General features: G+C 43.4%; 18 protein-coding genes and 1 long non-coding RNA gene across 52 annotated transcripts in view; 8 read left to right on the top strand and 11 right to left on the bottom strand.

Moving 5' to 3' along the window:
* Positions 1-2,603: 2,603 nt before the first annotated feature.
* LOC139615021 (glutamate receptor ionotropic, NMDA 3B-like) lies at positions 2,604-27,308 on the bottom strand. Of its 2 annotated transcripts, XR_011687201.1 has the most exons (9): positions 19,739-27,308; positions 12,638-13,730; positions 9,322-9,467; positions 8,412-8,527; positions 6,392-6,543; positions 5,172-5,336; positions 4,711-4,778; positions 3,158-4,410; positions 2,604-3,120 (listed from the first exon to the last, which is right to left on the bottom strand). XR_011687201.1 is itself a non-coding variant. In XM_071472787.1 (8 exons), the coding sequence occupies exons 1-8, from the start codon at positions 20,350-20,352 to the stop codon at positions 3,633-3,635; spliced, it is 3,132 nt and encodes a 1,043-aa protein (XP_071328888.1). In that variant the 5' UTR covers positions 20,353-27,308; the 3' UTR covers positions 2,604-3,632. The 2 variants fall into 2 exon arrangements, 1 of the variants encoding a protein (XP_071328888.1); XM_071472787.1 differs by having other exon boundaries at positions 2,604-4,410.
* A 25,834-nt stretch (positions 27,309-53,142) lies between these two features.
* On the bottom strand, positions 53,143-65,057 carry LOC139615030 (glutamate receptor ionotropic, NMDA 3B-like). 3 transcript variants are annotated; one of them, XM_071472811.1, is made up of 4 exons: positions 59,907-60,273; positions 57,890-59,176; positions 54,411-54,516; positions 53,143-54,313 (listed from the first exon to the last, which is right to left on the bottom strand). In XM_071472811.1, exons 2-4 carry the CDS (start codon positions 58,370-58,372, stop codon positions 54,306-54,308), a joined length of 597 nt encoding a protein of 198 aa, XP_071328912.1. In that variant the 5' UTR covers positions 58,373-59,176; positions 59,907-60,273; the 3' UTR covers positions 53,143-54,305. The 3 variants fall into 3 exon arrangements, with proteins under 3 accessions (XP_071328912.1, XP_071328911.1, XP_071328910.1); XM_071472810.1 differs by lacking the exon at positions 59,907-60,273 and adding an exon at positions 63,561-65,057 and having other exon boundaries at positions 53,143-54,516; XM_071472809.1 differs by having other exon boundaries at positions 53,143-54,516.
* A 3,632-nt stretch (positions 65,058-68,689) lies between these two features.
* Positions 68,690-89,981, bottom strand: wdr18 (WD repeat domain 18). Its single transcript, XM_071472803.1, has 10 exons — positions 89,712-89,981; positions 88,861-88,971; positions 88,490-88,623; positions 86,848-86,989; positions 83,151-83,294; positions 80,436-80,500; positions 79,256-79,380; positions 70,667-70,830; positions 69,869-69,937; positions 68,690-68,930 (listed from the first exon to the last, which is right to left on the bottom strand). The coding sequence occupies exons 1-10, from the start codon at positions 89,919-89,921 to the stop codon at positions 68,802-68,804; spliced, it is 1,293 nt and encodes a 430-aa protein (XP_071328904.1). The 5' UTR covers positions 89,922-89,981; the 3' UTR covers positions 68,690-68,801.
* A 633-nt stretch (positions 89,982-90,614) lies between these two features.
* Positions 90,615-101,365, top strand: kiaa1614 (KIAA1614 ortholog). Of its 6 annotated transcripts, none has more exons than XM_071472798.1 (9): positions 90,615-90,975; positions 91,092-91,246; positions 95,047-95,166; positions 95,837-96,747; positions 96,874-96,964; positions 97,662-97,842; positions 97,935-98,041; positions 98,456-98,628; positions 100,598-101,365. In XM_071472798.1, the coding sequence occupies exons 2-9, from the start codon at positions 91,203-91,205 to the stop codon at positions 100,792-100,794; spliced, it is 1,824 nt and encodes a 607-aa protein (XP_071328899.1). In that variant the 5' UTR covers positions 90,615-90,975; positions 91,092-91,202; the 3' UTR covers positions 100,795-101,365. The 6 variants fall into 6 exon arrangements, with proteins under 6 accessions (XP_071328899.1, XP_071328902.1, XP_071328897.1 ...); XM_071472801.1 differs by lacking the exon at positions 90,615-90,975 and adding an exon at positions 94,033-94,541 and having other exon boundaries at positions 91,093-91,246; XM_071472796.1 differs by lacking the exon at positions 90,615-90,975 and adding an exon at positions 94,033-94,658 and having other exon boundaries at positions 91,093-91,246; positions 94,695-95,166.
* A 138-nt stretch (positions 101,366-101,503) lies between these two features.
* Positions 101,504-111,126, bottom strand: stx6 (syntaxin 6). 3 transcript variants are annotated; one of them, XM_071472806.1, is made up of 8 exons: positions 110,993-111,126; positions 107,755-107,924; positions 107,526-107,620; positions 107,358-107,417; positions 106,309-106,437; positions 106,037-106,143; positions 105,737-105,831; positions 101,504-103,217 (listed from the first exon to the last, which is right to left on the bottom strand). In XM_071472806.1, exons 1-8 carry the CDS (start codon positions 111,061-111,063, stop codon positions 103,141-103,143), a joined length of 804 nt encoding a protein of 267 aa, XP_071328907.1. In that variant the 5' UTR covers positions 111,064-111,126; the 3' UTR covers positions 101,504-103,140. The 3 variants fall into 3 exon arrangements, with proteins under 3 accessions (XP_071328907.1, XP_071328909.1, XP_071328908.1); XM_071472808.1 differs by lacking the exon at positions 110,993-111,126 and adding an exon at positions 110,435-110,572; XM_071472807.1 differs by lacking the exon at positions 110,993-111,126 and adding an exon at positions 109,162-109,371.
* Positions 110,091-117,032, top strand: LOC139615028 (ELAV-like protein 1). 2 transcript variants are annotated; one of them, XM_071472804.1, is made up of 8 exons: positions 110,091-110,290; positions 111,825-111,887; positions 112,124-112,186; positions 112,319-112,487; positions 114,255-114,358; positions 114,869-115,022; positions 115,111-115,336; positions 115,925-117,032. In XM_071472804.1, exons 2-8 carry the CDS (start codon positions 111,852-111,854, stop codon positions 116,241-116,243), a joined length of 1,071 nt encoding a protein of 356 aa, XP_071328905.1. In that variant the 5' UTR covers positions 110,091-110,290; positions 111,825-111,851; the 3' UTR covers positions 116,244-117,032. The 2 variants fall into 2 exon arrangements, with proteins under 2 accessions (XP_071328905.1, XP_071328906.1); XM_071472805.1 differs by lacking the exons at positions 110,091-110,290; positions 111,825-111,887; positions 112,124-112,186; positions 114,255-114,358 and having other exon boundaries at positions 112,348-112,487.
* A 2,006-nt stretch (positions 117,033-119,038) lies between these two features.
* Positions 119,039-131,780, bottom strand: tmem259 (transmembrane protein 259). 4 transcript variants are annotated; one of them, XM_071472793.1, is made up of 12 exons: positions 131,642-131,780; positions 128,141-128,559; positions 126,258-126,566; positions 125,665-125,839; positions 125,399-125,509; positions 125,189-125,311; positions 124,814-124,914; positions 124,531-124,588; positions 124,046-124,129; positions 123,380-123,512; positions 123,019-123,118; positions 119,039-122,597 (listed from the first exon to the last, which is right to left on the bottom strand). In XM_071472793.1, the coding sequence occupies exons 2-12, from the start codon at positions 128,363-128,365 to the stop codon at positions 121,869-121,871; spliced, it is 2,148 nt and encodes a 715-aa protein (XP_071328894.1). In that variant the 5' UTR covers positions 128,366-128,559; positions 131,642-131,780; the 3' UTR covers positions 119,039-121,868. The 4 variants fall into 4 exon arrangements, with proteins under 4 accessions (XP_071328894.1, XP_071328893.1, XP_071328896.1 ...); XM_071472792.1 differs by lacking the exon at positions 131,642-131,780 and adding an exon at positions 129,884-130,183; XM_071472795.1 differs by lacking the exon at positions 131,642-131,780 and adding an exon at positions 129,884-130,181 and having other exon boundaries at positions 125,719-125,839.
* Positions 131,704-144,455, top strand: med16 (mediator complex subunit 16). The gene is made up of 15 exons (XM_071472790.1): positions 131,704-131,842; positions 132,054-132,161; positions 132,263-132,432; positions 132,660-132,941; positions 133,064-133,213; positions 133,348-133,453; positions 133,533-133,688; positions 136,790-137,010; positions 137,196-137,402; positions 140,321-140,531; positions 140,635-140,768; positions 140,990-141,182; positions 141,423-141,639; positions 141,907-141,990; positions 144,192-144,455. The coding sequence occupies exons 1-15, from the start codon at positions 131,704-131,706 to the stop codon at positions 144,319-144,321; spliced, it is 2,508 nt and encodes an 835-aa protein (XP_071328891.1). The 3' UTR covers positions 144,322-144,455.
* Positions 144,456-144,605: 150 nt separating this feature from the next.
* Positions 144,606-158,826, top strand: plppr3b (phospholipid phosphatase related 3b). Its single transcript, XM_071472791.1, has 8 exons — positions 144,606-145,210; positions 146,107-146,200; positions 146,380-146,565; positions 146,680-146,806; positions 146,927-147,122; positions 147,383-147,440; positions 152,879-153,052; positions 154,493-158,826. Exons 2-8 carry the CDS (start codon positions 146,117-146,119, stop codon positions 155,897-155,899), a joined length of 2,232 nt encoding a protein of 743 aa, XP_071328892.1. The 5' UTR covers positions 144,606-145,210; positions 146,107-146,116; the 3' UTR covers positions 155,900-158,826.
* Positions 158,827-164,527: 5,701 nt separating this feature from the next.
* Positions 164,528-174,003, bottom strand: misp (mitotic spindle positioning). 3 transcript variants are annotated; one of them, XM_071472862.1, is made up of 5 exons: positions 173,844-174,003; positions 168,367-170,512; positions 165,601-165,830; positions 165,244-165,282; positions 164,528-164,823 (listed from the first exon to the last, which is right to left on the bottom strand). In XM_071472862.1, the coding sequence occupies exons 1-5, from the start codon at positions 173,901-173,903 to the stop codon at positions 164,719-164,721; spliced, it is 2,580 nt and encodes an 859-aa protein (XP_071328963.1). In that variant the 5' UTR covers positions 173,904-174,003; the 3' UTR covers positions 164,528-164,718. The 3 variants fall into 3 exon arrangements, with proteins under 3 accessions (XP_071328963.1, XP_071328965.1, XP_071328964.1); XM_071472864.1 differs by lacking the exon at positions 173,844-174,003 and adding an exon at positions 173,104-173,179; XM_071472863.1 differs by lacking the exon at positions 173,844-174,003 and adding an exon at positions 173,077-173,101.
* A 3,340-nt stretch (positions 174,004-177,343) lies between these two features.
* Positions 177,344-192,721, bottom strand: palm1a (paralemmin 1a). 10 transcript variants are annotated; one of them, XM_071472819.1, is made up of 12 exons: positions 191,988-192,045; positions 190,546-190,647; positions 186,700-186,745; positions 185,403-185,483; positions 184,091-184,218; positions 183,842-183,905; positions 183,458-183,479; positions 183,314-183,376; positions 182,701-182,775; positions 181,718-181,849; positions 179,433-180,014; positions 177,344-178,236 (listed from the first exon to the last, which is right to left on the bottom strand). In XM_071472819.1, the coding sequence occupies exons 2-12, from the start codon at positions 190,551-190,553 to the stop codon at positions 178,226-178,228; spliced, it is 1,212 nt and encodes a 403-aa protein (XP_071328920.1). In that variant the 5' UTR covers positions 190,554-190,647; positions 191,988-192,045; the 3' UTR covers positions 177,344-178,225. The 10 variants fall into 10 exon arrangements, with proteins under 10 accessions (XP_071328920.1, XP_071328918.1, XP_071328915.1 ...); XM_071472817.1 differs by lacking the exons at positions 177,344-178,236; positions 190,546-190,647 and adding an exon at positions 192,442-192,721 and having other exon boundaries at positions 179,038-180,014; positions 191,988-192,074; XM_071472814.1 differs by lacking the exon at positions 177,344-178,236 and having other exon boundaries at positions 179,038-180,014; positions 190,546-190,640; positions 191,984-192,060.
* Positions 192,722-192,869: 148 nt separating this feature from the next.
* map1sa (microtubule-associated protein 1Sa) lies at positions 192,870-207,327 on the bottom strand. Of its 2 annotated transcripts, XR_011687202.1 has the most exons (8): positions 207,134-207,327; positions 203,296-203,397; positions 201,142-201,224; positions 200,346-200,486; positions 196,972-200,212; positions 195,859-196,082; positions 194,790-195,772; positions 192,870-194,581 (listed from the first exon to the last, which is right to left on the bottom strand). XR_011687202.1 is itself a non-coding variant. In XM_071472812.1 (7 exons), the coding sequence occupies exons 1-7, from the start codon at positions 207,288-207,290 to the stop codon at positions 195,617-195,619; spliced, it is 4,104 nt and encodes a 1,367-aa protein (XP_071328913.1). In that variant the 5' UTR covers positions 207,291-207,327; the 3' UTR covers positions 192,870-195,616. The 2 variants fall into 2 exon arrangements, 1 of the variants encoding a protein (XP_071328913.1); XM_071472812.1 differs by having other exon boundaries at positions 192,870-195,772.
* Positions 207,328-208,417: 1,090 nt separating this feature from the next.
* trmt13 (tRNA methyltransferase 13 homolog) lies at positions 208,418-217,948 on the top strand. 2 transcript variants are annotated; one of them, XM_071472851.1, is made up of 11 exons: positions 208,425-208,582; positions 210,398-210,450; positions 210,543-210,609; positions 210,709-210,768; positions 210,840-210,909; positions 211,006-211,109; positions 215,217-215,402; positions 215,514-215,586; positions 215,672-215,746; positions 216,307-216,730; positions 217,496-217,948. In XM_071472851.1, the coding sequence occupies exons 1-11, from the start codon at positions 208,433-208,435 to the stop codon at positions 217,764-217,766; spliced, it is 1,533 nt and encodes a 510-aa protein (XP_071328952.1). In that variant the 5' UTR covers positions 208,425-208,432; the 3' UTR covers positions 217,767-217,948. The 2 variants fall into 2 exon arrangements, with proteins under 2 accessions (XP_071328953.1, XP_071328952.1); XM_071472852.1 differs by lacking the exon at positions 210,543-210,609 and having other exon boundaries at positions 208,418-208,582; positions 210,398-210,454.
* Positions 217,834-229,056, bottom strand: lrrc39 (leucine rich repeat containing 39). 3 transcript variants are annotated; one of them, XR_011687207.1, is made up of 11 exons: positions 228,990-229,056; positions 228,293-228,506; positions 227,506-227,614; positions 227,237-227,393; positions 226,976-227,112; positions 226,632-226,777; positions 226,395-226,547; positions 225,095-225,279; positions 224,803-224,923; positions 219,831-219,914; positions 217,834-218,105 (listed from the first exon to the last, which is right to left on the bottom strand). XR_011687207.1 is itself a non-coding variant. In XM_071472854.1 (9 exons), exons 2-9 carry the CDS (start codon positions 228,427-228,429, stop codon positions 218,093-218,095), a joined length of 1,005 nt encoding a protein of 334 aa, XP_071328955.1. In that variant the 5' UTR covers positions 228,430-228,506; positions 228,990-229,055; the 3' UTR covers positions 217,834-218,092. The 3 variants fall into 3 exon arrangements, 2 of the variants coding, with proteins under 2 accessions (XP_071328955.1, XP_071328954.1); XM_071472854.1 differs by lacking the exons at positions 219,831-219,914; positions 224,803-224,923 and having other exon boundaries at positions 225,127-225,279; positions 228,990-229,055; XM_071472853.1 differs by lacking the exons at positions 219,831-219,914; positions 224,803-224,923 and having other exon boundaries at positions 228,990-229,054.
* Positions 229,057-230,795: 1,739 nt separating this feature from the next.
* ptbp1b (polypyrimidine tract binding protein 1b) lies at positions 230,796-252,343 on the bottom strand. 4 transcript variants are annotated; one of them, XM_071472831.1, is made up of 15 exons: positions 252,247-252,339; positions 247,867-247,900; positions 242,326-242,386; positions 241,500-241,672; positions 241,277-241,423; positions 241,064-241,192; positions 240,574-240,684; positions 240,265-240,442; positions 239,595-239,672; positions 239,014-239,156; positions 237,356-237,389; positions 235,939-236,031; positions 234,904-235,120; positions 234,677-234,754; positions 230,796-233,295 (listed from the first exon to the last, which is right to left on the bottom strand). In XM_071472831.1, the coding sequence occupies exons 1-15, from the start codon at positions 252,252-252,254 to the stop codon at positions 233,163-233,165; spliced, it is 1,617 nt and encodes a 538-aa protein (XP_071328932.1). In that variant the 5' UTR covers positions 252,255-252,339; the 3' UTR covers positions 230,796-233,162. The 4 variants fall into 4 exon arrangements, with proteins under 4 accessions (XP_071328932.1, XP_071328933.1, XP_071328935.1 ...); XM_071472832.1 differs by having other exon boundaries at positions 239,014-239,138; XM_071472834.1 differs by lacking the exon at positions 247,867-247,900 and having other exon boundaries at positions 252,247-252,343.
* A 135-nt stretch (positions 252,344-252,478) lies between these two features.
* On the top strand, positions 252,479-254,508 carry LOC139615045 (uncharacterized). Its single transcript, XR_011687205.1, has 3 exons — positions 252,479-252,615; positions 252,769-253,008; positions 253,766-254,508. It is a non-coding gene; the product is annotated as an uncharacterized lncRNA (long non-coding RNA).
* A 188-nt stretch (positions 254,509-254,696) lies between these two features.
* stil (STIL centriolar assembly protein) lies at positions 254,697-265,129 on the top strand. Of its 2 annotated transcripts, none has more exons than XM_071472829.1 (16): positions 254,697-255,097; positions 255,550-255,657; positions 255,832-255,947; positions 256,095-256,282; positions 257,624-257,871; positions 257,959-258,042; positions 258,920-259,006; positions 259,081-259,228; positions 259,340-259,440; positions 259,628-259,736; positions 260,605-261,387; positions 261,864-261,963; positions 262,107-262,350; positions 262,501-262,588; positions 262,675-262,949; positions 263,746-265,129. In XM_071472829.1, exons 1-16 carry the CDS (start codon positions 255,018-255,020, stop codon positions 264,317-264,319), a joined length of 3,333 nt encoding a protein of 1,110 aa, XP_071328930.1. In that variant the 5' UTR covers positions 254,697-255,017; the 3' UTR covers positions 264,320-265,129. The 2 variants fall into 2 exon arrangements, with proteins under 2 accessions (XP_071328930.1, XP_071328931.1); XM_071472830.1 differs by having other exon boundaries at positions 263,826-264,102.
* An 859-nt stretch (positions 265,130-265,988) lies between these two features.
* On the top strand, positions 265,989-272,374 carry serpinc1 (serpin peptidase inhibitor, clade C (antithrombin), member 1). Its single transcript, XM_071472837.1, has 8 exons — positions 265,989-266,137; positions 269,002-269,359; positions 269,795-270,010; positions 270,088-270,225; positions 270,681-270,899; positions 271,422-271,596; positions 271,871-271,935; positions 272,028-272,374. Exons 2-8 carry the CDS (start codon positions 269,003-269,005, stop codon positions 272,202-272,204), a joined length of 1,347 nt encoding a protein of 448 aa, XP_071328938.1. The 5' UTR covers positions 265,989-266,137; position 269,002; the 3' UTR covers positions 272,205-272,374.
* A 330-nt stretch (positions 272,375-272,704) lies between these two features.
* The window catches only part of zbtb37 (zinc finger and BTB domain containing 37), an 11,221-nt gene continuing 1,517 nt past the window's right edge, over positions 272,705-282,408 (bottom strand). Inside the window, exons 2-4 of the mRNA XM_071472836.1 lie at positions 281,336-282,280; positions 281,165-281,264; positions 272,705-279,677 (exon numbers count right to left, since the gene is read on the bottom strand). Coding sequence (XP_071328937.1) covers positions 279,144-279,677; positions 281,165-281,264; positions 281,336-282,261 — 1,560 coding nt within the window. The 5' untranslated portion in view covers positions 282,262-282,280 and the 3' untranslated portion in view covers positions 272,705-279,143. The remainder of the gene's footprint in view (positions 279,678-281,164; positions 281,265-281,335; positions 282,281-282,408) is intronic.

Genomic DNA, 282,408 nt, shown 5'->3' with positions numbered 1-282,408 from the left:
GTCACTCCAACATTAGACTGGTTAGAGTCAAATGTCTTTCTGAAGTTAATACTGACATCCGGTGCCAAGATGGAAGTACAGTGCACTTAAAAAAATACTTTTAAATTTGATTCATTTTAAATTTGTGTTTTAAAACAAAAATGACCTCTGTGTTTCAATGACCATCCTTTTACCTAGTTATCAAAAGTAATCTTCATCCATACTAACAGCAGCTTATACATGATGTTCATCATCTTGTAATTTGTGCTGGATCCACAACATTTTCAACATTTTCTTTTTTCGCTCAGAGTTGGCTTCAAAGTCACCAAACTATTTGTTGATTATCCTGAAATCTGCAAAATGATGTGATATTTTGCTCAGGACTTTCACACCAACATTCTGATAGTTTTAAGTGTTTTAAAATATACCAGTTTTGCATATGGGATGTCATTGCCTCAATATGTGAGAAGGTGCGTGCAGCTGATGTGTTAGCAACATCAGTAAGTCACTTTCTTTGGGGATACAAAGATGTTCAGAGTTCAATTAGCAACTGTGCAAGCTGCTTGGACTGTGCTGAAACCTGCTTGCAGGTCTAGTTTGTTTTTATATTTACTCAAACTACTATTCTTCTTGGATAACCAGTTCATGTATTCAAAAAAACATGTAGCCTTATTTTTAGTATGTGACATAATTATGTGATTGAAAGTGTTGGAAATGTTAAATTTAAAGTGTTTTTTTAAATGAAGAGATAAAAAAGAAAAAATATTCTTAATTTAGTAATACGTTCATTTCCTTTTTAATTTTTCCAAAAAAATTGTGAACATTAACATCAGGCCTTGTTCACACAAACACAGGTCAGTGAACACCTCATCAGTACAGACAGGTTAATGAGTCTCACAGTAGAGGTCTTTATCCGAAATGGACCCACAGAAAACATCCCGAACCCGATATGTATGAAATAATTTTCAAAAAACACAGACCTTATCTGAACAGAGCCGAGGATAATTGTACCCAATCCAAGATGTGGTTGACCCAAACAGAGAGAAAAACCAACACCAGCAGCAATATGATAATAATGTAATGCTTCAAAGACAAATTTCTATAAATAATATAAAGTTCTGTTTCCACCTACTGCACAAACAATAAAACGTTCTGCAGCCAACTGAAGAATAATTAAATCATATTCTGTTAAATAAGTAAAATAAAGGAAAAATCAAAATATATGCAATGAGAGCTGATACTCTCAGTTCCATTCAGATCCACTCAGGTACTGCACATAGTGCCACACAAAGCCAAGAGCTGCCTCAGTAAAATCTGACCTGACCTGACCTGGTTACTGTGAGAAAAATTTGGATACAGTCTGTATTGGGTCCTGGGTCTGGTGTATTCCCTATGAAGACATCTACCTCCCAGCTCATCAGTGCAGACAGGACTATGAATGCCTCACAGAAACACAGAATAAGAGGAAGGTGTGGATTAAACCTTTGGAAACACCTGGTCTCTAACTTGTTTATCAGACCTGCAGGAGACCTTGAAGGAGCCATTCATCATTTTCATTAATCAGTAAATGGAAACCAAATCCCTTTCTTTTTTTTAAATTATAAAGCCAATAATTTACCCAATATTAGCAACATAATCAAGATATTTTAATGGGATAATTAATGTATTCAAAAATAGCAAGATAATTTTTTTAAATGATATTTTTGGGGTATTTTGCCTTTATTGGATAGGATAGTAAAGAGTGAGAGGAAAGGGGCAGAGAGAGGGGGAAATGACATGCAGGAAAGAGTCAGGCCGGTCAGGAATCGACTGGCGACTCGCCTGCTAAGAGCATCTGCACTCATATGGTAATGCACCCTAACCACTCAGCTATGGGGTCACCAATAGCAAGATAATTTAATAGATTTTCATAGAGCAAAAACCTCAAAGTAAAGTAAGGAGTTTACTGCATCAGTTCAGTGCATTAATTAATAGACTGAGAGGGACAACTTTGCCCTTAAAAACCCTTAAACTCTGCAGATAATTCATCACAAATATAATACAGTATAATCCGTTAATTAACCCCAAACTTGGTGGAAATGAATCTTCTTTTTCAATGGTTTTATCCACTAAAATCCCTTAAACTATTGATAATTCCTTAATTTACCTTAAAACATTACAACTTTTAAGATATTTTACAATTAGCAAAATATTTGAGAAAGAAAACGGTTTTGTAATTAATTATTAGTTTGTAGAACTATAACCCTGCAGATAATCTATTAAAATCCAATTAAACTAGCTTAATTATTAAAGAGTAAATTAACTGAATTTTAAGGTAGAAAGTTTCCTAGTGATTAAAGATGTAGACCTTAAAGGGGCCTTTAAATTCTAATCAAAATGAAAATGGAATTCATGCTCTTTTGTAGTTTTTATTTTTAAGCCTTACAGTGCTTAAACTAAGAATATAATTCATTTAAAAAACAGGATTTGAGTTAACACTTGAAAGATCATCTTGAGGTACTTAAATCCTCCACGTTACTTTTCACATCTCTGCATAAAGAACACAGTACTTTATTGCTTTAACTCCAACATTTGTGTTTGATGTAACTCATGAACAAACCTGTTTCCTGTAGTTTTTTAATTGAAAAAAAAAAATCCTCCTGTTTGTCCTCTAATGTTTGATGCTGAGCAGAGTGACCATACCTTCAGCTTCACATATCCAGTTTCTTCACCACCAGTTCCAAAAAGATCTTGAATTAATGTCCACACTCTAGTCTCTGACAAAGAAACCATTTGAAACAGTGTGAGGAGCAAATGGTCGAAAAATCTCATTTTGTTCACATAAAAAAGTGAAAGGTCATTGAAGTAGCAGCAACAGGATCAACTACCTGCTTTAATTAACCACAAACGTAACTAAATTTTAATAATTACCAAATATATAAACATCTGAAAAAAATATATGCTAGAGAAGTCTTTGAGGGCATTTACATCTTAGTAGTAGTGAGTGTGACTCTGCTTAATTTTATATTGGACTCACTGTCAACAAATCCCATGAAAAGACCTAAACCACTAAATTACATCACATATTAATTCTGGTAAAGGAAAAAAAGATTTGGCCCACTTTGAGAGGTTTTTCAACAAATAAAAGCCCATTAAACCTTACTGATAAGCCAATAAAATTAAAATTTCCCCTGAAAACTAATTAATTACTTAAACACATCTTAAGTTACAAAGGAAATCATTTGGATTTTGAGGATTTCTTATTCAATATTCAAGAAATTGCTTCTATCTAGATTTTAATGGAGAGTAATTTATTATGGGTCTTTGAATTTAAGGGGTTAAAATGTTAATTAAATTAATTTATATCACCTCAATGTTCCAAATATGGTACAACTCAGTTTACCCCAGTTTATAATGGTTATAATAATGGCTGATAATTCTAATAATGATGATTATTATTAATATGTATTTGTAATAGGTTCAGAGGCTTTTGAGGAGTTAGGGTTGGTGTCTGTCACTGTCATCAGAACCTCATGAGGCTGATACTTTTCGTTTTCTGTCCATCCTGTTCTTTGTGGTTGACAATAGAATTTTAAAAAGTTTTAATTTGTTAAATCTCAGCTGATTAAAATGGCTGCTGTGTGCAGAGGGTCATTTGACCCATACAGAGAACATCACCTCCTCTGACTGTTCATTCTGCTGTGAAGAGGCCGGACTTTGGAAAGGACTTTGTGAGGCGGGTCCGTCATGGTCGTCACACACTTTGTGTTGGCTGGGAGGGGTTTTGCTGTGGCAACTGAGGGTAAGTGGGTGGGGAGGGCTCCTGTCATTGTTGTCATTGTTACTGTTGCCGTCGTGGTTACCGGGGTCAGGTTGTTTGGCATCGTGGCGATGGGCTTTGCCAGAGTGGTCTGGATCTCAGCCCTCCTGGCCAGAGCTGTCCTCAGCTTCTCCCTCATCTGTTCAATCTGGTCCTGCAGCTCCTGCAGCTCCCCGGACCGGGGCGGGGCCACTGCAACAGGGAACGGTATTGTAGCTTCAGAAGGAGGGGCTACAGTCACAGAAGGAGGAGGAGCAGAGGTATTGGGTTGAGCAGAAGAGGAGGAAGTGGTGGAGGAGGAAGAGGGGAGAGAGAGCACTAGGCTGGCGAACGAAGCCACTGGTCCTCCATTCTCACATAGTCTTGTGTTTGGCCCTGCCTTTGGCCAGGCTGGCCCCTCCCCCTTTTCTTTAGCCCCACCTCCCTTGGCATCAGAGGCAGCTATACGAGCCAGCAGACGGCGGGTGTTGAGGGTCTCCAGGTTGAAGTGAACTCTTTTGAAGTCCCGGGCATCCTTCGCAACAGCAGAAGTGGCGGCATCCTTACTGGTCTCGTTGTTCCACTTGGCTGAGACTCCAGGAGCCAGCGGGGCAGGGGGGCCATGAGAGGGCTGAGCCTTCTGCAGGTTACAGCTGAACCCAAACAGAGACACAAGAAGATCTGTCAACAGGTAATTCTTTACCTGAGATACATATATCCACGTACACATTCACATATAAGTACCACATGATCATTTAAAACACCTGAAAATGAAGTGGACACTGAGTTAAGACTTAGTGATGAAACTGAATGAGTTCTTCTCATACAGAAATAGTGATGAAACTGTCAGTCTTTTATCAGGAAATTACATCAACTTTGTCAAATTCATACTTTTATTAATTCTGAATTTTAATGTTAATAAGTGATTTGACAGAAACACAACATAGCAACACCTTTTCTCTTTCTCAGCTCGCTGCCTCTTCACGTCTTCATACGTCATGTTCAGAGCTCGATGGATTTTCTGTCAAACAAACAGCCAGTTTATTGGTACCAATGAAGAACCTCTTAAACATCTTTGATCAGCAACTCCACACTTCATTAGTGCCTTTGAACTCTCTGTGCAATTCCACTGTTTTTGGTTGTAAATGTGAATTTAAGTAATTTAAAAACAATTGTATTACTAGTGGAGTAGTGTCATATTTTCATCTGTTAATTGTGTAGCATACCATGCTATTGGTTATCATAGAGACTCTGTCAGCTAACATGGAGCATTTAGTGACTCACAATGGTGCTGAGAGAAACTCTGAATGTGTTGCTGTGATGGGCAATAAACTGTTCAAACTCATTCCTGGGGGAAGTGCGTCCCTCCATTCTACACTAAACAACACAGAACTGGATCCAGTCTGACACTCACCTGTGACGTGTGCAGCCAGTATTTGAGGTTCTGTCTGCGGCGGATGTGCGGCAGGATGAGGCGGTAGAAACCATGTTCACCTGCCAGGGTCAGCAAAGCCCCACCCACTCCAAAACACAACAACACAAAGAGTCCTGAGAAGTGACTGATCCCCATCTGAAGAGTCTGACAGAGACAGAAATATTTAGGGTCTAAAGTCATGTGATGTCTTTTTCAAACAGACTCCTCAGGCTGGAGTCAGAGACTCACAACATTGTTTGCGACATTGTAATGTTTTCAGTGAAGTTATTTTAGGTAAATGAAGATCATTGTATTATCATTGTGTTTTTCTCACAAATACCACTAGATACTACACCTGTCCCTCTGAAATATACAGCATGATCCTGTTTACTGGCAAATGTCAAAACACTGTAGAATTTAAGGCCTGATGTAAAAACTCCAGCCTTATGACCTTGGAGCCTCCAGGAACCGGATAGCATATCAGCAAACCATAAACAACAGCCACACTGTGAGTCTGGGAATGGGTTGTTTCAATAGTTAAAGAAGGAAGGAGAAGTACAAGGAGACGATATACAACTAAGGAACTCTAGTTAAGATGCTGTCCAAAATAGCAGGCTGACAGTATGTGTGTCCGGGATGTATTTTAAACAATGATTAAGTGATTGTGTAGACAACTTGTCAGAAGATTGTGTATCTGGTATTATCTGGTAGTATATAAGGGTCTTCTCTCCTGTGTTCGTCAGTCTTGTCCTGTGCAGAGACAAACTCAGGTCTTTTGTGTGAATAAAGGATCTTTAAATTTGGACCCTCTTCTCCAGGTGATTTTTTTTCCACCACAAGACAAAAGGTGGGTTTTTGTGGATTTTGTGAGGAAAAAGAAGGGTGTCCTGCCTCTCTGGACACAGTGAGTCTCTGGACCGGGTCAGGGTCAGTGACCTTCCCACCTTTTTTATAATACATAACCTCCTCAGATATCTATCTATCTATCTGTTCTGATGTTAGTACTCGCTCTTAGCAGCAGTTCATCAGTTTGGCCAATGACAGCTCAGGAAAAGTAAAAACAGCTGTATCTTTATTGTATTCTCAACATGTCTGGTCCATAAACTATAATCACAACAAGAAACATCAATATGTTGCCACACATATATAGTCATAGACAGACACATATGATTTTAGTTATTTATGAATGTTGTTTATATCATTATAGACTGTAGACTGACCTCAGTGACGGCGAACACTCTGTTCCCACAGGGAACCACTTTGTACCACTTGTCATGCAGCAGGTCCATGTATCCATCTGATTTATATCTGCTGATGAACTCAGAGAGGTTGGACGTCAGAGGAGAGTTTTGAGGCAGGCCAATACCATAACCTGGAGACAGTCATCAATAATTATTAAACAACAGGTCAATACCATAACCTGGAATTTACTTTCCATACATCTGCGTACAAAGCTGGAATGTCATGATATCTCAGTACGGTAGAAGTTGAATTACGGACAGTTTAACTACCTCACTTTAGCTGTAAGTAATCACCAGTCAAAAATCCTGGGCTATCCTCAGTGATCAAACCTCCACATTAAGCTGTTGTCCTCTCTGTTTGAAGCTCCAGTCTTTGTCAACAGGACACAGTGACACCCACAAAAATGACAGCAATGGTAGATACAACAACTGGAACTCAAAGTAGCATAAGAGACAATACCTTGCTGCCGCCCCCAGAGGGCAGTAAATTACATGATGAATGCAAACTGGCATCAGATCCTTTATGGGACAGAAAGCTGTTCTGAGATCAGATGTAAGGAGAGATATCACTTAATTTCAATATCATTCTTTGTCTATTTTTAGTTTTAACTGGTGAAATACTGCTCGCTCTGTTTGTCTTGACAGAATGCCACTGCTTAAGTAAAACATGAGTCTAGGGCATGAGTTAAGATTGTGAAGAATCTTCTACCATTATTATAGAGAGCACAACATTTCCATTGTATACCTTATATCACTGTATCTTCACCACTCAGGAGACACCCACAGAATGTTGTATTCCTAATTCATATTTCTATGCAGGTAATGTGATGCACCACTCTGTGCAGTTTTGCTATCTGTTTTCTATTTAAACCATGAGGAAATAAGATAGAAACTCACCTGATTGATATATATATACACTGTAAGACCCTCAGATTGACTGAGACACACAACATGACAGCTAAGACATACAAAACAACATGTGTAGTGCACAGTATGATTAAACACTGTTGATTATCAAGTGTTTTCTCAGCAGAATTTCTGAAGGAGGAAACAGTTTGGTGTGAATTTTTAAACTGTTTAACTGCAGGGGAGTCTGTTCCTCTGATCTGATTGGTTGAGATGTTGTTGATGATGAAACTTCATGAAACAAGTTTCTGTGAAAAAAACATCCAAAACTGAAAGAAAGTGAACTGAAGATAAACCCAGAAACACACACAAAGTCATGTTTGTACTACTACTTTGTACATCATGCATTCCTGAACCCTAACTCCACCAACATGAACCTACTGGACCTGAACCTGATACTGACCTGAGCCCTGAAACCAGGTCTGCATATCTAAACAAACATTTGAAGGTTTGATGCTGAAGAAGAAAATCTACATATGCAACATACATTTTCTTGGAAGGGACATTTGCCATTACACGTCTGGGGCAATCCCAACCAAATGTCGCTCCCTCCCATTTCCCCTCCCCTGCTGGTCAGAGTCTCCTGATCATACTCCTTTGTCTACCCTCCCCATCTCCGCTCCCCTGCTGACCAGAGCCTTGATCATACTACCTGAGTGTCAAGCCTTTGTCCTTTTGTTTCTTTGTCTCTGACCTTGTCTGGGAGCCATCCCTGCCCCCCTACTGAGTTCACCCTCCTGTAAGACAGTTACCTGTTGCTCATGACTAACCAATACACATCCACTATATGATCCATTCATGAACTGTCTGTGACCACACCTGGGGACAGTGTATATCTGTTCCCTGGCCCTGCATTCTAGAACAGTTCCTGATACCAGACCCACTCTGTGTTGGTAGGCTCACCATGACCTGGAACTCCAATAAACTTACACCACCACAGCAAACTTGGAACTAGACTCGGAGTTTTCTTTTCCTCAACATTGCACAATAATGGACTGTAAATGTCTTCACTGTCCAAAAATATCTCAACGTCTAAACCTCACCCTGGTCCTCACAAAGACAGAAGTACAGCAGTGTAAACACACTCTGTTACCTTCGATGGCAAATGGTTTCCCAACAGTTGCCAGTTTACAGTCGGCATCAATGGAAACTTCGTAGTCCAGCAGAGCTTTGTCCATGATGAAGGCATCGAGCTGAGGAGGATCTGTCCTTCAACACAGAAAGACAGTTACTACAGCGACTACAGCAACCAGCAACATATGGCAACTACTGACAGCAACAACAGACATGAAATGACTGACAGTTATCACTGGATTACTGTGACACTGAAAAAACAAGAAGTGGATTTCTGGAGCTTTATTCTGGAGGGACATCAGTGATAATGACATCCTTAGGAGGTGAAGTCAAATTGAAGCAGATAAAAATGTGGTTCATGTCTGTTCAGACCAGGACTCTGAGGAGGATGACGATTTCAGATCATAAATCAGGTGTCGCTGAAGAACAAATCTTAGATTAGGCCCAATGAGTCAATGATATTTGACTGAGTATAAACTTTGGACTAGACCATGTAGGGTGTGAACTGTGGGCTTAGGGCCATGACTCTTCTAGCAGTTGGGCAGTCTCCCAGTGCCTGGGGAGCTGCAGGGAAGCAGAGTTACAGTTCAAATTCACTGAGCCTCACCTCCATTACACTTGTAATGTACTTGTAATAAACTGCATTTATTACATGTGCCCTGATCACTGAAGGAGGCAGAGGAAAATCTAAACATAAGACAAACAGAGCAGAGAGAGAGAGAGAGAGAGAGAGGAGTCATCTGTAACTGCTAAGCTGAAGAATCACTCACTCAGTCACTGACTCACTGACTCATTCACTCACTCAGTGTCAGTCACTCACTCACTCACTCAGTCACTCAGTGATTCACTCATTCACTCACTCGCTCACTTGCTCACTCATTAAAACATTATCCAGCCAGATCTACTACCAGGTGGTGTTGTCCTCTTACTTGAGGGTGGCAACTCCTTCAGGTGTAGTTGGTTCATTGAAGCGTTTCATGTACTCGTGCATCTCTGGAAAACTCTTCTTCATGTAATCTTCAGCACTGCTTTCCCTCACTGTCCCAAAACGAAAACCCTGTGATGGGTGGTGCAGCTGACACACCACCAATGAAGAAGAAGGAGAGGAAGAAGAAGAAGAATGAAGGTCAGTATAATATTGTGCCTCCGATCTCAGGGTTAGGGTTAAGGTTAAATAATAACATGCACAGAAAAGTGAAATAATGAGAGAACAGATCACAGATCAGTGTAAATGATGCTGGGCTTGGTAACATGGTGTCTCTACATCTAATAAAGGTCTGAAAATATTTAGTACGTGTTTTGTTTTTTGTTGTGTTGGGATCTCAAGCCATGAGTTCTGAGGAGAACAATGGAGAGGCCTACATTTCCTCAAAAGCCTGAGTCTCAAGCCATGCATCCTGAAGGGAACAAAAGAGAGGCCTGCATGCCCTCCAAAGCCTGTGCCTCAAGCCATGCCTCGTGGGGAGAACAAAGGAGTGGACTACATTTCCCTCCAGGCTATGGAGCCAAAACCACCCCACAATTCACACCTATGTGTAAAATTGGAGTTTGAAAGAAAACTCCGCAACGGCATTGGCCGCGGCCAGGCATTCCCAGCAGGGATCCCCGGTGACGTCACTCAGGTGATAACCCTCCTCCTGCGCTTAATTCCCGTGCACCAGGTACAGTAGAGAGCTCCTCCAGCTCTCTCCTGCTGAAAGGGAGCAATCTGCAAACATCTGACCTTTTTCCAGAACTTCTTCAAGCCCAGGTCACAGTCTCCAACTCGCAGGCCGAGCGCACAGACTGCTGTGTCTCTTTTCTTTTTGGACCTGACGTGCAATCAGCTGATTTCACGTCCTGTGAGGACGAGCGCCGACTTTGTTAAAGACAAACAAAGTTCACCGTCCCTCATCTGTGATCTTCCCGCTGCCGCCGAGGAACTCATCACTGTCATCACCAGGAGAGCGAGACACAACCCGCCGAGCTCCCGGCCAAGGGCCGAGCTCCGGCCGAGGACCGAGCTATGGAGACCCAGAGACTTTCTGTTCTAACTCCGGAGGACCGGAGCCGCTCACAGTAAGAGGCTGATGACTGGGCAGAGACACAGTTAGTGTAGCGTGTTGTATTGTTGCTATCTGACTTATAAGTGCTGCAGATCCTGTTGTTTAGATCGTTCACTGTGATCAGCTTAATAAGCCAAATATCACTAGTTAAAGGACCAATATCCGACCAGACAAGCTCGGTTCTCTGGCTCCGTTATTGTGTAGTGATATTGTGGTGATTATTAACTGTGGTGACGATCTCTTGTGGACTCTTTCCTCTCTTCACCTCTATTCTCCCTCTTTCCTCCCAATCACGCACCTCATCTACACCTCTCTCACATTCAGGCCCTAGAGGGTGACCGCATCATACATGTAAGGCTCAAGGCCCCTCCCCTTGTTCTCGTGTTCACGCCATTCACGCTCTGCGGCCAGCCGCCATCTTGGCTCTAGTGAGTACCTCACTCTGCCACCATCTTGGTTCCTACTGACACGTCATTCACGTGACCTCGTCACATCCTCTCTCTCTCTCTCTCTCTCTCTCTCTCACACACACACACACACACACACACACACACGCACACACACACACGGTTGTACATATGTGTTTTGCCTGTAATCATCTAGTTAGTAACCAATGTTTGTTTTAGTTATAGTTGAATTATAATCGGTTTAATATTAAGTGATGCTATGTTGAATAATTATTACTCTTATTAATAAATCCCATTATAATTTAACTTGCCGTTGTCTGTGATTGTTGTGACTATATTTGTGATAACAGCTGGATTCACAACAGTCAGTGCTCGAATTTACCCTTCAACCAACCTTCTGAGACTGTATTTTGAGCCATCAATTTGGTCATTGGTCCCTGGTGACAGGGTGGTGCCCCGAGGTTACTACTTGTAGTAAACATTTATATATATATTGGTGATTATCACTGATAATCATTAATATGATAAGCCAATAACCAAATTGCTCCTACCTGTGCCCCAACAGTTGTCAGCTGATGTCCTTCCCAAATAGAAACATTTAGCAGCATTTAGCGGTGATGTGAGCTCAATAATTAATAAAACAAAAGTTTTATTAGTGAATTTCATGATTTCATTGAATTGCAGAGACTGTTATCAGTGTGTTTTTTATTTCAGACAAGATATTTATGAAGTGTTATGAAGTGTTAACCAAGAAGATGCTACACATCTACACTTCATGCTGATAAGGAGCAGTTAACTAAAGTAAATGTTTAATATGTAAATACCTGAGTCTGTGTGCATCATCAATTCTATCTCACTGAATTTTGACTGATATATTTATTGATTATCAGGATTATCTTGAAAATGACAAAATGTTTCACAGAGGTCCACGCGAGACCAGGATGTTGGTTGGACCAGATGAGAGCCCATATAGATATATAGCTTATGTAAACTTAAACCTAGACAGAAAGGCCTGCTGAACATTGAAACAACATATTTAACTATTTCACAGTCAACATTCTAACATCTCAGTGTTTGCTGAACACCTGCAGCAGATCAGAGCTGCACTCTGAGTCTGTGCACATTAAAAATAAAAATCTAATCACACACAGATGAACATCCAGTTAAACCCCTCCCCCAGCTCCCAGCACCCCCAACCGTATACACACTCTGAGAAGTCTTTCATACTTAAATCTGCTGCTAAAATTAAAAGTGTAATTAGGGGGAAGCAGGTGATCCACAGAACAAATTTAATCTACAGTTATTTCATGACAGAAGACAGTGAATGAATAATGAGTTTGCAGCTCTAACTCCATCTTGGTAGCCAAGAGGAACATCATCATCCATGTTTCTCTCTCTTCTTATTTACTGCCTCTTCTCCACTGTCGAAAGATGAACATTTTAAAAATGATGATCATTAACATCAGGCAGAAAACACAGGAACAGCTTTGACATTGACCTGGTTCCAGGGCTGTGAAACTCTTACCACCAGCTCCAACCATTATTGTGGTGGAAACACTGCAGACACATTTCTATCCAGCTCCATAAGACCTGCTTTTGGCTGCTGTTTGATGATGGTGACATCACCAGGTCCCAAAGACCAGCCAACAGCAGATGGACAGGTTTGCACCTGTGTTCACATGTAGATGTCAGGATTCACACAGGTTTGGTTTCTATGAAATATCAAACTTTTGTTCTGCTATGGAAAACAAAAAGATGAAATCTAAAGAATATCAAAAAATACTTAATCTTACCTTGGTGTCGTGGATCCCTGTGACCTCCTCAAAGGTCTTTTCTCCCACCATGACAGCAGCGAGGTTGGCGGTGTAGCTGGACAGCACCAGCAGGCAAAAGATGGCCCACAGGTTCATCAGGAACCGACCTGTCCAGCACTTTGGGGTCTTGGAAGAGACAGTTCGTCCGAACAAGATGGCATAGCACAGGTTCAGAGCTGACGAGTATGAGAACACTCTCATCCTGTTGCGTCCGTGAGGTGTCATGCCAAATGGACTCTTCCACTCATACAATGTGAGGAAGAGTGCCGTGATGTGCAGCGCGAGGAAGATGCCCACCCACATAGACCAATGCAGGGGCCACATGAAGGCTCCAATGGGAGCTGCCGTGTCCTTACTTCGCACCAGTATGCCCAGGCTAGTGGAGAAGAAGGGTGAAGTGAAGTCGATCACCTGACTCCGAGCTGAATTGATACTGAAGGAGGTAACAGCCATCTCTGCCAGTCCATTCAGAAGATCCCCCACCAGGCCGGTCCAGCGGCCCCCTTTCCATGCGCCATACTTTCCATCTCCAACAATGTAAAGGTCAAACTCAAAGCCCAGGTCCTCAGCCAGCTTCTCCAGTAGGTCAATGCAGTATCCATAGCAACACTTGCTGTATTGTGGAGGCAGGAAGCTGCCATTCCCAGCTGACACCTCCCTGAAGAACCTCTCCAGAGTCTCTGAGTTGTTGGTCCCAGCATCCAGGCAGAACTGACCGGCCGGGCAGCTTCCCTCATCATCTACATCCCGCGTGAACACAAATGGATGTTCCACCAGAGTTACCACCCGGACTCTACTCCCTGCCACCGGCATCCCCGCCCTCCAACGACCCCTGGTCCTCCCACCCATCCCTTCCGTCCTGTGCCGAAGTTTGGGTCCCTGCCAGATTCCCTGGTCTTCCACCTTCAGCTGGCTGCCCTCCCAGCTGCCCACTGTCACCCAGGTTGGTTGACCTAAAGCGTCCTGCCGCAGGCTCCAGATGTGAAACCTTTTCAAAGTGAGGACCTGAGACTGGTTCTGGTGGACTCGGACGGGACCCGTCAGACCAGAGAAAGATGTGTTGAACAGAAACCTTCAGGACAAAAAAAAATACATGTGTAATAAGGTACACACACAATAAGGACACATAGGCCTGCTGATAATGATGATGATAGTGGCAGCCTAAATAAATAATATCAAATCCTGTCACATTTTAAACAGATTTTCTAAATAGAAGGTTATCTATGTGACTCTATTAAAATTTGTCTCCAAAATAGTCAACATATCATATCGAGAGATCAGATCTGGCCCTTTAGTTTGAATTTTATACTCTGCCTCTCAGACGCATCAAACATAAACACAATGTTCATTATCTATATAATAAACAGCCAGATATTTCCCATGAATGACCTCAGCGTCACTAAATATAAACACCAGAGACTGGTTGTCAATTTTTACTTCTAATAAAAAGAAAAAGGAAGAAGATATAGATTTTGGTGCTAAGAGCAAAATGACAAGAAATTTGGATTAAAAAAAAATATTGCCTGTCAAAACCAGATCTGTCTTTCTCTCTGGTCTTCATTGCTTCTGGTGAAGAAGTCTTTAGTTATTATGCTCCTTAGGTTTCTGAGGACCTGAGAGCTGCTCAGTCTTTATTTCTTTTAAAGTTGTATTAAAACATGTCTTTTTACTGTCACCTTTCAATAACATGCAATGTTAACTTTATAAGTGAATCATTTATATGTGAGTCTTCCAGTACATTGGTGAAGTAGAGGCTGAAAGGGTTAACAGCTTTGAGATCCTCATGATGTCTCCTGATCACTGTACACAGACACCAAATTTCCTGAGGAGACTGAAGGAGTTTGGCAGCATCCTCAAAAAGCTTCTACAGGTGTACTGCTTCTTCTGGAAGTTCTCCATCTCTACACAGGATCTCTGGAGCTCTGCCAGAGTGTCAATGAGGTGCTTGATCTCTCTTACCAAGACCTTTCTCCCTGATTGTTTAGTTAGTTCTTTAAGAAGAGTCCTGTTTTTCCTAATGTCTTCCAGTTAAGAATGATGGAGGTCACTGTGCTCTTGGGAACCTTCAGTGCAACAGACATTTTTTTGAGCGTCAACACAATCCTTTCTCTGAGCTCTGCAGCAGCTTCTTCCTCATCATAGTTTCTGCTCTGGTCTGCATCATCAGCCATGAGAACTGATATAGACTGGTGTGTGTCCAATAACCTGATTTACCACAGGTGGACTCCAGTCCAGGTGTAGAAACATCTCAGAGATGCAGATCCAGAGAAATGGAGGAACTTGAGATAAACTTCAAGTATCATACTTATGTTGATATGGTATTTTAGTTTTTAATTTTTATTTCTAAAATTTCTAAAATAGTTTTTGCTTTACCATTATGTGGTACTGAGTGTAGACTGATGAGGGAAAATTATTTTTGATTGATGTTTGCATAAATTCCAACATAAAATGTGAAAACAGTAACAGGGTTTGAAGACTTTCTGAATGATCTGGATAGCAAGATGTGGTGGTTCACTGTATCAAAGGCTGCTGAGAGATCAAGATAAGAACTGAGGACTGACCTGCAGCCCTTAGGGCTTCTGTCATAGGCAACAAGGCCGTTTCAGTGGAATGGCCAATCCTAAAGCCAGACTGGTTTGGATCAAGATTGTTCCTTGACAAGAATTCAGAGACCTGCTTAAATACCACCCTTTCTATACACTTAGATAAGAATGGAAGTAGTGAGACAGGTCAATAGTTCTCCACATGAGCAGGGTCAAGTGAGGATTTTTTGAGCAGAGGAATTACCTGAGCTGGTTTGAAAGTGGTTGGGAATGTTTCTCTTTATGTTCTCTTTCTTTTGTTTTGTTTTTCTTTGCAGCAGATAACCTGTCCTCTGAGGTTTTTATCTCTCAGTCTGGTTTAATTTCATTTACTGTGAATGTGTTTAGGGTTAGGGATCTTTTTCTGTCAGGAAACAGTGCAGCAGTTAAACCTTTTTTTCCCCCTCAGAGTTTCAGCTCATTGTTTCAGCTCACAGTGTTTCAGCTCATTGTTTCAGCACGGTGTTTCAGCTCACAGTGTTTTAGATCATTGTTTCAGCTCAGTGTTTCAGCTCAGTGTTTTAGCTCAGTGTTTCAGCTCATTGTTTCAGTTTAGTGTTTCAGCTCAGTGTTTCAGCTTGCATTGTTTCCTGTAGCTCACCACTATCTGCCTAGGGAATTCACTGCAGTTGCTGTAGCAGTCTACCTGAGGGAGCTGTATAGCAGCTTCAGTTGTTTTGATTTAAAGACCTGCATGAAATTTTCCACAAGAAAAGTTTAGATCCAAGTTGTTGCTGCTTATGTCAGAACATGCATTCTTCAGACCAAGTGCTATTTGTATGTCTGATCTGTGTTGCACTGAGGTCCACAAGGAACAACATTTAATTTCACCGTCTCTCTCTCTCTCTCTCTCTCTCTTTATATATATATATATATATATATATATATATATATATATGACAATAAACCTGAATCTGAAAATGGTTATTCTAATAAGTGGTTTTACTAAATGTTATTATCTAAGCAGGATGTTTTTATTGTCTTATTATCATTCACTGTTTCTATTGTGACTCTAATGATGTGATGAAACAGCTGGAGGGAGATATGCACAGAGAGGGAGCTTTAGGCTCTAATAAATGTCTGCATGCATAAAATATTAAGCCTCCAACATGTTTATATTTACACACAGAAAAGACCAAAACACACATGGAGAGACTGTATTTATGAATATTCAGTAATATTAATACATGTGTTTGTGTGCTCTCTTCCTTCACTGCAGTCACCTCCAGTCTTAACTCCTCCTTGAGAAGTGAGAATGGAGGAGTCACCCAAATGGATTTTCTGTCAAAGTCTGCTCTTCAGTGCCCTTTAAAGTATTGCAAACGTGTATATATATATATATATATATATATAAAAGTCTGCACAGAACATCATACACCAACAGCTACCTGCACTAAACAACATCTTCACCTCCCGTTGCCTGCAGAAAACACACAACATACTAAAAGATTCATCCCCCCTGCCCATCACCTGTTTGAACTGCTGCCCTCCTGAAAATGCTACAGGTCCATTAAAACATGCATGACAAGACTTATGAACAGTTACTATCCAAAAGCCATCACCATAATGAACTCTGAACTGACAGTAAACCCTCAAACACATCACAATTTTAATGTTCAATATTCCATTATGGCACAAATTGAATGAGTGAAATTAAAACATTTACTTATACTTATTTATTTATGTTACTATCCATTTTTTTATATTTGAGTCCAGTGCTCAAGGTCACATGAATTTCATTGTATGTTTTTTTGTACAGTGACAAAGGATCTTATCTTGGCCCCCATCTCGTTCCCTTTCTCTGTATCCAGACACCTCTCACTTCATCCAGGCCATGTTCTTCCCTTCATCTCTTCAGACCTGACTCCTCTAGCTGTCCACCAGATGTCCTCAGGCTTCCTCTTTCACTTGGCTGCCCCATCAATCCACACAATTGTTCCCACCTCTCATCAGCCCTGTAGTTTCCCCATCTGCACCTCCCTATTCAGCCATTCTCCACTTATACCAGTGGACCTCCAGCATTCTTTACCAGAATGTTATGTTATGTTGTTGTATGTGTGATGTCTTGGTTCCTTGTTTCTTCCTGTTTTACCTGGTATTTCACCTTTTTGCTTGTTTATTGGACTTTGGATTCCTGTTTGTTGCTGACTGGATTTTGCCTTTTTGTACTTCATCACCATTCCATAAACCCATATCCCCAGTGTTGTTATTACTCTACTGTCAATTTCTGACAGTATATTCTGGTCAAAGATGGACCCAACAGACACTACTGGCAGATGAACTTTATGATTAAGCCTCCTGTGTATTTATAGTGATTGGAAAAGGGCCCCTAATAAGGAGTCTGCTCTGACTGTGGCACACAGGGAAGCGTCCTTTCAGCCTTGGCTGAGGAATTCTTTACCTAAATGAATTAAGGATGTCCTAAACACACATGATTCCCTGTCAATCTGTCTCTGAGTCAGCTAGCGACCAGCCTATTCCATATTCTGCTGACCAACTGTGTTACGGTTTTGAGTTGTATGTTTTGGTTGTTGCACTTTTTGTTCTTTCTGTTCCCCCTCCCTTTTGTTTTCCCTGCAGAGCTTGTGTGTGGCAGGGGCGTGGTGCAGCACTGGCAGCCTGACCCACCTGCAGCCCATCACTCATTAAGCCAGTTTAAAACCCCCGGTTCATCACTCACTCAGTGCCAGATTCTTCCATGCTCTCTCCCGGCATGCTGTTCCCTGGCTACCCAGTCTCCAGGTTCTCCATCGCTCTGTGTCTCTGCCATTCTCCTGCCAGCCAGCCTCCTGCTTCCTTTGCCTGCTTGCTGGACTGTTTTTGGCTAGTATTATTAAAGAAGTCTTCAGTTCCCACTCTCTTGTCTCTGTGCGTCTCTGCTCCGGGGTCCTAACCTTATAGGGAACCTAACAAACTGCTTGCTTCCCAGTTGGCTAATGGGTTGGCTGATGGTAAGGTTTGGGTCGGTTCAACTGTTCCTGAGTCAGCTGTCCAAGCCAGCATTCTGGCTTTCTCGCTTTACCTGCGCTTTGCCCTGTTTTTTGAACTTTGGATTCCTGCCTGCTCCTGACTGGCCTGAGCTTTTGTACCCCATGGTGTAAATAAAATCACTGAACTACTTGATCTTTGCCTCTGGTGTCTATATTTGGGTCCTATCCCCTGACTTCTTCTTGCGCTGCTCGCAGCAGTTGTGAAATTTTCCTCCATGTTTCTTCTAACACTCGGTTACAAGAAAATAATTAACATTAAATAGCCACTGGTTGGAAAAGTATTGAAACCCATTTGTACCAAAAAAAAAGAAAAAAATGTAAATATTTCACTGTCACTAAATGTGTTAATCTGTTATGAGCACATAACAGATAACAGCATAAATATAATATATAATGGACATCATAAATAAAAAGTGACAAAACATCAGTTCATGACAAAGAACAGAAGAGACCTGAGGCTTGAATTAAACTCATTATAACTGGTCTGAACTGGTTTGTAACTGGCTACAGGACAGAACAGACAGGAAAAATATTTAGACCTGAGACACTTGGAAAGAGAAATGACAGCTAATATTTATAAACACATGAAATGACATTTTAAACTTTCTCTTGAAGTTTTCCCTGAAAATAAGAAAGTAGTACAAGAGATCTGAGTAATTTGTTTTTGGATTGGTTATACCAAGAAAAAAGTGGTTCACTCACAGCTTCATGAGGATATCTTAGCACAAAGACTGGAAATGGGGGAAACAGTTAAATTAACTCAGCCTGCCTGACTCCAAATGTAACCAAATCTACCTACTAGCATCTCTAAGGTTTGCTGATTAACATTTTATATCACTTTTTTCACCTAAAGTGTACATATGATACATTTAAAGATGACCTCTTTAGTCTGGAACCTGCCATTAACCATAAAACAGTGTATATTCTTACTTGTTAAACTGTTCCTTTAAGAGCCTACATGAGGCGTTGAACGCACATGGGAAGTATGTGGAATAATATGAACTGGCCTTTAGATACTGTTTGAGACTGTGGATCACAGTCTGACAGGAAGCTGCCGGTAGTGACTCTGTGTGCATTAGCATTTTGTCTGTGAAATGAGGAGCTCCACAGGGCAATATCCTGGATCCTCTACTGTTTTTATTCCATGTGAATGATTTAAGACCTTTTTGTACTGAAAATTTATTTTCATATGCCGGTGACAGTTGTCTTTACAAAAGGATGAGAACTCAGCATACTCAATGAAGAAGACTCATAGACAGTAAGTACTTCATGGTGCTAAAACTTATATCTACTCACACCTGCATCTTTACCATACCTTTGTATGCATTTTGCCACCTAACACATCTTAAGGTTGTCATTCTTAAGGTCGACTAAGGTTTTAAGGTGCTGTTTTAGTCTACATTTGTTGCCCAACAGGAAGTTTCTGAGGAGTTAAGCCAGACCTGGTGCTAACTGAACCATGTCTGCTGTCTAATAAAAACATAAAATACTTAAACAAGGTGATTTACCTGGACAGGTACTGTCCTGATGACAGCACCTCGTGTTTGTCGTAGCAGTTCACCATGTTCTGAATCAGGGCCAGGTCCGGTCTCATCACAGTTGCTTCGGCAACGGCCCTGGTGACAAGCTGCAGAGCGTCACTGACATAAAAATCAAGCGGTTTCCTGTCCACCTGTCCATAGGCCAGCAGGCCAAGTGGCAGCCCAATGGCATGCAATGCGTCGGGGTTGAGCGGCTGACCCAGCACCCAGTGCACCATAGGTGAGGTGAGGCCCAGGTCCTGGGCGCTGCGCAGCACTGCTGCTGTACACTGCAGGTCAGTCCCAAACAGCAGCGCTGATGCTGGCGGGGGCTGGTTCCGTCTGAAGTGTTGGGAAAGGAAGTCGTGGATCTGTGTGTCATCGTGGGATGACCGTGTCAGGTTCAGAATGGCCCGCGGGTGCCAAGTGATTCCACTCCCACTGTCCCATGATGCACCGCTCTGACCCTCCAGGAGCTGCAAGAGACCTCGAGATTCCTCCCAGCCCTGACACAGAACTACAGTACCCTCCCTCCAACCGGACCGCTGCAGAACTGTCAGCAACAGATCAGAGAGACCAGACTCTGGAATCCCCGTCATCATCTGTAGGTGGAACCGGTTCTACATAGAAACAGGAATTAGAACCAGGACAACAAACCATGGGGAGAACCACCCAGGAGGAGAACCACCCAGGCGGAAAACCAGCAAGCAGGAGAACCAGCAGGAGAACCAGGGGGAGAACAAAGTTAGAACATGTCAGAGTGGATCCGAGGACAAACAAAACAGAATAAATGATCAATCAAAGACCAGATAATCAATAATGAATAATAGAGCCTTCCTGGTGTCTGGGGGTGTAATTTGTTTCTGGAGAGCAACATTTCACCAACCAACAGAGAACTTTTAGCCTATTTACCCAAACTTTTACGTGTTTGTTGGAGAACTGTGTTTTGTGTTGGCTCCCTTTCTGATTTGCTCCTGAAAATGTGTTGTTAGAATAAAATCAACTTTTCAGAACAATATACACCTTCAGTGTGACAATACCAAATTAAAACGCATCCCTTTAAATCCCTGAATAAACTGTAAGCCTGACAACAGACTCCAACAGCAACATCTATTTTCACTAATTAAAGACTGAGGCAGCTCCATCACATGGGTCATAAACACAGTGTTTTGTCCTGAGACTAAAACTGTGATGTTAATCATGATGACCTCTTTTGTTTCTGTGGATATTAAACTGAACGAAGCTTCAGGCTTAAAGTCATCATGCATTTTTATCATTAAAGAGACACAAAAAAAACTAAAACAGAAACATTTTATTCTTTCATCAATTTGACTGAAGACAAACAAAAATGATTTAAAGTGAAATTTTAGAAAATGAATACAAATTTCAGAGAAAACATTTCAGTCTGAATGAAAAATACGCTGAGCTTCATGTTTGGTCTTCTTCCAACTCTGATAATTTCACTGATCATTCAATCAATAAATATAAACATACTGTCAGGGTAGGCTTGGGTGATGAATTGATAGCGATATGTCCCAGCCATAGACACTTCATCAGTGGCTGAAAATTGTTCAATAGAAAGCTTGACAGTTGCCTGAAAAAAACTCAAGTTTGTACCCTCCCTGGCAACAAGTTATTGAGATAATAACTGATTAATGAGCTCTGCCCTGACCTTCAGAGAATATAGAGGTACTATACTAACTTGAAGTATCATAAGCAAATAAAGGACCATAGTTCTGAGATGTCTCATCTCTTAGACTGTGATTTAATTAATTACACAAAGACTTTAGGTTACTTAGATTACAGTTAAAACCTCAACTTTCAATCTCTCTCAGTGCTTCAGAAGATGCACTAATGAAACTGAGTGTATTAGTGAGTGCCAGGGATAAGATATATAAATGAGTACATCATCTACATAGAAACAAACACTGTGTAATTTCAGGTTATTTCATTACTGACTTCCTTCTATAGTATTCTTCACTTTGGTTCCATGGAGATAAGGATCTGTAAAAAAAAAAAAAAACCACTGATGTTATATATTTAAATCAGTTAACTTTAAAGTGGTGTTGCCAGTAAAAGTTATTTTACAAGGGGCCTGTAGAAATTTGTTTACAGTTAAAAATGTCTATCTTTTGCTCTGATTGTATCAAGGTTTGTACATTTTAAGGTATCTTTTTCTTTCTCTGTTTGGTATAATATTTGTTCACTGTACAACTAAACCATGTATGTTAGTGATTATTTAAATCTTGTAAATAAACCAAAGGAGTTCCTTCATTCACTGATCATTTTAAAAGGCACTGGATTATCTGAAAACTGCGTTGTCACAAATCTAAAACCAGGACATTTGGAGATATGTGGTTCACAGAGGCCAATGACAATTTATTGTTCTGTGAGTGGGACAACAGTGCACATCTCTTCAAGCAGCCTGAACACATTTAGATTTGATCTGAGTGTTTGAATTCAGTTTCATAACAGTTTCATCATCTCAGCTGTCAGTCATCTCTCTGTTTCCACTCCACCAACTTCCCCCTCTGTGACTGTTTCTAAAGTGGGGGGGGTTTCCACAGCTCTGCAGTCAGCATTAGTTGGATTTCTGAAGGTTACTCAGTGATTAAAGATCAGTGTGGTGTTTTCAGACAGCGAGAAACTGATGTCTGATGTGATGCTGTTGTTCTCTGGTGCTCAGTTTTTTGTTTTTTTTTTGTAGATTTGTTTTAATGTTATTTAGGGTATTTTTTTCTGTGTGTTTTAGGTTTCATTGTATCAAATGATACTTTTGGAGGGGAGTTATTTACATCCACTGACATGTCTATATGCTTTTTTTTCTTCCTATGATGATGATGATGATAATAATAATAATAATAATCATAATAATAATAATAATCATAATAATAGTGCTGTAGAAATAAAACAGACCTGTTTTTCTAATGTTCTGCATTATAATGTTGGAGTCTCTGAAGCTTCAAAGACACACTTTATTATGTCACTTTAAAGGTCCATGTCTTATCCTCTCCTGTGTTTTATCTGAAGTGTTGATCTCCATCAGAAGATATATTTGTGGTTTTAAGAACCAAAAACCATGTCAGTGAAGTTTTACATCTCCTCTCTCTTGCATCTCTCTGGAGCTCTAGTAACAACAGGTCAGTGAGCCAATCAGAAAAGAGGCTCTGATCCTCTCTTCTGATTGGTTGACTTTTTTCTGAGTGATCCAATAAAATATAGCAGATTTCAGGTAAGCACTCAGAGAAACCAAATCCTAAAAGGTTGCATGGTGGGTCCAGGTGGATGGGGCTTGGGGTGTGGCTGAGAGTGGTGACTGCTTTGTTGTGATATCACAAAGTTCCAGAAGTCCTGACAGCTAGTTTTAAGGCTCAGTTTCTGAATACAGGCTGTGTGCATTTCTCTGTGGACTGAGGCTTTGATACTTTCACAGTATTAATATAGAACCTGCTTTATAATCACAAACACATCTACCTTTAGACTGTATGGAGATTTAAGACTAAATTAGTTTTACTTTATGGTAAATGCATCTTAAAACAGTTGGCTACCAGGATGTTGGACTGTTTTATGAAATAAATGCTGTAGGTGCTGTCAGTCATCAGGATCAGTTCTGCCATGACCCTTGAGCCAAGCACCATCCTCAGAGCTGGAGATGATGCTGAGCTGTGGCTGCTCAGAGCACAGGAATATTGTCCAATCATTGAATAATGAAACTCTCCTTAAAATGATACAACTCATGGTGACTCTCTGTCCTCAGGTAAGTTCAGTTGAGTTCAGATGTCTTTGGGCACCTAGGGTCCTGGTTGTCTCTGTTAGCATGAGACTCCGACAGTTTAATGTTTGATCTGTGAGTTAATCTCAGGTTGTGTTTGTCAGCTGTCACAAATCTTAGTCCCTGCAGGTCAACATCCTGTCGATCCTGATCTGACCTCATCACTGGTAGTAGCTGACAATCAACAACAGAAGAAAAACCCATCAGTTAGGAGGACAGAGAGAGATTACAGATCAAAGAGATGGTATCTCTCTCTCTCTCTCTCTCTCTCTCTCTCTCTCTCTCTCTCTGTTATGGTGATGCGGTACACGTCCTCCATCACCGTGAAGATGCTCTGACAAGCGAATCTTTAAGGATTTAAAGTGTCAAACCTGTGAAAAGAGAAATGTGTGTTTGAGGATAAATGAGGAGAGAGAGGATGTCAGACTGAATCATGCCCCCTGATTGGACATCTCACTTTACTTCACTTGTTCACCTCAACTCACCTCACTTCAGACTGAGTCTGACTGTGCTTTTACTGTACCACTACTTTACTTCACTTACACTGTACACTGTGCATCAAAGTCTTAACGATCAGAGAGGAGGAGGAGGAGGAGGAAGACCCACAATGTCACCACTGCCACCTTGTATTTGATCCTTTTGTTGATGAGTGTGTTGGATCCTGTGTTGAACATTGTGTTACATGAAGTCCAGTTCACTCAGGAACAGTTTCTGTGTTTGTGTTGACTGAAGCAGAAAACGTTTCCTGGATAAAATCCAGCTGAATCCTCATTACTGAAGTCACTGTATAATCAAATGATTGATCAGGCCACACAAAATTATTATTTTGACAATTGCTTAATTAAAGTTAATCTTCTTTGTTTCCTTCTTTTTTCATTATAGTACATTGAATATCTTTGATTTTTGGCTGTTTTGGAGGGTGTGGGCCAGTATAGTGTGTTTTTTGTTTTTTGTTTTTTTTTTACAAGTCTGTAATATTTTCTAAACCAAATGTTAAAAATTGTTTGGGTAGACCAGTCTGTACCACTGTGCTGAGAATGTGAGCCTGAACCATCCCTTAGTGATGCTGCTATTGAGCTAGACTGCTGGGGGATTCCCATGATGCATTGAGCTCTCTCTCTCTGTCTCTCTCTCTCTCTCTCGCTCTCCCTGTCTAACCCTAACCCTTTGTCTCTGATGACAGTGATCTGTATCACACACAGAAATCAGTCAGTCAGGAAGAAAAATGTTAAAAACTTTTCTACAGGAAATCAAAAATATGAAAGGTGTGAATCATTATTTTCCTGATAAATACATGGTTTACACCACAGCCAGACGTCACGTCAGAAATAAAGTTGAATCTGATTTTACTGATCAAGACATGTTAAGACTAAAGAAACTGATTCTTAAAGTTAAAAAAAGAAATCTGTTAATGATGATGGGAATGGCACTGCTTTATATTTTATTTGGTTTATTAACTGTTTTTTATACTGTTTTAAATCTCTCACCTTTTATGGACACTTTTACAGTTGGGAGTTTAAATTTCAATGGGGCCAGAGAAATTTAAAAAAGGGCTGTTGTGTTTGAAGCAGTGAGACTCAAAAAGATAGACATTGTATTTTTACACAGTGACAGTACTAATAAAAGCACCTGGCACAGAGAATGGGAAGGGGAAGTGATTTTAAGCCATGGCACTGCAATCAGTGCAGGGGTGGGCATCCTGTTTTACTCCAACATTACTGAATGTGGAGCATGTCATTCAGGGGAGGTGTCAAAGCTGGCTTTGATCATTTTACTGTTGTTTTTATTAATTTATATGCTCCCAATGATGGTGCAGAGTGGAAACTCTTTTTTGAAAAAAATTATGACAAATTAAAAGATTGTGCGTCAACTGACTATTTGTTTTTAGGCAGGGATTTTAACTGTACTGAAAATGAGTTTTTAGATGGAAATCATGTAGAACCTCATCCAGCCTCTCAGTGGGCTCTGAAGCAGCTGGTCTCCTCCCATGGCCTGATGAACATGTGGAGAAAGTTGCACACAAGCTGCAGACAGTACACATGGTCCCACATTAGAGATGACAGGATATCTTTAGCTTGTCTTGACCATTTTTATTGTTTTAAACACCATCTTAGTGTTTTTAAAACATGTAAGATTTTGCCAGTGGGTTTTACAGATCATTCTTTGGTTTTATGCAGCGTTTTTATTATAAATATTTTACCTAAAAGCACCTACTGGCATTTTAATTCAGCTTTAGCTGTTGACCAAAGTTTTAGAGAAGCTCTTAGTTATTTATGGACTAGTTTTAGACAGAGGAAGAGTGAGTTTACCTGTCTAAGGCAGTGGGGGGACTATTGTAAAACTCAGATTAAACTGTTGTGTCAGCAGCACACACTCAGTGTCACTTGTCACATCACCAGATCTATCAGAGATCTGGAGACTGAGATTGTAGAACTGGAACATCTGAATGAGTCCACAGGAAATCAAGGATGTATTGAAATCCACAAAACTAAAAGGATGGCTTTAGCCGACCTGCTGAACACTAAAGTACAAGGTATACTGGTCTGGTCCCAAGTCCAAGACATCACTGAGGTGGATGCTCCCTCTGGAGAACTATTCAGACTTCTGTGTTGTACTGCCAAAGGTCTGGATGTATTAAACGAGAGCCCCACCACAGGTTCATTGCCTCTGTCCTGCTGGAGGGCCGTCATCACCCTCCTGCCAAAAAAAGGCAACCTGGTGCTGGACAGTGACATTGAGAGTGTGTTTGAGATTAATGGTAGCTTGTATGCTCCTTTTAGGGTGCATAGAGGTGTCTGACAAGTCTGCGCTCTGTCTCCCTGGAACCCTTCCTTCACAATATACGTTCAAGTGTTCAAGGTCTATTTTTACCTGGTTTTAATAGTAATGTGGTTTTATCTGCTTATGTTGATGATATCATTGTTTTTATAAAAGATCAGCATGATGTTGACACAGCAGCCAACATTCCTGATAGGTTTTCTGTTGTGTCGGCTACGAGAATTAACTGGGGAATGAGTGAGGCCCTTGCTGTTAGTGAGTGGCATGAAGGCCCCTCATTCTCCCTCAGAGCCTGACCTGGAAGAAAGACGGCCTCAAATACCTCAGCATCTATCTTGGAAATGAAAGTGTGGTGAAGAAAAATTGGGAAAATATTATTGAAAAAGTAGAAGGCAAACTAGCCCCCCCCCCCCCCCAAGATGTCTTACAGAGGAAGAGTGTTGGTTTTAAATAATCTTGTAGCTTCTCTGCTGTGGCACCAGCTGGCCTGTGCAGATCCACCATCAGGTCTGTTGGCTCAGATGCAAGCAAAAATGGTCAACTTTTTCTGGGGTCATTTCCATTGGGTGCCACAGTCAGGTCTGTTTTTATCCAGAGATGAGGGGGGGCAGGGCCTCGTCCACCTGGCTAGTACAACAGCTACTTTTAGGATACAGTTTGCTCAGAGGTATCTAACAGGGCCTTTAGATTGAGTGTGGAGGATTTTGTGGCCAATTTGTGTTTTTTTTTTTTTAACAATATTTTTTATTAAGTGCATATCAAACATTATGTCAAATGTACAAACATTTTCATTTATATCCCCTCGAACAGTCACTCATTCACACAGACAAAGAAAGGAAATGAATAAAATGGACAATGACAACAGACATCAAACAAATGTAAAATAAATACTAGAATAAATAATACTAAGATGGAGCAAAAAATAAATGAACAAATAAATAAAATTAAATAAGTAAAATAAATTAAAAATATAATAAAAGGCAGGATCATTTCATAACCTGTTGTTCAGTCAGTGTTATCTGTTTCCTTGGTCAAGAATGACATAAATGAGTCCCAAATCCAAGCAAACTCCTCCTGTTTACTTTTAACAATGTATGTCAGTCTCTCCAATCCAAGACAAGTCATCAACTCCTTCTTTCCATATTGCCATTGATGGTGGTTCTACATTTTTCCAATATAGTGCAATCACTCTCCTTGCATGGAGAAGTCCGAACTCGATCATTTTTGATTGCTTCTTTGTTCTGATGGAATCCTTCAGGTATATTCCAAGTATACAGACTGTTGATGTCAAAGGAATGTTACACTTAACCATCCATGATAAACATTTAACTACATTTTCCCAAAATACCAAAATCTTAGAGCATTCCCATAGCCAGTGAATCAGAGTTCCCTTTTCAGTCACACATTTAACACAAACATCAGGTATGTTTGGGGAGATATGGTGAAGTTTTGCAGGGGTTATATAAACTCTCATTAACCACTTATACTGAATCAATTTTAAGCTTGTGTTAATTGAATTATTTTGTGCTTTTAAACATGCTTTTCTCCAATCTTCTTCACTAATATCTTCTTGTGTGTCTGCTCTCCGAGCATTTAATTTATCTGATGCTGATTCTGTTGAGTACTCCGCTAAAAGGTTATAGAATCTAGATATGTGTTTTTTACCATTCAAATTATTAATCACTGTTTCCTCAATAATCGATAGCGGGGGTGTGGCCATGAATGTCTTATGTTTTGATGCTATTAAACTTTCTTTATTGCAAATATTTGAAAAAATGTTTTTGAGGAACTCTGTACTTATGACAAAGTTGATCAAACCTGAGAAGGGTACCTTCAAAATAAAGGTCCGAAACCGTCCCAATTCCTTTCTCTGCCCATAATTTGAATCCCCCATCCAATCTACCAGGTCTGAATAGTCTATTGCCCCAGATAGGAGTAAATCAATCACCATCGATCATAAGATTTTATTACAGAGACTAGAACATATGGTCGGCATCAAAGGAACCGCACTAAGCTGGTTTAAGTCATATCTGTCAGATAGACTCCAGTTTGTTCATGTTAATAATGACTCCTCTATCATCACAGAAGTTAGTCATGGAGTTCCACAAGGTTCTGTGCTAGGACCAATGCTCTTCAGTCTATATATGCTCCCTCTGGGAAACATTATTAGGAGGCACCAGATAAATTTCCATTGTTACGCAGATGACACCCAGCTGTACTTATCCATGAAGCCAGGTGAGACTAACCAGGTAGCCAAGCTTCAGGTCTGTCTTAAGGACATAAAAATCTGGATGACCAGTAATTTCTTACTCTTAAATTCAGACAAAACTGAAGTTATTGTAATTGGCCCAAAACACCTCAGAGATACACTATGGGATAATATACTGACTCTGGATGACATCACCTTGGCCTCCAGTGCTACAGTCAGAAACCTTGGTGTTATTTTTGACCAGGACCTGTCCTTTACTTCACATATAAAGCAAGTCTCTAGGACAGCCTTCTTCCACCTGCGCAATATTGCTAAAATCAGACCCATTCTGTGTCTAAAGGATGCTGAAAAACTAGTTCATGCAATTGTTACCTCAAGACTGGACTACTGTAACTCTTTATTGTCAGGATGTCCCAAAAATTCAGTAAAAAGCCTCCAATTGATCCAGAATGCGGCAGCACGAGTACTGACAGGAACTAGGAAACGGGATCACATCTCTCCTGTGTTAGCCTCTCTGCATTGGCTCCCTGTAAAATCCAGGATAGAATTTAAAATCCTCCTCCTCACCTACAAAGCCATTAATGGTCAAGCACCATCGTACCTTGGAGAGCTTATAGTTCCCTATTTTCCCAATAGGATACTTCACTCTCTAAATGCAGGTCAACTTGTGGTTCCCAGAGTTTGTAAGAGTAGAATGGGGGGCAGAGCCTTCAGCTATCAGGCTCCTCTCCTGTGGAACCAGCTCCCAGTGTGGGTTCGGGAGGCAGACACCCTCTCTACCTTTAAGATCAGGCTTAAAACGGTCTTGTTTAGTAAAGCTTATAGTTAGGGCTGGCTCGGGTATGTCCTGACCCATCCCTTAGCTATGCTGCTATAGAGCTAGACTGCTGGGGGATTCCCATGATTCACTGGGCGCTCTCTCTCTATTTCTGTCTCTCTCCCCCTCTCTCTCTCGATGACTTCATGCCATTAACTTTGTATTTTTTCTCTCCCGTAGTTTGTGCTTCTCCTCTCTCTCCTTCTCTCTGTCCTCATTCTGCAGGTATCTCTGCCTCGGGAGCAGCAGGATCCAGATCCACCACTACTCATCTTTACTATTAACTACTGTTACCTGTCATTATTATTGATAACACCATTACCAACACAGCTGTTCCTGGTCTCTCTCTCTTCTCTCCCCTCTCCTCCCCCTCCCCCTCTTTCTATCTTCTCCTAAACCCAACCGGTCGAGGTAGACGGCCGCCCACCCTGAGCCCGGTTCTGTTGGAGGTTTCTTCCTGTTAAAAGGGAGTTTTTCCTCCCCCCTGTCGCCAAGCGCTTGCTCGTTGTGGGAACTGTTGGGTTTTTTCTGTAACAAAGTAAGGTCTTGACCTTACCCTGTAAAGTGCCTTGAGATAATGTATATTATGATTTGGCGCTATACAAATAAAATTGAATTGAATTGAATTGAAGAGTTTCTCCTCCATCATGTAAGAAATCATCATTAATGTGTGCACAGTTTATACAGACTGAGCTGCTAGGGTTAGGGTTAGGGTCTCTGTAATAATGTGAGCTGACAGAGGAGCTGCTGGCTGCTCCCATTCTCTTTAATTATTAACAACTAGTTTGTCCTGTTGTAATGTGCTCTCATTACTCTGAACCCTGAACCAGCAAACACATCGCCACGCATTAAAACCAGTCAGAGACATACAACCCCCACAGAGAGACTGACTGGAACGCGTTAATTTCTAGTCTGTACTGTTTGCGCTTGGGCTTGTATTTCATCTCCTGAGGACTTTGATAGTGATCAATAAATTCACAGTGATCTGTTGGACAATCAGATATTAAATGTTCAAATGAAACCTCTGGATAAGGAAAAACAATGTGTGTTAGTGACGTCTGGTTATTGTTTCTGTGGTTCAGCAGCTGAGAAACATTTAAAGATGTCAGAGCTGAAGGTTCAGGCTCTGCTGGGTTTAAAGAAGGTGACTGAAGGATGACAATGATGATGACGATGATGATGAATCTCTCTCTCTCTGAGCTGCTTTGATGCCTCTGACCTTCCCCCCTCTCTCTCTGTGACAGATGAAATATTGATCAGGGTTTAGTGGTTTGTTCTGAGTTGGGACATTCTGATCCGACTCCCCCAGAGACTGACTGAAGACCTGGATCCAGACCAGAGAGGAGGCTCAGATTAAATCAGAATCAGAATCAGAATCAGAATCAGGTTTATTGCCAAGTATGTTTTCACGTACAAGGAATTTGTTCTAGTGAATGGTGCAGAGCGCACCAAAACACCGAGGCAGCCATCTGCGGCACCATTTAAAAAGGAGGAGGAATGGGGAAAAACAAGTGGAGAGGAGAGGAGAAAAAATAACAGAACCCAAACTATACTCCTGGGGGGGGGGGGGGTTGGTGCAGTGTGGGATTCGGGAAAAAACCTCAGCAACAGGCATATATAAACAAACACATCTTACAACACAGTGACTCAAGACAATTTGCTCCAGGGGAGGGGGTAGAGGGGGAGGAGGTGATTCCAGTGCAGACAGGCAGCCAGCCGCAGCCGCTGCCATTAAGGCGCAGCTATCGGACCCCGCCCGCCGCGCTGGATGGGAGGAAGCAGCGAAGGCGTGGGATGGGGTTGGGTTGTGAGTTGCATATGTACATGTAAGAGGTGTCCGTGAATGTGTGTGTGTGCATAGGCCTGGGGAGTCGCTTTGTCTAGTTCACAATCAGTGCCTCAGTTCGCAGGGTGTCATCGCGATAACACAGCAAGTTGCCATGGAGACATCCTTGATCGGTTCCTGGACGGAGTCAACAATCCACAGGTGTCCGTGGAGGAGGGGGGGGGGTAGGAGTAGAAGCGTCTCACTGCAGCGATCTCATGGGGGAGTTGTTCCAGCAGTTGTTCCTTGCCTTGGCCAAGGCCGGTGCTGCGGGGGCCGGAACGCAGATTAGATTATGATTGTTTGGGTTAGGGCGAGCAGTCGTATTTCAATAGACACGGCTTACTCTGTTAGTCCATTCTGGTCATCTTCATCCATTCTCCTTTCCAAAGCTGCAAGCTTCTCCAAGATGTTGCCCATATTGCGATTTATGACCACAGTCTGAGCATTAACAGCTCTATCTGTTACCACAGACAGGGTGTTGACAGCTCCTTCCAAGGTGGTTCCCAAGTTGCGGTTCACAATCACAGTCTGAGTGCTTACAGCTTTACTCACTCCATCAATTATGTCGGGCAGCGTGGGGATTTGGACTGCTGTCACCGTCTTCTAAAAACATGCCGAGAACAAAGACCTGCCATCTCCCCAGCATAATTTCCAGGCTCAGAGGCTCAGCTTGTGTTTTCTCAACAGAGCTTCACAACAGAAGTGCTGTTGTGAGTTTTATCAGTAGCACTCGCTGTCTTTGTCCTGAGGAGCCTGAACGCATCATGGCTGAAAACCAGAAAGTCTCCCAGGGGAAGACGACAGGAAACAAAGAGTCCTCCAACAAACAGGGAGCAAACGGTGGCCCGTGGGCAAAATCTGGTTCCACCACAAAAATATTTGGCCCCATGATTTAAGCTCCAATCCCCCCTTTAGATTTTCACACATTAACTGTAGATAACAATATAAATACAACATGTAATTCACAACGAATGAAACCATGTAACATCTAATAAGATCTTATATTAACAACACGAAGAGTACTCAGTACTCATTACTGCATTATCAAACCAGTACTCAGTACAACATTACTACATTAGTGAGTACAACCAGTACTCAGTACTTGTTACTGCATTATCACACCAGTACTCACTAGTTTTTACATTTCAGTTATAGTTCATACTTGTTCCACTGTCTGACAACAGAAACAGAAACTTGTAAATGAGCACAGCTTTACTGTGAATTTAGATTTATTAAAATGCTGTTCTTGACAAGCACACAGGCTGTAGCTACTCACATGTCAAAGATCTAAGGAATATTCTCAATGTGAAAACCTTAAAATAAAAAAACTGCTGTCCTCTCTGTTTGACCATGCTCCAGTCTTTATTGACAGAAACAGTCACATCCACGAAAACGACAGATATGATACAACAGCTGGAAGTCAAGCTAGCTTCACACTCACTACACTGACAGAGTCTCCAGGTGGTTCTGCAGAGAGCTCTGTCCACAGTCAAACACCTGATGACGTTAAAACACAGGGAGTCCTCCAACCTGAACCACTATACAGGCAGGTAGTCCCCTGGTATGACCCATGGAGCGTACCTACATCACAGATACACTGTTCAACATCAATGCTGAAAAATAAACACATAACCTTTTTATGTTGTGACAAGTTTTGGTTAGGGTTTGTGAAAAATCATGGTTTGGGTTAAAAGAAGGATTTTGTTAAGGTTGGAAGATCTTGGTCATCATAGTTACAATAATAAACAAATGGTTAAGGTTAAACAACCATCATAGTTAAAAGAATCATGGTTTGAAACAAACAGCTGGCGTTGAAGTCTGCCCACCCCCTCCTAATGTGGATTTACCTGACTTCCACCTTTGCTCCCATCACTAGAGGGCACTGTCACCTAAACATACTGAGTATTAGCTGAAAAGACTGATTCAGTGAAAATTAACTATGGGTCATAATAAGCTGCTTGCTAGTTGTTTTTTATGGGAGCACAGAGAACAGTTGACTCTTCCTCTCTGTCAATGTAATGACAGATTTACAACCTGAGTCAACCAAGAAGCAAACTCATACTGAACTACACCATTACACTAATACTGTTTAACACCTGATTGCACACATTTCTCTTTCACTATATTTAGCTCAGTGAATCTAAGTTAGAGAGTAAAGGAAGCATGGAGGTAGCTATGAGACAGTAGATTTAAAAAAGGCCTGTTGGCTCTGAGCTTTGTGCTGCTGAGCCAAAAATTTTAAAGGCTTAAAAGGTATTAAATGAGATTTTAGGAAAATGGCTCTGATTAAGGACCCTGCAGTATGAAATGATTTTCAGTCTGCTAATGTCACATCATTGACCCACTGGTTTCAGATGTTGAAAGTTCAGACAATTATGACCAATGTATTCATAGTCTCTCAAACCCTGTCACCATCATTGTACCCCTGCATTGTGCTTCATCATTGTACTCCTTCATCCATATCACGTCTCATAATCCTCCATATCATACCCCGCCAACCAAGCACAAAGAGACTCAACAAGAATCTCTCTTTGATTTGTGTGGTTTTATTTATATATATGTATGTATTTGCCTTTTTTTTATCATGGCCTAAAAGCCCTGTGACATGTATGAATGTTACAGGGGTGATGAACACATTTATGGTCGGAGCCTTCAGTTAGTCTTTATCTGTGTCTTAGTTGTGGATCAGTTTTAAAATCAGTCTGAAGCTTCATCTCACTAAAAGCTCAGCAGAGTCCAGCCTCTGTGACCGATTAAAAAGAAGAGACAGATCAATGAGCCCTGCTGGTTCTCACTGGGAGCATCCATCACATCAACCACAGAATACATTACACCACCCGCTGTTTACATCCTACATTTAGGTAATCACTGCTCCGCCCAATCACACAGGCCCACAGCCAGCTGCATGCCACACCACTCCACCCACACCTCTTCTGATCCACACCAAACCAGTTTGCCTCCACCTCCTTCAGTCCACCTCTGCCTGTTAAACCCTGAGCTTAGCTGTCACCAGTGTCTAAAAGAGGTGGGTTGAGGTCACTGACAAGCTCAGGGTTTCCAAAATAAGCTTACGACTTTGTATCTGTCAACATTTTAACTTTCAAGCCGTCCCTGTTCCAGAACAAAGTGCTTCTGACATGAGCTGAATGCTTGAGTCTGGACCCAGTGTGGACAAAGTGATTGTGTAATGTCCACAGCTGCTTGAACGAGACATAACAGTCGAATACACATAACTTTACATCCGGCCGCTACAATAGCAAAGGTTTCTCTTTATTAAACCAAACCATGATTATTGGCCATATTATAGTATTGTTTGTTTCAGATGTTTATTTGTGTCTGGTATGTCTAATATCCTTGTTTAGGCCTATTTGGAAACTAGGATGTAATTACCATGATTGAGAGTTTGGGTTATATATGGAATATATGGAATAACACAGGCAATATTTTACCTGTGCAACAAGATACGGCATCATTTATTCGGCCATTCTCTGTTTTTAATTTCAAAGTCCAGTAAAAATAAACCAGTTCATATATTTCATTCATGGAAAACATTATAGCTACTAAAATGACCTGAAACAACTAAATAGATTTAAAAAAACATTCAAAAAGGTTTATTTCACAGATAATTTCAAGTGCTCACAACATGTTGGTCTTCAAATCCTCAGATCCACAGACTGATCATAACGTGGACAGAGGGAGTCTCACACACTGGCTGGAAGTCCACATCTGTCTGTCAGACCCTGATCCAGGAGATCAGGTTCTGATCCTGCAACCTTACATCCTGCTGATGTCACTAGCAGTGGTCTGAGACAGTGTAGAGGTCAAAGGTCAGCTGATGTAATTATTGATATAGATTGAATTAAGTCATTACAACACTGATGATGCTGGGTAAATATGGGAGCCTGCCATGTCAGTTTCACCAGATGTTACACAGTGTGACAAACAGCATTATCTGTCAACACACACACACACACACACACACACACACACACACACACACAGTGTGAGTTAATTCAGTGCGTCTGATTAGATGAAGAGCAGAAAATGATATTTCACTTTGAATCTGGGAGGAGTGTGTGTGTGTTTGTGTGTGTGTGTTGTGAGGGCACTCTAAAGTGATAGTTGAGGTTATTTGACAGGGGGTTGTGTGAGGTACCGTGCATACCTCACACAACCTCTGTACCTCAGTGTGTTACTGGAGTAGATTTGAGGGGCAGCAGGAGCTGAGTGATGAGCTGCTGTGGGCAGGGTCAGTAAAAAAACAAAACAAAACAAAAAAAAACAAAAAAACCATTTAGCAACAACAATGTCCACAGAATAAAAAACTAACATCAGTTTAAGTGTTTGCTTTATTTTGAATTTTTTTCACCTCCTCATTTGCCATCAAATAGACTTTTCCTTCAGAATTACATTTTTTTCCACAGCTGAACTACCTTATTCCTATGTATCTAAGATAAGCTCAGTCTGACTCAAACAGGTGATCTGTGGAGTAATACAGTGCAAACTTGTCGGTAGTTCAACAGTTTTACAAACTGTAGAAAAGGGCTGTTTGACGGCAGATAAAGTGGTGAAAGTTAAAGTAAAACATACACTTACAGTGATACCAGCTTTTTTCTATGGGCATTTTTTAAATTGGCTAAAAAACAAATTTTCTGCTGACCCTGAACACAGCAGCTGGTGCTCCTGTTGCTTCTCTGAACCTACTGCAAGTAACACACTGACTATACAGTAGATGACCACCTCACTCAACCCGTGGTCAAATAACCTCAACTATCACTGTAAAGTGTGCGGAGGGTTTGGTGTAAACCTGATGATGAACTGACTTGATCATCTGAACCACATTTCATCACAAATCAACAGTTACTCAGATTATTCAGTCTAGATATACTGCACAACATTACTGTCCTTATAACTGGTGTCCATTTGTTTAATGTGGGGTGGGGATAAGTGGGTGTCAGCACAAATGATAAAAGAAAAAGTTGAAGCAGCCTCATAGGGAATGTGACAACACCGGTCAGACATGAACATTAATGAATAATGAAACAGAATTCACTGTTGTTGGAATAATTCTGTGTGTAATAAATCTCACAAGAGAAACAAGATAAATATGAGGTTATTAAAGCATACAGAAAACGTACCCCTGTCCACACATTCTTACCTCCCCTCCCCTGATTACTGGTCATCTGTCTGTGAGGATTTAGATCCTTTTTGTCAGTATGTTCTTCTCTCAGTTTGGATTTACTCTGATTCTGACCAACACATTACAGACTGCACAGACTTAATACTGTCAAACTGTCACCTGGTCTGAATTATTGATGATCCTGTGATGCCTCATTTTGATTCACTCAGTTCTTAACATTTTTTCTTCCTTTAACCGTCAGAGTGTAGTGATTGGACCAACTGGGAGCAGAGGTGGAAGGAAAAGTGAAATTACAGCAGTGCTGCGACAGATGCATCAACAGTTGCAGCATCACCTCATTTGATGAAGAGGAAGCAGATCAAAGAGGAAAACATCTGTAAGCTGAGAGGATCCTGCAGAAAGTTGAACTCTCAGGATGAGACCAAAGCTCATCTTCAACAATCAGAGGGAGAAATATTAAAACCAGAAGACGAAACCACAGCAGAGATACCACCAGGTTGTTTCATTCATAGTACAGCCCACAGGCATCCACGACAGTGGCCCTGTTCAGACCTGTTCAGACCTGTTATTAAAATCCATCTCAGTCCAATCACAAGTAGACACAGTTCAGGTGTGAATACACCCAAGATGCATTGATTACCCTGCTCTGCAGAGGCAGAAATATTAAAAAAGTCTAATAGTGTTGTGGAGACATGTCTGCCAAAAAAATAGAGAACCACTGAAAATCAAATAATTGAAGTAAAACTACAAACTGAGAAGATAATATATCAGAAAGCAGGAATCAGTCACCTGTTGTTTCTTCTCTGCAGTCTACAAAATTTTCTGTTTAAAGCTAAAGAGCATTTTAATACCATTATTTACTGAAGTGCAGCCTCCATTCAACTGAAAGACTGTTCTCACTGCTGCTCAATTTGTCTTCTGCTACTGTAAAACAGTAGTAATAATAGGAGTGTCCCCCTCTCTGAACTCTGAGAACTCTGAGGGGCTGAAGAAAAGCTCTTTATGCTTCAGAGATATCAGCAGCTGACAGACTGAAACAATGAGACACTGACAATCTTTGACCCACCAATACACTCATTAACACTAACATCAGAAAATGAAGGAAAAACAATTCCATAGCACTGAGTAAAGAAAACATGATTTCAAGTAATTAATTCCAACTGAAATAAAAGCTCATAAAAGAAAATGGTCAAACCCGGAACCAGTGTGGCTGTTATCTATTTGTAAGATAAAACCAAAATAAAAATAAAAAACCTTTCACGGCCAATAGGTGAGCATCATGGTTTGCCCTGATGGACATATTATGTTTGGACTCCTTGTTTGGAAATTTTGGTTCATTTCCTGTTTTATTTTGATGGAGCTCCTTTTGTGTCTCATTTGTCCTGTCTTTGACTGCCCCACCCTAATGTGTTTCACCTCTGTTCTATTGCCCTTGCCTCCCTTGTATATTTAAGTCTCTCTCCTTGTCAGCTTGTCTTGTTCTGTTTTACTCTGTTAGCCTCAGTTTGGATTTGTTCAGTTCCCTGTGTCTCTTGCTTCTGCATCCCCAGTGTTTTGGTATTTTCAGTTTTGCCCTGTTTTGCTCCAGTGTCCCCTTGTTGTCACCCATTGTTTTTCCTGTGGACTTCTCCCATTTTGTTTCTGTTTTTCCTTTGTGAAACTACCCTTGCATGTGGTGCTGTGGTGCTCCTGTGTTTTGAACTTCCTGGTTTTTGTTCCTGTCTGGGTTCTTTTGGACCATAATGATTGGGGTATGATGATGGGATATGATGATAGGGTATGATGACGGGGTATGATGATAGAGTATGATGACATGGTATGATGCAGGGGTATGATGATGGGGTATAATGATAGGGTATGATGATGGGGTATGATGACGGTGTTTACATGAATGCCGATTGGAGCCGGAGCGGATAAATATCTGTCTACTGCAGAGTCCTTTAACCCAGGTGTGAATGCCAATTAAACCCTTTTCCACTGCCGACAAAAGCCTGATGTGAGTGGGTCTTAGAGAGTTTTTTGGCCAGTGGAAAAAGGGCTTAATTCTCATTCTTTTATGATCAATTAATGTAAACTCAGTAAATTCAACACATAAAACTATGAACACTGGATGAAGGGCTGATCTGTTCAAAATAGTTCAAACTATCCATGATTATCAGTTATTTTAAAAAGAAAATCATTCAACACTATAACACTGAGCAAATAATTCATAAATATGGTGCCTTAGCTCAGAGGCTCCTGGCAACTTCTAAAGTGAACAGTTTTCTTTCATGTTACTCAATCTATCAATACACCTTAAATATCAATATGATAACTTTGACCATTTGTTTTTATTGGCTCTTGTGTGACATACATTTTAGTGATGATTGGATCTTTTTTTCAATTTTTTTCAACCAGATTATGTGAACTGAGAATATTCTGTTTCCTCACTTGGAGAAAAAAGGTGGAAATTCGCTCAGGTGTGCTCCAGCAGTACTACACCTGTGGTTATGTCACCTGTAAGAGGACTGAGTAATCAATAATGCAACACACACACACACACAAACACACACACATCCTCTGATCACAAATCAAACCAGAACAACACTTCATGTGTCAATAGGGTTAGGGTGTATGAAGACAGACAGACAGGCAGGCAGGCAGAGAGAGAGGGACAGACAGACAGACAGACAGACAGGCAGACAGAGAAACAGAAAGGCAGAGAGACAAACAGGTCAGGTCTTCCAGCGTCTCTCTTCAGACAGTTGGAAAATTGGTTTGATGTTCTGTTCTGCTCTCTGATTGGATGGCACTATCAGACACTAATGCGCCTACCCCCACCCTCCATCCTCCTCATCTAATCACACACACACTCACACACACATACACACACAAACACTTCTTCCTCTATTAAAGTTCAGCACCAGCTGAGGAGGTCGATAATGAAATCTGTTCTGTTCTCTGTTGAACCTCTCTGATCATCATCGCCTCCTCCTCCTCCTCTTCCTCCTGCTTCTGTTCTCCTTCCTCCCTTTCCCTCCTCACCCTCCTCACTTTGTGAACCTTCCTCCTCTCTGTGTGGAAATTAATCTTTTCATTAAGAGAATTTAATTGCCAGCAGACGGAAATGAGCAACCAGAGAAACTTCAAACACATTGATGCTCTGATGAAAAAATTAAAGAATAGATATTTTTGTCATTTCACTGTTTTGTCCTTTTTTATTTGAAGCTTCTCTGGTTTCTAGAAAAATACTTTAATGGTGGTTCAGCAGCACATCAACCAGTAGAAGAAATGGACATGTGAAGTTTGTCCTGTGGGGGGCGCTAAAGAAAAAATTTGTCATTCAAATCTTAAGCAATCATGCTTCAGTTTGTAAATCTTTGGGGAAAAAAGGATCATCTGTGTAAAATAACATATTATTAGGCTGTTTTTAATAACTGACTGTCTGTTATTTACTTATGACATCATTAGTTTGAAGATTACGTTTTACTTCTTCAACTTAAAGTATTTGCTCAGTGTACGCACGGAAATTCCTGCAGCTTCAGGTGAAGACCAAACAATAAAAAAAGTTCAGTTCAGATCTGACACAAACATTCAGACACTAAATCAGGTTAACACCAACAAAAACTCTTACGTCAAAATATACAATTCAGATTCAGATACAGTCACAAACTGAAACACTTGACAGAACCTGAAGGTCTGACCTCAGCTTGTCCTGAGGGGGGCACTACAGGACAGGTCACATGTAGCTTTGTTTTCAGGAAAATTATTCAAGCTCAAGCTCAAAATAAAAAACACATGTTCATCTGTAATTAGTTAACTGAAATCTCGGTCCTGTTCAGCACTGTAGCCAGGCTGACAGACGGCTACAGCTATGTTGATCCATCTATTCCTTTAGCCCTCAGTTGTAATGACTTTATGAGCTTCTTTACAAATAAAATTGTCTCTGTTAGAGAAAAAATTCACCATTTCCTCCCCACAGCTGATTCAGATGTACTGTCCAGTTCAGCAGCCTCAGAGTCCACTGTAACTGGTTTATATTTTGACTGTTTTACTCCTGTACATGACTGAAGATTTTCAGTCAGGTTTTAGAGTCCATCATAGCACAGAAACAGCTCTGGTTAAGGCTACCAATGATCTCCTCATAGCCTCAGACAATGGACTTGTCTCTATACTTGTCCTACTAGATCTTAGTGCTGCATTTGACACCATCGATCATAAGATTCTATTACAGAGACTAGAGCATATGGTCGGCATCAAAGGAACCGCACTAAGTTGGTTTAAGTCATATCTGTCAGATAGACTCCAGTCTGTTCATGTTAATAATGACTCTTCTATCATTACTAAAGTCAGTCATGGAGTTCCACAAGGTTCTGTGCTAGGACCAATGCTCTTCAGTCTATATATGCTTCCTCTAGGAAACATTATTAGGAGGCACCAGATAAATTTCCATTGTCACGCAAATGACACCCAGCTGTACTTATCCATGAAGCCAGGTGAGACTAACCAGGTAGCCAAGCTTCAGGTGTGTCTTAAGGACATAAAAACCTGGATGACCAGTAATTTCTTACTCTTAAATTCTGACAAACTGAAGTTATTGTAATTGGCCCAAAACACCTCAGAGATACACTATGTGATAATATACTGACTCTGGATGACATCACCCTGGCCTCCAGTGCTACAGTCAGAAACCTTGATGTTATTTTTGACCAGGACTTATCCTTCACTTCACATATAAAGCAAGTCTCTAGGACAGCCTTCTTCCACCTGCGCAATATTGCAGAATTCAGACCCATTCTGTGTCTAAAGGAAGCTGAAAAGCTAGTTCATGCATTTGTTACCTCAAGACTGGACTACTGTAACTCTTTATTGTCAGGATGTCCCAAAAATTCAGTAAAAAGCCTCCAATTGATCCAAAATGCTGCAGTACAAGTTGTGACAGGAACTAGGAAACGAGATCACATTTCTCTTGTGTTAGCTTCTCTTCATTGGCTCCCTGTAAAATCCAGGATGGAATTTAAAATCCTCCTCCTCACCTACAAAGCCTTTAATGGTCAGGCACCATCGTACCTTGAAGAGCTTATAGTTCAAATACCACTAATACTGTTAGCAAATTTAAAGAAAGGATCCCATCAGTACTTAGTCCACTGCCATGTATCACTGCAGTAGGGAACAGCCCTCTTAACTTCACATCCACACAGGTTGATGATCTTGTTGACAGTACTGTACCCTCACTGCGTGCAACTCTAGATATTGTAGCCCCTCTGAGGAAGAAGGTAGTGAGTCAGAGAAGGCTAGCTCCATGGTACAACTCAGAAACACGAGCTTTAAAGCAAAATTCAAGGAAACTAGAAAGAAGGTGGCGTTCTACTAACCTGGAAGAATCTCTAAAGGCTTGGGAAGACAGCCTATTGGTGTATAAAAAAAAGCCTCCGTAAAGCCAGAACATCCTATTATTCATCATTGATAGAAGAAAACAAGAACAATCCCAGGTTTCTGTTCAACACTGTAGCCAGGCTGACAAACAGTCACAGCTCTGTTGATCCATCTATACCTTTAGCCCTCAGTTGTAATGACTTTATGAGCTTCTTTACAACTAAAATTGTCTCTGTTAGAGAAAAAATTCACCATTTCCTCCCCACAGCTGATTCAGATGTACTGTCCAGTTCAGCAGCCTCAGAGACCACTGTAACTGGCTTATATTTTGACTGTTTTACTCCTGTACATCTCTCTGAGCTTGCTTCAACAGTTTCGTCATCTAAACCATCGACTTGTCTTCTAGACCCCGTTCCAACAAGGCTGTTCAAAGAAGTTTTTCCTTTAATTGACAACTCTATATCAAGTCTGATTAACTTATCTTTATCAACTGGTTATGTACTGCAGGCTTTTAAAGTTGCAGTAATTAAACCCCTACTTAAACAGCCTACTCTTGATCCAGATGTTTTAGCCAATTATAGACCTATATCCAACCTCCCCTTTATTTCCAAAATCCTTGAGAAGGTTGTTGCAAACCAGTTATGTGATTATCTGCACAGGAATGGTTTGAAGATTTTCAGTCAGGTTTTAGAGTCCATCATAGCACAGAAACAGCTCTGGTTAAGGTAACCAATGATCTCCTCATAGCCTCAGACAATGGACTTGTCTCTATACTTGTCCTACTAGATCTTAGTGCTGCATTTGACACCATTGATCATAAGATTTTATTACAGAGACTAGAACATATGGTCGGCATTAAAGGAACCGCACTAAGCTGGTTTAAGTTATATTTGTCAGATAGACTCCAGTTTGTTCATGTTAATAATGACTCCTCTATCATCACAAAAGTCATTCATGGTGTTCCACAAGGTTCTGTGCTAGGACCAATACTCTTCAGTCTATATATGCTTCCTCTAGGAAACATTATTAGGAGGCACCAGATAAATTTCCATTGTTACACAGATGACACCCAGTTGTACTTATCCATGAAGCCAGGTGAGACTAACCAGGCAGCCAAGCTTCAGGTGTGTCTTAAGGACATAAAAACCTGGATGACCAGTAATTTCTTACTCTTAAATTCAGACAAAACTGAAGTTATTGTAATTGGCCCAAAACACCTCAGAGATACACTATGTGATAATATACTGACTCTGGATGACATCACCTTGGCCTCCAGTGCTACAGTCAGAAACCTTGGTGTCATTTTTGACCAGGACTTGTCCTTTACTTCACATATAAAGCAAGTCTCTAGGACAGCCTTCTTCCACCTGCGCAATATTGCAAAAATCAGACCCATTCTGTGTCTAAAGGATGCTGAAAAACGAGGTAACAAATGCATGAACTAAAGACTGGACTACTGTAACTCTTTATTGTCAGGATGTCCCAAATATTCAGTAAAAAGCCAATTGATCCAAAATGCGGCAGCACGAGTACTGACAGGAACTAGGAAACAAGATCACATCTCTCCTGTGTTAGCTTCTCTGCATTGGCTCCCTGTAAAATCCAGGATAGAATTTAAAATCCTCCTCCTCACCTACAAAGCCTTTAATGGTCAGGCACCATCGTACCTTGGAGAGCTTATAGTTTCCTATTTTCCCAATAGGACACTTCACTCTCTAAATGCAGGTCTACTTGTGGTTCCTAGAGCTTGTAAGAGTAGAATGGGGGCAGAGCCTTCAGCTATTAGGCTCCTCTCCTGTGGAACCAGCTCCCAGTGTGGGTTCGGGAGGCAGACACCCTCTCTAACTTTAAGATCAGGCTTAAAACTGTCTTGTTTAGTAAAGCTTATAGTTAGGGCTGGCTCGGGTATGTCCTGACCCATCCCTTAGTTATGCTGCTATAGAGCTAGACTGCTGGGGGATTCCCATGATTCACTGGGCGCTCTCTCTCTATTTCTGTCTCTCTCCCTCTCTCTCTCTCGATGACTTCATGCCATTTGTATTTTTTTTCTCTCCTGTAGTTTGTGCTTCTCCTCTCTCTCCCTCTCTCTGTCCTCATTCTGCAGGTATCTCTGCCTCTGGAGCACCAGGATCCAGATCCACCACTACTCATCATTACTATTAACCACTATTACCTGTCATTATTATTGATAACACCATTACCTACACAGCTGTTCCTGGTCTCTCTCTCTCTCTTCTCTCCTCTCTCCTCCCCCCACCCCCTCCTTTTTAACTTCTCCTAAACCCAACCGGTCGAGGCAGACGGTCGCCCGCCCTCAGCCCGGTTCTGTTGGAGGTTTCTTCCTGTTAAAAGGGAGTTTTTCCTCCCCCCTGTCGCCAAGCGCTTGCTCTTTGTGGGAACTGTCGGGTTTTTCTCTGTAACAAAGTAAGGTCTTGACCTTACCCTGTAAAGTGCCTTGAAATAATGTATATTATGATTTGGCGCTATACAAATAAAATTGAATTGAATTGAATTCCCTATTTTCCCAATAGGACACTTCGCTCTCTAAATGCAGGTCTACTTGTGGTTCCCAGAGTTTGTAAGAGCAGAATGGGGGGCAGAGCCTTCAGCTATCAGGCTCCTCTCCTGTGGAACCAGCTCCCAATGTGGGTTCGGGAGGCAGACACCCTCTCTAACTTTAAGATCAGGCTTAAAACTGTCTTGTTTAGTAAAGCTTATAGTTAGGGCTGGCTCGGGTATGTCCTGACCCATCCCTTAGCTATGCTGCTATAGAGCTAGACTGCTGGGGGATTCCCATGATTCACTGGGCGCTCTCTCTCTATTTCTGTCTCTCTCCCTCTCTCTCTCTCGATGACTTCATGCCATTTGTATTTTTTTTCTCTCCCGTAGTTTGTGCTTCTCCTCTCTCTCCCTCTCTCTGTCCTCATTCTGCAGGTATCTCTGCCTCTGGAGCACCAGGATCCAGATCCACCACTACTCATCATTACTATTAACCACTATTACCTGTCATTATTATTGATAACACCATTACCTACACAGCTGTTCCTGGTCTCTCTCTCTCTCTTCTCTCCTCTCTCCTCCCCCCACCCCCTCCTTTTTATCTTCTCCTAAACCCAACCGGTCGAGGCAGACGGTCGCCCGCCCTAAGCCCGGTTCTGTTGGAGGTTTCTTCCTGTTAAAAGGGAGTTTTTCCTCCCCCCTGTCACCAAGCGCTTGCTCTTTGTGGGAACTGTCGGGTTTTTCTCTGTAACAAAGTAAGGTCTTGACCTTACCCTGTAAAGTGCCTTGAAATAATGTATATTATGATTTGGCGCTATACAAATAAAATTGAATTGAATTGAATTGAATTCCCTATTTTCCCAATAGGACACTTCGCTCTCTAAATGCAGGTCTACTTGTGGTTCCCAGAGTTTGTAAGAGCAGAATGGGGGGCAGAGCCTTCAGCTATCAGGCTCCTCTCCTGTGGAACCAGCTCCCAATGTGGGTTCGGGAGGCAGACACCCTCTCTACCTTTAAGATCAGGCTTAAAACTGTCCTCTTTGATAAAGCTTATAGTTAGGGCTGGCTCGGGTATGTCCTGACCCATCCCTTAGTTATGCTGCTATAGAGCTAGACTGCTGGGGGATTCCCATGATGCACTGGGCTCTCTCTCTCTCTCTCTCTCTACTACTTTATGCCATTTTTTTTCTCTCCCGTAGTTTGTGCTTCTCCTCTCTCTCCCTCTCTCTGTCCTCATTCTGCAGGTATCTCTGCCTCTGGAGCAGCAGGATCCAGATCCACCACTACTCATCATTACTATTAACCACTGTTATCTGTCATCATTATTGATAACACCATTACCTATACAGCTGTTCCTGGTCTCTCTCTCTCTCTCTCTCTTCCCCCCACCCCCCCCTTTTTCTCCTCCTAAACCCAACTGAGGCAGATGGCCGCCCACCCTCAGCCCGGTTCTGTTGGAGGTTTTTTCCTGTTAAAAGGGAGTTGTTCCTCACCCCGGTCGCCAAGCGCTGCTCTTTGTGGGAACTGTTGGGTTTTTCTCAATAACAAAGTAAGGTCTCGACCTGACCCTGTAAAGTGCCTCAAGATAATTATGATTTGGTGCTATACAAATCAAATTGAATTGAATTGAATTGAATGAAGACTCTGTCACTGATCAGACCCATGAATCCTTCAGTTGATGATGGACTGTGTCAGTCACAACTACACACCGTCTTTAATGTTTGAATGACACATTTAGTTGGTCTGCAAACACACACTGAACTGAGTTCACATCAGAAACAGCATCTTGATAAATGCAGCTAAAGATAATTCATGTTTCTTTCTGCATTGTCCCCCCACCCTGAAGGAATGTGCAACTCATTGATTTTAAAGGAAATGCAGTGTTGTTGGACTTTGAGGGTGTGACCACATCATGTGACTCTGTTGGATCAGACGGACTCAGCTGTGCCCGGTGGACACAGGTCACACTACAACCTTCAGATAAAGGAAGTTAATGAGCTGCAGTCAGACTCTTAGCAGGTGAAGATGACACCTGATAGGTCATCAATTCAATTCAATTTCAATTTGATTTGTATAGCGCCAAATCATAATAGGAAGGAAACAGCTGTATAGGTTATGGTGCTATCAATAATAATGATAGCAAAATAAAGCTTATAGTAATGATGAGTAGTGGTGGATCTGGATCCTGCTGCTCCAGAGGCAGAGATACCTGCAGAATGAGGACAGAGAGAGGGAGAGAGAGGAGAAGCACAAACTACAGGAGAGAAAAAAAATACAAAGTTAATGGCATAAAGTAATTGAGAGGGAGAGAGAGAGAGAGAGAGAGAGAGAGAGAGCCCAGTGCATCATGGGAATCCCCCAGCAGTCTAGCTCTATAGCAGCATAACTAAGAAATGGCTCAACACATCTGATCAGGATAACACCTGAAAATGAAGAGCAGGTCTGACCTGTTTGTGCCATCAGAGAAGATCATCGTCTGACCTGTACAGTCACACAGGTGTTCACAGTCCAGAAGACTGATGGACTTGACTCTGTGGTCCAGTCCAAAGAGTCAAACCTGCAGAAAGACTAGCACTGGACCTGATGTGAACTACAGCATTACTTAGTGTGGTTTGAACACTTTCTTACCACAGTTGACCAATCACTGAGGGAGGTGGCGTGTAGTGTATGTTATGAAGAGAGTGTTGACAAGTTGCAGCTTGACTTCTTGTTACCAGAATAAAATGTCTTTGGGTCTAGGGCTGTTTGTAAAACATGTGCAGCAACATTTATTCTCACTCCCGATTCTTTGAGGCTCATTATAGATTTATTATTGTATAAAATCAATTTCTCTCTTCGTCAAATGTTTTGTCCAAAACCCATTTCCTGCTGCTTTGAGGACAAAGCCTGCTAGAAGAACAGCTGCTCTGACTCTGTGTTTGAGGGGGTCACCTCCACAAGGCTGTGTGGTGACCCCCTTATGAGACTGTAGACCTGTAGACCTGTCGACCAACCCAAAACATGAATCCATCACATGAGCAGAGACACAACAGCAGTGGGGCTGATCACTGAGGGCAATGAGTCAGCTGACAGGGAGGAGATTCAGGGTGACCATACCCCACTGTCCATCAACAGACAAAGAGTTTGTGAGGATCTCATGTGCAGAAACACTGAGTCCAACACTGAGTCCCGAGACCAGTGTCCTGCCTCCTCTGCTCCACTGTCCCCACACATGGACCCTGGTTCAGCAGCTGAAAGAAAGACAAAATCATTCGGGCCGGAAGAGACTGGGTGCTGACTCTCATCCTCATCTGACTCCACCTCAGGGAGACACTACAGAGGCATCAACCAAGCCAACCCCACTGGTCCAGAGTCCTCAGCTTCTTAGGGAGACTCTCAGGCTCCAAGAAGACCGGATTCTCTGAAATGCTGCTTCCTCCGCCGTCTCTCCCTGATGACACTGACAGAGAGTCCAGATGTTCTCCAGGTGATATCCAGGTGTTCTGCAGATGTCCTTCAGGTGTTCTCCAGTTGTTCTCCAGATGTCCTCCAGGTGTTCTCCAGATGTTCTCCAGCAGTTGTAACTTCAACATTAACTGAAATCTGTGGTGACCAGTGTTTCCATCACCGTTGATGTTTGATGACATCACAGATGATCCACAGTGTGTCTGTCAGAGCTCAACTTGTGTGTTTTTCTTTTGAACCATCTGATATCAGAGTTTTGTGTTTGAGTCGTTTCCTGTGACACTGAAGAAACACTCGTTTATCTTCATCTGTCCATCAGAGAGAGGAGGTGACAGACGTCAGGATCATCCTCCTCTGATCAAACACTTCCTCCACTTCATCCTGCAGCTTAAAGTCACAGTGGATTTATTTCACACTGGAAACATAACAACAACAAACAGTCACTATAACACTGCAGGACACAAAATACACAACAACTACACAACTCACACTTCATCTCTGGGGAAAATACAGCAATACAACTGTGATGTAACAGCAACACAATAAAGACACTAACAGACTTATCTGCTGCTGTGACACTGTGACTGCACATCGTCTCAAAGGACACACAACGTCACTGTCCTGGTCCAGGTCTCCATGTTTATGATGATGGAGACTGACTTTATCATCATAGTCATCATCATCATCATCATAAGGTCGGATGTACTCAGCCTCCTAATGAATCATGGGAGTGTTTTAGGTGGAAGATATAATAAACCAGAGAGAGCTCCATCTCCCAGTCCCTTTAAAAGACAGATGAGTCTGCACCTTGTTGTTATAACAGAGTTTCACATAGAGTCAGATTCTGAGAGTCCAGTCCAGACACCCACACACACACAGGTAAATGGAGGTAATGAAGCTCTACCTGCACAGGTCTCAGTGTTAAACATCTTCTCGGTTATATTATGAGACGTATAAATAAATTTTCAGTTCATTATTAAACTGGGGTGATGAAATTTAGGTGATAAATATGAGGATTAACCAGGTGATAAGAAAGAAGCTTCATTCATGTCCAATAGACATCACAACACATGAATACGTTACACAACACACATTGAATCATAGAGAATAATGTTTCACCTACTGATCCACACAGCTCACTCTGCTTGTGTGTAACGGAGTGTTTGTATGATGTGCACCAGTGTCGTCTCATATCACTCAGACCAGGTTTTGTTGGTCATCACTTTCCACTGACTCAAGATAACAAAGCACCAACACTGATCTGACCTTATTTTAAGAACAGCACACACACACAGGTATAAACAACATGGGCAACGGTGTCAATCTGTAACTAACACAGACACTTGCGTTGCTGGTGTAAGATGGAGTCATTGTAGAGTCACTGAGGAGGTGAACTGAAGCTTAATCAGTTCAACACAAGTGACTGTTCAGTAGAAACTGTTGTGTGTTGTCATCCTCCCTGCTGCTAAAACACTGAGAACCTGCTGCATTCCCTGAAGTCAGGAAATCACATTTATATTTGTAGTTGATTAACTATGTGTTTATTAGGAGTCCAGGTCATTTCTGTGTCAGTGAAGTTAATCTGATCAGGTACGTTCACGTGTCTGTTTTCATACAACCTGTTGTGGTTGTGTGAGTGAAGACACAGGAACACAACACCTGTGCTTCATCACTGTCACGATGACAAAAAGGTAAAAGGATGACATATCTGAAGCCTGCTGGTTCTGGTCCTGGTCCTTGTTGTGCAGCAGACATTTATAGCAGCTCAGTCGTGGTGGTCATACCACTGCAGTTCCCGCCCAGAAGAAGAACTTTTGTCAATTGGGATAAAACCTGAAGTGAAGCAGTCGTGATCAGTTCCTCAGGTCTGAACAGTCACAACGTTTGAAGAGAATCACTGAGTCAAAGTGTTCAAATACACAACACAAATGAACCAGCAAAAGTGTGTGTGTTTGTGTGTGTGTGTGTCCAGCTCGTCTGGGACCCATCTGATATGTTATCAGCAGTCTGTTTATCAGCCTGAAGAGACTGAAGTGTCAGCAGCTAATTATCAGCTCGTTAAGTCTCCTAATGAGGGGGTCTTAATGAGATTCCACTCTCAGTCTGACAGCTCACACGTGAACATGTTTCTGTGTCACTGATGAAAGGTTAAAGGTCACAGACCTCAAAACTTCACAACAACTACAACTCCCAGAGTGCAATACTTTTAGAAATGGTCACTGAGCCTTTGTCAGTTTGATGAAAAGAGAGTTCACAATGATGAAAATCACGTCATCTTCACTGGACCACATGACCGGTCTCGGACTCCTCAGTTGACGTCTAATCAGTCCCTGCTGAGTATTTTTAATCAGGTGTTTGTGTTTTAAATCTCAGAGATGAAATGAAACCAGTCAGACCTGCTGAGGTCAAATAAAAACAGACGAGTGAGGCATGATGGGAAACTAATCTGCTGTTACTCGTCTTCAGAGGGATTAACAGATTCAGTTATTCCAGCATCAGGCTGAATTTAACAGCTCAACATCAACAATCGCTCACAACCACATCAACACAGCCTGAAACTCCTGAGCCACCTGATCAGATCATCAGCTGATCTCGCTGTGATGTCATCACCTGTCATACCAGATGAACTGACTCAGACTGTGTTTGGTTTGTAGATGTGAGCAGCTCATCAGAGTCTCAGAGCTCAAACCTCTGAAACCTACAGCAGCTTTGTCGCTAATCAATAAATCTGATCTGGGATCAATTGTCTATCTGTTACCCTAAATATCTTTGTGTGTTGTCATGGCGACAGGCAGACATCAGTCAGCTGAGGATGTTGAAATTTTACATAAAGTCACAGTGACAGTTTGATCATCTGAAAACATCTCTCCATCAGCTGGTTATTTATTACTGATCTGATGTTTTTGTGGATCAGATCCTGACACATCACATCACAGTTCACTTGTTCCTAATAAGCCACAACAGATGAAATCCTTTTCATTGGCATCATGTCTTCAGGTTCACACTAAACTTCATTCACATTTCTGATGTTTTAATATCAGCACAGCTGGTTGTGTAACTACAGACGACCAGAACACACATTATGTAACCAGAAAACCTAACCTCATTCATATTTTTAGATGATTTAGCAGGAGGTGTGTCAGTAACAGACGATGAGGAACAGAAACTGAGCTGGAAAAAGAAAACCTGTTGTTGACTCTGTTGACCAACTGTGACCTGATCAGAGGAATCTGCTGTGTAGACATCAAACAGCAGCAAGTCTCTGAGCCTCTGAGTCTCTGAGTCTCTGAGCAGATGTTGGAGCTCCTTCAGAGAATCTCTGAAATCAACAACAACAAACAGCAGCAGTACAAGAGTCAATGCAAATACTGAAACAGCACGATCAGCTGGTTTGTTGCTTCAGGACAGAGAGAAACCATGAGTCAGTCTGCAAACTACAAACATTGGTTACTCACAGGGGGCAACAACAAACCAGATAAAAACAAACAGGAGTGAAATGTTGAAATAACACCAACAAACAAGAAGAGAAAGTTGAGCCATTGAAATAATAATGAAATAAAAATAACCAAGACGCCACGATAAATGATCTTCAGACATCAGATGTTTTTATACATTTCTTTAAGTAGAGAAAATTAATTTTAGTGAAATGAGGGGGTTTAGTGAAATGACACTTATGTATATAGTATTTTATTATGACAATGAGATTGTGGTGAAATGGCAAAAATGGGGGGTCGCTTTAAATGTTGCTGCCACAAGGAATTGTGGGACAGCATTTTCTCCTTGCCTTTCATAAAGGAAGGTCCAGTGTTTCCTCTGTTAAAGGAGATAAGATAGGAAGCATTGAAGCTCCTTTCCTCAGCTCATAGCTGCTCAGATACTTCAGCTCAGTTCACTTAGTTTGAACCTTCAGAAGAAAATTTTACAATTTTAATTTTATCCACTATAAAAACTGTGATGGTAGTGAGTCAGAGACAGGCGTGTCTTAAGAACATAAAAACCTAGATGACCAGTAATTTTTGGGGGGCAGAGCCTTCAGCTATCAGGCTCCTCTCCTGTGGAACCAGCTCCCAGTGTGGGATTGGGAGGCAGACCCCCTCTCTACCTTTAAGATCAGGCTTCAAACTGTCCTCTTTGATAAAGCTTATAGTTAGGGCTGGCTTGGGTATGTCCTGACCCATCCCTTAGTTATGCTGCTATAGAGCTGGATTGCTGGGGGATTCCCATGATGCACTGGGCTCTCTCTCTCTCTCTCTCTCTCAATTACTTCATGCCATTAACTTTGTATTTTTTTTCTCTCCTGTAGTTTGTGCTTCTCCTCTCTCTCCCTCTCTCTGTCCTCATTCTGCAGGTCTCTCTGCCTCTGGAGCAGCAGGATCCAGATCCACCACTACTCATCTTTACTATTAACCACTGTTATCTGTCATCGTCATTGATAACACCATTACCTGTACAGCTGTTCCTGGTCTCTCTCTCTCTCTCTTTTCTCCTCTCTCCTCCCCCCATCCCCCCTTTTTCTCCTCCTAAACCCAACCGGTCGAGGCAGACGGCCGCCCACCCTCAGCCCGGTTCTGTTGGAGGTTTCTTCCTGTTAAAAGGGAGTTTTTCCTCCCCCCTGTCGCCAAGCGCTGCTCTTTGTGGGAACTGTTGGGTTTTTCTCTGTAACAAAGTGAGGTCTCGACCTGACCCTGTAAAGTGCCTTGAGATAATGTAGATTATGATTTGGCGCTATACAAATAAAATTGAATTGAATTGAATTGAAGAGTTTCTCCTCCATCATGTAAGAAATCATCATTAATGTGTGCACAGTTTATACAGACTCCTCTGAGCTGCTAGGGTTAGGGTTAGGGTCTCTGTAATAATGTGAGCTGACAGAGGAGCTGCTGGCTGCTCCCATTCTCTTTAATTATTAACAACTAGTTTGTCCTGTTGTAATGTGCTCTCATTACTCTGAACCCTGAACCAGCAAACACATCGCCACGCATTAAAACCAGTCAGAGACACACAACCCCCACAGAGAGACTGACTGGAACGCGTTAATTTCTAGTCTGTACTGTTTGCGCTTGGGCTTGTATTTCTGGGCTGGTATTAATGACCTGTCTGCTTCCACCTCTGCCTCCACCTGTCTGCCTCCACCCTTCTGTCTCCAACTCTCTGCTCCCACCTTTCTGTCTCCACCTGTCTGCTTCCACCCCTCTGCCTCCACCCCTCTGCTTCACATTAAAACTCTACACACCCCCAAACCCCCCAGAGTTTAATCTGCTACAGCCTGAAGCTTCTGTCGCTCTGAAACTAGGCCATGGGGAGAAAAGACCTCCCTCCTCCCTCCCCCCTCCCCCCTCCCCTGAAGGTGATGCCGACAGCAGTCTAAGGATTCACTGTGACTCTGCTGCTTCATCCTGTGACACAGTGATAATCCTCCTCTGATCGCTGACTGTTTGTCATCCAACTTTAACCTGAACACACAAACACACAGGTCATCAATCGTCCTCATGTCTCAGGTGCTGTTGTGTCTGTACATGTAAACATGACATTGTGTGAGATAAACAATCACTTATTGATTTGTTTTATTCTGTTGCCTGAAAGTGGAGGAATTTAACCTCAAACATCAGACATGAAGTTTTCTTTATTCATTACAAAAGCTACGTTCACGTGTGAATTTATCACATCAAACAGCTTCACGTTCATGAGTGACACACAGTGAAACAGGTGATGAATGACAGGTGAAATAAATGTCATGTGACAAATGACACGTGATAAATAACATGAGATAAATGACACATGACAAATGACACATGTGATAAATGATACACAAGATAAATTACGTGATAAATGACACATACAGTTGACAGGTGATGAATGACGTGATAAATGACACACGATAAATGACAAACGTGATAAATGACGAGATAAATGACGCAGTAAACGATACATGTGATAAATGACATGAGATAAACGACGTGGTAAACGATACACGTGATAAATGACACACGTGACAAATTATGTGATAAACAACATTTTATAAATGACACAAAAGATGAATGACACACGTTGACAGGTGATGAATGACGTGATGAATGACACGAGATAAATGACACACGTGATAAATGACATATGTGACTAATGACATGATAAATGACAATGACATAAATGACACATGTGACCAATGACATGATAAATGACAATGAGATAAATGACACGTGATCAATGACACACATGATAAATGATATGTGATATATGACATGTTAAATGACACAAGATAAATTATGTGATATATGACAGGTGACAAATGACATGAGTTAAACAACACATGATAAACGACACATGATAGATGACATGATAAACGACATATGATAAAGGACATGATAAATGTCATATGATAAATGACACACAAGATAAATTACGTGATAAATGACACGTGATAATGGACACGTGATAAATGACACGATAAACAACATGTGATAAATGACACACATAAAAAATGATACATGTGATAAATGACACGTGATAAATGACACATGATAAATGGCATGTAATAAATAAACACTAAAACCATGTTGGACCATCACAGGTCTGACAACAGAACTGAGTTTCTTTGCTGATCTTTGTTTTAGAGCTTCATGGGTTTCACATCATCATCACCATCATCATCATCATGCCACTCCAGTTTCATGTTTTCCTCTAAAACATGTGCAGGGTCACTGAAGACCTGAGGTTTACAGGACTGTTTGAAACCAGACGTGACAATGAAACTGATGAAGGTCCAGTCATTGAAAGATCTGAATGTTCAGATGCAGTGAGTAATTGAAACAAATACTTACAGGCTGGTGAGGGCCAACACCACAGAGTAATGTCCACACAGGAAAACACATCCACAAAAACACAGGCAGGAGTCCAGAGTCCAGATGGCAGGCAACAGTGGATCAGCTGAGGAGAAGCTCAGATATTTAATCAGCTGCAGCTTTCAGGTCGAATATTAATTAACTGATTGGATCTATTGTTTACAGTTTGCTTAAGTGTCTTTTTTGTTTGAGAAAAAGATTTAGTCAGATTAACTTTGTCAGGCCATCACTGTTAGACATTTTCTGTCTTTGATGCAAAGTAGATTTTTCCGATTTACTAAATAATTTGTTCTTGGCTCATGAATGAATAAGTATTTTTGGATCCCTCCTGATTAATGAGAGGATGATGATCAGGTGTCATAGATGGAGCAGGGAGGGGTTTACCTGAGTGACCTGGTAGGAAATGTGTGTAAAACAAGACATTGGTCCAGCCCTTGACCTGATGTTAGACTGAAGATGAGACATGAAGACAGCAGTATGTGTTTCCACTGACTGAGCCTATTAGATGTTAACATGATGATCAATAAATTGATTGATTTTGTTGGTTAGACAGTTTCACTTTTTAACAACAAGAACAGAAAAAGAGACAAAGTCCAAACTGTTTCTGTTTGTGAAGCAGACACATTAAACCCTGAGTTCCGTCTCCCAGGTTAGGGTCAGGGTTAGACCTGATCACTGCCCTGTCACCGAAACTGGCAGACAGAAACCTTGTTGCAGTTTGACAGTCACATCTGACAGAACAATAATAATGAGTCAACAGTCTCCTCGGTCCTGTCAAACAGCATGAGACTGACCAGTAGATGAGAGGACAGTCCAGTCCAGTCCAAACAATACAGATCCTCTGACATTTATCACAGATCCACTAAACTAATACATGATCAGAAAATCAATCAATCATCAGCTCAGTAGTCAGTGGTGGAAAAAGCACCAGAGCAGTAATGCTACTGTGTAAAAATACTCTACAATACTACAGTAAAAGAAAAGAAGTACTATCAGATGTAACGCACTCAGCTGGTCAAGTAAGTGACTGAACTAATTCAACATTTGTGATCATCAGAGTAACAGATGAAGAGAAGTTTCTCTGTAAAATATAAAGTATCTCAGTGACTGTCCACCTGTGAAAGGGTGATGTATGAACACGAGTCATCTGAGGCTGATGGTTCACGTCTGACAAAAATCATGTTTCCTTCATCATTCAATGCTTGTAGAGGATTTTTAAAACATTTGAAATCCTGCATCACTGTGTCATTGTATTATCAATACCTGACAATAAAATCAATCATACTGGTGGTCACATCTGCCACACGGGACCTGAAACAGTACAATCGATCAGGTGAATGTGAATCTGACAAAGCCTCTAATTGGCATTTGGGCTCAGCCTGAAAGACCCTGTGACAGCTGATCGGTCACCAGGGGGCGTCATTTATCAGGGACTAACCTGTCCTTGTTCGATGTGAATACTCACACTGATCTATGCACAGATTCCTGAAGCTGTGTGCACGTACTTTTGTTGTATAAATCTCAGTCGTTGTGAAACATGCATGAGGCTCATGTCACCTCCACAGACGGACAGGGATGAAGAAGAGGACATGTTTGACTGTCAGTATGAACAAAGAGGGGCCTCCAGACCCGTCACACTTCTGAGGACCCAGCTGAGAGCCTGGATCTTCAGACTCTGCAGAGTCATGGTCCTGGTCCTGCTGACACCTGACTGAATCTGAAGGAATAATATTCTGTGTTGTTGAACCATGAAGGACAAGATTAAAGCAAGGAAACCCCTGAAATCCTGCTGCAGATTTAACTGGATTGTTTTCAGCGTGAAATGAAACACCCTGCAAAGATAATCTCATCAATACACACTCAGGCTTTTACTCTGAAAGCCCCCAGCAGGAAGTGCTCACACTTTCTGGGTCATAGAGGTACAAAGGGAAAAAATTAAATATGATAAAATAAAAAGATGCTGATCACCTGGTTTGATTTTAGAGTCTGACTGAAACTGAGACTAACTGGAGGAGGAGGAGGGAACAGGGGAGACCAGGCCTGTTTCCAGGTGTTGCAGTTATTGGATGTTTGAACAGTGGAAAACAGTCTGATGGTGTTTGAACCTGTTCACACTGTGAATCATTGTAAATGATCTGCTGCTTCAAAACTGTGATGAACTGAAAAACTGAGTCAGATTCACTGAAGGAAACAAGTTTAACAAACTTCGATGTTAACTAATCCAACACTGTAAGGTGGTGTAGGACACACCAGGTTTCCTTCATTCTTCAAACTACTGGAGAGTTTTAACTCTCTAGCAATGCATGCCGGGAAGTCTGTCAATCAGTCTAAGTCTAGATTTGTTTCTTTAAAAACTTAATTTAATGAGTTCAGTGATTTTCAGCAGTTCATTCATTCAACTTTTCATTTAAAGTCACAACCTTGTGTTTCTTATTTTAAATGAACAAGAAGAGATGATTCCTGTCTGAAGTTTTACAGTGTGCATATTTACTTTTTGTTCTGTCTGAAACTAGTCCACTACAGACCTGGACCAGACAAAAGTGTAACATCAGAAAAACATTGGCCCAACAGCTCTGACGTCAACAGACATTACATTTTGGTTGGAAATGAAAATCAGGTTGATGTCAAAACCAGATGTTCTAACTTGAACTTAAAACCAACAAAACATCAATGTAGAACCAACGCTGACAGCAGCAGAGTTCAGTCTGAGGACAAACATCAGTTCAACCATGTGGCAGCTACAGGTGAAAACCTCAGAGCTCAGCGCAGCCAAACTGATCTGGAGTCAGACAGTGAATATCTAATTTCATTTGTGTGGTTTTTACTGTTATGTCTCCTTCTACACTGTGATGTTGCTGTGTAGTCCACATGAGCTTCAGGATCAGGATCAGACTCAATGGGACCTCGTTCAGGTCTCAGATGTTCAGATCCTCTGCAGCCTCAGCCCTCCTCCCCCAAACTGAGCTTTTACAAACCACAAACAACCTGACAGAGTGGGAAACCTGAGAAACACTAAAAAACTCATATCTCCCAAAATGAACTCTGTTATTTCAGCTGCTGGGACATTTTACAAACAGATTGAGATATGAGGTTTTCATCTCACTGTGACCTCATTGTTGAGTCTTTCTTTGAGTCCAGAGTCCAGATCCTCCACCAGATCCAGACTCCAGAGACCGGAACAAAGAAACATACAGAGGTAAAACAGAAAAATGAACTTAAGCAGAGAGAGGTTACTGAGCTTCAACCCAAAACCCAGAACCAAAACCAGAACCAGAACCAGAAACAGAAACAGAAACAGAAACAGAACCGTAACCAGCATGTGTTTAACCCGCTGCCATGACACAAACCTCTAGTCACCAAACAGGTCAAGGTCAAACCACAAACCTCACACAGACCGGGACAGACCAGGGTCAACCGGACCGCACGTGCAGTTTTAGAGGTAAATATCAGACTTGTACCTGCACGCGGAGCGGCTCCCCGTGGTCGGTCACGCTGAGGAACGGGATCTCGAGGAACGAGGCCATGAAGTCCACCTGTAGCAGCTCCTCGCGGCTCTGCGGGAAGGCGAGCACGGCGGACACTCCCTGCACCACCACGCCCTGACACACGCACCGGAACAGGGACTCCGGGTCCGCGGCTGCCGGCTGCTGGGACACCAGCTCCAGGCTCAGGTTGTATGGCAAGAAGTTATCCTGGTCCCGGTCCGGGTACGGATCCCGGTCCCGTTTCATCGCGGCAGCGGCGCGGTTCAGCGCCGCCTGGACCTGGACGCGAGCCGCCGGCTGCGCTGGTAGGAGCGCACCAACGCGCACCGTGTGTCCGATCTGCGCCAGGACGTGGCACGGCTGCGGGTGGAGGAGGCAAAGTGGCACCAGGAGGAGCTGCAGGAGGAGGAAGGTTCGGAGAGTCCGGGACCGGGAGGAGGAGGTGGTGAAAGACATCCTGCCGCGCTCTCAGCATCGCTCTGCCGCTCCTCCGTTTACTCCTTGTGCCCCGCCGAAACACCGAGAAGCTGCTGCCGCTGAGAGGAGAGAAGACTGCTGCTCCTCCTGCTGCTGCTGAGGGGAGACTGAGGGGGGAGGAGTGAGGAGTGGTCTCCCAGAAGCAGGAGGTACAGAGGAGGTGGAAAAAAGAGACGAAAAAGTGAGGGTGGGAGAGCAGGGTGAAAGGAAAGGAGGTGCTAAAAAGGAGATTAAGGGGTGAGCAGGTCTAGAGAAAAATGGAGGGATATGAAAACAAGGAGATGCAAGGAGAAGAGATGAGGAGAGAAGGAGGTGAAGGAGGGGAGGACAAAAAACAAGAAAGGAGAAGATACAAAAGGAGGAAGACACAGTGACAGGAGGCACATTACAGAGAAGAAGAAGGAGACGAGGAAGTGTACAAGAGGAGGTGGTGGTGTGTGGAACATTGAATGGAGGAGAGGAGATGGAGGTCAAAGTGGTGGTAGGGATGTGCAGGAGACAGAAAGGAGAGGGTGGAGGTGTCATCCTAACAGGAGGAGGTGCAGAAGAGAGGAGAACAAGGAGGTGTGGGAGAAGAAAGAAGGTCAAACTGGAGAGGAGGTCTTAGAGGAGGAGGAAGGAAGACAAAGCAAGGGAAGGGGGACAGGAGAAGGGAGGAGGGGAGAAGAAGAAAATCAAGGAGGTGCAGGAAGGAGGAGGAAGTGAGGAGGAGCTGAGGACAAAGTGAAGAAGAGTTGGATGAGGCAATTACAAGGAGAAAAGTAGGAGGTGGAGGACAAGATTCTAAAAGTGAAAGAGGGAGAAGAGAGGAGACATGAAAGAAAAAAGGGGGATCAGGAGGTGAAGACAGAGACAGAGGAGGTGATGAAGAGGAGGTGTTATTTCAGTGGAAGTGGAAGGGAGGGGGAGTGCAACAGAAGAGGAGGTGCAAAGGAGGTATTATAGGAGATGGAGAGGAGGAGGTACAAAAGGAGGACATTAAAGTAAAAAGATGGAGAGGAGGAGTAATGAGAGGAGCAGCCACAGGAGGAGGTGTCATCCCAAAATGATAAGGTTCAACAGAGGAGATCAGGAGAGGAGGAGGTGGAGGGAGAAGAAAGAGAAGGAGGAGAGGAGCAGGAGGAGGTGGAGGAGAAAATGAGGTGTTAGATTCAAAATGTTTCAGATTTTATTCTGTTTATTTACTTTTATTGATTAAGTATTTATTGATTGATTGATTTTTTTTGGGGGGGGGTTCCCTCTGCCTTTCAGAGTAAAAGCAGGTCATTCTATTTATTAGTGTTAGTGATGTAATTATCACCACAGCTGATGAAGTCACACCAATAATTAATAATAAACAATCAATGACTCAATAATTCTGATCATTAAAGAACATATTGATTATATATAATAATCACACAGTGTTACAGGGATGGTCACATGACTGTTCAAAAGTCTGTAGTTTATGTGTCATGTGTCAAGGACAATGAGGTCACTAGTGAAACTGTGATTAAAACACGATGAAGCTGCTCACAAGAAGATTACAGCAGCAGAGGTTTCTGGGGAGAATCCAGCTCCATTTTACTCCATGAGGTTTTGATTCGTCATCCTAGGAACATCACAGCTGAGAGCTGGGACACTCTTATATAAGACACACACACACACACACACACACACACACACACACACACACAAACTCCTTGAGAGAAAGTGAAACAAGAAAAAAATCAACATTAATTGGAAAAATAAAATGATCCAAACTGTTTGATCCTCAGATGTGAAAAGAGAAGAACAAACTGAACTGATATCAGCTCTCTCTCTCTGTCTCTCTCTCTCACGCTCGCTCACACACACACACACACACACACACACACACAAATAGTGAGTTCCTGAACTCATTACAACTGTAACATCAGAGTTAGTTTGTTCATCAGTCTGTAGAAAATATCCTCAGCTCAAGTGTTGATTTTCATGAAGTTTACTGAGAATCTCATGAACTTTGACCTAGACCTAGCATAGCATCAGCTACTGTAAATAAAGACGCAAAATAACCTGCTGGTTATATTAACACGGGTTGCCAGAAATTTACATACAGACGTTGCTTTCGCCAGCAAGAAAATGAACAACAGTGTTTAAACTGCAGAGCTGACAACGGTTAACTGTGTGTGTCACTTCCACTACAATCTGACTCACACAGGAAGTGAATAAGTAAATTAGAAATGTCCTTGTACATGAACTACCAATTTAAAAACACATCAAACTACATTTGCAGGGGCAGATCTTCTAAGATCCCACATTAACTAAGAAGAATCCATCTTTGGAAACAGAAGCAGGATTGCTTCTGTAAAAGGACAACACAAAGGCTTTTATTTCCTCCTTTGACAACTTCCACACTAATCCATCTTTTCCTGATACGGTCTCTGTGATGATAAATAAAAAAAACAGTGTCCCCCTTTTGAAGGTTTGGTCTTTTCCCTTTCCTGTGGTGGTGAAGCTGTGTGCAGGAGCATGCAAGTGAGGCCAAATTTCATTGCTTTGATAACAAACTACAGGTTGTTGTCAGATTACATCAGCCATAGAGACTAAGCACCTATGGCTGTATCACTGTCAGGCCCCTCCCCCTAACTGTAACCACCAATCACAGAGTGCACCTCTGACTGATCCAATCTAACACTTAGCATAGTGTCATTGTTGTGTTTCATGTTGTGTATCATAAAACTTTTCATCTCCATCCCTCTCTGTGTAAAAAGCAACAAGTGATGATCTGAGTGATCCTCAAAATGCAGTCCTGGTAGCTGTAGCAGTGAGAACCTTTTTATTTTGAGGAATCTTTTACTCCTGTCTTTTGTTAGGGAGGCAGGTAAGATTTCCTGTATTTTAATTTCATTTTTCTTTTAGGTAAGTCAGCGTACAAATACAGATTGGTTTGTTTGTTGTTTTGGCACTTGACATCCTTGGGACTGGGGAAAAGGGGAAGTCACTTTTTATGCTAGGCTGGACATAACAGTGTATATGTTCATGCCTCCTCCTGTTCCAAAAGCTGTCAACAGGGCTTGAACTTGTTTCCACTCCTCTTTAAAGAGGTTTGCTTTCTCAAAGTTTCCTGGTGGGGAAGGAGGTTTTGAGGATCATGAGGATTGGTGGGGTGAGGATGAAAGGTGATGCTGGTTCCCATGATACTGGGATAAGAGATCCTGTGCTCATTACTGACATTACCTCCACCAACAGTATTATCAGAACCTCATGTGTCAGCAGCTTGCAGTCCAGAATACGGTGGCTGATGCCAATCATACATTCCCACATGCCACCCATGTGAAACGTGGGTGGATTAAACACCCAGGTTCAGCCCTGTGTGCTCATGTTCTTCTCCACATCATTGAAGCTGGAATTTGTCCATCTCCAGGCCTCAGGTGGTGCCAACAAAGTTCACACCATAGGGCCCCTGACTGCAAAGAATCTTTTTAAGGCATTGATGAAGCTACTCATTGCATGAGAACACCTTCTTTTAGGGATGGGGTGTCCTCCTCTTGTGCAGCATGAAACAACATCCCACAGCCCAAAGAAGTCGGCTCCTACATAGGTGAAGGGATGTGTTACCTGCAGTCGTTCAACTGCTTGGTCTGCCATCTGTTGATGTTCTGTCTTTCCCTGCAGTTTCCTACAAGTTACAAAATTAAAATGCATATTGTTGATACAGCGTTTTGCTCCATGCGGCCAAATTCCAGCAACTTCATCATCTGCCAGATGATACCACCCAGGAATGATGATGGGGTGAGTTTCATCCATGCTCATATTTGACTGACCTATACGATCAACTACTCTCAAGTCTGTCACAGTCTACAGCAGGCTGCAACTTCCAGAGGCTGCTGGAGGATGTGATGTTGGATCCAGAGGTTATAACCCTAACCCTCTTCTGAATAGCAGTCATTCCGGACACTCTTCATAATGCACACTTTGGCTCTCATCAGATCTTCCTCTGTAGGACAACAATGTGCCACCCCTGACACTTGGACTGAGTGGGGGAAGCAGTGATCTGATGGATCAGGTATGCCACTGCTGTGACAAGAGTGCTGAACTTGAAGCATTCAAAGCAAAAGCTTAATTTCTAGAAACATGCACAAGACCTGTCACCATCTGAGGACAAACCTCAGAGTCAGAGGCAGGGTCAGTGATAGGCTCAGGTTGCTTCAAGGATGCATTCTGCAGAAAGGCTGGTCCTGTAAGTCATGTCGTTCTGCTTAGAAGAGCTGGTGGCCTGGATCTTGATCCAATATCAGCTTAATTCAGGTCTGAATGGATGTACCTCCAGCCACACATAGTTCCAGTCTTGGGATGTTGAGGCCAGACTGGAGGGTCAACTTCATCTTTCCAAAGATGAAACCAACTTCAGTTTGTTCTTCATAGCCTGTCACCTTAATGTTGAGTCTACAGCTGCAATCGTTTTCACTGACACATCTGCAAAGACAAAGAGTTATTTTCTTTGAGTGCCTGTAGTGGAAAGGATGTGTAGGTGCATGATATCTGGAGCTCCTGTAAATCTTGGACCAACTCCCTCCATCTGGTCCACTCCATTGCTATGTCTTCAGAGAATGGTGAGTCCCAATCCAGTCCAATTGCATGGTGAACTCTCATGGTGAAGTATTAGCGTTCAGAGACAGGTGTGAGGAAACCTATGAGGTTGTAGAAACTATTTATCAAGTAAAAGGCTTCTGGTCATTTGCAATCTCAACTGCGAAGGTGTCCCTTCTGTTCAGTTTAAACAGACAGTGAACCTTTAGTTTAGTGGACTTTACTAACTAAACTTAACTTTACCCTTCACTGGTGATACAAGTGTGTGAGATCCAAACTAAATAATCTGTTTTATAAAACAACTCAACAGCCTTCAGAAATCATATCATAGCTGCTGCAAACCATATGAGGACTGACTGGTCCTTTCCTTTCAATCAGTTACCATGGTTATCCTCTAGTCTATTGATTCCAGAGGAAACAGAGGAAAAACACAAACTATAACAGCAGTTTGTAATGTCATTAAATGTATCTCCACACTTACCAGTTGCAACATCAAAGTGATGAACACATTAATTAATGAATTATTATCCAATAACATCGTGTTTCTGCTTATTCTGCATAAAATGTACTTCAAGTGGTTCAGAGGGAGCTGATCCTGAAGGTGGAGCTCTGGATTCACCTGTGGATCACTGCTTGAGTCCTCATCTGTGGTCCTGGTCTCTGGGTAGTGATTGAAAGAATGAGATAGTGAACTGACGCCAACAGAAGCATGGAGACATCTAATTGGTCGCCAGGCACAGAGACAGGAGACAGGTTCAGGCAGCGAGATACCTGCACACACTGAGAATATCCTCTCACTTCACTAAACACACGAACACTGAAACAGGAGGCTCAGTTACTGAGAACTGCTGAGCACAATATGAAGCAGGCCAGCCTTTGTCGGACTCTGGCTCCTGTCTACTATCCAGGTCAGAAAGTCTGGCTGTCGGCCAAAGACTTCCCTCTGTGAGTGGAGCTGGCTCTCTGGTCTGTGGGCCCCTTTCCAATCTCCAAGGTGGTCATCTCGTCTGCAGTTCACTTGAAACTCCCCAGACCCAGGAGGATTCATCCCATGTTTCACATCTCCTGTGGCAAGTTGATTAAGGAAAATGTCTTGGTTCCCTGCTCTAGACCCCCCTGGGTCATTGATGGGGCTCCAGCCTTTATTATGAAACGCCTTCTAGCAATGTGTTGGCACGGTCCTGGATGGTAGTAGATGGTTGATTGGGAGGGGTATGGACCAGAGGAGAGGTCTTGGGTTCCTTCTAAAGACATTTTGGATCACTCCCTCATCACTGACTTCCACCATCTTCATCCTGATCAGCCTGGGCCATCCCTAGAAGAGGGGGTACAGTCATGTGTCATCCTACATGTTAAGGTCATGTTTATGTTTTTTGTTGATTGTTTGTCACTTCCTGTTTTATTTTGGTATGTCTAACCTTTCCCTCTCCTTTAGGATACACTTTATGCCCTTGTGTGTTTCCTGCACCTGTGATTGTCAATCCTGTCCCTAATGTGTTGCACCTGGGTCGAATTGCATTCACCCTCCAAGTGTATTTAGTCTGCGGGCTCCTTGTCTTCTGTGCCAGTTCGTCTTTGTCTGTGTACAAGCGTTTGCCTCAGTGATTTTTGACCTAGCTTTCCTTAACTGTGAATTTGCCTTTTCCTCTGGATTTGTTTGCAGTGCCAACTGATTCCCATGTACTGACCCTGCTGTTGGTATTAAATACCTTGTTTTTTACGTATGCCTGTGAGTCTGCAACCTTGAGCCCATACTCTGTGGTTCTGATACTTTTAAGTGTACAAAATTATGGGAACCTGAAATTAAGCTGTTATTTTGGATTTTTTTCCATTCTCTTTATACATACAGGAAACACATTTAAAAGTAATTCATATGTTAATATTTGTGTTCATTTTTCCAAATCTGGTAAACCTGATAAATAGAATAGTGAAATCTCATTAATCAGTATGTGAAAATATTTCAGTCTACCATAAATCAAAACCCACACTTTATCTTCAGATCTAAGTACTGGTGTATTTTCCTTCAGCTGTTAATAAAGTATACCGTATTTTCCGCACTATAGGGCGCACTGGATTATAAAGCGCACTGTCAATGAATGGTCTATTTTCTAACTTTTTTCATATATAAAGCGCACCGGACTATAAGGCGCATTAAGCGAAACAAAACAGTCAGATAAGTCAAACTTTATTAAACGCGTTCACAATAACTCTCAACATTGTTCAAACATTAATGAGCGTATTCACAATAACTCCCAACCTTGTTCAGTTGTAACACGTAAAAAAAACACAGTCTGATACCGCTAAATCAAACATTAGCGTATTCACAATAACTCCTCATAGGTCCTTATACACACACACCTTAATATTATGGTGAAGCACAGTATGTATTACTCCGCGACGCTCCTGACTACGATAGCCGTAATGCTGCAAGCGGTGCGGCTTTGTAGTTTACCAAAGTCGTACTAAAACATTTTGACAGAGCGCCGTGAGCGCCGTGTACCACACAAAATCACTTCAATGTCAGTCAGCACAACCAGAATTAATCCATATATAAGGCGCTCCGGATTATAAGGCGCACTGTTGTTTTTTGAGAAAATTAAAGGCTTTTAAGTGCGCTTTATAGTCCGGAAAATACGGTAAGTTAAGTCATGTGTGTCCACCTACAGGGCTTTGACTTTAATCCAATTCTAATGTGTTTTTATTGATGTCTTTGATTATTCTCATTATTCAGTTTCACATTTGTGCTGTTTGTGTTGAATGATTGAAACATACAGTTGTGTTCAAAATAATAGCAGTCCCACATCACTAGCAAGATAAATCACTGTTTTTGTTAGAATTTCAACTTCTACACTGCAAGTAAGTTTCTAGAAGGTTCAGTAAAGGTACAGAAAACCAACAGACCCAACAGGCATGATGTGCATGCTGCTGATTCTGTGAAACTGAATCATTTACTGAAAGGGGTGTGTTCAAAAAAGTAGCAGTGCCGAGTTCAATTAGTGAGGTCATTGATTATGTGAAAAAAATAGGTGTTATTATTTAAGGATCAAGGCAACTGATGCTGCATATGCTGGCTGTGCATTTGTCCTTGAAAAACAGAGTAAAATGGGTCGTTCAAGACACTGTTCAGAAGTGCGTTCTTTGATTAAGAAATTAATAAAAGAGGGGAAAACCTATAAAGAAGTGCAGAAAATGATATGCTGTTCAGCTAAAATGATATCAAACGCTTTAAAATGGCAGCCAAAACCAGAAAGGTGAGGAAGAAAAAGAAAAACGACTATTCGAATGGATTGGAGAATAACCAAAATGGCAAAGGCTCAGCCAATGATCAGCTCCAGGAGGATCAAAGAAGATCTAAGATTGCCTGTGAGTACTGTAACAATCAGACGATGTCTATGTGAAGCCAAGCAACCAGCAAGAAGCCCCCGCAAAGTCCCATTGTTAAAAAAAAATACACGTGCTGAAGCGGATACAATTTGCCAAAGAACACATGGACTGGCCTAAAAATAAATGCTGTAATATTTTGTGGACTGATGAGAGTAAGATTGTTCTTTTTGGGTCTAAGGGCCACAGACAGTTTGTCAGACGTCCTGCAAACACTGAATTCAAGCCACAGTACACAGTGAAGATGGTGAAGCATGGTGGTGCAAGCAACATGATATGGGGATATTTCTCATACTATGGTGATGGTCCTATTTATCGCATACCAGGGATCATGGATCAGTCTGAGTACATCAGAATACTGGAAGAAGTCATGTTGCCGTATGCTGAAGAGGAAATGCCCTTGAAATGGGTGTTTCAACAAGACAATGACCCCAAACACACCAGCAAGCGAGCAAAATCATGGTTCCAGACAAAACAGAATTCAAGTAATGGAGTGGCCAGCACAATCCCCGGACTTTAATCCCATACAAAACTTGTGGGCTGACGTAAAAAATGCTGTTCATGAGGCAAAACCAAGAAATGCAGAGGAATAGGATAGTACCATTTTCCTGGGCTGCAATACCTGTTGACCGGTGCCAGAAGTTGGTCGACTCCATGTACCACAGATGTGAAGCAGTTATCAGAAACCGTGGTTATGCAACTAAATATTAGTTTATGATTCTCAGGAAAGTTGAATCTTCAAGCATTTATTAGTTTATACAGTACATTTTTGAGTTTGTAAAGAAAGATGTTAACACTGCTATTTTTTTGAACATTATATTTCTTGACTAAAATATTATCAAATTCAATTACTTTTTCCAATTTTCTTGCTTTGAAATAGAATGTGCAGTGTCCCCAATGCATTTGTGTTCATTAAAATACAATTTATTTGAAGAATTTTGAGGTTTACTCACCTTTTTAAACACACTGCTATTATTATGAACATAACTGTAGCTGCAGTGTGTGATGATCTAGATTATGAAGGTGATGCTTTCACTTCATAAACTGAAGCCAGATAAATAAAGTTTAAACTGAAATAAAAACAAAATCACACAGATCATCTTATATTCTCCATGATCAATAACTGAGACTGTAGCGATAAATGGTGCAGAGATAAAGTGTCATGACAACATGAGTCCAACAATTGCTAGAAGAAGCAGAACCAAGTTTCTTAAACATGAATCTGGATCAGTTTTGATCCAGGTAATTAGTCAATAACTAAATGAATATTGATCTGAGGAGAACATAAACAGATCCTGTAAGAGGCTGAGTGCTGGTGGCACTTTACTAAAACCTAAACCAGGACTCTGAGGTCCTACAGGATCCGTCAACCTCCTGACGACGTGGACCCCCTAATCTGACTCCAAGAACCCAGTAATCTGATCACAACCAAGTAATCTTATTACAACAATCAATATTTCAGGGTAGTTTGGACAGTTTGGCCTCAGTTAAATGGTAATTGAGGTTAAGTGTATTAAACACAGTAATCTATTTACAACACCTAGGTAATCTGATTACAGGCGTAACAGGAAAGAGCAGGCTGTACCTGCTATGGAGACTCAGGTCTTTTGGGGTGCAGGGGGAGACCTTTTACGACTCTGTGGTGGCATCAGCCATCTTTTACGGTGTGGTCTGTTGGGGCAGCAGCATCTCCACTGCTCACAGGAGACTGAACAGGCTGATCAGGAAGGCCAGCTCTGTCCTGGGATGTCCCCTGGACTCAGTGGAGGTAGTGGGCAACAGGAGAATGGTGGTGAAGCTATAATCCCTGTTGGAGAACACCTCCCACCCCATGCAGGACACTCTGACAGCACTGAATTTCCCCACTGTGGAACTAATGAAGGCGATCTTATCTTATTTTATCTCTCCAACAGTATTGACTGTAGTCAGATGGTTTTTATTCAGATTATTTTTACCATTCTGAAGATTTTAAGTCAAACTCATTAAACTGATGAGTCTCTGATTTGCAAACCAAAAGATACTACAGACCACTAACTGATCCACAAAGTAATCTGATTACTCAAGTTTTCTTCTCCAGAGACTGTCAGTGCTTCAGAGACAGGAGAGTTCTGGGTTTAGATATCTGTAATATTAGGGTTAGTTACTCTTTGGTTAGTTGATGGTAAATGGGACTAGTTAAAGGTAAATATGTGTTAGTAATGTGGAATAAAGATTAACTGGGTTTGTGAAGGGTCGTTGGGTAATTAGCAGTAGTTAGTTATAAGATGTTAGTGGTGGTTCTGGGTTAGTAATGGGTTATTTATAGTGAGTGATAAGATTTTTGGGTGAGTCAGGTTTAAACTTCTGAGCAGCAACAAACACAAGACATTTCTACAAAAACAAAAGGCTTTTATTTTTTAAACAGAGAGAGAGAGAGAGAGAGAGAGAGAGTGTAACTGTGTGTGTGTGTGTGTGTGTGTGTGTGTGTGTGTGTGTGTGCTTATGTGGGCTTGGTTAGCAGCTGGCTGGAGAAGTCGTACAGATCTTTGTTGATTTTCTTCAGAGTCTGAACTTCTTCTTCCAACTCGGCAACTCGAACCTTCGTGTTTTCACCATCACCAAACACTGACTGAAACAGAACACACACGACACACAGAGACTATGAAGTGTAGCACAGAAGAAAACCCACTATCAGACTGGTCACACCGGTCATACTCTGTTGGTCCTCCTCCGTCCGTTTCTTCTTCACCTGTTATTTTACCCCCCTCCCTCTGTCTGTTAGCAGAGTAATGAATTGTGGGAAGGTTTTCCTGCTGAGGTCACTTACACTTCCTCATATTTAAGATGTCACACTTTTATTCTGAAGGTGAGATAATGAATCATTCTGCTGCATTCAAACACCTGCTGTTTCAGGAAGAAATCTCAGAGTTTGATGTTTCAGTGAACAGCACATGTTGGTCATCATCCGGTCAAGGCAGACGGCCGCCCACCCTGAGCCCGGTTCTGTTGGAGGTTTCTTCCTGTTAAAAGGGAGTTTTTCCTCCCCCCTGTCGCCAAGTGCTGCTCTTTGTTACAGAGAAAAACCCAACAGTTCCCACAAAGTAAGGTCTGGACCTGACCCAGAGATGTTATGCCTTGAGATAATGTATATTATGATTTGGCGCTATACAAATAAAATTGAATTGAATTGAATGTTGCTCAATGATGATGAGAAACAGAAATGATCAATGTTTTAAAGTTTAAATTTCTCTGAGTGAGAAAAGATTTATTTTTACTAATTTGAGGAAAATTCTGACAAACGTGACATGATCTTCTTTGTGAGATTATCAGGGACACCTGTAAGGTCTGTTTTATTTTGAAGTTTTCTGTTTCTTGATTTAGTCGTGACAAATCTTTCACTTAACTAGTAACTAATAAATAATCAATGATTCTTGACCTCAGAGTGTGTGTCTGATAACAGACTGTGATTCAGAACTGATCTGTGGTCAGTCTGAGTCACATTGATCTAATGTCTATGTGACGTGTTGCACTGTAGGATTGTTGGACAGAAGTCCTTCCCCCTCTCACCTTATCAGTCACAGCATTCATCAGAGAGTTCAGCCTGTCAGCTTTCTGCAGGTATGTCTCGTCTTCCTCCTGAAATCACCCAAATAAAACCAAACATTTTTTAATATTTATGGAAAAACAACACCTGCAGTCTGACACTTCAAAATAAAACAAATGCTGTGTTTCAATTCACGTTGTTTGATACTCTTGACACAATCGGTGTGTCACAGTACGGCAACACGCGGTGAGCAACAAGTACATATAGACACTTCTCACCCTCAACAGACGCCATCTTGACTACGAAGAGAAAGGGGAGGGGCCACCTATGTATTTTCAAACAATGTCCATGTCACATGACACAAGAAACACAGGAAAGTATAACGCTCAAATCACGTGAGGAAAACAGCCGAACAGAAACGAACATGGTCACATGATCGCCATTTATGGTGAGGTCACAACAGTTTAATTTGAGACAACACGTGTACTACATGTGAGTACACAGTGTACTACGTGTGTGTCTGTGTCTGTGTTGTGTTTTCACTGTCAGTGTTGTGGTCATATGTTTTGATGGGTCAGGGTGAGGTCAGACCCCTTGATGCCAATTGGCTCGGACCGGTCACAGAGGCGGGGCTGTGACACCTTTAAGGAGTCTGTAATTAAAGGATCATATGTTTCAATAAAGTCATAGATCAGAATCTGTTTCAACATAGTCACTGTTATCAGGACTTGAACCTGATCCAGGTCTAAGCCCTGACCCCTCAGAGAAGTGAAGGTGCCCTGTGTCAGTGTGAGGGGGCGTGGCTTCATCTGCAGACTCACCTGTGCATAGAGACTGAGCCGGACACACACCTCTCCTGACTCTCCAACATCACCCTCAGAAGCGTGCAGATGTCGGCTGAAGCGCGGGAGTGGAACGGCAGGCCGACTGTCGGGTAGGAACATGTTGGCCGGAGCTGCCGTAATGACAACATTCGTCACCGGACCTGAGCACACGGACAGGAAGGGATATCAGAGGTCAGTATACATGAATTCCTCTGTGATGTAACATTCCTGTATTAACGAGGAGAATATGATTTTCTACTCAAAATGGTAAAAGGCCATGTTACAGAAAGTTACAAAACCAGACACCATCAAATGTTTTCTTGGAGCTGGTTCAGTCTCAAACAGGTGGAGCTGGTTCAGTTAAACTGGTGCTGAATCACTTCGAGACTTAACTCTGACAACAAAGGCTCCACATGAAGAGAAGTGACTGGAGCCTGGAGAAAGAATTATTTCACTGCACAAAAAAGGACGAGGTTATAAGAGGATTAGCAAGTCATTGTTATTAAGTCAGAGGCAAAAGTGACAGAAATTCAAAAGGAAACGTCCAGGTCATCACTGAGCTTCCACCTCGGGAGTTCAGCGGAGAGAAGAAAGACAAACTGAGCAACTGTTCACTTCAGTTAGACGAGAAAGCTGTTCAGCCCTCAACAAAGTCTGGACTGTTGAAAAATACTTACAAACTGGTATTCCTCTGGTATTCCTTATACTAGAAGTGTCCAACATTCAGCCCATATATAACTACTCCCTCTATCGGTGTTATATACTTATTCAGTTAAGTCATAAATTCTCATGGTGTGGTCTAGACTGTCCATATTGATCAAGTAAAAGACACCATAACAGAGGAAAAAAGGATTACCGTATTTTCCGGACTATAAGGCGCACTTAAAAGCCTTTAATTTTCTCAAAAAACAACAGTGCGCCTTATAATCCGGAGCGCCTTATATATGGATTAATTCTGGTTGTGCTTACTGACCTCGAAGTGATTGTGTGTGGTACACGGCGCTCACGGCGCTCTGTCAAAATGTTCTAGTACGACTTTGGTAAACTACAAAGCCGCACCGCTTGCAGCATTACGGCTACCGTAGTCAGGAGCGTCGCGGAGTAATACATACTGTGCTTCACCATAATATTACAGTGTGTGTGTATAAGGACCTATAAGGAGTTATTGTGAATACGCTAACGTTTGATTTAGCGGTATCAGACTGTGGTTTTTTTTACGTGTTACAACTGAACAAGGTTGGGAGTTATTGTGAATACGCTCATTAACGTTTGAACAATGTTGAGAGTTATTGTGAACGCGTTTAATAAAGTTTGACTTATCTGACTGTTTTGTTTCGCTTAATGCGCCTTATAATCCAGTGCACCCTATAGTGCGGAAAATACGGTACTTAAAACATTATTTGTCATCCTTATTATTCTAACTTAAGATATTGAAGCGGTACATTGTTAAAGTGAAAATTATAAATGTTATTAGTTAAGAGGCTTGTATAGTTAGCATATTCCAGTTTGGATTAAGTTCAACTTTCATGAGCATTTCCAGTAACAAAAATTAAGCCTCAGCTTCACCAGGTATCGTTTAATAAACAAAATATATTCCAATATTCAGACTTGTAATAGTCATAATTTAGTTCAGTAGTGTTAATGTCTGTTTGGACCACACTTATCTTTCCCTTACTACAAGTTTCCATGGTAACAGGTCATTCAGTCCCTCCTTCACGGCCGCCACGGTGTTCACCTTTGCTGTCACCCTCACCTTGATCCCATGTATGTTTAGCTCTGTAGTCCTGTATCCCAAAGCACTCACATCTTCATGTAATGTGTCTGGAACCAGATCCCCCTCTCTCTAAGCACTGCTTTTAACGCACCATATGCCTTGCGCCTCTCTATGATAATAGCTGCGTAGTTATTGTCAAAATAAAGTCGTTTGGCGGCCCGGTAGTCGAGTGGTTAGGGCACGTACAATGTTGAGCGTAAGACGCTCTTGGCAGGCAGTCGCTGGTTCGACTCCCGACCGGTCCGACTCTTTCCTGCATGTCATTCCCCTCTCTCTACCCCCTTTCCTGTCAGTCTCCACTTGTCTATAATAAAGGCATGAAAAGCCCAAAAAATAATTAAAAAATAATAATAATAAAGTCATTTGCCGTCAAGTTCAACTCTCTGTTGCCAGGCTTTCTTAAGCACCAGCTCTTTGACATGAACCTGTAGAGTTGAGCCTGGAGTTGGCTTCAGAACCAATTCTCTGTTAGCCTGCTGGATTTGTAGCTCCACGCCTTCAGGTAATGTAATGTGTTTCTTTATCTTCCGGTACACCATAAATACAGAGATTATTTCTCCAAGAACGGCTCTTTAGAACAGCTATCTTGTCTTGCATGCTCGTGTTTTCTTTCACCACAGTCAACACTGTGTCTTTCATCTCAAGGCAAGCTGATTCCAGGTCTGTCATTTGGGCTTGTGCCTATGCGATACTCGTGTTTTGATTCTGCAGCTCTTGTAAAACTTCATCTTTAAAACTTGGTTAGATGATCTTTCAGTTTTCTTGACATCATTTTTGAAGTCTCTCAAGTCCCGTCTCATATTTTGTTTGAAATCCATCAGTTCCTTAGAGTCAGACCCTCTAGCAGCACATTTTGATAAGCAATGTTAGCTTCTGCTGTCACTTCCTCGTCACCGCCATCCTCTCTTTGTTTGATGTCCGAATTTTCCTGTGTTTTGTTCATTTTCTTGTCTACCTTATGACTCCTTTGTGTTCTCCCTCCTCTCATACATAAATTGAATTAGATTGGTATTGTTTTTATACTGTTAGGAGATACTTTTCAAAACACAGATTAAAGGAGCTCACTGCTACACATCCATCTTGTTGTAGCGCCAGCAGAAGTCCCCCAAACTCTTATTTTCATTATCCATTCATGTTTTTGGGAATATTTTCCTCTGTAACATGAACAACCAATGATCATCTGTTGTTACTGTTGGGATTCAGTCCAGTCAAGGTGGGGGAGACCATGTTCTTCAAAATCAACAAAAAAAACAAACAAAAACAAAACAACAAAATTATCAGCAATTATATTGATTAGTTCAATCCAACCATAACCTTGTTCTGTTAGACAGGATTAGGTCATCCCATTTTACCTCATCATTGCTATCTTACCCTGTAACCGCCATCTTATCCCATCATTATCTTACCCCGTCACCATCATCTTACCCTGTCATCATCATCTTACCCCGTGACCATCATCTTACCCCGTCACCGTCTTCTTACCATCATCGTCAGCTTACCCCGTCACCGCCATCTTGCCACCATCGTCGTCTTACCCCGTCACAGTCATCTTACCCCATCAATGTTATTTTACAATCCAATTTCATCTGTGTAGCACCAACTCCCAACATACATCATCTCTTTTTACAGTCAGATCAAGACAGTTCACTATGAACCTGATGACAGTGAACTCCACCACTGCTGGTAATGGCCAATTGTGTTTATAGAGCTGGCCCCAATGTTATGGTCCAGCCAAAAACCCCATCACCCAAATCCCAGGTTAAACAGAAGGATGGACTGCTCAAACACCACAGGGCTGTGGTGTAAAATATACAATCTGATGTTCTGCTGACTTAAAATATTTAAACAAACACATATTTAAACCTCACAGTCTGACTTCATGTTCTCTGTCCTTCAGAGGGAGTAAAAGAGTCTTATTGACCAATGAGGGTCCGGTAGAGAGTGAGACCAAATCTTCACTGTCAACTGGTTTCTGTATGGATTACCATTGCTTGTATGGGGTGGCAGTTGGGGTGGATGGTTTTACAGCTGACACCTGAGGTGTCCCTAACCCTAACCCTGATTCAAAATGGTCCTGGCAAAAAAGTATATCTCACAACAAAAGACAAAAGCCCCCCACTACCCCTAAGTGAATTTTAAGCACCTAAACCAACATTATTAATTTAAGGGAGACCTATTTTATTGATTTTAACGGGTCCTCATGAGCCCGTGCCCTACATAGCACTCTTCAGAGTGCTGCGTCTTTTACCTAACCTAACCCTGATTTCCACCTGTTGTCAGGTTGGTCATGTGAAGGTTAAACACTGTGTTTAACATTACCCCTCCACAGAAGCTTTTGGAAAGAAAAACCTCCTGACTGAATGTTTTGGGATTTACCTTGTACAAACACCTAAACTTGTTAGCAGAGAAATAACTGACATGTTTCCCTGAGAACTGAGGTGCATGTTACCGATGGCCTCAGTGACACTTCATCAGTACTTAGTGATAAGTCTGTCGGTAACTAACGTCCTGGCAGATCCAGGACAGACAAGCAGCATTTCATGTTGTTTAAAAAGATGTACAACTGTACCTGATGTTGTTTCTAAAACCTCAACATTCAAAGTTTAATTCCTCCCAAACATGAAAAAACATTAAGTTCAGAAGATCAGATGTGAAGAAATCTGCAGCAACCTGTTCAAACCAAACAAAGGAACCTGAGGCAGCAGCTCTAATCTGCTCAGCCTCCACTTCAGTCTGTAAAAACACTTTCATTCTCTCACCAGAAACAACTCTTGATTTCCAGCTTATCATAAAGAAGACACAAAGAAAGAGCAGCTCTCTGCTCTGCCTTCAATCAGTAAATCAGCAGCCAAGCTGACGAGGTGATGCTCTGCCAGACTCATTTCAAACCAACAAAAGCTTCGAATCACAGCAAGGAAACAACGTGTGGGAGTAGATTTACTGCAGCTCAGAGAGCAACAACCTAAAACCCTCAGTCCTTCCAGAAAACCCAAATCTCTCCACAATACAAACTGATTTCAGCGGAGGAGGTTTTTCTACAGTGCTAAGCCTCGGCCCACTGTCACTCCAACTTCCTGTCTGGGGAATTTTCAAATTAATTTTCCTGAGATTACAATAAGGATCAATTTATTTTAGAGGCTGCAAAACAACAGACCGCTGGGGAAAAGGGAGGATGTTTGCAGTATTGACTGAAGAAGCAGAGTCACGCTCACTGACAAAAGTCTGATAATTAAAACAGGAGCCTGCTCATTTACATACTGAGGCAAACTGGTCAGATTAGTATTAACCCAGCCAACAGAGCAGACCATCGACCAGACGACTAATCTCTGATCAGGTATGTCTGCACAGTAGTGAACAGTTTAAGGTTTGATATCCTGCTGGAGATGATGGTTTGGTTCTGACAGCTGCTTCCAGTCACTTCACGGCAGGAAAATATTTGAATCACCAAACTAACAAATCTTTGTCTCTCCTTGTTTTAGTTTCTGTTCTCTTGGTACAGAGAGGAAAACAGTCACTGAGAGGAAAACAGTCAGAGGAAATAATAGCAGCTGAATAAAACATCGAGCTGCAGAGACAAACAAGTGCTAGGTGACTTCACAGGTGGACAGAGAGAAAGAAGGTAGAGAGACACTGAGAACAACGAGTCCTGCAGTCTGGAAGCTTCATACAAGCAGGTTTTAGTTGTCGGAACAAATTGAACTCAGCTGTTCAGGACCTGTGTCTGTATGTGGACCACCACCATCCCGAGCCAACACATATAACAGAAGCCATCTGTCCTGCTGAAGTGTCCTTGAGCAGGTTCTCTGACCCTCCACCTGCCTCCTCATTAACAGTATCTGAGGACGAAGCTGAGAGACTCAAATGGAAATGTGAAGAGACAACAAGAGGAAGATGAGGACACGCCCCCTCCATTAACATCAGAGCGGGTCAATGGAACGATGTCACGGTCACCACGACAACACAAGATGAATAATTAACAGAGATGAGCTGCAACACAAGGTCAGATACCGTCTATCCCTCTGTGATGTCACAAAGGTCTCACGGACTTATACTGGTCCCACATTTAAACTGGTCCCTCATTCAAACTGAGCATCTGTTTTATATTTCATTTTTAAATCCACCTTACAGGTTATTGTGTCACAGTATAGTCAGGTGTGGTCAGGTAGGTGTATAAGTGAGCTACACCTGAGATCTCATTCAGACAGTAGACTCAAACACAAAACTGATTGTAGTGTGTCCTCCAGTTCTAATGAGACTGGACTCCAGAATGTTTGAAGATCCCGTGTCTGAATTTGGCACACTTTGTATTAAAAAAGACCTCAGGTGTGTCCTCCAGGTGAGTCCAAGCATGTTCTCCAGGTGAGTCAGCCCAGAGTGTGTGGCTGCAGATGAGGTTTTCTCTCAGAATATCTGCAGTGTGTTGGCAGCTCTTCAGCCTCATACTCTCTCAGTCTGATTTATGTCTCCATGTTGGACCAGATTCGGACCATTAGTGTAATTCCAGCAGCCGCAGCCAAGTGGCCAATCAATATTTGTAATTGAGTGGGAGATAATTAGCCAGTTTCTATTACCACAACAAGCAAGAAATATACTTTCACTATTCAGTACAAACTCTCTATCAGACTGTGGTTTTCTTCAAAGAAGAAGACTTTTTTTCTGATTTACAGCAGAGGACATATTGGAGTGAGAAAACCTTTTAACGATGTGATAAAAACCAATCTGAACAACCCATAAAGATCATTTATCTGTGAAATATTTTATCAGATCATCAGTTTAAAGCTCTTTTCACACAGTCTGAAAACATTGTCATGTGTTAAAATCTGAGACACCAATAAACAATATCTTATATTTAACCATGCAGAGGATAAACTGGTCTCAGGTTTGGTGTTACAACAAAAAAATAGATGCAGCTTCACTTTAACGTGACAGAGTCAGCCTTCAGCTACCAGACTCCTCTCCTGTGGAGCCAGCTCCCAGTCTGGGTCCAGGATCAGACCCCCTCTCTACATTTAAGATCAGGCTTCAAGCTGTCCTCTTTGATAAGGCTCATAGTTGGATCTGGCCCAGGTAAGCTCTGAACCATCCTTCAGTGGTGTAGACCTAGACTGCTGGGGGAACTCCCATGATGCACTGAGCTCTTCTCTCCTCCTCTCCATCTGTTCTCATTCATATCACATTAACACATCTAACTAACTCAACTTCTCTCTCTGTAATTGTGTTCTTCCTTGTCTCTCTCCTCTGTGCAGGTCTTTCTGCCTCTGGACCTTTAGAGTCTGGTTCTGTGGAACCCCCTACTGCCCCCATGATCCTGTTCAACACCTGCTGCCACTAATATTATCATTAGTATATATCGTTCTGTCCCCCGCCCTCTTTCTCTCTAAAGCTAGGAATAATTAGCCTGTGATTTTAAAACAACCCGCTTGTCCTTTCATTCCGTGCTGAAGTTAAACAGGTTATGATTTAACATAAATAAACTCTCAGCTACAGCTGTGGTTCCACTGGTATTTGCTGGTATAATCTGATATTAGTTGGTTGTATTTGGAGATACTTGATGGTATTTGATGATATTTGGTGGTATTTTCCCGACATGCAGACAGACATGAAGCAGTTGAATCTGTTCAGCTGAGACGAATCAGTTTCAGGAGCTGCTGTCATGGAGGATGAAGCTTTTCTTTTAACACTCAGTCTGCTTTTATTGTAAGAAGTGTCGGCGGCTGCAGAAGGAAGTCTGAAATGTGATGGAGGCGGGGGACAAGTCCGTCGGTCCAGCCAAAGGAGGGATTATCGTCTCCTGACAGTCCGTTTGAAGTGAGACGGCCTTCAGCACAGAGAGGATTTGGTTAATTACAAAGTGCCAGTCATGATCATGGCAGGGCGTTTCTTCTTCATGTTCCTGTCAGCCGCTGCACGATTGCTTGTTATGAATGAGATGGAAAAGTGAAAGCTCCTCCAGAGAGACGAGGCAGACAGGGTCCAAAGATTCATTAATAAACCAGCAGCAACAGAGGAGGAAGAATTACCTCAACCACAGAGGTTAAATTCACCGTCACCTCTGATTCAGTCTGATTTAAATCTATTCTACTGGTCTTTACTATCCCCACTGAGAGGTGCACACGGCACTGACACTGCACAACAACAGCAACTAAATGGATAAATTTGCAAGAATAAATCAGTAGAACATCAGTTCCAGCTGTTATCACTGCAAGGTTAAATGGACCTGGATCAGTGGATCAATGAGTTGATGAACTGATGAGCTTTAAACGTACACAGCCGAGTCTTGTGTTTGAGCAAGTGAAGGAGCTGAGGATTGATACTATGAAGCAGATGTAAGGCTTTAATTATAAAGGACTCTGAGGGCTTTCACTGTAAATATGACAGAGGGCTTTTATCTTGAAACAGTTCGACAGATTTTCCTGTATCTTATTATTAAAGAATGAGGGAACTCAAGGGCTTTTATTGTGAAGTAGTTGGACAGCTTTTGAGATTTTGCTTAGAAGGAGGTCTATTCCAAATGTATAAAATATATTTTCATTGTTTTCTGGTGTTGGCTTTGAACAGACATGAGTGTAGAGGTAGTTGGAGGCTTGTTGGTTTTAGCCCCAGACAACTAAGATAAACCAGAACCCTCAGTATCAGTGTCAAGGTCTGTTACAAAGCAGGTCCAGTTGTTTGACCGTGACTTCTCTGTAACTACTGGAGCACAAGGTCAGACAATAGCTCAGATTTCTTGTGAGGAGACCAGGACGATCTACACTCAAATAGACTTGTTGGTTTGTGTCAGTGATGATGTCATGCTAACAGGCAGGGCTTACCTTTGTGGGTGAGGCAACGGATGCTCTGTTTACTTTGGATATCCCAGAGTCGAACTGTCTCATCATGTGATCCAGAGGCGAGGAGAGTTCCATCCATGGACACCGACAGACAAGTTACCAGGTTCCTGAGGAGGACCAGACAGTTCAGATTTCCTAACACCCTGATCAATAAACACCTTCAACCCTGATCAACTCTCTCTGGAGTCATAATGAATATCCCTAATCCTGAGTCCCTTATGTTTGTTTCTCTAACACTGTCCACACAGGAGGAGGCGTTTAGGTACAGGTCTCAGTATGGGTCACCTGTGTTTAAGCATCTTTCAGTGCCCAACACACAATCACTGTAGTTAGGAAAACAGTGTTGAAGTGTTGAGTGCATACACAAGGTAAACAGGTAGAGTAGAACATGAGCCGCTCTGCAGCAGCTGTTCAGATGAGTGACAGACAACTGAAAAGCTCTAATAGTGTAGACTCACTGTTCTGCAGCAGCTCATGTTTCACTCAGTCTCTGTTCAATCCCTTTCATTCATTCTGCCAAATACACTGTTGTCAGTGATTTCTTTCCTCAGCAGCTCAACATATTTGTCTGTTATTTCACTCTGTGCCAGTGAATCCTGCCTGTGAACAAGGAAGGAGGCCTTTTGTTAATCCCCATGAACACAAAGTAGGACTGAGAACAAGCTCCAAACCCAGACCAGCTGCCCAGATCCTGACACCTAATTTAAAAAGTGAACTATTTATTACTGATTGAAAATGTAACTAACCACTACAGTGTGGGGAAATATGACACATTCAGTCTGTAACAATCAGTTTTCTCACAGTCTACAGAGACTCTGATCAGGTTATCAGCCTGTGAATCTCTTGATCTGCGACGTCATTATTAAACTTCCCGTCTGTCCAGCTGTCAGATGGATGTTTTGTCTTTTACTCTCTGACATTAAAGAATTTACCACATTCCTAACAGGTTTTATGAAGAATCAAACTGGCACATTTTACACATCTCATGATGTTTGGCTTATTTGTCCCCTGAACTGCAAACATCTCACACTGTAGCATGCTGTTGTCTTTGTTATTCAAGGTACATTGTGTATTTGAAGGTGTTCTGTTTAACACTGGCCACAAATCAGGTCTGTGTTTCTCAGGTCCTGAGTTAGTGTGATTTATGTGAACCTAGTTTCACCTGTGTCCTTTGAAGACCTGGTTACCATCGTTGTCAGACTGGAAGGATTTGTCCCGACTGAGACTCTGGAGAGGGAACAAACAGTTTAAACAGTTAATCTTTATCAACAGCAGAGAACAGAGACAGAAACTGCAGCTCAGCCCCTTTAGTCTCCAGTTCTTCTTCTTCTCCTCCTTCTTCAGTTTAAAGCCTGTTTCTGTTGTTTTATTGGCTGAGTTGTCTCTGCCACTTTGATCATCAGTTACAGATGAGTCTGACCAGCTTCCTCTCCATCGATCAATAGGACAACATGATCAGCTTAGAGACAGACCGATGTCCTGCTGATCAGCATCTCTGTCCACGTGTGAATGAATGTTATCTCTGATCAGCCAATCAGAGAGCAGAGGAGAGGTTCAGACAAAGCAACAGGGGGTCAGTGGGGACACAAGAATCTTTACTGTCAAAGTATGGTGTCATTCCACTGCCACACCATCCTTCTACTGCCCTACATCCTGACATGGGTTTCGTGCCTCATAATCACCAGTTCATGACTAATGATGGTGGTCTCCACCAGCAGATTAGATGGAGGTTAGATTAGAAAACCCTGAATGAAGAGGCCATGTCAGAGCTGCAGCCGCTCACCCGGGAGAAGGAAACCAGGGCCCCCTCATGAAGCCAGAACTGGCAGGGCAACTCACCGGCAAGCATCTGGTGGCTGGGCTTTGACCCATGGGGCCCGGTCTGGCTCAGAGCAAAAAAAACAACATGGAGCCACCGCACTGTGGACCCACCAGCCATGGGGACAGAATTCAGGGTCAGGTGTGATGCAGACTGGGCGGCAGATGTAGTCCTAGGCTGACTGGTCCTAGGGACATGGAGTGTCATCTCTCTGGTGGGGAAGGAGCCTGAGCTGGTGCGGGAGGGGGAGCGGTAACTGACTATATAAAGTTGGGCTCACTTCTACACATAGCAGGGGCTTTGGAACCGAACTCCTGAAGAGGAGCTGGACTCTTTCCCTTTCCGGAGTTGCCCAGGGTGACAGACACCTGGCAGGTGTGGGGATACTCACAAGCCCCAGTGGAGCACCGCAGTGTTGGAGTTTTCCCCGGCAAATGAGAGGGTCGCCTCTCTGCGACTGAGAGTTGCTGAGGGGAAGACTCTGACAGTTGCGTGTGCCTATGCACAAAACAGCAGTTCAGAGTATCAGGCCTTCTTGGAGTCCTTGTGGTGTCCTGGAAAAGGTTCCGCTTGAGGACTCTATAGTTCTGCTAGGGGATTTCAACACCTATGTGGGAAACGATGGACAAACCTGGAGGGCTGTGACTGGGAGGAACGGCCTCCCGGATCTGATATGTGCTTTGTTATTGGACTTCTGAGCTAGTGTACTTGGTACCAGAGCACATTCGGCCAAAGATGAATGATCAACTTTGTGGTTGTATCATCTGATCTGCAGCCATATGTTTTCGACACTCGGGTGAAGAGAGGGGCAGAGCTGTCAACTGATCACCAACTGGTGGTGAGTTGGATCAGATGGTGAGAAAGGCTGCCTGACAGACCGGGTAAACCCAAGTACTGAGGCCCCTATCCATAAGGGCTTCAACTCGCAATTCCGGAAGAATTTGTCGTGCATCTCGGGGGAGGTTGGGGACATGGAGTCTGAGCGGGCCATCTTCAAAGCCCCCATTGCAGAAGCAGCGATTGGGAGCCATGGCATCAAGGTCATCGGTGCCTGTCAAGGCAGCAACTTAAGAACCTGCTGGTGGACACCAGCGGTGAGGGAGGCCGTCAAGCTGAAGGAGGAGTCCTTTAGGGCCTGGTTGGCCCAGGGGTCTCCAGAAGCAGCAGATGGGTACCAGGAGACCAGAGGGGCTGCAGCCTCAGCGGCTGCAGAAGCAAGAACTTGGTTGTGGGAGTAGAGGAGGACTTTCGTTTCTCCTCGAGGAAATTCTGGCAAACCATCTGGCAACTCAGGAAGGGAAAGAAAGGCTTGACTCAGGCTGTGTTCAGCCAGGGAGGAGAACTGCTGACCCAGACTGGAGATGTTGTTGGACTGTGGAAGGAGATTCTGAGAAACTCCTGAACCCAACTGACACATCCTGCGGAGGCAGAGTTGGAAAACTCAGGGGAGGTCTCATCCATAACCCTGGCAGAGGTCGCTGAGGTAGTTAAGAAGCTCCTCGGTGGCAAGGCACCAAGTGTGGATGAGATACGCCATGAGATGCTAAAAGCTTGCTAAAGACTAACAATGCTAAAGACATTGTTAGTCTGTCATGGCTGACACAGCTATTCAATGTCACATGGTGGTCGGGGTACAGTACCACTGGAGTCGCAGGCTGGGGTGGTGGTTCCCATTTTCAAAAAAGGGGAACAGAGGGTGTGCTCCAATTATTGCGGTGTCACAGTTTACCGATGATGAGCTCTCAAGTTTGAGGATTAAAAGTAAATCTGCTGTGAAAAGAAACAACAGTGTGTTGAATTAGAGAAGAAGAAAAGTGCGAGACAGTGGAGACGAATAAATGAAGATACTGATCATCACCAACGAGTTTCTACCCACAGACAAGACCTGATCCCATCAGTGTGAACAAGACCTAGACTACAGACCTGGTCTGACCAGGACGTAGGACTACAGACCTGGTCTGTATGATGTAGACTCCAGGTTGTTATGATACAACATTATGGGCTCTGTGCTGTAGGATGCATGAGATAGGATGTTTTGATGTAATAATGCAGACTCACCTGGCTGCACAGAGACACCTGGAAGATGTTCCCGTCACTTCCTCCACAGAACAGGAAGTACTCGCAGGGGTCAAAGGTTACAGACATGATTTCCACGTCAAAGAGGACAGACAGGAGCAGCTCACCTGAGGACAACTCCCACACCTGGACAAACAGAGACATCAGAGACAAACATCTCAGATGATCTTCACAAAACACAAACCAGCAGCAGCTTCATTCAACATGGCTGCCAGAGAAACTGGAGACCTGGTCCTCAAATACCAGTGTCGTCTCTACTAGGTACTGAGCCTGTTGGGAATTATTTCATACATACAAACCATATCGTCAGCTGATGGATACATGACAAACAGCTGACCAACCGCTGACAAACACAACAGATAAACAGCTAATGATGGTCTTCACTGTGTGTATGTGATCGTATAGGACGACAAGACGACGCCATCATGTTGATGTTGCTGGTTCAGCCGGTCAAACAGCTGCAGCAGCTTCATTTTTCTTTACAGGTAAATAAAGAGCATTTGGATAGGGGGGTGTAGTGGTTGGTCTTGTTGCCAGATGACTTGTGACCCCTGCCCTCCCTCCTGTTCTCAGTGTAATAGAGTTGCTGGCTCTGCAGAACACCGCCTGTGTTTCTGTTCCAGACTCCACTTAAAAATCTGATAATTTAAATTGTGAGCTGTAGTGAAGCCTCGGCTTGTGTTCAACACCTCCTGACCATCCGTTATGATGTCACAGAGAGTTGGCGTGCCATTACTGAGACTCTTCCTCCTGTGATTGATGTCGGAGGAGATTTTACCGAAATTAAAAATGGATCTGAGGATGAGAGGAGACGCTACCTGTTTAAAGATGTGAATCATTCTGATCAGAGTTGATAAATGACGTCAGTCACATCATCACATGGTTAGAAACTGACTTTAAAACAATCCCTCATCAGTGTTTCAGTCCATCTGTGATAATTTACTACATCTGATTATATTCATGGTCTCCATCTAACAGGAGGAGCTGATGTTCAGGCTACACTCACTGACCTGGACAATCAAAGAATAGAAACACCTGTTTCTCTAACTCAATACAGTTCACCACCACCTCTCTGAAACTGAACATTATGGAGGACCACTACAGGACTGCTGGATCAGACCTCATAAACACCAGGCTGGTCTCAGACTGGGACTGATGATGGCAGGATAAACCGTCCTCCTTTAATGACGACGGAGTGATTTGTCGTCAAGAATCAAAACCTGGGAAAAGGAAACTCATGTATGATTCTTTGAGTTTCATAAACAGTATTTCTGATTGTTGTGATGAAGGTCTCACTGGTTTCCTCTCTGGACCTTCATCAGTATAACGTCCTTCTGAAGCTTAGTTCACACCGTTTGTTTCTGGCGTCACTTTCATTAAACCATCAGTCATCTTCAGTCCGACTTTTAGGACACAACCTCCTTACCTGTTCTACTTGTCTGATTGCCATGACGACCATCATGTTATCTCTGTTTACAGCCAGCAGTTCCATAACGAGCTCATTCATCAACATGACGAGGACAAGGTCGGACATGATGGTTTTAACCCCCAGTGACATCACTTCATTCTGCTGTCAGATGACAGTCAGGTGGATCATCCTCAGTCTGAGACTAAAGACCCTCAGAACCACCAAACACCACAGAGGATTCAAGGATCAGAGATCTGGATCCAAAACTGATTCTATTAATAGAAACTAATGAAAGTCTGGTTTGAGCATGTGTCCCCACAGGGTGACCAACCAATCACAGACTAGAGAAGAGACAACAACCATCCACCAATTACACTCAGAGCCTCCGGGATTTATCTCTACTTGCTTCACTTCACTTCCTGTTCAGTAAAGACGTGATTTTATTTCAGCCGCACTTTAATTCTCTGACACAAACACAGGAAACATCACCACAAACCAAACCTCTTTAAAAACGTTTCCAAGTGACAAACAGCCCTTTAAAATCTGGCTTCAGAAAAAGTAGCTGTGGACGGGCCCTTTAAGTTTGACCTCCGACAGTTACAGTCAGGTGAGACTCACAGTTGTATTGCTTCAACCACACACACACACACACACACACACACACACACATTACTGTTAGATCCTGAGATTAACCCTTAATTATCAAGCACACAATCCATTTAGCTCATTTACCAACTGCAGCATGATGCTCGCTTCACCTCAGTACACAGAACACATTCAGGCCGACGTCGTAGTTTGGAGGGTGGATTGGTTGGTTTATTATAATTTTTTTTTTTAATTATATTATATATGGAGCATTGTCTTTGTGTGAATTGATCATTTTGATAAAATTCTATTGAGTACTAACCATCTGCATAAGTGTGTGGGTACTGAAATGAATACATATCTGAGTAAATTTATATCTTGTCTATAACTTAATTGTCCTATAAATAATTATGATTGATCCTTTTTTTCCCACTTCAGCATCTGCCCTCCAAAATGTCTGTGCACAGTCCTGACGATACCAGAAACCTGGAGGTCAGTACCAACACGATTAAAAAGAAAACAAAACAGGAGGCAGGCGCACGCACGCACGCACGCTGACTGATTGATGTTGTGAGCACCCAGCTAACATTATGAGCTGTTGCTACGTTAGCTTAAACAATCTTACATTACCGTTAGCCTTTGATGTCAGACTAGAACAGTTGCTCTCATCAGAAACAGAAGAACCTCATCTCTAGTACCTACAACGCTACCTTCAGGTCTACAAAAGAAGCAGCTCTGTCGCATTTTCAGAATGTTAGCACCAACTTGGTTCTTGTGACGTCTTAGACAAGAGTAGGAAAATAGAGAATGTGTCCTTTAAGTGTGGAGATCTGAACACAGGCTCATTCTTTTTATATGAGTAACCTGCGTGATAGTCAGTGTTGAACCCAAGGACACCTGCCAGCAGGTCTTGTTTACTACTATCATCACCTGTATTCATATTAAACATTTGTTTGTTCAGAAAGTTTTTATGGTTTAAACATGACAACAAACCCAAAGACACAACTTAGTTTTTTGTTGTTGATCAGATAAATGTTCTCAGTTTATCTGCAGAATATTTCATATCTGCGACACGTGTGTTTGCTTTGTTCACAGGAATCACACATAACTGTGCTGATAAACAGTGACTTTTAAAGGTCACTCAGAGCTTTTAATTTGAAGGATCTTGCAGATCAGTAGTGTGTGTGCATGTGCGCGTGTGTGTTTGTGTTTTCATTGTTTCATTTGTTCCAACACCAGCAGGTTTCCTTAGAGGCTACACCCCCCCAGGAGAGGTGTCATCCAGACATGATGTCAACAGTTTACCTGTCCCTCACCTTCTTTTGAACATGAAGATGAATTAATCTGATGATAAGATATATTTGGAAAAAAACAGGAGAAAAATCCAAATAGTTCATCAATGAACGTCTTCATTAGATCAGTGGAGTGACAGCGTCAACTTGATGACAGATGTCACATGATCAGACGTACAGATGTTGAGACCCTCACAGATGTTGCCACATGATCACAGGTTCATTCTTAATCTGTGATTCACTTCAGAATCAAACTAAATCTGGATTCTGATGTGAATCAATTTCTCCTCTGAACTTGGCAATAAAATGTTTTTGTTATGATCAGCTGGGGTCACTGTACAGGTGTTACAGACTCCACCCGTCACACCAGTGCAGGTGTTATTAACAATCTTACCTTGACAGTCTGGTCTAAGGACGCAGTGGCAACTCTGGCCTGAGCTCCCATCAGGCCACAGTGCAGGTCTGTGATTGGTAAAGAGTGACGAGACAGGACATGACGAGGCTCAGGGACGTGGCTTAAATCCAGCTGGATCACACTGTAACAAACACACATGAAACTGTGAGAGTCAAACAAGCTGGGAGGCAACAGCAAGAAGACGGATGCAGCACAGCGAGACAGACTCTGTAGTGGACACAGAGCCCGCCCCCCTCATTACAGTGGCAGAGTGAAGGACCCTGAATAAACTGCTGTCCCACTCCTGCTGCTCACTGTGCACTCTTTAACATCCATGGGCAGATGTTTCACTGAAACAGGTGATTCTCCCTATTTAATCATTTCTGCCTTTTTTTCACTCTGTTCCTTCTGCTATTGTGTCTTTGTTTCTATTGCACGTGGTGGGTTTTATGTGCGTGGTGGAAGCTTCTGGATACCTGAACATCCTCACACTGGTATCCACATTCAAAACCTCCTTCAGAAAACAGGCAATTATGATTCAGGGAGTTTAAGGAACAAACTGATGAAGAATCTCTGATACAGGTTTACAGTCTCTGTTGTGACAGAGACTGGAAGGAAATCCTGGATTTACTGGACCACATTCATGACTAAGACCCGAGGAGACCCAGAGGACTCTGACCTGAATCATTAATGATGTTATTATTACTCATGATGAAGCTGATGAGAGGATGCAGCTGATTTCTCAGCACAAACAATGAAACAATCAAACGTGAAGACAAAAAAGCTGACTGCAGGTGGAGCGATCAGATGATCAATGTTGAACTTCTGATCATTAATAAATCAAACCTGCTCCAACAAATGCAGATGTGTGTGCATGTCCCTTTCAAAGAAGGAGAAGTAGCAGGCTACCCTCCACCACCAGAACATCTGGAGTTTTTAATGGAATTGATTGGAACGGCAGACAAGAGACAGGCGGCGAAGTTAAGGTGAGTGCATGGAAGCACCGTACGTCTTCCAGCAGCGGCATGACAGGAAAAGGGGGATGGGTATGAGGAAATCAGATTCGGAGACCAAGTTGCCAAGAAGCTCCGACTTCAGGAGGAAACCATCCATTAACTGTGAGGACGTTTACTGTTGACACACAGAGACACAACAGCAGCTGTTTGAGTCCAATTGAACGATCGGTTTTAAAAAAAGCTTACAAGATCAAAAAAAAAACTCAAATAAAACTACAGAAGGTTTAAGGTTTCAGAAACCAACTCTGGACTGTGTCCTGGTGGGTCCAGGTGGGCGGGGCTTGGGGCGTGGCTGAGGGTGGTGACTGCTTTGTTGTGACACCACAAAGTCCCAGAAGTCCTGACGGCTGGTTTTAAGGCTCAGTTTCTGAATACAGGCTGTGTGCATTTCTCTGTGGACTGAGGCTTTGATACTTTCACAGTATTAATATAGAACCTAGACCTGCTTTATAATCACAAACACATGGACATCTACCTTTAGACTGGATGGAGCTTTAACATGTTCACACTAATGTGTTCACATAAAAGTGATTATCAAAACCATTTCTGTGTTTAATAGTAATTTTGACTGCAGTTGAAATCACTCAGCCTCAGTTTGATTTCAGGTGTGTCCAGGTGTGCTTTACCTGCACAGACTCCACACCAGAGCCAGGTTGTCTTTTCCTCCAGACACAAAATGGCTGCTGTCGTCTGTGAACTTCAGACAGGTGACATCTTGATAGTGACGACTGAGGACAGACAGCAGCTTACCTGTGCATGCCTGACCCAATCAGAGAGACAGTTTGAATTAGTTCTGTATTGAAATTCTGTACAAGACACAAAACATCTGCCCATCGAGTGGCTACTGAAACAGATGGAAACCAGAGACTGAGTAACAAAAACTACAGAAAATAAATTTGTATAAAAACATGAATAAAAACACAATATTATTTAAATCAAAACCACGACAAACATAAATAAAACCACAGAAGAAGCAGCAGAGTCTGAGCTGACTCACCTCCCACAGGTAAACAGCCTCAGCAACTCCAGCAGCCAGGAAGAGTCCATTAGGTGAAGCTATCAGACAGGTGACAACACCTGGGCACACAATCTTCTGCTGCAGCTGATCCTGCAACACACAGGAAGTCCTGTTTAAAAGCTGTGTATATACAATATACAATAAACTGTAACACACTGAACAAAGTAACTTAACACTGTACTATATTCAATACACAAACCGATCAATAACCTGTATTTGTTCTTATGTGTCCGATGTTTTTGGTTTTAATTTTATGAAAAAACCTGCTTAAAACAGCATCTTTTCAAAATAAATGTCTTAGACTAATGTAAAATAAGAGCAGATGCAGGAGAACAGAGTAACTTACTGAAGGTAAACCTACACACCTGTATGAGTTCAGTGACACAAAAACACAGCACACACAGCCTGTGTCACCGAGCTGCAGAGAGAAAACATACAAACCTTTCAAAAATCTGTGTTGGTTGATCAGCCATCGAACGTGATCACAGAATCGTTACCACATTTTACTTCATGTAGTCAAAGGTTCAGGGTTCAGGGTTCAGGGTTCAGGCAGCTGCCTCAACCCATCACAACGATGGGCTTCAAGCCAAATTCAATGAAGTTCGGTGGATCGTTTGTTTGTTTGTTTGTAGTTGAAATAACTAGCAGGGCTGCTACTGTTATTAAAGGCAGCCTGGCTTTTTTAAATAACACATTTTTGAACGGGGTTTGGTGATGGTTTGTTTGTGTTCAAGAGCGATTCTGGGCTTTTACCGCCACTTGTTCCCGGATAGGATGGTGTGTTAGAGAGGTGAAATGCAGCAGATGTGTTCAGATGAGACGGTCCGTACCTTCCTCTGAATCTCCCAGACATTGATGAAGTTTTTGCCGAGCTGGGCGGACAGCAGGAACTCCCCGCGGAGCACGGTGAGTGTCCGGGCCGAGCTGTTCCCTCCCCGGTATGAGAGCAGGCTGGAGCCGCTGTGGAGGTCGAACACGGTGCTGTTCCACAGCTGAGAGCCGGAGTCGCTGCTCACCACCACCTCCAGAGGAGCCGCCATGTCAGTCACACAACGCACCGCACACACGGTAAAACCAAAACCGGCTGTCTGCTCGCACCACTACACGTCATATCCGGGGCCCGGTGCATTGTGGGAGATGTAGGAGCGGGGGGGGGGGTCATCAACGAACGAATCTTTTCTTTTCAAACTTTATTCAAGTTTAAATTAAAATAGTAAAGGTAACAAAATAAATCGGACTTAAATTTAAGGTTAGTGAAAACACAAACAGAAATAGACGAGTGTGGGCAATGAAAAAAAACTACAACTCTGTTTTCTGTGAAAATTATAATAACACAGATTTATATTTAAGGAAACTACAGTTGATTAAAGCCACGTTCAATACAACAGTAACACTGACGATATTAGATCATATACAGATAATATACAGTAAGACTGAGATATTAACAAAATAACAGATGTGTAGTTTCATGAGATCTGTATTATCAGAGTAAAACAAAACTTTAAGAATAACTTAATAACAAAATAAAAACACTAGTTTCAGGGATTTAAACATAGGCCTATATAGAAACAAACCAAGATAATAATAATAATACTAATAATAATAATAATAATAATGAGCTCCAGTTTATATAATCATTGAGATTCAATGAGAGCATCAAAACTGTTTCCTCCACAAGTTCAGTTATTAAAAAAACATGTCTTTGATTTAGTCCACAGACCTGAACATGCTGCTGTCTCTGGGTCAGTTCTTTCTCTGACCCAGGAGGTGAAGTGAAGGAGGTGAAGGACGGTGAAGTAACGTGAAGGAGGCGGAGGAGGTGAAGGGAGCAGCAGCTGCAGGATTTATGTTTGGCTGTCCCTCAGGTCCAAAAATTACAGAGGAAATACCAGAAGAAGACACACAAACACGTCCTCTGTTCAACTGGAGGAGGCGGGGTCAGGCACTCTCCACCAATCAGCTTCTCCAACAGTCATAGGAAACATCTGTGACCAGACAGTCAGAGGCTGGTCTGAGTGTCTTCATGGGCAACCATGAAGGCCAAAACAGAAGAGAGGAGGAGGACGGAGAGACAGACGGAGAGAAGATTGACAGGTAAGAACTGAGTCACAGGTAAGACAAGTGCACACAGACAGACAGGTAAACAGACAAACCAGTAAACAGACAGAAAGTCTGTTCTGACCACAGTCTCTCTGACAACTGTCCGACAGGAAGACCACAGTAATTCTGGATCAGACCTGGATCGTAGGACGATTCTGAGACATGTATATTTGTCCTGAACGTCTCTACAGAGTAAATGAACGTCATCCTGCAGGTGTGTCATGGTCTGTCTGCAGGGGAGACCTTACCAGAGTAACTTGAACAGGTGAGGTTGACCTTTGTTCACCTCTCTCTGGCTCTCAGAGGTCGATAATGTGTCACTATGGACATAACATCTGGACATCTGGACTGCAGAGAACAGATCCAGATATCTGAAACCAGGACCTGATGTTTCTGTACCACTGCAAAGTGTTTACTGTTTGCAGTCACTGAATTAAGACCACAACAGATGAAAGTAAAACTGTTTCTAATGAGTAGGTCCACATCAGTTACCTCTGCACCTGTAGGAAAACACAGCTCCCACTGCACCCATCTATAGTACAGACTAATCCAATCGCTGACCACACAAGCTGCACAACACTGTAAAATATCATATATATTTGATCACCATGAACTTTATCATCTCAAAAACATTAGTAATATATTCTACAAAATAAATCTAATTTCACAGTTACATGACCAAATACAGAACTAGGATCCCCCAAAAACCTGATCAAAACCAGGACTCTGATGTAAACGCAGTCACAGTACATTGAGATCAAAACGTTTTAATGAGAACTGGGAATTCACATCAGACATCAGCAGTTTGTTGTAACTCAACTGAAGTACCATCCGTGTGTGTGTGTGTGTGTTACCTGCTCAGGTGTGTCTGTCTGCTGCTGTCAGCCTTATGTCCCATAAATTAACATCGAGGGAACAGAACTGTTCACTAAGATCTCTGAGCTCTGAAGTACTGCAGGTATTACTTCCAACAGTATTAGTAGTTGTTTTAGTTGTTTCAGTTGTTTAGTTGTTTAGTTGTTTAATTGTTTAATTGTTCCAGTTGTTTTAGTTGTTTAGTTGTTTCAGTTGTTTTAGTTGTTTTAGTTGTTTAGTTGTTTCAGTTTAGTTATTTTTTATTTAGTTGTTTCAGTTGTTTAGTTGTTTGTTGTTTGTTGTTTAGTTGTTTCAGTTATTTCAGTTGTTTTGGTCGTTTCAGTTGTTTCAGTTATTTAGTTGTTTAGTTGTTTAGTTTTTTCAGTTTCAGTATGAAATATATCAAGATTAAATAATAACTCCAAAATTAATGCCGCTAAGGTTTCTGAGTTATCTGCAGGGGCACCAGCCTTAATGGTAAAAGATGATGAAGTTGATTTGGAACTTTGATTAATAATTAAGTTATAATTACAACCAAGTTACCACATCAAGAGTAAGTAAGGTTGAAGAATGTAAGTTCTACTGAGAAGAGGTTGGCAAGATTCTTCCTTGTGCAACATTAAAGACACCAGTAGATATACTTAAAAGACATTTATTTTAAGGGCTGTAAATAACATACAATGTCTAATCTCCTATCTACAGTTCTGTGTGTGTCTGTGTGTGGGGACACAAACAAAAGGAAGATGGCCAAATCAAAATGGTCACTGTGACCACATGATCTTAACAAGGCCACCACAAGATGGCTTTAAACAAAGACACTACTCAATGTAGCAGGTCAAAGATGGCTCCTGAGACCACATGGCATGTGGGGGGGTCTTTGTTCAAAGCCAGTCCATGTAGTCAAAGGGTGCCAGGTTAAAAGAGGGTTAGCTACATGCAAGTTCTAGTTCTGGGCTACATGTATGTGTGAGGACATACAAGTGTCAGTTAACAGTGTGGCTAACAGTAACATACAGACAACAACAACAAAGCTCAGCTACATGAACTAGATCTGTACATGTACATCAACAAAGTTAACAATCTGGTCCTTAGTCTTGTTGTGCTACGCTGTGCCAGTTAAGGTTATACCCAGTCAACTTTACCCAGTCCTTGGAGCTAAAAGAGAAAAGGACTTTTCCAGTGTTGTCTCCACAAAGTCCATAGAATTTATGATGTCCTGGTGGAGTGAGGTCCTGTCCGGTTGTGTGGCTTTGGTGTTGCAGAGGAGGCTGCTGGTCGCTCCTTTGTTCTTCCTGCAGGGTTGCTGTTCCACACTAACTCTGCTGTTGCTCCTGTTCTTGGGAGTCAGCTGCAGACTTGGTGTTGTAGCAGCTGGCACTGAATTACTTGTTCACTCTGAGTTCCATAAGCAGGCACTTGCGTCGCAGCCGTTAAGGAAGAGTGAAGTGGAGCAGTCTGCTGTGAGCAGGCTTGCAGGAGAGCTGTTGGTCCAGGTAGCAGTCTTATGCTAGCCTGGTGCTGGGAGCCTTGTTGCTCCTGGAAGGAGCAAGAAGAGGGAGAATAAAGGGATACAGCTGTTTTTATTGTCTGGTGACACCCTGGGTCACATGTCACACAGTGAGTAACAACTCACCGGTCAGTAAGGGCCTGTATGGGAGATATTCATCAGGTGTGAAAAGTGGAAGATTGTGGGGAATGATGTTCACAGGAGGCTTTCGTTGTCTGTAGAACAAAGGAACATGTGGTCTCCCCCACCCTGAATGATCTGAGTCCCAACATAACTTCAAATGGTCTTTTAGACAAATTCCAATCAGGTTATCCAACCCATCACAGTCAACCATTCAGAACTACTCGACACACTGGAAAACTGGTTTGGACTCTCCTGCTTGGTCTTAGACCAAGCACATATCTGAGTGAACCAGCACGATGAGGGAAAACCTCAAGATTCAGTTCTGGGACCTCTCCTATTCAACTTCCATCTGCTCCCACCAGACCAAATAAGAACAATAAGACAATATACCATATCACAATACCACAACTGGACACAGCCAACCAATATATATATATATATATATATATATATATAAAATATAGTAATGACAACTAAGTACTTTGTGATAATGTAGTATTACTGAGTGTGGCCATCTCTCTCAGGTGTGTCTGTATCTGTCTCCTTCATGATCCTCACCTGCTCAGACAAACCTTTCCTGGAAAGTTTTTACCTCTGAGGCTCCGCTGACCTCCTGTTACCTGACTCCACCTGGTAATGTGGCCCAGGGGCTCAGGGACTCAGGTGTTGAATGAGGCACCACCCCCTGCTGGTGCTGCCCCCTGCAGCGGTGATGAAGCCTCACCTTTGTCCATCTACATCTCAGCAGGTGAGGTCAACTCACATACTGACCTGGACAGTCTTTTCAGCTTCAGCCTTGATTCAACCTCCTCATGCTCTGTGCCCAAACACCTGGAACACACCTGGACCTGTGTCACACCTGGGGGAGGCCAGTTGAGCCTGCAGGAGGAGCAGAGGAAGAGAAGCCTCCTGTCCCTGACTCAGAGAGTTCAGGTGAACCACAGGATCCTCCAACAACTGCTGACCAACCAGACACACCTGGATGACAGCCAATCACAAGGCAGAGAGCAGAGTGATGCAGGTAAAAAAAAAACAAACAAAAAAAAACCAGAAGAAACAGAGGTAAAATTGTCAGGTAAACAAAAACAAAGAAACAGAGGAAACAGTCAGAGGTAAAAAAAAAAAACAAACAAAAAAAAAAACAGAAGAAACAGAGGTAAAAAAACAAAAAAACAAAATAGAGGAAACAGAGGTAAAAAAACAAAAAAACAAAATAGAGGAAACAGAGGTAAAAAAACAACAAAAAACTGGAAACAGTCAGAGGTGAAAGAAAAAAACAGAGGAAACAGTCAGACATAAAAAAACTGAAACACACTGAAACTGCATCCTCACTGTGCAGAAACATATTCACTACAATAATTTCAAACCATAGCCACAAAACACAGAAAGCATGGACACACATACACACACACACAGTGTGCTGATGTAAACAGTCTGTGGTCTTGTCAGGTTAATTAGTCCTGACGAGCTGCTCTGTTTAATCCTCCTTCCTCTGTCACACCGACCAATCAAGAGCTGCCGATGTCATCCTCTCCCCTCCCCCACCGTGTGTGTGTGTCTGTGTGTGTGTGTGTGTTCAGTCTCTTTGTGTCAGCCTGGTTGCCGCGGCAGCAGCAGTGTGAGGACGGAGCTCATATGAAGCGTCGCTGTGTTCCCCTGAGAGGAGACCACAACCTGCTGACCCCCGACACACACACACTGTGAGTAACACACACACACACACACACACACACACACACACACACACACACACACACACACACACACACACACACACTATGAATAACACACGGATCAGCTGACCAGTAACAAATAAACAAATGCAAATTTAAGAGTTGATTTCAATGTTGTTCTGTAAATGTTATTAATGAACGCACTTGTATCTGAATTATGTTTGAAATAGTAAATAATGATAATAAATAATAAGGATAATAATTACGAAATTGATCAGTAAACATCAACATATTGAATTTCTTCTCCTGACATTAAATCGTGATGAAAGTCTGTCTTGTTGTTCAGGATCTGAAAGATGGAGATCTGTACGGTTCATGTCTTTTCCTAACCTAAACCAGTTTCAGTATCTGATTGTGTGTCTGACTTCTGTTTGTCTGTTGTTGGGCTGCAGTAGCTGCTCTCACTTTGTTGCTGCTGTAAAGATTTTTTCTGTGGTAATGATCACAGCTGAGCTGATGTCGTCCTCCATCAGTTTACAGAGTAGGAGACATAACGCTCTCGCTCCTCGATGGTGCTCTGTCATGTAGTGAAGTTCAGCCGTGTAAATGAAGACAGGATCTGTCTCAGCGAGCTGCAGCACCAGATTTAAACTGTTGACTGAAGACCAGCCGACCTCTAACTGTGGTGTGTTCACAGGTTGGGGGTCAGGCTGCCTCCTGTCATCCAGGTGAAGTTGGAGGCCTCTCATTCAGGACATCTGAGTGACTTGTCCAGCAGCCAATCGGCTGTGGGGTTGACAAGGCGACGTCCAGTGGCATCTCCGACTCGCCGTCTGCGATTTGAGGATGAGACTGAGATGGAAGCAGAGTCTCGTTACCTGGAGAGACAAAGGCAGAGGAGATGGGTGGGGCAGCGGGGGACAGGTATCCTGGTCTCAAAACCAGACCTGAATCTGTACATCAACAGCAGGGCGGAGGCGGGGCATGATTTTGACAGACAGCAGAGAGGACGAACATCAGCAGGGGGGGTGGGGATTGCTGGTCAGTGTGATTCTTGTGGGACTGTTTTAAGAGGTGGAGCAAACCTGAACTTACTTGATGGCAGGGGGCAGAGCCTGTATCGGCCCCATGTCAACCTGAGGACTGAACCAATCAGAGAGACCTATATTGGCTCTGTCAAACTTGGTGAAACCAGACCCCCCTGCAGAGGGGGCGTGGCTGGGCATGTCTCCAACACGCAGATGAGGAGGAGCACCAATCAGGTGGAACTTAATGGAAATCAGGTAACGTCCACCACAGACCTGCCAATCAACCCCTACGCCCCTGACCAGCTGATCACACCCACATTCAGATGCCCCTTCCCCTTGTCTCCTCCTACTGTGACATCAGCAATGATGTCACAAAGCATCAGGCTCAACAGCATAAAGGCAGAACAGGATTTGAACCAGGACCAGGAGGAGCAGGGAAGACCCACTAAGCCCCATAGTGAGCTCCGAACTGGGGCAGAGCTGAGAGTGAGGAGCCCCTGTGTGGAGGAGGTGGGGGTTGTGGATCTCAGGATGAAGAACTCCTCCTCTTCCTCCTCAGAGAGAAGCTCAAAAACAACAGGTCAGAATTGTCAACACATCTACATCCAGTCTGAAATAAACTGTTTACCCACAGTACAAACCAAGTACATACACGACACATGCCTGTAAATACGCACTAAAATCTCATCTTATGATTGGTTTACAGCTGCCAGCCGAGCCCCGCCCAGCGGTGATGAACAGGTTAAAGATCCAATAAGAGCAGAGCTCCACAGTGATGACGCTTCACTCCCTGAACAGTGAGTCTGCATGATGCCCCCTGTAGGACATCTAGATTCATCATCTCACATGTAGATATGTCACCATGGAAACCACACTGCAGCATCACTCAACTGTCATAAAATGACAGAGGACTAGCATCTCATTAGCTACACACAAACTCACATTGATTCCCCACCAAATGACTATAGGTTCATTCAAAATGATCAGTGCTCAGAGCTGGATTTCATCCAGAACTGGTTTCACTTTACATGGCAGAACTGCAGCAGGGGAGCCACAGTGTTCAGTGTTTTTATCTTGCAGTCAGAGACTCTGCTGTCCTGACTTCAGTTCAGTCCTCCACTGTACATCCAGAACAGAGCCTGAACTAGGTGAGGGTCCACAGGGTTCTCTGGGTGATGAGGCGGCTAAATGTCCAGAGACAGAAGAGGCAGTGGTCGGATCAGGGTATAGGGTTTGACCAGGGACTTGAAGTTGGCAGGATCAGTTTCCCTCACCACCCTGTAGACCAGCACCAGGGTCTGAACTGGATGAAGTGGGACCAATGTAGAGCCAGTGTAGCGAACAGAGGAAAGTTAAAAAAGGTTTGGATCAGCTGCTACGGTGTGAGGACTAGTCATACGTGTCTGAGGACTGGTCATAGAGGATCTGTGGACTGGCCGTAGGGGTCTGAGGACTAGTCAAGTTTTATGATAATTAACCATCTGTGTCCTACAGCTTCAGCAGCAGAGACGAATCCTCTCGACTTTCTCTGCGTCGTCTTTTCTCCACCATCAGACTCAGCAGGACTCGAACCGGCAGTCTAGATCGACTCAGCAATAGGCCCCATCCCTCAACATATGACCCCACCCCCTCCAGCCTGCTAAAAAAATGTCCGTCAGTTCAGTCACTGAATGAGGTGAGAAAATCAGGGGTCACTTTTCCTCTTCTTCTCCTTTTTCTCCTTCCCCCCCCCACTTCTTCTTTGACCTGTGTTTCCTGTCTGTCCAGCAGGGGTCGCCTTTCTTGCAGTTGAGAAAGTTGTCATCAGTGCAGACTTTTGGGTCAGAACAGAAGAAGAAAGATCGTTCTGCTGACTACAGACCAGCTGCTGACAGGTAACTCACCTGTTCTGTGGCCCTGAACTACAAAGTTAGATCAGTGGGTTAACATTTCTTTGGGATTCACTTAGTTTTCACCACGGTCCTGGGGATAATCACCATGGTAACCAATGCTGCAGGTTAACTTTGGAACATCACTCAAAACCTTTCAACAGCCCGACTATTGACCAATTAGATTGCTTGAAAAACTGAGTCATCATTCCTACAGGATCCTGTAGGAATAATCAGTAGAATCATTTTGCAGAGGTTCAGCCTAACCACTGAATCACTGCATCATGACGAAGCTGATTCTTTCAGTCCTGACAGTAATGAAGCTTTACTCTTCTTCGTCACTCAGAATAACATGGGGAAGAAATAAAAACTAAACCTTTGATGTCTAACAGCCAATCACAGCTTCACTCTCTCTCTCAGGTTCCTGCAGCGGTGTCTGAGTGTGGAGGATGTCGGTAGTCCATGTTCTTTACGTTCTGTTGGTCGAGTTCTTGAGGCTAGTTCTGATGGAACATTTCTGTTAGAACTGAGTCGACCAACAACCCAAACGTACGGATTCGTCATCAGCCGAGGGAGAGGACGACCAGACTCTGGTACTGAAAATACTAAAAAATAATACTAAAGCCATTTTCTCATATGAACTCCGGACAAGGAGGCAGAATAGAAACACCATCAACACGCCCACTGGCTCGCTGTGAGTTCTCCTGACAGTGATTCCATTCACATGTCCACTCAGACATTAGAGAGCTGACAAGGTGAAGGTCCAGTCCTGGTCCAGTCCCAGTCCTAGTAACGTTAAAACAGGTATAATACTGCAGGAAAAACTCCATAAAATACTCCATATACTACTGAAAATACTCCATATACTGCTGAAAATATTTCATATATGTGGCGTGGCGAGAGAGGTCGGGGTTTTTTTTTGTTCGGTTGCAACAACGCCACCCGGGGGAATTTCACCCCCAGGAAATTCTAAGATAAGTGTCTTTCTTTTATTAAAGGAGTAAGGTCACACAGGTTCTCAATATACCAAGGGGCAAGAGACGGTTTTCAATTAAGGAAAAGGAGTTTTATTTTACAAAAGGAATCTATCAAAAACATATAGAAACAAAATTAAAGTGTCACACACCAGCCCAACACAATAATACGATAAAATTAGCACATAGGCAGGGAATGAGGATGAGGACAGGGCTGGGGTTTACCATGCGGCAAGGAGAAACCAAAAAGGGGGACGGGGTCCTGAAACAAACCACTCGTGACACTGCACACAGGAAATCGTGAAGAAAACACTGCCACCAGGGATTGGACTGCTGCCTTCGGCCCACAGCACCTGACCAATGACAAAGAGGAGCATTAATAAAAACATGCCATTTGTGCCACACAGACTGGTGTGGACAAACAAATATTTAAATGAAATAACAAAACAAAACAAAAAAACCAAATGCAAAGAAATACAAATAACTAAATTAATTCCTAACAAACAAAATATAACCTAAATAAACGTTGCCCTTGGCACACATTAAGGCAACCAATGAAGACAAATTTATACAAAATCGTTTAAAACAGGTGTCGCCACAGTTGTCCAAAAGACGGGAGCCAAAACAGCAGCGAAGATCCAGGGAGTGGTGGCCGATTGCGGGCCCAACGAATTACCTCCACCTCACCTTGCAATGTAACAATGAGGCCCCAGAGGAGAGTGGGAGCCTAACAGGCCGCGGCTCAATTACACGGCAGCCTACAGGTACACATGACAATAATCAGCTGGGAACTGAGTGACAGACTCGATGGACAGGCAGACAACATCGACCTACCAACGGACGAGCTACCGGACCCAGGGGGCTTCCAGCGGAGCGATCCGTCTCCCACGGCCCCAGCAGTCGGCCGTGCGACACGCTACAAAGAGCGGAGACTGCATCACCAATATGCCCGTTACGCACACATGTAAAAAGGAGAACTGGCAGAGCGCATTACCTGTATAGAGGATATTGTGCGCCTCGATGGCGGCCACGCCAAACAAACGGGCTCTGCCACGCCAGACCACAGCCACCACAGGAGATTGGAGCAGAAAAGAGTCAGGTACACCCACACACCTGTATATAACAGTGTGCACGGCGCCGCCCAGTAATCAGGGTGCCCGGCGAGTTGGCACAGTGCCATGTAGTGGCCGGGAGGGAAACAACCTCCGGCTACATATACTACTGAAGATACTCCATATACTGCAAAAAATACTCCATATAATGCTGAAAATATTTCATATACTACTGAAAATACTCCATATACTGCTGAAAAATACTTAATATACTGCTGAAAATATTTCATATACTACTGTAAATACTACATATGCTGCTGAATATACTTCATATAGGGATGAAAATACTTCATACACTGCTGAAAATACTGCATATACTACTACTGATGATTAGATGGATTGGACCCCGTCCAGACCCCCAGCCATGGAAAGAGTGTATTAATACTACGTTGACAGTGTATTAACTCTACATTGCCAGTGTATTATTACTGCACTGACAGTATATTAATAACTATATATATTACTGTGTACTGTAGGTGTGTACGTGGAGGACATGGTGGACAGCAGTACTGAGAAGTTGTATGCTGGTCTGCTCTCGGTTGGAGATGAGATACTGGAGGTCAACGGGGAGAAAGTGGCCTGTCTCAGTCTGGATCAGGTGACCCACCTGCTGACCCAGAACATATCTGCAACTGTCCGGGTCCTTCGACACCTGAAGACAGTTCCACGGTGACCACAGCGCCGCCTGACTGCATCTGGTTACATAACCAAACCACACCTGTGACCAGAACTTTAGTCCCACGACACACTGAACACAAAATGAGCCCAACTGAAAAAATCTGCCGAAACTGCAACAAACTGACAGTAACATGAGCAGGACCATAGAGCAGCTAGTCCAACCAGACCTGAGTTCCACAACCTTTAACCTCCTCCATGACAGGAAGTTGTAACTTTACTATTATCCATCACTTTAAACAGGAAATCAAATTCTCCACCTTCTGTTTTCACACACTGTAGGTCTACAGGTAGATCAGGTCTAAACCAGGTCTACAGGTAGATCAGTCCGGGCGAGGGAGATTCACTCTGGAAGCATCACAGTTTGTATTTATGATGTTTCTCTCTCATCAAATCCTAAATTCAGTTCAGGTTCAAAGTTTGTCAAGTCTTAAAACAACAGTGTCCAGATGAACAAAGAAACTGGTTTGTTTGTTTGTAATCATTCCTGATACTGGTCATACTGGTCATTATGGGACTGCAGGTTAATGCTGTGATGATTAATAAAACGTTAATATTAAGTGCTGTTATTCAGTGCAGTGGCTTTGTTGTCTCAAATCAACTATTACGGTATTCAAAGAAACTTCTGCAGTATTTCTGTGTCTGTACAGTTTTTATATGTTTATATTTTCAGACAAATTAAAGAAACAATGAACTGAAGCTTAATGTTTCCTGTGGGTGGGAGGTCAGTTTATTGAAATAAAATTCCCCTGTAGGCACAAAACGTCACTCAACTGCTGATGTTGACAAAATAAAATAAAGACAGACAGAAATAACTGAAATCCACGAATACAGTTTAACTTCAAACTAAATGTCTTCATTCAGCTGTAATTCAGTTATTGATGCGTTCTGCACAAAAGAGAGTGGCTTTTATAATAATAATTATTATTATTACTATTACTATTATTATTGTTGTTGTTTTTGTTCTTACTGCAGGGCTCCATGTTGGTTTTGTTTCCAGAAATATGAATGGGAACACTGATTTCTTTTTAAATGCAAAACACTGAATACCTCTGCAGTTTCAGTATCAGAGGAACCTGAAGGATAAACAAAAAAATAAAACGGTCCAGTGTGACAGAAACCACAGACTATTAAAAATGAAAAGTCACATTTCCCCTGAAAGAAAAATCTGAAAATATTGAATTAGTGAAATCTGTTGCTGAATGACTGGATGGATTTATGATATGTTAGTGTTTGTTCTAATGCAGATTTCAAACAGATTAAAACACTGATGAGTCTGTTTGTAATGTACAGTTCTGTATTTAATGAGTTTCATTCTCATCAGTTCTTAACACTGTGGTTTTATTATATCAAAACGTGAAATATTATAACTTGTATTTTATGTTTCATCTCCTGCAGTCGTCATGTAAAAGTTTGTGTAGCTAAGATTTTCCCACCATGCGTACCATAAACCTGATGATGTGGGACAATGTGATTTGCTGCTTCGTCTAACAGCTCACCTGTTCACCTGATTTCAGCCAATTTATGTCAAATATGCTGTTCATTGTCTCACAAACCTTCATGACTGCACTTCCTGCTGCTCCTTCACATTAAAAGCCTTCCAAAGGTTCCCTGTGAAAAGCTTTTATTGTGAAGCAGCAGAAAGTGTGTGATTAGAATTAAGAACACTTGTCCGCTGATCAATGAACTGCTGAAACAAACAAAAATAAAATAAACCAAGATAAAAAATAAAATCTCAAACACTGCATCAGTCAATAAAAACAAAAACAAACTGTAAACAACAAAAACATCAACACAAAGTTTTAGTGTTATTACATTACTTTCCAATAAAGTGTTTTCAGATCAACAAGATCCCACAACACAAACTGGTGTCAAACCAGGATTAAACTGTGGTTTAAATTAGAGTTAAACCTGCACTGAACCAGGCTTAAACTGGAGTTAACAGAGTTCAAAGTGCTATTCAAGTTTAACACAGTTTAAATGGAGAAATGCTGAAGTATGCTAAACTGCAGTTAAACTGGTTTTAAAGTAGCGTTAAACTGGAGTTAAACTGGTTTTAAAGTGGAGCTGAACTGGAGTTAAAGTGGAGAAACTGAAACATAATTTTCTAAAACATCAAAACATTACAAATATCTGTCCAGTTGAGTCTAGGAGAGTCCAGAGTCCTTATCTGATTCAAGGGTGTAAGGACAGGGGGAGTCGTATGTTATACTGATTGGGTCAAATCAGAGGGTAAAGACTCCGGTAGAGTCCAGAAGAATCCAGTAGAGTTCTGCAGAGTCCAGTAGAGTCCAGTAGAATTCAGTAGGATTATGAATTTCGTGCTGACAGGAGGAGGCATTAATCAGAGGATGAAGAAGAGGAGGATGACAACAAAGAGGATGGCGAGCAACACGCCAATTGCACACCACTGACGGCGATCTGCAAGGACACAGAGTGTTGATAACTATAACTAAAACTAACTATAACTAACTATATAGTCCAAACTGTAAGTATGTGGACAGTTACATGTTTTGTTCTTCAGGCTCTGAGCTTCAGCACATAATTAGCTCAGCTGATAATTATAGTTTTAACTATAACTATGTGAATAACTAACTATAAACCATAACTAATCACAATCATAAATATAATAAACTATAACTGCAACCACTGATGATGACCTGAAAGGACACAGTAACTATCAACTAACTATAACTATTACTAACCATGACTAACTACAACCACTGACAATGATCTGTGATACTCTACTGCGTTAACAACTATTAGTTAAAACTTCTAAATATCAATCATTATATGTAACAATAGCTGACTATAATTAACCTTAACTAGAACTAACTACAGTAAAAACTAACTATAACTATCACTAACTAACTGGATGCAGTGCAAGTTTTCCTGACATCTCTCATCTGTTAAAGCTTCAGTCTGAGAAGGTTCAATTTGAACACAGTGACTCTCTCATACAGGTGAGTTATTGATTAAACTGTGACACCGTCTCTGATAGCTGATCAATACTGAGGCCTGATCACATTAGACACACAGAGGGTTCTGTCTGAACAGTCAAAAGCACATGGAGACATACATACAATAAACCAATCAGTGCCACACAGAATAGATTTTGACTGACACACACACACACACACACACACACACACACACACACACACACACACACACACACACACACACACACACACACACACACAAAATGCTATAAAGAATAATGTTCCACCTACTGATCCAAATATCACACATTTTCAGCTCACTGTGTGTGTGAAAGTCAAGTGTTTGCACATTGTGCCACAAAATAGGCTCATACCACTCTCTTGATTGTGTGCCCTTAAAATAACAGTGATATAGTGCGCTACTGACTTAAGATGTCACCTCTCTAGCAGGTAAGGCGCCTGAGCTAGAGGAGTTTGGGGAAGCTATGGAGGAGGACTTTCATTTGGCCTCAAGGAGGTTCTGGCAATGTAGGGGAAGCAGGGCTTGACTGTTTTCAGTCCAGTAGGAGAACTGCTGACCCGGACTGAAGATGTTGTTGGGTGGTGGAAAGAACACTTTGAGGAACTCCTGAACTTGAATGTGTCCTCCATGGAGTAGGCAGAGCTGGAAGACTCACTGGAAGGCTCATCCATAACCCTGGCAGAGGTTGCTGAGGTAGTTAAGAAGCTCCTCAGCAGCAAGGCGCCAGGTGTGGATGAGATTTGCCCAGAAATGCTGAAGGCTTTGGACATTATTGGACAATTATGGGGGTAGGTAACTCTGCTGGAAAGGAGGATCCAAATGAATGTGAAACTTCAGATCTAGTAGGAGCAATGTGGATTCCGTCCTGGCCGTGGAACAGTGGACTGGCTCTTTACCCTTGCAAGAGTACTGAGGGGGTCATGGGAGTTTCACCAGCCAGTCTATGTGTTTTATGGACTTGGGGAAGGCTTACGACCATGTCCCCCGGGGGACTCTGTGGGGGGTTACTGCAGGAGTATGGGGTACCAGGCCCATTGTTATAAGCCACTTGGTCCTTGTTTAACCAAAGTGAGGGTTGTGTCTGTATTCTCGGCACAAAGTCCAACACATCTTTGGGAGTGTTGGACTCCACCAAGGCTGTCCCTCATCTCCGATCCTGTTTGTGATATTCATGGACAGGATCTCAAGGTACAGCTGAGGTGAGAAGTGTGCCGGATTGGGAGTGAGTTGCTACCCCAAATGAAGGAGTACAAGTATCACAAATACAAGCAGGGTAGGGTGGTTGGGTTCAGCCTTAGAGAAAGGGGGAAGAGCTCAGACGTCCAAAGGGAGCTTGGAGTCGCTGCTCCTTCACGGTGAAAGGTGCCAGTTGAGGCATACGATTAGAATGACACCCTCCTTCCTTTGGAGGTTTTCCATGCATGTCCACCTGGGAGGAGACCCTTGGGTAGACCCAGAGCATGTTGAAGGGATTACATATATCCCATCTGGCTTGGGAACACCTTGGGAATCTCCCAGGAGGAGCTGGAATAACCAGATAAGCAAAAGAAAATGGATGGACGGATGACTTAAGACCAGGTTTTTTTTTTTTTTTTATTGGTCAATCACTTTCCCCTGCTTCAACATAGCAATGTACCAACAATGCTCCTGACCACACCTCCTTGTAAGACCAACATGCCCATGGGTGTATTTGCTATTTAAACAATTTGGGTGCTGAATGGGAAAATGAGAACTGTGTCAGTCTGAAACTAACGAAGAGAACTGTGTCTGTCTAAAACTAACAAAGACACTTGTGCTGCGCTTTGTACCAGGTGTAAGATCTGAGACTTTAATCTGGTCAGAAACCTAAAACCAGAGAAAAATTCATATCAGAGCTGAAACCTAACTGTTCTCCTACTAAAACTATTATTATTATTTTCTATTGCTGCTCTCATAGAAACACTGAGGGTGACAGTATGTGTTGCTGGGCAGATTACCACTGGTCATGTGGGAGACTTTGGCCAGTTTCTTCATGACATTGTCCAGTCTGGACTGAGTGTTGTCCATCTCATGGCTGAAGTCATCCAGCATCCTGCAGGAACATGAAGTAACTCAGGTAAACAGATGTGGCTCAAATTTTGGCCTAAAAACATCCTGCAGGAAAAACATTCAGCATCTCCTGTTGACAAGTCCCTTCCCCTTTTCAAAACTAAATAAGGTTGTCTCATCAGTCCAACACATATGACATATCAAAAAGGTAGAGGGTTCTCAATGAAAATTAATCTTTGGGTTCTCACACGGCCTGTTCATCTAGCTCCATGCCGATCCTCTCTGACATATTCTTTAAGACTCCGATGGTTCCCGACACGAGCTCCAACTGTTCATCCTGCTGCTCCGCTATCAGCTAAAACAAACACACGTACATTTAATCGTTAATCTGAACCCACAGACTACGTTTAAAAATTTTTTTTTTTTTTTTTGCAGTATCCACAAGATTTTTGTATACTGATATTACATCACTTCCCAGAGCCCTGCTATTGGCTGTTTTATTGATCAGGTGTTACTGTACCTGCTGCTGAACCTGCTGCTCCTCTATAAACTGAGAGTTGGCATTCTGCAGCTGGCGGTCCAGTCGCCTGTATTTATCAGGACCAGGCTGCCAGACCGGACCATGAGCACCACGTTCACCAAGCAGGGCCTGGACACCATAACAACACAAACAGAGAAATTTTGAATCAGCTGCAATTTTATGTCCACCAAGGGACGTCTGGGGACCTGCCATACCCTCACCCTGACCTCCAGGGACCTGACCACACCCACAGCTGACCACAGGAACATCCAGGGACCTACCATACCCTCACCATGACCTCCAGGAACCTCCAGGGACCTACCATACCCTAAACCTGACCTCCAGGAACATCAGGGATCTACCATACCATCAACTTGACCTCATGGGATCTCGAGGGACCTACCATACCCTCACTCTGACCTCAAGGGATGTCCAGGAAAATACCATACCCCCGACCTCAAGGTGTCTCCAGGGGGTTTCTGAGGTCACTGAACTCAATGAGACTCAAAGGGGTTTTATAAAGGTTTCATGGGTGATCCAAGAGTTCTCTGAAGAGGTTTCAAGTCTTTCAAAGATCTTTGAAAGTGTCCCTCAACCTCAGATATCAGGAGTCTCTCTGGATTAAGGGATCTCTGGAGGGTCCATGATTCTTGGGAAGTGGGTCTCTTAAGAGATTCGCTGAAGAGCTTTCAGGGTTTTCTAAGGAGGTTTTGGTGGTAATGTAATGACCTAATCTGAATAAGAAAATAAAACAATAATGCGCCTGTGGTCTGGTAGTTTACAAGTTATTAGACATCTTTATGTGGAACCTGCATTATGCTGTTTTCTCTTAACACGCGTTCTCTCAAGTCTGGTTCTGTTCATTGTTTCTACCTATTAAGGGAAGTTTCTTCTCTCAACTGTAACCAGGTGCTGCTCAGGGGAATGTTTGGTCTCTGTAATAAAGATACAGTGTACACCTGCTCTATATGGAGAGAGACCTGAGAAAACTTCTGGTATGAGTCAGAACTACATTAATGAAAATGACTGACTTGATTGTGTACAGTCACCTGTTTGTTTTTTCTGTCCACGGAGGCAGCATCCGGACTCGACATCTGTTCTTTCATTTCCTTCAAGAGAAACAGTCAGCAGCCAATCAGATCAGATCAGATCCCGTTTCACCTGAGCAGGTGTCAATATTTTAAAGACAGGTGAGTGTGTTTTAACTTGAAGTTTACCTTGACTGTCTTTCTGGTGCTGGTGATGAAGGCTTTCCTCTTTGACAGCTCGGCAGCATCTAGGTTGAACTTCTTTGGATTTGATTCAACGATGCATTCACTGACTGTTAAGAAACACATTCATTTACACTTAAAATCTCTGGCCTCAGAGAAAAACAGTGGACATCATGCCAGCTGACCATGTGACCTCAGCTATAGCTCAGGTGAATTCTCTGTGTTTAAAGGATATTGATAGTTTCATCAAGGTCCTCTAGGTCCCACTCGATGGACCGCAAACTGTTCCTCAGCTCATTGGTAGTCCAGTCCATTTCCTCTTTGGAGGCTCCACCCCCCTCCTGCAGCAGCTCACTCCATCTGTGATGGAGGCTCTGTGCTGCATTCACTGCCTTCTGTACCTCCCTGTTAACAAACATAAAATAACAATGCTGTTGTGTTAACTAAACATCATAGAGGGAAAAGCCTCTCACAGATTTACAAATAAAACCAGGGTTTCCCATACATTGATTTATTTGTGGTGGTCTGCCACAATAAACACATTTTCTATTTTATTTCATCTTTTTAGTATTTCAAATGGGTAAAACATATATTTTTTCTCTCTCTCTCTCTCTCTCTCTCCTGAAAATACATGAGATCGAATGTGACTGACTGACATCATGTTGATAAATAAGGTAATTAAACACTGTTATTATAGTTTCACTATACACTACAGTATCATGTTAGACCAGCGAGGCAGGGCAGAGTGAACAGGTGAGATTCACATCAAACACATGGACAGAACTGTATATATTGTTCAGTTATTTATTTCTCACAAAGTACTTGCTAATTCCAAAATTTTGCAATGAATGACCCTGTTCAATCCACCCTCAGTGATAAAAATTGGGATGGACAAAATTTAAAAAAATTTAAATGCCTGCCAGTGAACTGCAGCACAAACTTAATATTTTAATCCACATAGTGCTGCAGACTGCTGATCAGACTGACTCAGTTTCAGATGGTGTTCAAACTTTAAGTAGATGTCTGAGGTTTGGATTAATGCAGACTTTAAAACTGTCGGTCCTTTAACTCTATGAATAAAAAACTGAATCAACATTTTCATAGAAAGACCCTAAAAACACTGAAAAATAAAAACAACCAGAGTGAGATGTCCTGCTACTCTGATCCTGTAAAACTGTCACTCAGGCTGTAGGTTTCTAGGGGTTATCTGACAAAGAATAAATATGAATAATGTAACAAAGAACAAATATAAAATTGATGATATCATGGATAAATATTAATGATGTAATGAAGAATAAATATTAAATAAAATAATCTGTTTTTTCCGTCACACTGACACAAACACTTTATCAGAGTACAAAGAATAAAACCTAAAGTTGTATTATACTGTCGCTGGACTCCATTAAACTAAACTCTTGAGAGTGACTCCTATTAAAAGATGAGCTTTATGCTAACATGCTAATTCACTCAAAAAACACTGCTTGCTAACGTTGGCATGTCTGCTAGGTTGCTACTGATCCCTCTGCTGTTAAGCTACAGTTTTACTGTTTCCTACCACTGCGAACATATCGATTATCGATCGGCGCTCCCAGGCTAACGCTAGCTTTTAGCCCTGTTAGCCTGGTTAGCACGGGGCTCTGACCCTTTGACGACGAAGAACGGATCCTCCATGGACATGATTCTGGTTCTGGTTCAGTCACCGCGGAGCTCCATATCTCTGACTGTCCGCCACTGGTCTGTTTGAACAAATTCTACTTTATTTTAACTTTATTTAATTAATTTCTTCATCGCCGCTTTGTTTACATGCAGCCCCGACTTCCGCAGCGGAAATCACCTGTGATGTCACAGAGACGAGGTCCTGGCGTCACAAAAACAATTTTGAAAAAGACGCAACAAAACAAAAACAAAATACTTTACTGATAAAATAAAAATTCATAAAACAAAAACTGATTCAAACGTCAGAACCAGCTGTATGAAGCTTTCATATTTATTAAAAATAATAAGTCACCAATGTCTGTGGAGACTACTGAACTTTCTTTAGTGTTCTCAGAAAGTACAGTTGCTGTGGTGATTTCCTTATGAGACAGGATCAGCTCATGGACCGAGAGAGGTCCTCCAAGATCTGGACCCGCAGCTGGAGACACATGAATGTGTATGGGGGCATGTGTGCAGGCTGTTGTCCTTCTAGTCCACAATCAGTTCCTTGGTCTTGTTCATGTTCAAGTCTGGGTGGTTCTCACCTGGTCCCTGTCACCTGACTCATCACTGTGTGTGAGCAGACCTCAGATCAGACCTACCACTATGCTGGAGTTACTGGCATAAGAGGTTTGCAGTCGTGGTGATGAGGGAGAAGAGGAGTGGGCTGAGGTCCTGTGGGACCCCTGTCCTCTCAGACTGCTGTGTACACAGTAGTAGTTAGTAGTGGTTGTTGTATAAATACACTGTAGTAGTAGTAGTGGTGGTCGCAGTATAGATACACACTGGCAGTTGTAGTAGTGTAAATTCACAGTAGTTGTTGTTGTGTCTTTCTCAGTGGGCCCAGCAGGTGGCGTTAATCAGCTAGTCGTCCTTCAGTAACGTAACAGAAAAAGAGAATCTGCGGTCCCGCGATATTTCCCGTGAGTTCGTTTCCTTTGTGCGGAGCGGGGAGCAGCTAGCAGCTAATCTGCCGTTTTTAAGTCGGTGTGTAAGCTTAGCACCAGCACAGCATCCGTCAGTGGGTCGATATAAGACAGAATTCAGACTGAACCACCTGTCCACCATAGTTACAAGTAAGCGATGTAAGGGCTGTTAGCCGCATGTTAGCCACTTAGCCTCTTTGTGAGGCCGCGCGGCTAACGTTGTTAGCACGGTGTTAGCCGCGTGGCCTTTCATAGTTTTAATTTTTTCACCCTCAGGTAACACAAACAGCTCACCTGTCCACCTTAGTCCGCAGGTGTTAGACTTACTGTCTGCAGGGTCCGAATCTGGGTCTGGCTCGGACCTGTCCCGGATTCAGAGTTCGGAACGTTTTAGTCGCGTTTGTAACGACAACGTTAGAAGTTCCGTTTGTTTCAGAAACGTTTCTTTGCTCCGTTCTTTCTTTTCTCGTGGTACAAACGTTTACTTGTTCATATTTGCCACTGAAGGTGGTCATTATTTTTTTATTCTGTCTCTACAGTTTTAATCTGAGAGCAACACGATGATGATTTACAATTCAGTTTGAAACTACATCAAACCTAAACGGCCGCTGTGAGGTCTCAAAGTACATACAGCCATCTTCACTTAAACCGGATTCAAACCTGCACTTAAATTAGATGTAAATGATACCAAATTTGACCACGGTTTGAATAATCAGTTTGAGCTTACACTCAAACATGTCACTGTTTCATGACGTCACAGCTCACCCGTGACACCCTTGTCAAGATTTTAGTGATAAAATGAACAAATTGACAAATATACTCTCTACTAGTGTTTGTACAATAATGACTCACCATGAAAATGGATCCTCTACTGAAGAAGATGGAGGAGGCTCCGCTGGGTTCACCCCGTATTTGGACACCATCTGTCTCGTCTTCTCTTCCTCACCTGTTCTGCTGTTTGTTTGATGAAGTCTGAGGAGCACCTGTGTTTGGCTCTGCTGCCGCCCACCTGTCCTGTCTTCACTTGTTGTGAAAGTTGCTCTATTTGTTCACGATGAATTTGCTGCTCGGGTTTATTATTGCCAGCATCTTCGGTACATCACAGCGTCTATGGTGGATCTTAGTGTTCAAAATACATGGGATGGTGTCCACAGTCTTTGTTCCCTCATTTGTACTGGCGGTAGCCTCCACCACCAAGTCCATGCAGACTCCACAGGTAAGTGCTTGGAAGAAAGCTGAGATAAAGGGAAACTGCTGCAGGCTGGTGAACCTCAGCTCAGGGCGTCCTGCCATCTGTGGAACGACGTCTCCTCTGCCTTGATTAGAAACTTCGGACTCTGCTGTCTTCATCGTGTCAGATTTTACTCTCAGCTGTCAGTTATTGCTGTAGAACCTCTATCCAAATCCTCCACAATGTCTCATGTGACAACGACTCTTATTTCTTCACACCAGCTTCCCATCAGAGTCCTGCTGCAGACCCACATCAGCAGCAGGACTCTCAGGTCCTGTGATCAGGATTGTCGGTTGTAGCTTTTAGGTTGTAGCTCCAGGTCTGTGGACATCAGGAGAAACTGGCCCAGACCAACCTGTTTAGACTTTTTCTTGTTTGGTATCATCTTGTTTCATACTTGTGGTTTTTAGTACCAGTCAATCATGATCAATAACAAAGGCTGATTTCTTTCAGACACAGTGAACCACCTGAATCGTCTCCATGGCACTAAGAAGAGGACACATCAGGTACCTGAAGGTGAGTCAATCAGTAACTCCTGACCAGATCAATTATGTCTTGATAAAAGAGATTGAAGAGTGTCAGCCTCCAGAGTCTGTATCACACCTGACAGGTAAACAACCCTGTCAGGGTGGAGAGGTCGTAAGAGACCATGAGATTAAAGATACACCTTACTGTTGTAAGGTGTACATGTTGTTTCAGGTGTGTATTGTATTGTTTATAAGTTTGTGTGTAACACCTGTGTGTTGTTTCAGGTGTGTGAGGTTCAGACGTCTCAGAGTGATGTCAGAGACGCCACCAAAGGAGCTGTTGGAAAGGTGACTGGTGTGCTCTGATTTGCTGAATATGTTTTCCTTTAGATGACTAGTCACTGATGACATCACAGAGGTGTCAATAATATTCAACCTGTCTGTGTGCTGATGATGTAATAAGGTGACTGTGTTCCTCAGGAGCTGTATGACAACGGGTTCAGTGATCAGATGATGGAGGACGATGACGCCCGGACGAACCTGATCGTGAACTACCTGCCGCAGAGCATGAGTCAGGACGAGCTGCGCAGCCTGTTCAGTAGCGTTGGCGACGTTGAGTCGGCAAAACTCATCAGGGACAAAGTGGCAGGTAACTCCCCCTGCAGTACTACTGCAGTACTGCTGCTGCAGTACTATAGCTGCACTGACTGAGTACTTGTACTACAACACAAACCTGCAGCACAACACTCAAGGTAACAGCTGCTTCTAACGTATCAGACCCCAGTACTACTGCAGTACTACTGTGTAGCAGTACCAGAATCCGTAGTACTACTTTGTTTGCTTAACCTAATGCGACTAAGGTTAGTTAGTACAAATACTACAATGCTACAGAGCTATAGCAAGTATGAGTACTACTGTAAAGCTCTGGTTCTGATACATTATAGTACAGTACTAATATTGCAAGTGAAAATAACTTGTAGTAGTTGTATTAGTGGTACTAGTTGTATTAGTACTTCCTGCAGTATCTCTGTGTACTCTTTTTCCAGCAGCTGTTTTTTTTTTCTCACTGATCAGCTGATTTTTGTTTCTATTTAAATCATTTTTTACTTTGTTTTTAATGAAGTCTAATGTTTTTGTGTTTGTTTGTTTTTTTTTGTTTGTTTAAAGCAGTGATTCTCACCCCCCCTAAAAGATTGAACCCCCTCCCTCTGTTAGCTGTTTACACAGTTGAACGCACGCAGAGCTTGGCTCGTACACACACGGGACACACACACACGATGTCACTGGTGTGGGTGATTTAACAGAAAACTCTTTCTCGAAAATATAACTTCATTTATTTTGAACCCCCCCCCACAGGTTGAGAACCACTGTTTTAAAGGACGAGTCTGTGATTTTCCTCTGAACAGTGTCTGAATATTTTTCTTTCTGCACTGTTGTTGTTACATTTTTATTTTAATGACGACAGTGTTTAACAGGTATCTGATCACTGATGAAATCAGGGCTGGGCGATATGGATCAATAATCTGTCACTAACTGGTTTTATATTTATGTGTGTTATACAAGCATCTGTTTCTGTTTTAATCAGTGAATTAAAAATCAATATTTCATCTCATTGCTCCAGAAATGATAAATTATATAAATAATTGATGTAAAACGTGGTCTGACAAATAAAAGGTAGAGACACCACAGTAAAGACAAAATAGAAAAATCTCTATTGTAGGTTCATCATATCGTCCAACCTTCAATAAACTGTTTGTTTTAAATAATTTAACTGAATTTAACAAGAATGTACAGATGTTTTGATTCTGTTTCACCTGTTTTATTTTATTTTTCAGGCTTTGAAAATGTTTGTAAAGTTTTGATAATGAATGTACGAAGACCTGAACAAGTCCAGAAAAGTGTGGCCTGACGTGTCAGACCAGGTCCAGTTTTCACCAGATGACCTTGAAATCTATCACATGACCCTCAGACAACAAACAACCAGCAAACTGAAGGCGCCAGCAGCAGAAGGAATCTCTGCCCCAGGTCCAGCCACACTTTAGCACAGTGATGGGCAGGGGGTTCGTTTGTACAGACTCCACTCTGCAATAGTTTCATTCATGTCACTGATAAACCAGAGTTACACTGAATATTGACCAGATTCTCTTCACTGAGTCTGAGAAATTGCGTCGTTTCTGACCCACCTCGTCAGAACAGGGTCGACCTGTTCAGATTGACCCTCATGGGTCTGACCTGTGTCTGAGTTTTCTGGGTTTGTTCAGAAGAATGAACTGTTTTCAAACACTGGAGACTTTTGTGCTGAGATTTGTGTTCAGATGGTGACCTCTGTATGTTTCTTTCTATCCAGAATGTGTGGCAGCTGTACCACAGACAGTTTTGTTATTTTATTTTGTTGTTTTCCTTTGTGTTTCTCTAGGCCACAGTTTAGGTTACGGCTTTGTTAACTTTGTTAACCCTAGTGATGCAGAGAGGGCTATCAGTACCCTCAATGGCCTGAGGCTACAGTCTAAAACTATCAAGGTAAAGTGCCACAGGTGCTCTTTGATTTTCCTGTCTCAACTGATAGATGTGTTATGTTCCCTGGACAGTAGAGGGCGCTCTCTCCTGCAAACTGTCTGACGGATGAAGGTATTTTTAAAACTCTGCTGTCATGTTTTTTATTTTTACTCTTATATCCTGTTTTTAACGTCGACGCATGTCGACACTGAATCTGTGAATTTCTTCAGTTCAGTGTGACAATGTGCAGAACTTTTATTTTTATAAATTGATGCTTTTATTTTGACGAAAGTGCCCAATGATCTGAGCCTATTTGGATGCTTTTATTTTGTATTTTTTTATTTATTTGGGGCCAATATGGATAACTGTTTGTTTGTTTGTTTGTTTGTTTTAATGAACATATAAACTTATTTAAAATATGTCTGGATTTTATTGCAAGACTGGATGTAACTTGTGTATTTTATTTTGTTTAGTGGTTATGTTTATAAGACTCGTTATGACGACGGACTGAAACCTTTTGTATCACTTCCTCAGGTTTCGTATGCACGGCCAAGTTCAGATATGATCAAAGATGCAAATCTGTACATCAGCGGTCTGCCAAGGACGCTGAGTCAGCCGGAGCTCGAGGACATGTTCGCTCGGTACGGACGCATCATCAACTCCAGAGTGTTGGTGGACCAGGCCTCAGGTCAGTACAACCAAGTCATGTGACCAGTCATGTGGCCAAATACACCACTCACCCCTGACTCTTATCTTCAATCTGGTTGGCTGTTCAGGTCTGTCTAGGGGCGTTGCCTTTATCCGGTATGATAAGCGAGCTGAGGCCGAAGATGCCGTCAAACACCTGAATGGACACACCCCGCCTGGCAGCTCCGAGCCAATCACAGTCAAGTTTGCTGCCAACCCTAATCAGTCCAGGAGCTCCCAGGTGATGTCACAGATGTACCACGGCCAATCACGGCGCTTCGGAGGACCCGTCCATCACCAGGCGCAGAGGTTCAGGTACTTCAAGAGTTCAGGTCATCCAACAGCTTTTACCTGGTAACTGCAGCAGTTCACCTGTCTGCCCAAAGATGAGAGATACTACTGTCTGATTGGCTGCTCAATAACTGTCATCTGAAGCAGCACACTTCCTGTAATTTATCAAACACTGTCCAGGGCCTTTGTTTCCATTAGAGACAGACTTTTATTTTTGTTTCAGGCTGATTCATCAGTTCGAGTCACGTGTTGTGTTTTCCCCAAATGATTTGAAGCCAGGAATGAAACCCGTCAATTCCTCTTAAAATTCAAAATAAAAGTCTTGCAGCCATCCCTTTACATGATAGTTATGGTTGTTCTTGGTACTTATTAGGAGGTTCAGGAGGGTTGTGGATGTTGTAAAAAAAATGTCCACAGAAAAAAACTATTAGTCATAGGGTTTGCTTTATTTTGAAAGTTTTCCCTCTTCTTCTGCCGTCAAACAAACCTTTAATTTAGAACTATATTTTCTCATCACTGTATTCCTGCTCTGGTCCCGCCTCTTACAGGACAGTGTTTCTGGTAATCCCTGTTTTGTCCTGTTACCTACTCGTGCTGTCTGTTTGATTCCAGGTTTTCTCCAATGAGTGTGGACCATATGGGTGGAGGGGGCGGGGTCTCAGGGAACTCGTCCTCTGGTTGGTGCATTTTCATCTATAACCTAGGTCAGGATGCAGATGAGGCCATCTTGTGGCAGATGTTTGGGCCGTTCGGCGCCGTTGTCAATGTGAAAGTGATCCGAGATTTCAACACAAACAAATGCAAAGGTTTCGGCTTCGTTACCATGACAAACTACGAGGAAGCTGCCATGGCGATTCACAGCCTGAACGGGTACCGACTGGGAGACAAAGTCCTGCAGGTGTCCTTCAAGACCAGCAAGGGACACAAGTAGGGGGGGCGGGGCGTCTTGTTTTTTCCTTCTGTCAGTTGAGCCGAAGCATTTTCAGTTTTGTGTTTTGTTTTTGTTAGTTTTGTTTGTGTCACTGTGAGTTTCATTTTCTCTCAGCATGCCTGATTTCTTTGACATCACTTGTTGGAAAATGTTGGACGTTGTCTCACTGAATGTCTAAATATGGTCCAGGATGGAGGACTGAGACGTGACGATGGTGGTTCCCCACATGTTGAAATGACATTAGTAGTTTGAATCCTCATGTTTTAAAACCAGATGTGAATGAAACGACGTCAGTGGTTTCAACATGAAACTACAAACTGAAACCTGGAGGGATCAATACTGAAGACGTGGGGTCAAAGGTCATTGCAGGAAAGACAACAGGAGAACATTTGCAGGTGAGTTTGTCCTGCAGATGTTCATCAGGAAATAGCTGGTTATTACAGTTCATCACATGTTGACAGAAGAATCATCTGAGCTCAGCTTCTCATGTTTTTGTTTGAATTTTTCAAAGTCAAAGCTAATGCTGATGTGTCATCAGTGTTAGTTGATTGACAGCTATTTGGGCCAATAAGCACGCAGTGGGTGGGGCTCGAGGTCACAAACAAACATGTAGTTTAATTTCATGAAAATCAATTTTATTTCATATTTTTACAAAAGGCATCCAGACATAAACAAAGCATTTTTATGTGTCGTGAACCTTTTTCTTTTCATTTGTATTTTATTTTTGTATTGCAGCTTCTTGATGTTGGAATGTTTATTCATTAATAAAACCTGTTTTTGAAAACTTCACTGTGACTGTCTGTACTTCCCTTCCACAGTTTACACAGACATTTTATTTATATACTTATACATATTAATTATAAAATATATTTTGAATCAGTAAAAGAAATTATCATTAAAAAAATAATTTAAAAAAAATATACAGTTTTGTTGAGAGACATGGACGGAGAAACTAAAACCAGAGCTGTTCCAGGAATTGAATGTTTTTATTGTGGCTTTGTTTCTTTAAGAGTCCAGGGTCTGTCCAGCTCTGTTCCACTGTACTGTCTGTACAATGTGTCTCTGACCAAAGCTTTTATTTTTCCTGGGTGCAGAGACAACTGTCCGTCATGACTGCTCTTTATCTTTGAAAACTGATCAGGTTTTGTAGATACAGATGTTACTTTGAGTCAGACCAGAGGACCTGGATCTGAGGAAACACCTGAACATCTCCTCAGTCTGAGGCTACAGAGAGAAGTGGCGATTGTGTCTATTTCTCAGTTTACTATTTGACCACAGCTTTAATTACCATTTGTCTAGACCTCTCACTCCCACCAGCTCAGGTACAGGTGTATGAGGATGGTTTATAGCTGTGTCCCATCACCGTGACCTCCACCTATTGCATTTGAAACATATTTATAATGGTGGCAGGATTTCAGCATCTGTTCCAGGGTCTCTAAAAGCAGTTTTTAACTTGCAGACTTTCAAACCATCCTGTGAAGCCAAAGGCAGATCTCCACATCTGTGGACAATACAGATGATTATGTAGTGTCTTAAGTTCCGTATGGTATGTGACTTCCTGGGCTTGGTATATTCAGTTAGGGGCCCCAGGTCAAAAGGTCATGGGTGATGAGTGCCTCTTTGTCTTAGGAAAATTAGGTCCTTTTTAGTTATGGACCATATGTTTTGTCTCAGCTTCACAAAGACAACCAACCCATATAAGCGGAGTAGTTAGAGCTGTTATTCAGAGGAGATTCATATTGGCTTCGACTCCTCTCTCAAGCAATCCATGGTGCTTGATTTGATGCTGGACTTCTTTGTAATAAACCTTTTTATATACAAACAAGGCAGTGTCAGCAGAGTTTCCTTCATCATCTTCACATCATTGCTATTTAATAAACAACAATTATTATTATTGAACTGAAATATTCAACATACCAGAAGAGGAAGAAGTTTGTTTGTGCCTGGTGGTGTTTTGGCAAGTGTAACATGATAAAATGTGAGCTGACCAGGTGATATTACAGTTCATATTGAATATTACTCATTATCTGTATTTTAGTTTTCTGTTTAAGCTCATTTGTTACTTTGTTCTCTCATAGACTACAAACCAACATTCATTCAGTCATTGATAATTATCAGTCATTAAATTTCTCATTCATACTTTTTTAAAGTTTGTCAGTGTTTCACAAAAATGGTAAAATGTTTTAAAGTAAAAAAATAAATCATTAAAATCTGCAGCTGAAAGTTGAGTTTCATCCTTTTTATATACAGTCTATGGTTTCATCCTGATGATTAATTAATAATTATTCACCAGCTCCAAGTCTCAGGTCGACTTGTGTGTCTACATGTACCATTAAGGCTTAGGCCTGACCACAGTGGCCTGGGTTCGAGACCAACCCGTGGCTCTTTGCTGCATGTCATCCTCTCTCTCTCTCTCTCTCTCACTGTGTCTGTCAAAATAAAGACAGATAATGATTTAAAGATTTTCAGTTTAAGAAACAACTTTGTTGTTTCAACAGTTTCTTCTCATCCTGAAGAAATAAATCTTCATCTGTTTAACCTGAGTCAAACATCCTGTTTTAAAGTTATAATCTGTGACTGTTCCTCATTAAATCAACCAGACCTCTGTTCTACAAGTTAAAAACCTCCTGAACCACTGACACTGAAGGATCCAAACCAGGAGAAGACTACAACTCCCATGATCTTACACTGCTTAATGATGTCACCAAATGCTGTCTTGTGGTATAGTTTTGATTGAGAGAGGCAGGAGTTACACACTGTGAGTTTACCAGGATCAGAAATAATTCAGACATTCAGACAGAGGTGTGCAAACAGCTGTTGTGCACAGTTTTACTGTTTTACTGGACAGTTAAATACACTGATGAGTTTCAGGCTTCAGATCAACTAAAGAGCTACAGTCATCCAGCAGAGGCACAAAGAAGAAAAACTCCCACAAAGGTTTGGTTCAGTTTCTGTGTCTGATGCTGAGTCACACCTCAGGCTCCGCCTCCCTCACAACAGGCTACATAAAGTGTTTGTTGAGGCGGCACTCTGTCCGTCCACAGTTCACCACAGGTGACTCATTAGTGATCAGATTTTACTGACTGATCTAGGATCAATAATGAGAGACCATGTAACTGGTCCCAGTGTGACCAGTTTAACCTGGAGACCTGGTTTGATTTCAGGGATTTAAACTCAGAAATCCAATCCACGATGGAATAAAGTCAGACTGTTAATCCTGGGAGACTGAGCTGAAGTGAAAAAACATTTACGCAACAGTTCTGAGGACTCGGTCATAGCAATGAGTTCTGAGGACTGGGTCACGGCGATGAGTTCTGAGGACTCGGTCACTGAGATAAGTTCTGAGGACTGGTTTGCAGCAATGAGTTCTGAGGACTGGGTCACAGCGATGAGTTCTGAGGACTGGGTCACGGCGATGAGTTCTGAGGACTCGGTCACTGAGATGAGTTCTGAGGACTGGTTTGCAGCGATGAGTTCTGAGGACTGGGTCACAGCGATGAGTTCTGAGGACTTGGTCACTGAGATGAGTTCTGAGGACTCGGTCACTGAGATGAGTTCTGAGGACTCGGTCACAGCGATGAGTTCTGAGGACTCGGTCGCTGAGATACATTCTGGGAACACAGGTCATGGCCCTTACCAGGAGGTGCAGCCTAAGGTGTGACACAGCTGGCATACTGCACAACCAATCAGCTTGATTCGCTGCTGACATCTCTGAAGCATCTACAGACAGTCTGAGGATTATTGATAAGGCATCCATTCTGACAGGAAGTCCTGATTCACCAAGATGCTTCAAAACAAACTTCCTGTTCTAAAATAGTCTTTTTCTTCAAAATAAAAGCAGATGGAAACAAAAAAAAAAAAAAATCAACAGTTCGTTTGTGCTTCAATCTGTCAGAATCAGGGCTGATCAACACAGATCAATAACGATCATCATGTTAAACAAAAATGAGTTTTTATCTTTTTCTGGGGAATCAGTGAAGCTCATTCCTGTTCTGCTGATTTGCCCTGTGTCTTTCAAACCAGTTTCAGTGTCATTTCAGTTTAAAGGTTCAGTCAGGTGTTAGTTTGCCTCCCGCTCACTTCCCTCCTCCTCCACATTGGTTCCTACAGAGAATGAACATCTTTAAAAACACCTCACAAATTCTTCATGAGTTTCATTTTTAAACTAGACTTACAAGCAGTGTCCAAACACATGAACATTTTTACACAGAAATTTCAGAAGATTTTAAAGTATAAATCTGGTGTTTTTCTATATTTCAGAGCTGCAACCATCGATTATTTTCTTTATCAATTAATTGCTTGGTCAAAAAAAACATTAGAAACCAATCAAAAACGACTATCATGTTTTCTTAGAGCCAAAGGTGTCATGAATTATCTTCTTTTGTTCAACCAACAGTCAAAAACATTCAGTTTACATCCTGTTAAAACGAGGAAAAGCAGCTTCTCACATTGGAGAAACTGCAAACAGCAAATGTTTGGCATCATTAATAAAAACCACCCTTTATGTTGGTCAATAACTGTTGCAGCTCTATTGTTTTTTTCTTATCAAATGACCAATTAAGACTCAAACCAACAGCGTGTTAGTCCATCTTTCAACACTTTCTGCCTTTGGCTCTGAGCTCATTGGTTCCTACTGAAGACGTAAACCTTTAAAAAAATGTATAGTTTCATTTTTCCAGTCCTTTCCTCAAACAGCTAAACACTGTAGTTTTTGTCAAACAGGAGGAAACAGTGACTTTGTTTGGGACTATTTTCAGCAGCAGATTAATCCACATTTGGTGCTGTAGTGAGTATTTGTGTGACTGAGTCAGAGTGAACTACAGCATGTTGATGGAGGAACATGTGACACAGTCAGAGCTGTTTGAGTCTGAACATGAGTAAATCAAAGAACATCCCTACAGTCATATTTATATCATATTTACAGGTGGTGTTAAAACAAACTGCTGCTCATTGTGTATTGTTCCTGAATCATGTGACCTGTGAGTCTGGTCTGCACAGCTTTATTATTTTAGTTTATATTGTGCTTACGTCCCAAAGTAAAGCCACATTTTATCAACAGCTGGAGCAATTAACCAGATTGATAAACAGAAAATTAAATGTCAACAATTGAAATAGTAGATTTCTGTTTTTAATCTGAATGTGAGAGTAGATTTATAACCACACTGGACTGTGACAAACTAAGACGAACATTTACAGACTAATTAGATGATGAAAATAATCAATAGCTGCAGCTGTGGTCTACAGAACCAAACATCACCTGATCACAGCTTCTGGACTGAACTGGACTGAACTAAACTGAACTGGACTCAGAATCAAACCCCATCTCTATGACCAGTTTAACCACAGACAGTTTCAGATTATTATAATAAACCGTCTCTGATCATGTGACCTGGGAAACACTGAACTGATCAATTAATCAGATATTAGTTTAAATGTAAAAATAAAGATGAGACTGGGTCAGACTGCAGCTGGAGGTTCGGTTCCGGATCTGAGGTCAGATGTGGATCATAGGAAAACCCCTCCTTGATCACTAATTAATCACTAATCTATCACCCTGATCAGCTGACAGACTGAGGCACAGTGTCAGACAGGTGAGATGATGTCAGCAGGACTACACCTGGACTCTCAGGACAGGGTCTGTGAGGAGGTCTGCTGCTGCTGTGGTGGTCTGCAGTCCCAGTTTGTGCCTGGACTTTGTGAGGGGGGGCAGTCTGTCTGTGGGGGCTCTGCACCCACGGACCCCGCCTCCGGGGGCCCTGCCTCCAAGGGCCCCACCTCTGCCTGCAGCCCTCTGATTGGATGGCTGGGTGGAGGGTCGGTTCCTCCTGCTGTGGTTTTTATTTCTACTGAAACAACATTTGGATCTCCTCCTCCTGCTCCTCTACCTCCTCCCATCCAGAACTCTGCCACCACGCTTATTTCTCCAGCTCCTGCTGACCCCTGACCTCCAGCTGCACCTCCTCCGCTGACGGGGTGGTGCTCAATGGAGTCAACAGAGGGGTGCTGCGCAGAGGAGGACAAAGCTTCAGTGATGATTGCGGCCGTCTGAGCGACCCAGTTCAGCTCCGACCTCACCTCCCCTCCACCTCCTGTTGCTGGAGAAGATGAGGAGGAGGGCTGGGGTTCGGTCTGAGGCTGGGAGGTGTTGGTGGGTCCTGGTTGGGTGGTGCTGGCAGGTCTTGGTCCTACAGCGGCGGCAGCAGCAGCGGCAGCGTTGTTGTTATTCAGGTTGTCCTGCAGCGCTGTCTGGTTGGCCTGACCTGCCTGCTGGTTCTGCAGCAGCATCTCCTGGATCCTGATCTGCTGTAGGATCGCAGGAAGCTCGTAGTGGTGGAAGAAGTAGATCATGGAGTGCTGGAGGGGGAGAGGCAGGTTGTTAGTGACAAGCCATACACCTGCACACACCTGTATACAGCAGGTTGTTGTACTACACAGTACTACAGTTGAACAGTTTATTTCTGACTCTGATCCTTCTGAGTAATATAAATTATGAAGTTCACTAAATTATTTGGTTTATTCATTATAAATATGAATTATGTTGTTAAAAATTCATTTGAATAATTAAACCTGCTGGTCTGAACCGGTCTATAAGTTTTTACTGGTTCAACCATTTCAGGTTTAACTCCACCAGTCAGACCCTGATCCAGGATATCAGGCTGTAATGATCCAGATTATTGGTTCTTTGATCACAGATTTGTTTGTCTTCTCTTTGAGATACCAGAGCTCTTATTTTGAAATAAAACCAGGGTTTGACGATGATGATGTTGGTTCTGACCTGGATGAAGAGCCAGGAGGTGACCAGGGCCAGGCTGCTGTACTGACCGTTGAAGCGGTAGTGATAGGCGTAAAAGGCGAAGTGGTACAGATAGAAGAACCTGGAAACACAACGAATCCTCATTAACTCAGAGTTAACAATGTGATTTATCCTGAAGGAATGAATTAAATTATTAATTAACCTGCTAACCTGGTAAGCATTTGTTCATTCAGCTTTTTGAATTAAAGGCTGTAGATTTTCAAATTAAAGGACATGATCTGTCTGATTCAGACTCAGGGTCTGGTCTGCTCGTTAAGGATTAATTAAAGTTCATAGGGATCATTTCATCGTGGTGTGAGCCAGCGATGGTCATGTGAGTCACCTCAGCCAGTGGCGTTTGCTGGTGTTGGTGTGGCAGCAGATGGCATCGTACTGATCGGCCAGCCAGACGATGAGGATGATGTAGAAGGCTGTGGTCGTGTCATTGAAGAACTCCGACATGATGGCCTCCATACCTGATGACAGGAAGTGACATCAGGTCAACACAGGTGTCTTTGCTCCAGATTTTAACTGTGAAACTCGAGGTTTGAAAACATCTGATGTAAACAACCAGAACGAACTTATCTCAGTGTTATCCTGGAGTTAGGATGGATGAATGGATAGATGAATGAATGAATGGATGGATGGATGAATGGATGGATGGATGAATGAATGAATGGATGGATGGATGGATGGAAGAATGAATGAATGAATGGATGGCTGACTGAATGGATGGATGGATGAATGAATGAATGAATGAATGTATGAATGGATGGATGGATGAATGAATGAATCTTTTCATCTACCGCATAAAGCGGCGATCCTGAATGCCGTTAGCTAAAAGACTTGACGTGGACCTGGTCTTGTCTTGACTCAGGACTGGACTGTGAACTGGGACCTGAGACCTGAGACGTGTCTTAATTTAAAGTGAATTCTACTCAAGAACTGATCCAGACTCAGATCCTAACCATGTAAACATTTGGAGCCAGTCTCTGGTATGTGAACTTACCGACGAGGGCCAGGATGACCGTGAGCAGAGGGGCTGCTGGGAAGGCGATGGTCATGTTCATCTCCAACATCTGAAGCAGATCCACTAAGGGGGACAGACAGAAACCAGATCAACACCAAGTTGATCCTCCAAATAAGAGGGCAAGTTTTAAGAGTCTGATCTGGATCTAAATCTAAACCTCTGTGTTCAGGACTGAGACCAGAAACTCTAGACTGGGTTACATTATACTGGTCTGGACTGGGTTACATTATACTGGTCTAGACTGGGTTACATTATACTGGTCTGGACTGGGTTACATTATACTGGTCTGGACTGGGTTACATTATACTGGTCTAGACTGGGTTACATTATACGGGTCTGGACTGGGTTACATTATACTGGTCTAGACTGGGTTACATTATACTGGTCGGGACTTTGCAGATAAGATAGCTTTTATTAGTCCAACAGTGGAGAAATTCACAAGTGGATGTTCAGACGAGACCAACCAATGAAGACGAAGATCTGGTGGTGAGAGTATCTGAGCAGCATGGACACAGACAGAGTCTGAAAACCACAAAACATCAAACATCAGCTCTGAAATAATAATAATAATAATAATAATAATAATAATAATAATAATAATAAGAAGAAGAAGAAGAAGAAGAAGAAGAAGAAGAAGAAGAAGAAGAAGAAGAAGAAGAAGAAGAAGAAGAAACATAAGTCCACACTACACTGAGCATTTATAAGATGGTGGAAACTGTCAGACCAGGCTCTGACTTGCTGACTTACGAATATGACCATGATGACGAAGGCAGCCAGGTAGGACGTTCTGGCCATCCACATGCTGACGAAGCGGTAATGTTCTCCAGAAACCACATTCCTCAGGAACCCTTCAGAGAACCACACAGAGACATCATCAGGGTTACTGTCAGCTCATTACAGTAATCTGATTTATCCAACACCTGCTTAACCAGAAACCTGGTTCTGTGATCAGGATTAGAGGAACTCAGGTTCTGCAGTCTGAGTCAGAGGGATTAGAGGAACCTCCATCTCTGACCTCTGAGCTACAGGATCCAGATCCGACACAATTAGTAATCATCATCTTTAGTAATTGCTGCTGCTGCTGCTGCTGCTCTCTCTCTCTCTCTCTCTCTCTCTCTCTACCTTTGTTCTCCTCGTTCTCAGCGAGCGCCTTCACACTGGACATCAGGATGTCGTCATAGCCCAGAAACTCATCAAGCAGAAAACGACTGAATCCGTCACCGAAACACTCGTCCTTCATGGGATCTAAACAGAGACATCAGTCATGTGACTTTGAGGCAGGTGTTTCAGATGAAAGTCCTGTAACTGTGAGGTAGGTGTGGTGGTGCTGACCCAGAGTGACGACCATGACGGGGATGTTGAGCCTCTGCCTGGTGGTCTGCGACAGACGGAGGAAGCCATACTCCAGAGAGTACTCCACAATGTACTCCTCCTGAGGCCACACTGAAAAGGTCAGAATAAAAGCTTTTTATATAGAGCACAGCTGAGTATGGCAATGTTTTCTGTTTGAACACAGAGATGATAATAGTAATAAGGATTTTTTTTTAATAATGAAGAAGGGGGAGGGGGGTGAGGAGGAGAAGAAGGAGGAGGTTTACCTGCTCTGGTCATCATCTCCAGCTCAGATACTGAGTCCTTCAGTGGCTTCATACCTTTAGTGGTTTGGGCGAAGGAGACGTCCTGGCTGTCGTTCACTCCTCCTCCTGCTCCTTCTCCTCCTGCTGCTCCTCCTACCAGAGAGGGTTTCAGTCGCGGCTCGATGTCCAGCTCAAACTGCAGCAGAACACAGACAGACAGGTGAGAACAGGTCCAGCTCAGGTCCTGGTCCTGCTGTTGGGGCAGAGTAGTGTGGCACCTCACTGCTGTATCACAGAAATCAGTCCAGTCCACGTTCCCTATCCGGGTTTTCTGGCTGGACCCTGATCAGACCTTTAATAGTGATCCTCTGTTGATACTAAGACTGATTCTTATATTGACCTAAACGTGGATCTGACATAATCCGACTCCTGATCCAGGAGGTCCTGGTCTCTGAATTGAACTCTTCTTCCATTTACATTTAGGGACATTTAGACCACCAGACTACACTGGGACCAGACTCCAGTAGGACCAGACTCCACTGGGAGATTACTAATAGACAAACCCAGGACCAGGCTCCAGTCCTGGAGAGAACTGAACCTGAGACTCTGCTCACCTGCACTGAGCTGTTGTCAAACATTTCCAGAGTCATCTCCTCTTCCTCCTCCTCTTCCTCCTGCAGCGCTGCCAGACTGAGCCCGACTCGTCCTCCTCCTCCTCCTCCCTCCTCAGCCTCCAGCTCCTCCTGGAGGCCCGCCGAGTCATAGTACTGCAGGAAGACTGGGACTCGGCTGGAGTTCCTCTGGATCTCCACCCGCAGGATGCCATCCCGAGGCCAGCGCTCCCTCACCACCTCCAGACAGTTGATGGGCGAGCGAGAGAAGGCAATGTGGATGTAGGCGAGGATGAAGAGGACAAAGAGCGCCTGAGGAGGAGCAGGGAGGAGTTATTACTGTCATCTATTTCAGACCAGTGAACTCGAACCAGCTGGACCAGTACAAGAGCTGTGGTCCCATGGGACGTCGGTTGAGGACACGAAATGAATATAAGTCTGTGTAATTACAGCGTGTGTGTGTGTGTGTGTGTGTGTGTAGGTAAAGACTACTAAAGGTGTCTTCCACCAAAGGTAAACCACCAATCAGAATGAGCTCTGTGTTAACGAGTTTGAAAACAGCAGGAGTGAGGAACCTTCGAACGAGACGCTGAAATCTGTCAGTGTGAGCTGACAAACGTGTCATTAGTGTAGATGGTGTGAAAAAGGAGCGACGTGTCAGAGGGAGACGTCTCTAACAAAAACTGAAGCAACAGCTGTACTCAGCCTCGTTAGACACAACCATTATAAAAAAATAAACTGTGGTACATCAAGAACTACACATCTTACACAGATTACACAGCTGAGTACAGTTTAATACAACCTGTGACCTGTTTAAAGCTGAAATTAAAGTTTCAAAGGGAGAAAGTTTCCAGGATTTGTAGAGTCGATTCATTCAAAGAAAAAAAATTAATTTCAGAAAGTATTAACAGTAGAAAACAGTTGAACGTCACAATAAAGGTCCTGAAAACAGTGTCAGCAGCAGTGAGACTGATTCACCTGAATAAAGGTATTCCTACCATGACTCAGCACTTTCCTGTTAATCTGATGGTGCAACACACAAACTGGACTCTACATCAGACTCCATTCAAAATCCTGTCATTTTAATCCTCATTCCTACAGATTAGACACACCTGCTTAATTTACAGGAACATTCTGTTGTTGTTGTTGTTGTGGGTGTTAGGGTTACGGTTAGATGTTCAGATATTAGAGCTACAGCTAACTATCATTTTCTTATTGATCAATCTGCAGATTAATCAATTCATCATTTAATCTTCTGTCTCGTGATGTTTGAATGTTCACTTCGGTGATATATGACAGAGACAAGCAGCACATCTGAAATCTAAGATGATGTTTCACTGTTTGCTTCAAAAATGACTGAAAACTAAAACTAAAAATCTAATAACTGATGATTTTTATTGATGATCAACTCATTTCATCTCTATAAATGACTGTAAATTAAATCAGTGTCTGATTTAATTTACAAGATTTATTCTTGTTTGTTTTCAGCCTGATGAAAAAAGTGATGTAACATCCAATCAAATGTTCAGATGCAAATAAACAACTGAAACTTATCTGTTCATCATCATCATCATCATCATCATCATTATGATCATCACTGTGCTCAGAAAGAAAACATGGCTGTGCTCAGCTCTGTTTCAGTCATGGAGGATCTACTCTATATGAAAAGCTTTTATTCTAAAGTTTTTGAGGAAAAGGACTTTTATTTTTACCGTAGTGTTTGGACTGTCATCAGTGTGATAACGGAGGCCCTGCTGTGTTAAAGCTTGGACACAGTGGTATGACACATGGACTGGGTTCTGACTGAACTTTGGAGGACCCAGCAGTGGCTGGGAGATACCAGCAGTTGAAAGTTGTTCGGTTCCACAGTCCTGACAGAAACTCACCTTAAGCAGGACGAAGAACTCGAAGACTCTCCTGAAGGACGGAGGGAACAGTCGGGCGTACGTGACAGCCATCTTGAAGAAGAGGGCGTGGAAGAGGCGGTCTCGGACATTGATGAGGGGGTTCTGGTTCATATTGGGGTTTCGGATCCTGTTGGGTCCCATGTTGTTGTTGTTGTTGTTGACAGGGACGTTGTTGTTGTTGTTGGCGGCCTGGTTCTCAGACATGGTCTCTTGATCTGGATTACTCTGCTTACACTGCACAAACTCACAGGTCCTGGCTTAGTCTAGGTAAGCATGGCTGCCAGCAGCAGTCTTCAGAGTCAAGGTCAAACTCTGACCTCAGATCAGATGATGGTCTCTGCAGAGTCTGGTTCAGTCTGAGGGGTCTGATGGTGGACTGAGCTTCACAGGACCTGAAACTGTTGGACAGAGAATGAATGAACCTTTATTTTATCTGATCAATAACTGAAATGTGATCAGTTATAGTTTTGCCTCAGATTAAAAACAGGATACAGGATACACACCACGGTGACTAATTCAGAACTGCAACGATTTAATTGATTGGTCAACTGAGAGAAAATCAATCTACAACTTGATTATCAATTAGTCAATTGATCGTTCCAGTTTCTGATCCATACTGAAACAGCTGCAGCTTCCAAACACAGGAGGACATACATTAAATGAATGTGCTGTTCAGGTGTCTTCCTATGGCCTGTATGACAGTTTTATCTGATTCTTTCAGCTGAAATTCTCTAACAGACTCAGGAGCCAATAAAAATAAATATACAACCTTACTTCAAAGCAGTGAGTCAACTTTACTTTCAGATCTTATCAAGTAAAACGAGTACCAAGCCTCAGTCAGTCTCTGTTGCAGGCCAGGAAACAGGAAAAAATTAATGAAGAAGACAATAGCGGCCACTCCTGTGTAGGAGGGGCCCTCTGTTAGTGAGGGTCACTCATAGAAAAAGATCTCACATGTCTACACCTGTGAGCATCAGTGGGCTGCCAGGTTATTACTGCTCCTGTGTGCAGTGAACAAGGTGGGTTTATATAATTGTCTCCCAACAACTCCACTCAGTCCGTGAACTACAGGATCAGCTAAATTATTTCTATGAATTACTGATCTGACCATTATCTTCTCAGTTCATTGATTAGTGTATATTTTTCCTGAGGGTCCCTTCAGAGAGACACAACAGTCTCAGAGCTCCAGTTCACTGTGATAGAAAAATCTTCTCCTCTGAGACAGAAAATGTTTTAGCATCCTGCTTTAAAATGACTGAAACAATAGTGGACTACAAAACATCTGCAGGTTTCCTCTGAGGAGACGACTAAAGGTGGCTTTTTTTTCTGTGATTGAACATCTCTGCTGTCACAGTGATTTAAATTGGGGGATGAAGAGCAGAGAGAGACTGAGAGAAGATCAGATTAAATCATTAATGAAATGAAAATAATCCTGAGCTACTCTTTATAATGTCCTCACAGAAGCACAGAAATCTGTCTTCTGATGACTCTGGTGTAATGCCAGAAAGAAAAACCTTTTTTTTTAAACGCACATTCAGGACTTTCCTGTGTATTCATGGGTCCAGGCCGGTGGACTGAGATGGTCCTGGTTGTCTTGAGGCCTGTTTTCTGCCCTGGTCCAGCAGGTAAACATCCTGCTGCGGACACCTCACATCAACACCAGCTTTAACTAGTCTTCATACCAGCCTCACAGGAGCTCACATTAGCAGATAGCTGCCTCACCTGTTACTGAGTCCGCAGGTGTGTGTCCATGCTAACGTCTCATTCTCGGTGTTTTCATCACAACAAACAAACAGACTCTGAAACGACACAGCTAGGTGTTAGCACTGTTAGCTGGCTCTGAAGACGCTGTTAACGGAGGCTAGCAGCTAGCAGGTCCCGGACTGTGAGTGGACTCATTTAAGTTTGATCCGGCTCAGAGTCAGACTCAGACTCAGAAAGGTTATTCTGGATGTTAAAGACGAACTGACAGAGCTAACAGAGGCTAACAGAAGCTAACAGGAGACTGCTGTTATGAGACGGTTCTACGACTACACCGGAAATACGGGTCCTTTAGGTGCACTGTCTTTTCCCCGGGTTTCGTCTGCCAGGTTTGGGTTAGGGTTAGGGTTAGGGTTACCTAACCTGCTGCTAACCAACCAACAATGTAAAATTAAGCTTTTGGAAACCTCTGTATACCTATGTATAGTGTAGGTCAGCTGTTTGTTTTCTGGTGTTCCTACAAGTGAGGCACTTCTGACATCTACCTAACCCTAACCCTGTCTCTAGGATGAGTTAGAGAACAGATCCTCCTGAGGGGTTAACCAGCCTCACAAGGTGCTGCACTCGGTCCGCACCCAGGCTCACTAAACACTGGAGAGAAACGAATTCAGCAAAATCAACATGTTATTTAAATTTAATTTCAGACCTGCAGTGATGCGCCTTGAAGACTTTACTCAGCGGTAAAAACTACAAAATAATAAGGCTGCCCGCGGCGCCTTCTCAGCTAAACACAAAATACAGTTTATCGCCGTCAGAAAAGTCTGTAGAGGAAACAGGTCATATGAAACATTAGAGTTTGATCAGCCGCTGTCTGAGCAAACGTTTTACATGTTTCTAAAATGTTTTACAGACAGGCAGATATAGAGACAGCTGTGTGAGTGGTGGGTCCTGATACTCAATGAACGGTATCTGTGTGTTTGTTTGTTTGATTATTGTCACGTTAAATATCCCGTTAAACTGCTTGAAGTGACTCCACCGTTTTATTTTGAATTTTTACCCTAAAGGTCAATTTACCGTTTGTAAAGAATTGATTTATTATCATTTATATCAGCGTCAGAGGAGCTGAATCCAAGTAAGGTAAGCTAACTTTAGTAGGCTAACTGAATTCTGCATTTTAACGGTTTAGTGCTAAGAAACTACTAACTAACTACTATTAATTACCAGCCACTAACAGAGCTGTAATCTGACTGAACTCTGGTTACAATCGGCTCACACTCTCTGCACAGAGCTGCTTTTCTTTTTACAGAAAAATGGTGGTGAATAGATTCAACACAGAGACGCTCAGTTCAAACTGCTTAAGAGAAATTTTCGTACATGTAGAGTTTTTTTTAAAGCGCGTTCGCAGTAGAAGTGGAACAAAAGCCGAGTAAAACCTTTTGTTTAAGATGGACGTCCCCCTCTTGGGGACGAAATTTACAAAAATTGGTCACTCTTGTCGTTTCTTGCTGCTCCACACGGAGTTTGAATACGAAGTAAGTCAATATTTCGTGGAAAGAAGCGACGAATTACAAGAGAAAAACGAGAAGTCTGTTGGCGTCCATGTTGCCGTTGCCTCGCAGCCGTGTTCGCGCCACTGACCACTCATGGCGAGCACACTGAACATAACCAGGAGTTCCGTCTAAAGGCAGCTCTACATGAGTTGGTTCGGCTCAACACCCGCCTCACCACTGCCTCACCCCATCCTTTTAAGTTTCCAGTCTTAGTTGGTGTTACACTCACTGTCTCCAGGTGAGGCGTCCTGCTGGCCACCCAGCTTCTTCTTCTTCTTCTGTGCCTGAATCATGGAGTTGGCGTATGTCTGTGAGTGGGAGAAACGCCCGAAGAGTACTCACTGTCCCTCCATCCCTCTGGTCTGCTCCTGGTCCTGCAGGAACCTGGTGGCCTTCACCACAGACCTGAAGAACGATGACGACGACAAAGGTACTGACAGGCCACACAGACACACCTGCAGCCTGCCCCTGCGTGCCCCCCTCCAAACACACACCTGCAGCACAGACACACCCACTAACCATTTTGTCATTTTACTTAAAAATGTGGCTTAGGTTTTGGATTTTAAAGTCATCAACTGACTCCTGAGTGTAATCGCACGTGTGTGTGTGTGTGTGTGTGTGTGTGTGTGTGTGTGTTGTAGATGTCAGTCACATGATTCACATCATTGACACTGAACACCCTTGGGATGTTTACTCCATCAATTCTGGACACACTGAGGTCATTTCCTGTCTGGAGTGGGACCAATCAGGTGAGGTTTTCACTGATCTGGATTCACATAAGTGACTTCAGTGTGTTATACATGTGTTTGTGTATTTGTTGATGGGTGTGTGTGTGTGTGTGTGTGTGGAGGTTCAAGACTGCTGTCTGCAGACGGTGACGGTCAGATTAAATGCTGGTCAATGTCGGATCATCTGGTGAACAGCTGGGAGAGCGTCCTCTCCAGCTCTCTGGATGGAGATCCAATCGTAGCTCTGAGTTGGCTTCACAACGGAGTCAAACTGGCCCTGCACGTCGAGATGGTAAGACCCCCTGATTTATACATATGTGGAAAATATGGAAGTAAATGGCTTAAGTATGTGTCTGACAACTGCATGTCAAGTCATAGGTTGGACTCTAAATTGGTAAGGTAGGCACATGTATAAGACGACAGCTATGTTTCACAACAGTATAGTTCATACATTCAACTGTACCCTAATTTCAGTAAGTAAACACATACATCATGTGTCCTTGTCTCCTCTGGGTACAGTCAGGTTCTACAAACTTTGGTGAGAAGTTCTCTCGCGTGAAGTTCTCTCCATCTCTGACTCTGTTTGGTGGAAAGCCAATGGAGGGCTGGTTGGCGGTGACGGTGAGTGGTTTGGTCACGGTGTCACTGCTGAAGCCGGGCGGCGCTCTGCTGACAGCCAGCGAGAGTCTGTGCCGGCTAAGAGGACGGGTGGCACTAGCTGACATCGCCTTCACTGGAGGAGGGAACATTGTGGTGGCAGCGACCGACGGCAGCAGCTCATCTCCGGTCCAGTTCTACAAGGTCAGAACCAGAACATCCCCACGAAAAGAAGGATTATCACGGGGAACGCTAATCTTCATCTGTTTCATCATCAGGATCGAATAAATGTAATAAGCTACTTAAATGTTTACATATGTATTTAGGTGGTGGTGAGCGTGGTGAGCGAGAAGTGTCGAATTGACACTGAACTGTTACCGTCGCTGTTCCTGCGCTGCACCACCGACCCTCTGAGGAGAGAAAAGTATCCGGCTGTGACCCACCTCAAGTTCCTCACCAGGGAGAACTCTGAACAGGTAACCAGTATAACCAGGTATCTTACATCAGTAGAACACAAAGAACAGAGCAGACATGGACCTGTCACACAGAACCTTCAGCAGCTGGAGAACCCTGCAGAACTGATAATTGTTTCTATGTGTGTGTTCTACAGGTTCTCCTGTGTGCGTCCAATCAGAGCGGCAGCATTGTGGAATGTTGGTCTCTGAGGAAGGAGGGACTTCCTGTCAACAACATCTTCCAGCACCGCTCACCAGTTGGTAAGAAACAAACACAAACTGGTGCAGGTGGTTCAACTGGTCTGACTGCTCTGCTGATGTTTGATGTGTTTCTGTACAGTGGGGGAGAAGCAGCCCACCATCCTGAAATGGAGGATCCTGACCACCACCAATGATCTGGAGCGAGTGTCGGCCGTCGCTTTGCCCAAACTGCCAATCTCCATCTCCAATACTGACCTGAAGGTGGCGTCAGACACCAAGTTCTGCCCGGGACTCGGTGAGGAGAACCCTACCTGTATCACCTGTGCAGGTGATATGTAACCGCACAGCAAGAAACCAGATGCCTGGTGGATTCAAACCCCTGATCCACCGCACCATCTTCAGTTTGAATGTTTGTGGTGTATTCCCATATTGTCCGGAATTTAGATCTGGACCCTGATCATAAGACCACCGCCCTCTGACACTTGTCCTGTTTATAATTAATCTAAGGAAAAGAGAGTCAAGATCACTGGAGTGAAACTTGAAATACATTCATCCATAAACCCAGATCAGTCTTCAGTCTCTGTCCCGGTCTGACACATTTTCTCCCTGGTTCATTTCAGTGACTGTGAATGTGCTTTCACTCATTATGAATTTATTTAAAACAAAATCTTACATGTCAAACTGGAATAAACAAACATTTTTAATAGAGACTAAGGAAGACTCACCATAACTGAAAACACTCATTAGCCTAGCATCATTAAAGCTACAAACTATGCCCACTTTTCAGACCTCATTACAAGAGGAAAATATTCTCTGATGTTGGGGAGAATAAGATAAGATCAAAATTACGTCTGAAAGGTAAGGCAGGTATTTTCACCAGTGACTGGGGGACATGCCCCCCTCACTTTTCATCCAGTTGCCAAAGTCAGGACTGGACACTTCAGACCACCTCAGTGCTGATTAACTGCACTTTCAGTTGTGACTACTGTTCAGCACTGTAGCCAGGCTGACAGACAGCTACAGCTCTGTTGATCCATCTATACCTTTAGCCCTCAGTTGTAATGACTTTATGAGCTTCTTTACAAATAAAATTGTCTCTGTTAGAGAAAAAATTCACCATCTCCTCCCCACAGCTGGCTCAGATGTACTGTCTAGTTCAGCAGCCTCAGAGTCCACTGTAACTGGTTTATATTTTGACTGTTTCTCTCCTGTACATCTCTCTGAGCTCGCTTCAACAGTTTCTTCATCTAAACCATCGACTTGTCTTCTAGACCCCGTTCCAACAAGGCTGTTCAAAGAAGTTTTCCTTTAATCAACACCTCTATATCAAGTCTGATTAACTTATCTTTATCAACTGGTTATGTACTGCAAGCTTTTAAAGTTGCAGTAATTAAACCTCTACTTAAAAAGCCTACTCTTGATCCAGATGTTTGAGCCAATTATAGACCTATATCCAACCTCCCCTTTATTTCCAAAATCCTTGAGAAGGTCGTTGCAAACCAGTTATGTGATTATTTGCACAGAAATGGTTTGTTTGAAGATTTTCAGTCAGGTTTTAGTGTCCATCATAGCACAGAAACAGCTCTGGTTAAGGTTACCAATGATCTCCTCATAGCCTCAGACAATGGACTTGTCAATATACTTGTCCTACTAGATCATAGTGCTGCATTTGACACCATCGATCATAAGATTCTATTACAGAGACTAGAGCATATGGTCGGCATCAAAGGAACCGCACTAAGCTGGTTTAAGTTATATTTGTCAGATAGACTCCAGTTTGTTCATGTTAATAATGACTCTTCTATCAACACTAAAGTCATTCATGGAGTTCCACAAGGTTCTGTGCTAGGACCAATACATTTCACTCTATATATGCGTCCTCTAGGAAACATTATTAGGAGGCACCAGATAAATTTCCATTGTTACGCAGATGACACCCAGCTGTACTTATCCATGAAGCCAGGTGAGACTAACCAGGTAGCCAAGCTTCAGGTGTGTCTTAAGGACATAAAAACCTGGATGACCAGTAATTTCTTACTCTTAAATTCAGACAAAACTGAAGTTATTGTAATTGGCCCAAAACACCTCAGAGATACACTATGTGATAATATACTGACTCTGGATGACATTACCTTGGCCTCCAGTGCTACAGTCAGAAACCTTGGTGTCATTTTTGACCAGGACTTGTCCTTTACTTCACATATAAAGCAAGTCTCTAGGACAGCCTTCTTCCACCTGCGCAATATTGCAAAAATCAGACCCATTCTGTGTCTAAAGGATGCTGAAAAACTAGTTCATGCATTTGTTACCTCAAGACTGGACTACTGTAACTCTTTATTGTCAGGATGTCCCAAAAATTCAGTAAAAAGCCTCCAATTGATCCAAAATGCGGCAGCACAAGTACTGACAGGAACTAGGAAACAAGATCACATCTCTCCAGTGTTAGCTTCTCTGCATTGGCTCCCTGTAAAATCCAGGATAGAATTTAAAATCCTCCTCCTCACCTACAAAGCCATTAATGGTCAGGCACCATCGTACCTTAAAGAGCTTATAGTTCCCTATTTTCCAAATAGGACACTTCACTCTCTAAATGCAGGTCTACTTGTGGTTCCCAGAGTTTGTAAGAGCAGAATGGGGGGCAGAGCCTTCAGCTCTCAGGCTCCTCTCCTGTGGAACCAGCTCCCAGTGTGGGTTCGGGAGGCAGACCCCCTCTCTACCTTTAAGATCAGGCTTCAAACTGTCCTGTTTAGTAAAGCTTATAGTTAGGGCTGGCTCGGGTATGTCCTGACCCATCCTTTAGTTATGCTGCTATAGAGCTAGACTGCTGGGGAATTCCCATGATTCACTGGGCTCTCTCTTTTTTTCTCTCTCCCGTAGTTTGTGCTTCTCCTCTCTCTCCCTCTCTCTGTCCTCATTCTGCAGGTCTCTCTGCCTCTGGAGCAGCAGGATCCAGATCCACCACTACGATTAACCACTGTTATCTATCATTATTATTGATAACACCATTACCTACACAGCTGTTCCTGGTCTCTCTCTCTCTCTCTTTTCTCCTCTCTCCTCCCCCCACCACCCCTTTTTTATCTCCTCCTAAACCCAACCGGCAGACGGCCGCCCACCCTGAGCCCAGTTCTGTTTGAGGTTTCTTCCTGTTAAAAGGGAGTTTTTCCTCCCCCCTGTCGCCAAGCACTTGCTCTTTGTGGGAACTGTTGGGTTTTTCTCTTTAACAAAGTAAGGTCTTGACCTGACCCTGTAAAGTGCCTTGAGATAATGTATATTATGATTTGGCGCTATACAAATAAAATTGAATTGAATTTAATTGAATTGAAACTCATAAACTGGTGCGGTTCATTTAGTGAAGATCACGTGTTCTCTCCACCACTCTCCTGTCATTTTTAGGTCTGGCTCTGGCATTTCATGACGGCAGCATTCAGATTCTCCACCGTCTCTCCCTCCACACCATGGGGGTTTTCTACGGCTCCTCCTCCTCCTCCGGTCAGAGACCAGGAGATGAGTCCGCAATTAAACGCCAGAGGACTGGAGGCCCCGCCCTTCACTTCAAGGCCCTGCAGTTCTCCTGGACCTCACTGGCTTTGGCTGGAGTTGACAACCATGGAAAAGTGAGGACACACACCTGTTACTTGCACCCCAGCAGACTTCATGGTTCAGAAATGTCTGGCTGAACTGTCTGGATCTGTTTTACTACATTAAAATGTGAACCTTGAAATAACAGTTTCTAAATAGTACACTGAGTTGTCATGGATAAATCGGTGCCTTAATTCCCACACTGCACCCTTGTCTTCAGCTCCACATGCTGCGGGTATCGCCCTCTATGGGTCAGGTGCTGGAGATGAACACGACACTCCGCCACCTGCTGTTCCTGCTGGAGTACTGCATGGTGACGGGCTATGACTGGTGGGACGTCCTTCTGCACGTTCAGCCCACCATGGTCCACAACCTGGTGGAGAAACTGCATGAGGAGTACATGAGGCAGAACCAGGCACTGCAGCAGGTCAGCAAGGCATCATGGGACAACAGAATGGGTGGGCAGGATAGCAGGAACAGATCAGAACAAAACACATCCAACATTATATATAGCTCAAGTTGGGAGGACGACAAGGCTGGAGGCATGGTTTCTCTGATTTTATTTAGTCTCTAAAATCTGTCAATACAAAAATACCTAGCAAACAGCAGAAACCAGAACATATTTTGGTTTTTTTTTTTTTTTTTTATTTGAAAAATGAAAGTAAGTACTTGATGCCATTACAATAGTTAATTGATTTTCTGTTGACCACCTAATGAATCAATAGTTTTGTTCAAACCAGATGAAAGGCGTTCCTTGGCACTATGTTACCTCACCATGACTAGGGAAAGCCATCAGGTTGGGGTCCATTGCAAGCCAGGGAGAAGGTTGGGTCAGGGGCCTGAGTGTGCAGATCCTTGGCATCACAGACTAGCTATAGGGATGTTGAATGAGGCAGAGCTGATGTGGGAGGTGGAGCAGTACCAACTCCTGGAGAGGAGCTGGCCTCTATCCTTTTCCAGAGTTTCCCAGGGTGAGAGGTGCCCAGTGGGTGTGGGGATACTCATGAGTCCCTGGCTATGTGCTGCTGTGTTGGAATTTTCCCTGGAGAACAAGGGGGTTGCCTCAATGCAACTGGACGTTTAGAGAGAATTCTAACCAAAAAGATTGTCATATGATCTTCTGGCCAAATTGCACACCCCTACTCTAACTGTTTTTTGTGCTTATACACGTAACAGCAGTTCGGAGTATGTGGCCTTCTTGGATGGGTAACAATGGAGAAACCTTGAAGGGGGGTGACTGGGAAGAATGGCCTGCCTGATCTGAACCTGAGTAGTGTTTTGCTATTGGACTTCTGTGCTAGTCATGGACTGCCCATAACAGATACTATGTTTAAGCATAAGGTGATTAATAAATGTACTATCACCTTAGGCCTAAGATTAATGTCAATGATCGACTCTGTGGTTGTGTCATCAGATCTGCAGTCTTGGACAAAAGGGTGAAGATAGGAGCAGAGCTGTCAACTGATCACCACCTGCTGGTGAGTTGGCTCAGACGGCAGGGTAGATGGCTGCACAGACCTGGTAAACCCAAAAATGTAGTAAGGGTGAGCTAGGAACGCCTGGCTGAAGCCCCTGTCTCCAGAAAAACTTTGAATGTATTCCTGGGGAGGTTGGGGACATGGAATCCAAGTGAGCAGACTTCAAAGCTTCCATTCCGGACACAGCTGTCAGGCAAGTTCAGGCTGGAGGGCCTTTCATAGCAGCAAACCAAGAACCTGCTGGTGGACCCTAGTAGTGACAGAGTTGTTGAACTTGAGAAGGAGGCTTTTCAGGCCTGGCTGGCCCAGAGATCTTCTGAGCAGATGGGTACCAGCAGCTGCACTGGTCATGGATGCGAAAACCTGAATGTTTACAGGAGTTGGAGAAGGATATGGACTTTTGGTTGACCTCAAGGAAGTCCTGGCAAACATCCAAGGTCTCAGAAAGGGGAAGCAGGGCTTAGCACAGGTTGTTTTCAGCAAGGGAGGAGACTGACAGTATCGTTGGGCAGTGGAAGGAACAATTTGAGGAGCTCCTGAACCTGACCAACATATCCTTTTAGGAGGAGGCGAAGTTTAAAGACTCTAGAGGAGCCTTACTCTTATATTTGGCAGAGGTCTCCAAGGTAGTTAAGCTACTCGGTGGCAAGGCACAGGGAATGAATGAGACCCACCCTGAGATGCTGAATTCTCTTGACATTGTTGGGCTGTCTGGGCTTGTCTTCTTCAATGTTGCATGGAGATTGGAGACAGTGCCTGTGTGACTGGCAGACCAGGGTGGTGATTTTTATAAAAGGGGACCAGAGGTCCAGAGTGCATGAAAGAAGGCTCAGACCAATTATTGAACTTCGGATTCAGGAGGAGCAATACAGATTCCGTCCTGGCTGTGGATCAGTGCACCAACTCTTAACTTTTGCAAGGCTACTTTAAGGGCCACTGTGGTTTTCCCATCCAGTCTACACCTGCTTTGTGGGCTTGGAAAAAGCCCCTACAGACGCCTGAGGGGATCTTGTGGGGGGTGCTGTGGGAAAATTGGATTCTAGGGCCAACACTGCAGGCCATCCAGTCCTTGTATAACCAAAGCAAGTTGTGTCCACATTCTTGGCAGAAAGTCACATGTTTCCAGTGGGTTTTGGCCTCTGCCATGGTTGTCCCTTGTCACTAATAGATAGATGACTTTATTCATCCCCGAAGGGAAATTAGGTTGTTACAGCAGTCCGGTGTATTAGAAGGGTTAGGGTTAGGGTTATTGCTGCTATTTGAAGAAGATGTGGTTCTGTTGGGTTCATCAGATTGTGACATCACTAGTGAAACAAAGGTTGCACTTGACCATTGTGGTGAAGAGGGAGCTGAACCGGAAGGCAAAGCTTTTGACTTACCAGTCAATCTACGTTCCGATCCTCGCCTATGGTCATGAGCTTTGGCTAGTGACCAAAAGAATGAGATCACAGATACAAACAACTGAAATGAATTTCCCCTGCAGTGCCTGGGCTCAGTCTTAGAGATAGGATGAGGAGCATGGACATGTGGAGGGACCTCAGAGACGAGCCATTGCTCCTTTGCATCGAAAGGAGCCAGTAGAGGTAATTCGGACATCTGATAAGGATGCCTCCTTGAACACATTGGAGAGATTTTATATTTTATTTAGCCAGGAAACACCTCAGGATCCCAAAGGAAGAGCTGGAGACCATTGCTTGGGAAAGGGGCGTCTGGAATACCCTTCCTGACCTGCTACCACAGTGACCTTAATCCTGATTAAGTGCCTAAATAATGTTGGATTTAAAGTAAAACGATTATTAATCCCCTACCCTGAAAAAGAAAATGTAAACCTGTAACCTCATAAAAGAGAGTCATATATATGTTTCAGGTTCTGGCGACTCGTATCGTGGCCGTGAAGGCATCTCTGTGTAAACTCTCCACAGCGACAGCAGCTCGAGCCTGTGACTTCCACGCCAAACTGCTGCTTATGGCCATCAGCTCCACTTTAAAGTCTCTGCTGAGACCACATGTCCTGAACACACCTGACAAGAGTCCAGGTGACCGCCTGACCGAGATCTGTGCCAAGAACACAGACACAGGTGAGAAGACAAGAGGTACAGGTGAGACATCTGATAGGACAGAAGGCAGGAGGTATTGAATATTGATCAGGTGGTGATCAGATATTCCTGATTGTTTCCTCAGATATTGATAAGGTGATGATCAATTTGAAGACAGAGGAGTTTGTGTTGGACGGCCCCCCCCTTCAGTCCCTGCAGCAGCTCATCCAGTGGGTGGGAGACTTTGTTCTCTACTTGCTGGCCAACCTGCCCAACCAGGTGAGCTAAATAGAACACAGTCAATGTTGCAGGTAATCAGAGCCAAATTCCTACATGGGAAATGTGAGGTGATTTAAGAGGCAGAGGTTTTTTTCCACTCCAGCAGCCCAGCAGGGACAAAAATGACAACAAGGAGACACAACATCTGCTTTATGTTTTACAAACTGTTGAACCTCTGCATTATACTGACTGGTTCTGCATTATGTCTTGGTGTCCTGCAGGGCTCCATGGTCCGGCCTGGGTTCGGCTTCATGAGGGATGGGGCATCTCTGGGAATGCTGAGGGAGATGTTGGTGATGATCAGAATCTGGGGTCTGCTGAAGCCCGGCTGTCTGCCCACCTTCACCGCCACATCAGACAACCAGGACAGCATGCAGCTGCTGTTCAGACTGCTCACCAAGCTCTGGCTCTGCTGTAGGAAAATGATCGGATTTATTGAACCATCAGGGAAGCTTAATGATCCTAAACAGAAACTGGTCCATGTCTCAGATTATAGATATTTCATTGGGAAGTGTTGTTTCTCAATGAGATCTGCAGCATTAACACTTAAATTTGACACTAACATATCTGTTAAATATGATATGCTGCAGTTTGAGTGGACGTCTTTAAGTTGTGATATATAACACTGGTAATGTTATGATGGCTGTTACTCAGCTCGGGACGACGGACCCCCCCAGGACCCCGATGAGAGTCTGATAGATGAGTGCTGCCTGCTGCCCAGTCAGCTGCTGGTTCCCAGTATGGACTGGCTCCCAGTGAACGACGGCGTCATTGTGAAGCTGCAGGGTAAACACCCGCTCAGACTGCAGTTTGGAAAAGCTTCGTCTCTGCCCGGAGGAGGAACCACTGCCCCGCTGGAGGTCTTCATCAGGTAACACACACCTGAACCTCAACCTGGACTTGGACTCTGTGTAGGCTCAGTTTGTTTGGGGACACTGCTGAGTTGATACACTGTCAGTGCTGTTCCCTTTCAGACCTGCAGGAACCTTGATCATCTTGATCATGGGTCAGGTTTTTGTTGTCACTTTCTGTTACTTCTTGTAGGACTTATTTTGATTGGTAATGATCATTTCACCACTGATCAATTTGATTTGTGTGTGTGTGTGTGTGTGTGTGTGTGTGTGTGTGTGTGTGTCAGGAGTCCTGGCTCTCAGAGGATGGATAACCTGCGCTGCGTTCATATGGGAGTCTGCCCCACTGAGGAGAGTAAAGCCTGCACCAGGTGAGTCCACAAGAAGTGATGACACAGCAGGATGATGTCACTATTTTAAAATTACTCTCTGCAGGTTCAGAAACTCTGCTGACCGCCTAAGATTCTCAAATTAAAGACACGTTTGACAAGGATTCAGGTTCTGAGGTTTCACCATGGTTTCTGCAGTGCAAACAATACATAATCAGAATTAATAATACAAACTAAATACGAATCAATTAATCACCAGCTGGACTGAGCTCAATTGATAATTGATTATGGCATCAAATTTAAAGAAAAAACACTTGAATACAAAACTTAACGTGCTTACATTCTCAGGAACACATGGCAGGGGCATCGGATGGAACAAAGAGATGTGCAACTGAGTGCAGGCCTTATTTAGTGGCTACCTGTCTGCAATTTACCATCAAGCAGGGGAATGGCTAAGTACAACTGCTGTGATTATGTGATCCACCAGGGGCTGCCATTTAGACAGCATGAGGGAATTCACAACAATCACATTTATGATTCCTGAAACTGAGAGGAGGAAGGTTCCTGACCTGCTCCCTGGATCTTTTCCACCACGGCCTCTTGGAACTAGTACCTAATCTCGAACCAGTTCTTCACGTTTCGAGCCAAAAAAACAGTTCTCGGCTAGGACAGCTGGTTCGAGGGTGGCATCATCCCTTTACTGGTCTAGAACCAACAACTGCTTACACCACAGGCTGGAGGTGGGGTTATCGTGACCAAGAAGAAAAACTTTGTGACAGCCATCTTTAAAAAAAAAAGACAGAGCAAGTGTAGTATCTAGTCCCTAATCCAAAGAAGAAGATGAACCAGAGCTTCAGTGTGGACGTGAGATCAAAGCAAAACAGTTGTAAAGAAACAATGTAATACAGTGATATAATGACGTGGCGTTATGGTGGCTCTGTAGTCTGTAGAAAAGCAAACTGGTTCTTTGACGGTTCGCAAGTTGAACCAACTGTGAACCGAGTCTCGAGTGATGTGTCCTCTCAGGTTCCAGTAATGAGAACTTCTGTTTGATTCCTATTATCTGGTTTATGCTGCAGTTCATATGTGCACATGAAATACACTGAGCTCTGTGTTCAGCTGCAGGAAGCCTTGAGACTTCCTGCCACCGTGGAAAAAAAACAATTGCTTGTCATTAGAACAAGAATTTAGTGTCCACCAAAGTGAAGATATTAAAATAGCATCAGAACATGCAACACATTCATCGATTCTCAACATAGTTGCTGATTAATTATCTGTTGATTTACTCCTTGATGAACGGCCGTGTCCTTTTAGCTCTAATCCTGTATCACTAAATGTTCCTGTTTTGTGTATCTGGTTCAAACAAACTTCTGGTTCTAACATGATAACAAGTTATTTTGTTATTACGTCAACAGACTGTAAATACAATAAGAAACTGAGCAGAAGCAGTTTGGTCATGACAGCAGCAACACACTGCTGCAGTTGACAGAATAACACAACTGTATCATCTGCATAGTGAAGAACATCAATACTGTGTTTAATAACAGTTGTCACTGTGACAGTTTTAAACTGTCTGGTTCCTCCTCTGCTTCTGTGAGCTTATTCTCATTTAACCACCACAGAAGAAGAAGAGCTCATGAACAGATCCTATCAAAGCTGAGACAATGGAGATATGACGTTTCTGTTTGTTTCCTGTGTTAATACAATGAAGGTTCAGCCTCCTCATCATCGCTCCATAACTGATGTTTCCTCATGTTCGTGTATCTCAGAGTTTATAGAGAGATAAAAGTGCTCATAAAACCATGTGGTTGGAGATAACTCAGCGGGGTGAGGTTCCAGAGCACAGCCCTGAGGAACACCCTGCTGTGGGGCTGAAGTCACTAATAGGTGACCTGGGTCCAGATACCGACCCAGACATCATTCTATCCAGATCTGGATCAATTATTTGTTTCTGTTTTAACTGGTGCATGTTTTCCAGCCTGTGCGGCACTGGTCACATGACGCTACTCAGCCAATGATTGCAACTCAAGTCAGTGAGTGAGAGACACACATAGGAGAGATGAGGGAAATGAGTCGGGCAGTGGGAATTAAGAGGGAACGAGAAAGAGGACGTATTAGAGGTGTTCCGACGACACACTGCTCCTCACAGCTACGTGTGACATCTGGGTCTTCAGGTTGTCTCTCCAACAATAGTGTTGTAGGATTTTGTGGTTGTAATTATCTTTGTGTGTGTGTGTGTTCAGGTGTGGCTGTGTGACGATGCTTCGTTCTCCCAACAAGACAAACGCTATGAAGCAGTGGGAGCAGCGCTGGATCAAAAACTGTCTGTGTGGAGGTCTGTGGAGGAGGATCTCCCCAACACCACTCACCTGAACATGACACAGCTGAACTCACCTGAAACTCACCTGAACATGAAAGATGACCAGGTGGAGATCACCTGAATCTGAACTGCAGTTTTCTGCCTGTAAATAAATCAAATTTTTTAATAAAACTGTCAACAAACTAAATGTTGAGTTGTATTCTCCTCTGTTTTTGTTTCCATCAGTCAGTCAACAGTCACTCAGTCATCAATCAGTCATAAGTCACAGTCAGTCATCAGTCGGTCATTAATGATAAACAATGATAAATAAAAATTTCCATGGGTAGGTAATAAACGGGCCAAAAAAATGACCACAAAAAACCGACAAAGACACAAGATGACAACAACGCCACTGATTTGGAGTTTAACCTGTTCTCAGTGTTCTAGGAGCTTCCTGCAGAGAATCATGTGACCTGATGCTGGTGTTGATGTCCACGTGTGTGTGTACAGTGTGTGTACTTGTCTATAGGTAAATGACCATGGGAGTTTATACATGTGGTTTACACGTGAACAGACTGTATATCATGTTGTAACGTCTGAGTGGATTTTACCTGCAGCTCTTTTTGTTATTCTGAGGTGTTGGTGCTTTTATTATATGATGGGAAGAGGGGGCACTAATCACCTGCCATACACCGACCCACACTCAGACACCGGATTTAAACACCTCTATGTCTCTCTCTCTCTCTCACTCACACGCGCGCGCGCAGAGCGTGCAGCAGAAACGGAAAACGGTCGCGGGACTCAGACCTGCGTTATTTTAGGCAGAACGGTCCCTCAACCGGGACTGAAACCGAGCCGCTGTAACACCCAGGCAGGTGTGTTCGGTGCGACGGTTCTGTTGGGTCCGGTTCTGCAGCTGGAGCAGAAAACGTGACGGGAAACAAAGCGGACCGATGGTCTGAGGTGAGACCCACTGGATTGTAGTTATCCGTGTGTGTGTGTGTGTGTGTGTGTGTGTGATATCTGCAGAGCTGCAGCACCTGACTCGTTTATTACGGCAGATCAACCGGAGCTGCATCAGTGCCGTGCGACAATCAAACACGGGACATTCCCGGTATGTTCCCGGTGTGTCAGGTCCATACTGAGCCGGGCCGCAGTGTGTGTGTGTCGGATGACTGCAGTGAGTCTCCAGGCTTCACGGCTCCAGCAGCAGAGCCGTTTACCTGTCTGTCTACCTGTGTGTGTGTGTGTGTGTGTGTGTGTGTGTGTTAAAACGTTACCGTCACTACATGTATGATCTCTGTGCTGTGATTGGAGGAATCATAACTGACAGAAACACGAGGAGAATCAGGACATGGTGATGTGATGAAGAGGATTTTGGTGTGTGTGTGTGTGTGTTTTGAGGGGGGGGGGCTTTCGTGGGGATCAAAATTCTGGAAGTTTAAATGAGGGTTCGGACCTGGTTTTAGAGTTCAGGTTTAGGTCGGTTACAGGTGCCCACAAATGCAGTAAGACGAGTGAGATGTGTGTGTGACACAGGTCTCAGCTTCTCATGTGGTTGAAGGTTCTCATGTGGTCTTGGACAAACAGGAGGTTGAAGGTTCTCATGTGGTTGAAGGTTCTCATGTGGTCTTGGACGAACAGGAGGTTGAAGGTTCTCATGTGGTTGAAGGTTCTCATGTGGTTGAAGGTTCTCATGTGGTCTTGGACGAACAGGAGGTTGAAGGTTCTCATGTGCTTTTCTGGATCCTCCAGCTGTTTCCCAGCTTTTCATGGACGAAGCGATCTCTGGTAAACTGATCTGATCCTGGATCAGATCCTGGATCTGGACAAGCTGTAAACGTGTTAATGTGTTGCAGGCTGATCAGGATGATGATGACGACCTCAGAGAAGATGAAGAAGAAACCTCCAAAGGACAGTTTGACCCTGCTGCCATGTTTCTACTTTGTGGAGGTGAGAGGACAACAACACACACACTGTAACACACACACACATACAGTCAGGTGGTCAGGTGGTCAGGTGATCAGCTGTAATAAAGTTATGGCTGAGTTAAAGCTTTATCACACCACAGGTTCATGGATCTGGTTCGCGGCTGAAACTGTGTGTGTGTGTGTGTGTGTGTGTGTGTGCAGCTGCCCATTGTGGCCTCATCTATGGTGTCTCTGTACTTCCTGGAACTGACTGACGTGGTGCAGCCGGCTCAGGTGGGGTTCCGCTGCCACGACCGGGAGCTCAGCATGCCGTACGTGGATGGAGGAGACGAGCTGATCCCTCTGCTGATGCTGCTCAGCCTCGCCTTCGCAGGACCTGCTGCCTCGGTAACACGCTGTTGCTTTCAGCCACACAGAGACGACGTCTCAGATCCCAGATCAGAGGTCTGAGGGATCACAGGTCCGCTGCAGGTCCTGAGGTGCGTTTGTTTTGTGTATCAGATCATGCTGGTTGAAGGTCTGATCTACTGCCTGCAGTCCAGACTGAAGCTCCGCAGACCTGAGGGAAGCATCAATGCTGGAGGCTGCAACTTCAACTCCTTCCTGAGGAGGACGGTCCGCTTCGTAGGTATAGGACTGTACAGCAACGCCCGCCACGCCAGCACCAACCCCAGCTAAACCAACTAACCCTGCACCATCTCCAGGTGTTGATGGTTTTGTTTACGTGTCTCTCTCTCTCTCTCTCTAGGTGTGCATGTGTTCGGTTTGTGTGCGACGGCTCTAGTCACTGACATCATCCAGCTGTCGACAGGTTACCATGCTCCGTTCTTCCTCACTGTCTGTAAACCGAACTACACCCAGGCCGGAGTGTCATGTGATAAAAACCCGTACATCACTAAAGACATCTGCTCTGGACACGACCAGCACGCCATCATGGCTGCCAGGTCAGCCCCTGACAAGTCTGTCTCTCTCGGTCTCTGTCTCTCTCTCTCTGTCTCTCTCTGTCTCTGTCTCTGTCTCTCTCGGTCTCTCTGTATCTCTCTCTCTCTCGGTCTCTCTCTGTGTCTCTCTCTCTTTCTCTGTCTCTCTCTCTGTGGCTGTCTCTCTCTCTCTCTCTCTGTGTCTCTCTAACTCTCTCTCTCTCTATCTCTCTGTCTTTCTCTCTCTTTCTGTCTCTCTGACTGTCTTCCTTTTCTTCTGACAGGAAGACGTTTCCCTCCCAACATGCGACTCTTTCTGCCTTTGCTGCAGTTTATGTTTCTGTGAGTATGACTGTTGTTGATATTAATGTGTGACTGTGATTCTCAGGAGGGAATCATCTGTATCCAACCGGTGAATGAACAAGTGAATGATGAGGTGGATGAACAGGTGGATGATCAGGTGGATGATCACATTAGTCTGTACGGTTGATTTCACTTTCTCTGTCTTAAGTTAACTCGTAAGATCCAAAAGCGATCATCAATGAGACAAACATTTATTGAATATCAGATATATTTGTTGGAATAAATCGAGTCTCACTACAAACTATCAAACCACAACTCACAACAGAGCTTTTTTTTTTTTTTTTTTAAACATATTTTTATTGGGATTTTCACATAAGTTTAAACATGAACACACCCCCCCCCCCTTCATCTGGCAGAAATAAGATAGAAAATAAATGAATAAATACAAGAACAAACAGATAAAGAAACAATGTCTAATAAAGTAAAGAAAAATAAATAAATGTAATAATAACAACAATAATAATAATAATAATACAATTAATCACAATCCAAGGTTTTGAGTTTCCAAAAAGTCCATAAAAGGTCTCCACAAATGAGTAAAGTCTTTTTCCTTCTTTTTTACAATGTATGTTATTCTCTCCAAAGCTAGACAGTTCATCAATTCCGTTGTCCACATTCCAATAGAGGGTGTGTCCATACTTCTCCACGATAATGCAATCACCCTTCTGGCTTGTAAGAGTCCAAAGTCAATAAGCAGTGACTGCTGTTGAGACACAACAAAGTTCTCAGGGTGTATTCCCAGTAAACATGTTTTGGCTCGCAAAGGAACTTCCAACTACGAGACCCAAACAATACAATACACTTTTCCGGAATTGGTGAATCTTTGGACACTCCCATAAACAATGAATTAACGTGCCTTTTGCTTCTCTACATTTCACACAAATATCCGGTACATTAGGGTATATGTGATTCAACCTGCAAGGTGTAAGATAGGTGCGCATCAACCATTTATATTGTAGCAGCTTAAATTTGGTGTTAACAGACTGTGTCTGAGCCTTAAAACAAGCCCTTTCCCAGTCAGCTTCCTGAATATCCTCCTTTATGTCAATTATCCATGCCTCCATCTTCTTGTGAGATGATTCTTTTGAATGTATTAACATTAATTCATAGAATAGTGAAAACTGTCCTCTGCCATCCATATGAGATAGAGTCAATTCCTCAATTTTAGATAGTGGAGGTACAGACAGCAACTGTCTATGCATGGATAAAATAAAATGTTTCAGCTGGATGTATTTAAAGAAGTGTTTTCTTGGAATATCATATTTCTCACATAGTTGATTATATGACATCAAGTTGCCTTCTACATATAAATCTGACATTTTTTCAACACCTTTGTTAAACCACATCCTAAATCCACCATCTGCTCTCCCCGGTATAAAATAATTATTGCCCCATATAGGTGTAAACTGTGATAATGCTGGTGTGTCTCCGACATGTTTGTGTGCAGAGTACCACACTGAAATGGTATTTCGAAGAAAGGGATTTTTTGTTTGTTTAACCAGCTTTCTGACGTTTGATGAATATAAATAAAGTTTGAGAGGAAGCCTTAGTGTTGATGTCTCCTCAATAGTCACCCAAGCAGGAAAGGAATCCACTAAGAAGTAAAACATCGCTGTCCTAAGCTGGGCGGCCCAATAATACAGTTTTAGATTGGGGAGCCGAAGCCCCCTTCTCTCATATGGTAAGTATAACAGCCTTAGTTGTAGTCTGGCCTTTTTATCATTCCAGATAAATTGATTCAACATATTATTAATGTTATGATTACTAATTGGGGGAAACTATCTTTTAAGCTTGTTAAAAAAAGAATTATCATCCGAGTATAAAGCTATGTGATGTTCATGTCCTCCAATATTTATACCCGCGATGCCTTCACAAGCTCTTATGGCCATAGCCAAGGGCTCAATAGCTAACACAAATAGCAAAGGCTAACCCTAACCCTTGTCTCGTTGATCGGTGGAGAGTAAATGGCTTAGAGACATTATTATTGGTCAATATTTCAGCAGTTGGGTTTGTATACAAAAGCTTTATCCATCTCAGAAAATTGGCCTTACAAAGTATTTTAATGTCACACCCCATCAAACTAATAGGCCTGAAAGAGGAGCATTCATTTGGTGGTTTATTTGGTTTCAAAATTAAAGTTATTATCGCAAGTCTCAAAGATGGAGGGAGTATTCCTTTTGTATAAGATTCCTTATACATGTCCAATAATGGGGCCAGAAGTTTCTCCCCGAATTTTTTGTAAAATTCAATTGGAAAGCCATCCGGCCCTGGTGCTTTTCCACTTTGCATACTTTGAATGGCCTCTGCTAATTCCTTTGTTGTTAGACCACAATCCAATTTGTGTTGTTCATTTTCTGACAAAGTTTGGAATCTCAATTGATCCAAAACACAGTTTTGACTGCCAAAATCATCTAAACGCTCTGATGTATACAAGGCCTCATAAAAATCCCTAAAAGCGTTATTGATCTCCATTGGTTCTGAAGTTATATCACCTGCAGTTGTCTTGATGCTATTGATTGCCCTGTCTAACTGCTGTTTCTTAAGTCGCCAAGCCAACAGTTTACCACATTTTTCTCCTTGATCATAGTAAGACTGCTTTAGCCAAATTAAATTTTTTGCAACTTTTTCCATAGACAGTTTGTTTTATTTGGCTCTCATAATTTGTAAGTCCTTTGCTTTTTGCTGATTGTAATTGTTATATAGTTCCTGTTCTAACAATCTAATTTGGTTTTCAATTGTGTCCATTTCTATACGCTGTTGTTTGGCTTTGGATTTTGTAAAACTAATAATTTCCCCTCTGATATACGCTTTGAATGCCTCCCATCTAACACAGGCGTCAGTCTGATCAAGATTGATTTCAAAGTAACTGTTAATGTGTACTTCAATACATTTTATAAATTCTGCATTCAGCAGTAGCTCAGTGGGAAATTTCCATCTCTTCGGGTTATGAATAAATGCGTCTATATATAGGTGTAATGATACAGCTGCATGATCACTAATGACAATACTATCATACCAGCATTCTTTAGTTTTTGAAAGAAGACCAGATGAGACCAAAAAATAATCAATTCGTGAGTGAGTGCCATGCGAACTCGAACAACAGATAAAGAATATTCTTTATCTGGGTGCAATTCCCTCCATATTTCAACCAAATTCAAATCTTTACAGGACTGCAACAATATTTTCCTTGTTTGTATATGAGTAGAGTCAAGGCAAGTAGAGCGATCCTTTGTGGGCACTAAAGTGCAATTAAAATCACCACCGATAATGTACATACCTTGCAAGGTAGACAGAGTGAGGAAGAGATTCTGAAAAAAATTGGGATTGTCATCATTTGGACCATAGATGCAAACCAGATTCAGTGCACACGTGGATATGTTACCCTGAATAATAATATACCTGCCATATTGATCACAAATAACATTAGTGGTTTGGAACGGTAAAGATTTATGTATAAGTATGAGCACACCTCTAGCATAATTACTGTATGGAGCACACAAAACCTGACCTGGCCATCTTTTTTGCAATCTATCAATTTCTGCTGCCCTTAAATGTATCTCCTGCAGGAAGACTATCTGAGACTGAAGTTGTCTGAGTCTGTTTAATACTTGCTTTAGTTTGGCTATTTCTCTCAGCCCCTAACATTCCAACTGCTGATCTTTATTTTAGACATAGTGGTGTTTTAATCAGTAAACGAGAAAGTAGGAGCCTTGATGACGTAAAAACAAAACAAAACAAAACAAAAAAACACACATTCTGCCAGAATCCCCCCACCTCACACACTTCCCCAACTGAAGTGTTTTAAAACCTGAACATTGAGTGTTGTTCCCGTTATTCCCCATCTTTCGCTAAATAAATGAGGAGCACTGATCCACATTTACATGAGGAGCAGTTAGTTAGTGTACGTGGGTCTTTGGGCCTGTCGCCAACCGCGCACCGCACTTACAACAGTCATTTCAGAAGCGTATCAGAACGGCTCTGTGTTGTTCGCCTTTGCCGGCGCCAAGGTGCGATGCTCCCGCTCCAACACCGGGGCCTGGTCCGCACTGAGCCCCAGCCACTTCGGTAACATTTCCCAGATAAAATCCAGCAATGGTTGTGTACCCTCGGCGCCTTCTCTGAGACCAAACATACGCAGGTTCTTCCTCCTGCTTCGGTTCTCCAAATCATCAGTCTTCATCTCCACATAATTCAGCCGTTTTACAGTTGAATCCAGTTCCGCCCGCACACTTTCAAGTTCCTCCTCCGCCGCCATTACTCGGTTCTCCGCTCCCTCGATGCGTTTTGTGTGTTCCGACACGTCCTGTTTAACTTCAGCCACTTTGCCCTCAAGTGCTGTTATAGCACTGGTCACCTCTCCGAGGCGGTTATTAATCCGTCCAGTGTTAGTCCAAACTCCGAGCGGAGCGGCTTTAGCTCTCTTAGCGCCTCTGCTATGTCGGCCATGTTGTTAGCGCCTCTGCTATGTCGGCCATGTTGTTAGCGCCTCTGCTATGTCGGCCATGTTGTTAGCGCCTCTGCTATGTCGGCCATGTTGTTAGCGCCTCTGCTATGTCGACCATGTTGTTAGCGCCTCTGCTATGTCGACCATGTTGTTAGCGCCTCTGCTATGTCGGCCATGTTGTTAGCGCCTGCTATGTCAGCCATGTTGTTAGCGCCTGCTATGTCGACCATGTTGTTAGCGCCTCTGCTATGTCGGCCATGTTGTTAGCGCCTCTGCTATGTCGGCCATGTTGTTAGCGCCGGCTTGCTCGGGTGACGGGGCCGCTTTCTTGTTTTGAGCGGTGGATTTTCGAGCTCTGGTAAAAATGTCGCAGTCCTTAGTCGCGTGAGATGTCGACATAATTGACCCTAAGTTGAAATTTTGAATTTCAAGCCACTATCCGGGGAATAAAAAGATTTTTGTGCACGATTGACCAGAGCCCCTCTTCTAAGCTGCCATCTTCGTCGGGTCACGTGACCACCCCCCCGGACCCACAACAGAGCTTTTACTGTGAAAATCCTTCTAATGGTTTGTGTAAAATAACCTAAAACCATCTGTTATTTCAAAATAGACAAATTATACATGAGATCAGAGAGTTTCTTCATGACCTGGTTCTGAGATAAGATGTAATCATTCAGAAGAACATTACAATAATCACAAGGAAAAACTCAAAACTTCATGTGTTCAGATACAGTGTTTTTCTGTTGGTGGATGCAGCATCCTCCTGTGTGATTGAAATGCTGCTGCAGACATTAGATGAAGTTCACGACCTCTGAGGGGAACATTTATTAAAGATGTTTGTTAATGATGATGATTTAATAATGCATCATTAGTGAAGCCTTTGTCATATAAAAAGTTAAAGGTGTTTGCCAGTGTAATGTGAACACATCCACATGGATGAGCCATGAGCTGAGTGTCTTCTGTTTACTTTCAGATGTATTTTAACTCGACCATTTCAGACAGCACCAAGCTGCTGAAACCTGTGCTGGTGTTTGCGTTTGCCATTGCGGCGGCGTTGACCGGTCTGACTCAAATCACTCAGCATCGCAGCCATCCCATCGACGTCTATGTGGGCTTTCTCATTGGAGCCTTCATCGCTGCCTATCTGGTGAGATTTGATGCTGAGAGTTTTCATAACACACTCATCTGATGTTACAATTACACACAAGTCATGTCTTCACGAATGAGGTGAAAAAGTTTCAGTGGAAAGTGTGATTCAGAGATTCTGCTGCTGTTGTCGTGGACATCTCTCTGTGTTTCTGTTGTCATGACGACTGTGAATCAGGAGAGTGATGGAGTCCCTGAGCAGCAGGAGTCAGATCTTTATTTAACCAACATGTTTGAAGCATATGTTCACTGCAGTGAGAGCGAATGTTTGTCAGGTGAAACACAAACACCTGAAATGAAGTAGACAACACAATGTCCCATCAACAGTCACAGAAAAAGTTTCATTAACAGCTGCTGGAACATGTGAAACACTGAAACTGACTGAAGATAAACCCTGTTTGATGGCGCATCAGTGACTGGACAACGTCTCTACAGCTCATATGATGGTCAGCTGATCATGGAGGTCATGTGTTTTCGTTTACCACCGTGGAGGCTCTGAGGCGGCCACAGCTAAACTTTAAACTTGTGTTTTTCAGACTAGGATATCAGGTAGGTTTTATTGTGAGGCGCCCTCTAGTGGCCATAGTAATTATGTCAGGAGCAATGGAGGAAGTCAGGGGATGTAGTATGAAGAGTGACACCTTCCTCTCTGCTCTGCTTCATTCTAAACTGTGAAAAAGAGGTCGTAGGTCATATGTCCAGGTCTCACCGCCTCCTCATCTCCTTCCTCAGTGTTACTGAACTTTTGTTTCTGTAAAACATTTAAATTACATTAAAATCTGTTACATTAATTCACAAACCATCAGTGTTGCACAATGTTTAGTATCATGACAATACATAGTTTCTCTCTGCTCCAAGTCCCTGTCAGTGATTCTGAGTACATCCGTGACTGGATCAATAAATTATTAGTGATTGAAAGGAAAACCAGACCAGTGTTTTACTGAGTGACATTCATTCTCCTCTCAGAGCAGAAGAAGTCACATCCGCAATATACACATGCTTTATGTCACTTATGCTGTAACATGTAAACAGATTTTAACTCACTGCTTAAAACAGATCATTTTTACTGAGTCTGTCTTTATTCTTATAATAAGTGAACACATCAACATTTCAACTAAATCGACAGAAATAAATAAGACAGTCGAAATCAGAAGAAGAATCATTGGTTCAGAATCAAACAGCTGATTGTTGAAATGATGTCACTGTTGTTGTGGACTAGAAAAAGATTTTTATGATCCAGATAAGGAAACATAAAAAAATTGTAAAGAGGACAGTTGTGTGTAAACAGTGAAGTGTAACTACAGCTGGTTTGAGGACCTGAGACCTGGACCAGGTTCAGTACCTGATGGTTTACAGTGAGACTTTTATTTACTTACTAACTTTATTTACTTTATTCCTCCTCCTTCAAACACTCTGATATGTTTTTATTTTCCTCTTTAAGGCATTTCATGCTGTAGCCAACTTCAAGTCCTCTGATGACATCACTCTGGCCCCGCCTCCCCCACCTCCAAAAGAAGACCCTCTTCGAGCACTGACGGAGCGAGGACACGAGTCCGTCTACAACAAGGGCCCAGCCTCTGCCTCAGAGAGTAATGATGAGATAGCGGCAGCTCCAGCCCCAATGGACAGGCTGGAGGGCCTTGGCCCCTTGCAGAGGGAGAAGACCTCAATGGGGAGCTTGAAGAGAGCCAGTGTTGACGTGGAACTGCTAGCTCCTCGCAGTCCCATGGGGAAAGAGACCATGCTGACCTTCAGTAATACGCTGCCAAGGGCTAGCATGAATGTTAATGGGGTGTTGGGGGCCAATGAGGGACTGGTGGATGCAGTTCAGTCTGTTCAACCTGTCCAGCCCGTCCAGCCAGTGCAGCGCCGTCTTAAGGCTGTACAGGTTCCCATGGACCCAATGCGGTCGCAGCAGCTGGTGTCAGAGTGGAAGCAGAAGTCAATGGAGATGAGAGGCCTGAGTGTCCGGGACGAGGCGGAGCGCGAAGCCAGTGATGATGGCTCTGAGGTGGGTTCTGTAGGGACCGATGATGGTGGGTCTCAGGTCCCTGTCTACCAACCTGCAGTGCAGTCTGGCAGGGCAGCCTCTAGTCACAACCCCACTCCACCTCCAGGGGGTGCCAAAGCTGTGGCAACTCCTAGACCACCACAGATTCCCGAAGCAGGACCCCCACCAGTGTCCCCAAAGAGTGCCCTGACCCGGGCCAAGTGGCTTGCCATCCGAGAGAAGACAAGTGGGGAGGGGTCGGCCCGCAGTGCCACCAACCAGCCACGACTCATGCAGGTCATTGCCATGTCAAAGCAGCAGGGCCTCCTCCCCTCATCCTCCTCTGGGGAGAAGTCCTCTGAGACCACCTCAACTTGCTCTGGCACCTCCTCCACAGCTGATTCGCCACATTACCGCCCCCCCTCTGAGCAGCAGCGGGAGGGCCCAGGTATCATCACGGTGGACGCCCACGCCCCCCACCATCCTGTTGTCCAAGCCCTGGCCCCTCCTCAGGCCCCATCCCTTGCAGGTAACAGTAACCCATGGGAGTGGGCGGGCGTGTCCAATGGGAGCGACCCACAAGACACCTATGACCTCAACAGCCTGAACCGAGGAGACTCAGCTGCCCGTGGCAGCAGCTTCCGGCCACACAGATCCGCATCGCCATGCGCCACCATTGACCCCGACCCAGCCCCGCCCCCACCTCACCCCCAGGTGGAGATATCAGTGGACTCTAAGCGCAGGGAGATGGCCATGAGGCGCAAGACAGCTCTAGTTCTGTTGGATCGAGAGATTCGTAACCAGACTGAACAGGAGAACTACTACAAGAGTTTGCAGGGACGAAGGTTCAAGGATTAGTCTCTTAGCTTTTCAAAACAAAAGCCTTATCTTAAAACTGGTCACTAACAGCACAGTACCCGGACAGCAGTGTGGACCATGTTGCTATGCATTTCTTTGGCTAAATGTGATGGAAGGAAGGAGCTGCAAGAAATTAAAGTTTCCATCCAGGAGAGTCAGGCTTTATGTGCAGAGGCTCAACACTCTGGGCGGTCTTCCCCTATTTAAGATGTTTTATCTGCAGAAACAGGATCTTAACAGAGCCCAGTACTCTTGCAATATCAGACCTGTTTGTCCAATGGTGCCCACCAGGGAATGGTACAGTTAAATGTATAATAATAATGATACATTCAGTTTTTAACATTGATCACATCATGCAACACAGAAAACAAGAAACAAATGGCTTAACGAAAGTCTGTTCAAGGTCTTATTGGTCTGTCCCATTAGGGTTCTGTCCAGTAATCCAGACAAGATGTAACAAATGATGAAGTTAGGAAGCAATGGAGTCTGGAGATGTTTGGCAGGTGGAATTTTTTCGATTCAATTTTATTTGATGATGCAGTGATGACTTGCAGGTCGTGGAGCAGTGACCATTGGTTGTGGTAGGATTCAATAATGTAAAAGGACAAAGAAGAAACTGTGTTGTTTTTGTTGCTTATAATTTGTCAGAGCATTGAGGCAATTTCATCGCTGGTCATCATCAGGCCGGAATCTGCGTCTTCAGGTTCTGGGATTAGCTTTAGGTTAGGCCTCTGGAACAGTTAGGTTTGCAGACTTACACTGACTGCTAACTGGACATGATGCAGACAAGTGAGCATCAGATTGTCTCACTGTTCCCCAGTGAAAACCCAGCTAGTCAAGGCAGACCCCCCCCACCCTGAGCCTGGTTCTGTTGGAGGTTTCTTCCCGTTAAAGGGAGTTTTTCCTCCCCCCTGTCACCAAGTGCTGCTCTTTGTGAGATATATATACATTATCTAAAGGCACTTTACAGGGTCAGGCCGTGACCTTACTTTGTTATAGAGAAAAGCCCAACAGTTCCCACAAAGAGCAGCACTTTGCAACAGGGGGGAGGAAAAACTCCCTTTAACCAACAGAACCGGGCTCAGGGTGGGGGGGTCTGCCTCGACGTGGGGGGAGGAGAGAGGAAAAGAGAGAGAGAGAGAGACCAGGAACAGCTGTATAATATAATATAATGACACGTAATGGATGGAATCGTTTGGGAAAAAGGCAACTGTAGATTATCATCATTAAAATCTGAACTATAGCTCAGAATGAAACCTTTGTCTGACTTCCAGTTCTACTGAAAGGTCATCAAATAACATCTGATCTGGTGTTTAGCAGATCTGGTGGTTCCAGCTGTTACTGGTCTTCACCCTCCATATGATTCAGTGACCTCCAATCTCCATTAATCTGACAATGTGTGAACTGAACAGTGAACAGAGTTGTGCACACCTGCACTGTATATGTTGTACAGCAATGTGTAAAGTTATCTTTGTTCATCAGCTGACAGACTGCAGACAACACTGCAGCACTGACAGTCTGATCCATCAGAGAATTTATCTGATGGATGGATCACCTCCATCTTCAGTGAGAGACAACTGTCCACAGTGTTGAGCCTCCGAGCAGGAAGCTGGGCAGTTTCCATGGCAACTCATTCTGTGAATAATCTGAAGTCAAAGAGCACAGAGACAATTTCAAAGATTCATTCTGGAAGCACAAACATGCAACAAACCTGAAACCTGCAGTGAAGCTCCTGTTGTTTCCTCTGCGTTCACACTAACCACGATGACTGCACCAGCTGTGATCAGCCGTCATGGACGGTGTGAACACCGTGGACACTGAGACGTGTGGCTGCGCGATTGTATATTACCTGGACGAGTGTGTTGTTGCCTTTCTGTTGTTATGGCTCGGTGGCTATAGTGATTTTCAGCATGTTGGCTTGTTTGTGTGCTGTTCTCTGATTGGATGAGCCTGTGTTTTTGTGTGTGAATGTGTGTATTTATTAAGAATGGACCAATATGAGATTAAATATTTATATAGATATTGATCTTCAGAATTTAAAGATATAGTCTGTGATTCGTGTCAGTGCCCAAACACAAAAGTTTGAGTTCATATCTCATTTCTGCAAGTGAGAATCTCATGGGTACAGGTTATTAACAGTTTATTAACAGGTTATTAATTGTATTAAGTGGATATTAATGGCTTTGTAACATTATTGGCTGTTATTAACAGGTTATTAACAGGTTATTAACTGTTTAGTAACAGTATGAACATAATTAACTTGTTATTAACTGTTATTAATAGGTTATTAACTGGTGAATACAGCTGAGTATCTTGTGTGTACAAGTTGTAGCTCACAAAATTGATAAACTGTCTTTAAATTTCTAAGTTCGTAACAAAGAAAACAAATTTGAGGAAAATATATTTTCTGAGAATTGGCTCATTCATCTTGAAGTATTAATACTCCACTTGTTTTAAAAGTTTAAAAATTAAGTTGTGATATATATATAATTTTAGGAATGAAAAATCCTAATGTTACCAGATGACAACACACTTATTATTCTGTTGTAGTAAACTAATAACTGTGATGAACTGTCCTCAGTGTTTCAGAGCCCTGCTGTCTGAATCACAGAGTGTATCTGTAAATATGAGATCCTGATGAGCTGGTTCTGAGTTGTCCCTGTTGTTAACATGTCTGTGTGTTGTTGCATGTGTCGACAGTTTGATTTGAGATCAGATGTTTTTTTTTATTCTGAGAACTGAACTGAAAAGAGTCAATGTTTCCATTGAATGTAAAAACATGAAGCTTAATTTCTCTGGATTCTATAAATGTAAAAAAAAAAATGCTGCTATAAAGACGAAAATCAGTTGAAACTGAAGGATGGATACTGCATGCTCTGTGGTTATCAGATCAAAGTTCACCATTAAAACTTCCTCTTGATCACTCAGTGTTTACAGTAGTTATTTTATTTTGTTTTTTCCTGTTTGATTCAGTTTTATCCTTATTTACTTTATTTTATCCTTATTTATTTTGACATCCTGAGAAAAACAGTTAATATTCATCATCAGTTGTTATCATGGGCTTAAAGTCAGAACCTTGTGTTTACAAATGGTTCTCTCATTGATGTTCAGGTACAGGTTCTTTCAAACAAATCAGTTGGTCTCTCCTTTATAGTCTCATGTGAACAAGATAAAAACACTTGTTCTTTCTTCAGAGTTTCTGTAGGAAAACATTTAAGTTGAAGGAGTTCATTTCCTCTCTGGTCCTTCAGTTGAAGAGCCTCAGACTCATTTCTCTCCTTATTGTTTCTCTATCTTTTCAGCTTTCTGGAGGTTTTGGTCCCACAGGGCGTCTGGTTAAACCAACCAATTACAGTTGTTCTGACTCTCATACCTTAATGGTCCAGTTGGATGCATCAGCATCTCGATTTTTTCTGTAATTTCTCAGTTTCCCAGTTTCCGCTGATGTGAAGTTCAGCTCCTCAGAGGGGATCAAAGTTTTATTTTTTACCCAGCATTCCCTGAGAACGATCTTTGGTCTCCTCCAGCCTCTGAAACACTTCAGCATGACTCGACCAGGCTTTGGATCTGGAAGGAGGACAAGGAGCTCCACAGCTCCATGTACTGCACCTCCAGGCTCATTATTCAGTTTCCATGGCAACGGTGTTGACAGATGATGTCAAGATAAGAGCTCCAACACACACACACACACGTGTGAATCGAGCTACTAAACTGGGGGGCTGCCCAGATTTGTTAGTGACAGAAGTTATTCAGAGGAAACGGAGGGAAGTAAAACAGGAAGCTCCTCAGCTGGGACCAGAGACATAGGTAACTGGTCCAGCACTGGTCCACTGGTCCTGGTCACCAGGACAGAATTTTAACACTACAGACCGATATGCTTTGTACTTGTACTTGTGAGGTCCTTGATGGATATAATACAATCTCCAGACAAACTTTAACTGCCACAAATACATTTGTCATCCCAACCCTGAACTAACCTTGAACCTGGTTCTAACCTGAACCTTAAACCAAGTCTGCAATCTCAATATGAGGACCAGACTAAATGTCCTCACAAGGACACACAACAGCAAACACACACACCTCTCCTTTCTTTATTTCCTGGAGGCGATTAAGCAGCCAGCATGTCACCATGGCAACAGTGACCAGAGGAGAGAGAAAGAGAGGGAGAGAAAGCAAGAGAGTGTGTGTGTGTGTGTGGTTTTTGTGTGTGTGTGTGTGTGTGTGTGTGTGTGTGTGGTAATGTATCACTTTGATAAGCCTGTGAATATTCTCATTTGTCCAGGTCATAGTATCTCAAAGGAGTTTTAAATCGAAAGTCCAGTTGCTTTCGATTTAAAACTCCTTTGAGATCACTTTGATAGCATGTGTGCTTCTGTGTGTTGTAAACCTTTTATTTTGAAGGATCTGGATCAGTATTCAGTGTGAGTGTTTGTGGATCAAAGTGTGAAACAATCTGATTGGACGACAACAGATTCCTCCACAAAACACTGGGAACATTTCAGATGATGTGACCAGTTCCTGTAGAAGGATCATGTGTTTAGGTACTACCTAAACTGGAGTCCTGTTATTACCTGTTATCACTTGTTATTACCTGTTATTACCTGTATTACCTGTTATTACATTATATTACCTGTGTTACCTGATATTACCTGTTATCAGCATTACATGTTATTACCCGTTATTACCCGTTATTACCTGTTATTATCAGTATCACCTGTTATTGCGTGTTATTATCTGTATTACATGTATTACCTTTTATTACATGTTATCACCTGTTATGATCTGTATTGCCTGTTATCACCTGTTATTATCTGTTATCACTTATTATCTGTATTACCTGTTATTACCTGTTATTATCTGTATCACCTGTTATTACCTCTTATTACCTGTTATGACCTGTCATTACATACATCACCAGCCATTTATCACTCCAATTTACTAATAAATCCTAAGCCTAAAGTTAATCATAATTCTTAGTCTGTCACACCCAAACTGGAAGACACAAAAACCAGTCCTACTAGTTACTGTATATCGTCCACCTGCCCCGTACTCTGAGTTCTTATCTGAGTTCTCAGACTTTTTATCTGAGTTAGTTCTCAGCACAGATAAAGTTATCATGGTGGGTGATTTTAACATTCATGTAGATGTTGAAAGTGACAGTCTGAGTATTGCATTTAATTCATTATTAGACTCAATTGGCTTCTCTCAGCAAGTTAATGAACCCACTCACTCTTTTAACCAGACCCGTGATCTGGTTCTGACTTATGGGATTGACATCGAATATCTAACAGTTTCTCCCAGAAACCCTCTTTTATCTGACCATTCTCTGTTAACATTTGAGTTTTCAGTCATGGACTACACAGCATCTGGGGAAAAAATCTATTACAGCAGGTGTCTCTCTGACAATACCGTTAGCAAATTTAAAGAAAGAATCCCATCAGTACTTAGCCCACTGCCATGTATCAATGCAGTAGGGAACAGCCCTCTTAACTTCACATCCACACAGGTTGATGATCTTGTTGACAGTACTGTAGCCTCACTGCGTGCAACTTAAACAGCCTACTCTTGATCCAGATGTTTTAGCCAATTATAGACCTATATCCAACCTCCCCTTTATTTCCAAAATCCTTGAGAAGGTTGTTGCAAACCAGTTATGTGATTATTTGCACAGGAATGGTTTGTTTGAAGATTTTCAGTCAGGTTTTAGAGTCCATCATAGCACAGAAACAGCTCTGGTTAAGGTTACCAATGATCTCCTCATAGCCTCAGACAATGGACTTGTCTCTATATTTGTCCTGCTAGATCTTAGTGCTGCATTTGACACCATCGATCATAAGATTTTATTACAGAGACTAGAACATATGGTCGGCATCAAAGGAACCGCACTAAGCTGGTTTAAGTCATATCTGTCAGACAGACTCCAGTTTGTTCATGTTAATAATGACTCCTCTATCATCACAGAAGTTAGTCATGGAGTTCCACAAGGTTCTGTGCTAGGACCAATGCTCTTCAGTCTATATATGCTCCCTCTGGGAAACATTATTAGGAGGCGCCAGATGAATTTCCATTGTTACGCAGATGACACCCAGCTGTACTTATCCATGAAGCCAGGTGAGACTAACCAGGTAGCCAAGCTTCAGGTGTGTCTTAAGGACATAAAAACCTGGATGACCAGTAATTTCTTACTCTTAAATTCAGACAAAACTGAAGTTATTGTAATTGGCCCAAAACACCTCAGAGATACACTATGTGATAATATACTGACTTTGGATGACATCACCCTGGCCTCCAGTGCTACAGTCAGAAACCTTGGTGTCATTTTTGACCAGGACTTGTCCTTTACTTCACATATAAAGCAAGTCTCTAGGACAGCCTTCTTCCACCTGCACAATATTGCAAAAATCAGACCCATTCTGTGTCTAAAGGAAGCTGAAAAACTAGTTCATGCATTTGTTACCTCAAGACTGGACTACTGTAACTCTTTATTGTCAGGATGTCCCAAAAATTCAGTAAAAAGCCTCCAACTGATCCAGAATGCGGCAGCACGAGTACTGACAGGAACTAGGAAACGAGATCACATCTCTCCTGTGTTAGCTTCTCTGCATTGGCTCCCTGTAAAATCCAGGATAGAATTTAAAATCCTCCTCCTCACCTACAAAGCCATTAATGGTCAGGCACCATCGTACCTTGGAGAGCTCATAGTTCCCTATTTTCCCAATAGGACACTTCGCTCTCTAAATGCAGGTCAACTTGTGGTTCCCAGAGTTTGTAAGAGTAGAATGGGGGGCAGAGCCTTCAGCTATCAGGCTCCTCTCCTGTGGAACCAGCTCCCAGTGTGGGTTCGGGAGGCAGACACCCTCTCTACCTTTAAGATCAGGCTTAAAACGGTCTTGTTTAGTAAAGCTTATAGTTAGGGCTGGCTCGGGTATGTCCTGACCCATCCTTTAGTTATGCTGCTATAGAGCTAGACTGCTGGGGGATTCCCATGATTCACTGGGCGCTCTCTCTCTATTTCTGTCTCTCTCCCCCTCTCTCTCTCGATAACTTCATGCCATTAACTTTGTATTTTTTCTCTCCCGTAGTTTGTGCTTCTCCTCTCTCTCCCTCTCTCTGTCCTCATTCTGCAGGTATCTCTGCCCCGGGAGCGGCAGGACCCAGATCCACCACTACTCATCTTTACTATTAACCACTGTTACCTGTCATTATTATTGATAACACCATTACCGACACAGCTGTTCCTGGTCTCTCTCTCTCTCTCTTCTCTCCCCTCTCCTCCCCCTCCCCCTCTTTCTATCTTCTCCTAAACCCAACCGGTCGAGGCAGACGGCCGCCCACCCCGAGCCCGGTTCTGTTGGAGGTTTCTTCCTGTTAAAAGGGAGTTTTTCCTCCCCCCTGTCGCCAAGCGCTTGCTCTTTGTGGGAACTGTTGGGTTTATTCTGTAACAAAGTAAGGTCTTGACCTGACCCTGTAAAGTGCCTTGAGATAATGTATATTATGATTTGGCGCTATACAAATAAAATTGAATTGAAATTGAATTACCTGTTATGTTATTCTAATGAATAATGATGTGATGATGAGGTCATTTCCTACGTGTTACACAGGTAAACATACCTGTAACCTAAGCAAAGTATTGCAGGACAGTAGATGAAGTACTACAGGACACTGCACTAACACTGTAGTAAATCAGGCAGGTTGTGTTTTCTCTGTGTGCAGCATTTAAACTATGACACTTTTTCCAAAATGCTCCTATAGATGAATTAGTTAATTAACTAACTATTGGTGGTGAATTACCTATTTGTTGATGACAGAACACAGACCAAGCGTTCAGGGGAGAAGTTGAATTAATTCAAATATGATTTCAATCTTTGTGAACAGATGAATCCTCGGGGTCAGTGAAGAACATCCCACAGCCCCAGAGCAGTAGTTTAACATATTTAAAGATGTTCCTGTCATGCACATGACAGGAAGTGATGCCATGAAGCTCTGAGAGGAATCTACCCCCTGACCCCCCACCCCACCTTCATCTGAAGGTTCACATCAGTCTCAACCAAAGCTGTCCACATGTTGACAGCCATCTGATGATGCCAACAGAGGAGCGTTTAGCATCTCAAACTGCTCATTAGCATCAAACAAACAGCCACATCTGTCCTCTTTGAATTCACAGCTGGAGTCTCAGGGTTATTGTTGCTTTCATGTTTCTGTTGCAGACAGATTCCACTGTTTATCCAAGGTTCTCTCCCCTCTCAAACTCACCTGGCAGGTAATCTTACCCTAACCTGTCTCTGTCAGAGAGGACACCTGACATGTAGGTCACTAAGAAGAAGATCTTCTTCCTGTGCACATCTGTGACAGATGCTGGAGTTGAGGGCACAGTACTTATTACTACATCATTACATCAGTACTCAGTAGCTGGAACTACATTATTTCATCAGTACTCAGTAGTTGGTACTTCATTATTTCATCTGTACTCAGCAGTTAGTACTACATTCTTGTTCCTGCTGCAGTAGGTGACCACATTTTGCCGTGATGACACAGATACACAAACACACAGACAAACACACACTGTCCTGGCTGGTTATGATGAAAACAATCAGAAACTGTCATCAGATGAACAAAGTGCTGCTTCACTCAGTTTAAATATTTGTTTCAGCAGATTTCATCCCTTTTCTACACTAATCAGACAGTTTGAATCTGTTTGTGGTGCTCAGCTGATGGGAAGAGGAAAGGAAATGATGTTTTAAAAGATCAATCTGAGTGCTCCAGTTTAAAATCATTTTAAAGTCCTCCTGTGGGTCCTAGTCTTGGATCTGGTCCTGGAACTAGTCCTGCTGGTCTTGCTGGTTCTCCTGGTTGACAAACATTCCAGCCTCCCATTGCAGTGCTCGCTGGTTTTTATGTCGAACGACTCGAGTTGACTCAACAACCTGAAGACAAAGAGACAAAAACAAGAGACAAAGAGATAAGAAGACAAAGAGACAGAGACAAACAAGGAGACAAAACAGAAAGAGGTAAGGAGACAGAGAGACAGAGACAAGAAGACAAGAAGACAAGGACACAGAGATGGAGCCTCAGCCTTCAGCCTTAAACACTAATTTTTCTTCACAAAGTTTGAAATGAGCAACTTCCTTAAAGGAACCGTTCAGTCTCTCGTGGGGTCAGCAGAGTCAGGACATGGTTAGCTTAGCATAAAGAAGTCTGTGCAGCTTCTGCAGTGCTTTTTGGACACTGTGGGAAGAGTCACCATGTCATCTGCTGTACCCCACAGAGAGGAGCGTGACACAAAAGTGTCAATTAGACTGTTTCCAGAATGTGCAATTGCTCCTTTACAAGAAGCCTGGTCCTACCTCATTGTTGACATCATCAATCGGTTGGATTCCTGCATACTGAAAGAAAAACATAGAGAGAAAACATTAAGCCTCAAACCTTCTTCAGATAGACTCTGCTCCTGTCTGGTGAGAGCCTGAATGAATTTGGTAGTTTTGATAATTATTTCTGTCAGTTATGATTTAGAGGTGGGTCAAGAGGTTGTTGAGCCTCCAGACACACCTGAAGCTGTTCCACTGAAACACAAATATCCAAGATAAAGGAAATGAAAACCAGGAAGTAGCTGTTTGGATGATGACTTTATTCTGACAAACTTAACTATAACTGACAGGATAAGACACAAAACCTTCAAAGTAAGAGCCTTGCTATTGACTTACTGAGCTCTCCTCCAGCTTCAGCTTGACTCGTCTGTCCTCAAAGTCCTGCATTAGGGTCTCTGAGAGACCCCTGAGAGGAGGCCGGGCTGACCGGACCACTGTGGGGGAGGAGGAGGAGGAGGAGGAGGTTGGGGGGGGCGAGGTGGTCCAGGGCTGAGCAGTGATGAAGGAGATGGAGGGCAGACGGACGGAGGGACGGGAGGAGGAAGAGGACAGTCTGACAGGTTTATCTGAAACAACAGGAAGGAAGATGATAACTCCATTACCTATACAGCTGTCCCTGGTCTCTCTCTCTCTCTTTTCTCCTCCTCCCACCCACCCTTTCTCCTCCTAAACCCAACCGGTCGAGGCAGACGGCCGCCCACCCTGAGCCCGGTTCTGTTGGAGGTTTCTTCCTGTTAAAGGGAGTTTTTCCTCCCCCCTGTCGCCAAGCGCTGCTCTTTGTGGGAACTGTTGGTTTCTCTCTATAATAAAGGTCTTGACCTGACCCTGTAAAGAGCCTTGAGATAATGTATATTATGATTTGAGGCTATACAAATAAAATTGAATTGAATTGAATTGAATTGAAGATACGTGAGTGACATCATGAGCAACATCATGAGCAACACAATGTGAAAGACACAGTGATAGAGGTCAGAGGTCACTGTATTTGAGGATCAGAATGATGTGTCCTGCAGGTGGAGCTGTTTCCATCATGTTTCAGTTCACAGCAGCTGAAGATGTGTCTCTGATGCTGGAACATGATCCAACACACACTTCAGTCTGATAACGCACACTCAGCAGATGGTTGGCAGTCTGAGTGACCACAGAAAATTTGTATCAGACCAACAGTCGTGTCCGTGTGAACAGGTTTGTCCACCTGCTCATACTGGACCTGAACAGTTCTCTGTGATGTGAAGGTTCATCATGTGGATCTTCAGCTCAGCATGGAAACATGAAGAGGGAATTGATTGGTTCTGACTGATGGATACACACTCACACAGACACATGACAGTTACAATGTGAACCAGTAACATTATATACACAATCTCCCTTACATATCCTGTAGTCATCTTTGATTGTACATGGTTCCTAGACCCTTCCTCTGCAAACTAAATCATGTCTTTGTTAATTCACATTGAACTGACATCAGGTTTTGCACAGATATTTGCATGTTAATTTACCTACATCTTGAACTTTTTTCTTTAAACCATAGCAGAGTCAACAGGTTTTGAGTCACTAAGAGTAACCACCTCCCATGAGTTTTTATTTTCAGCTGTAATTTTCAGCTGCTCAGTGACAGAACTGTCCAGGAAAGAGATGTGCTGGACTGTAACAAGGACCAGAGGACCACATTCTTACATTGTCTCCCAGCCATCAATGAGAACCAGGTATGTGCAGCAGTGATTTAAGGGTCTGACCATGGAACCGCATCCAGTGTTATGTTAAATACTGTTAGTAGAAATCGAGAATTCACTACAACCCTGTTTGGAGAGAGAAATGAAGCTGAGAACTATAAATGTAGATGATCAAATCTGTCTGAAGTTTTTCTTCAAAACTACAAATGTTATTTTTGTGGCTTCATGCTTTCAGGGTGCAGCTGAAACCTTCCAGTTAATCATCAGTCAAACTGCAGTGGAGCTCTTCGTCCTCAGCCTCCTGAAGCTGCTGGACTTTGGCCTAAGTTACTCATTGTCTCTGGTTTTTATGTGATACACAGCAGGGTCCACACCAGAGTCCATTCAGGTTTCAGTCTATTCAACCCAAATATTTAAAAAACCATTCATCGGTGTTCGATGATTTCCTTCCTTTCAGGCAGCTGTTGGTCAGCAGATCATTTCTTTGAATATCAATCAGCAGAGATTTAAAACCTGCTGCAGAGAAAGAATCCATTACAGTCAACATCACGTCTGTTTTTATTGACATCAAAGGTCACAAATCACTGCAGTGTCACTGTGTGGTGGAGCATGCTGTGTCTGGGAGGTCACCTACACCTACACCTACAAGGTGTCTTTTGTTCTGAGACTTGGAATTTGGCCTCATCACTCTTCATCATATTTGTCAGATCACTGAGTTTACTGGAGGTGGAACGACTAAGCAGAAACCACCACTAATGAAAGGCAAGTATTGAATAACATCTTGTGTTTTATGGGGCACTACATTCCCAACTATCTTTTGGCTCTGAACAGTAACTTCCTTGATGTAACACTACGGTCTTTGTGCAAATGAAACAAACCAGATGTAATGAGTTAATGAGTGAGATTTAGAGGTGCTGGCTGGGCTAACCAGCTTATGATTGAATCTTCATATTTATTGCACGGATATTTGCATGTTAATTTACCTACATCTTGAACTTTTTTCTTTAAACCATAGCAGAATTTCTTTTTCCTCAGGACCCCTTGGCTTGGAGGTGCTACACTTTGCACATTCAATGTTTAAAACTGCAATAACTTGTTATAATTTACTTATGAATATATGATGGTTCAAGATTCATTTACTTAGGTCATCAGTCATGTCCACACTCTCTCCTTCAGCAGCAGCTATCAGATAAACTGAGTTCACTCTTAATTTTCCCTCCATCATGAAAAGACACAGCATGAAACATCAAACATTGATCACAAAAAAAAAAAATCACCTCATCCCAAACAATCTGAGAGCAATCAGGTTACTCAAAATCAACTGACCCACAGTGAGCCTGGGGCTTTGGAATCTCATGGAGGTCTGAGGAACTGGTGTAGTTTCCCAATTTTCCAGGTTGGTAATCCAGCTTTCATAGGCACCACATACCTGTATTTGCAGGTGGGTAGAACTGACTGATGGCCATCTTGGTTGCCTGTTCCACCAGGGGAACCGGAGAAAAGAGCTGCTGACTGGTTTTCTCCCTGGACTCCCTCAGCTCCTGATCCCGTCTCAGGGAATCCTCAATCTCCTTCTCAATGAAATCTGGAGCACCTTGTCCTCTAGACTGTAGGCCGGTAGACTCCAGGTTTTCCCTCCAGGACAGAGATGTAGTAGAACTTGTTTCTCGCAAAAGAGTTAGTGTTGGGGAGGTGGGAGAGGAGGTGTGTGAAGGTAAAGAAGTAATTTGATCCTGGTGGAAACTTCTTGTGTTCTGGACCCCTGAGCCCCTTGCAATTGAGAAGGGAGCTGAATACATTTGACTGATGGGCAACTTGGTGTCTTCAGGGTGTCGATGAGGACAGCAGGGAGAGGGGAAGATGTCTGTCTCTCCAGACTCAGACTGAAGTCTTTCCTCTGCCCTCCTGTCTTTGTCTTGTTGGTCAAACTTGCTCTTTATGACCACCAGCTGCTGTGGAGGATCTTGGCTGTATTGCCCCAGGATCCCACTCTGCTGCTGAGGTTCCTCCCTCCTCTGGTTTTCTCTCTGGATTTCTCGCTGAATGATGAAGCTCACTCTGGACTTTTCTTTGGCTTTGATGGGTGTTAGCGGTGACTGTAAACGTTTAGTTTTGATCTCCACCATCTCCACCCTGCTGTCGCTATGTGTCAGGCCTCGAGAGCGCCGCAGGTTCTCCTCACGTTCCTGAACTAACCGGATCTCCCTTTCAATCGGGGTCTCACACTCATTCATGGATTTGCAGCTCCTGTTCTCTTGCTGTGTGCTGTCATTGAACATGCCTTCATCATTGGTGTTGCCACCGCTTACCTCGACCATCAGCTCCTCCAAGCCAAAGTCCAGGTCATCAAACACGCTGCTCTGTCTACTTAGACTCTCCTCAGTGCGGCACACCATCACCTTTCTCTCTAGGTAGGTCTCACCCTCTTCTGATGGTTTAAACTGAGTTGTGTCTTCATTTATCTGCATGTTGTCCAATGTCTCCACCCACCTTGATGAGGACACATCAGGATCTTGCTGCAGAGATGAGTTTAGATGTGTTTTTGAGGACCTCAGAGGGTTGAGGACTGCCATCAACCGGTCCTGCTCCATCTTCAGGAACTGTTGTCGGGCAGCACTGAAGTTGATCTGCTTGTTGTCAATGGTCCCAGGTTCAGCAGGGCGAGGAGGTTCTGGTATGGAGCTGACAGGACTGTAGCTCACACTGAAACCTTCTATCAGTTTGTTTGTAGATCTGCTCAGATCTAGATTCTCAAGAGCAGTCATCTGATCTTTGAACACTGAGTTCTTCTTCGGTGCTTGGCTACGAATTATCTCCTTGCGGAGCTGCTTCTCCTCTTCCTCCCCAACCACTTTGATGGTATTCTTTGTATCCACTTCGTACTGTGGGTCTCCCTTGCTATCTGAGAATAGACTCTGTGGCTTCCTGCCGTTGGTATATGTCTGTAGTTTGAATCCTTTCTCCTCCTTCAGGGTGGCCAGCTGAGTCTGCCGCTGTGGTGAGACCATCCAGGCTTCATTCAGTTCAGCTTCAGGACTTGCCGGATCCTCCACAAAAGAGTAGAAGCCACAGTGTGAGCCCAAGCTGCTGGTGGGACTGCTAGGGTTACTGGGGCTGCTGAGATACCACTCATCACTGATGCTGCCTCTGTCCTGTGAAACTGAGACCTGCTGGGCCTGACCTACCACGTCTGGGGACCCTTCACCCGGCTTGGAGGAGATGACCATTGATGAATGGCTGCGTGTGATGGAGATGCTGTCTGAGCTGAAGACTGGATCGTCCAGGTCATGGGCATCACTTTGGGTGGGGCCAGCAATGGTCCTTAGGTCTGAGGGTTGCAGCAGGGGGGACAGGGGTTTTAGTACCCACTTCCTTGGGGTGCTGTCCATGGCTGCAGGGGGCACTGCAGGTGGTGGTATAGGGGGTGCTGCTGGGGGCACTGCAGATGGTGCTATAGGGGGTGCTGCAGGGGGTGCTGTGAGGCTAACAGGAGATGGAAGTTCTGATGGAGGAAGATGATGAGCAGAGCTTGATGTTTGAAAACTCTGAGTCAGAACATCCTGACGACCAAGTCTCTGAAACAATAGAGAGGATAGTTACTATGGAAACAAGTCAATTACAATTGGAAGCAGAGAGGATGTTGGTTTCTAAACAACAGAATGGACGAGAACAACACAGAGGACAAGTTGGTTTCCATGGAAACAGGTCTGCTACTATGGAAACAACACAGAAGGCAGGTTGGTTTCCATGGAAACAGGTTTGTTACAGTGGAGACAGGTTGGTTACTATAGAAACAGCAGCATCAGGTTATGGCCGCTCTGCTCTGTATGGGATCTTTTCAGTTCTGCATCATATCAATAATTCCTGAATACTGGCAAAGAACTGCGGGATTCAAAGTCTTTCAGTTTTAAATAGAATATGAATGTGAATATGGATCTCTTCCTTTCATCCCTAACAGTAATTGTCAGATATTAATGGCTATGATTAGCAGTGTTTCACATCAGAAAACATATAAAACTGATATTACTGACTGAAGTGCTGACATTCAAATTGAATGATTCGTCTGGATTTAAAGAGAAATGGTTTCATGAAACACTGCAGGTGAGTGTCAGATAACATCTGACTATAGCTGGGGATATTTCTATGAAGAGTGTCAGTTGTGTTTTATGGTTTGGAGAAAATAAAAATGAATTCAGGGAAATGTGAAGAATGTCAATAAAGTTTATCAGCGCTGACTGATCAGTGATAACAGTGATCACAGTGTTGGCTGCCTGCCAGCACAGGAAGGTAACTGAGATCAGGTGACTGTTTGCTCCAAAAGCACCTTGAGGTGAGGTGTTTACAAATAGCTGAGCTCAGAGTAATTAATCTACTTAATCAACTTAATTAATCAACTACTGAAAATGATTACATTTGAATAACAGATCAATTTCAGCCAAAAGCTTGTTACAGATTTTCAGACATAGTTTAATCTTCCTCAGTTTGTTGATTTGATTCCACATCAACCTGAAGGTCAAAGAGTTTTTAATCTGATCATAAAACAGCAACATCATTCTGAACAAGGTTTAAGGTTCGAATCCAGACTCTGTGATGACAGTGTAATAAAACTTAAGACACCACACATATAAAGAATGTAGCCTCAGTATGAAACTGACCTGAGACACGTGAATATTGTATAGTTTTATATAGTATATATGTTATAGAGTGAAAGTACATTTACTCAAGGTCTGTACTTAAGAACAAACTTAGTGTCACTGTGTGTGAACATCCTCAGTACCATGACACAGCTGATTCACTCTGTAGCCGAACCAGTGCTGGTCACTTATCACCAGGATAACTATTAAATTAAATAACTATTTTTTAAATATTATATTAATTAACTACCCATGACACACACATATTAAACCAAGCTGAAAACTACTTTGTATCTTATTTTGTTTTTTCTAGTGATGAGTTCAGTGTCTTTGTCTGAAGACTGTAAATTATATTTAGAAATCTTCTCTAGAGAGACAGGAATAAAATACTGAACCCTTTTATTTTGTTGGTCTAAGAATAGTTACACACACACACACTCACACGCTCACACACACACACTCGGTGCAGGTGTGGACATGTGTGTGGTCACATGATGATGCAGGTTCTCCTCTGATGTCTTGTGTGTTACAGCTGTTTTACTTCAGTCTGTATCAGTCTGATAAGCTGTCGCTCCTACAGTCACTCTGTCAGTCTGCTGATAGCACACATACACACACACACACACACACACACACACACACTCTTGCTCTCTCTCAGACAGTAAAGACTAACCCTGACATCCCTCAGCTTTAACAAGTAACTGACAGACAGGAGGTCAGAGGTCAGAGGATCAAAATAAACCCTGAGAGTGAAACAGTGAAAATAGTAAATGAAAATCTGAATAAACCTGAAACTGATCAGCTGATCCACAGACAGACAGTGTTAATGTTAATGTTAATGCCTGTCTGCCTGTCTGTTTGTCTGACTCCATGATGTTTGCTGCAGCGCCACCCTCAGGACAAACATCAATATTTATACTGTTTTACTTTATTCTACACTTCTTTGTTAAGTTGCAGTTGAATCACTTTAACCTGTGAGTGCTTCTTTAGTTAAAGATGAAACCACAAACAGTAGAAACAAGAAGAAGAGAACTGACAACACTTTTACTGATCATTTAACAAACTGTCTCACTGAGTCTGAACTGAACTAAATCAGATGATTCATCCACAGTAGAAATGACCAGTCAAAGAGATGCTGGTAATCATGAATAGTACATTTCTCTGAAGTACATTTTCTTGATTAAACTGTTACTGAAGTAAAGTTCAGGACTCTGACAGAGACTTTACAGTGTGTACCTCCACCTGACAACACAGAACTGATCAGCCCGGTGTTTCCTGTAGGAGTCGCCAGCAGCTTCACGTTTTACACAAGAACATTTTTATAAAAGTTCAAATATTTTGTTCTTTGTTTGTAGTAGTTTTGTGTTAGTTTGTTCTGATGCAGCATTAAAAAATATAAAAGTTTTTCACACAAGACGAAAAACACTGAACTGTACCTTTATCTGCTGTTGACAAGTGAAAAAAGATGAATTTGTCATTTTATTTTATTTGTTTTTAAAACTTACTTTTCTCATTGAAGTTGATTTTCTTACCTCAGATCAGTTTCCTGTGAGGAGCAGCAGAAACAGTCTGAATAACAACTGACAAAGTCCACTGTCTATCATCCCATCTGTGGCCCCGCCCACTACACACAGACCCACCCACTGACATACGCACACACACACACACACACACACACACACACAAACACACACACACACACACAAAGACACACACACAAACACACACACACACACACACACACACACATATTTTTACATCTGTACTTGTGTGGACTCTCATGTTCATGTGTCTTTGCTTTGGTCCTGGACCTGGAGGGTCAGCTCTGGACCAGCTCCACAGACTCTGCAGATCTCTGACACATCAGTCGTTTTAATTCTGAGTTTTGTGAGTTAAAGTGAAGGATCTTGACCTGTCACAGTCCAGGTCCTGGTGTGAGGTTTAGTTTGTCAGCTGCTGCCCTCTGCTGGTCCTATAGGTCTCTGACATCTGACATCACCTCACGTGTTTCGCATTATTTCACGCCAACAGGAAGTTAGCCAGCTCAGTAAAAGAGGGTCTCCCAAGTACACCAAAAACTGCAAAAAACCCCAAAACCCCAAACACTCCAAACCCCCCAGAGCACAGAACCCTGAAAACCTGTTTCATTATTAACAGCCAGTTCTCTGTGAATTCATCATTATTTCATTCAGTCAGTTTAATGACTTTAATCAGCTGGATCAAGCTGTTGTTTGTTTGTTTGTTTGTTTGTTTGTTTGTTTGTTTGTCTCACCTTTGTTTCCAGGTCCAGACTCTGACAGAGAACCTGCCATGGAGGAGTGTACCTGAACATCCTGACCTCCACTGGTCCCAGCTGGATCTGACTGGTTCCTCCCAATGATGACGATGATGATGTTAGTCAGACCCCTTAGCCAGCAGGAACCAATCACCATCAAGCCTGAGAGAGACAGAGAGGTACAAATAGTACATATATTCAAGTACAGAGTAAATACTGAGGTACTTCAGCATTTTAATGTTCTGCTACTTTATATTTTTACTGCAGTACAGAGAACTGTAGTACTTTTACTGCAATACATTCACTGACAGCTGCAGTCACTTTACAGATTCATATTGTAATAACACGTAACTAACATATTAAACAGTAAATTAACCCATGCAACAATAAAACCAATAGAATCAGCTCCAACGTCAACATGTTGTTTACATGATGATGATCAGTGGTCTATCATACATAATAATAATAATAATAATAATATTATCAGCTATGTTTCAGACACTATGTAGAAACCAAACTGATCTGTTGTGTTTTTAACGTGATGATGACTCAGCTACACTGTAAAGAGCTCCTTTCAGGTTTTTAATTTTTGAACAACTGAAAAACTGTCAGAGATCATTTCCTCCCACCTTGCTGCAGGTGACCTGTGACCTGCAGTGACCTGTGACCTGTGACCTTCTCATTGAGTTGATTGTATTTTGTATTTTCACTTATTGTCACAACAATCAAACTGAATAAGAATCAGCCTGTTTACAAACAATCGTTTACTGCTGTTACCATAGAAACACAGCTGTCAATCACTGTGGGAGCATCAGCAAAGACCAATCATACTGTCTGAATGTTGGAGGTGGGCGGGACTGACATACACTTTACATTTCATTTCATTACTGATCATAACTTTGTCAAACTAATTTATAGATCAACCCAGTCAGATGATCAGAAACAGTGATGTCATGATGATGTCACACAGGTAAGACCAAACAGAAACAAACTGAACAAGGACTCACCTGCAGGTTCAACTCAAGCTGATGGAGGACTACACAGACTGAGAGTCTGTGTGTGTGTGTGTGTGTGTGTTAGTGTTGGTGTGTCGTGGGTGTGGTCAGTCATTGTGTGTGTATCTGTTGGTCAGCAGCATTCCTGAAATATTCTACCGCTCAGCAACACACACAAACACACAGGCACACACATACACACACACGCGCAGATGCAGACACACACACACACACACAGCTGCTGTACTAGGTCTGTTAATTAGTATGTTGGTAGTATAGTGTGGACAATTGAAATGTTTGTTGACCTTGTTGACTTTTGTGTAGATCAATAAATACTGTTGTCGTCCTTATTATTGTGTATGTTCACTGTGATAAGTGGCTGATTGAAAGAGTCAGAGCTCAGACTCAACCCTTCACAAATCGATTGTGTATGCCCCAGATGTTAGCTGTCTCAATGGAACTAACCAGGCTGTGAGACTATTGTATTGTTTGGTTATAGTCCTAATCTCTGGTAGTTAGCCCACCTTACTCATTATTAATAATTTACATTAATAATTCTTTGATGTAATAATTTATGATCATCTTTGATAATCATAAATTATAGATAATAAATAAACTCCTACCAGACCCGGCATCTGGTGCCCTGTGTGAGGCTCTCAATATACCAGCCTTTTCATAGTGTATATGGATAACAATCAATATTTAATAATTTTTGAATTATTAACTGTTCTCTCAAAGTTCAATCTTTGAATTTTTGACTTCTTTAAGTTTCTGCCAAGCGTGTTGCAAGTGTAGGTGTGTGTTTGGCGTAGTGTACACTAGTGGCCGAGGTGTTGAGAGTGGTTGGCATTTGCTTGCTAGGGGTACGGTTTCTAACAAGCTAGTTGGTGGATGTTCCTGGTCTGTACTGGAGCCAAGCACAAGTTGTGGCTGCTCGCCCTGCCCCCCTGGGAATTTGGTGCATTGCCCCTGGCATCGAGGAGGGTCCACATCTTGCGCCCCAACCCAGGGAGGAGGCCTGCAAACTGGAAAAAGCCAGCCAGCTGTGCAGGTGCTGGAGTTCACTGTCTGTATAAGATTTGAAGCTACCCAGATGGAACAACTGATTGACAGGGATGCACACACTGGTGGACAAGTGAACCCCATTGGCATACTGGGAGTCTAACAACCCCCACTGGCGCAGCCCCTGAGTTCACCATTCTGGGCACTTTTCAGTACCTCTTCCTCTACAACCTCAATGAAAGCATCCGGTATGATGTTACCATGCACTGCCGAACCGGTAAGCATACAATGCAGGAAATCAGGAGGTATGTACAGCTAGCATGTCAAATGTGTGTCCCCCCAGCCAGAGGGCATGAGGCTTGTGTCCTGGACATCCAAGCATCGTAGAGTGACACCTTGGTGCTAGATGGCAACAAAGTGCTTTGCACCAGGGCAAATACTGGTTGCTGACCACCCCACCAGCAGGGTGTGACATAGAGCCAAGGAATTGGTGGTCAAGTGGAAAACCAAGTCACGGTGGCATGACTCCTTCCAGCCTGAGGGAGGAACCCATCACAAACAGAACACCAACCAGTCAGGCAGAGTCAGTGTGGTGCAGAGGTGTTTGGCAAGTCAATGAAGCAGTTTGAGGCACCCTGCAGCCTGCCCAGACCACCAGGTTTCCCAGCTCCCTTTGTCAACCTGACTAGGCTTAACTTCACTTATCAAATTAAGTTATTTAGAAACACTGTCAGCATACACTTCCCAGCATACACTGCAGCAGGGTTAAGATTCTCTAGGATGGAGGCTATGATGTGTAATTTTATAGATAATGTGTCAGATTTTTTTCTCTCTGATGCATATGAAAACAACAACAAAAAAACAGGTAGACAGGTACATGAGAGACTCACTGAACCCAGACACAAACTTTCAGAAGATGATCAGAATTTATCAGCAGTTTGTTACCTTCAACATTTCAGTTTTCTCATCTTCTTGTTTACTATGTAAAGAAGCCCAGAGATTAAAGGTGATTGGATGAATTTTAGAAATGAATGCTCATTATATTGTGAGAGCAAAGAAAATGGAATATTAAATTATGTATGAGTTCTGCTTGCATCATATGTCATACATTTTATGATAATTTATTTATCTCAACTGTTTTTTCTGCATTTTTTCACATGTATTCATTTATTTGTCTTTTTTCATCTTTTTAACTTTTCAACAGCTGTATGAATTAGGTAATGACTGATCTTTAGGGTCAGGTCTTTAGAAACTCACATCAGATATTACAAAAATTGTGTTACAGGCTAAACTTGCTGCTAATGCTAACAAAAGATTTCCTGCTGCTTCACAATAAAACTCTTCAACTGGACAAAAACAGAGGCTTTTACTGTGAAGCAGTAACAGGAAGCAGTGTATTTGTCATTGAGGTTAGAAGTGACACTTTTTCAATCAGACGTCTCCAGTTGTGATTATTACCAATTGTCTTTTTTATTAAAATAACCTCAGTTTGTTTGGCTGCACTGTAACAAACACTATTAAACCAAACTTGCTGTTACCACGGTAAATCAACAACACTGACATCTGAAGGATAACAACTTTATGCTATATTCATTTTTCCACTGTTCATTGCTAATATGCTTGTAATGGCAGGATACAGCCACAGGGATGCTCAATGTGATGTGCAGTGATGGGGAGTGTGTGGATGAAAGGCCGGACAGAAGAAGAGTAAAGGTTGGCTGAGTTCACCTGGGTAGGTTTTAATCTAAAGACAGAACAGGATCACAGTTATCAGGTATTTTTAAAGCAACTGATGTTGGATCATGTGAGGGAGAGAAAACAGGACTCATGAGCTGAAAACATCATTAACATTTGACCAATGAGGTTAATGTTTGTTTTTACCCTCCACTGTTAACAGCTTCATTGTGTGCATGTTTTTAATGCTAAATAACTAATTTATGTTGTGAATCCTCTGAAATATGGACATCTTACAAAAACTACCAGTTAAACCAGGACAATGAAGGTATGAACACAATGACAGCAGCACAGTGCAGCGCTAACAGGAAAGTCCTCGTCCTACCAGGATCCCCAGCTGAGCTGGATCAGGGGGTCTAAGAGGTTTCAGATGTCCTTCTGTTTACAGACATACCAGCTGAAGTCCCTCATTGATGAAGAGTTTAACGCCAGTCACTGTTTCTATCACATGTGCACAAACTGGCTAAGGACATGATCAGAGATCAGCTGTTCACCATGAAGAAGCCTCAGGATGTCACCACTGCTCAGTCATCACATCAGCACCATCACCTGGACCACCTGTCTCTTGTCAGACCAGCTGTCTCTTTTTTCTGCTGCTTCAGTTGACCATCTTTGTTGTCATCACCGTGGCGACCGATCGTCAGCAGATCAGTTCAGATCTGTTAATGAAGGACATGAAGCCATTTAAAACTGACGAGTGTCTGTCTCTGAGGATGTCTCACTGCTTCACGTCTGATCCTTTAAAAACTAAACTTCAGCTGCTGGAGACAAGAACAGGTGATTGACTGTGAGTTAGCTGATGATCAGTCAGATGTCAAGCTCAGACTGGGCTCTGGAAACAGGTTGAGCAGCAATTGTTGCTGAATCAGGTCAATGAGTAAGGAGTAGATGAGGAACTGTACTGGATTTTTAATGGCCTCTGGTCAGAGTGATAGATTCACTGTGTCGGTGGAGCAGACTGACAGTCAATCTGACAACAGTCTGACTGACAAATCTGGACTAACTGTCAGATGGACAGTGATAACTGTGGAGATCCTCTAACTTTGGTTTATATATACCTGCAGAACTAATGACATCATCATCATCGTCAGCTCACTGATGAAGAACAGGATCAAATCTTCACAACATCCCACAAACTACTGAGTTTTTTAGTATTTTACTGGAGAATCATCTGAAAACTGCAGGTGTTTTTGCACCTGTCCAGGTGAGTGAGGGTTTGGGAGGGGGGATGTGTTGATCCACGGAGGGAATGTAATCAGATTACTTTTGACCTAAACCTGAGGAAACAGGATGGTGGTGAATCCCACAGAGACACAAAACAGGTGTTTTGATGTGCGATAGACCCTAACATGTCCTGCCACCTACCCCACCCCCCATCCCCCAGAGGTGATGGAAGTGATAGAAGTGATGGAGTTGATGGAGGTGATGGAGGTGAAGTAAACAAAGAGACCAGATCAGGCTCTTGTTTTCAGTCTGTCAGGTCACTTTTATTTTCTGTTATAAAACCAAAGAGCTGAAACAGTTAATGCACAGTTAATTTGACGGAGCTTCAACAGAGCACCAGCAGGTTAATGATACAACTCTCAGGACTGCTAACGCTAATGCTAACGCTAATCAGGTGCTTCACAACTGGAAACATGAGCAGTACAAAAGTAAAAAGGCTTCAACAAAACAGATGAGAATGAAGTGACAGGGAACAGGAAATTATGTAATGTCGTTAGAGGCAGGCCTTAGGGCAGAGGGTGGAGTTTAGTTCATGTAGTTTTTTTGTCCTGAAAGTCTTTTATTTTTATATTACTTTATTATATAGTAAAGCAAGACCCCCTGCAGGATCACATGATGCTGCAGCACTTACACAGCTGCCTCTCCTTCTTTACTTCCACTGCTCCTCTCTCCACCTCCCCTGCCACCTCCCCAGATGTCTCCCCGTTATTCGCCGCTGTTGCCACGGGAGGTTTGATGGTCGGCGGTGGGGCACTGGAGGGAGGCGGAGGTGGTGCTGCTGTCTGGGCTGTGCTGCTGGCCTCCTCCTTCCCTCCTTCTGCTGGTGATGTTTTGCCATTGGTGTCGTCGATGAGCACCAGCTCGGCCGTCACCGTCCCCTGCAGGCCCAGCACCTTCTTGGTCTCCGCCTCGTCCTCCACGTTCTGGTATCCCATGAACACCATGGTGACTGGGTTCTCGGCGCTGGCCTCGGCCACACTCGGCTCGCCGGGAGGTTTGGCCTCCAGCCCCGTGATCTCCCCTGCGATCCGTGGCAGCTCCGACTGTGGCATCCCAGGCACTGCCTCCTCCTGAACCTCAGCCGTCGGGAGTGAGGTCACCGTGGCAACAGTCTGTGACATCATTGAAGCCTCGTCGGCTTTGTGGATGAGCTCATCCACCTCAGAGGAGCTGAGTAGGTGGATGCCATCTTCACCGTTCACCTCATGAACCACTAACAGACAGAAACAGGATCAGGATCAGGGTCCAGAGTCCAGATCAGGACATCTGGCAGTTACAGTTCACAGCTGATCTCCAGCTGAAGAACTATTCTCCTTAACTTCAGTCTGACTGCAGATCTGATCACAGCCAGCAGCCATGACGACTGTGATTGGCTGAGGTCAGAAGTGTTTCACTTATAACCACAGTGATGTCACAGCGTACCACAGTACACCTGGACAGCAGTGCAGCCAGTTGAGAGGTTAAACCACTGGAGGTCACAGAGATGAGAACGTTGTTCTGTAGGCCTACGATGAACTCTGTCACCTGACAGTCACCTGACAGGTGAGATTGATCATGTGACCTGAAGCTTCACTGTCAGAAACATGAGGAGGAGGAGGAGTCATGCAGGTATCATGCTGAGTCAGATTTCACTTTAAGAGAAGTCATTCTATCAACAACTTTACTACAACATGGAAACTGTGTCTGTGTCTGTTTGTTTGTCTCTATCTGTCTGTCTGTTTATTTGTCTGTCTGTCTGTCTGTTTTTTATCTGTCTGTCTTTGTCTGTTTGTTTATTTGTTTGTCTGGCCTTTTGCTTTTTTTCTCTGTGTCCGTCTGACTGTCTGTCTGACTGTCAGTTTGTTTGTCTGTTTGTCTGTCTGTTTGTTTTTTGTCTCTGTCTGTCTGTCTGTCTGTCTGTTTGCTTATTTGTTTGTCTGGCTGTTTGTTTTTTTCTCTGTCTCTGTCTGTCTGTGTGTTTGTCTATCTGACTATCTGTTTGTTTGTCTGTTAGTTTTTTTGTCTGTCTTGTCTGTTTTTTGTCTTTGTCTGTCTGTTTATTTGTTTGTCTGGCTGTTTGTTTTTTTCTCTGTGTCTGTCTGTCTGTCTTTGTCTGTCTGTCTATCTGTCTTTGTCTGTCTGTTTGTTTATTTGTTTGTCTGGCTTTTTGTTTTTTTGACGGTCTGACTGTCTGTCTGTCTGTGTGTTTGCTTGTTTGTTTGTCTGACTGTCTGTTTGTTTGTCTATGTTTTCTGTCTGCCTCTCTGTTTGTTTGTCTGTCTGTTTGTTTATGTGTTTTTTGTCTGTCTGTCTGTCTTTTTTTTGTCTGGCTGGCTGGCTGTCTTTCTGTTTGTTTGTCTGTCTGTCTATCTGCCTGTCTGTCCAGCTGTTTGTTTGTTTGTCTGTCTGTTTGATTTTCTGTCTTACTGTCTGTATTTCTGTTTGTTTGTCCTTCTGTTTGTTTGTTTGTCTGTCTGTCTGCCTGTTTGTTTGTTTTTTGTCTGTCTGTTTGTTTGTCTGTGTTTTTTTGTCTCTGTCTGTTTGTTTGTCTGTCTTTCTGTTTGTCTGCCTGTTTGTTTGTCTGTCTGTCTTTCTGTTTGTTTGTCTGCCTGTTTGTTTGTCTGTCTGTCTTTCTGTTTGTTTGTCTGCCTGTTTGTTTGTCTGTCTGTCTTTCTGTTTGTTTGTCTGTCTGTTTGTTTTTTGTCTGTCTGACTGACTGTTTGTTTTTCTGTCTGTCTGTTTGTTTGTTTGTCTGTCTTTTTTTTCTGTCTGTCTTTCTGTTTGTTTGTCTGCCTGTTTGTCTGTCTGTTTGTTTGTTTGTCTGTTTGTTTTTTGTCTGTCTGACTGACTGTCTGTCTGTTTGTTTTTCTGTCTGTTTGTTTGTTTGTCTGTCTTTTTTTTGTCTGTCTGTCTCTGTTTTTAACTTGCTGTTGTCACCTTTCTGCTCGTCCTCATAAACTTTGACCCCTTGCAGAGAGAGGTCAACAGGAAGTGTGGTGTTTGCAGATAGGACCCGGGTTTCCCCCGTCAGTTTGTCCCGTTCTACCTTAATCTCCACCGAGTACATCGCTGGGGGGGAGGGTTAGAGGGGGTCACACAAGGTCAACAAAACACCCACAGACACACAACACAAAACATCAACTGTGGATAAAATATGAAAGAGTAACAGACAGATGTTAGACAGGTGTTAGACAAACAGCTGTTAAATGTACAAAACTTTCTTACACATACAGACACTGAGAAAAACATTAACCTGAACTCTTCCTGCTGATGTCACCTTTTCACCTGTATGTACTCCGACCTCTGACCCCTGATCCCTTTACTGTTCTTGAGTTCAACTGGAACCTGGATTACGGCCCCTTACTGATTTATGATTATATATGACATCATCACCACAAACACCAGGTGTAGCTGGTTTAACTTATTTATGAACAGTTTTATAAACACCTGATAAATCTGAGTCACATGATTAATAAGAAAAAACTAAATCTGATCTGTTCTCAGTCTTTCTCTTTGATTATTGATGAGATATTGGATCATTTCAACATTTATTGAAATGAAACCATGTGTTTAGAGGGAAACTTCACTGACGGAGCTGAACTGTGACCTGACTGCTCTCTGCTGTTTGTGAGACACCGAGATGCTAAGTGGAGATTCACTGAATTAAAACAGACTGAAGCTTATTTACAGCGACTGAACGACACTTATGAACTGACACTTGACAAAATATTGTTTAATAATGATGTACACTGTTGTTTCATTTAACAACCACTGAAGCTGAACAGAGCATCAACAAACTGACTTATAAACGGTTTTGTGGATGAGGAGAAGTCTGAGAATCTGAATCTGTTCAGACCTGGACCTGGATCTGACTTCAAACTGTCACCATGCTCCATCTTTCTTCTTCTTCTGTGACTCACCTCTCTTCATCTCCTCTGTTGCTTCTCTTGGTTTGTTCATTCGAGGACTTTTGTGAACTTTGACCTCTGGAAAGGCTCATGGGAAAAAGGAGGCAGGCACAGAGACAGAGTAAAGCCTGAAGCTCAGAGTGTGAGGTCATCACTACTGTTTATACTGTCATTGCACTGTAATCTGATTACAAAGTAATATGACTGGAATAATCTCCTGTGACTAATAGCATAATCTAATTGCTGTAATATGATTACTGAAATCTGATGACTGTAAACTGATTAGTGTAATTTGAGCACTGTAATCTGATTATTGTATACTAATCACTGATCTGATTACTCTAATGTGACAAATGCCATTTTCTAGTGTGATCTTTCTAGCTCATTACTTTAATATTACCACTTTAATCTGTTCAGAAACTATTTGCCACTCTGGGTGAATCTGACTTCTGTAATCTGACTACAGCAATGTGACTACTGTATTTATTTTAATTACTGGATCTGAATCTGATTACATCAATCTGATTACTATAATCTGACTACTGTACTATGGTACAGTAATATGGTTACTGCAATCTGATTACAGTTATAGAACAGAGTCCAGTAGAGTCCAGCAGGGTCTCACCTTGGACAACCTGACCTGATAGTGCAGCTCTGCCCTGCTGACGGCTGCTGTGAACTTTGACCTCTACAGTTGATCAGAGAGACACAGTGAGAGAGATGGTTTGTGGAAAACAACAACACAAAAACAAACAGAGAAGTAGTTTACCTTTAACTGGTCCTGATGACACCTGGAGAGGGGGAAACAGAGAGAGGAAGTTCAACTTCACAATAAAAGGTACTACAGATCAACAGGAAACACAGAGACTGAGACCTAAAACTACATCCAAAGTACATGAGGTTGTCAGTGTAATGTCCTGCTAAAGCCCCCTACAGGCTACACTGTGCTCTATATAATGTAATCTGATCACTGTAATCTGATTAATGTAATCTGACCACTGCAACCTGATTAATGTAATCTGATCAATGTAAATTACCATCACAATCTGACCACTGTAATCTATGCAGTGCTACATGACCAGTTATTTGACATAATCTGATGTTAAAAACACACAAAAACGTTGTGTGTATGCAGGTATGTGTGTGTACTCACTGTGGTCTGTGTTACAGTCTGACACACAGCTCCAGTTTCCAGACTGACCAGCTCCTGCTCCAACCTACAACACACACACATACACACACGTTATTGTTTAGTTTCTTTCAATTTTGTGAATTTTGTAAACTACCAAAATTACATATTAAATTGGTAATTCAGGTTAGACCTGTTGATGGTCTCCTCCAGGCTCCTGTTTTTACATTAGACCTGATTAAATCAGATTAGATTAATTAGATCAGAATAGACCTGTTGATGGTCTCCTCCAGGCTCCTGGTCTTGGCCTCATCCTGCTCCAGTTGTCTCCTGACCTCGTCTTGTTCTGGTCCGGCAGAAGGAGCTCCATCCAGCAGCCAGCGCTCCCTCAGAGCCTTCGACTAAACACACAGCAAACACAGTCATGTGTTCATGTACGGTTTATATTTCTATAATCAATGCTGTGTCAGTAATATTGGTACATAACAGACTAGTTATTGAAGCCTGTTAATATATTAAAAATTAAATAAACTCTAAATTTAAATCCAGGTGAAAATAGATAATCACTGAAAGATAAAGAAATGAAAATGAAAACTACACTGACAAATGTTTCCAGTGTATTTTGAGCCATTTTGAGAATAAATGTAAAATTAACTTGTCATGTTTATTTTTCATCTTGACAGACAGTGATAAATGATATCCTGATTTTAGCTCATTTATAATAAAATAGAAATAATATTATAAAAGCAGTCAGGGCCATCTTCAGATTTAAGCAGATTTCACAGGAATCCTGATATTATGAAAAATGTAAAGTTTCATTACAAACTAGCTCAAATCAAGACAGACTTTATTTATAAAAAATATGTATTTAAGATAAGAAGAAAAGACAGTTCATTGTACATCCTGTTTTTGTTTGAGTTTTATAAAAACTCAAACAAAAACTTTTTGCTGTTTCAGTTTTTTTTAAATAATGCACACAAAAATAGAAAATGAAATCTATTTTTTATTAATAAATTTCATGTTTTTTATCATACTTGTGGCAGCCATAAACTTCCATAACTGATCAAATCTGTCCAGTTGGACAAGTAGTAACAGTAAAGTAAAAAACAACACTGAGGACTGTGGGTCAGCTCTGATATTAAAACCCAGCAGACGATGACCATGTTTCTGTCTGAATAAGTCACGTGATCAGACGTGAACAGCTGTGTTAAAAATACTCTGAGTTATTTTGAATCAGCGGCTGTGAGTCTGAGAGTGAAAGGAGTCGCAGCGTTTCTGACGTTCCTGAGTTCAAACAGATATTTTTACTCTGCAGCTGTTCTCAGTCTGCAGGCTCATAAAGCTCAGGCCTCCACAACCTCTGGATCTGCACTGTAAAAAAAACACACATTCAAAAAATTACTCTGAACAATAGCCAAGCAAATATTTCTAACAACTGGCCCTCAGGGGCCCCAGAGGTTCCAGGCTTACTATGTGTATGAACCAACTGGTTTTATTGATGTCTGTCTGTACCTCTGTGTCTGTACCTGTCTATATCTGCCTGTACCTGACTGTGTGTCTGTGCCTGGCTGTCTGTCTGTGTTACCTTCAGGTGCTGCAGAGCTCTCCTGTCGTCCTCTAGCTGACGTTTCTTGTTCTCGATCTCTGTCTGCCACTTCCTCTTCTCCTAAAGCATGATGGGAAGTGTAGTCAGACACACAGAAACAGTTATAGCCTTTAGAGAGGTTTCATCACTTCAGCTGCTTTCACCTCTTAGACATTACTTAGATGTGGCTGCTAACCACTGTGCAAACTGGTAAAACGGATCTGTCACGTCTCAGCTTTGGGTTAGTGCTCCTGTCAGTGCTGGAGGCTCTGACTGGTGATTGTGTGTTTTTGAAACTTATCTTGGAGCTGCAGTGACGTCACAGCAGGAAAAGGGGTGAAAATTAGTTGCTTATTAAATCAGCGTTTACATCACTGCTGATCGGAGCTGGAGCTGATAAATATCTGCTACTGCAGAGTCATGTGACCCAGGTGTGAATTTGATTGTAGCCTTTTCTAGTGCTGACAAAAGCCCCATGTTAGGAATTTTTGACCAATGGAAAAGGGGCTTTATTTACACTTAGAACACTGTTTCTAGTTCTTACTCTTCCAGTATACTGTTGGGCATTTGCAGATTAACAATTATTGCTTCTCAAAAATTAACAAAATGTTCATGTTATATTTATATTAAATAATAACTCTAAAATTATTTACAGTTATCCTCAAGGCACCATCCTGAAAATCAAAAGGATAAACAATGTTGTACAGTCTCAAACGTTACTACTGATTTGGAACTCTGATTAATAATTAACTTCATAATTACAACCAAAATTTCCACATTAACACTAAGTTGAAGGATTTAATTCCACTGAGCAGAGGTTGGAAAGGTTCTTCTTGATTTCAGGTGTAACTGGACACACTTCAGTTACCTTCAGAGAAACTTTATCTGAGTTATTTGATCTGTGTGTTTCACACACATTATCAGTTAACACATTCATTTAACTGTACTTCATATACACATGTACACACAGTATAACGTCTAATGCAGCAGTGACTGCAGAGGTCTGAGACACAGCAGGATGATCGAGTTACACCAGGAAACACACGGAGGATAAAGATAATATTGCGTGCATGCGTGCGTGCGTGTGCGTGTGCGTGCGGGCGGATCAATAAGTGCATTAGTGAAAGAGCTCGCTCAAACCTCAGATCAGCTCTCAGAGGTTCAGGGTGTGTCTGGAGGTTTGAAATATCTGCTGCTGTCAGAGGTCATGTTTCACACACTGTATGTATTCATACATGTGTGTATTTATACATGTGTGCTGGTGGTGTGTTCACTGACAGTCTGTAAAGTGACTCACTGCGATGAGCTGCAGTCGATCCTGCTGATAGAGAGCCTGACTCACCCTGAGACAGAGAGACAGAGAGAGAGAGAGAGAGAGAGAGAGAGAGAGACATCATGGTAGAGATTCAAGTGGGGTTATTGTGCAACAACAAACAGAACACACACCTGACACAATCAAACAGACAATAACACAAAACAACATCATGAGCAGAAACTTAGAGGCAGACGGTCAGTCAGTCAGTCAGTCAGTCAGTCAGACAGACAGACAGACAGAAAGACAGAAAGACAGACAGTCAGTCAGTCAGTCAGTCAGTCAGACAGACAGACAGACAGAAAGACAGAAAGACAGACAGACAGACAGTCAGTCAGTCAGTCAGTCAGTCAGTCAGACAGACAGAAAGACAGACAGTCAGTCAGTCAGTCAGACAGACAGACAGACAGAAAGACAGACAGACAGACAGTCAGTCAGACAGACAGACAGACAGAAAGACAGACAGACAGTCAGACAGTCAGAAAGACAGACCTGCAGGACCAGACCTGTCAGAACCTAAACAAATCTAAAATCATGATCTTCTAAAACAGGTCCAGATCAGGAAACCAAGGATCAGTGGATCACCTGGGTCCAGAATCAGGCTCCACTGAGGGTCTCAGGTAACGTTTGACACTGAAACAAATCTTACCAAACAAATATCTCACAGCATGATTCAACCAATTAGGATGAGAGCGGATGAGACAACACTCCCATGGAGGTCCTGCATACAGGACTCTGTAGGTCCAGGACTTTGTAGGTCCATAACTCTGTTGTTCCAGAACTTGTTACCCACTGATTAGTATCATTAAAACAAAGAACATAGTCTCATCTCACACTGACTCACTGAGACCTGAGACTTTAAAAAACTCAAGCCCTGGACCCTCAGAAGAGTTCCTGCTGTCAGCTGGTCCTGACGCTCCTGATCAAAGAAGACCAGAACTGTTCAACCTCAGACCAGCACTGGTCTGAACCACTAACCAGAGTGGCCCACATGATTCCATCAACCATCAGGAAACTGGACAAACAAACTGAAACTCAGAACAAACTTACGCCCTGAATATAAACTGACAGAAAATCTCTTTCCTGTCAGAGACGAAGCAGGGCCAGATCCAGACAATGTGACATATAATAATATTAGTGGACACTTAAAGAAATCTGATGTGCTGATCCCAAACTTCACAGCGCTCGATGGAAAGCACCAGCTCTGAACATGGACTCTGCTGAATCTGGACTCTGCAGGGTCAGATCAGCAGCAGCCTGTCCTCCAACTCATGACTGAGACAAAGTGAACTCTGAATGTTTGAGATGTTTGAGTTTCAGTGTCACAGAGCTGCTGTTGATCAGCCTGACTGTCACATGAGTTAGCTGCTAGCTGCTGGCTCACCGCTTCTGAAACCCCTTTGTTTTAATGCAGGAGTCAGGAAACAGGAAAATGCAGCAGGATGGTCTGAACACAGGAAGCAAAAGTGATGAATCTCAAAAGTCTCTTTTTATTTAATCATTTAATTTTTTTGATTTTTTAAATTCTATTTTTTGTAAAATGTGTTTCCAACAGGAAGTCATCTGAATGCTGAGTTTCTCCACACAGGGGAGTCCTGGAGAATCCAGATTTACTTTATATGGACTAAGAGTATCTCCAGTATTTGATCTTTGAGTCCAGAGAACAGAGACTCCTGTCTGAGCAGACAGATCTTAATGTTCAGTTGTACAGGTGATTACCCCTCATTCCATGGAGCTTTGAATGTGTCTGTGGTTTAAATGAAGTTTGAATCTTTTATAAACAACATCAGATTTCAGACATTAATGTGGTCCAGTGTCATTAGTGACAGAACTGAGATGACGGTGATGATGATAAAGGCTGGAATGAGAAGCTCCACCTGAGCGCTAGATCCCATCCAACCTTGTCAAGGACTCAGTGACATCATTAACTCAAACTCATCGTTCCTCAAACACTCAGCCTGGCTGCTGTTACCCCCATCTTCAAAAAACCTGGACTTGACTCTGACATCATGAGCAATTTTCGGCCCATCTCCAATCTCCTCTTTCTGTGTAAAATACTGGACTCAAAGTCTCACCTCCAATGATCTGCTCAAACCATTCCTGTCTGGTTTCTGTTCACAACACAGAGTCTACCCTCCTCAAAGTCACCAACAACCTCCTTCTCTGCTCAGACTCTTGTCACCTCAGCATCCTCATCCTCCTTGACCTCACTGCAGCTTTAAATACCATCAACCACACCATCCTCCTCTCCCAACTTGAATCCTCCCTGAACATCACTGTACTGCCCTCTCCTGGCTAAGGTCATATCTCACAAACAGACATCAGTTTGTCAACATCAACAGCTGCACTTCCTCCATTGTTCCTCTGTCCCAAGGCATCCCCCAGGGTTCAATGCTTGGTCCCCTTCTGTTCATCCTTTACATCCTCCCCCTTGGTCATTGACATTGGTCTCCACTTCCACTGCTACGCTGACGACGTCCAGCTTTACATCTCCACCAAATCCATCACCACTGCAACATACTCCACTCTGACCAACTGCATCACCGAAATTAAATCATGGATGCAACATCCTCAAACTCAACTGTGACAAATCTGACTTGATCATCATTGGTCCCAAATCCCTCACTCTGTCTCCATCCCTAGACATCCATAACCTTGGTGTCATTTTTGACTGTAATCTCTCCTTCACTCTCCACGACAATCAGACCACCAGAACTGCTTCTGAACTTCTTCGACCTAAAAACCATCACCCGTCTCTGTCCATTACTCTCCTTTGCTGCTGCCAAAACTTTGATCCACACTTTCATCACATCCAGAATAAACTAATGCAATTGGCTCACCCACTCCTGACCACATCACCCCTGTACTGGCTTGTCCAACATTGGATCCACTCCAAAGTCCTTCCCTTCACTTACAAAGCCCTCCATAACCAGGCCCCCTCCTTCCTCACTGACCTGCTCCATCACCACACTCCTTCCTGCAGCCTCTGCTCCTCTGACGCCAATCTTCCACACTACTTAGGACCAAGCTCCAGACCTGGGGCAACTGGGTATTTTCCACTGCTGCCCCCTCTGAAGATGATGATGATGTGAGTTGATGAAAAGGATGATGATGATGAAGATGATGTGAGCTGTGTGTTCCTGTTGCTGCTGTTAAACAGTTAAACAGTGAAGCAGTGAAACTGTGCTGAGCTCTGCACAAAGCTGCTGTTGTCTCCATGGAGACCAGACTGAACAGCAGAGAATCTGAGGGGGGATATTTAGAGACCACAGAGAAAGACCTGCAACACAACAACACAACACACAGCAGAGACAAACACAACAACAGAGAATGTGAGGGAAAAACCGCAGAGGCCGCAGAATGACAACAACACACAACACAACAGAGAATCTGAGGAGGAAACTTCAGACCACAGACCGACAACAACACAAAACTCAGCAGGACAGGGTCTAACAGTTTATACTGAACCCAATGGAAACCAGTTCAGACTGTGAGAGTCTCAGTCTTTAACAACTAACTGACAGGAAGTTTACTGAGCTACAAACTACAAAAAACTAGAACTAATCAAAAACAACAGCACCAGAATCGAGAATCGGGTCTGATGTGGATGTGTTTTCAGACCGTTGATCCAGCTGCAAAATTATTAAAGCTAAACATTTGATTTTATTCTGGACATGTCATTGTTGAAAAAGTTTTTAATTGTTCGTTTAGTTGATTAATTGGTAAAAAGATTTTCACAGTTAAACATTATCAGTTCTCATGTAGCTGCAGATGGAGCGGGTGTTCCTCCTGGTTCTTTTATTGTGAAAGGCTGAGGGACTGTTCACTCACTCATTCATCCTTCACAGTGTGTGACACGCTGAACCTGTCTGTGTCCTTGTCATGACATGAATCCGCCCCCCGAGGCTCCACCCGCTGCAGCTGCTCTGTCAACTCATACGGTACACGAAACAAACACACAGGAAATGAGCCTCACAGACCTTCAAAATAAAACCACAGTAGTTTCGAAAAGAGGCGCCTTTGATTTGTTTTATCACAAGACTAAGCTGGTTCTGGTGCAGACAGTAAGTGAGACGAGACTGACCCTTGTTTATATATATTAACAAGTCACTTTGAAGAAGTTAAATGAAGACAGCGCTTCTTCACCTCCACTTAACGTGTTCAGCTTCATTCGACCTGAACAGAGAAACAGAGCCTGACCCACAGCCTGATAACTATTCAAAGATCAATGGACCAACAAATGATAAAATCATTATTATTATAATTATTTTAAGAGAAAGGAAATTAATGAACATTTTGAATCTGCCTTTGTCCCCTCTCTGTCCTTTCACAGTAAAACTTTTGACTGGTACTGTGTATTTATCCTTTAATATATGTTTCACCACATCAACTTTAGAGCTTATGGCCTTTACTAGTTTTAATTTGTGAAACAATAATTGTCTGTTTGTTGTGTATTTGCTGATGTGGGTGGAGAGGTGCTGCCACCAGGAGCAAATAAAACAAGTTATACTGAATCTGAACTTTAGTTTACTAACTAACTAACTAACTAATCTGACTGACTGACTGAGTCATAGTTTCTCCTCAGTTAACTTCCCATTACACAGCGCTGTCTGAAGAATAACAAAATAAAGTGTTCGTTTCATTCACACTGAGATGGTGATTAAAGTGATTTTACTTCCTGTTGGTTGTTGTGACGTCAGTCTGAGGCGACGCTGTCTGACCGACCGTTTGGATTTCTCTGTTTTAGTGAACAGTCTCTTGACAGTCACAGCAGAAAACAGGACTCAGCCGTGCTTTTATTTTGAGGAGGACGACCGGAAGTCGTGTAATCCTAACATGTCCATCTTGACGGCAGCTATTGATCACAAATCTGATCCTTCACTGATCAATATGTAATTATAAAGGCTAATGCTGCTCAGGTCTGTCCGGTCTATCTCCGCAGAAAAAAGTAGAGCATAAAGTGTGTTTATCACTCCGCCCAGGTTCAGTGGGATTTAACCCTTTCCTTCCCGCCGCAGTGCCCCTGATACTCCCTGTACACGCACACGCACAGACCGGGTTTTCAGTCCCGGTATTTCGGGGGGGGGTCTGAGGAGGATTTTTGCGCAGTTTGTGCGCAGGTTCCGCCGCTGACTCAGCGGTCTGACGGACTGATGCCGCACAATGACGGCGCACCGGACACCGGGCACGGTTAACGTCAGAAACACAGAAACATGCACAGAAGAGGAAATGAAGGATGTTAGAGAGAAGAATAAATAAAAAAGTGTACTTACTCCATGTCTGAGCGCAGGTCAGTCCACCACAGCCCGACTCATCTGATCCACATCCAGGAGACAGACCCGCCCACTGGCGAGGGGGGGCTGACAGGAGGCAGGGAGGGGAGGGAAGGAGGAACAAGAGAGGAGGGAAGGAAACAAGAAAAAAAACACAAATCTGAAAACATGTCAAGTTTTATATAAAGTTTATATTGTTTCTGGTTTGGAACCTTTATGATACTTATGTTTTTTCTTATATTTGTTATTTATGTTATTTATGCAGTTATTTGTTTTATATTATTTACGTTGTATATATTATGTTATACACAGTTTGCACACATGTGAACATCGAAATATTGATTAATGAGTGTTGATCAATGAGTTTGTGTGTTTGTGCTGTGAGTCCAGCAGAGGGCAGCGTATCACTGCAGCAGGATCCTAGAACTGGACCAGCACCCAGCAGAGCACAGACCTCCACAAGCCTGCAGCTCCAACAAGTCTGGATTATTATCGCGATCCTGATTACTCTCCATTATTTCCTGAGACACGGATGAACATGTTCTGTTTCAGTGTTGAGGACAGTGATGAAAACTTCTGGATCCACCCCAACCAGATCTTCTCTGGACCAGGAACCGGCCCTCCACCAAGTCTGGTTCAGTTCAGTAGTTTTTGTGTGATCCTGCTGATGAACAAACAAACCAACAAACAAACCAACAAACAAACAAACAGACACAGTGAAAACCTCCTTGTGGAGGTAATTATATGAACGTGAAGTTAAATTTGTTATAGATGTTAAATCTAATGTTTCTGTTCACATTATTCATTATATTTGTTAAACTGTGAAAAGGGTAAGGGAGAAAAGTAAACACGATTTACATAATAAAACACACTGAAGACACATTGTTAGAGGGCTACTTTTATTTTGAATTAATCATTAAAATTAGTGTTACAAGTAAAAATTTCCTTTGTGTATGTGTGTTTTTTTGTTTGTTTTTTGGGGGAGGTGGGGGTGGGGTTAAAACTATGAAAATAGATCACATTTCTAATCTTATGGCTTTCATGTAGTCTTTAGAGCCTCTGGAACAAAACATCTCCGATAAAGTTGTAATGTTATGAAAATAATCATCAGAAAAACATGAGAATAAAGTCATAATTCTACAAGTAGCACAGGCGACAGTCAGCAGCTCGTCACCGTTGTTGGAAAATGAACTGGTCATTATTTTAATTGGTGAGTAATAATTAACAAAACGCTAATGCTAGGCTAACAGTAGACATCTGAATCACCTGGTCACAATATTGAAATACGCCAAAATAAATCTGTTTTAACTCATTGTCAACAACGTTGATGAGCAGCCAAGTGTTACACAACAGTGCTACACAACAAGCTTCATCACTTTGTCCCTGGAAACTCCTGTTGTCGTCTGAGCGACTTGAAGTGTGTTTGTCTGTTTGATTGTGTTTGTGTTCATTATTATTATCGTTGTTATTATCATACATCTCTATGTGGAACCTCCTCTCTCGCTCTCTCTCTAAATAAAACTAACTTGACTTGTGTGTTCACAGTATCACATTGATGACGATGTTTTCTTCATTATAGAGTGTTGAGTCAACTTTTCTCATTAATCTTAAAACATTATGATTTTTTCTCTAAATGATGATGTTATAACATTAGAACTTTTATCTCTAAACATTTAACCTTTATTGTTGAAAAACACTCAGACAGAAAACAAACTAACAGTACGTGTTGTTCATAAAAACTGGTCCTTAAGAGTCACTCGCAGCTTTTCATCAACTTGAAATAAAAATGTCTGTTATCGTGACGTTACATTAAAAATTCCCTGAACTCTGATGGTTTTATAATAATCAAGTGGTTTTTAGCCCTTGAAGGTACATTGATTAAAGAACCTCAGGAATATTTTATTTTTATAGAACTGGACGTGAATCAAAGGGAAAAAAAAAATTTTTTTGAAAGGTTGAATTTTGGGGCTAAGATGGTGATGAACTCGTACCAAAGTTCAGACTCAGGGTGTTGTGAATTTTAAAAAGACAAATTGTAAAAAAACTAAAAAAAAAAAAAGAAAATTCAAAATAAATAAATAAGTTAAAAATTGAAATGTGTTTGTTTTGATTTTTCCAGGACGGTCAAGTTTTAGCTTCATGATATCAGTCGTTTCTACATAAAAAAAACAAAAAAAAAAAAAACAAAACAAAAAAAAACATAAAAAACCCCCCCAGAAAAGTACAAATGGAACGTTCTGAATGGAAACTGATAATTCTGATAATTGATGTATTGATTTCTCCTCAGAGTCAACAGGCTGCTCCTTTAAAGCTCTGAAAAGAACTACAAGTCCCAGAAAGCACTGCTGTAAGAACCATCCAATCAGAGAGCTCCAGACTGCAGGTGAAAGGCTGAACTCACTGGATAAATACAGACATTTGAATAAATTCACTTTTGGACCAGTTCAACAGCTGAGGCTCATGGGTAATGTAGTACACAGACCGAACTGAGGGGGAAACATGAAGGTCTGCTGCTGTATCTCTAATAACAGACAGAACGTTTACCAACAACTCACAAAGTAAAAATAAAAGCTACGTTTTTCTAACTGATTCTCCTTCACTACAAACAGGTGATAGATCTGATCTGAGGTCTGTGCAGCATGCAGTCGTGTTCAAACCTTCACTCCTTGAAACTGTTCAAGAAGCTGATAATAGAAGGGGGTGGTCCCACATGCATCTGAAGAGTTTCTGTCTGCTGGATCAGATCCTTCAACAAATCAACTGAACAACAGCACGTTCATTCACCTTATTCTACATCTCAACATCATGAGAAAAGATGTTCTTAAAGATGAGAAGTTCAAGACAAATATCCTGTGACAAAGATCGAGTTCTAACAAGGTAAGGAAACAATAATTATGTAATAAATATCACTTATGTAATTACAAGAAAAGTGATTGAATCATCCAGATGAAGAAATTTACCAGCTGATTATTGTCTATAACTCATAATTACATAATTACGTAATCACAAGGTAAAAATGACAACATTAAGATCTCATGATTGTGATAGAGATTGTGTAAAGAGGAGATCAAAATTATCGATAAATTACGCAGTAAAGATTGTGTAATTACAAGGTGAAGATCCTGAAACTCTGAAGTACATATCTCTTTATAAGAAGGTCTCATCTTTTAATCATGAAAATCATAATTTCTAATCTGTAATTAAGAGACTGTTTCTTTTCAGGTTCAGCTTCTTCACCTCAGGCAGAAAAACTGAATAATGGTCCCAGGATTAATTCTGTTTATGAAATACTGATATTTATCTGGTCAGGACACACCTCCTGCTAATGTGCTAATATTTGTCAGTAGGTGAGCTGAGGTCCTGATCCAGCATAAAGTATGTAGTGACAGGTGAGAACCATATCATGTCGTCACACAGGTGAACAAAATGTAAAGGAAATCGTTTGTTATGCAAGAGACTACAATCTCGTTCAGATACTTTAACCATTAAATTGACTTTAGCTCAGAGAGAGCTCAGACAGAAGAAAACATGTTTTTCATTGGTCTGTCTGTAACCATAGCAATAATAAAAGTCTACTCCTCCTCCACCAGTTTAGATGTGGGGTGGGCAGGGCTTTGAGGGGACGGGGCTCAGAACTCAACCTTGCAGGCAGGGAAGGTCTCATCCTGCATAGCCACAGTGCTGTTGCTACCCAGCACAGTGATTGACAGCTCCCTCTGCCTGTCGTGGGTCTCCTGGTACCACTCATGCATCGCCAGCGAATCAAATGTCGGGATCAGAGTCACCTGAGGACAGGATAGAGGAATAGGCAAATCAGGAACAGATCATAAGAAGGTGAAGACAAGAAACATCACTCCGTGTCTTCACCAACCTGGACATCCGGCCAGCTGCCTTTCCCCTCCAGCAGGGAGTCCAGGATGCTCCTCATCGACACCTCCTTCACTGGATCGTCGCCGCTGATGATATAATACGAGGAACGAAGTCGTCTGAAGAACTCCAGGTCCACGGTGGAGGAGGCGCCGCTGGATGGCAGGTAGGCTAGGTCCACGTAGACCGCAGAACCCTCAGACCCTGCTGAACCTGTGACTTTGGAAGCTGGACACAAGTGAGAAGAATGAGATTATAAGTGCTCACTACACAGAAACCAGTTCTTCTAATGTCCACCAAATGGAGCGGCAGGAGATAACTGACTGCAAGAACAGTACAGGGAAAATTCCAGTGTTTCTCCAGTAGTAACTGGTCAGTAATTTTACACCCTCACACTAACAGGACTGAACTGTTGGACTAACGTTCATATCTCAAAGGTTGATAGGTGGTTAACAGGACAGAAAAATGACTCCAACAAAAAATTATGTGTGGTGCCGGACTTTTGAAAACACCACTAATTCAGATCCGCCTGGCGGTTCATTCTTGACCTTGGATGTAGTTATACAAATTAATCACTACAAGCTCCAACCCACCTCCCCAAGTTGAACCTGTCAGGTTCATGGTGTAGATGTTATTAAGAACAGGGTAGATCATAACCCTTGTCCCTATTCAAGAGCACTCAGAGTGGTACACAGGGTAGACAGGTACAAAAAATGGACAATGAAAACCTTACGACCATGTTGGACAGTGATCATACAATGGGGACCACTTGAAGGATCCTAGTGGGACTCCTTTATGTGGCTGGACTGTGAGAATTCAATTTTATTTTTCAGAGAACTATCAGAAGTCTTCAAAACAGAGGTAACAGGACACTGGACTTCTGTATGACAATTATCAGATGTGGCTGAAAGCTTGGGGGCACCAAGTAAGCGGATCTTGCGTTAAGACTTTAATTAAGAGTAATGCAATGACAATGCAACAGCCACAAGTTACCTACCAGTAGCAGCAAATAGATTTGGCTAATACTTAATAGATCACATTTGGTACAAGAATCGGTTGATTTGAAACTTCCTCTAATTTGTTTTGTGTCTAAGACTGTGTTTCAGACTAGGCCTACCTGAGGATGGCATTTTTGCAGTTCCAATTCTGGATCCACCAAGTGAATTCCGGAATGATGACTTTATGTCAAGGCTGGAGGTCATCTTTAGTGACCCTGTTGAACTGCTAGGCTTGGACTTTCCATTCTGGGCTGTGGTACTTCCAGAGGTTCCCTTCTGCATTGTACCTGATGGTTTCTTAGTCTTAGCAACTGAACTCTTCAGATTCTTGCTTGATCCATCGGCCTCTGCATCAGCCATGCAGGCTCCAGGCTGGGGCGGTAATGGAGGCAGATCCTTGACCGGGGCTGGTGGTGGGTCATGGGAAGAAAGCTGCCCTGCCCTGTGGGTATACTGCAGACTAGGATGATCTTGTGGATGACTGGGCAGAAAGAGGCTACTGGAATCATCATCAGAGTCAACGTCTTCAGTGATGGAAGGACAGTCGTCTGTACCAGGTGGGACATCAGAGTCTGTGGCCGTCGGCAGAGAGTCACTAAATGATGTGGGTGGAGTTTCCTGGCTGTAGGTTGAAGGGCATTCACTGCTGCTCTGATCCTGGGAGTGGTTGTTATGGTCAGAAATGTCTGCTGAGAAACCAGTGGCGAGACCGGGGCTGATATGCTGCTGATGGTTCTCTGGGGTCTTCGGGTGTTGAAACTCACAAGGTGATACCAGACACAGATCAACATCATGTGGAACATCGGAGGTCAGTTCTGACATCCCATGGATGTTCTCTTCTGATCCATTTCCACAACGCCCATTATGGGATGACCTCAGAGGCAGGGCCATCCCTGTGGTGAAGTCTGAGTCACTAACGTGTCCGTTGGAGTAGACTCTGTCTCCCATGGGTCCTTTGGGTGAAGTTGCAGTAGGTGGTATCATTTGCTCTAAAGAAACCGACAGGGATTCATCAACTTCTGTAGAGTGAGGCGAGCCGACCTCAGCAGGCATGGAGGTGATGGTGGGAGAGGAGTCTGGCATCAGGTCCTTGAAAGGACTGAGAGTCAGAAGGCTGGACTGTTTATCCTGAGAGGATGTGGAGTTTTCCAGGCCCTCCCTCAGGGATCCCAGGTCTGAGGTCCTACAAGAACCTCCCTGGTTGTAATCCTCAAAGCCCAGACTGGACCCTCTTGCACCGAGGCTGCTGTCCTCACCCAAACACCTTATGTCCTCTTCAGGGGACTGATGGAAAGGGGTATGTCCTGCACTATTAGGGGCTGAATCTGCAGGAGAGACCAGCTCTAGAGTTTTCTCTTCTGAGCTCACACAGATGTCATCTGGTCCATTTTTCGGGGATCCCATGACTGGCTGGTATGCAGTTGGAGTAAGATCAAAGTTAACACTGAGATCACTTTTTGGTGTTTTGGCAAGAGGTGAAGAGGCAGCGGCCATTTCCTGGTTCATGTCCATACAGCGAAACATTTCAGGACTCTCCACTGTCAAGGTCTGGTTTCCATTGACCTTGGCTTTTTGACCACTGTTTCCATTGTCATCTTCCAATCTAAGTTTTTCAAATTCAGCTGTCATGTCCTCAGGTGTTGACACCTTGGAGCGATCAGCCTCTTTCTGGTTTTCCTGGTCCTTTGAACCTGGCTTACTCTTTGTTCCTTTGTTCAAAGTGTCTTTCTTTTGAAGCGTCCCATCTTTTTTTGTAGTCCCACTCCTACCCGAAGATTTTTTTATTTCTGTGCTTGCTGTTGATGCTGCGCTTGAAGCTCCACTTGTTGTCCTCTTCACTTCTTTAATGGCTGGTTTTGTTGTTTTCTTCTCCTCTGTCTTTACATCCCACTTGCTCTCTTTTTTTGGGTCAGGTTTAATGTCTTTCTTTGGTTTTGTACTTAGAGTTTCCTTCTTTACAAGTTCTTTCTTTTTCTCTGCACTCTCTTCACTCTTTACAGCAGCAGCAGGAATCTTCTCATCCTTCTTTTTCACTTCCTTTTTTTCTTCTTTTGACACATCTTTCTTTGGAACATGTTTTTCAGCAGGTTTTGGTGGCTTTGATTTAACATCTCCATCCTTTAATTTGGGCTTTTCTTCCCCATCCTTCTTGTCTTTTGATGCAGTGTCACCTGCTGCCTTTGGCTTTGTTTTCACCTCCTGTTTTTTGACATCTGCTCGTCCAAGCTTGTCTTTCTGTAAGGCACTATTGGGTCTGAATTCCTTAGAATGGGATTTAAGGCTTTCCCGACTCTCTGCTCTTTTTGGTTGCTTCTCAGTTTTGGATGTTTCTAGGTCCTTCAAACACACTGATGGATATTTGAGGAAATCTAGATGTTTGAGTTTTTCAAGCCCATCCAGAATTTTGGTCTGTGGGGTGCACCCTGGGAAAAGGACACGGATGATCTTCTCCTGAGGGCTGGATGGATGCCAGACCAGCAAAGCACAAATGGAAACAAGGCATGGTAGTGGAAGATTTGAGCCCTTTACATTTGATCCACTGTTTGGCCAAATCTGCATTAAAGCTTCAAATTCTTTACTTCCATTGACTGGATTCAGTGTGTACATTTCCAGGCGGCCGACTCCCATCTTTTGAAACAAGATAACTGGTTCTATAATGGGTCCGTTAAACCGGCTGAGAAGTTCAGGTTTGATTGCCAGTCTTTGTAAGTGCTGCAGAGTGAGCGCCACCTGGTCACAGCTCCGCAACTCACTGGGATCTCCCTGCATGGACTTCAATCTGTCAGGAACATTGAGGAAAACCACCCCAATCTCAGGAGAGATGAGGTTCTTCATCCAGTCCTCTTCAGTCTGAGATCCAGTAGACTTGTCTTCCTGCTCAGATACTTTCCTCAGCAGCAGACTGTTCAGTCCGGGGAGATTGTCCACACCAATGTGGGTCAGGAGTACCGAGTCGATTCTGTCCAGGTGTCGGACCAGTTTCCAGAAGCAGGAGCGTGGGTCAGAGCCACCGTTCACCAGGATGTTAAAACCATTAACAGCAAAGAAGGCAGAGTCCCCCCTCCCACCAGGGAAGATGTAGCAGCAGGGCCGAGAGAGTTTAAGGAACCCCACAGTGCTTGGCGGCTCCAGGAGGTCAAAGGGGGACCCTGGCTCCAGCGACTCTGAGAGGTATTCTGTGAACTCCTGCAGGCCCTCCATTTCTGGGAGGATGGTGGGAGGGTTGATCTGGATGTTTATGAAGTCTTGAAGGTTGTGTTTCTCCAACAGACCATAGTCCTTCCAAAGACCGTAGTTTGGACAGCTGAGGGTGAGGCTGGCCTTAACCAATGAGTCTACTGAGCTCAACAACTCTCCAACCTATCAAAACACAAAGAAACTACTGGTTTATAAACAATAATAATAATAATAATATTTTTTTAGTATCAAAAACAGCAGTCAGTCATGTGTGATAAAAACATCAGATAAAACAAACACTACAACAGGCTCTTACCTCCTCATCAGCAAATATGTGGATGAAGTCATTGAGAGAGAAACAGCCTTTCTGTAACACAATGTCTCCTGTCTCTTCGACACACTGACCGGCAAGAACCAACAGTTTGTGTCGAGATGAATCACAGACCAGTCGCCTGACCTATACAAACAGGAAACACTTAATACACTCCTCAGTTCTGTCAGAGGGTGAACTGCAACTGATCAAATCAGATCCACAGATTGTTCCAGTTTAGAGCAGCTCACATTGATTAACACAGTGCATGAAACAGCTCTGCAGCTCAGGAGGATTTAAATCATGTGCAACAGAAGGAATAAATTATGTTACAGATTCAGAGGCATGATCTCAACCAGAAGCAGACTGTGTTTCCCACAGGTTGAGTTTACTTGTGGTGGCACAGCAGAGAATTACACAGTTTAGAGCGCAAGGGTATAACCAAAGTTAGTTTTTGCAGCTATAATTTACCGATGTTCCCTAAATGCTTCACATACATTCTATTGATAGATGCTAAAATTTAATGATGTTCCCTAAGTGCCTCACTGGCTGGCAGCTCAGCAGCAACAGCAGCTCAGACAGGAGAGAGGTCAAAAATGAGTTTGTAATGTCAGATTTACCTGAATTAAACCCAGTGTCTTAATCAACATGGGTGGGTCAACCATGTAGAGCCTAAGTATGGGAATCGCTGCTGTATAGTAAATGTGACACTCTGACCCTTTTCAGGTGGCTCAGATATATGAGCCAATTCAACTTTAATGAGAGACCTTGAAAATGGAACAGGTTTTATTTCTGTTCTCACCTCTGAACAGACAAAGTCGTGAGCTGGATTCACCACAACCTGAGTGTCCAGGATGTCTCCACTGTGCTGCAGAGTCCTCTGACCTGCAAGAACAAAACATATCAGCTGCTCAGACACCAGACTGACACCCAACCACACACAGAGCTAACCACTTATCACTCAGGTCTCACTGAACTCTGTATATATGCAGGTAACTCTGTATGAGTCCATATGTAAGTATGACTGTGTGTTGGTGACAGCTGGCTGCTGTGACAGGAGGACGTACGATGTGTGTTAAAAAGTACAGTGTTTTATATCCAAGTCTGCACATCAGCATTGGCACAAGGGCTGGAATCATTAGTTGGTTATTTAGTGAGTGTGTTTACATGTGCGTCCTGGATGTGATCATTTTATATCCCAGTTATGTTTGTCCATATAAACATCTTATCCTGGCTTCAGAAATGTGCTACTGACAGAAACCAGTGACTTACTGACTGAGCTCAGACTATCACCTGACACCAAACCATGGTGCTGAGGGAGCGTCTCTCTTGGTTTTATTCTGACATATGAAATTAGTCTGTGACAGTGAAATGGCTTCAAGAGTTCTTGGTGTAAGGTTGACATAAAAATTAGTTTTTGGATGAATGGATGAATCGTTTGGATGAGACAAAGATCAGTAATCAGGTTTGTTAATATATTCAACACCTGTGTAAATGTCATGTAAAACTTTTTAAAACCTCCTCAGGCCTTTAATTGAGAGGAACTGCAGGTCTTCAGTGAATCCGGTCTGAAGACCTGCAGGTCCCCTGACTTTAAACAGTTCACAGACAAAACAGCAGGAAACATCAGGATCTTTACTGAACATCTGTTCAAGTCCTGATCAGAGACCAGTCTGATGATCTGGACGTTAGGTCAGGGGTTAGGGAAGTAGGAATAGGAAGTCATCTCCTTCCTTCCTATCAGCTGGTTACCAGGACAACAGTTGCAGAGGTGGTTTTGTCTCTTCTCTCTCAGAGGTCTGAGAGTTTGTTTTTCCTCCTTGTTATCAGTTGTCTGATGACATCACATACATTAATGAGCCTCAGCATCTGAGCATTCTGATTGGTTCTGACCTCCTCTGAGACCATCACATGGCTGCAGAGTGTCTGTGTGGAGGCTTGTACTGCTATCCTTGTGAGGACCAATTTCAGTTTTAGACCATCATATTGAGGACACCTCTGCCCTGTAAGGAAGAGTGAGTGAGTGTGTGTGTGTGTGTGTGTGTGTGTGTGTGTGTGTGTGTGTGTGTGTGTGTGTGTGTGTGTGTGTGTGTGTGTGTGTGTGTCCGCAGGCTGTTCAGCAGAGTCTCAGCTGACAGTGTTTATGTGTTTGAATCAGACAACAGACTGTCTGTGAACACACACGCACGAGTCCGCACACACACAAACACACAGGTTTTAAAATAACTTCTCCTCAGTCTGAGGAACAGATGTCATCATCCCTCAGAGGGATGTTGACCTTTGACCTCTGTGACATCTCACTCACAGTGATCCAAGTTCTGTCTCTAAAAGACCTGAGAACAGTTACAGACCCGATCTCTGAAACTACCTCCATCATGATTTATTCCTGCCAGTACAGTTTTTCCATTCTTCTGATTTTATTTTCACTGTGCACTGTAGATCTGAACCAGAACCAGAATCAGCAAGCCTTATGCTGGTCCCCAGCTGCCTCCTGAAATAAACAGAAACCTCCGATTTCCTCATGTTCTCCTAATGTTCTCCGTCGTCTGAGCTTTGACTGTATGTGTCAATGAGCTCTTCTTCTTCTGTGGTGGTTTATAATGGCAGCGACTGGAGAATCAGCTCCACCAGCTGTTAGTCTCCATCAACCAGTCGCCTCAAGATCTCACAGCAGAGCAGGAACCAGACTTCACTCAGGTGTAACTTCAGCGCCATCTGAATGAAACCTGACAAACTTCCTGTTCGTGTCACACAGTCTTTGACGTGTTGAGTTTAAATGAACTAAACCTGGTAATTGATCTGACTCTGACACTCTCCAGTGGAAATACTGGACTTTCTCTGCAGAGTCAAAACCTCAACCCCCAGAGACAGCTGCAGTATCCTGACCTCTGACCTCCAGACCAGTCAGACAGACCACAGTTATCTGAAACCTGCAGTAACACTTCCTTCCTCTCACCTCGGACGTCTTCTGACAGGAAGGCAGAGTGTCTGGACACAAAGAGTTTCAGCTGCTGATCCAGAACAGATACATCCAGATCCACAGGCCAACACCGCACACCTGAAACACACACACGCACACACAAGAACACAATAACACTCATTATTTAATGATCACATAGTTTGATAGAGATAAAAAGCTAATTTTACTGTGATCTCTAGTTGAAACATCGCGTCACAAATCCCAGAATCCATCTGGTGTGTATTATTAAGATGTCTTCATTTCATCCTCCATCCTACACCACAGCACCCTGACATCTAGACATTTGGATTTGTTCCTGTGTCAGCATCAAGTCAAAAGGAGGAGGTGTGTTAACTGTAGGTGAGAGTATCAAAAACACCATGTGTGACTCTCCTGTGACATGGTTTTATTTGTGATGTCAGTCTTCAGTCACTTTGTGGTTGTGATGCAGACAAGCTTCAGCTGAGCTCTGATTGGATGGTGACTCATCCAACACACATCACACACTCAATCTCTATCTAATCTGAGATCGTGTGTGTCTCCTCCAGCAGTGAATCAATAGTTTTCATCATGTTGTCCTCAGGCTGTCCCAGTTTGATCATCAGTGTGACTGTAGAGAATCCATCAGCTGAGAAGACTCATCAATTAACACTTCAGTCACACAGATCAGCTGACACACAATGACACAGATCAGCAGGAAATAGCTCTGATGTAAGGTTCCATTAATATCACAGACATCAGCCTCAGTAAGACTGTTCATGTCTTACTGTTGCTGTCTGACTGTTCATGTCTTACTGTTGCTGTCTGACTGTTCGACTGTTCATGTCTCACTGTTTATGTCCGACTGTTCATGTCTGTTCTCACTGTTCATGTCCGACTGTTCCTGTCTTAAAGTGCATGTCCCACTGTTGCTGTCCGACTGTTCATGTCTTACTGTTGCTGTCTGACTGTTCGACTGTTCATGTCTCACTGTTTATGTCCGACTGTTCATGTCTTACTGTTGCTGTCCAACTGTTCATGTGGCCGACTGTTGCTGTCCGACTGTTCATGTCCAATGGTTGCTGTCCATTGTCCGACTGTTGCTGTCCGACTGCACATGAAGTTAATGGAAACACATGTGGACGGAACAAGTCTCAGTCTTCATGCCGTTATTGGATAGGGCAGAGAGAGACATGACACGGGGAATGACACGCAGGAGAGGGCCGCCCGAGGTGGGATTCGAACCGGGTGTGTTGAGGACTATAGCCTCAACACAAGGGGCGGGTGCTCTACCCACTGAGCTAAGTTGAGTTCCTGGGTCTTTGACCTCACCTGGTCCTTCCAATTAACAAGATGCGACAATGTGTTTATTTCCTGACAGAGCTGAGCTGTGAGTGAACGAGAGTGAGTCCAAAATGGAGGAAGCTGTCACAGCCTATTGTCTGTGTCACTGAGCAGTTTTATTGGAGCTGCTCTGACAGGCTATAAACTGCTGCACAAACAGAGACATGTCACTTTGTGGTGTGACCGCAGCTGACCTTAAAGTCTGCACAGCATATCATCAGTACCCAGCTACAGCCGCTCATGACAAACACTGTCTAAAGGAGGACACAACAGCCCCATAGACTCCACCCGCCCTGGGTAAAGACTGTTGACCACAGTGAACACGAGGCTGCAGGAACCTCAGAGCTGCGACTGAAATCATATCAGTTTCTGTTTGTTGTTATTAGGGAGGTGAGGGACTCGTTTGGATTCCCACTCACACCTCCATCATTCACACAATATCTAAGAAGTCATTATGCTTCAACATGTCTGTATGGCCTGAACATCACTGCTCCCACATGATTATCACACCATTTATGATAAAGTCTTCACTGTGATAGGAAAAGTCCAGTTTAGGAGGGAACTGTTTGAAATCCTCCTCAGTGTGAATCCAGGCTGAACTAACTCAACTGCATTATTCATCATGTTCAGCACAAACAGCAGCAGACTGAGGATTAACCTGGTTTACCCCACTAACAGTATCCTGGTTAGGTTGTGCGTGTAAACATCTGACCCTGGTTTCAGAAACCTGGATACGTTACCTGGAATACTCCAATAAGACCAGGTTCCTGTGACCTGTGAACACCTGATCCAGGTGTCTGTATATTGTTGGTAGGTACAGAACACAGAGGCTTAACTGAACACAGATGATCAGAAACCAGATACTGATCTGATCATGTAAACAGTGATGTGAATAACCAGGTTTCTCGTGTTCTATGTTCACATTAGATCCCAAATATGATTAAAACCAGGACAGTGAAATGTTGCACTGACAGAAAAATCATTATTAAACTAGACTCTGGTGTTGTTCTGACAGTGTGAGACATCCTCCTTGTTTCTACTGTGTCTGACAGATTAACTGTTTCCTCCTCAGCAAGCAGGAGGCTGAAAATATTTAGTAACACCACTTCCTCTTTTGTCTTTCAGCAACCAGAAAACCAGACAGACTAAAACAGGTTGAAAAACAGACTGAAACAGGCAGAAAAACAGGCTGAAAAACAGACTGAAACCAGACTGAAAACAGACTCTGGATCTGACGGGTTAAACTTCAGGGGACGAGCTTTAATCTGAGCACAGCCCTCTTCTTCAGTCTGGATCTAAACTCTGTGGTGACAAGCTCCAGTTTATTCAGCAGTTGAGAAGATTAGTCATCTATCAGTTAACAAATTACTCTCATAATAATCAATTATGCTTATAACTGATTAATCACTTATAAAGAAAACCCAACAAACATCCTCTGGCCCCTGCTCCTCTGGGATACTGTCACAGGAATAATTTTCTGACACTTTGGAGACTTGAGCATTACTCAGAAAAAGTATTGATTGATACTCTGATACCGGAAATAATTATTATTTACTGCAGACAATAACCCTGTGATTATCTTCAGTTAAACCTCATTTAACACTGGGGCCTGATCACTCTACTGAATTCTACTGGATTCCAATAACTGGTCATGTAGTGATGTAGTGGTGAAATTAAGGTAAAGCTATTGGTTTATTCAGGTGTCTGACGGGTAACCCACCTTTACAGAACAAAATACAAACATCCGGTGAGGGGGGGTTTCAAAATAAAGGCCTCCTCAAAGAAGAACGGTGCTGCGACTTACACCTATTGAAAAGTGATCAAATTTGAGATAAAAACTGTGAAACACAGCAGTTGTTTGGGGATAATGTCCATCCTCGCATCTTAAACGTCCATCGCGAGTTTTCTGTGAATTAACTCTGAGATGTCTCAGCACCATTTAGACCCTTAGAAAACACCACCGGAGCCGAACCGGACTGAGTTTAGGCCACAGTCGGTCCTGAGCAGGACCGCATGGCCTCTGACAGTCCAGGGGGCGGAGGACGCGACTGAGCCCGATTCCCGTTAGAAATATCCCCGGTGGCTGGACCCTCATGTTACCGCCCTGCTGTTCAGGAGAAACGGTTTAACTAAACGAATCGGAGGCGGAAAGAGGAAACTAGTCACCGTGGAGCGGCTACGTTAGCCTGCTAACGGTCGGTGTTGATTGGCAAGCAGCTGAATGTGTTTGTTTACTCGTGGAAAGTGATTTAAAGCGCTGTTTTAACGGTGTCGGAGGCACCGTGAGCCAGGGACACGATGAAGAGTGAAGTCCCGAAGGGAAAGTGGGGAATAAACCGAGCAGGAGCATCTTTTTATAACTGTTTTAGACACAACACCAGCAGCGACGTCAGCTCATCCTCACGGGTTTTATTGTGAAAGGCCCGCGGACTTCCCGCCCTGTGGACCGCACGGCAGCGGCTCGGTGTCCGGTTCTGTGGATCCGGTGCCGGTTATCTTCACTACAACTCACCTGACTCTATCTGCCACAGCAGCCGCTCCAGCAGGCCGGCGGGCTGCAGCGCTCCCACCACCACCAGCACCGAGTAATCCGCCGCAGGCCGAGCGGAGCCGGGACAAGAACTGGGAGAAGAACCGGGACCGCCGCCCCGCTCCACCGCCGCCATCATGGCATGGACGGTCCACTGATGACGTTACCGGGACACTCACACCGGCCCCGCCCCGCTCGGATTACAGGCGGGAATACGCGGCAACTGGCACACGAGGTGGCCAATCAGAGAGGAGAAGTGTGCAGCAAAGCGAGAGGATGGCGAATCAGAGGAGAGGGCGGCGTTCAGGTGCTGCTAAGGGGAAATCAGCACCGATAGATTGTTAAAACTGCTGAGCTGAAAATGAATTTGAAACGCTTTAATTATGTTACATAAATGTAAATATTTAAAGTTTAATAAACAACTGATGTAAAATAAGTGTGTCAAATAAATATTACATGTTTTCTGCTTTAAAATAAAATCTTTAAGAAAGCTAAAGAGTGAAAATTCCTCAAAGTTATTTAAACAAATGGCAATTAACATTAAGTGTTTTGTTTAATTTATCGTTTAACTCACTTAAGTTACAAAACATATAAATTCAATCCAATGTGTGCATGAAGAGATAATTAATCTGTAGCTACATTTATAACAGTATAGCACATCTTCAGTAAAAAGAAATAATATAAAACCAACTGTTTAAACAAGGGTTTTTGTTTGTTCACTGAAATTTTGATCATCATTTTTCATTTGTAGCTATTTTCAGTGGCAGTTGAAATGTATTGTGTGTATCTTTTGTTTTCTGCAGTGTGCACTGTGCTGTTGTATGGAAGCCTGTATATGAATTACAAGGCTCAAGCTTCAACTACAACTTTATCAATAGATTCAAACACACACAAAAATGTAACTGATGTTTAAAAAAATATTGGTTTAACAAAACAATACACATAAATATGTCAACTTGTGTTTCTCTAAATTGTGATTTCTTTGCATTATTTGCATTTCTTTTACTATTTTCCAGACCAACGTTTTGGATAATGAACAATTAAAAGATAAATTGAGAAAAACATTAACACACTAATTGATAATGAAAATAATTGTTAGTTGTAGTCCTAATATGTTTTTGATGTGATGAAATTAATTAAAGCACTGACCACTTTTTATAATCTTTCTGTCAGTTGAAACAGGTCTAATGTCAGAATTTATGGACGGATAAAAAGTTTTGTTTGTTGTCTAAAATGAAATCGTGGTGTCTCGGTATTTCCCACAGTTGGGTGAGCATTTGAATGCAGCACGGAAGTTCAGCTGCCTCCGTGTCTTCCAACATGGCGGCGCCCACGCCTGGTAGGTGTGGGTTCTTCGTGGAGAAAAAGAACCGTTTCTGTAAAATGATCGTGGGGAGAGGAAAGATATTCTGTGGAGAACATGCGACCATGGTGAGTTCACGGACCCGCGCTGAGTTAGCTGACTCAGACAACATGAAAACAACAGGACATGAAGAGCAAACAGCTGGACACTGATTTCACAGTCTGACTCAAACTCTGCTCCTCTGACTGAATAAAGGTTTAAACTTTATTTATTTATTTATTACTCAGGTTAGAGACACAAACGTGATTTTAAAACAAATGTAATCAGTGTTTCAGTTACAGCTCCGTCATCTATCAGTAATAATACATGCGATATTAACGTTATTAATAATAATTAATAATAATAATGCCAATGAGTTTGTTTTAGGAAGGACAGACACAGCTGTGTACAAATGGAGTGCTTATACAGTTAATACTGCTTACATACTTTTTAATAATACTTATATACTTTTCAATACTGCTTACAAACTTTTTAATAATACTTATACACGTTTTAATACCGCACACACATTTTTTAATAATACTTATACACTGTTTAATAATGCTTACATACTTTTTATAAATACTTATACACTTAGATATTATTTAAATATTGTCTAAATAGTGCTTCTGTACTTAAGTAGGCTGCCACTTCTGCTTCTGATCATTAGCTTCAAATAACTGTATAATAATAGGAAAAACCTCTTGTAGGTACTGATTTTACTGTAGGTGAGAAAATGAACACTGAGGCACATGGCTGTAAATTATTCTACATCACTGCTCATAAAAGACAAATACTTAAAGATAAGGACTATAACACACTCAAATAATTACCAGGCAGGCATTGTTCCTTCACACCAAATGACTGGTTGAAGATTAACTCAGTGGTGTAGCACAGTCTGTCCCTGTTCATCTGCACCTGAGCCACACCTGCATGAGACAAAGGTGGCTCAGACAGATGTTGGCTCAGACAGGTGTTGGCTCAGACTGGTGTTAGTTCAGACAGATGTTAGTTCAGACAGATGTTAGTTCAGACAGATGTTAGTTCAAACAGGTATTAGCTCAGACTGGTGTTAGTTCAGACAGGTGTTGGCTCAGACAGATGTTAGTTCAGACAGATGTTAGTTCAGACAGGTGTTGGCTCCGACTGGTGTTAGTTCAGACAGATGTTAGTTCAGACAGATGTTAGTTCAGACAGGTGTTGGCTCCGACTGGTGTTAGTTCAGACAGATGTTAGTTCAGACAGATGTTAGTTCAGACAGGTGTTGGCTCCGACTGGTGTTAGTTCAGACAGATGTTAGTTCAGACAGATGTTCCACTGATCCCTAATTTCTCATTATTATTCTTTTTATTATTTCTCTCTAAACCTGTACACCTGCCTTGAACAGGTGAGCTGTGACATGAAGAAGAAAATCTACATATGCAACATACATTTTCTTGGAAGGGACATTTGCCATTACACGTCTGGGGCAATCCCAACCAAATGTCGCTCCCTCCCATTTCCCCTCCCCTGCTGGTCAGAGTCTCCTGATCATACTCCTTTGTCTACCCTCCCCGTCTCTGCTCCCCTGCTGACCAGAGCCTTGATCTTACTACCTGAGTGTCAAGCCTTTGTCCTTTTGTTTCTTTGTCTCTGACCTTGTCTGGGAGCCATCCCTGCCCCCCTACTGAGTTCACCCTCCTGTAAGACAGTTACCTGTTGCTCATGACTAACCAATACAGGGTATATCTGTTCCCTGGCCCTGCATTCTAGAGCAGTTCCTGATACCAGACCCACTCTGTGTCGGTAGGCTCACCATGACCTGGAACTCCAATAAACTTACACCACCACAGCAAAGTTGGAACTAGACTCGGAGTTTTCTTTTCCTCAACAGACATCATGAACCACCTGTTTCCTGTTTTCAGGAGGAGGGAAGCAGCAGCAGCAGGAGGATCATCTGTCCTCTGGACCCCAAACAGTCAGTCATTGATCAATTAGTTATTAATCAGATTATTGATCAGTTAATAGCCAATGACAAGTAAATGGTCCTCTGTGTGTTTGTATCTTCAGCACTGTGAGTGAAGACAAACTGGACAAACACCTGAAGAGGTGTAACTCCAGAGAGAGAGCCAAGCCTGTGAGACGCCCCTCCTCCTCCTCACTGTGTCACTGCATCCACTCTGCTCTGTTCTGTCTTCCCTGTGTTTCATGTTCTTCACTGTTTCATGTTCTTCAGGTTTATTATGTGGAGAACACAAACGCTGGATCAGCTGATGGAGACGAGACTGTGCAACAGGTAACGTCTGATCTGCTGCTGCTGTTCACTGAACATTAACAACACTGTTAACACTACTCACACTGTTCCAGGTGAGTCTGTGTGAGCGCAGCAGGACAGAGTTGGAGTCTCTGTTGGACAAACTGAAGACAGCGGTCAGAGGTGAGCTGCTGGTTCTGCTCATCTTCCTCCTGGTCTTCCTCCTCTCTTTCCTCTTCTCTACAGTCAGTCAGTAATAACGTGTTACTGTTGTCGTAGGACTGTGTGACGTGGACGACAGCGTTCTGTCTCACCCTGTCCTCCAGGAGGAACTCAGCAACCCAAAGAACGGACACTCCGCCCACAAACACCTGAAACAGCAGGTAGAGTAACACCTGATACACATGAACACATGTCTGTAGGCCATGCTTCCCTTGAAGAGGCATTGCATATGGGACTAGTAAGGTCAAATCAGAATATCCCACTATGTCACGTGACGCTATGACTGCCTTCTCCGCAGCTGCTACAGCTCTGAGGCAATGAGGCAGACCTGCAGCTACAGAGTCAAGCTTAGATGAGAAATAAGCTACAGGTCTTGGTTTGCCCCCGTGGTCTTGCAGTAACACAGAAGTCATGAAACCCCCCTTCTCGTCAACAGTCTGAGTGAAAGGTCGTGAGCAGTCAGGTAACCCAAGTGTCGGAGGTCTCTGTAAAGTCAATTTCAAGTCAATGAAAGCTTTTTCAGCCTCCACAGTCCAGGTGACAGGGTCTGATGCTTTCAGGCCTTTCCCATGAGCGATTGCTGCTAATGGTGCTTCAATTTCAGCATAATGAGCGACCCATTGTCTGCAATAGCCTGTCATACCCAAAAATGACATCACCTGTTTCTTTGTCACCGGTTTTGGAATTTTCTGAATTGCTTCAATTCTCTTTGATGAGAGGGATTTGCCCTTAGCAGAGATTACGTGACCCAGAAATGTGACCTCTGTGGCAACAAACTGCAGTTTGGACAGGCTGGCTTTGTGCCCCTGTTCAGCCAAGTGGGTCAGAAGAGCCAGAGTAGCTTTAACGCATCCCTCTCTGGTCTCACTTGCAAGCAAAATATCATCAACATACTGCAACAAAGCGCTTCCCTCTGGCAGCACCAGAGTCTCGAGACTGTCCCTCAGAGCCGCGTTATAAATCGTTGGAGATTCACAATAGCCCTGGCACAGACGGGTGAAGGTGTACATTTTCTCATCAAAACAAAAGGCAAACCAGAATTGACTGTCAGGATGCACAGGAACACTGAAAAAAGCATTTGAGAGATCAACAACTGAGAACCATTTGCTATTAGATGGAATTTGAGACAAAATGGTGTGTGGATTTGGTACTGTTGGTGCTCTGGCCTGCACAGCTGAATTAACGGCTTGCAGGTCTTGCACAAATCTCCACTCTGGAGGCTCACCTTCCGGTCGAATCTTACGTACCGGAAAAATGGGGGTTCTCACTGGAGAACCAGCACATGGTACAATCACACCAGCTTTCAGCAAAGCGTCAAACACAGGCCTGATGCCTTCAATTGCTTCACGTCTGAGAGGGTATTGGTTACGACAGGGTCTGTAGTCTGTTTTTGGTGTAATGATGACAGGCTCACAATTCTTAATCAGGCCTACATCATGTTTACTTTTTGCCCAGAGGTGGTCAGGAATCTGTTCTAATTCTGGGACCTCTTTAACAGACTGCAGCATGCTGTTATCAGTGCCAGAATCAGGAAAATCAAAACAAACAGTTATATTTGTGATTAGCACATCACAATCTAACAACTTGCGTTTCGCCCCTAGGGTTTCGTTTACGTACACCTGAGGCTCTGTTGTAGCCTTCCATTCTGTGGAGGCCTTTAATTTTTTCAGCCAATGGTCTAACTTTGTACATGCAGGGTCTCCAATGCGATGTGTGGTTCAGATTGTTGTAAATCTACACTTTTTCCCACTTGCACTGGCAATGTCAGTGAAGCGGCACATTTCATATCATCCCAATACAGCCAATCCAAATGCAAAAATGTATTCTCATGCATCACTTCATTCACAATGTTCTCAATATCACAACTGGAGTGTGTGTGTGCAGTGCAGCGCGGGAGAGTGACGTCAATGTGTCTGTGTGCTCAGGAGCTGTGTGAAGATAGAGGAGGGGAGAGTTACCTCCCAGTCTACACTGACCACAGGGTCTGGGTGTTGAAAACATTGGTATTTTTCTTCTACTATCCTCTCTACGTGCACCTCGTCTGGTGTGCAAGTTAAAGAAATACCCAGCAGACACATGAGATCCCTCCCCAACAAATTAACTGGACATCTGTCAGAGATGAGAAAAGAGTGTTTGAAAGTTTCCCCAAAATCAGGATCAGTGCATTTCAGCAGAGCCGTGTACCGCTCTATGAAAGGCTTCCCACCCACACCCACTGTCTTCTGATACCTTCCGCTTAGTTTAGGCTGCAGTTCACCAAATTCACAGCTCTGTACCACAGATTCAGTAGCACCGGAGTCAACCAAAAAAGAGATTGTGACATTTTTTACTATCAAAGTGTAGTTGGGCATGTGTTTGTATGCCTCGGCTAAAAATGAAGCAGACATCTCATTCTGCTGCTTATGGTTTTGTTCTGCTTCAAGACGTTGAATCGTGTCATGAACTAGCTTTACTTCAGTGTCAGTGACAGGTTCTGCGGCGTGTGTTTGTGTATCAGTGTGTTCGGGTGTGTGTGTGTGTTAGTGTGGGTGCGCTCACGTGTTTTCAGTGTGTTCCCAGTTGCCGGCCCAGTGTCTCCACTAGATCCTTCCTGACTCTCACCTCCACCATATAGTCAGTCTCTATTGTCCTCCTCATCTTTCTCTTTCGGGCAGTCGCGAGACCCAGTGTCCTCTCTTCCCGCACAGAAAACACCGGTCCCCTCCACGGCCACAACCTCTGTTCTGTTCTTATACTCCAGGCCCGAACGGGTCATGGAGCTGAGGGATAGAGATGTGGTGTCACCTCACGCCTCCTGCGTGGTGGTTCGGGGCCGCCTCGTCCTGTCCCCGTGAGGTTCCCTCTTAACATGTCGTTAAAAGGAGATCTTGGCACCGGTGAGGAGTGTGAAGCAGCAGGGCCGTAGCCATGCTGTGGTGTGGGGGCAGCAGCCCCAGCGACCTCTGAGTGCAGCTCAGGTATAGGGAGGGGGCCAACATAATGCGGGGGCACAGTTCCTTCCCGGAGAGAGAGAGAGAGAGCTGGTGCAGAGCAGCTGGAGGTGAAGGTGGAGTCCAGGTCCGGATCCAGCTTCACACACTGGGGTGCAGTTTCTCTGGGAGCCTGCCTACGCTTTGCCTCACCCATCCACATATCAAAAACTTTCCAGTCTGGCTCACTTCCCTTCTTGCTCTTAGTTTTTTGATGCATTTCTTCTCTATTTTTAAGCACTGCATGCAAACCCTCCAGCTGTTTAACACTCAGGCTGCCTGTCCTTGGGAAACTACACTTCCTGACCCACAGATCTAACTGGGCTATGGCTTCTTTTCCATAGTTTACTGTCATGTACTTCACATTTGGGGCATTATAATCTGGTCCCTCAGAGGGTTTACTTTGTTCTGATCCCATAATTATTTCCTCTCAGATGTTTCAGCAATCTTTCAATCAAATCTAGATTATTTTATACTACTTACCGTTAGTTGTATTTTAACAATACAATTGTTGACTCTGCTCTTGGCTTATCTTATTTTATTATTAAATTATTTTTTTTGCAAACTGAATTTAATTCTCCTAAGACAGTCAAAAATGTTAAGCCGAAACAAACAAGAGAAACGTAACACACTAAACCCTCTTCCTCTCCCTTCACGGAGGCTGGTAAGTCCAACTTACCCCTTAGATCCCAGATCTAGCCGCTAGATTCCGAATCTAGACGCCCTGGTTCCCTACACCCATCTGGGGTGCCAAAATTGTGGTGGCAAAAATGTTGTTCAATAATTGAAAAGAAGATCTTCACGCATCAGCTGTCTTTCTTGAGTTTAATAAACATTCATGAATGGAGTCACACAAACACAACCGAACAGTAGTACAGTCAGTGAGTGAGTGAGTGGCCTGAAGATGTTACCCAGGGCCACAGTCTTATAGTTCCCAAAACACATTCCACAAAGACAAAATACGATACTCTCTCTCACGGGAAAAAGACAGAATACGATACTCTCTCTCACGGGATTGTCTCTGTGCTGAGTCTTCACCTGCTTGCCTCTCCCCCAACGCAATGTATGAACAACACACTTATCACAACGAGAAGGGCAAAGACATCCACATATATTGTCTACATGTGTTCTTCATCAGTTCACACAGAGGTCTTTCACACAAACATAAAGGATGTACAAAGGTTAGGTTCAAAAACTTCCACACAGTCATTGGTTACACAGTTTTGAATAGGCACACATGAGTTATACCAAAATTTCCCATTACAAGCTGGTCCTGTCTAACCTGTCAAGTGTGTCTAGTCCTCTATTTTAGGTCATCTGGAGGAGCTGGGTCTGTTGGGAAGGGGGCGGTGCTTCGTGGAGTTCGGAGCAGGTCGGGGGAAACTGTCTCACTGGATCCACGAGGCCCTGAAGACCCGCGACCACCTGAAGACCTGCGAAGACCTGCAGCTGCTGCTGGTGGAGCGCTGTAGCACCCGCTTCAAGGTACGGAGAGACCTTATAACTCCAGAATCCAAGCTGCCAAGTCCGTTCCACATTCCCAGACTCCCCAGACTGACTCAAAATGACTCCCACCTGGTCTCTGTTCTGCTCCAGGTGGATGGGAAACATCAGGATGTTGGAGTTCAGTTTGAGAGGCTGCAGGTTGACATTCAACATCTGGATTTAAGTAAGTTATAAACATCTGGAGACCCTGACAGTTTAGCTCTGAACTCATTGTTTTAAATCCTCTGATCTGACTCTGGATGTTTCAGGTAAAGTCCCTCTGCTCAGACAGAAGAAGCTCCCGTTAGTCGGAGTTGGGAAACACCTGTGTGGAGCAGCTACAGGTGAGAACAGTCTGCTTCACACTCTGAGCTCTGATTGGCTGTCAGTAGTAACTAAAACCAGTTCAGATGTGTCAGGATGTTTTCAGCAGATACCGCTAATGTGAGTCTGTTAACGAACAGCAGCTCAGCAAGAAGTCTGAAGTCTGGTTTTATTGTGGTAACGAAGTTGTCAATGTGTGACATGATCAGACTGAAAAAACAAACTTGCTGAGTTTGGTGTCACTAGCTAAAGGGTGGCAGGTCTAAGATACCACTGCTAACAGTTTAGCTTCAGTTCAATACAAAGTACATTAGCTGTAGCTTCTGCTCCTCTTGGCTCAGCAGGAGATGATGTTCATGCTTCAGCCAATAAGACACAAGTATTTCTACATGTTTTCCTATGAACCCTCTGTGACTGGTCTCAGCTTCGTTCACTGCAGGTAGGAGCAGGTAGGAGCAGGTAGGAGCTCCAGGTGCACAGCACAAGACTGTGCTGGGTATGACTGCTGGGTTTGACACTGACTGACCTGCTGCTGCAGGTGCAGGTGAACAGCTGAACATAAACTGGTTTCTGTCCTCAGATCTGGCTCTGCGCTGTTTGTTGGAAACATCAGGACTCAGAGATGAGACCGAACCACCACCAAAACGCCTCAAACCCTCAGCACTGGCTGCTGACTCTGGTCCCGACTCTTCCCCAGTCTCTGAAGATTCAGGACCTGGTCCTGGCTCTGGTTCTGGCTCTGGTCCTGGCTCTGGTCCTGTCCTTGGGCTGGCGGTGGCGTTGTGCTGTCACCATCGCTGTGAGTGGCGTCACTACGTGGGTAAGCAGTTCTTCCTGCAGCAAGGACTCGGAGCTGCAGAGTTCTCAGCTTTCTGTCGAATGTCCAGCTGGGCCACATGTGGACTCAGACCGATCAATCAGGACCATCTGCCCCAGGATCCAACCAACCAGAGAAGAGACGATGAAGAGCATGAAGCAGCAGAGGAGAGAGATGCTGTGAATGGGTAAATATTTGACCTCTGGCCCTGATAAACAGCTGATCAGCAGCAGTGTGTCAGTCTGAAGAGTCAGGGGTGTGGGATGATCTGAAACATCACAGCAACAGAGTTCTGCAGGACTGAGTCCTGACACCTGGACATTAGTCACATGTCCTCACTTCCTGTCCCTGGTCCTGAGTCTCTGGGTGTTTGAATGTGTTTCTGGTTGATGACTGAAGTCAGGTCTGTGTTTAAGACATGTTCAGGTTTGATTCTCTGTCATCAGATCCATCAGTAAATCCCTCAGTCCTGATTCTTGAAGCTTCTCCATCTGTTAAAAAGGCCGGTTGCTAATAAGAGTCTAAATGAGACGACAGAGGTCGTCGGGGACGTTAAACGTCATCAGTCCAACATGAAACCGACCTCCTCACCAGTCCACCTTTACAGCCTCGCTGTGTTTCTACAGACTGTCACTAACTCTGTCAGAGGAAAGGCTTCTGTAGACGAGCTCAGAGCTGAATCAGACCACAGGCTGGAGGTTAGTGATGGTGACGGTGAAGTCATGTGACCGTGGGGTCGTTGGTTTAGAGCCTAACATGAGCTTTTTACTGCTGCTGGTTGTGTTTAGGCTTCAAACATCAGAAAGTGGAGTCATTAGTGAAGATGATCCTGCTGAACCAAACCTGTCAGGATCAGAAACTGTTGCTGATTTTCTCTCATCATCCAAAACACAGGTCCAGGACCTGATTAGCTCCTGAACCCTGATCAGGTCCTGTGTCTGTGTCTCTGCAGGTTTCTGTCGGCAGGTGAGCGGGATCAGGTCGGTCATCTCTGTAAACTCCTCATCGACAGCGGCAGACTCCACTTCCTTCGGACAAAAGGATTCAACAGTAAACTGAGTCGATACGTAGACGCTCAGACCACTCTGGAGAACATGTTACTGACCGCCGTGCCCTCCTCCTCCTCCTGCTCCTCCTCCTCCCCATCCCCCTCCCCCTCTTCCTCCTCCTACTCCTCCTCAGACCCTCATCAGGCTACAGCTAAAACCAGTTGTCAGTGGTAGTTTGATCGTCTTTGAATCGTCTCAGTGTTTCTCAGTCTGGTCAGACTCAGAGAAATGAGACAAACAGTTTGTGTCTGTGGAAAAACTCTTTATTGTGTGAAACTCATCAGACTGAATATGTTGAATCTTTGTATCCTTGAAAGTTTGTATTAAAGCAGACACCGTCAGGTCAGTGACGTTCATGTCCAGTCTGTAAATAACGGGAGTTTGTTGGTGAGCCTGTGAGCGCACTGATGTGATGGCTGCTGTGAAGAATCTGTTTGATTTGAAATGCAGCAGCAGAAGAAGAAGAAACGCAGAGCATCAGATTGTTTTACTCTGAAGAATCATCGTTCGGCTCTGAAACATTCAGAACAGAAACATGTCAGAATATCAGAAATTTTTTAAAAAATTATTTATCAGTTATTTTTTATCAAATATTTTATAGTAAAAAAACAGAAACCTCATTAGTATTATCACTATTTTATTTGTAGCCCTGTGGCTATTATTTTTCATTCATTCATATACAGATATTAAAATGTTTTGTTGGTAATAAACAGTCAGAGATAACAGGGTGGTGTTAGTTTTAAAATCCATTCATATTTGGTTGTCGGCACAAAAGACAGGAGACCACGTTTGTTTGTGGGGTAGTGCAGCATCTCTTTATTCTCTCCTCTGTCTGTGGCCTTGGCCGGTCCTGGCCTCACCCATGGATGTATTATAAGAACTGTATTATAAGGTCTTATAATACATCCATGGCCTCACCTCGTTCAGGTAGGAGGCGCTTAGCGTCACCGACGTGCGACAGCAGCGGTAGCTTTATCGGGTGGAGCAGGATGGCTGTAGGCCGTAGAGTACCGGGAAAACACTCCTAACTCCCAGACTGACGGAGAGTCGTCCTGGGGCTGGTGTGTGTGACTCTGAGAAGCTGCCAGAGGTAAACTCACGTGTTTGATGTGCTCGGTGCTGTTTATTTAAAAAGCGAGCTGAATCGCTAATCGCTGCTAGCCTTTAGCTTAGCCTCCTCATTGGCTTTCACACTGTTTATTCTGCATCGCCGTTAGCAATTGCTAATTTGTGTAAGACATTCCGCCATGAATTAGCCTGTAGCTTATTTACTAAGAGGGATTGTGTGATTCAGGACCGGACATTTGCCGTAAGAGGGAGAGAGTGCGGACCGGGAGAGCCCGGGACCGCGGGAGGGGCTGTGGCTGCTGTACTTGAGCTGGTTTGCCGCCATGTGTTGCTGCACGCTCCGTCCCCTTGCCGCCGAAACTGCACCTTGCCATTTGCCCTTTTCCCCATCTTCATCTCTGACTGTGGATCCGGGAGTACACTTAACCCTTTGCACGGCCTTTTGTTTGTGCTGGTTAAAGCCAGTGGAGCGGCCTCCCCGCTCCCGAGCATCGACTGGGCCCGCAACGTTTTTATTTCCATTTACAGCCCGGTGTGAAAGAGGTGTGAGTGTGGGCTGGGGACACTTGAGTTTCCCTGGTCATTTCCATTTATTTTACATTTCTATTCAGGTTCATCAGGGGTCATCTGTGGATCAACCCTGCCAGAGCGTTATATGAGAGTTTTGAATACTGTTGTCAGTGCATACTTAAAGGTCAACAGTGAACAAGTTAACTAATTTGCAAATCCAATCACCTTGTAATAAACAATTCTTCTTGTTTGAACTAAATCCTGTGTTGTAATTACGAAGGTGATACTTTTGGATAAATATAAAACAGGTTAAAACGAACATGTATTTTAAAGGGGAAGTACCAAAATTTGTGAACTTATTGGAGGCACAGGTAGTACCAGACGAACTCAGGCCCCGTCCCACTGTACTACAACACCCCTATTATCTCTCAGTCAGTATTCACTAGCTACGTGGGACTGGGGTTACGTATTTTTAATTAGTTATAAATGAAACATTGATTTTAGTGTAATTAATAATTATTTTACTGTGTATTGATGCCTGTTAATTATTATTATTATTATTATAAGTTATTAGAGACAGTTGTAGTCGTGTCACATGTCTGTTCTTTTAACAATAATCTGAAGGTTGAATATTATCCAATCAGATCCAGGTTCACTTACAAGCTTTTTTTGTAGCATACAGCTGCAACATAAGAAGAGGTGAATTCAGGTGAGGACTTTCTGAATGAACTGTCAACCTTCATGACAATCCGGCTCTGGCTGTCGCCTGCGTGCTGCGTGCTGCGTGCTGCGGTGAGCGTATTGTGTCACTTCCGGGTGTTGGTGGTGTTGTGTTTGTTGCTGCTCTCCCTGAACTCAGCTGATCCTCGTTGTATCTTTGTATACAACCACTAATTATCTGTTGTACTGTCGAACTCCTGTTCGATCGCTCTCAGCTCTCTGCTTCTCTTCGTGAGATTCTCATTAAAACACAGCTGTTTACACGCTAGCTCTGTTAGCTACTTTAGCTTAGCAGTTGTGATGGCTTCTGTCTCTCCCTCTCCCGCTCTCTCTTGCTCAGCCTGCTTCATGTTTAGTTCCTCCTCTGCCTCCTTCAGCGATAATGGTACATGTAATAAATGCAGTTTGTTCTCAGTTATGGAGGCGAGGCTCAGAGATCTGGATCCCGGCTCAGCACCATGAAACCTTTCTTTAGCTTCTCCAGTGAGCCAGCCCCCAGCAGCTGGTGCGGACCGGCCCAGTGTAGCGTCTCCTGTAGCTCCTTCTCTCCCCCCAGCAGCTCCCGAGCAGCCGGGAGGTCAGGGCGGCTGGTGACTGTTCGGAACAAGAAGAGCTGAGTCCTAAACAAAAGCTCACGGCTCACCACCGACCTGTTCACGTTTCTAACAGGTTCTCCCCCCTCAGCGACACCCCCGCTGGGAAACAAACTCTGGTCATTGGTGACTCTATACTGAGAAACGTGAAGTTAGCGACACCAGCGGCCACAGTCACATGTTTCCTGGGGCCAGAGCAGCGACACTGAGTCAAACCTGAAGCTGCTGAAGGAGGATAAACGTAAATACAGTACGATTGTAATACACGTCGGCACTAATGACACCTGATCACACCGATCAGAGATCACTCAGATTAATGTGGAGTCGGTGTGTACTTATGCTAAAACAATGTCGGACTCCGTAGTTTTCTCTGGGCCCCTCCCCAACCTGACCAGCGATGACATGTACAGCCGCTTGTCATCGTTCAACCGCTGGTTATCGAGCTGGTGTTCCGCTAACGATGTGGGCTTTGTTGATAACTGGCAGACTTTCTGGGGAAGACCTGGTCTGATTAGAAACAAACATCCCACGCTGGATGGAGCTGCTCTCTTATCTAGAAACTTCACTGAGTTTATTAGAAGCCAAAGCCCTGACAAACCAGAGCTGAGACCAGGAGGCAGAGCCGCAGTCTTACACTCTTCTCTGCGCCTCTCTTAGAGCAGTCGCTGCCATTCACCCCCTACAAACTGTGTCTGTCCCCCCACCACCTACATTTAAATATAATAAATCAAAAGTGAACAGAGGAGGAGTTAGACATGAAAACCTAATAAACATTAACACAACTGTTAGTCCAGAACCAAATAACAGGAAAATTAAATGTGGATTATTGAATATCAGATCACTCTCATCTAAATCTCTACTAGTCAATGATCTGATAACTGATCATAACATTGATCTGCTCTGTCTGACTGAAACCTGGCTGCAGCAGGATGAATATGTTAGTCTGAATGAATCAACACCCCCCACTCATGTTAACGTTCATATCCCTCGAGGCACAGGCCGAGGAGGAGGGGTGGCAGCCATCTATCACTCCAATTTATTACTGAATCCCAAGCCTAAAGTTAATCATAATTCATTTGAAAGCCTTATTCTTAGTCTGTCTCACCCAAACTGGAAGACACAAAAACCAGTCCTACTAGTTACTGTATATCGTCCTCCTGCCCCTGACTCTGAGTTCTTATCTGAGTTCTCAGAGTTTTATCTGAGTTAGTTCTCAGCACAGATAAAGTTATCATGGTGGGTGATTTTAACATTCATGTAGATGTTGAAAGTGACAGCCTGAGTATTGCATTTAATTAATTATTAGACTCAATTGGCTTCTCTCAGCATGTTAATGAACCCACTCACTCTTTTAACCAGACCCTTGATCTGGTTCATCTGGACTTATGGGATTGACATTGAATACCTAACAGTTTCTCCCAGAAACCCTCTTTTATCTGACCATTCTCTGTTAACATTTGAGTTTTCAGTCATGGACTACACAGCATCTGGGGAAAAAATCTATTACAGCAGGTGTCTCTCTGACAATACCGTTAGCAAATTTAAAGAAAGGATCCCATCAGTACTTAGCCCACTGCCATGTATCAATGCAGTAGGGAACAGCTCTCTTAACTTCACATCCACACAGGTTGATGATTTTGTTGACAGGACTGTAGCCTCACTGCGTGCAACTCTAGATACTGTGGCCCCTCTGAGGAGGAAGGTAGTGAGTCAGAGAAGGCTAGCTCCATGGTACAACTCAGAAACACGAGCTTTAAAGCAAAATTCAAGGAAGCTAGAAAGGAAGTGGCGTTCTACTAACCTGGATGAATCTTTAAAGGCTTGGAAAGACAGCCTGTTGGCGTATAAAAAAAGCCTCCGTAAAGCCAGAACATCCTATTATTCATCATTGATAGAAGAAAACAAGAACAATCCCAGGTTTCTGTTCAGCACTGTAGCCAGGCTGACAGACAGCCACAGCTCTGTTGACCCATCTATACCTTTAGCCCTCAGTTGTAATGACTTCATGAGCTTCTTTACAGATAAAATTGTCTCTGTTAGAGAAAAAATTCACCATCTCCTCCCCACAGCTGGCTCAGATGTACTGTCCAGTTCAGCAGCCTCAGAGTCAACTGTAACTGGCTTATATTTTGACTGTTTCTCTCCTGTACATCTCCCTGAGCTCGTTTCAACAGTTTCGTCATCTAAACCATCGACTTGTCTTCTTGACCCCGTTCCAACAAGGCTGTTCAAAGAAGCTTTTCCTTTAATCGACACCTCTATATTAAGTCTGATTAACTTATCTTTATCAACTGGTTATGTACCGCAGGTTTTTAAAGTTGCAGTAATTAAACCTCTACTTAAAAAGCCTACTCTTGATCCTGACGTTTTAGCCAATTATAGACCTATATCCAACCTCCCCTTTATCTCCAAAATCCTTGAGAGGGTCGTTGCAAGCCAGTTATGTGATTACTTGCACAGGAATGGTTTGTTTGAAGACTTTCAGTCAGGTTTTAGAGTCCATCACAGCACAGAAACAGCTCTGGTTAAGGTTACCAATGATCTCCTCATAGCCTCAGACAATGGACTTGTCTCTATATTTGTCCTGCTAGATCTTAGTGCCGCATTTGACACCATCGATCATAAGATTTTATTACAGAGACTAGAACATATGGTCGGCATCAAAGGAACCGCACTAAGCTGGTTTAAGTCATATCTGTCAGATAGACTCCAGTTTGTTCATGTTAACAATGACTCCTCTATCATCACAGAAGTCAGTCATGGAGTTCCACAAGGTTCTGTGCTAGGACCAATGCTCTTCAGTCTATATATGCTTCCTCTGGGAAACATTATTAGGCGGCACCAGATAAATTTCCATTGTTATGCAGATGACACCCAGCTGTACTTATCCATGAAGCCAGGTGAGACTAACCAGGTAGCCAGGCTTCAGGTGTGTCTTAAGGACATAAAAATCTGGATGACCAGTAATTTCTTACTCTTAAATTCAGACAAAACTGAAGTTATTGTAATTGGCCCAAAACACCTCAGAGATACACTATGTGATAATATACTGACTCTGGATGACATCACCTTGGCCTCCAGTGCTACAGTCAGAAACCTTGGTGTCATTTTTGACCAGGGCTTGTCCTTTACTTCACATATAAAGCAAGTCTGTAGGACAGCCTTCTTCCACCTGCGCAATATTGCAAAAATCAGACCCATTCTGTGTCTAAAGGATGCTGAAAAACTAGTTCATGCATTTGTTACCTCAAGACTGGACTACTGTAACTCTTTATTGTCAGGATGTCCCAAAAATTCAGTAAAAAGCCTCCAATTGATCCAGAATGCGGCAGCACGAGTACTGACAGGAACTAGGAAACGAGATCACATCTCTCCTGTGTTAGCTTCTCTGCATTGGCTCCCTGTAAACTCCAGGATAGAATTTAAAATCCTCCTCCTCACCTACAAAGCCATTAATGGTCAGGCACCATCGTACCTTGGAGAGCTTATAGTTCCCTATTTTCCCAATAGGACACTTCGCTCTCTAAATGCAGGTCAACTTGTGGTTCCCAGAGTTAGTAAGAGTAGAATGGGGGGCAGAGCCTTCAGCTATCAGGCTCCTCTCCTGTGGAACCAGCTCCCAGTGTGGGTTCGGGAGGCAGACACCCTCTCTACCTTTAAGATCAGGCTTAAAACTGTCTTGTTTAGTAAAGCTTATAGTTAGGGCTGGCTCGGGTATGTCCTGACCCATCCCTTAGTTATGCTGCTATAGAGCTAGACTGCTGGGGGATTCCCATGATTCACTGGGCGCTCTCTCTCTATTTCTGTCTCTCTCCCTCTCTCTCTCTCGATGACTTCATGCCATTAACTTTGTATTTTTTTTCTCTCCCGTAGTTTTGTGCTTCTCCTCTCTCTCCCTCTCTCTGTCCTCATTCTGCAGGTATCTCTGCCTCGGGAGCAGCAGGATCCAGATCCACCACTACTCATCTTTACTATTACTATTACCTGTCTTTATTATTAATAACGCCATTACCGACACAGCTGTTCCTGGTCTCTCTCTCTTCTCTCCCCTCTCCTCCCCCTCCCCCTCTTTCTATCTTCCCCTAAACCCAACCGGTCGAGGCAGACGGCCGCCCACCCTGAGCCTGGTTCTGTTGGAGGTTTCTTCCTGTTAAAAGGGAGTTTTTCCTCCCCCCTGTCGCCAAGCGCTTGCTCTTTGTGGGAACTGTTGGGTTTTTCTCTGTAACAAAGTAAGGTCTTGACCTTACCCTGTAAAGTGCCTTGAGATAATGTATATTATGATTTGGCGCTATACAAATAAATTGAATTGAATTGAAATGTTGGCTCTAAATAAAGTTCACAGGTAAAAGTGGGTGGATCACAGGGTCGGTGGTTGGAGCCCCGCCTCCTCCTGCTGCAGCCTCATGTGACTCTTCTGAATCCAGTTCATCACAGACCAGACTGACCTCAGAGGAACAGAGGCTTTAGTTTGCAGGTTAATTACTTTGGTGACAGATTGATTTTTATTTATTCAGTCAGGTGAAGATGGTGACCTCAGACTGTGACCGGAGCTACAGTGTTAAAGTGTTAAATGTCCAGTTTGTTAGCATGAGATGAAGAGCTGCTACTAACGCTTGACACAGTGCACGTTGAGCACAGCGTACGCTCTCTTTCTGGCTTCCTGGATGTACATCTGCATGAACTCTCGTCCAAACATCTCTCTGTCATCATCGTCACCCTCATCATCCTCGGCCTTCGTCTTCCTGCACGGCAGCGTCACATCAAGAGTCAGAGGGTTGTCCCGGAAATTCACAAACCTGCTCAGAGACAAAAGATAAATAGATAGACTGAGGGTGGACAGAGACTGAAGGTGGACAGAATGAGGGTAGACAGACAGACTGAGGGAGGACAGACCGAGGGTGGATAGACAGACTGAGGGTGGACAGACCGAGGGTGGATAGACAGACTGAGGTGGACAGACTGAGGGCGGATAGACAGACTGAGGGTGGACAGACCGAGGGTGGATAGACAGACCAAGGGTGGACAGACAGACCGAGGGTGGATAGACAGACTGAGGGTGGATAGACAGACTGAGGTTGGACATGTCCTCCATCATAGGGGGGATGTCTCTCAGTCTGTTGCAGCTGAGGACCAGACTGAGACTGAGGGAGGACAGACTGAAGGTGGACGGACAGACCGAGGGTGGACAGACTGACTGCAGGTGGACAGACTGAGTGTCGACAGACTGACTGCAGGTGGACAGACTGACCTGAGGTTGGACATGTCTTCCATCATAGAGGGGGTGTCTCTCAGCCTGTTGCAACTGAGGACCAGACTGAGACTGAGAGTGGACAGACAGACTGAAGGTGGACAGACAGACTGAGGGTGGACAGACAGACTGAAGGTGGACAGACTGAAGGTGGACATGTCTTCCATCATGGGGGGGTGTCTCTCAGTCTGTTGCAGCTGACGACCAGACTGAGACTGAGGGTGGACAGACAGATCAAGGGTGGACAGACTGACCTGAGGTTGGACAGACTGAGGGTGGACAGACTGACCAGTGGTTGGACATGTCCTCCATTATAGGGGGGGTGTCTCTCAGTCTGTTGCAGCTGAGGACCAGACTGACACTGAGGGTGGACAGACTGACCTGAAGTTGGACATGTCCTCCATCATAGAGGGGATTTCTCTCAGTCTGTTGCAGCTGAGGACCAGGCTGAGACTGAGGGTGGACAGACTGGGGGGGGACAGACCGAGGGTGGACAGACAGACTGAAGGTGGACAGACAGACCTGAGGTTGGACATGTCCTCCATCATAGGGGGGATGTCTCTCAGTCTGTTGCAGCTGAGGACCAGACTGAGACTGAGGGTGGACAGACTGTGGGGGGACAGACCGAGGGTGGACAGACAGACTGAAGGTGGACAGACAGACCTGAGGTTGGACATGTCCTCCATCATAGGGGGGATGTCTCTCAGTCTGTTGCAGCTGAGGACCAGAGTGTCCAGATTCTCCATCCTGCTGATATTTTCTGGGAGCTTCTCGAGCTCGTTCCTCTGCAGCCACAGCGTGTGCAGCGTCTTCATTCTGAGGACAGACATATCTCACTGTTCATTGGCTGGTGGCTTTAGGGGCAGGGCTCAGATTATGTTGCTGTCCTCCTTCACCCACCTGTGGATGTCTTCAGGTAAGTGCTGCAGTCGATTTCCTCCCATGTCCAGCCACTCGAGCGCCGGCAGTCCAACCACACAGTCCGGCAGGAAGGTAAAGTCATTCATGGACAGATCCAAGTGCTGGAGCTTTTTCAGGTTCCTGAACTACACCAGGACAGAACAGACCTCAGATCAGCTGGATCAGAGCCCCTGTGTAAAACCAGGTCTACAGTCACCGGTCAGAGGGATGGTTCAGGTCCAGACCTGGTTGGAAAGCTGCTTCATACCTTTGACAGGCATCAGTGCTGGTTTAAGTTAGTGCTGGTTCTTCATTTAGAATCTGGTTTAGGTTTTGGTGCATACCTGGTCTGGTAGGTGGTCCAGGTCCTGGTTCATGGCCAGTTCCAGTCTCTCCAGACTCTCACAGCAGCTCAGTTCTTCAGGAACAAACTGGACTCTGTTGTAGCTCAGCAGTAGCTCTCTGAGCCGGGTCAACTTCCCTAAGACCAGAACCAGGACACCACAAACTCAACACACTGAGACCTGAGACTGAACAATGGTGTCAGCTATAACTGCAGGGTCTGCACCCCTCAAGTCTGTAGTGGAAGTGGGGGGCATACTGACCAATCTGTTTAGGGATTTCGGTGACCCCATTGCGGGACAAATCAAGAACCAGAAGGTTTTGGAAGCTGGAGATGAAGTGAGGAATCTTCTGCAGTCCAGTCCGGTGGATCTGCCACTCCTGGACCTGACTGAGCTGAACCAGACAGCCTGGCAAAGACTGGAAAAACAAGAAGTATGACAATCAGGAGAATCACATCAAATGCCCATGGTCCTGGGACCAGACCAGGTAAATCCATCATCTCGTCAGTCTGCTTCAAGGAGGACATTACCTTCCACTCCTCCTGTTCAATTCGGAGGATCAGTCGTCCATCTTCTGTCTGCAGCTTCTGTTTGAGTCGAGCTAGAGCTGCCCGGTCCTCCCAAACACCAACACTCAGTCTGAATCACATGCATCAAGAAACATGGAACATTACGGAACAGTCTGACCTGGACTCAGTCTGAGAACGAGGACCAGCAAAAATGTTCACCAGACAACAAAAAACTGAAGTGTTCACTTGTCCTATGTGATGACGCAGCGCTTCTTGTAACTAGGTAACGCAGCATGTCTTAAAGGCACAGTTCACAATTGATACTGTTACAATTTACAGTCAGTTATCCTGTCTGACGTTAGAGGATGATGGCAGTATTACCATTATTAAGACACAAACCTGTCATCTACGGTCTTGCAGCTTTTCAACTGGGCTTTAGCTGTCTTTTCATTGGACGTAGTTGCTAACACTAGTTGGGATGTGGTTAGCTTAGCTAAGCATAAAGACTGGATGCAGGGGGAAACTGTTAGCATGGCTCAATCCAAAGGAAACAAAATACTGAACACAAAGTGAATCTAGAGGTGCAACATACAGAGTAAATGGAAAGATACAAGCTGATGTGAACTGATGACAGAAAATGTGAAACTATTACTTTAATCTTCTCATTTCCCAGAGTTCAGTCTGTTTTCGTGTTCATGTGTTTGTGCTCAGATGAGATTTTCTGATTCCACCACCACCAGGAGTCGCCAGAGTCACAGACACAGCTACTTAACAGTTCAAATACTCAGGTGAGTGGACACAGTCTGACCTGCCAGTAGCCTCGCCTCTTGCTGTCCTTCTCCTCCTCTGCTCCTCCTCCTCCTGCTCCTCCTTCCTTCTCCTGATCCTGGTCTCCCACAGAGCTTTAATGGAGCTGACTGAGCTGCACACAGCCACACCCACCATGATATCACAGTGCACAGGTGGACAGGTGAGATGACCTCTGATCTCTGAGCAGCAGTCCAGTCCTCCCTTTGACCATCCTGTTGTTAATTTATCATTACAGCAGAGAGAATTATGTTCTATTTTACTTAATATTATTAAAGCATAATCATATTTGATGTAGAACAGACTTTAATGAATAAACATGCTGAACTACAAAAGAAAAATCAACTCTGAAAACCATTTTTATTAAAAAAATATTAACAAATTTTATAAGTCAAAGATGTTAAGAAATTTACATTAATATTATGTATTTAGTAGTGTTACTAGTATTGTAGTCAGTAGTACTATTGTCAGTAGCATTGTAGTATTGTATTCAGTTCTGTAGTACTGTAGTACTTAAGTCAGTAAAACTTAGTGTTGTAGTCAGTAGTACTCTAGTCAGTAGTACTGTAGTACTTAAGTCAGTAAAACTTAGTGTTGTAGTCAGTAGTACTCTAGTCAGTAGTACTGTAGTACTTAAGTCAGTAAAACTTAGTGTTGTAGTCAGTAGTACCGTAGTATTGCAGCTGGTAAGCTCTCACCTTGTCGGAGCGCAGCAGCAGTCCTCCATGCTGCGTCTCTTCAGCTGAAATCTGACCTCAGATCTGCTGTTGGATAATTTTAGCCTCCAGGTCACATGACCCCACTGACACAATGCACAGTCACATGACAGTTCAGTTTACATCAGATAATCAAATATATGTGACTGTAAGTGTATTAATGACCAAATGTTTAGAAAAGTTTATTTGTAGTTTATACAGAACTAAAGGTCTCTCAGGGCCAGGTTCCATAGAGACCAGGTCTCAGAGGCCAGAGAGAGAGGAGGGGGTGTGGGGCATGGCACAGTGCAGGTTCCATATATAATCTATCAATACAATCTTGTGATGAGATCACAACATCAACATCTTAATGTTTCAACCCAGGAAAACAAGTTAGTACTGCATTAATACATCAGCTCTCAGTCGTCTTTGATCTCAGCCACACACCTGTAAAGTTTCTTGACTGTATGTTGCAGATCGTGATGTTGTGATGGTGACAATCTGTCCACAGACAGACCTGTTACAGAACTGAAAACCAGTAGTTCCTGTTCCAGTAGGGTTCTCCAGGACCACATTTTGCCATGACACACACACAAAGGGAAAACAATACACTTCTATGTGATGAGTGAACATGGCCGACAGCATCTTTTACCACTGCCACCTGCTGACGAGAAGGAGCAATGACACAAACGACCATGAGTCTTCACATGTTCAGGTGTCAGAGTAAAGGACAGAGGAAGAGCTTAGTAACACATCCAGTCAAAACTCAGATTACGGAGAACATGAGGAAGAACATAAGGAGAACATAACAGAACATAATGGAGAAAATGCGGAGAACTTGAGGAAGAACGTGTAGAGAACATACGGAAAGCATAAGGAAGAACATACAGAGAACATGTGGAGAACATGAGGAAGAGCGTGTAGAGAACATACAGAGAACACGAACGTGTAGAGAACATGCAGGGTGCATGTGGAGAACATATGGAGAACACAAGGAAGAACGTGTAGAGAACATGCAGGGTGCACGTGGAGAACATGAGGAAGAACATGCAGAAAATGTGAGGAAGAACGTGCAGAGAACATAAGAAAGAATATGCAGAGAGCACGTGGAGAACATGCGGAGATCTGATGTTTCTGTTGGATCCATGAATGTGAGGAAGGTTCATCGTCATCATCACAGCTGACGTTTCCCGTCTTCACAATCTCTGATGTCAGTTTGTTCATCGAGGTCGTTTCACCGCTATGACTGATTTAGATTTTTTTTTGGTGCAGATTAAAAATTTGAATTAACTCAGGTGGAATCTGTCACATCTGTGCTGTTAATGTACACATGATGAAATAAGATGAATGACAGTGAAACAAATGACCTGAAGAAACATTAGACAATTATTAATTAAATTAACTCTAACCCATTAGACAAATCATGGAACCGTCCTCAAGAAGTGATTTCATCACAACTCTTCATCACAGTCTTAGTGATGAACTGATGAGTGAGGATGTTTTAGTTTCTTCTGCTCTTCACCTGTGGAACCAGCTTCCTCAACACCTGAGCTGAGTCTGTGCTGCAGCTCAATAATCACACACTGACATCTTTGAATCTAGTATGTTTCCATCTCTCAGCACTGTTTCATGTCATCTAGATGTGACTCATTTAAACATTGTTAATAGTTAGGTTTTTATTCTTTTAAATGATATTTTAATGTCCTCTTAACGTTCTGTTGTTAATGTCCATATCTCTGTAAAGCTCTGACTTGTGTTTGTGTCTCTCTCTCTCTCCCACACACACACACACACACACACACACAGCAGTTTTAGATAAAAAAGTGATTTAATGTGTTTGAACTGTTGCACACTTGAATCAAAATAAACACGTCTCATCAGATATAAAACCAACAATCACCTCTGACAACACCTGTGGTACAAAACATGTATGTACAGTTAACAACCCCCCACCCCCAACCCTCAACCTCTTACTGGCTCACTGACTGGTCCCACTCCTGCCTCACTTGTCTCACCTTACACTGAGGGCTCATGATGCATTCAAGGGACCTGGGATGAAACAGTTCTCATAGAATCATCAGTTACTGTTTAGGGTCCAGTTCAGTGTCTCAGCCTCCATGTGATGAACAACATGGTTCTTTTCCACTGTCTGATTGTACGGTGTTGTGAGGGCTGTCAGACTGACGACTCTGATGTCATGTCCAGTGTTTAAGGAATCAGGCTTTGGTTTGTGTGTCCTATTTATGGAGAGCAGAAACAGAGCAGGTGACCTGTGACCTTGTGGTCAGGATCAGACCATACTGTGACAGATTCATGTTCAAACTACTTTTTGTTGCATAAACACAGTGTGCAGACTGCAGTTCGTCATCTATGAGAATCAGCTGGATTGGAGAGCAACAGGCAGGTGCCAGGAGGTCAGATGAAAAATTACCTGTGACGTGGAGGAAGTGACACAGCTGAGACGTGTCAGGTATTTCCTGTATTCTAACTCTCTGATCAGATGCTGAAAGGAGTGCAGATATTATGTGTGCAGACTGTGAGCAGATGTATAGAATACACATCTCTGCACTCTGGTTGGTTTAGTTACAGGTAGGATGTCTTTTTCCTATTTCTAGTTTCAAAATGTCATCTGCTAAACCTCCCAGATGTCCTGAATGCACCACGACTAACGCCCTCAGCTGCTCATTCAGAGGAAACCTGTGGTTCAGACAGTGATGAAGTTCAGGTGAGCGGCTGGAATGTTGACGTGATAACATTAAGACACAGTTAAACCAAATGTCTGGTTTCAGTACATCTCTGACGGCTGCCAAGCGTCTCCTTCATCACACTCACAACGAAGAGGAGTTGGTGCCTGATGTTTGACTCAGCGCTGCAGTGAAGGCACTCCACAGAGCCTGAAGTTGCACCAGCGGGCTAAATCCAGTGAATCGGTCGAGAAATTAATAAAAACATTCCTACAGGAAACACCAAGAGCGCCTAAACCAGTTCACCATCTTTTTTTTTTTTTTTTCTTTTTTTTTTTGTCCTTAAAACCAGAAACCTGAGGCAGGTGGATTTGTCTGCATCTAAAAGGCCGTTTTTGGTTTCAGCTGTAGTGGATCACAAACTTATAAATAAACCGTTCAGAGGCAACAGACAAGACAAGGGAACAACTCACAAACCCAACAGAACACGACAAACAGACAAACAAGAAGAAACACCCAACAAATAGAAGCTCAGGAATGATTAAAATATTGCTACAATATTTGATTTGAATAAAACGTGATTGCATACATGGAAATAAAGAAATCAAATTGGAAAAAAAAGAATTTCATCTCGGACTAAAGACCCAGCAAACGGTTACAACAGAATCAGTTCAAATGTTTGACACTACAGTAACCAGCAGTACAAAACACTAACATGAAAGAAAACACCAATAAAATACACTTACAATGTGGATATATTTGTAATACATCTCAACAGTAAACCTTTGTCAACTGTTAACCTGCTCTTTGCCGGTTTACAGAGGCATGATGGGAGATTTTTTTTTCCAAGTCAAGATCATTCTGACTCCAGGAATAAGGCACAGGGATCATCTGTAGGCTAAACCAGGCTTTTCTTAACAATGCTTGGTCTAAGGTCTGACAGCCTGAGGGTAGACTCAGGACCACCCGCATGGTGTCAGGACTGGTAAAGACTCGAGTGTTACTTCAAAGGGGGAAACCAGAGGAGGAAGAGGACTAGGGCCACAAGAAACTGACAACTCAGAGTCTAAGATTAAGGAAAGAATTGAGAGTTCATGAATTCAGAATTGAAAGAATTTAAGTCCAAATTCTGGAGAATTAAAGTCAAAAGGCAAGAGTGGCTCAAGGTAACAGCTCCACAACAAGAAGGCAAGAGGGGCACTGTCTGAAAACGGTTTCCTCCTGAAAATCCAAGCCATAAACTCAGAATACTGACTATTCTGTGAATTCTGAGATTAAAAACAGAATTCCAACTTCTTCCAGACCAAAGAAGTCCAGTATTTTCTCCAGAGACCCTAATCCTCTTTGAAGGCAAAGAGATTTAAAAAATAATTTAACATCACACCAGAGTTCACGGTGGTTTCTGCAGATGTGTTGGAATGATCGGAGTGTAGTGGACACCATCAAGTCCACTCTCAGAGGAGTGGAGGATCCAGATGGTGGAGTCCGAGGCTCAGATAGAGGACTTGGAGAAGGAGACCCGCAGGTGGTGGTTCTCTCCCAAGTCATGGTTGTGGAACTCAATGAGGGACTCAATGGCCTCCTCCACTGAGCCCATCTGGATCAGAGCCATCTTATGGTCCTTCCTGAAGGACAGATCAGCAGGAGGTTCTTTAGACTTCGAACATGGTGCGTTTCTCGAAAACCATACTACAACCTCCTGAGGCTGATAATCTCATCAAAGGTGAAAGTTTTTTTTTTAATGACATTTAACAAAAACGTGACATATCATAAACACATCAAAATTAAGGGATAAGCAAAGGGGTTTGCGGACAAGAACAAATGGTTTAGGTCAAAGTCAAAGGCTGGAGGTCAGGGCAGAGAGGATGAGGACTTCAGGGCAAGGATAAGGGCTTCAGAGGAAGGATGAAGGCCTAGGGATAGGGCAAGTACAAGTGTTTGAGAGAAAGGTTAAAAGTTGTTTGGACTTGGGCAAAAGGTTTCATGATAAAAAAGAAGGCACTGTGAAATGGTTGAGGGCTTCAGCACAAGGATTGAGGCAAACCTGAATGTTTCATGATAGGAAAGGGATAGGACTTTTGGGGCGAGAATGAAGACCTCAGGTCAGGGCAAAATCAAGCCGTTTAGGGCAAAGACTGAAGCTTCCAGTCCTCAAGGACTCCAAGGGAAGGATGAGGGCTTTGGACCAAGGCTTCAGAGCAAGGCAAGGACAAGGACTTCTTGACATAAAAAATTAAAAAAAAAAAAAAAACAACAAGAATTCAAGACAAGGATGAAGGCTTCAGGACAGTACAAGCACAGGGACTAGGCAGAATTTTCAGGTCAGCATCTACAGGACAAGGAGCATTAGGGCAAGGATAGGGGTTTTAGGGCAGGGAGAAGGTTGGAGGACAGGGCAGGGATGGGGACTTCAGGGCCCACATGAAAGCTTCAGGAAGGGCAAGGGCTTTGGGACAAAGATAAGGGATTCCGGGAGAGGGTGAAGGCTTGGGGGCAAGGACAAGAACATCAGGCCACGATAAAGGGCTTCATGCCAAGGAAGAAGTATTCAGGACTGGCACAAAGATCTCAGATAGCAAACTGTGGCATGAGGCCAAGAACAAATATTCTAGGACTTAATAATAAAGATTATGGGAAAATTAGGATAGAGCTTTGTTGAACAAAGGGTGAAGTCAGTTTAGCGAAAGGATGAAGACCTCGAAACAGGTAGAGGGATTTCAGAAAAAGGCTGAAGGATTTAAGAGCTGCAGGTCAGGGCAAAGACATAAACTTCAGGGCAAGGACATAGGCAGGGGGTTTGGGGCAAGGATGAGAACATCAGGATGCACACAAGAACTAGAGGAAGGAAAGGACATCAGGCCAAGAAAGAAGACTTAAGGGCCAAAAAAGGAATTCAAGGGCAAAGATGAAGGCTTGAGAACAGGGGCAGGTATGTTGGGAGACAGCAGAGCAGTGGAAGACCTCTGGAGAGAAAGGCAGGGTGTCAATAAGCAATGGAAGACTTACTGGAAGAACTTGAAGGCCTTGACCATGGCTCCTGAACTGGAAAACAGCATCTTGAGGTCATCTTCTACCACAGAAGGGCTACAAAAAAAACAAAACAAAACAAAAAACAGAACAGCATTGAGAAATGTTGCAGGTTGTCTTAGTTTGGTGATAGGTGTAGTGTCCCTCTGTTTGGATGACAGGCCAGTTGTTGATGATGTTTGTATGGAAGAAGTTGAAGGACTTACGGGATATTGGAGAGGTGTAAGGTGGCAGAGGGTGGGAAGATGTTGGAGTAGTTTTTGGAGCCAGGCTTCTTGAAGCGGTGCAGGGGGGAGTTGCTGTAGTCTTTGGTCAGGCCCTGGTCCTCGTGGCCTTCACGGGGAAGCTGGACATTGGTGTGTTTAGACAGTGTGATGCGCAGAGGCTTCCCATGCAGCCGCTGGCCGTTCAGGTGACTCATAGCTGCAAACCAGATGAGTGGATAACACTGCTCAAGTTTCTGACCAGACAAGGACCAAGCTTAAATGTGTCTATGACCATGAAAAATAAATATGATGGCTACAGAAGTTAAGTAGACCCGCTTGACATCAATGTCAGTATGTCTTGATAAAGACAGAATCATCTCATTATGTCAAACTAGTTCTCAACACTGTTTGTGTTCCTCTGTCTCTAGACTGAGAGGGATGAAAAGGACAGATATGAGACATCTATGTCCTGATCATCATTACACTGTTTCCTCTGTACATAACTTTGTGTCATTTGGGGTTTAGGGTTGGGGAGCTTAATGTCTATTCTTGACTTTTTGACTCCATAAATAAAAACAGGCTGTATTTTCAGGCAGGGAAGCTGCACAGTTCCACGTTTCTGGTTGTGTTGACATACAATTCATATTTCAGAACCTGTGAATCAATTGATGATGATGATGACGACGATGATATTGATATTAAGTGATAATCCTAATTCTTAGAAAAAAAAATTCTCCCCACCCTCAATTTATCCTTAGATAACAAGCATAAAAAGTAAATTATATAATATGAACATCTGTAATTGGAACCTGGAATTTTCTTACAGATCTTTAAAGAAAAAAAAAAAAAAAAAAATCACTTTTTGAACTATTTTTGTCTTCGAACGTAGAGAAGTGACAGGGACTGAGAATGACCTGTCAGTCAGAATGGAGGCAAGAACACTGCAGCTGCAGTGAACTGTCTCAACCACCTGAAGACCCTGAGCACATCTGAAAAAGGACCGAGCAGCAGCGGTCCACTCGTGGAGGTTGTTACCTAGTTGAGCCTGTGTGCTGTCAGACATCTGAACCAGAGCATTTTCCTTCTTGTTGAACAGAATCTTCACTCTCATCACATCTCCATAAACACCTTAACACACAGCCAGAAATACAACAACAGGTTACACACTTGCTACATAGGACATCACACGAACATCTGCACATAATGTTAAATCCTACAAGAAGCTGTTTATGACACTGGACTGACTACAGCCAAGCCACTGACCCTTGGTCTAATGCTCAAATTAAACTAATGTGGAGAAGGTTTTTCTGAGAACTCCTTTGTTTAATAAAGAAATCTGTGGAGGTGCTGGATGTAAACCTGGAGGTGGAGGGAGGAGCAGCAGTGAGACGCTGCTGTCAGGAAGTGGGAATCTAATGAATTTGTAAATTTAATCTAGGAAGTAGAATTCCTGATGGTTATACACAGGAGATGCAGTGAGGAAGTTCAGGGTAAGGGTCAGAGAAAATTAAAAATGGCAGATTACATCGTGTAGGAGCTGTGGATTACTGAGTGTTGACTAAAAAAACCAGGAGCAGCTGATTCAGCACTGAGGACATGCAAACTGAAAGAAACTCGGCATGCAAACTCAAACTGAGACAGGATCACTGAGATCAATGAAACACAATAAGTGCAGCTCCTCAGAGGTCACTAAAGGCCACACTGAACATTCTCAGGTTGCTCTCTCACCAGGAGAAAAGCAGCATTTCAGTCAATTGATTGATTAAAAACAAAAGTTATTGTGATAAATAATGTCATAATGGAATGAACCAACATTACCAGTGTGAGGCTTTTATCTCTGACTTCATACAATTTAAAAAAATAAAATAAAATAAAAAATAAAATCAGCGGATTTTAATTTTTTACATAAACATTATTTTTTAAATAAAGGTCATTAAAGGTCTATGTTTTAACTTCTCATGTGTTTTATCTGACGTGTACAATGTGAGTAAATTAAACAGACAGAAAATAAACTGAGCTTTCCATCTGTATTTACACGACTGGTCATACCTGTCCTCACCTGATCGCCTGATGACCTCACTCTCTGCCTCTAGACAGCTCTTTCCTGATTGGCTAGTCTCTTTACCCACCTACTCTGTAAGTTGTAGCTGATGATGGTCATTGTACACTCTCCTAGTTTTTCACCACTCAGTGAATGAGTGTTTATGGCAGGTAAACACACCTGATCTTATGAGAAGACTTAATGACTGTTTATCATCAAACTGCTATAATCACTGAGAAAAAGCTGCAAATATTGTGATCAATAAACTCAAATCAACAAATCAACACATAACCTGACACAACCAGCAGACACTTGTTTAATAAATGCAAAAGAAAAGAGGAAACAACAAACATGAACTTAAATCAACAGGTGATACTGAGAATTCAAAATAAGAAGCTAGTGACAACATACCGAAGAGAATAAAGAGGCAGTGGGGCGTAACTCTCTTTAAAGACAGCAGAGAAGGCAGCGGAGGGACAGGACAGGTAAAGGTGGGAGGGCAGGACAGGTGGAGGGTCCGAGGCGTTTCCATGGCAACAAATTAAAGAAAAAAAAGACAGGTGAGGGGTCAATCAGAAGGTTAATTACCTTTGGAGAAGAGGAGGGGTCAGATGATATCAATGAGAGAACATGTTCACACATGACTGCACAGGTATGCGTTTGTTTGCACAGGGGTGTGTTTGTTTCTGTGAGGAGATGTTTTTGGTTTTTTTTTGGGGGGGGGGGGGTGGGGTCATGACAACAGAGCTTAATATGGAGGCATTAAAAACATCACAAGAAGTCAACGGGTGAGAAAACATTTAATGTCTGACAGAAGAAGAAACTCAAACTGGACTTAAACCATGATGATGTAATGAAGGAGAACCAATCACTGAGCTGCATGAGGACCTGTCAGAGCTGTGAGCTCTGACTGGTTGTAATGTTACTGATGTAACGCTGATGTAACACTGGCAGAGTTATGACAACAGAAAATCAGTGAAGCCTTGGATTTAATAACTGGACCACTCCGGAAGTGGATTTACTCTGATGTTCAAGGTCATTAGCAGCCTCCCCTGAGTTTCAGCAGGTGGACAGACAACCTGACATGATCCTGAAGGGACCTTGATAAATCATGATGTGGATCTGTCCAGGTCCAGGTCCAGGTCTTGAGGCTCCTCCACCTGTGGGAGGTTTTCTGTTTACACCACACACAGATCTGCAGGTTCTTCAGCCTCAGTCTCATCAGGCCATCATGTTCATCATATGCAGCAGCTTCCTCTGTGGTCTCCATGGCAACAGGACTCTATCCTCCATGATGCGTGGTGGACTCATGAACAGAGATGTGAACCAGCTCCTTCAGCTGTGACTCTGATCATCTGTGTGGAGCTGCTGGAGTCTCAGCTGGATTTAGTCCTCTTCTAGACCTGAACCACCTCCATCTATAGACAGTCTGTTTGTGGACTGATGAAGATCTGAACTCATCATCATCAGCTCTTCTTCATCCTCAGTCTCTGAGATGTTTGTTGTGAGGCCTGGTTCACATCAGCTGATGTTTTTCTTTATCAGTCAAAGTGTCTCTGACCCATAACCTCGAGTCTGGTCTCCCTGAGTCCAGGACTGATCCTGACTCCAGGTAGTCGAGGTTCACACTGTTTCTGAGACACTGAGTGTGTTTGACTGATGTTTAACATTGTGTTGTTAATTAAAACAGATTGTATTTGTTCATTATTGTAACTTCGGTAATGATCTGATCACAGAGCAAACGACCACCTGATTGGTTTTTATTATATCTCAGCAGCTCAGTGAAAAACTTTAACCGGGGCGAAGGTTAAACTGGCCCAGTTAGAAAAAGTTCTGAGAACCAGAAACTGGATCCAACAGTGTCCTCACAAACCTGCTGCTGGACTGAGTCTGAGCAGTGTGAAGTGGACCAGCAGGACACAGGTTCTGTGTCTCTGTGCAGGTTCAGCTCATCTCAAACAGGCTGTAACACGTGAGCATAGCAGACACACAGACCTTTGTCCCAGTAACATGTCAGACGTCATGTGAGGGACCAGAGGATGAGGTGGACTGTGTTCTGTCAGACTCACCTCGGGGTTCAGGTTGCTGACCAGTACAACACAGTGTCCAGCAGAGATGGACGGGAATCCCAGCCTGGTGGCCCCGGGGAGGGACAGAGAGGCCAGGGCTCCGGGCAGAGCAGGGACCGTCAGGCCTGGATAGGGGGAGGACACTGGGGGAGGTGAGACCAGTAAACACCAACACTAAAAACCGCAGGAGACCCTGACTGAGACTGATGAGACCAGGATCCTAACAAAGTGTGACTACATCCAGGACGGATATATCAAGACCACTGCGGACCTGCACAGACTGGTTCTGGTCCTGGTGCAGGTCTTCAGGATCACAGGTGATGAGAACATAAAACTATTCAAACACTAATCATCATCAATCATCAATTAAATAAAGGACAAAATTAAGTGATATTTTATATCCAAAAGGTCAAACTTCTCTGACATCATCATGTTCTGTAAAAACACTTGACTGGTTGGTGGAGCATCACTTCCTGCTGGTAATCATGGAAACAGACAGGTTCCACAAGAGGTCAGATTTCAAGCTATAAGCAGTGTCTGTGACGGACATCAGTCTGATTGTCACTGCAGGTGAGACTCACCTGCAGGCTGGATGGTGAAGGCTGGCGGGAAGGCGTGAGTCGCTCCGGCATAAGGCGCAGCTGAGATGATACCTGGAGCTGCAGAACAAAGACGCACCTGAGTTTCCACAGAGATCAAATATGAAATGAGCATTTACCAAACTGTTCATCAGAGGAGATGACAGTTGGCAGCCGATGCTCTGACACTGACAAACCTTCATATCCACATCTCAACAAATCCTCTGCTTTTATTTTCTTAGTTTGTGGAAAAGGAAGTGACTTCCTGTGTATACACATTTTTTTTCACACACAAACACACACACACACACACACACACACACACGCTAACATCACGATTACATTCAGAGAGCAGCCGTGTTGTTGCCTGGACTCTGTTTTCATTGTGTTTTGATTTGTGCCGTCAGTGAACGTTCATGTCACAGCTTTGTTGACGTCTGTGTCATGTCAGGGTGGAACTGAGCTGATCTACACTAGAAGTTGTGTGTTTGCTGTTGGACTGTTTGCGATGCTGTTGGTAGTTTAGTCACAGCTGTCAATAACTTTAACTGTGGAACATGAAACATGTTGACGTGTCAGATGAGTTAACATCTGCTCTTTAACATCCTGTTTGTGAGGCTGAGGGTGTGGTGGTGGTACAGTAGCAGTCTTTTTTTTGGGGGGGGGGTCTTACTGAAGGCTGTAGCCATAGCTGGGTGCTCCATGGTGGGCTGGCTGTCCCCGGTGGGCAGGTCAGGTCTGGTGAAGTCTCGGCTCTTCTCATTGTTGTATTTGACGTTGAGGCTGGTGAGTTTGGAGAAACTGATCCTCAGAGTGCAGCAGCCATTATAGATGTTCTGTCCATCCAGAGACTGACACACACAGACACACACAGACACACACAGACACACACAGACACACACACACACACACACACACACACCTCATGAGGACATCAGCTCACATGTCGGTCTTTCTGGTCCGGCTGGGGGACAGGACTCACCAGTTTGGCAGCCTGGGCAGATGCTCCGTCAGGATACTGCAACAGAGCCTGGAACTGACTGTTCTTGGTGAAGACGATGATCCTCAACACAGTGCCAAACTTGGAGAAGATCTGAGGACCAGAGTTCAGCTGATCAGAGTATTTAAGGAAAACACTGAGTCAGACTGATCCTCTCTCATGTCAGTACAGTCAACATCAAGATACAGCCAGAAGCTGTTAGCTTAGCTTAGCATTAAAATTAGAGGCAGAGAGAAACAGATTCATTAACAGTTTCGAGGTGGTGGGAGGGGGGGGTCCTTCCTGCTGGTCTCAGGGACCAGATCAGCACAGACATGTGACCCTGAGTGCTGCCAAAAAACTGGACTCCTACACTCACTTCTGTACCTGAACGCATCCTGTGCTTGAAGTGATATCAACGACCAGCTGATGTTTCTCATGTTTTTTCAGTGGTGTGTGTCTCCTGGTTGTGTTGCTGTTGTGTTGATGTTACCTGGCAGAGGGCATCCAGGGTGACAGGATACACCAGGTTCTCCACCACCACCCTCAGCACTGTGCTTGGAGCCGCCAGAGCCGGGTCCACATGAGATGTACTAAGGGCCCGAAGAGCAGCCTGGGCCCTCTGAGAGGACGGAGGGAGGGAGGGTGAATGTGTGACACTGGTGCAGAACAGATGCTAACAGCTGCTAACAGGAAAGAGTGTTACCTCCTGGTTGGGCGAGTTGTCTGTCTTGAGCTCCTTGTGGTTGGAGAACTGGACGTAGACCGGGTGGTGTCTGATAATGGGCATCACTGTGGAGTAATAACCCACCATGTTCTGAGCCGCTTCCTCAGAGTTCATCTCTAAGAAGGCCTGACAGGACCAGAGAGGACAGGTCAGAACCAAGGACCAAAACATCTGTAAAAACTTACAGGTCAAAGTCCTGGACCTGGTTCTTGGCTTTGAGCATCAGCAGGTTGGTGACGTCTCCGAAGGGCAGACCCAGGCTGATCACCTCGGCCTCAGTGATGTCGTTGGGAAGCTTACGGATGTGGATGACCCTGGACGGCGCCCCGGGACCTCTTATGTCACCTTTGAACTTCTTGCTGTCGTTGCCATTGGCTACAGAGTAGAGGAAATGATGCATCAGTTGCTCGATCCTGTTACTAAGGAGATGATTTCCTGACTCTTTTAAGGTTTAAATGGTTCCTCAGGTTCATTTTCATTAGATTCAGGCTGCCACAGACCTAACAAGGCAGACTGCTGACCTCATTAGACATCAGAAACCAGGGTTTTAGGAATAATGTTCATGAGTTAAAATCTCTAAAGTGATGTTGAATTTCTCATATTTCATTTATTCAATTAGCTGTTACTTTATTTAAATAAATCAACAACTCAAAAGAACTTGACTCTTATTTACTGTTTCTGTCACTTTGATCATAAAGCTCCTAGTTCAGCTGTAAAATATCTGGACTCAGTATAATCTTCATCACAGCCTCCAGCTCCCAGCATCAGTGGGTCAGAGGGAGCAGCAGGTCACCTGTTCAAGTTGTGTGGTGGAGACAACTACATCATCAACACAACATCACAGCAGCATCTTTGTGTCCATTCCCTTTGATCAGTATTTTCTTTAGCAGACCACATCTTGATCACAGTCATGTGATTTTAATTAGACCAGTAGAGACTGTGTCCGTTGTGGTGCTGTAGTCATGGTGACAGTAAAGTATCAGCTGACTGTTCATATCAACACACGTAAAGCTGCATTGTGATCTGACCTGTGGTGCTCATGATATACGGGCCGTTGGAGACGCTGGAGAAAAGTTCGTCAGATCCTCTCTGAAACAGAAAAACATCATCAGACACAGACACAGACACAGACACACACACACACACAGACACACACACACACACACACACACACAAGGCTGGTTCTGGTGGTGGCTGATGACATGTCTCTGCTCTCATCTACTTCTGTCTGTTTCCACTGTAGTGCTCAGTCACGACCTTATCCCTGACTTCATTAGATTCATGTCAAAGTGTAACAGGAAGTAAACTCACACCATTGTTGTTGTTGATGCACAGCAGTGTTTCTAACAGTCTGCTGATCCCAGCTTTTAAACTGAAGGTTTCCTGCTTCAGTTTGATATGATGGTAAACGTCTCTGGAGACGTCATGTGATGACACGTTTCACTGCTTAATGTGAGACAGTTAACCAATGAAAGGACTGCGTTCAGCAGATTAAATGATGGTGTCATTAGATCAGACAGGAATGCAGATGATGTGTGTATGGACCCAGTGTTTTTAAAATGAGACTTTAAAAATCCAGCATATGCAAACTGCCTCAGGTGAAGAGACTCCTGACAGAACAAAGACTCACTTCCTGTTTCCTGACAGCTATTTTATTCATGGACACAAAACTGTGTGTGTAGTTTCCATAAACTTGATTCAAGTCAGTCTTCATAGTTGTGGGTCATAGCTACAGTCACACTGTCTAAAACCTGGAGTGGTGGACTTCAGTCAGGATCTGGGACCACGGTCTGGATTCTGGATTTGACCCTGTTCCTCTCCCTGTCACCTCAGAGTCAGTGTGATGGGGCCTAAACATGTTCATACTTGACAAATACAACAAGTGAATCTAAACCCTGAGAGGAACTGACAGCTGGAACACCAGCTTCAGTCTGAAAACACCACTGTCAGCTTAACTCCCCCTTCCTCCCCCCTCACCCCCAGCAGGCAGCCGGGGTGAATTCCTGTGCTGTGGAGCTCTATCAAAACCAGATGTAGACAAACAGGCTGAGCCTCATTCAACAGTCAGTCTGACTGTAACAGAGTCATTCAACAGTATGACTGTAACAGAAATAAGAAAAGCACTGTTTAGTATTAGACCAACTTTATCCTCTGTGACGTCAACCTGAATGTCTTTGGTAAAAAAAAAAAAAAAAATCCCATCACAGTTCCAAATATATTCAGACCAACAGTGAGAAACCGTTTACTGACTCAATGATCAGTAATAATCAGATCATCATTTCTCAATGATCTGTGTCAGTCGTATTATGATGGATTTCCATGTCTCCACAGATGTTGTTTAGACACTGTCAGAGTCATTAAAGGCTGTTTCTCTCAGAGGAACCTGAGCAGAGTTTTTTCTGTGAGAACAAAGCAGCTCAGATCTTCTTACTGATCCTCCATCAATAATAGAGAGAAACCTGAGACCAGCTTCCTCGGCCTCTATCTCCATCTGTATCTGACAGCTGCCAACCGACACACACACACAGACACACACAGACACACACACACACACACACACCTTGGCCCTGCTAACAGTCAGAAACCAAACCTCCTGCTGAGAACAGATATGATTACTGAGGCTCTGCTGTGTTGTTGTGGCTCCTCTCTGCAGACACTTCACTTCATAAACTCAGTCTCTGTCCAGTCAGAGCTGCTCATCACTCTCCTTTGACCGGGTGCTGTCACTTCTCTCTATTCACCCAGAGCTCTGGTGGCTGAGGGCTCTGATCAGATGTCTCCTGTTGGAGTCATTCCCACCCTCTTTCTCCCCTCATTTCCTGTCTTCTCTGTAATATTGACTCTAATAAAGACTTGAAAAGCCTCAAAAATACTTTAAAGAGCCAAATGTCCTCTGATGTGTTTCCAGTGTGAGGATGATCTGCTTTCATTGGTCCTGTGGTAAACTGAACAGAACAGAGCAGCTTTACGTTCTCAGCTGTTGGTCAGACAGAACAAGACCTGTGGACCTGCAGTTTCTCACGATCTACTGACAATATTGATTAATGGATACTGAAACTGTGTGTGTGTGTGTGTGTGTGTGTGTGTGTGTGTGTGTGTGTGTGTGTGTGTGTGTGTGTGTGTGTGTGATCTGATATGACTCTGCAGGTTACTGAACAATTAACTCAAAGTAAGGGGCACTATCTCCTCAGTGATTAACTGAATAACTTTTGAGGTTATTAAAATAAATTTGACATATTATAAAGAAAAACTTCAATCATTTGTGAGGGAAACTTGGACAAACATTTTGTCCTTTTCTACAAACCAAATTATTTATTAGTGAAATGAGAAAATGATCAACAGATCCATCAATAATGAAAATGATCCTGTGACCAGGTGATGTCGTCTTCCAGGTGATTCCTGGGAAATTATTCCAGAACAGAAACACCTGCTTCTCTTTTCCTCCAGCATCAAAATTCTGATCGTTTCCCATTTCAACAGGAAGTTGACCACGATGAGGAAACAAACAAAAAACAACTCATGAGATTTTTGGAGACAATTTTAAAATGTTGAAATTATAGGTCCTATATGTTTACATCAGTTTATCATCAAACACCCACACTTTTCCAGACCTTTCCAGGCTTTTCCAGAGCAGACCCAGCAGCCCCTGCTGACCTCAGACCAGATCCTGGTGTAAAGGAACATTACACAACATGGCTGCACAGATTTGAGATCTTTCTAAAAGTCTGCAGTCCACCAGCCCAGACCAGAGTCTGTATCAGCTGGGACCAGCACCCTGCCATCAGTGATAGTTCAGGACTCTGAGTGGAGCCCTGAAATCACCGAGCATCACCCTCCTCTGGCCAATAAACACGCAGTACTGCGGCGCAAGAGGATGAAAATCAGATTTAATTAACCAGTCACAGTGGAGGAGGACGGATCTGTTCGTAGCCTGACAGGCAGAGTTAAGGGCAGCTCTGAGTGTGGACCAGGGTGGTGAAATGTGAGGTCCTGGTTTACCTGACTCAGCACCTGCAGACAGGTTCACATTACCGTCTCCAGTCTCAATTATTCAGATGTTTATGTTCACGTTTCCTCATGTTTCAGCGGGCAGGTCTAAACACTACAATACCTTTGAGTGTCAGCAACTGTTGCCATGGAGAAGAAGCTGGTCAGAGCTGCTAACCCTAACCCTATCTCATGAGTTGACCCCAAATATTAAAAGGGAGCTGGTTCCCGGTGCAGGTTGTGTTTGTATTTTTTCAACAGCATCACCTGCAGCTCAGGTGACAGAGGGTGAAGCTCTGTGATTGGATGTTTAGTCAGACCAGGTCATACAGGTGACATTCTCACCTGGGCTGTAGCAGCAGATGAATCTCTGCTGGACCATGAGGTCAAATAAAGAATGTATTCAAACATCATGTTTCAAACATTTAAGATGAAACTTTGAATAATGTGACAACCACAGATATAAAAACATCTGACCGTTAGACTAAAGAAGCTTCATTCATTCATTCTCACGCTGCAGGACATTTAACTTTTCTGAATAAAAGCCCTCCAGGGAAGATTCTTTTGCCATCTGTTTCACATTAAAAGCTTTGTTGAGTCACCATGAACCAAAGTAAACGGGAATGGGTAAATCTAGGCCCCACGCACCACAGATGATCAAAGCTGTCAAAGTGATCAATAAATCCACCAATACATGAGCAAACTGTTTCCTGCTGGTTCTCCACAGAACCAACAGCAGGAGGTGAACACCTGACATTCCTGTTCCTCCTACACACCACACCTGACACCTCCATCTGTCGACAACACAGCGAGCCCAACGATCCAACAACTGCAACACAAACAACACACAGTGTCACTGGTTCTAAAGCTTCACCTGTCTGAAGACCAGTCTGCTGACAGGTAAATTTCAGAAAATTAATTGGAGAAAACTATATCGATAATGGTAGAGATCATTTCTCATGTTAAAATAACATGATTCGACGCTTCTGCTTTAAATAATTTGAATTCATTTGTGATTTGTTGAGGTTTTAACTGTTCCACATCCTGTTTACTCATTAACGCACCTGTATCAATCATCTAACGATGTAACAGTACACCTGTCTCAGTTCTCAGCCGTCATCATGTAGCAATGATGAGCTGCAACTAATGAGTATTTTCACCACTTCTCTGGTTGGAACAGACAGAAACAGGATTTTATTTACTGCGATAGTTAAACTGACAATCTGACACAGTTAAGATGAAACCTGATAATTATTTACTCCTCTGCTTGAAAAGTCAAAATCATAAAAATGACTAATCAATTACTGAAGTAGACTAATTTCAGTTCAGTGAACTGACAACAACCCACTGACATTTTTAATCAGCTGCTGCAGTGACAACATCAAGTTCACCAGTGTTTTATAAAAATGAGGTTTCACTCACTCAAAACACATCATCATCATCATATTCACTGGCTTCAAGACATGTCCTTTAACTCAGTGAGGCAGAGACACCAAACTGTGTCTTATCACACAAACTCCAGCTTCAACTGCTGCTGCTCCTGCTCCTCCTCCTCACCTCTGAGTCAACATCCACACCGACACACCTGAATACATCACATGACGATTCATGTACACTGGGCATGTGCCAGCTTGTTAAGATTAAACGCTATAAAAATTTAATATGATTATATCGACCAAAATTATCACATTTATCAGTTTTATCGTGTAGTTCAAAAAGTAACTTTCATCAGTTTTTACCATGGAAACCACAAAACAAATAAATAATTAGCAGCACTTTGCAACAAGAACATTATTTTCTTCATTCATTGTTTTTGTCCATAAAATGTGAGAAAGGTGAGAAACAGCTGCTCTAATCTCCCAGTGGCAGCTGAGGTTTTGTTCAGTCCAGAATCAAAGTGATTCAGTTTAATATCAGTACTCTTCCACTGGCTCTTTATCTTAAAACTGACTGAAAGGATTTTTTAATTATTCAAACAGCTGCAGATTAAACGTCTGATCGTTGCTCCTGATAAACAGAGACCAGTTCTCCAGTTTGTTTTTTCGTTGCTGAGTAGAAACATGTTCATTCTGTTTGCACCGGTGCAGCAACCAATCCATGAATCCTTAATGTCCTAACGACTGAGTTCACTAATTACAAATGCCCAAGAAACCCAGATATCAGCTGGTGTTCACACCTCAGCTGGAGACTGGAAATCACTTTGACAGATAATCAATAATCAGTTACTGGCTATCAATCAACTAAGCAGTTCACCTCTACGGTGACAGCTGGTCACTGAGCTTTTAATAGAAATAAACTCAAAACCACAGATTGTTTCTTCTGAAATCAGTCAAACCTCTGATATGACTGTAAAATCAGCTGTTTGGTCCGTTGTTGTTGTTGTTGTTCCTCAGACTTGTGGAGGAATGTGACTTAAGCTCTACTACTTTTAGACAAACCTCCAAACTAACTACAGAGAAGACTGAAGGTTCTCAGACACTTAGTGATGTTCACAGAAGAAAACAAACCAACAAGCCAGACAGAGAGGAGGAGGAGGAGGAGGAGCAGGAGGAGGAAGAGGAGGAGGAAGCAGAGGTGCCTACCTTAGTACCAACTGTTATATCGTGGTGGACACTGCTGTGAAGAAAAGACAGCGTGTTAGAAGCAGCAGGGAGAAAAACTCAAACAGCAAAAAAAGTCAAATGAGGTTAAATAGGTGTTGTTGAGGAGACGCAGGGAGGGAGGAGCAGAGAGGAGAAGGGGAGTCATCATGTTCACAAGTTCTGACCCTGAGGACAAAAGTCTAAACCACAACATGTGAACTTCTGTCCTTCAGTGATAAACAGCTGCAGGTCATCAGTGATCATTAATACAGAGCTGGGACCAGGATTAGTACGTCTGTCTATCAGACACCTGAACAGGTGCTGTCTGTTTCTCTCCTGATGAACAAGATTCCTGCTGTACTCTGGTCGGATTGTAGACGGGGACATACAAGCATCAGGTTTTGACTCATCACCCGGTCGTGCACGAGGTCCACTGTCCACCTTCATCATGACAGTCCAACAATGACTCCTCATCATCAGCTCTGCTTTGAACAGACTTCATTGACAGTCAGTCAAAAAGACAACAGGCTGACACTCAGCAGGTCCGCACACAGGGAGAGTGTCTCTGTAACACTGTAGTAATAACTACCGAGTTGTGTTGTTGTGTTGTTGTGTCTCTACTGTCTTCCAGCTGTGTTTACATTGACTTTGTCTGATGGTTTTCGTGGAGCAGCTCTTTCTTATCTGGTTTGTTGAACATTTTGTCAGAGTTTAACTGAACAAGCTTCACATCACTGAACAACAACACAACTGGACTCATGAAATGAACCCTCACAGTCTGAGAGGTTGTGCAGCGGCCGCCTGTCTGAATACATCAATCAATCACCGCCGTCAAACAGACACCTTTCAAAGTAAAGCACTTCCTCTGTGCTCTGTGTCAGTGACCAGCAGCAGGTCTGAGAACAGTCAGTCAAAATCCTCCTGAAGACATGAAACCTTATTTCTGATTCAGTTCATCAAATACAACAAATATAAAGTTAATTACAAGTAGAGCTGAAACAATCAGTTGATGACAGAAACTATTTTGATCATTTATCAATAATTTCATATCTCAAGTAGAAATCGTGACATTGTCTCAGTGTGGATTTGGTAAAAAAAAAAAAACAGTCCTGGACCCTCTGACCCCCACCACACTGCTGACTGTAAATCCTGGATCATCATCAAGTCTGTATTATACAAAACTGAAGTCAGTGATTAGTGGGACAGACGTTAGACTGATGAGGTCTGACTGTAGCTACACCATGATGTCAGCTCCTCCTCCACACACACACTAAACCATGTTACATACTGAACTAATGATCTCTGCAGGAAAACGACCACTGTTCTATTTCTGTCCATCCAGACCTCACATCCACTTCCTGTTGGTTTCCAGCATGATCACTCATCAGCACCAGTCAGTAAACTGGACCATTATACACCTGTCCCTCTGTCTCTGGACCTGAACACGCTCCCTGTGCAAACAACACAATGAGGGGGACCTGAACAGCTGTAACATCTGGCCTGCATCTACACCTTCAAATATCACAAGTTTCAAAAGTCAAAATAACACCATCTACCTAATGACACTGCAAACTCATTACATCTGAACATACATCGATCAGCCATAAAATTATGACCCCCCTGTCTGATTTTGAGTAGGTCCCCCTTTTTCCACCAAAACGGCCCTGACCTGTCGAGGCCTGGACTCCACTAGACCTCTGAAGGTCTGCTGTGGTTCTGGCACCAAGCCGTCAGCAGCAGGTCCCTTAAGTCCTGTAAGTTGTGAGGTGGCGCCTCCATGGATCTGACTTGTTTTTCCAAGACATCCCAGAGATTCTTGAAAATTTGGTGGCCAAGTCAACACCTCGAAGTCGTTGTTGTGTTCCTCAAACCATTCTTGAACCATTTTTGCAAAGTGGCAGGAGTATCATTCTGCTGAAAGAGGCGGTTCTGACACCTTTCTATCAGAACCACCATTAACTTTCTCAGTAAATTGAACTACAGTTGCTCTTCTATTGTACTGGCCGCCCATGACCATGTTGTCGGTTCACTGATTTTGCTTCCTTGGACCACTTTTGGTTGGTCCTGACCACTGCAGACCGGGAGCATCCCACAAGAGCTGCAGGTTTGGAGATGCTCTGACCCAGTCATCACAGTTTGGCCCTGTGTCGAAGTTGCGCAAATCCTTATGCTTGGCCATTTTTTTCTGCTTCCAACTCATCAACTTCAAGGACAACACTTGTTCACTTGCTGCCTAATATATCCCACCCACTGCCAGGTGCCATTGTAATGAGATAATCAATGTTCACCTCACCTGTCAGTATGGTGTATTTTCTACATGTAGCTCAGACATTTCCTGGTGTTTTTCAGGGTCTGAATTTATGAGGTAATACTGCTACACAGGGAAGATTTGAGATCAACAGAAATTTAACAACAACAATAATAATAATAATAATAATAATAATAATGGTTTAATTTATACCTCAATATACCAGCACATCACCCAGCCCTGATCAGGACCTGATCACATGGTTTCTCTAACCAGGAAACCTACTGAACATCACTGAAAATAAAACTCAGTTTCGGGGAAGACAAACACTCACATTTAAAAACATGAAAACTTAGCATGAAACAGAGTTAAATGTCAAAATGAATATGAGCAACACAGAGTCAGACAAAATGTCTTAGTCACCACGGTAATACTTAAAGAAAAACCGGCTGGTCAGGATGACGCTGATACGACTGTACAGAGTGTAAACCAGCTGGAAGAGGACCCCTCAGGGCACAAATGAGTCCTGACGGAGCACAAATATTCACATCAGGAGCTCAAACGCCTCCAAGTCTCCAGCTCCTCACTGCAGCCAACAACATTTCTGTTACACACACTGTGGACACAACCTGACTGTTGTCAGAGAAACTGCTAACACACTTATAACCACAAACAAATCATCAATCATGTTGTAATGATGGAGAACAAACAGGATTAACTTTGATCACATCAACATAAAGTTTAAACAGCTGCAGGGCAAACTGGTTAGTTACTTCACGTTTCCTCCATTTGCCATCAACTCTATGGAGTTCACTCTGACACCACCTACAGTGTCGCCAGGTTAAAACATTTAACATTAAAAACTCAGTTTCACTTATATTCAGTTCACAGGAACGTCCCTTATGTTCGCTCTTGTGAGAACTGAACTCCATATGAAAAACCGTCATTTTAAATCGCTTTGCCTTTTCACAAACCTATTAGAACATGAATCTTGCACTTGATGACTGAACTGGAACCACTCCTCAATTCGGCTCACATGCAACACACGAAAATAAATTATTTGTATAAAATATTCGGTTTTATAAGTGGCTTGCTCGCAAAAAACTTACATCTTCCGTTGCGTCCGTTCGCTATCACCCAAGTGGAACCTCATAACGAATTCCATATGAAAAAGCGTAATAAGCGCAAAGATCTCGACCATGTCCTTAAAACCAAACAAATCTTATGTCCCCTGAACTTCGCACGAATAAGGTCGAACTACTACTAAATTCGGCACATACTGGACACCCGTAGTTGCATCAATTTTTACAAAATCTACAGTTTTACAAATGATTGTTTTGCTGCATAAAAACCAAGTCTGGCGATATTCCGTTTAAATTACGGGCTCCAGTCTGAATTGAAACGGTGTCGTTAGCTCTCGAACGCATAAAACCGATTTTTTTTTTTTTTTTTAATTAATGTTTTTTTATTCATTTGACAGGCAAAAGTACAAACAATGAGAAATAAGGATTTTTTCCTTATAAAACCGAATTTTATATAGACAACCTTCACTTCAAGAATCAAAAGGTTCATAAAACCATGAACATATTGGAACACAACTCTTCGACTTTAAAGCAATTACCTGGAACAACACTTCAATTCCGCATCGATTTAACCTTCGAAGCTACAACAAATTTAATAAAATCTAAACTTTTACGAGTGAGAGACTGTCCGGCAAAACCACCGCAGTGGGCGTGAGAACACCGAACATAACAACTGAAGTTCTGTGTCTGAGAATCTCCCCACACCTTGAACCGTACTTTACAGTCGTGTTGTGCGTTAAGGAAACGTGTGTGGTGGGTAAAAGAGGCCACATTGAACTTCCAGGCGATGTTAATGGAGTTTGGTGTGCAGTTGTGTCCGCAGAGAATGGCCCATCCTGAGGCTAACACTACAGCTAACTCGGCTAGCTTAGCTTCCTGGTCCTGCCACAAACTCAACTTTAGCTACAGCTGAGCGACACGGGCCCCGGCTGCTCTCTAGATAAAACATTTTTCCCGCTACATATTTAGCTAACTGTCCTAAAATGTGAGTGAATCAACCAGAAACTACAGTTAACTGAGGGGAGAACGTAAGTCGATGGGATAACTCACCCGTCCATTGCACAACACGGAACTGCGGAGCAACAGGTTTCAGCCAGCGGCCAGCAGGACGTCCAGCCACCGCCGTTATAAACCCACAAAATGGCGTCCGGCAGGAGGAGTTCCCTGATTGGACGTTGGCAATATTTGTGGGCGTTCCAAACCGGAGCTGTGTGGTGATTGGATGTTTGACAGCGAGCGCAACAACAGAGGCCCGAGATTCCAGCGATCAAAGATTGTCTATGAAGAAGATCCACGTCTCGGCAGAGAGAGGCGGACACGCGGTTCACTCAGCGTAAGTGGGCGTCGTCCCCTCAAAACATCAATGTGCCCGCCCGGGTGGACAACCAGCGCAGACCCCCGGTCCCCAAACCCCAAGATGTAAGACTTATCATTTATTTTGCATTATTTAAATTTGAGCCACTGACGGACAGCGCCAATTATTTGTTGCCCCTGGCCACCGACATGAAAAAGGCCCCCACGCCTGCTGCATGTTCATGTCACAGTCGGTTCTTCTTTTGTGTCTCTTTGTAGTCGTTTAATTGACTTTCCAACAAGAGACACTAACAGTCATGGGCCATACCCCCGTTCAGAAGTCCATCCATGGTCCTCCACCTGGCCCTGGTCTTGAAGAGGGACAAGATTTTTATGAAATCGTTTTTTAAAAAAATTCTGTGTGAAGTTGTGAAGAGACGGAAAAGCTCAGGCTGTTTAACTCCATCACAGGAGAGTGTGAGGCTGCAACCAGCAGTCATTTCATCATCAGTCATCAAGGTTATTTTCTGTAATTATCGATAAAATGTCAGAAAATAGTGAAGAATGTCTCATTATTCCCTGAAGCCCAAATTTCATATTTAATCTGAGCAGCTGTTAAAAAATTAAGACCTTGAGTTTATTCATCAGAGAAAACTGACAAACCACAAATCTTCACCTCAGAACCTGGAACCAGAATATTTAATTAAATGTCCATTTTCTCTCGATCAATCAGCTGATCGTTTCAGCTCCAGAATACCAGTTGTTTTCTGGGATAATGTGTGTGTGATGATAGTGTGTGTGTGTGTGTGTGTGTGTGTGTGTGTGTGTGTGTGTGTTTTAAATTTGGGGTGTGTTGCTATCTTGAAGCATGTCTGCTACAGAATTGGGTTTAATCAGCTCAATGGATTTCCATTGTATTTGTGTCACACACACACATACCAGCTAGAACCACCACTGATGCTGATAAATAATTCCTCCATGTACTGCTTTTGAGGAAATGACTTTGTGTGTCAGAAGATGATCCAGCTGCTCACACATGAATAATTCAACACACACTCACACACACAGGCACACAAAAAAAAGATGTACTGTTAAATTTTTTCTCAGGCTTCTAATTGGTTGATTGTTGGATGTCTGAACTCTGATCAGTTCAGCTGACAACTTGTGACCTGTCACATCAGAAAAGGTGAATCTGTTTTAACAGTTGCTGATAGTGTAGAGTCCAACTGTTAATGTGCATCCATTTCTCTCCTGTCTCTGATGTCTGATCGGTCAGGGATCCTATGACTGACCCACTGTGATCACTGCAGACAGGAGGAGGTTTCAGCCTGAGACACACTGTGTCCAAGCTTCATGTTCAGCTTCACAGCCTCACTCAGTGTGACAGGAACATCAGCAGGATGAAAAGAAGAAGAGACGTTGTGATGAGCACCAGAAACACAGAATCATGAGAACTTTTACACCTGATCCCAGTAATAACATCATAAAAGTAAAAGGCAAATTTAATGAATATCATTCTCCAATCACATCTCACTGTGACTCATATGAAAATATGAAGCAAGTTAAAACAGTCCACAGTGACACTGAAGCTAAACTGATCCATTAAGGTACATTTTTATTTCTTTCAGACGCATTTTATATCCAGCCTTTTAGATTATCTCTTCGTTAATTTCTTCACTGTATCTTAGTGCACACTAACATCAAAATTTAATGCAGAACTTTGAACAATAACTTTTCAGATTTAATGACAATTTGCTTCCTGGGATTAAAAGTATTAAAATCAGTCTTTAAGTTATTACAAACCACCAGATGTCACTAAGCTTCCTGTAAAAACACTCTACAGTGTAGTTCTTTCTCCTTCACTTTATGCTTTTGTTTTCATCTATGTAATGTGTATATTTGTATTCAGTGCTTTATTTTCTACCTGCTCACTACCTGAGGACTCCCTGCCACTGAGTCTTGGTTCAGTAAAGAAAAATAACCATGAGTCACTGTGGAATTCATTGGGTGAAATAAAACCTACAGATTGAGGCTTTAAGTGGAAACGAAAACAACGTGAATGAGGAGAAACCGTGTCCTCTCTGTCCTGTGGGGGCGCTGTAGAGCTCTGCTCCGTTTAATCTGCAATTATCAACACAAGAAGAAGAAAGAACGGGAACGGAAGCGGGGCTTCCTATTGGTCAGCATCGCTTAGACGGAGCTTCCTATTGGCTGGTTGAGTTGCCCCGCCAGTCGAGTGTGGAAACAGCGCCATAATTAAACTGCGGATTGTTTCAGATCAGGTGTACCGAGTAACCAGAATTAAAGCTGATAGACGAGAATAAATCAAAACCTCAGACAGTCTGTGACTTTACTAAACCTCAGTTAGTGTCCGGGAGACTCGAGTTTCGTACCGTTTGTGAAGCTAACGAAGCTAACAGACGCAGCTGATGCGGCGCCAGGAGGGAGCTAACGTGGCTAACTAACGCCAGCCGGTGTTCGCAGGTAAAGTCACCGACCACAGCTGCACTCTGTCGGATACAGCGGGGATGAGCTGCCCAGTGAACCTCCAGGCTCTGCCGTCCGGTGTGTTCGAAGAGGTGTTTGCTGCGGAGAACCTGAGGGGACGGTGAGTCTCATGTTCACGTCACACAGGTGATATTAAAACCTGTTGCTCTCTGCTCCTTTTTAAATTAACTTTATTGAGGTTTTCACAAGTTCACATACAAAAACCCGGACACACACGTATGTACTGCACACTTGTGTTCATACCGTACACATGTATAGTATACAGCCAAACTGTTATAAACAGTCTGCTGGTTAGCTCAACCTCACCGATTTGAATGTGGTGGAAAAAAACAAGAGGGCATTTGTCACCAAAACAACAGTTTATTTTTACCTCTAACACGTTGAGCTAGACATATGACTTGGATATATTCAGGATTTGAGGTGTGGTTTGGACAAACGTGTTTCTGACACTGAGTAATTATTAATAAGACGATCAATAATTAATAAAACGATTGTCTTCTGTCAGATATAAAGACTGAAGTAAACATCATCTTTTCTGTTGCTCTTCTACAGAACCTCCACGAACTCTCTCACTCCGCTGAGTTTCCCCAAATCCAGATCAGCTCTGTGGGACAGCAGCCCTGCAGGAGAGAAGCTCCGCCTCCAGCTCTGCTCACACAGGTAAATACACACACCTGGAAACCACTAAGGCCAAGGTATACTGGTTGATATGACTGTTGTCTGACCATGTCTGAAATCCATAATGTTTACACCTGATCCAAATGTGCAGAGGCTTCAGGGTTTAACTTGTTTTGATGCGTGTGTGTGTGTGTGCGTGCGTGTGTGCGTGCACAGGAAGCCTCGGGTGGTGCTGTTAGAGAAAGCTCTGCGTCTGGCTCAGCGTCATGTCCGTCACAGCAACAAGCCCCGCCTCCACTGTTTCTTCCTGGGATCAGTGTCTGTGGACTCAGGTCAGAGTTCACCTGGATCTCATCCTGAGCTCTGATTGGTCTAGACATCAGTGCTGACTGCTGTCTGAGCAACATATGTATTGTTTCCTTGATGCTGAATTAACTAATTAACTGCTGATCTCTGGTCTCTGTGCTACTGTGGTCCAGATGAGGAGGGGATCACTGTCACTCTAGACCGGTTTGATCCGGGTCGGGACCAGACCGGATCCTCAAACAGAGTACCCTCTACTCTGCTTCCTGGAGACATCCTGGTTCCCTGTTTGTTCTCCACTCAGACTGAGACAACACCTGACACTGTCGTCCAATCAGAGGCTGAGCTCCATCACTGCTTCAAGGTATCAGGATGATTGCCAATAAGAAATCAATAATAGAGGCTGCTGCTAACACACACACACACACACACACACGTGCAGTGTTGTGTGTGTGTGTTTCCAGGTTTAGCTTCTTGACCTGGATTTACAGTCGTGTCATGTGGTGTTGGACTGAGCTGCAGATCAGGATGAGATGTCACAGATGTGTTAAAATAACAATATTAGTAAACCTGTTGTTAAAATAACTGCTGTTAAACTGTCTAAGTCTCCTGGAGGAATAACGACTGCCTCCTTATGTCCAACTCTCTGTTGTCATGGCGACATCTCATTATGTCACAAACAGCTGATTTTTCCCAGCTTTTCAAATGTCCTGTTTTTATTTGTTCTTTCAGTCTAACAGTTTTTTTATTATGGATCAGTCTGATGGTTAATTCAATCGTTCTTATTTGTATAGCGCCAAAACATAATATACATATATACATTATCTCAAGGCACTTTACAGGGTCAGGCCGTGACAGAGAGAGAGAGAGATCCCCCCTGATCCTGGTTCCTGTCAGAACTCGTGCTGCCACATTTTGTATCAGAATGGGTCTGATTTTAGCAATATTGCGCAGGTTGAAGAAGGCTGTCCTAGAGACTTGCTTTATATGTTAAGTAAAGGACAAGTCCTGGTCAAAATGACACCAAGGTTTCTGACTGTAGCACTGGAGGCCAAGGTAATGTCATCCAGAGTCAGTATATTATCACGTAGTGTATCTCTGAGGTGTTTTGGGCCAATTACAATAACTTCAGTTTTGTCTGAATTTAAGAGTAAGAAATTACTGGTCATCCAGGTTTTTATGTCCTTAAGACACACCTTAAGCCTGGCTACCTGGTTAGTCTCACCTGGCTTCATGGATAAGTACAGCTGGGTGTCATCTGCGTAACAATGGAAATTTATCTGGTGCCTCCTAATAATGTTTCTTACAGGAAGCATATATAGACTGAAGAGTATTGGTCCTAGCACAGAACCTTGTGGATCTCCATGACTGACTTTAGTGTTGATAGAAGAGTCATTATTAACATGAACAAACTGGAGTCTATCTGACAAATATAACTTAAACCAACTTAGTAAACCAGGTTATTTACAGGGAGGTTTACAGTGAAGAAACCCTCTAATACAACTCATTATAATTACTCCAGGTGACGTCTTCATGTCCAACGAACAACACTGATTCAGTTCAGTGTCACGTGACAAAGAGTCAAAGTGTCACAGCTCAGAGTGTCTGACTTTGTTTTCTTAACACAACTAAAACCATCATTCTGACAATTGACTCTGGTCACTGTCTGCTGCTTTACATCTCTCCTGGTCTGTGTGTGTGTCAGGTCCTGCAGCAGTTTGTGTGCAGCAGACAGACTCTGGACCTGTGTCAACTGTTAAAGGTCAGAGGTCGTGTGGTCTGCTCTCAGCAGTGTGACGCTGTGGCATTCAGTCTCACCTGGTTGGCCGTCTGTCCGTCCGTCAGCGTGGACATCCAGCCGGTTCGAGCCGTTCCCGTCATCCCCACCGCTCTACTGAGGAGTCTGACCAGCATCAACCAGCCGCTACAGCACGCCGCCAACCGTCAGAGAGGGTGAGATCACATGACCTTCACCAGGATAAGTCAGGCTTCTTCTTCTGCAGCCTGTTTTTATTGTAAGTGCCGTGTTTGTGTTCGCAGGTTTCTGACCATGGATCAGAGCAGGAAGGTGCTTCTGCTGCTGGAGTCTGATCCTAAAGCCTCCACCCTGCCGCTGGTTGGACTGTGAGTCAGTCAGCTGTTGTCAGTGTCTGTGTTGTTATCTTGATAGTGTTTCTGCCTTGATGAACAGTCTCTTTGTGTTGTTGCTTCATGATACTGCAGTCATTTAAATACAGCTATGTCAATAAACTCAGTTCAGGTCAGATGTGTTGAGCATTAAACAGCCTGTTTCTAACACAGAAGTACAGAAATACAGAGATGTGAATTATTCATGAGGACGAAATCTGTTCTGTTCCTCACTGTCAAAAAAACAGAGGTAAACTAAACCAAACTGGTCTGAGGCCGTTCAACATGTTCTCACGAAACATCATCTACAAAAAGAATTTCCATCTGTCAGTAATCCTGTGTCGATAACAACATTCATGAATCACAGTCAGCTGGTGATATTGTGACCAAACTCACCTGCAGACCTCAGGTCTTAGCCTTCCTACACAGTCTTGGGGTGTTCTGCCTCTGCTTCTAGGGGTCAGGTGGATTTGTACAGATGTTCATCATCTTTGTACAGATCAACATTTTTTTGCTCACGGTTGGATTCACAGTCTCCTGAAATGAACGATGAGTGATTTTTTTTTTTTTTTTTTTTTTTTTTTAAGTGAAAAAACACCTCAGTCTTCCACATGTGACGCCACTGCCTCACCTTGTGTAAAGGTGTGTGTCCCAAGTGGTGCAGTCAGTAAATCACCTTCTCTGAGGAAACCAGGGTCAGGGGTTCAAGCCCCAGGTGACCAACATCCACCTGAGACAGCAAAGCAGCAGTTTCTGCACAGCTGCTTAGCCTCAGGTGTCGTCTTTGTACCTGATGTCGGATCATTTTTACACTCACACACTCCTTTATGCATCGTACCAAAACACTCACGCTCACCTGGTCTCTCTGTGACAGCTGGCTGAGTGGAGTCACACAGATCTACAACCCTCAGGTGTTCGCCTGGTGTCTGAGGTTCCTGTTTAGCTCCGCCCTCCAGGACAGGTGAGTGACAGGCTGTCAGCAGAGATCAGCTGGCTGACAGCAGTGACTGTTTCACTGACGTCTCTGTCTTTCAGAGTTCTGTCAGAGAGCGGCTGTTTCCTCCTCCTCCTCTTCGCCTCCACCCACAGAGCTCCTCAGTTCTTCCAGTGCCGAGGACCCGAACCAGGGCTACAGCTGGACTGTGAGCTCCTGACCGCCTTCCAATCTGTCACACTCTACCAGGTAACAACATACCTGATGCTGCAGGGACTTCTGCAGCTTTACAGACCTCCCTTTGTCAGTGATGATGATGATGATGATGATGATGATGATGATGAGCTGTGTGCTCATCAGGGGTCATCAGTGGATGGTCAGACTCTGCAGTGTGAGCTGGGTTCAGAGGATCACAGCAGACAGATCGAGGTCTTCAGAGAGGCCCAGAGCTCCTTTAACAGGTACCAGGTCTTAAATGGCCAGTCCCACATTTACTGAGCTCCTCAGTCAACTACAGTCAGGTTATAGAAGAATCAGTGATGAAGAGTCAGTGATGCTGACAGTGACAGCTGTGTGTCTGAGGTTTAGAGACGTTCACAGATGATCACAGAAGACCTGGTCATGTATGACTGTCCTCTCTGTCCTCAGTGCCCCCCCACCAGCTGCTGGTCTCTCCATCAGTGATCAGGACTCTGGAGTCGAGGATGAAGACCTTTCTCCAAGACCTTCCCCGAGTCCTCATCCCCCAGCTCAGCAGGTCAGTCAGAGGTCAGGTCTGTAGGGGGGCAGGTTTGAGGTCAGAAGTGTTGCTGCTAACGAGGCTAACGCAGTTAACGGAGACTCCTGAGTCATGTGACAGGGGTCGGTGCTGAGGGTCATATAGCTCCAGGTCACCACAGAGTGACAATGTCAGTCTCATCTAAGAGATGTACAGTTACCATGGTTACAGCTGTTGTTACAGGTTGGTGGAAAAGACAGGCTCTGTTTACTTTGTGTCCATGTTATGTTAGTAATACAACTGACCTGATCAGCTGATCATTCAGATGGCCCTGGTCCTGGTCCTGGTCCTGAGAGGAGAAAATGAAACCTGGTGATATTTCATTAGTGAACATCTGGAGGAAGATGTTGTCGACAGATCTCAGCTGTTCTGTTGCTGCTTCTCATTCTCAGTGACTGGATAAGTTAAGTCCATAGATGTAGTTCTTCTGTCAGGTCTGTGTGGACTCCATCAGGTCTGTGTGGTCCCTGTCAGGTCTGTGTGGACTCCATCAGGTCTGTGTGGTCCCTGTCAGGTCTGTGTGGACTCCATCAGGTTTGTCAGGTCTGTGTGGACTCCATCAGGTTTGTCAGGTCTGTGTGGACTCCATCAGGTCTGTGTGGACTCCATCAGGTCTGTGTGGTCCCTGTCAGGTCTGTGTGGACTCCATCAGGTCTGTCAGGTCTATGTGGACTCCATCAGGTCTGTGTGGACTCCATCAGGTCTGTGTGGTCCCTGTCAGGTCTGTGTGGACTCCATCAGGTCTGTCAGGTCTATGTGGACTCCATCAGGTCTGTGTGGACTCCATCAGGTCTGTCAGGTCTATGTGGACTCCATCAGGTCTGAATCCTGGTCTCTCTTGTTTCAGACTAGGAGAGTCCAGCCATCTGTCCCTGAACTCTCTTTGCTGATTGACAGCAGCTTCACCTCCAATCACAGAGGTTGGCAGGATCCGGGCTCCGCCCACAGACCTCCCCCTCCTCCTGCTGACAGGAAGTCTGCTCCTCCAACCAGACACACCTCCTCCACACCCATCCCCTCCTCCTCAGCTCCCAGACCTGCTCCCCCTCCACCTCACCTCCACAGCACCCCCAACTCTCACCTGCAGCAGCCCTGCTCCTGCTGCTCCACCCATTCCTACACTTGCACCTCCATATTCTCCTCCCCTGGACACCTTCCTGCTTCTTCTCCACCTTCATTACATCACCACACTCCTCCTGCCTCTTCCAGAAACCCCCCAACTACTCCTTCTGTTCCTCCCTCCAATCCAGGTACTTCTCCATCCTCCCATCACTCTCCTCCTCCTCCTTCCTTCCTCCCCCAAACTGTTCCTCCATCTTTCAGCCACCCTGCTCCTCTTCCCTCCCATAACCCTTCCTCACCCCTGTCCACCCACCACCACACTCTAACTCCCTCCCCCCTCCTGTTCCCTGCTCCTCCCTGCCCCTGCAGCCACCCTCCTCCTGTCCCACACTGTGGTGACTCCCCCTCTCCCCACCCCTCCCATCAAGCAGACCCAGCATCTCCCCCCTGGCTCGCCCGTCCTTCCTGTGCGAATCAGTGCTGCGATCAGCTGGGCGGAGTTGTACCGTCTGACACCTACCAGCTCCTCCTCCACCAGGACCGACAGCTGCGCCTCCTGCAGGCTCAGGTGAGAACAGGACACTCACACTTCCTGTCTACAGAGCAGTGACCTCACAGGTCTGAAGGTCCATCGATCAATTAATCAATTGGCTGATGAAAGAAAAACAGTTTTAATAATCAGTGTAATAATTCAGTTTAAACTGTGGATCAAACTGACGTCTACTGTCACTGATTGATCGATCAGTCAAGTAGATTAATCAATAATAAAAGTAACTGTTAGTTTCAGCTCTCGTGTTTTATACCAAATAAACCCAGAGTGTTAAACCCTCCCATCATAGACGACCACACCTGACTGTTGCCTAGGTAACAACAGTATCTGACAGGTGTGGGTGGAGGCCGACCACCACTGTTTGAACCCCACGCCCACATTATGCCTCACTCAGTGATGTGACATCACAGAACAGAATACTGTCTCTACGGTGACACAGTGAGGTTGTCATGGTTACAGGAGTTAACAGCCTCCTCTTCTCCACCTGTGTGTAGGTCCAGATGCTGCTGGAGGCTCAGGGGAAGCTCCAGTCCTCCAGTCAGCAGGTGGACACGCAGACGCCCAGGAGCACGGCCAGCATTGCTGTGGGGACAGGTGAGATGTCAGGACAGGTGTTTGTGTCGGGACAGGCGAGATGTCAGGACAGGTGTTTGTGTCAGGACAGGTGTTTGTGTGACCAGGTAAAAGGTGTAAATCCTTTCAGCAGTACTCTAATAATGTCACACACTTTTTTTCAGGTGCCAGTCTGTTCTGGGGGGATCCTGTCCAGTCCCTCCCTCATCAGGAGGAACAAGCCCCTAACCCCTCCTTTCCCAACCCTCCCCCCTCCTCGAAACCTCCCTCTTCCATCTCCCCAAGCCCCTCCTCCTCCCTCAGACACTCCTCCTCAGATGAGCCATCTGTCATCAAGCCAGTGGGCGGGGCTGAGGATGGTGACATCATTCACCCTATGGCCCCCTGCTCCCCCTCTCATCAGCACAGGTGAGACTGTCTCCTCATATGTAGGTAGAACCAGACCACAGTCAGGACTGAGCAGGCTCCTGGTCCAACTCTCCAGACTCTGTAGACCAGCTCAGAATCAACAGAAGGTGGATTATCTGAACCTGAACCTCTGATCCTCTGTTTGTCCAGCGTCAGTGGTCTGCAGAGTCCGGTTCTGGGAGAGAGTGTGAGCATGTACAGACCTGCAGACGACCAGAGCTTCTACACCAACCTCATGGTAACACAGCTCCTCCTGTACCGGGGGGGGGGGGTCAGGGGTTAGTTGTCAGTTCACACTTACAGCAGTGTTTACTCTTCCCTCAGACTCAGCTGACCAGTCGTCTTCAGGAGTCAGACAGCAGACAGGAAGTGGAGGAATCCAGAAGGAGGAGTCTGTCGGTGCTTTCTGACCACTCCCAGTCCTCCTCCTCCTCCTCCTCCTCCTCTTCTTCATCCAGGAGGAAGCGACAGCAGCAGAGTCCAGGAGGAGATCCGGTGGTCAGTGCCACTCTCAGACAGCTGCAGCAGCTCGGAGTCGACGTGGATGAAGATCTGACAGAGTCTGACAGAAACCGAGTCAGAACCGTAGAGAGTGCCAGGTAAAAACCTCACCTGGGCGCACATCAAGTGTGTGTGTGTGTGTGTGTGTGTGTGTGTGTGTGTGTGTGTGTGCGCGCGCGTGCGTGCGTGCGTGCACGACTGTGGTCTGCATGTGTGCATTAAAACATACCATAATTCAAAATGGAGACAACTATCGACTTTTTTTCATCAAGAAAAATACTGAACTGCTCTTTATACCTGTCCCCAGCCTTGAGAAGCCTCGCCCACACACAACGTCCTTGGTGGAGGTAACCACCACCTGTCCCCAGTAAGATCAGTGATGATGACATGTATTATCATATCAGGATGTTAACACCTTAACTTCCTCTTCCTGCTCAAACTTCTGGCCTGTTACTGTGATGCAGTATTTTGACTTCCTCTGGACACTTCCTCCACCACTGACCTCTCGTATATGTTAGTGTCACATAGACAAATTTCACTGATCTATTTGGTAATTATTATTATAGAAGAGTTATAATGATCTGAAGTCCTGCTCAGGTCAGGAATCCTGGACCTGAACCGCCTGGGATGCCTGTTTAGACTGATGCCGTCTGAGAGCTGCTGGAGCGTTTAAAAGCTGTTATTTTTTAAATGGAGTGTGTGAGGAGCAGTGTGGAATGTGTCATAAAGGCCCATGACAACCCTCATGTACCTGGTAAAGAGATCAGGCCTTCAGACCCTGTGTCACCAACACTGTCTAAACTCAAAGGTCCACTTCTAACCTTTCTGAAGCTTTTAACCACATCAGTCTTTAGTCAACCTGTTGTGACTGTTTTTTGTTTGTGTGTTGTTCAGCACTCTGGCGAGCATCAACCCAGCAGCAGTCGTGTCCAGACTGAGTGTGTCTGATCCAACTGTCAGCTCTCTCTTCCCAGGAGGCAGCGTGGATCTGAGTCTGGAGGCCAACGCCATTGCTCTGCGTTACTTGAGCGACTCTCAGCTCAGCAGGATGTCTCTTGGGGGCCACACCCCCCGCCCAGACCCTGCCCCCTCCAATTATTCCCTGATGTCACCTAGCAACATGTCTCTGGCCACGAGGAAGTACATGAAGAGGTATGGCCTGATCGAAGAGGAGGACGGCGAGGAGGAAGAGGAGCAGGGGGAGGTTGGAGATCAGGAGGAGTTGACTCGCCAGCCGCTGACAGAAGCTCTGAACATGAAGCTCCTCCCAAAGAGTCAGCTGATCAGAGACCTGCGGCCAAAGATGCAGGTGTTAGCAGGAAACACCAAAGCAAACACCACTGTCAAGGAGAACTGTTCCAGCAGGCAGCCATCTTTAGTGAGGGCGAGCAGCAGCCGCCAGACGGAGGGGTCGGTGGGTAACATCCTGGATCTGAGCCGCCTGAGACAGCTGCCCAAACTCTTCTGACAACACCACACCTGCCGTCACACAGGTGCTGGAGACTTTAGGATCTGTCAGATTTTAAATGGAGACTGGTGTGTCTGAGGTGGCAGTACTCTACCAGTCTGGCTCAGGTCCTGATTTTAGAGATGTTCAGATGGAGGGGTTGGTGGGAGCGTGCTGGCTGAAAACCAGCTGGGAGGAGGTCTATGAGCTTCTGGAGCATTTTAAAAACTCATATTTTAAATTGAGCCTTGCATGTCTGTGACACTTGGTGTAGAATCAGTCTGCTGGTCTGACTCTGTTCCTGGTTTTCATAGTCAGTCTAGTTTTATTGGAAATCTGCCTTCAGGGCTGGAGGGTTTGGTGTGAAACATCTGTCCAGAAACTGAAAACCAGACCAGATGGCAAGGTCCTGCTGGAGTGTTTTATAAACTTTAAAAATTTAAATGGAGTCTGTTATGTCTAAAGTGTTCAGTGTAGAGACTGCCATCTTCAGTCAAAGTGTTGGTCGGAGGACTCAGTGGGAAACATCCTGGACCCGAGCCACAAAAACCAGAAGATCAGAAGATGTTAAACATGTACCTTTTTTAAATGGACACTGGTGTGTCTTAGGAGCTCAGTGTTGAAACACTCCGCTGGTCTGACCCAGGTCCTGGTTTAGCAGTCAGACTAGTTTACTGGAAATCTGTCTGCTTTCACTCCTTTTATCACAGGTTGATGTGTGTCCTCATGAAATGTGTTTTACATTTTGTCACTAATTTTTATGTCAAATGTCCCTTGCACAGATTTTTAATATTAATGATTCCACAAATAAAATTCCTGATTCTTTTAGAAGCTGAATGTTTATATCAACAGTTTTTCAATAGGTTTTAAAGGAAGAGTTAAACAACAATAATCAAAGTTTTAACCGGATCAGTGATGGAGGAGCTTCTCGTTGGCTCAGCTGAATGTTTAATCAAATTTAAAGCTTTTTATCTGGGGCCTCCACATCTCAGGGCTCATCAGCAGGTGGAGTCTGCTAAGGTGTTAAAGAGACTCATCTTCAGTCACAGCTTTTTTCCTCTGTTTGTTGGTCCAGCTGGAAACCTAGACAGAGTCATGAGTCTAAATTCCTTTATTGAGGGTTGCAACCAAAAACCTTGATAAAAGTTTCACACTTTAATGTTTAAGTTTTCAGTTATTTTTTTTCTAAACGCTGGTGTTACAGAGCATCTAACGGGATAGACCTGGGCCTGGGCCTGTACATTCAGTAGGACTTTAAATGTAAGACTTTACTTTCTCACAGTCAAAGGTCTTTGCGCCCACATTTACCTGTGAACACTGTGTCTGATGTAGTTCCACCACCTTTACATCAGCTAAACAGACCCACTCAAAGACAAACTGGAAGCCAAAATCAGGGAACCTTTTAAAGTAGGAATAAACACAACATGAACACAATGAAGAAGTTTTCAGACTCCTCGATAGAAACAGGGTGGACAAAATATTAGCAACATGTGCTGAGGAGACAAACATGAGAACATGTTGGAGTTGACTGGAACCTGCTCAGGTTCTTAAAGCACCAACAGGTCTGATCCTGAGAGGTTTACTCCTGATGATTCCTGCTCCCTGCTGGTCTGACCTCGGTCCTACAGCTGAGACAGTTATTGATCAGTGATCAGCCTGAGGGTGAGTTCATCATCGTGGTGTTTGTGTCCGGATGTTTCCTGGTATAAAACTGCTGACGAACAGATCAATGTCTCAAAGGTTAACTTGATGTCTCAGTGCTCTGCAGGACACTGACCTGAGTTCAGCTGCAACCACATAACTGACTGTCTGAACACACACTGCTGTCTACCTGCTCAGGTAAGATTTAAAACTCTTTGTTCAATCAGGAAATCTGTTTGTAGCACATGGTTTGTCAGGTTATTACAGACTGAGAGTGGGTTCTGTTGGGTCTGTTGTATGTTTTGGAAACAGTGTATTTCCTGTAAGAACCTGAATTTCTTTCTTTATATTTTATGTTTTTTTGTTCATATTTTTTGTCTTTCATTTTAACACTTAAGAACATGATCATATGTAACAAAGTGTAAAAGTATAAAACAGTTAGAGCTACACAAATATTTTAAATTTGAGTTTAACCTGTTAATTTGACTCAAAGTTTAAATGTCAGTTCAGTGTCATTCAAAATATTGTATTTGTCCATTCAAAGACAGTTTGAAGCAAACACAAGAAGAAATTAATTCACACACGGAAACAGTACAAACAATAAAACACAAATATGTAAAATGTACAACAATTTAATGACAACAACACAAAAACTCATGATGTTAAAAATCTGGAGATTTTATTTTGTTGAGTCTTAAAATGTTTTTCTGTCTAAACTGTGAATTTACTTTTTAATGTTCAGTGACACAGACACACACGGCAGCTGTGAGATGAGTTTGTGTGTTTGTAGTGTAGGTGGTTATAGGTGTTTTGATAGAAAATGATCTGTTACACTGGTCCAGTGAGGACCAATGTGAGACACCAGTGAGACACCAGTGGTCCTCACTGGTCCACATTGGTCCACATTGGTCCACACTGGTCCTCACTGGCCCAGGTCCACTGGTGAAATTGTTCAAAGTCAACAGTGTCACTGACACCTGGAAACTTTTCTCCACCTTCAAATCACTACTCAACCCTCCGCCTCCTCCTCCTACCTGCCTTACCGCCAATACATTTGCATCATTCTTTACAGGCAAAGTGGCAGCAATCAGCAGCCAATTCTCAGTCCAGCTAGCTCTCCACCCAACTCCTAGCACTGTAACATGTAGCAGTCCTACTACATGTCTCTCTGTACCTCAGCTGGGTGGCACTGAATCAGCTACTGCACTTTCGCAACCAAGCACAGTTGCTAGCACCTCTTTTTCTGGCTTTACACCCCTCTCTGAGAGTATGGTATCCAAACTGTTGACATGTAGCCGTCCTACTACATGCTCGTTGGAGCCTATACCAACAAACCTCCTCCAAACCATTAGCCCAACCATCACGCCAGCTATCACACATGTGATAAATGAATCACTGACCTCCGGCACCTTTCCCACTGCATTCAAAGCAGCTCGGGTAACACCTCTACTCAAGAAACCCTCTCTTAACCCTGCTGAGGTCGAGAATTATCGCCCTGTCTCGCTTCTTCCATTCCTATCCAAAACTATTGAACGGGCAGCGGCTAAACAACTCTCAGAATTCCTCCTACAGAACAATCTTCTTGATCCAAATCTGGTTTCAAGAGCGGTCATTCAACTGAAACTGCCCTGTTGTCTGTGACGGAAGCCTTAAAAGAAGCAAGAGCAGCTGTAAAGTCCTCTGTCCTCATTCTACTTGACTTATCAGCTGCCTTTGACACAGTTAACCATCGCATCCTCCTCTCTACTCTCTCTAACATGGGCATCTCTGGCTTGGCTCTTTCCTGGTTTGAATCCTACCTGACAGGGCGCTCATTCAGCGTATCCTGGCTTGGACAGTCGTCCACCTCGCATCACCTCACCACAGGGGTACCCCAGGGCTCAGTGCTGGACCCCCTACTATTTGCTATCTACACCACCTCCCTGGGTCCGATCATTCGCTCACATGGCTTTTCCTATCACTGCTACGCAGATGACACTCAGCTGTATCTGTCATTTCCTCCTGATGACCCCTCGATCTCTGCACGGGTCTCTGATTGCCTCTCAGAAATCGCCACATGGATGAAGGCACATCACCTCCAGCTGAATCTTTCAAAAACTGAACTGCTGGTTCTCCCAGCTAAACCTACAATACACCATGACATCAACATCAAAACTGATTCCCTATGGCTCGCCCCCACCAGGGTGGTGAGAAACTTGGGGGTTATGATTGATGACCAACTAACCTTTTCCAATCATGTCACCTCAGTTGCCCGGTCATGCCACTATGCACTTTACAACATCAGAAAAATCAGACCTTACCTAACTCAACATACTACTCAACTCCTGACACAAGCTGTGGTCATCTCAAAACTAGACTACTGTAATGCCCTCCTTACGGGCCTCCCAGCCCGCACAGTGCAACCACTTCGGATGATCCAGAACGCGGCGGCGCGCCTGGTCTACAACCAACCCAAAAGGTCACATGTCACCCCGCTGCTCATCGAGCTCCACTGGCTACCTGTTGCAGCCCGCATTAAGTTCAAATCTCTAATGCTTGCCTACAAAGTTGTCTCTGGTACTGCACCTACCTACTTGAACGCCCTGGTACAGGAATATGCTTCCTCACGACCGTTGCGCTCCTCTAACGAACGACGCCTGGCTCTGCCACCCATCCGTCCAAGGCAATCCAAACTCTTCTGTCACGTTGTCCCCCGTTGGTGGAACGCACTACCACTTCCTACCAGAGCACTTCTACCTTTAAAAGACTCCTGAAGACCCAGCTCTTCAGAGAGCACCTTCTCTCCTAGCACTACATAGCAAATCTACACTTAAAGAATCGTCACTAGCACTTATTGCTGCGCTAACACTTCTTATCGCACTTAACCTTGATTGTTCCCCTTTCTGTCAGTCGCTTTGGATAAAAGCGTCTGCTAAATGACTAAATGACTTTCAGTCTCAGTCTGTTTCACCTGCTCACCAAAGAGTGAAAACAGGAAAATCTTTATCTGACGATTTGTTATTTTCATGATGATGATGGTCTCTGACTTTATTTTGTTATCGTTTATAAACATGTCTCTCCAGGATGAGGGCTGCTGATTGGCTGTTGGTTCTGGCGTCCCTGCCATTCATCTCTCTCGCCGTCCGTCCGGACATCTGCAGTGCCAAACCCAAAGACCTCCCTCTAGAGCCGCGCTGCATCTACCGCAGCCCCGACCCCGAGGGCCCAACCCCTGAGCCCGAGCCAGTCCCAGAGTCCACCAACCCCCGAGTGTGGGAGCTTTCGAAGGCAAACGGTCGCTTCGCCCTGTCGCTGTACAAACAGCTGGCCCTCAGCAAGACCCCGGAGTCAAACATCTTCATGTCCCCTCTCAGCGTCTCCACCGCGTTCGCCATGACCAAACTGGGAGCCTGCAACCAGACACTGGAGCAGATCATGAAGGTCAGAGAGAACAGTACCGCCGAGACCACGACATGAACTCTCACTGTTCACGGTCGGAGTTTAACAGGTTTCACAAAGGAGGCCTGAGAGAATCAAAATGAGTCAGTGATGAATTCATCAGAAATAATCAGAAGAATTCAAAAGTAAATTTAAAGTAGAATCTGGGTCTGACTGTTCACATCAGGTGATGCTGGGGAACAAAGTCTGACACAACATGATGAACACGAACACAGAAACATCCGACACTGAGACACGAGGAGGAGGACATGAAGAGTTTCAACATTTAGTTCTGTTTAAACTGTTGAAACAGAATCATGAGGTGAACCTGGTCTGATCAGGTTCAACTGAATCTTCACATCTTGAATCATTTGTTCCAGCTGTTAGCAGCTGTGTAACCTCCACCTGTGTAACCCCCACTATGTTCTGTCTCCACAGGTGTTTGAGTTTGACACCATCAAAGAAAAGACGTCAGACCAGGTCCACTTCTTCTTTGCCAAACTCAACTGTCGTCTGTTCAGGAAGAAGGACGAGACCACCGAGCTGGTCTCTGCCAACAGACTGTTTGGGGACAAGTCTCTGGTCTTCAATGAGACGTATCAGAACATCAGTGAGAGGGTGTATGGAGCCAAACTGCTGCCTCTCAACTTCAAGGTAACTTCTCATTCTTCACACCTCATCATGTGCCCTCAGGTATCAGTTACTCTACTGACCCTGGATCTGTGCTGCAGGAGAACCCAGAGAGGGCCCGGGCCACCATCAACAACTGGATCTCCAACAAGACAGAGAACCGGATCCAGGATACTCTGCCACGGGGGGCGCTGGACTCCAACACTGTCCTGGTCCTTGTCAACACCATCTACTTCAAGGTACCTGACTGATAAAAGACTGTAGAAGTACTCAAACGTTTGTATGATCATCCTTTATCTGAGTTTAGTGTTTTATCTCCATCATGTTCTGTATAAAGTAGTAAAGCAAACTGCTTTACTCCAGTGGAAGAAATATCTTCTGACATTAAAAGATCAGTGAAATCAGAACATTGATGTGATTATGAAACTGTGACTCCACATAAGTGGTCTACTCTGGTGCTGGTCCCAGAGGGTTGAAGGGAAAGAATATTTACTGAAGCTTTAAGAAGAAGCAGCTCACTTTTATGTAGATTCAATTTATAGCCTGAAATTGGTCAGAAATATAAAGCAGGACATTGTCTGCAAATAAGGAGAATTTGTGGTTTTCCTGACCGTCAAATAATCGGAATTATAAAAATTAGATGTGAATTTTCCTCTGAGTGTTGACGGACCTCACTGTCGCCTCTGCCTCTCAGGGTCAATGGAAGAACAAGTTCAACAAAGATGACGTCTTTGTCTCAGACTTCCACGTTAACAACAGTCGCAGCTGCTCAGTCAACATGATGTACCAGGAGACCAGGTTCAGGTACAGGTACTTCCCTGAAGACCAGGTCCAGATGCTGGAAATGCCGTACCGCGGAGACGACATCACTATGGTGCTCATCCTGCCGAGCAAAGGCACCACTCTCAGTCAGGTAGTCCTGAACATCAGCTGGTTTTTAGATCTTTTCTTTCAGTCCGGCTTTCATGCATGAGACTTTTTTCAGAGCGTCAACATTTATTTTCTTTTTTTTCTCCTTATTTTTATCACACAATTCTTTGTATGTTTCTTTTACTGCTCATATCTTTTATCTGCTGCAGAGCTGAAGCTCATCAGTATCTGATGCTGTTGGTCTGCCTCTAGCAAAATCAACACAACTATGCAGATTTTTGACCTTTTGGTTTTGTAGTAGTTATACAGCCCTTGGTGGTGACAGTGGTGTCTTTGTTCAAACAGGTGTGAGGAGATGATCAGGGACTACGATTGTCATCTGCATATAAATGAACATTTACTTTAAATCATGGAGGAACCTTGTGGTACTCCACAGGAGAAAACATGACCATCAGGACCAGGTCTTATAAATGACAGAACCGCAGGGCCAGAGATGTTCAGGTCTACAAATCATGGATCATGGTGTCTTCTGGCTACTTTGATGTTGTTGTCTGTGTGTGTTGAGGTTGAGGAGAGTCTGGACCTGACGAAACTGAACGACTGGTTGAGTAAGATGAAGGAAACCACAGTCTCCGTCCAAATCCCTCGATTTAAGGTGGAGGACAGTTTCAGTCTGAAGGAGAAGCTGCAGGCCATGGGACTGACAGACCTGTTCAGCCCAGAGAAGGCCAGCCTGCCAGGTGCTTCAACCTGAAACACATCCACTAATCTCAGTAGAAAATCCACATCACACAGAGTGGGAGCACAGGTAGAGACCAGGTTACAGGTGAATAACATCAACCTGGACCGTACGCCGCAGTTACTGCTGTAGATATTTATCTTTAAGCTACATGTCAGGTGAGATTAATGAGATGATCCACAAAGGTTTTACTTTAACAGCAAATTTGGTGAATCCAGCTGCACTGACAGGTGACTTCCTGTTTTACCTGTCATTCACAAGCGTGTGTGTTTCAGGGATGTTGGAGGATGGCAGTGATGGTCTCTTCATCTCAGACGCCTACCATAAAGCTTTCCTGGAGGTAAGTCAGATACAGCTGACATCAGCTTCTCACCGATGGGTTTATATAGTCAGAGCAACAGGATCCTAATAAACCTGTTTCCTGGTTGTCAGGTGAACGAGGAGGGCAGCGAGGCGGCGGCAGCCACTGCCGTCTTGGTGATCGGACGCTCCATCAACTTGAACCGAGAGGTTTTTCTGGTTGACCGCCCGTTCCTGCTGCTCATCAGAGAGTCGACCATCAACACGCTGCTGTTTGTCGGCAGAGTGGCCGACCCCTGCAGCCAATAAAAACTGCTGCTGCTTTAATACCAGTTCATACATGGAAAACTACATGAATTACTGATGTTGTGTATCAGTTGTTGCCTTTTCACTGAAGTTTGTTCTTTTTGTACAGTTCTGGTCTCTGGTACCTGAACTTTCATTTGAGTCAAAACACAATAAACAGTTAGAGACTGAAATCATTGTTTTTCTTTTTATAGATGGAATATCGTCAAAGTCAATGATCCTGTGTAACAAATATTGTGATGTTGGACGACAACATGATGAACAGAGCTCTGACTGAAGTCATCTCCCTCAGATTCCTGATGAGAGGGACGAACGTGTGTCAGTGTTTGTGTTCATGTCAGCTGAGTCAGTATGTGGTTGTTTATTTACTCATGATTTCTGTTTGTGTGTGTTTGTCCTGTGAGGGACTGACTGAGGTCTGTCCTCATGTCTTCCCTGTTCCAGGTGAGATGAAGGTCTCAGGTGGTCTCAGGTCTCTGTGGGTAAAGAACGAGGCGAGCTGCTGCGGTTTGACACTTAAAGTGCTTTATTTCCTCTGAAGGAGATGCGACCTGTGAGTGATCTAGTGGTCATAGTGAAAGACGCTTCTTCACATTTTTCTAAACTATAATCAACCTTTGGCCTCACCCCCCCCCCTCCCCATGTTTTAGCAACATGACATGCAACGTAAAAGATCTTCACATCAAACCTTTCAGGTTCTACTACAGAACGTGTGACTACCTCCTCTTTATAAAATGTACAGTATTAAAAGTTAATTTACTAAACGCTGTATTTTCTTTGACTCATCTTCGATAGATTAATCTTTGAGAATCATCAGAATAATCTCATCAGGTGAAAACATCTAAAGATCAGACTCAGGCAGGCTGTGGTCAAAGTTACTGGATATTCACACAGTAAAAAAAATAAACAAGTAAAGACACATGAAGCAACGTTTGGCGTTTGGTTTAAAGCAAAGTGAGTCAGTGAGAAGAGACACGATGATGAAGATGAGGTTGGGCTGTTTTCACAGTTTGGAGGTTGAAGCTGAACTGAAGAGGAGAAGTTGGATCCTGAGTCACTGAACCTTCACATCATCTCTGATCCACTGAAGCTTCACTCATGAAAAACATGATGTCATGATGTCACATGAACCCGTGATGTCACTGTTCACAGGAAATGAACTGAACACTGAACTGGATCAGACAGAGGCTCAGTGAAAACTCTGCTGATTGATCAACAGAGTCAGGTCAACTCCTGTCCCACGTTCCCTTTTCTATAGATTCTTCAGATCAGACTGGACTGAACCAGAGCGGACTGGACCGGACCAGATGTTCTGGAAGCAGCTTCTTGACTAGTTGGCTTGAAATGACAAGTTCACTGAAAACAAGTCCTTTCTGCTTCATCTCAGTGCAGAGAGGAGGAAAGGTACTGCTGGTTCTCAGACCGGTTCAGACCAGTTCATGACTTGATGATGTTTACAACTTGTCTGAGCTGGAGACAGACGTTGGCGATGACTGAGGTCAACAACAGTTTCTCTTCATTTGATCAGCAGCTGAAAACACTGCAGTGACTCGTTACTGATCAAAGTAATGAATGAATAATTATCTGTGACCTGATCGATCGACTCTTCAGTCTCTTTGTTCTGCTGAACCAACTGTTTGTGTTGTGATTCTGTTTCTGTTGATAATCGATGACTCTGTTCTGCTTCCTTGTTTTACAGTGAATAAAGATCTGGAGCGATGGAGCCGTCACAGTGGCTCGGACCGTGATGAGCAGTTTTACACACTGAACAGATTAATCAATAATCAAAATAATCCTTAGTTGCAACTCTACTGAAGATTTGTGCACAACAGATTTAACTCACAACTGTAGATTTGTCACAAACACTGTGTGTCGTGTTAAAACTCCTGAACGTAAATATTCCTGAAGACAGGACTGAGATCAGCTGATATGTGACACTGAGGAGGTGAAGGTTACCGCAACAGAAGTCATAACAAACTGTGTCAGCCAACCACAAACCAGTATTTTCTGAAGAGGTCTTGTGGTTACCATGACTAGTGAATTTTGTTCCATATTGCCCAGCCCTGGTTTGTGTGTGATGCCGTCCTTTGCAGTGACCTGCAGAGATTTCTTACCTGCTGCCATTATTTATTTACAGGTGAGTTTGATCTCTCACACTGAGGTTTAGCCATTAGCATTCTGCTACGTAGGGAAAGTCTGAGTCTGTATACCTGATAGTTCCTGGTTTAGCCTGAAGAGTGAGTGCGGCGGTGCGATCCGGGACTCGAGTCCAGCCAGCCGGAGTGAGGACAGAGCCGCTGGCTTCACTTGCATAAAAAAATTGACCGTCCACTGAAAGTCTGATTCACAGTTCTGTAGAAAAACAGTAACAGCCGATCCATGTGCTACCTGCCATACATCTCAATCCAACTCCTAGCTTGTTTACATTATTCATATGCAAAAACACATCTTAGTAGTTTAAATATGTTTGATAATATGTGTAGATTTTTCATTGTTCTGTTTTTATAAAAAGTTTCTGTCAGACCCCGTCTCTGATAAGTGCTGAAGTTGTTTTGGAGGGCCAACATGGCCACGCCGTCTTTCCTTTGGTTGCCAGGTGCTCCGACCTGCCTCCACCCTCCAGCAGAACTTTGACCTCTTGAGGGTTTTTTTTTGTCCAGCTCCATGGCCTGACTACTACATCCATCTGGTCTGACTGGGTCTGGCTCCTCATCCTGTCAATCCCTCATCACATCTGCCGTCAATGATGCATTACCTCTACTGCACGTTTACCTGTAGGTCACAGTAAAATTACTAAACACTATTAGAGCTGAATTGATCAGGTTAACAAAGTAAACATGTCGTTACGATCGATTCATCGTTGATGAGCTTTTTAACAGGAATACCAAATGCATGATGTTCCAGCTTCTCCAGTCTGTACGATGTAAACTCAACTATTTAAACACAGAAGTTTGGACTCTGGGAGATTATTATGACATTCATTTTTCACGATTTTTTAATCTGTTAAAAACCCCAGACTAATTTAACATTAATCTGATTAATCAATCTGATTAATCAAGAATGAAAATTATTCTTAGTTGCAGACAAAAAGCAATATGAAACATATCATCATCATATGCAAATTGTACTCTTGTTGAAAAAGCTAACTGCCTGTTAGCTGGAAAGCTAACATTAGCCAGAGAGCTAAAGTGAATATATTAGCCCTGAAAATATGAAAGTTTTGTATAGCTAGGCTAACAGGTTCCTTCTACCTCCAGTCCTTGTGCTAAGCTAGGCTAAACATGTTCTGGGCCTATATCAGTACTGGACATCAAACAGATGTTCACCTGAAATATCTGAAAACAACGATTCCAATACTAAAAATACAAAACTTGATTTGATTTCTGTAAATGCTGATTTTTAAGTTTGTAATGAACTACTGTTAAATCTCAATATCAGTTAACTACAGTTAGCTTAGAGCAGTAGGTCTGTGGTGTTTAATGACTTCATGAACTATTTTTACTTGAGTAAGACAAAACCTGTGTTAGCTTGTGAGCTAATGTTGATTTACTGTGATTAAGGAAACTAAAACTCACTAATGTTAAATAGCCATCATCAGTTAGTTTACACGTTAGCATTTTTAGCAGTGTTGAATGTGCTTAAGCAAAATAAAAGTCAGTTAGCTTGTAAGCTAATGTTGATTTTCTTTGTGTCTGTTTTAGGAACATCGATGTGCAGTCATGTTAGTAAGTCCACATTAGCTGGCTAATCTTAGCGAGCTAGCCCACGTTAGCATTAGCTCCATCAGTAATGAGGATGTGGCTTTGAACCAATTGAAAAATAATTTGTACATACATATCTTAATTTCCTGTGTGCTTGTCTAAGGAAAATTGATGTCAGTCAGCATCAGCTAAAAACGGAACAAACTAGCTCCCAGATGTTCGCTCCAAAAGCAGGACTATGGTGTGGGGTAGCAGTCATAACAGCTCCCAACCACTGTAATAATATTTGTCCATGATGAGTCAGCAAAAAACTGTTAGCCTACAAGCTAATGTTAGCATAACTTGCCTCAGTTATTGACAATGGCACAACTATCTTTTGTATTTTCTCCTGGCTGGACTGGAAGAAGTATCATCATTAGAAATGTATTTCCTATTTCCAGCTTCTCTAATTTCTGCGTCACTCATGATAGTGACTGAATCTCTGTGTTCTGGACTGTAGGCCAGACAAGTGGGAAATTATAAGGTATTTTTCATGATTTACTGTAATTTTATACACAAATTGATGAATCAAAAAATAATCAGCAGATTTATCCATAATGAAAATAATCAAAAGGCCCAGCTCTAATGTGCAGCTTCAGTTTCAGACTAATGGTTTTCCTCTGTGACTGGAACAGGTCTGGAGTTGTGTGCAGCAGGTTAAATGCGTCATTAACTGAGACAGATGTTACTGATCAGGTCTTGACACTGTCTCGTCTTCAGTCTCACAAATTGTCAGAGCAAAAAGTGTCCAAGAAAAACAGGAAAACAATAAAGACATGCTTGTTTATAAAAATATCTGAGAAGACTGACGGAGATCTCTGTGTTAGTGGGTCAGAGCGCCCCCCGGTGGTGCTGTGCTATGCAGTGCAGCAGCTGTATTGCGTAGTGATGAGAGGTAACTGAGCTGTGTAGCTTATCTGAGGCTGGACGCCGTCCAGTTTGTTCCTGCTGTGAGTCAGTTCAGTCAACAGGCTGCCGGATGGTCGAGCTAATCTCAACTGAGTTTGATGATACCAAACAGTAATCTGAGGAATTTGTACAGTTTCCAGCCAAATGAACCAAATAATCCAGTGTGATCAGAGCTCCTCACTTAACTGTTTTTACTGCATAAACCACCAAGGAGACACATCTGTATCAACATCTGGAGCTTTCAAATGCATCTCATGCTCTTCTTCAGGGGTTTGTTGAACAGCCAGTGATTCAACATTGGGTACCACACCGGAGCATGGACATGGTTGTAATAAGTCCCCCTTCATGTGCTGACACCTGAGCAGAGTCCATTCTTGGAGGAAGGCTGTGAGATACAGATGAAAGCTCTGGGTAAGTGAACCTTGTGTTTGGAAAATTTGATGCAGAGTTTAGAAGTTTTTCAATAAAACATCATTTTCAGATTGACCCATTCTCACTCTTCACTCCAAACATCAAAAAAGTGAAATTTAACTTCAGTTTCCTAATAATGGATGAGATAAAAATCTACATTTCCCAACCAACATGTTTCTGTTTGGTTGTGGTTCTGTCCCAGTATCCGCTAAGTAATTAAAGCCACATCTGACACAATTACACTTAAAAGTGACACACACTTGGCTGAGGGGAACTCAACATATTTATGAGAGAAAGCCTATGTTAATTTATTGCTCACATCCTCATGAGTTCAGACTGTGACTAAGGATCCAGTTGGTGATTTAGACGTTCAGACCTGTGTGATTTGGAGTTTTATACCTGAATCCAACCAGGACGAATTAAATGACAAACGTTATATAAAGCTGAAACTGTTGTCCCGTTAATTAGTTTATCACCTATTTCAATAATCAATCAGTCATTTTAAATCCTTCTCAAAGTAAAATGCAGAACATCTTCTTAACCCAGTCTCTAAACTGTGAGGATCAGCTGTGTTTCTGGAAAATAGTCCAGAACAATCAGTCTGGAGATGTCACCGTGGGCTTTAAGGAACTGTGATTTCTTATTATTCATTCATGTTTTCTTTCTTTTATAGATGCAATAACTAATTAGGGAAGTAACCGGATGATTAATCAATAATGAAAATAATTGTGGTGGAGGTGACACTTGTGGTGGGAAATTGGTGGAAAGCTGATATACATCATAATAAACTAATATATGTTAGTGTGTATAGGTTATGTGAGGGACTGGGTCGTGATGACCTGGGTTGTTGTGTTCTGGCTATTGTGAAATTCTGATAACTGCCAAGAACATGCCTTGAGTGGAAAACTGCTAAGATTCCCAGAACAGTAAAATAATGTTACCAGGAGAAGGGCTGAACCGAGATACGGTGTCGTTCCCACGTTGTGATGGTGGAAAACAGGATATGGGGATACTGCCAAAGGACTAGTCTAATCCTGTTTTGGTCAGGTTATGAAAGCTTTGACATCTGACTGTAAGATGGTTTTTCATATTTGGCTGTCAAAGACGTGTCAGTTTGGCAATAAAACCTGGCTGCTGCTGAATGCTGTCTCTCTCCTGTTGTGTTTCAAATTAGAAGTTTTCAACACACTTCAACAAACTGAACCATTCGTAAAAGGAAAAAAGAAACAAGTGATGAGTGAGGGGTCATTTTTGTGTGACTGAGGACTGACAGTGTTTTCTTGATGAGGTCTGTAGTGTGAAACCATCCCTGCTCAAACAGTAGTTTATCAAGCTTCACAGGAAAAGATTAGAAACTCTGATCACACTGGAGCTGAACATAGTTTTCTCATTGAACCTTTTTGTTCAAATAAATCTTTTTACGCCATTGTGGCACTTAAAGAGCACGCAGGATTATCATTATTAACCCGACTGCTCCAGATTGTCTCAAGGCAAATATGAAGGATTTAAACTGTTGAACTGGCACCAAGTAGTTTGGCAAAGTTTCCACCAGACAGACTGTTGTGATGCTGCGTTGTGAACCTGTAATACTTGTAAATATAAAATTAGAAATCTGTAACATAAACTAGACGGAGGCAAACGAGAACCACTGCATTGTGTGGTGTATGAGGTTGTTGGACTGTGTGGCATTTCTTCATTTTAGCTTAATCTGTTCGGTTTGGTTAGTGAAGGTAGATGCGGTTTAAAGCGGAAAAATCTCAGTCCGGACTCTGAGGTGTCCTTTCTGTCACTGCTTTGACTTCAGCGGGTTCAGCATCCTGTGTTCTGCGGGTACACTGGAATCAGACAGCCCTCCACGACCGTCTCCCCCCACCTCTCTGGGTCAGTCAGGCCCTGTGGTGGAGACCGAGGCCTGGGGACCCTCGCCATACTGGCCTCCCCCACTGCTGCTCCCACCACCATTGCCCCCACCCTCTGGCTCCTCTTGGCTGGGGGAGGCCTCGTCGCTTGGACCCCCCCTGGATGTGACAGAGGTGGTGGTGGTTTCGGGGGAAGCACTGTGAGCCTCTTGGGGGGCGCAGCCTGGGTGGTTCTTGCGGAAGTGCTGATTGAGGATGGCCTGGAAAGGGAAGCTCTTGCCGCAGACGTGGCAGTGGAAGGGCTTGTTCCCGGTGTGCTTGCGGATGTGATACTCCAGCTGATCCTTACGGGTGTACTTCTTCCCACAGATTCGGCAGACAAACGGCGTGATGCCCATGTGCAGGCGCATGTGGCGGTCCAGGCTGCCTTTCTGGTTGAAGGACTTGCAGCAGTAGATGCAGGTGAGCCGGGGATTGTAGCGGAACCAGCGGTCTCCTACCTGCTCCCTTAGGTAGTCCTCGTAGCCACCCATATCAAATGCTGCGTGCTCTTCCCCCTAAGTGGCAGAACAAAATATTTATACACCCCAGGGCCAGGAAAGACTGAAACAAACTTGATTTCTTCCTAGATTGTTAAGAAACTCAATACTTTTCAAGTATTGACAGGAATGTGCCCATAGGAGGTTCTACAGACCACTGTGGAAGTTCTAGGGGTCTTGGAGAATCTGTGCCAATAAGGACTTTCCTTACAAATACATTTTACGTTGGGTTTTACACCCTTCAGAACACTATGTAGCGGATCTAAAGGATATTGTAGGGGTCCTTCGGGAGGTTCCTAAAGCCACTGTGTAGGCTCAAGGGGTCACTTGGATGTTTCTGGTGGCCCCAGTGGTCCTTAAGCTGGTTCTGGGACCCTAGTGGGCATTCTAGTGGCTACTGAGGATGTGCTAAGGTCTTTTAACATGATCTAGCTTTAGGGTGTTTTAGATGATGTTCTAGGGATCATTTAGGGGGGTTATAGCGATTTTAGATTTTGGGGGTTCTTTAAGATATTCTAGGGGTCACTGAGGATCTAAGGCCCTGTAAGATGTTCTAGATCATCAAAGAGATGCTGTGGTCTTTTGGGAATTTTGAAAGGAAATTTAAGAGGTTCTATTTGTCCATTAGGAGGTTCAGAAGGTTCAAAGCATACCATGAGAGGTTCTAATGAGCACTGAGGAGTTTCTAGGGGTCCTTTAGGAGTATCTAGGTCTAATTAATGACAATTTAGAGACCACTAAGGACATTTTAGGGGCATCTGAGAAGGTTCAAGGTGTTTTATGAGGTTCTCAAAGAAAATGAAGAGCCCTGTCATTCTCCTCCATCAGTGCTGACAGACACTATAAAACAGAGGCTTGCAGTTTGTGTTGCTAAATTAGTTAGCCAAGAAGCTAGCTAGTGCCACGGTCAGTGGAAGACAGCTAATGAGCTTTCAATGTATAGCATCAGACTCATTCTGCCTAAATGACATAGTTAAAGGAAAAACCTGAATAAATAATCAATACAACTGCAGATACTTGGTACAGTGAAGTAATTAACATCCTTTCATGCACTGCAGCAGGTTTCAAAATCAGACCCAGCTGATTCTGATCTAAGTGACTCTGAAGGTTGATGTTGGTCACAGAGCGGGAACTTCAGTCACAGAGATGCTCAGCTAATGTTTCCATAGTTACAGAGACTAAAGTGACATCTGTATTTAGATCTATGGGAAGACGTCAGTGAACAGGGTCGGACGTTTGATGATTGTGATGCTTGTGCATTAGTAGATGTGAACAACAGAGGAGCAGCTCTGAGATCAGTCAACATCAGGATTTCCTGAACAGCTTGTAAATGTCTTTGTTAGCAAACACCTCAGGCTCCTGCTACAGTTCACCTGTGGAGTTCACCTGTTCACCTGAGGACAATTACATTTGTTTTTCCTCTGATTCCTGGGTCTGAGGACAGAGGCGTTCAATGCTGTACACATCATTACTGCTCTATAAATAAAGTTTGATTCGACAGGTACCTGGGAGCTCGGCTGTCGCAATTCGTCCGGTCTGTTGGGAGACTCGCTCTTCGCTCTCTGCCGTTCGGCCAGGACGACCACGCTGCCGGTGGGACTGAACCTGACAGACAAACACATGTGATCATTCACTGTCATCAGGCACCCACTCAGTTCAGTCAGAGCCACACTCACCTGTCTGTCTCGCTGAAGCTGGAGGACGGTTGGACACTCCGGGCCCCCAGCGCTCCCACCGGCCCTGTCACCAACGTGCTGCGTCCTGACGTGTCAATCATTACGGTGGCCCCCTCCTCCACCGGCCCCCCCTCCTCTTGGTGCTCTCCTGCTCCAATCCACTCCTCCATCCTCTCCGTCTTGATTCTGACCCCGTCCACGCCGCCACCCTCCTCTGCGCTGCCAGTCCGCTCCGGCTCGCTGCTTGTCTCCACGTACCACTGACCGGCTCGGTTGATGCGAAGGATAGGTTCTTTGCCTGCTCTGCCAGTGGTAGTGGCCCCGGGCCCCTCCAGCCCACTGTGCTCCACAGTCGGTGGTGGGCTGATCGGCTCCTCGATGGGGCTCACTGCCTCACAGGCCTCTGCACCTCCCCGTGGGCCAAGGAGCCGCAGACCGCCATGATGGCCACCTCCTCGGACAACCGCCTCCAGGGTCCTGTTGCCCTTGGAGCCCCGCGCCTCCTCCTCCCTGGATTCCTCATCCAAGTCGGCCAGGCTGATCTTCAGATGGATGCCCTCCAGGATCTGGGTGCAGCGGTCGATGATGTGCTGCATCTGCAGGAAGCTGGCGGCCGTCAGGTAGCTAATGATGTCAGCGAGCTGCAGGCAGAGGCGGCCCGTGTAGCAGAAAGACAACAGCTGCTCGAACACCGACGGGTTTCGGATCACTGTCAGTGATACGGTGCTCATCTGGCTCAGGGACATGTGGTCCCGGAAGTACGGCGAGCTGGCGGCAAGGACCACCTTGTGCGCGCGGAAGCTCTGGCCCTGAACGTTGACCACGATGTCGCAGAGACGGCCCTGAACACGCAGCTGGTTCAGGTGAGTCAGAACTGAGTTACTAAAGTCCGGGATGTCCAGCTGGATGCTGCCGGAGCGCTCCATGCTGCAGCCTGCAGGGACACTGCAACAAAAGGACAGGATCAGCACCCAGACCAGGACCAGACCAGGATCAAACGAAGACCTGTTCAGGATCAGACTCTACCAGAGTCTGTAACACAGTTTGTGATTGGTGTTTCTGTTAAAGGATGT

This window comes from Trachinotus anak, unplaced genomic scaffold (genome assembly GCF_046630095.1).
Source record: "Trachinotus anak isolate AG129_WGS33_773 ecotype Australia unplaced genomic scaffold, CSIRO_AGI_Tana_v1 ptg000040l, whole genome shotgun sequence".
NCBI classification, from domain to species: Eukaryota; Metazoa; Chordata; class Actinopteri; order Carangiformes; family Carangidae; genus Trachinotus; species Trachinotus anak.
This window is presented reverse-complemented; position numbering and strand designations above follow the sequence as displayed.

Coding starts and splice junctions, on each gene's coding strand:
- LOC139615030 (XM_071472810.1), bottom strand. CDS start 58,372: ATGTCTTTCACCACCTCCTCCTCCCGGTCCCGGACTCTCCGAACCTTC. Junction 54,517..57,889: donor GGGAGCCGCTCCGCGTGCAG/GTACAAGTCTGA, acceptor GCTTCTCCTCAG/CTGATCCACTGTTGCCTGCC.
- plppr3b (XM_071472791.1), top strand. CDS start 146,117: ATGATGATGACGACCTCAGAGAAGATGAAGAAGAAACCTCCAAAGGAC. Junction 146,566..146,679: donor TCGCAGGACCTGCTGCCTCG/GTAACACGCTGT, acceptor TTTGTGTATCAG/ATCATGCTGGTTGAAGGTCT. Junction 146,807..146,926: donor GAGGACGGTCCGCTTCGTAG/GTATAGGACTGT, acceptor CTCTCTCTCTAG/GTGTGCATGTGTTCGGTTTG.
- map1sa (XM_071472812.1), bottom strand. CDS start 207,290: ATGATGGCGGCGGTGGAGCGGGGCGGCGGTCCCGGTTCTTCTCCCAGT. Junction 203,398..207,133: donor GCTGTGGCAGATAGAGTCAG/GTGAGTTGTAGT, acceptor TGTGTGTTTCAG/GTGTGCGGTGTTGGCCTGTG. Junction 201,225..203,295: donor CCTGTCAGAAGACGTCCGAG/GTGAGAGGAAGG, acceptor TTGTTCTTGCAG/GTCAGAGGACTCTGCAGCAC.
- LOC139615021 (XM_071472787.1), bottom strand. CDS start 20,352: ATGATGACGGGGATTCCAGAGTCTGGTCTCTCTGATCTGTTGCTGACA. Junction 8,528..9,321: donor GAAGGAGTTGCCACCCTCAA/GTAAGAGGACAA, acceptor TCTGTGTTGAAG/GACAGATCCTCCTCAGCTCG. Junction 6,544..8,411: donor GAAACCATTTGCCATCGAAG/GTAACAGAGTGT, acceptor GACTGTCTCCAG/GTTATGGTATTGGCCTGCCT.
- kiaa1614 (XM_071472796.1), top strand. CDS start 94,988: ATGTCATCCTCTCCCCTCCCCCACCGTGTGTGTGTGTCTGTGTGTGTG. Junction 96,748..96,873: donor GAGAAGCTCAAAAACAACAG/GTCAGAATTGTC, acceptor ATTGGTTTACAG/CTGCCAGCCGAGCCCCGCCC. Junction 97,843..97,934: donor CAGTTCAGTCACTGAATGAG/GTGAGAAAATCA, acceptor CTGTCTGTCCAG/CAGGGGTCGCCTTTCTTGCA.
- wdr18 (XM_071472803.1), bottom strand. CDS start 89,921: ATGGCGGCTCCTCTGGAGGTGGTGGTGAGCAGCGACTCCGGCTCTCAG. Junction 86,990..88,489: donor CTGGTGTGGAGTCTGTGCAG/GTAAAGCACACC, acceptor TGTTTGTTACAG/TGTGATCCAGCTGGATTTAA. Junction 79,381..80,435: donor CAGGTCTTCAAAGGACACAG/GTGAAACTAGGT, acceptor GGTCCTCCTCAG/GAACCTGGTAACTTGTCTGT.
- LOC139615028 (XM_071472804.1), top strand. CDS start 111,852: ATGGCACTAAGAAGAGGACACATCAGGTACCTGAAG. Junction 114,359..114,868: donor TACAGTCTAAAACTATCAAG/GTAAAGTGCCAC, acceptor TCACTTCCTCAG/GTTTCGTATGCACGGCCAAG. Junction 115,337..115,924: donor CACCAGGCGCAGAGGTTCAG/GTACTTCAAGAG, acceptor GTTTGATTCCAG/GTTTTCTCCAATGAGTGTGG.
- tmem259 (XM_071472793.1), bottom strand. CDS start 128,365: ATGTCTGAGAACCAGGCCGCCAACAACAACAACAACGTCCCTGTCAAC. Junction 126,567..128,140: donor AGTTCTTCGTCCTGCTTAAG/GTGAGTTTCTGT, acceptor GCTCCTCCTCAG/GCGCTCTTTGTCCTCTTCAT. Junction 123,119..123,379: donor AGCAAACGCCACTGGCTGAG/GTGACTCACATG, acceptor TTGTGTTTCCAG/GTTCTTCTATCTGTACCACT.
- med16 (XM_071472790.1), top strand. CDS start 131,704: ATGGAGTTGGCGTATGTCTGTGAGTGGGAGAAACGCCCGAAGAGTACT. Junction 133,454..133,532: donor CCAGCACCGCTCACCAGTTG/GTAAGAAACAAA, acceptor GTTTCTGTACAG/TGGGGGAGAAGCAGCCCACC. Junction 141,183..141,422: donor CACCAAGCTCTGGCTCTGCT/GTAGGAAAATGA, acceptor GCTGTTACTCAG/CTCGGGACGACGGACCCCCC.
- stil (XM_071472829.1), top strand. CDS start 255,018: ATGAGCTGCCCAGTGAACCTCCAGGCTCTGCCGTCCGGTGTGTTCGAA. Junction 257,872..257,958: donor GCCGCCAACCGTCAGAGAGG/GTGAGATCACAT, acceptor TTGTGTTCGCAG/GTTTCTGACCATGGATCAGA. Junction 261,964..262,106: donor CAGCATTGCTGTGGGGACAG/GTGAGATGTCAG, acceptor ACTTTTTTTCAG/GTGCCAGTCTGTTCTGGGGG.
- stx6 (XM_071472806.1), bottom strand. CDS start 111,063: ATGGTGTCCAAATACGGGGTGAACCCAGCGGAGCCTCCTCCATCTTCT. Junction 106,144..106,308: donor AGCAGCAGGTTCAGCAGCAG/GTACAGTAACAC, acceptor TGTTTGTTTTAG/CTGATAGCGGAGCAGCAGGA. Junction 103,218..105,736: donor AGTCTCCCACATGACCAGTG/GTAATCTGCCCA, acceptor GTGTCCTTGCAG/ATCGCCGTCAGTGGTGTGCA.
- lrrc39 (XM_071472853.1), bottom strand. CDS start 228,429: ATGGTGGGTGTGGCTGTGTGCAGCTCAGTCAGCTCCATTAAAGCTCTG. Junction 227,394..227,505: donor TTGAACAGGAGGAGTGGAAG/GTAATGTCCTCC, acceptor TTGTTTTTCCAG/TCTTTGCCAGGCTGTCTGGT. Junction 225,280..226,394: donor GAGGACATGTCCAACCTCAG/GTCTGTCTGTCC, acceptor GTCTCTGAGCAG/GTTTGTGAATTTCCGGGACA.
- serpinc1 (XM_071472837.1), top strand. CDS start 269,003: ATGAGGGCTGCTGATTGGCTGTTGGTTCTGGCGTCCCTGCCATTCATC. Junction 270,900..271,421: donor AAGGCACCACTCTCAGTCAG/GTAGTCCTGAAC, acceptor GTGTGTGTTGAG/GTTGAGGAGAGTCTGGACCT. Junction 271,936..272,027: donor ACCATAAAGCTTTCCTGGAG/GTAAGTCAGATA, acceptor CCTGGTTGTCAG/GTGAACGAGGAGGGCAGCGA.
- ptbp1b (XM_071472831.1), bottom strand. Junction 240,443..240,573: donor CTGCCCAGGCTGCCAAACTG/GTGAGTCCTGTC, acceptor TGTGTGTGTCAG/TCTCTGGATGGACAGAACAT. Junction 234,755..234,903: donor TTACACCTCTCCAATATCCC/GTAAGTCCTTCA, acceptor TTTTTTTTGTAG/CCCTTCTGTGGTAGAAGATG.
- trmt13 (XM_071472851.1), top strand. CDS start 208,433: ATGCAGCACGGAAGTTCAGCTGCCTCCGTGTCTTCCAACATGGCGGCG. Junction 208,583..210,397: donor GTGGAGAACATGCGACCATG/GTGAGTTCACGG, acceptor TCCTGTTTTCAG/GAGGAGGGAAGCAGCAGCAG. Junction 211,110..215,216: donor ACAAACACCTGAAACAGCAG/GTAGAGTAACAC, acceptor AAGTGTGTCTAG/TCCTCTATTTTAGGTCATCT.
- palm1a (XM_071472814.1), bottom strand. Junction 185,484..186,699: donor ATCGACTGCAGCTCATCGCA/GTGAGTCACTTT, acceptor ATCATGCTTTAG/GAGAAGAGGAAGTGGCAGAC. Junction 181,850..182,700: donor AACAGAGGAGATGAAGAGAG/GTGAGTCACAGA, acceptor CCTCCCCCCCAG/CGATGTACTCGGTGGAGATT.
- misp (XM_071472862.1), bottom strand. CDS start 173,903: ATGTTCAGGTACACTCCTCCATGGCAGGTTCTCTGTCAGAGTCTGGAC. Junction 165,831..168,366: donor CTACCCACCTGCAAATACAG/GTATGTGGTGCC, acceptor CTGTTGTTTCAG/ATAAACCTGTCAGACTGTCC. Junction 165,283..165,600: donor TGAAGCTGGAGGAGAGCTCA/GTAAGTCAATAG, acceptor TTTTTCTTTCAG/TATGCAGGAATCCAACCGAT.